This window comes from Pinus tabuliformis, chromosome 8, assembly GCF_031772625.1.
Source record: "Pinus tabuliformis cultivar Carrire ecotype Pingquan chromosome 8, CPIR1, whole genome shotgun sequence".
NCBI lineage: Eukaryota > Viridiplantae > Streptophyta > Pinopsida > Pinales > Pinaceae > Pinus > Pinus tabuliformis.
In genome coordinates, this window is record NC_142294.1 from 1,050,947,499 (window position 1) to 1,051,235,856 (window position 288,358).

The following is a 288,358-nucleotide window of genomic DNA, read 5'->3' on the forward strand; positions in this document are numbered from 1 at the left end:
CCGTCTCAGTGATACGATCTCAACGCAACTTGATTCACTCAAAATAGATTTCATATGAGGAAGTTAGATCCCACTGACTGTTTCACCAAACAACAAAAACATTTGCAAGTATTGCCGAGTCAGCAGTCCGTACTACTGATGTGGCACATGACAGGGTAGGTGACTATGCATGTCAACGGGCTCAACAAGTTTCATTGTTTGATTGGTTTCAACTTGGTGACTTGTCACATTTTGATTAGTTAGTGGTGACCAATGAGAAGGTGAAATGTGGCAAGCCCAGAGGCCGCCACATGTCCCTCCCACAAGTCAAATGGAAAATGAACGTTTGGTAAAAATTTTGTGGAGGCACTAAGGTTCGACCCTGCGACCTCCCATCCACTAAACACATGCCTTACCAACTCCACTACACATTAAGACTTAACATATTATGGTTTGATGTTATATTTAATGGTGAGCGCATTAAGGTTTGGGTGGAAAGGGGCCAACACTAAACGCGCTTAGAGTATTAATGATATTTATGGCTAATTAAGCCATTCTTATCCACTAATTAACCCGGATTAGCAGTTGACAGATTTTTGGCGAACTCCACTATTTTCGAAACTGCCCCCAAAATTAGTGGCCTTAACTGGAGTTTCTCTAGATTTGGAGGAGTTTTCCTAGGGAAAACTGGAGAATACCATAACTTGATGGGATTTCGACCCATTTTGGATCAAGAAGAGTCATTCTTAGATTATTACGATGCCATGAAGGCAATGGAATAGGTTGCAAAGGCAGTAGGGCACTTCTATACGTGATTTTGCTATGGGGAAGTTCAAGGAACCCTAGGGCCACTAAGGAAGGAGGTCAAGCCTAGATCATCCAGAGTTCAATTGAGGATATTGGAGATTCATATCAAGGGTTTTTGGATACTCTGAGTCCATTGAAGTAGGTTTCAAGAGCTATAGAGCATTGTAAACTGTACTTTTTTCCATTTTGAGCAAATACAGAGGCCCAAGCCATGGAAGCTAGACCAAGGAGATGTAGCCCAGGAGGGGTGAACTTCTTTATCAAAACACTATATTAAGTGGTATCCTTGATGGTTTGATGTTCATTTGTTTGTTGTTGTTCAGTACTTAATTTTTATGCTATTCTGCTCATGAATTTAACATAAAACATGACATAAAATCTACCTATTTCTGTTCACAAACATCATAAAGGAACCATGCACATGAAGCAATTGACAAGCATATTTTTATAAATATGAAGTTGAAATTAGCACAGAAAAACTAAAATTTAGCTATAGATCAAGTTGGTATCATAGAAAAGGTTTATTTTCTTGATTGCTTGAGTTTTTTTGCAAGGAGAATTAACAGTGTGCAAGTTTATGTGATGGCAGCTTCAACAAGTGATGTCTCTAATCTCTATTCCTTAACAAGATTCTTTGATGAAGAGATGTTGTATGAGTTTTTCATAATGAGATAAATGGTGCAAGAAATGATTGAATATAGGAGGGAGAACACTATACTTCAAGAGGATTTGATGGTCATGAAGGAGGAGAAGCAAGAGCTTCTTGAAAAGATACATGAGATGGAGATTTTACTCTATGATGCCAAGGAAACCCTAGCCAAGTATGTGCATGAACATGAGGTATGCAATTCAAGTTTATCTTCAATTTCCTCTCAAAATGAATGTTTTGGTGCTTTTGAAAGACACACTAGAGGAATAGGGTCCAAATTATTGATGAATATGGGTTATGAAGGTAGAGGGTTAGGCAAACATGCACAAGGCATAGTTGAGCCAATTGTTGTTGAGGAAAGGCCTAGGTATTTGGGTCTTGGTTATGGAAAACATGATGGAGAATTCTCCAAAGCCAACCAGGCACATGAAGGTGTTCCAAGAGGGAATTTCATTACATGTTCATTTCCTCAAGCTTGTGAACTTTGTGTTCATGAGGAATGCAAAAGTTTTATGCCCACTTTGCAAGAAGATGCTCATAAGCATGAAACTAATGGAAATGGTAAACAAGAGGATGATGAAAGATCTAAGGTCATTGAAACCATTGTTGGTATCCTAAATAAAGCCACTACCTCATCAAATTCACCTCCTCAAGAAAGTGACAAAGGTGAAAGTGCAAGGTATAAATCTTCCTTTAATCAAGTTTCTTTTGATTATGATAAACATGGTAAATCTTCACATAATAATTGGAGATAATTTACATGTTCTTTTTTTGGTTTGAATAACCATACTATTTCAATATGTTGGAAGAAAAAGGCCACATATAGGAAAATTTCAAAGAAAAAATGACAAAAAACCAGAGGTCCATTGCACAATGGAAACCATGTTGCAAAGAAGATGCAATTGTTTTGCACTCATTTCCATAACCAAGGTCATCTCATAGACAAATCTTGGACTTTGTATCCAACAACGCATCCACAACATTTGAAGAAGGTGGAGAGAGACTTTGGAAAGAATGAAAAAGAGGATTTCATAATTGATGTGGGTCAAGATGATTCAGAAGATGATGTGCAGCTACAAGAATCGCCATTGAAATGGTTTGGTAAGAGGTAGTTTGATTTCTTATCCAAATAAGGCTTGCATTTATTTTGTTGATAGATGCAATTATTTGCCTTAAAAATGCATTTCTTTTCCTTATGAATGCATTACTTTTCTATTGAAATTATGTTGCAACTTGTATGATGCAAGATGTTGAAAGTGGAGTTTTGTTTGACTCACTTAAATGCAACAAAGAAGGAAAATTGTGGTTACAAGTTTGTATGTGAATGCATTTCTTTTGAATTCATTCTTGATGTTTCATATTTTCGCCAGGAAGGTGTGTGCAAGTGGGGTGTTACTCATTTCATTAGCAACAAATTTGTCAATTCATCTCTTTATGTACCCATACATGTTTTTGGGCTTATTCTACTTGTGTTTTTACTTGAGGGAGAGTTGAAGAATTATACACATACATGAGAGTTGTGTGTGTGTGAATAGTGGAATTGTTGCTAGTTTCATTGCATTTGGATATTACATGCATGAGTGTCGATTTGTGTTGATTGTTGTCACATGTATATCATATTGACTTGGAAGAGTTGATTTTATCTCCAAACATGAAAGGGAGATGTTGATGGATTATTGAATGAGATGTGAAATTCTTGTTGTTTATGCAAAGAATCGTCAAGTTGTTGTATATTCTTATGTTTGGCTCTCAAGTCAAGTCAGTTTCTTGAAGAAGCATGTTTTTTCAACTTATGTTTAGTCAATGAAGTTTTGTCGACTTATGTTTAGTCAATGATGTTTTGTTGACTTGTGTTAGTCGATGGTTTGTACACCAAGATGCAAGAGTACATGGCAATGTTACATGATGTGACAATTGTTTCTTTGAAGGAAAGAGGTTGTCGATTTGCATTTCTTTCATAATGTGTTTTTCCATTTAATGGTGTTTCTTGTGACAAGATGTTGCAGGATTTTGGAAGGTCCATTCTTGAGCAAGATTCCCATGCTTATCCTTCATTCTCAAATCATGACATGAGTAGCATGTTGAACTGGAGGATGATAGAGGCAAGAAGTGAAAGTGGATGAGATGCCAAAAATTTGTAGCCATTGTAGACCGTTGTATGTGTTGACGCCAAGATTCTCAGTGGGAAGGCTATCAAATTGTATCAGTTTTCCAAGAACCAAGGGATCGATGTGGTACAACAAAGGTATTTTGCAACCAGAAAGTGTCCAACAAGTGTTGGATTGGGTCAGTAGCAAAAGGAGAACAGTGGTTGAGGGACATAGCCATTTGCAATGCAAGGCATGTTAGTGTACTCAAGTGGTTGTCATGGAGACTTTTTAAGTAGAATCAATTGATATAACTTGGGAAAGATAATATTATTCATCTGTCATTAGATAACCAGCTTTTGTGGGTCCAAAAGCCTGTAAGTGGGAAGGAGTGATCGGAATCTGGATTAGGGGCAAAAATTTGCTCAAAAATCAAATTGTTAAAAATCAATCAAAACCTAAATGAACGCTTTTGTCTTAGTGATACGATCCCAACACAAATCGTTTCCCTCGCAATGGAGTTTGTATGAGGAAGTTAGAGCCCACTGATTGTTTCAGCAAACAACAGAAAAATTTGCAGGGACTGCCCAGTCAACAGTCTTTATTGCTGACATGGCAAGTGACTGTGTAGGTCAACAGGTTCAACGCCCAATGAGGGATCACCAAGTCTCACTATTTGATTGGTTCATGGTGACCAATGAGAAGGTGACATGTGTCAAGCCCAAAGGCCACCACATGTCCCTCCTACAAGTCAAATGGCAAATAAGAGTTTGGTCAAAATTTTGTGGAGACATCGAGGTTCGACCCCGCAACCTCCCCTCCATGAGCCACACACCTTACCAACTCTGCTACACATTAAGACTTCACATATTGTGGTTTGATGTTATATTTAATGTTGAGCGCATTAAGGTTTGGGCGGAAAGGGGCCAACACTAAACACACTTAGAGCAATAATGACATTTATGGCTAATTAAGCCATTATTCTCCTCTAATTAACTTGGATTAGCAATTGGAGGATTTTTGGTGGACTCCACTATTTTCGAAACTGCCCCCATAATTAGTGGCCTTAACTGGAGTTTCTCCAGATTTGGAGGAGCTTTCCTAGGGAAAACTGGAGAGGACCATAACTTGATGGGATTTTGACCCATTTTGTCTCAAGAAGAGTCATTATTAGATGATTTTGATGCTCTAAAGACAATGGAATGGGTTGCAGAGGAAGTAAGGAACTTCTATATGTGATTTTGCTACAGGGAAGTTCAAGGAAGCCTAGGGCCACCAGGGAAGGAGGTCAAGCCTAGATCAGCCAGAGTTCAGTTAAGGAGCTTGGAGAGTCATCTTAGGTGTTTTTGGATGCTCTGAGTCCATTGAAGAAGGTTTCAGGTGTTGTAGAGCATTGTAAACTATAATGTTTTCCATTCTGAGCAAATACAGAGGCCCAAGCCATGGAAGCTGGACTAAGGAGATGTAGCCCAAGAGGGGTGAACTCCTTTATCAAAACATTGTGTTAAGTGGTCTTCTTGATGGTTTTTTGTTCATTTGTTTGTTGTTGTTCAATACTTCATTTTTATGCTGTTCATCTCATGAATTTAACATAAAAACTAACATAAAATCTACTTGTTTCTGTTCACAAACATCATAGAGGAACCATGCACATGAAGAAATTGACAAGCATATTTTTATAAATCTGAAGTTGAAATTAGCACAACAAAACTAATATTCAACTACAGATCATTCATGGTCTCAGGGGTAGCATATGGTTGCATCATGAGGTCCACGCAAATACTTATTTATGTAGCCATATCGGATAGTGTTAACAAAGACAAATTTGCATTTTTAAAGAGGCATGTGTTCAGAGGGGTACATGAGTTTGGGATGTGCACTTTCATTTTTAGATCTATCTCTTTTCAGTTTGGTTTTAATTGGAGAAGCTATATGTTTTCTTGTATTAATGCTAATTTTGATATGGCAGCTATATAGCTATTATTATATGTGTTGTCTAGGTGTGATGGGGGATCACACATTAAGGGGGAGCATTTGTGCTTCCAAATGGACTTGCAGTTGTTGGCATCATGCTCACTTTGGAGAAGTTATATTTTGCTTATTTGTCATGAGTGTGTTGCAGGAAAGGATTTTTGTTGTTGCTTCCATATAGTGGAAAAATCATATGGTTTGCATAACATAGTTGGTATTTAGAGGTTGATCTTACTACTAGACCATATTTATGTCATATGCTATCATGCATATGTTACTGCCAAGGAGATCGGATGATATGTTGGAGATATATCATCTATAGTATGCATATTATTGCTTATATTTCATTTTCTAGATGTATCATGTTGCTTCTTATGTGTTGATAGGATGGATGAGATGAGAGATGATGATTTACATTGTTGCTCATATATGGTGAAAGTATGTTGTTGCTCATATTGTTTTGATGCATGTTTCTAATATGTATTAGATGGTTGAATAATTTGTTGTTGCATGGAGAGAATATGTTGCTGCCAATGTATAGTGATGATTTGTTGCTTATTCCTCATTGATGATATGTTGCTCACCTTTAATGAGGTTATGCATTTGTTGTTGTGCATGGTGTTTTTCCATGATGGATGTTGCTTCTCATGTGTTGATAGGATGGATGAGATGAGAGATGATGATTTACATTGTTTCTCATATATGGTGAAAGTATGTTGTTGCTCATGTTGTTTTGATGCATGTTGCTAATATGTATTAGATGGTTGAATCATTTGTTGTTGCATGAAGAGAATTTGTTGTTGCCAATGTATAGTGATGATTTGTTTCTTATTCCTCATTGATGATATGTAACTCACATTTTATGAGGTTATGCATTTGTTCTTGTTCATGGTGTTTTTCCATGATGGATGTTGTTGCTTGATATTTACAATCGTGGAGAGATTACAAATGATATTTTATTTTTTCTACTTGGTGATGTGTTTCTTATGATGATGGTGCATTATGTTGATGGTTGATGAGGATATATTTGTTTTTATTATATGATATATTTCCATGTTGCTGCTAGTAGATGATTTTATTGTTTATGCATATGTGGAGCATGGTGGTTTCTAGTGGTTATCATGATTTTTCTATAGGATGTTCATTGTTGGGATGTGATGGCAAGATGTTGAGTGGTCATGCACTAGCATATTATGTGGATAGTTCTTCTATTATTTCTGCTACATATGAAGAAATTATGTCATTTCTCATGGAGGCCATATGCCACTTTCCATGGATGGTATTTTATTGTTGCTACTATATGGAGCATATGTTGATGCTCATTGATGTCATGTACTCATGTTACTTTATGTTTTGGGTATGTATATATGAGAGAACATTTATGTGAAAATGTAAAATCCATGTATTGTCATTATGTCATCTTTTGGGTGTATTGCTCATGGAGAGACCCATGGTGTCTAGCATGTTTTGTCATTAGCTATGTATGGGTCAATGGGAAGTCTAAGTCATATTTTATTTTGTATATCTTTGATGTAGCCCCACATATTGAATCCATAGAGTCATGGTTGGTGATAGGATCGTTTATATAGGATTCATATGTCAAGTCCTATGTATTTACCACAACCATGTATTTTCTCCATAAAGCATTATATTGTACTATAATGTATTGTGTATCATGTCCAAAGTGAGTTGGATTCATGGTCCATGAGTAGTAGTCTCTTGCACTTAGCGAGGCTCATTACAGTAGACAGATAACGTGATATCAACCCCATTACATGCATAAGGGGAGCATGTCCATTTTCATAGATGGAAGTGACAGAGATATGATTGGCATCTAATCTTCTTGATAGCGGGAGAATTTCTCTCTTCTGGCACATTATTTGCATTTTTCTAAACTGTTGGTATGGCCCTTTTCCATTGATGTTAAAGGGGGAGAGAATGGATGGATAGTTGGACCTTCAATTTGATTAGCCTCACTTGTTGGATGGAGGTTGACACCAATTCCAAAGGAGGAGTTAGATTGGCATTGTAGTGTTGACATTGATGTCAACAAGTTGGAGGTGATGCTTTTCATGTGCAAGAGTGATGGATGATTAGCTTGATGGTATTAATAGTTGGCATTGATGTCAACTTGCTTGTGACATGGTGTTGTTGTTGCTAAGGAGATATGGAATCCACATGTGATGATTGGTTTCAAGTTGGCATGTTATGATGATCGGAGATGTTTCTATTGTGGGTGGTTTGAATGTTGCTCTAGGTGTTGCATATGTATCTACATGTCTTGAGACATTAGATTGTTGCTACATGTTTTGAGTCATTGTTATATACATATTTGGGCACTGAAACCCCAATCACATATGTCAATAAACCAAGGGCTCTCAAACCCCTAAAAGTGTTGTTTCATACCCTAAAGGATCAAGGTCAACTGATTACATCATTTCCCAGAAGTTCTCCCTAAAAAACTGCTCAGAATTGGTCAAAACTGGACCATACAGACTGCTCTATGTTGAGGGTGCGATGCATCTCACCTGATACACACAAAGGGTGCGATTAAAATTGAAAATCCATTTTGTAGGGTGTGATGAGAGAGAGCAGGCAAATGGCAGAGGCAGTTTGCTAGGTGGAAACTCAAAGAATCTTCTAGAAACTGCTCATATGACACTTGCCTCTCTGAATTTTCCCAAGGATGAGTAAGAGATCATGAAATCTCCAAGTGGAACCAAGAAATATCAGTGAAATGAAACTAATCAAAATCCTAGAAGCTAACTCACTCCCCTGCAAACATCTATATATGGATCCCTCATCCTAAAGATCCAGAGGCTGGAATTTTGTAATTTGTAAGGAAGTGTTGTTGGTTTCTCTTTGAGACATTGTATTGTTGGGTGATCTTGCTTTTCATGAGGTGAAGAGGGCTTTCATGCTGGGAGGATGATGCTGGATCAGACATCTGGGTTGTAATCCTCTCTTCTACTACTTCTATCAATAAAGTTGTTTGAGTTTTCCTCCATATACTTGTATATTTCTTAATCTTGTATTTGTGTATGCATTTGTATGGTTAATGTACATCTGATTCTACATTGTTTATGGTTATAGATCTCTATGCTTTGATGGTATTTTGCCGCTTTGATTCTACATGTGTTCTATGAAGTGGGACAAGTGAGAAAGGAGTGGTGAAGCTCTATTGAAGGAGAGAGGAAGCAAGCAAGGAGCCAAGCGAAAGAATGAGGTTGGTACTCTCTTCTCCTCTCTCATCTATCTCTCATAAAGGAAAACACAAGTTACTTTGAATTGTTTGTTTCTAAGATAGCTATCCATCTTAGTGGAACTAGAAGCTCTAAATGGACACTAGTTTTCCTAGAAAGAAATGGCGACTCTACTAGGGAACGAATAGTCTGTTTGTTTGTTACTGTCGTTTGTTTTATAAACTACAGACAGAGCCTGAAGTTAATCCAGCTAGCCTTCGAATTGATTTTTCTATGCAACTTCAAAGTAGATCAATGCTACTTAAATCAATCTCCGGGTTGGTTTATGAACTGAACATCTAACTTGCAAACATCCTAAGTGCCCTGGTGGTAGCTCAATAACCTCATTAGATCAGCCCCTATACTTTGTGTTTACTGTCTATCATAAGCTCAGCCTAAATCCCTGAACTTAGCTGCAAACTGTGGGTGAAAACCAAGCTCAGTCTCATCCCTGGACCATCGCACTATCTCTCATTGGCAGTCTGGATGCATCGCACCTCCCGTGTGCTGCAGGTGAGATGCATCCCTATTTTCCTTAAGGACAGGTGCGATGATTGAATGAGACTATTTCTGCCTCCAGATTTTGGTTTTTTCTTCATTGTTTTCAGCTCTATTCAGTAGTTTTGCTATCTATGATTAGTATATCACTATTGAAACCTTCTTCCTTCACATTATTCAGCCTCCATTGATAAGGAATTGTGAATGTTTTTTTATGTATTTTTCATCATTTATAGTCCTCCTTTGCAAATAGTAGCTTAATCGAACTGTCGTCTTTTGATTCGAAAGTGTCGCAACTGTCGTTTTACCACCGAGGTGTATATTGCAATTTTGCGATTGCTTTGGTACCTTTGTCTAGATTTCTAGAGTAGTCACTTTTGTTCCTTTTTAGACTCCTTAAAAGAAAAGGTCCATCTGAGCACTCGTCACTTCAAGCTCATAAAAAATCGAAGGTGACTAGAGTCATCTTTAGATTTTTCTCGACTCTTAAAAATTGAAAAAGCAAGTTGTGTCAAAGCATCATAAAATTCATTTAATACGGAATAACTTTTTCCCCTTTTTATTTTGAGTTGATCGAGTAATCTGAAATCATGGAAGAGAGTTAATCAAAACCCTGTCATTCGCGGAGACTAATGAGTCAACTGTCTTTGATTCTAGAAACGAAACCATTCTAGGCCAAGCGATCTCATTTAATTGGGTCGAAGTCTCCTAATTTATTTGAAACTTGTGTTTCAACATCCTCAGAGACTCTAGTTACTCCAATTATTTTTGGTACCCCTGCCTCTACAGAATAAGTTCCATAGTTACAAGAGGAGATTAGAACTGATCCTAGTGTAATAGTAAACACTTCTATTCCTGAACTAGCTCCATCTAGGGCTAATTCGGAAGGTGTCACCCCTCCAACATCTGTCGCTGCAGAGTTTATACCTTCTTCAACACCAAAAATATTTTACAGACCTGGCGGTCTATCTCTTCCACCCAGACTAATTGCTATAGAAGAAATTGTGGAGGATCTTCCATCCAGTACCCCATTGCATTTTGGAACTAGGATCCACCTATATTCTTCTACCATAGAAGTTAGTTTTGATCACCCTTCATCGCAAGTTCCTGTCGAATCGCTAGGAAATATTTTGGATAGACTCAATATGTCTGAACAACAATCAACATATAGGACTGTGTCCTCTAATATAGCACTAGCAAAACTTCCTGCCACTACTCCGACAATGTTCATTGGTATACCATCTATCCCAACTAGTTCTCAACCACTAGATGGAATCCACCCAAGGACTGTTTCGACAACATGGTCTGTTCCTATTTCTTTAACCATAATCTTATCTGAAGTTTCTTATGTTGAGACTCAGCAAATTGATCCTTCACATCAGTATCAATTTCGACAGTCCAGTCTCCAAAGACCAATTTACCCTTTTAACACTAGATTGACGCCATATGGGGGGTAGTATTCCTTTTCATTGTTCCCTCTAGGGGAGCAACCATATGAGAGTTTACAACAAAGTTCGGGTCAAGCTGGAATTACATCCAGTGGTTGGGTTCCAATACTTCCTCAATAGCCAAGAGTTGTATATTCAATGCAACAAAATAAACCTGTGTCGAACATTCCCACTTCACCAGCTATTGTGATGGTGTCGAAAGTACAAGCGCTACCTGTTGTATGTCAAACTCAAGTCTCTCAGGTCGTAATACAACAACCTCTTGTCCCCGCGACTCAATCACAACCGCCAATTAGTGGCTCCTTAACTGAAGCGAATCGGGCTCAAATGGGTACTATCACCCCTCATCTTGTTCAAACATCTAGTATTGGACAATAGCAAATGGTCTCACAGCCATGGCTGGTGCAATATCAACAACCACAATTCCAGCAAGCTTACCAAGGACCTGAGCAACAAAGCTTTGCAGGTAATGGGCAGCTGTATATTCAAAACGGTTACCAATAATCATATTATAATGGTTATGCCCATCAACCTTATCAAAGTTATCAGCATAAAATACATTATGTTGGTATGTAAAGACCTACTGCTCAGGCGATCCCATCTTATCCTAGGTACGCTTCACCAAACCTGAATCAACAGTTGCCCTTCGTAGCAACTTTAGAATTACCAGATCTGAATCGTCTAACAAATGATCCAATTTATTACGCCTCTTGGTGGCCAGCGATTCCTCATAAACTTCAATAAGATATTACTAAATTCAATGGAAATCTGGGTGAAGATCTATTGAATCATGTGATGACGTTTCATCTGTGGTGTTCGTCCAACACCCTCAAAGATGATTCAATTAGGCTTCACCTTTTTCAGCGAACACTAACTGGTCCGGCAGCGAAATGGTACATTGAATTGCCTAGAGCTTCATTTGATAACTTCAGCACCCTTTCCACCACCTTTTTAACCCATTTTCATTTACCCAGAAGGTACGAAACAGGAATGGAACTCCTTACCAATTTTAAACAGACAATAGCCACTCACATATCTGATCATATTCATTAGTGGCAGTGTCGTCGAAGAATGGTAAAGACATATGTTCCCGATCAGCTTCTAGCTAAATGGTTTATTAAGTCATTCTTACCTTCTATTACAGAAGATGTGGCCAAGGGAGGAGTCGTCACTAAAGAGAAAATCATTGCTCGTGCACAATATCTAGACTTGATCTATACTCAGTTTGGCATGCTTTATGACAAAATTCCTGATGCTCCTAGACTGGAATTTTCTGTTCTTCCTCCTCCTAAATCGAACAGGGACTCTCATGCCGATGACGACATGATTGGCAACTCAAGTATGAAAACCGCAAAGGCCCCATCTGGTAAAGCCCTTGCAGTTTCTAGTAAAAAGGAAAATGACAAACTTCCTACCTCGGAGGTTAATTCCGTGTCGACCAACAAAGGCAAAGAACCGAAGCAACCAGGGGGCAAGAAGAAAGGGAAAAACAAAAAGAAGAAACAGGAAGGTTCGACTCCTGAAAAATCTTTTGAAAAACTTTATGGGCAAAAGAAACCTAATCGGTGATGTCTCATAGGCAATGAGGACCATTGGACGAGAGATTGTCCGCATAAAGCTGAGATTAAGAAGTTCTTTAAGAGTTCAAATACCTCAGCAATGTTGACTAATCCGTTTCCAAACCCAGAAACCAATCTGGTTGCTAGCGATAATGCTTCCCCATTCCAAGTGCTTATGTTGTCCATTCCGAAACAAAAAAATGATGCTTTGATATCGACAAGGAATAAAGATTATGGGAATCCACAGATGTCGAACAACAAGGCTACAGATCAACCTACTAGTTTGACAACAACTTCAACAGAAGTTGTGCCACCCGACATTCCGGAGCTAACAATAAAGCCGCCAAAGAGATTAGTACACAAATCGACATTTAATCCTCATGCTTGAGCAGAATAGAATTATAATATACTAGAGGATCTAGCCCAATCGCCATCTGCTATGTCGACACTTGAAGTACTGCAAAATTTCCCCTCCCAAAAGCAGGCTCTATTATCAGCAATAGGTGGGATTGACCCAATGGATTCCAATATTGTGGCCTTTAATCATAAAAAATACAAACCTCAGTTACCAGCTCAACTCACTTTCATAATACAAATGAAAGCCCTAAACAAAACTGTTCATCGAACAATTATTGATGAGGGGGCATCTACCTGCATTATGTCGATGAGTTGCTGGAAAACTTTAGGCTCACCACCCTTGTCAAGATCATCAACGACATTAAAAGCATTCAATGGATGAACATACACCCCGTATGGGATTTTGAGTAACTTGCAAGTTGAACTGGGGGGAAAGACAGTAGAAATTGACGTCGAAGTTATCAATGGAGACCTCAATTACAATATCCTACTGGGAAGGCCCTAGATTTATGCTATGGCTACTATTGTGTCAACATACTTTAGAAAGATTGCACTTCCCTTTCAAGGAGGAATTACAATCGTTGATCAACAAACCTTCCTCCCCGATAGTTCACAAGTTATGGGAAGCATTCCAATGATCCATGGAAGCTCTCATTCGCTTCAAAATGTTGGAGTAGGCCACCTAAAAGACCCTACCTTACTGGGTAATTTTTCCCTACAGCCTCCAAGTAATCTGGCGGAAGTGGCCATGGTGGAAACTTGCAATATGATATCTTCCATATCTACACAGATTCAGAAGATTTCCGAACATTTTGTTAGCATGGATCATCAACAGGTATTGCCTCCAAGCCCAATAGAAATTTTGTAGCAATCAATTTTCTTGGCCTGGGCAGCAAACCCAAATCAATGCTCATCGAGTGTTTGGATAGATAGGTCTAAGGAATATGGCACCTCTTCAGATCCTTGGTCACATGTACATTCTACAGATGAAGGAATTATTCAGTCAATGATGATAGGAGAGGCACCATGGGAAGATTACCACCATCGTTCCCATCTTCCAGATTACAACGAAGATTATTCCAGCGACCTTAATCATCCTTCAATTTTTTATTTTCTATCAAATACTATAAATACAATGGATTCCGAGTGAAATCTATCCAATATTGAAGAAACTATTGCCATAAATATCTTGACCAAACCTAATGTTGTAGAGAATATTCATGTCGGCAAATCTTGTTTTTCTGCAGAAATGGAAATATATTGCGCTCTCTTTCATGAATTCAAAGATGTCTTTGCATGGTCATATGAGGAAATGCCAGTCATAGACTCGAGTATAGTTGAACACGAAATCAATATGTATCTAGATGTCAAACCAGTATGACAACAGCTTCGGAAGGTACACCCAAAAAAAGTCGCTACCATCAAGGCAAAAGTTCAAAAACTTTTACATGTTGGTTTCATTTGCCCGGTTCCTCTAACTGATTGGGTATAAAATATTGTTCCAATAATGAAAAAGCAAGGAACGATTAGAGTGAGTGTCGATTACAGGGATGTAAATCAAGCTTGTCCAAAGGACAACTACCCTACACCCTTCATTGACCAGATAATTGATGAATGTTTCGGATGCGAAATCTTTTCATTTATGGATGGATTTTCCAGGTATAATCAAATAAATATCCGCCCACATGACAAGTGGAAGACTGCATTTATATGTCTGTGGGGCACATTCTTGTACCGAAAACTACCTTTCAGTTTAAAGAACATAAGGGAAACTTTTCAGAGGGCTATGAACTACACCTTCCATGACATTAAGAACATTGTTCAACCATATCTCAAAAATCTACTGACTCATTCACGAAAGCGGACTGACCATCTGCAGCATTTGAGAGCTATATTTCTATGTTGTCGACACTACAAGATACGACTCAATCTACACAAGTGTGTGTTTTGTGTCGGTTCTGTTCATTTACTTGGTTTCATGGTTTCTAAGGACAGGATTCGACTCAACCCATGTAAGGTTCAGGCAATCATCGACATGCCTCCACCTTCAAATCTGCTTCAGATTCAAAAACTCCGAGGGAAAACAAACTTTCTGAGGAGGTTCATTCCAAATTACACCAGACTTGCTAAAGGTTATACACGTCTTTTGAAAAAAGAAGTGCCCTTTAACTGGGATCAGGTTGCACAAGCTTCCTTTGATGCTCTAAAGGAATCCCTAATAAAAGCATCATTAATGTACACTCCTGACTATCAAAAAGACTTTAACCTGTATCTAGCTGCAGCAGATATGACCATCACAATGGTTTTAGTTCAAGAAGACAATGGAATCGAACATCCTGTCTATTATTTAAGTCGAAACTTAAATGATACAAAAAGAAAGTACTCCTATGTTGAAAAGTTGGCTCTTGCAGCTGTTCAAGCAATACAGAGATTTCGACACTATATCCTCTTTCGCAAAACTACCATTTTGTCAGATTGCAACCCTATGACTTACATTCTGTCGTGTCAGTTACTTGGGGGAAAATATTCGAAATGGATAGCCATTTTGCAAGAGTTTGACCTGGAATTCGTAAAATCCAAATCAAAGAAATCTGTAGTATTTGCGGAGTTACTTTGCGACTTACCATCGTCGTCCAACGATTCAACATCCAAAGCATCAATCGTGGATGAATCTTTGTTTCTGATATCGTCAAGTGATACATGGTATGGAGATATATTGATCTATCTCCAAACCCAAACATTTAGGCCTAATACCTCTCACTCCGAACAACGACGTACTCAATACCAAGCAAAAGACTACATGATCATCGGTGATACAATTTACCGTCATGGTGTCGATACAGTTCTGCGAAGGTGCCTCATGCATGAGGAGGCCGAAAAATTCCTGAATGACTGTCATTCAAGTGCATGTGGGGGGAATCTATCTGGCCACGCTACAACATAGAAAATCTTGTGAGCTGGATACTTCTGGCCTACTATCTTCAAAGATTGTATAATAGCATTAAGAAGTTGCCATGCGTGTCAAATATTTTATCGCAAAACCAGATTACCACTCACTCCTCTACATCCAGTAGTTGTTGTTGGGCCATTCACCAAATGGGGCATAGATTTCATGACATGTAACCCCATCTTGGTTAGGGGGCATGGGTATATCATAGTCACAGTTGACTATTTTACAAAATGGGCCAAGGCGATGCCTACATTAAACAACAGTGATGAAATGGCTGCTCTTTTCTTTTTCAATCATGTAGTCTCTAGGTTTGGTGTTCCACATGCTATAGTCACAGATCATGGATCTCAATTTCACAATCACATGATGGTTGAATTGACTGCCAAATTAGGACTATCCCATGATAGTTCTACTCCATATTATCCGTAGGCTCATGGACAAGTTGAAGCGATCAAAAAAGTCCTCAAGCGCATGCTACAGAGAATGATTGGAGCCCACAAAGAGGATTGGCATTTAATCCTGTACTCAACTCTATGGGCATATAGAACTTCGGTGAGAAATGCGACCGAGTTTACACCCTTTCAATTGGTGTACTGCCTGGAAGCTATCTTACCGATTTAATGTGAGATTTCATCTCTAAAGCTCGCAGTCGACCTTCTCCCCAGAACTTTAGAGGAAGAGGCTCATTTCTTGGAACTAATCCAACTAGATGAAACCCGTCATGACGCCGCCTTGGCTAATGAAGCTCATAAGAAATGAGTCAAGGTGTAATTTTACAAAAATGTCAAACCTCATGTCTTCCCAGAAGGTGACCTGGTCTTACTTTACGACCAGGAATCCGATAAATTGGGAGTAGGTAAGTTCCAATCATTATGGATGGGCCCCTACATTGTTAAATGAGTATTAGCAAAAGGAGCCTACAAGCTGGTAGATTACAATGGAACTCCACTGTCGCAACCCTGAAACGGGTTGTACCTTAAGCGTTAGTATGCTTGACTAAGTGTAGTAATCTCTTTATATGCTTTTGTTACGATTTTTGTTTTCATCAAGAGTGATCATTTTGGTTAGGTAATCCATTTTTTCATTTGTTGTAGATGTCGAACCTATTGGAATCATTTGTTGGATATGCCAATGGAGCTAGTCGTAGTACGCAGAACCTATCTTCTGCAGCCTGGGCCATTTTTTATCCAAGCAGCAAGTTAGCGAGTTTCAGAGGGGTATGTATTGGTCAGTCAATGAACAACATCGCTGAATACAACTCGTTGATAGAGCTTCTCTCTAATGCCATTGCACATGGCATACGCCGACTTGTTGTCAGGCTAGACTCACAACTCATCATCCTACAGCTTACTGGCATCTATTCCGTTCAGAATCCAGCTATCTATTCCTAAGGGTCAGTATTTTGGAAAGGCGGTTTGATTGTATTCAATATCAACACATTTCCAGAAAATTAAACACATTAACTGATTCATTAGCAAATTATGTGTTAGATAGACATTTGCAGCATTTATAAAAGAAAAAGCATTTCAATCAACATTTGCATCAGGATCATATAACTTAACCAAAATAAAGCTCTGAAAATCAAAAATATATATCACTGTTCATAGCCTTTTACAAAATGTTTTGTGTCCAGGGCAAGATCGGTCATATGATCCAAAAACTCAAAAATGCAGGGAAGCACCCTAGACTAATGGTGTTGGTGATAGCAAGTCACCGCCTGTGTGATCATATGTAAGAACCTAGTCCATCGACTCGGCACGCTAGTGGTATGGCACTGTAATCTCAGAGGTAACTCATTGGTCCTCACATCCTGAATACCAAGGGTGAGACCCTCGATCTGATCCTGCAATACTGCAAGGGTCTCTACTATGTCCAGATCGCGAAGGACAACCCTCCTTACAGCCTCTCCTACTGGAACAGTAGCTGCTACCCTCGGGCATGCTGCTGGTCACACTGGTCCAATATCTACACAAATATATGGGTTTGATTAGTCTTGATAACATTTAAAATACAAAAGAACATTATAAAAGCAATAGACAAATATATGGTCAAATATTTTTACTTATAACACCCCACTGCTCGCCAGCCGGTAGCACCAAATCTGGGTCACCCCGGAAATCCATCCCAACATATGGGTACTCGGCAAATATCATCTCTTGATGGTCGAACCACTCAAAGAAGGCATTAGAGAATGAAATCTGTGACTAAACAGCGTGTCTGGTCATGAGATTAACCCATCTCTGCATTCGTGGTTCCCTCAGCGCTGGCAATCCGAGTGAAATGTACTGTGGCTGCATTAGTGGTATCCTCTCCAAGGCGAAAGTGGTGAAAATGGAACCATAACCAAAGTTCTTAGATATCATGTTCTTCACCTTGGAAAGCTATTCTTTTATAACCATAAGTACTACATCACACCAATTGAATACCTTTAGTTCAAGGAATTCCAGAGCATACTGCATATAGGACCTGTTGGCCAAATGAAGAGTCGCACTACCAGCCAATCTAGTGAAGGTAATAAGATAGTCCTCAAGGACCATTCAATGACATCTCGAATACTAATCTTGCCGTCCCTGCTCGGCTTAGATCCATCTCTATAGAACTGACGAATATAATCTCTCACGGATTCACCCCCACGGGCGGATCCTGATAGTGAGAGAGGGGCACCATGTCTCGATAAACTGGTCAAGAAGTAGATATCCTAAACTATCAAAGGGATGGATTTACCTTGAATCTGGAACACTTGATTGGTAGGATCCCATGCATCCAGAAAATATTGCAACAAATTGATTTGTTGCCTCATGCTGGATATACAGAAGAATTTGAGCAAGCAACAGTTCCGCAATGCAGTAACCGTACCCGGATCATGTAAGGAAATCATATCCTATTCTTCATGCTCATGTTCATGCCATGTAATGACCACATTGATCTGATGAATCTCTGAAAAACAAACAAGAGAAGAATTAGGATCCTGATTTGGGCAAAAACATGCAAAATTTCCATGAAAAAAGAGTGCATAAACTTTCCTCCTTGCACCCATCGTTGGGTACTGGGTGGGATGCATACTGACTAGCCAATGACCAGCTCAATATGCATCGCACCTTTCGATGTATACTAGGTTTGATGGGGAGAGAACGAATTTTTCAAACCCCTGAGGCCCTGAAAAATAGGAAAATATGCTCAATATCAGAAAAGGAAAGAATGCAATTAGAGAGCTCAGGGTTAGCTCCTACCTGGTCCAGACGATGCCAAAAATATTCCACCACATCTACAAGAATCAGCGGATGAAAATCATGGGGAAAAACACCTCTAGAGCTCCAACAATCCCAAATTTGAATGAAATGGTAAAAATGAGAGGTAAAAACTACTTTTATGTTACTATTCACGTAATTCAAGTAATATGTTGGTGTTTAACTCATTTTTCAAGCATGTATTTACATTTCTAATCAATTTGATGGAGCAATTGAACAGGCAGTACGACCGTCAAGAGAACATAGTGTTAATGGTGAATTGAACATCTCTGACTATTATCACAAGCAATGTTTCCGAAAAGTTCAATCTTGTTAAAAAATAAACCCAGCAATGAGCATATGTTCCCCCAGAGTTCAAGCTCATTAAAAAATGAACCCACCTTTGGTAAATAACCTTTGTGATCGCATTGCTATCAGCTTTTGAGCCTTGGTCATGTTCTTACCATCACCTCCACCTTTTTTAGCCGATCATACACCTCCACTTGATTGTTTACCCTTTTGAGGAACAGCTACAACAAGTGATTCTATTAGCCACCTTCTTTACACTGTCGTGATTGAAAAGTTCCAAACTTACCTGGAACCAGTTGCTATCCGAAAACATCACTCATTCGTCAAAAAAAGAGTCTCCTTTAAGCTCTTTTTAGACTCGTAAAATCTGAAAAGATTGCTGAGAAATTGGCCTCTCCAGCTCGTTAAAGTGATTGGAAGTGTCGTCCCTCCTCTATATTTTAATCTTTTTGGACCTGAGGGATCGTTACACAAAAATATCGAGCGCTTGTTTCTTTCGGCTCGCTAAAGTGATCGGAAAAGTCATCCCTTTCATATTATTTTATGCTTTTTCGAACTTAAGGGATTATACTATGAAAAAGGACTACTGAAGTTTCCTTTCTGTCTCTTTTCAGACTCTCTAAAACTGAAAAGGACCGAGTTATCTTTGTCATTAAACTCATTAAAACAATAGAAAAAAACTTGTCCATATGGACAAGAGAAAGTTTCACTGTTGCTAGGCTCGGTAAAACATAGCAACAGCTTTGCCCGAAGGGAAAATTATAGAACAAGCATATGTTATCCTCCTCAAGCTTGAAAAAAATAAAGAGGTACCGGTCAGCAATGACTGGGGAAAAGGGAAGAAAACTTGAAGAACTTGGTAGCAGGTCGCTCTTGAACATGACACTTTCACTCCATCACCATGATTGAGTCGGGTTGGGTTATTCCGTCCACCGGTCATATCACCATTGGTCCTTGTACCATCCATTTTGGGGTTAACGCTACCAAATCCATTCCAGTGTCACCAATATGTTCAAGAGAAGTCACTCAAAGAATTCACCAACCCAGCTAACACCCCATCCGTTGTAATATCTTTGCGCTCCATTTTTCATGACCGCCACCCTGAACCTTGTATCATCAGATCATTTTCACCTCCACAAAATCATTTGCTCCATACTGTGTCGTAGATGTGGGATTGATTAAGGCCCTCCTATGATGGGTCACTTCTTTTTGACATCATCTCATTATCCAAGAAGTTGACTTAGGAAAAACCCTTTCAGTACTTTGAAGCTTGCATGCCTCAATGGAAAGTTTCTCACTTCCAGCAATAGGTTTACATCAATATCCTTCGACTGAAAGATTTTACGTGGTGTTCGACATCGACTCATGTATTCACACCACGTGAATTGTACTGTAGTACCTTGAGGGTCATTATCATTATCAGTGATTCCTCTCATGCATGTTAAGAGCTTACATCATTTGCTGGTAATCAGGCAATGTCTTTCCATGTTCGACACCAGAACATCTTTTCACATGGATTGACTTGTACATTGGGCGAAGATTGAACGACTTTAAAGACCCCGGATCTAGTTTCATCCATCTGGGCTACGATATATTCAGAAAAATAAAAAACATCAAATGTACTCCATAGTTGCGCAAATAATCATCCAAGCTAAGGGATGATGGCTCTACCAGAATCATCAGTCTACCATATAAATGGTTGTTTGTCCTATGTACATGAAAATGAATTTATAAAGTTAAGCATGGGAATGCCCACCTCAGCTAGATCATGAAAATATTATGAAGATAATGTATTTTATTGTATCTTATTACAGGTCACCTTCCAATTTGAAAAACCTCGGATCCTCATGGTAAATCATTTCACCCGACATCAGAAGATTTACGACCTCATGCTTTAGGGGGCAACTGTTATAGACATATTTGGGCACTACAACCCCAATCACATATTTCAATAAACCAAGGGCTCTCAAACCCCTAAAAGTGTTGTTTCATACCCTAAAGGATCAAGTTCAACTGATTACATCATTTCCCAAAAGTTCTTCCTGAAAAGATGCTCAGAACTGGTCAAAACTGGACCATACAGACTGCTCTATGCTGTGGGTGTGATGCATCTCACCTGCTATACACAAAGGGTGCGATGCGTACTGAAAATCCCTTCTGTAGGGTGTGATGAGTGAGAGCGAACAAATGGCAGAGGCAGTTTGCTAGGTGGAAACTCAAAGAATCTTCTAGAAACTACTCATATGACACTTGCCTCTCTGAATTCGCCCTGGAATGAGTAAGAGATCATGAAATCTCCTAGTGGAACCAAGAAATATCAGTGAAATGACATTAATCAAAATCCCAGAAGCTAACTCACTCCCCTGCAAACATTTATATATGGATCCCTCATCCTAGAGATCTACAGGTTGGAATTTTGTAATTTGTAAGGAAGTGTTGTTGGTTTCTCTTTGAGACATTGTATTGTTGGGTGATCTTGCTTTTCATGAGGTGAAGAGGGCTTTCATGCTGGGAGGATGATGTTGGATCAGATAGCTAGGTTGTAATCCTCTCTTCTACTACTTCTATCAATAAAGATATTTGAATTTTCCTCCATATACTTGTATATTTCTTAATCTTGTATTTTTGTATGCATTTGTAGGGTTAATGTACATCTGATTCTACATTGTTTATGGTTATATATATCTATGCTTTGATGGTATTTTTCTGCTTTGATTCTACAGGTGTTCTTTGAAGTGGGACAAGTGAGAAAGAAGTGGTGAAGCTCTATCGAAGGAGAGAGGAAACAAGCAAGGAACCAAGCGAAAGTTTGAGGTTGGTACTATCTGATTCTCTCTCGTCTATTTCTCATAAAGGAAAACACAAGTTACTTTGAATTATTTGTTTCTAAGATAGCTACCCATATTAGTGGGACTAGAAGCTCTGAATGGACACTAGTTTTCCTGCAAACAGTCATGGATGCTTGTGTTGGAGGTGCCTCTATTAGTGATGGAGGAAGTTAGAAGACTTGATGATGTTGTTGTAGGTGTTGAGGCTACTTTTGTAGGAATTGGAGATGCTACTACAAGTGTTGGAGGTGTTAGATATGTTAAGTTTATTGCTTGAAGAGCTGGAGGTGTTAGTCTTGCTGCTACAGTACCAAAACACATCTTCCATATTGGCTTGTTATCGGCATATTTCATTAGTTGTAGACTGCTTACAGAGGCTTGGAGGAGTGTACAGGAGCTGAAGAATATGTCCAAGGAGTTTGGCAGTGATCAAATCTCATTTGGTTGTACTCCTCCTTATCCTTTGCCCCAATCGCATGGAGGATTGGTCACCAGAGCAGCTAAAAAGCTCAGTCACATGGAGACAAGCCTATGGGAGTGGCTATAGGTCCAATCACATGGATTCCATGTTATGGGAGTGACTAAGGGATTTCACAAGATTTTCTCCACATTCCTCACGTTGATCTGCTAATTTATGTGTTGTGGTGGCAACCTTGATTGAAAATTTTCAATTTATGGTCAGAAAACATTGTGCGACCTCCAGAAGCTTATTAAAGTTGAAAATATCAAAATGGCTAGAGGAGTTAGTGGTTGATTGAGTCAATGAGTTGAATCTGGATCAAATCAAGCATATGAACAGAGTTGTGAAGCCTAGTAGTTCTATGTAATTATTGAGTTGAGCACTTGAGTTCATCTACATATTGGAGAAATCTCATTATGAGTATGGTTGATTGTCTAGTTGTGTTGAGTGATTGTGTGTGGAGAAGAGTGTGCAAACTATGTGAAACATAGTATGCATATTTTCTGAATCAGTTTGCAATTGTAGTAGCAGTGAGTTGAAGTTTTTTTTAGCCATATATCTATGCAGTGAGTGAGGTGATGATGTTTGTATTGGAGTAGTATTTTGAGGAGTTCTTTTGCAGGTTGAGTGGAGATTTTGTGCGGAGGTTTTGATTGCAACTAGTGCTACAAATTTGTTATTTCATTATGTTCCTAGAAGTTATGTTGCTGCATTTCTCATGTTGAATAGTTCTTGGTTCCAATCTGAAACGTTTTGAAATGAGAACCACATAGAGAAAAGGAGTTGGGTGACTCAGGTGAAATAAATATTAGTGAGCAGATTTCTCAAATCCAATGGTTTTTGGATAGTTTGGCATAAAATGGGAATGGATTGTTGGTCATGGTGGTTTCCAGCAAATCAGATTCTGTAGAGTCGATTGATAGTTCAGGAGTAAACGAGCGAGGATTGTTGATCATGGTGGCCTTTAGCAGATGGTATTCTGTAGATCCACATGAGAAATGGTCTCCATTTGATAGTAGCCATATTTGTATATCTACGTAAATTATTTTTTGACATAATATAATTTGATCAATGCAGCAACAGAAGGGTGGTTTTTTCCCCGATGAAGGGTTTTCCACCTGTTGACAGTGCTAGACTTGTCAACATGTCAGGGGATCTCCTCGGTAAGAAGTCCCAACTAGACCTCAAACCGTTTTGTGTAGGAATCCCAATAGTGGGGTGTATGGTATCACCTTGACCGCAGTTGTGCGCAGACGTAAGTAGGATGTCCTTGTTGGTAGCAAGGGTGTGACATGCACAACAAGCCAATGAAGGTTCCCTTGGAAACTTGTGGAAACACGCAGCTTGGAAGGGAACACATGAGAAAATATGCATCACAGACTGGAAGGCAGGTGAACCAACAATCCAAACTGATGGTTAAACCGATATCACATCTTAGTAAGATTCATACATACATATACAGAAAGAGTGTATACATACATGCGTAACCAAACAACTACATATATCATTAGATTAACCAAGCTAACTAAAATACAATAACAAAGTATGCATGAAATGTGTTGGCTCTATGATATTAAGAAGTGAGAATTCCAATCACACACTACAACCATGACCAACTACTAGTCTTGATAACAAAACATCACAATCACTGCCACTTGCTCCTCCAAAGAGATGTACTAGCTCTACACTATGGAGAATTCAAGGCTCGTTACAATACACTCAAAGCTTTCTCTAAGATACTCCTATCAAAAGCTTGGCTATCGAAAAGCCTCTACAATGAGTTATGAGGTTATATAAATAGCAAAGGGTCGGGCGACCCTTGACATTCCCCTTTGTGATTTTTCACCTACCCTCATGACTCTTCAACTACTCTATGAATGTTACATTCAACTATTGACACTTGGACTTTCACTTTACAAGTTGTTACATACAATCTACACATGTAACTATGTGAGACAAAATAGGCTTGAGCAAGCCATGCAAGACATCACTAAGACACGAACAACTATGGGAATACCAACTCTTTGACATCTTCATTGTTGTGGGGAAAAATGCCTATGCAGGACAATCCTATCCACCTAAGGTGTGACAGTGCCTTAGCAACAAACAAGGACAGCTATTTTGGTTTCTTCCATTATGAAATGTGAAAGAAGAGAGATAAATAGACTTACTGGTGTCTTCCGTTTGTCCCTCGATCCGGTCTCTCTTCTCTTTGGGAGTTCACAGCTACTTGCCTTCTCACTCGCCCAGCTTCAACAGGTTCATGCAAGATCACAAGAGAACAGCTACTTGCCTTCTTGCTTGTCCAGCTTCAACGGGTTCCTGCAAGATCACAAGAGAACAGCTACTTGCGACAAGAGAAGAACACTACACAAAGACAGATATTCACATTCATAACTAGTTTAGGATTAGAAATAAACCAAATACACTAATGCAATCATACATCAAGAATACATCAGTATATAGGAGAAACCAAGATAGCTTTATTGATGAATAACAAGGTTCAGGAAGAGATACAACCCAGAGGGCTCCAATCCAGCATCTCCTTCCCAACAAATGGAATTCTTATCTTCACCCCCTTCAAAGCAATAAGCACCCAATGATTCCAATCTCAAACCAACAGCAATTCTTTGCAATAACAAAATTCCAGCCTCTAGATCTCATGGAGGAGATATCCATATATAGATGTTTGGAGAGAGGATGAGTCAGCTTGAGATCTGACTAGTGTCCTCTCCCTCTGTCAGTTCTTGATTCCACTTGGAGGTTCTTGCTTCCACTTGGAGATTTGGAACCTCTTACTCATCACCAGTCGAATTCCCTAAGGCAAGTGTCATTGAGGAAGATTTTGGAAGCTTCCTGGGATTTGACACCTCGTGGAATGAACTTGCCACATGTCAACTCTTGCTCAGCACAGGTAGCTAGTGTTGCCTTTGACATTCAGCGCAGGTAGCCAGTGTTGGCTTTGAGATTTAGCGCAAATAGCTAGTGGAGCCACTGAATTGATCCTGAATTGACTTGTTTTTGAGCAGTTTCTGGTGGAGAACTTCTGTGAATTGCTGTGGTTTGTTAGCCTTGTTCCTCTAGGGGTAGGAACAACATGTTTAGGGACTTTGGATCCCTTAGATTATGGACATTTTATGCTCAATGCTGTAAGGCACAAAAATGTCTATAACAGTTGCCCCCTAAAGTATGAGGTTGTTTATCGGGTGAAATGCTTTATCAGGGGGATCCGAAGTTCATCCAATGCTGGGAGGAGACCTATAATAAGATACAATACAATACATTATTTTTCATACTGCTTTCATGATCTAGCTGAGGCGGGCATTCCCATGCTCAGCTTTATAAATTCATTTTTCTGTACATAGAACAGACAATCGTCTGATGGTAGACTGATAATTTTGATGAAATTATCATCCTTTGAGTAGGATGATTATCTGCTGCAATGATGTACATGTCAATGTCTTTATCTTTCCTGAATATATATCGAAGCCCGGATGGATGAAACTAGATCCGGGGTCTTCAAACTCGTTCGATCTTCACTCTAAGTACAAGTCGATCCATGTGAGAAATGTTCTGAAGTCGAACATGGAAAGACATCGCTTGATTACCGGTCAATGATGTAAACCGTTAACAAGCACGAGAGGAATCACCGATAATGATAATGACCCTCAAGGTACTGCAGTACAATTCACGTGGTGTGAATAAAGGAGTTGGCGTCGAACACCACGCAAAATCTTTCGGTCGAAGGTCATTGATGTATACCTGTCGCCGGAAGTGAGAAACTTGCCATTGAGGCATGCAAGCTTCAAAGGACTGAAGGGGTTGTTCCTAGATCAACTTCTTGGATAATGAGCTGATGTCGACAAGAAGTGATCCGTCAAAGGAGGGCCTTAATGAATCCCACATCAATGACACGGAATGGAGCTAATGATTTTAATGGAGGTGAAAACGATCTGTGACATATGATTCAGGGTGGCGGTCATGAAAGGATGAAGGATAATGTATGGCAGTGGATGGGACACGGTTGACTTTTCTGAACGACTTCTCTTGAACATATGGCGACACTGATGCGATGGATTGGTAGCATTACCCCAAATATGGATGGTATGGCGAGACCACGGATGTGACCGGTGAATGAAACAACCCAACCCGATTGTGGTACGGAGGAAAAGTGTCATGTTCAAGAGCGACTTGCTACCATTAAAGTTTTCTTGAGTTTCTCCCAATTTTTCCCCAGTCATTGCTGACCAGTACCTCTTTATTTTTGTCAAGCTTGAGGAGGATAACATATGCTTGTTCTATAACCTGCCCTTCGGGCAAGCCCATCGCTATGTTTTAATGAGCCTAGCGATAGTGAAACTCGTTCTCGTCTAAAGACAAGTTTGTCGCTATTTAATTATTTTAACGAGTCTAACGACAAGGATAACTCGGTCCTTTTCATTTTTAGAGAGTCTGAAAAGGTACATAAAGTTAACTCCAAAAGTCCTTTTTCGTCATCTAATCCCTTAAGTCTGAAAAAGTATAAAACAATACAGAAGGGATGAGTTTTCGATAGTTTTAACGAGCCGAATAAAACAAGCGCTTGATCTTTTTGTGCAATAATCCCTCAGGTCCAAAAATATTAAAATCTAGAGGAGGGATAGCTCTTCCTGTCCCTTTAACGAGCTGGAAGGCCAAGGACTCGGCAATCTTTTCATATTTTACGAGTCAGTTGAAAAGAGCTTAAAGAAGACTCGTCTTTTGAGGAACGAGTGATAAACAGGGTTAGCAGCTGATTCCAGGTACAGGTTGGAATTTTCCAATCACGGCAGTGTCACAAGGATGGCTAGGTGAAATCACTCTTCGCAGCTGTTCCTCAAAATGGGTAAACAATCATATGGAGGTGAACGATCGGCCAAATGAAAAGTGGAGGTGATGGTGCAAACATGACCAAGGCTTTAATGGCTGATGATATTACATTCACAGTGGTTATTTACCGGGATAGTTAATTTTTTAACGAGCTTAAACACGGGTGGAAACATTTGCTCGATCTTATGTTTATTTTTTAACGAGCATGAACTATGCGCTAAAACTGCTCGGATCTTGCGTTTATTTTTTAACGAGCATGAACTGTGTGCTAAAACTGCTCGATAACCCAGTCATATGATAAGAATGTCTCATGTAATATTCCATTTTTTATGGAGCTTGTGCTTACCAAAGCTATGCCCCGCATCCTTTCGTTATGCAAGTTCGGAAACGACTAATCCTACGAGTTTAAAGGGTTGGAGGTCCTAAAAATTTAAAAAATAAATAGCCGCCCCTTGCTTGCACTCCAAAAGGTTTGCATGCCCCCAGGTATAAAGTACGATTTCAAGGTTACCCCTCAATTTGCAAGTAAAACATTTGTTTTACCGGGAGAGGCCTACCTCTTTCAGGCTACCCAAAGATCGTTCTGTTATTCTTTTAACAAAACACTTCTTCGGTGATGTCTACCGAGATAAACAAAGGTGAGTGACGAGACCCGCCCTCTCACATAACTTTAACAAGAGAATCTTATTCCAAAACAACCCCTCTTCCAACCACGGACGGGGTACGGACTAGTCATATTTTCCCGCGGAAACCTACCTTATACCCAAAGTTTTCCTGCCGAAGCAGACCAGGATGCATGCCCCCTGGGTTCCGGTCATATCCTCCCGGATTACTCGCACTCATCAGGAGGACGGACCGTGGGTTGAGACATTTCTTGAGTGAATAGACCATTTAGGGATGGTAAATGACTATTTGCGATGCGTGATCCGGGAAACGAAAGTTGGTCCACGAGCTTGACCACTCTTCCTTCATGCGGAAAACACATTACTCTAAAGAGTGAGGAGACGATAGCTCCCATGCAATATATATAGTCTCGTCCAAGGAGTAGGTTATTATCCAAGGGTCCTTGAATGACCATCACTTTCATTTGAACGGTCTTCCCTTTCAATGTTATGGGCACATTGGGGAGGATCCCTAAAGGTCGATTGGTTCCTTTATCAAAGCCTGATAGATTTCTCATTTCAGGCAAAAGCGCTGGCGAACCAAGTGCTTTCCAAGCAATAGAGGAAAGGATACTCACAGACGCCCCCTCATCAATGATAGTGCCAGCCATTACCATTCTGTATATTTGAACGATAATTCTGAATGGTATGCTTGCCGGCAACCGGGGTCTGCCTAGTTGGTTCCAGTCGAACGAGACAACTAGGTTGCTTGGTGGTGGGACCGAATAAACGGCCGGGTATGACTTTGACGAAGTTCCTTCCTGCAATAAAGGAATGGGCAAAATGCCCCCTTGTTCGTCGGAGTCTGTGTTGATGAAGAGAATTTGGACGGTGTCATCTTTATTCTCCTCTGTGATGGTATCATTCGAAGATAGAGCCTCTGAAGGCAAAACCGGGTCAACTGCCGCCTCAACCTTTTGACTTTCGTCAGGCATGGATCCAGACGGTTCATCTTCAATGATAGGTGCTTCGGCTGACCACCTGAGCGGGCCAGCCGGGTTCTCAACTAGTGAAGGACTTGGCAGGAGTTTTTGATATCCAGGAGGAAGTTGCGCTCGTAAAATCGGGCGATCTTCCAGAACTCTTTTAGCCTCATCTAAGAAGGGACAACCATGGATGGCATGGTCGCCTTCACACAGTTTACAGGGAAATCTAGCTTTCCCTCTCTGTCCTGGGACTTCACTTTCACTAGTCGACGGTGAGCAGTCAACATGGCTATCAGAGGTTGATGCTACCGAATTGTGCAAACGGGGAGACCAGTCCCTTAGTATCCGAGGGATGCAGGGACAATCTCTGTGGAAGTGGTCTCCCTTGCATATGACACATGGCGATTTAGGCCTGGTCAGTGCTGTGTGTGGATTTTTGTCAGACGACACTTGTTTGCCCCCAGTCACTTTTGGCTCCTTCTTCTTCTTCTCTTTCTTCTTCTTTTCCTTCTTCTTCTTAGGAACTTGGTTTTTTGTTTTACCAGTTCCGTCAAGCGAAGAGGAAGGAGGAGAGGAAGAGTTAGATGGAGTAGAAGGCTGGTTGGCAACTCTGGTCTGGTCTAACTGTTGACTCGACTGTTCAGGAATGGTGGTGTTCTGAACGACATTGGTTGAAAAGAGCCAGACCGGCAGGCCAATTTTCAGTCCTGGAAGCGACAATGTGGCCATATGGGGCGCACCAACATCTCCCCAAGAGGAGAAGGGACTAGGATTTCCACCAAGGGGAATTCCTTGGTTGGTGTGCTCCATTTTTCAACCTAAATATCAACGTAGGAATAAAGGGTGATTGTTCCGTTTAAAATAAATTTTTAACGACGCTTTAGACACAACTTGCTTTTTCAGTTTTAAAGAGTCGAGAAAAAGCTAAAGATGACTCTAGTCTCCTTCGATGTTTTAACGAGCTCGAAGTGACAAATGCTCGGATGGACTTTTTCTGTTATAGAGTCTGAAAAAGGCCAAAAGGAACTGCTCTGGAGTTCTAGGCAGAGGGTGTGCCAAACTTTTCGCAAAACCGCAGAATACTTTTTAGGTTACGGGCGGTCGATCTTCTTGAATGTTGTGTTCAGTGCATTGCGATCAGTAGGGCGGCCGACATGGCTTCCTAAGGATAAAGGTTTTATGCCTATAGGGGTCTCCCAATATATACACGACGGTACGTGGGAGCACAATCCGTATTGGCGCTATCGTCCCTCAGGAGGAATCACCCACCATCCACGAGGTCGACAGTCACCAGGCTTAACGACGCCGGAACACGTCTCTAGCCTAGACCTCTATGTTGTGCGTTATGTTGCAAAGCGTTGTTAAGTTCATTCAATTTATTTTAGGTTGATCTTTTTAGAAGTTTGCCTTTCAAGGTTCACCACGAGATGTATGATACAATTCCTAAATGCAGTCTAAAGATGATAAGCAAGCTTTATATCTTTTCAACTTTGAAAATCCTAGCTACTAAGGGAAAAGAAAGACACCATCTTTTCTCAAAGAGCAATCAGCACACTCTAATGCACTTTTCCTAAATCAAACATGCAAACTAATCAAAATGCAAATGCACATTGCAGGTGTTTGTTTTCCACTTTCTTAGTATTGATGCCTACAAAGAAAGATTTTTGTACAACTTTGAATTTGCTTTTAAATGACAGATACAAACAAGTTTACTTTTTCGAAATCAGAGAGGGTAGAAGAGATTACAACACTTAACGATTTTCGAAATGAATACTTGTTTCGACACTTAAAAGAGAGAAACTCAAACCCAAATGCAAAAGAAAATGTATAATCAACTATAAACAGCCAAGGAACTCTCTCCTAAGATCACAATCAACAGATCTGAATCAAGGGCTACGGGATGATTATTTCACTCATGCAAAGGAAAACTGCAAATGATGCCACAAACACATAAAAACACTCACAGTCTTTTTGTACAAAAGGAGGCGGAATCTAAGCAGAGAAAAGGAGTTATCAGACTGGTACCTATGCTGGTTACAGGCTGCAAAAATTAGAGATCAAAACAAGGCAAAACAGAGCAGAGAACCCCAGCTGCACAAGGGCAAACTGGTTTAGCGCAACCTCAACACAGGGGTTTTGACATTCAGCACAGGTAGCCTTCACGGGACCTGCGTTGAAATGCAGAATCCCTTCACTAGGTCTGCGCTGAAGGAGAAACTCTCGTTTCTCACTGGTTCTGGGTCACAGATTGCTATTTAATTCACTGTTTCAGGCCAAATAAAAGCAACAAGCAAGGTGTAATCAAAGGGATGCTTTGAGGGAGTACTAAGATCTATCACAAAGGATCATCAAATCATTTGTGAGTCCATTGTTCAGATCATAGACAAGTCCAGTGATTGGATCAAAGCAGCAACTGTCTACTTTGCATCCGGGAATAGCAGATGCAGTTCGATTGTTGCTGTCAAGTCTATGAGACAAACAATGATAGAAACACAAATAAAATGACTAAACAGATCTCCCCAGTGGAGTCGCCAATTTGTTGTGGGGAAAAATTCCTATGCAGGACGATCCTATCCACCTAAGGTGTGACAGTGCCTTAGCAACAAACAAGGACAGCTATTCTGGTTTCTTCCTTTATGAAATGTGAAAGAAGAGAGATAAAGAGACTTACCGGTTTCTTCCGTTTGTCCCTTGATCCGGTCTCTCTTCTCTTTGGGAGTTCACAGCTACTTGCCTTATCACTCACCCAGCTTCAACAGGTTCATGCAAGATCACAAGAGAATAGCTACTTGCCTTCTTGCTTGTCCAGCTTCAACGGGTTCCTGCAAGATCACAAGAGAACAGCTACTTGCGACAAGAGAAGAACACTACACAAAGACAGATATTCACATTCATAACTAGTTTAGGATTAGAAATAAACCAAATACACTAATGCAATCATACATCAAGAATACATCAGTATATAGGAGAAACCAAGATAGCTTTATTGATGAATAACAAGGTTCAGGAAGAGATACAACCCAGAGGGCTCCAATCCAGCATCTCCTTCCCAGCAAATGGAATTCCTATCTTCACCCGCTTCAAAGAATTAAGCACCCAATGATTCCAATCTCAAACCAACAGCAATTCTTTGCAATAACAAAATTCCAGCCTCTAGATCTCATGGAGGAGAGATCCATATATAGATGTTTGGAGAGAGGATGAGTCATCTTGAGATCTGACTAGTATCCTCTCCCTCTGTCAGTTCTTTATTCCACTTGGAGGTTCTTGCTTCCACTTGGAGATTTGGAACCTCTTACTCATCACCAGTCGAATTCCCTGAGGCAAGTGTCATTAAGGAAGATTTTGGAAGCTTCCTGGGATTTGACACCTCGTGGAATGAACTTGCCACATGTCAACTCTCGCTCAGCGCAGGTAGCCAGTGTTTCCTTTGACATTCAGCGCAGGTAGCCAGTGTTGGCTTTGACATTCAGCGCAAACAGCTAGTGGAGCCACTGAATTGATCCTGAATTGACTTGTTTTTGAGCAGTTTCTGGTGGAGAACTTCTGTGAATTGTTGTGGTTTGTTAGCCTTGTTCCTCTAGGGGTAGGAACAACATGTTTAGGGACTTTGGATCCCTTAGATTATGGACATTTTATGCTCAATGATGTAAGGCACAAAAATGTCTATAACACTCATGATGGTCAATGGTGCCAAACTGAAGCCAAGCTTGGTAGTTCGTGATGGTGTCTGTGTACTCTGTGGTGACATATTTTTGGAAATGAACTCTTGCCTCTATTGCATCCAGGTACATTGATTTGTCTCCTCTGTCCAACTCTTCTGATAACATGTGTATAATTTCCTTGAGTACGGCCGGACCACTGACATACTGATGAATAGTGTCTATGTTGGCGGCTATGCACATCAACTCATCAAAGTACATGTCCATCTCCAGTCAAACTTCATTCTTTGTCTTTGCCTCAGTGATTGTCCTAATGGATGGGATCACATGCACGCGCACAACAACATCCATGCTTCTGAATTCCTGTGCATGTGAATCCTGCAACTTAGTGATGAGATATGGGAGGTCCTCATAGTTCCGGATCTGACTCTGGATGCATGCCTTCAATTCTACCATCTTGGGATTCATCAACTTGGGAAAGTGTAACAGGGCTCCCTTTTATCTCATTTTCCATGTTTGCATGTGGTCGACGACAGTGTGAAAATCTGATAGGATGTGTGCTCTCCTAACACAACACTACTACCAATCATTGAGATGGAAAACTGACAAATTTGGAATACAAAATTCACATGAATGTCTTGAGAGATGATAACTCATTCAGTATTTCTCTCTTCAACTCTGCCCTAGTAGATGTTGTATCATGTTCTCCTCCCTACTTGACCTTTTATAACTCCTTAGCCATTCACTTATTCTCTATTATCAAGAAGCAAACACTCAAGTTGGAGGCTTCAGTATATGCTTTAGTAGCATCAACCAATGTTGTTGTATGCTTGCACACGTCAGATATGATCACTCGTTCTTCAAACTGCACAAGAGATGTGTGGACATCTGGAGTAGTCACTCTGCACTATTTCACTACTCTATGTTGTGACTCGTCAAATGATATGTTGGGAATATCTACTTTTGGATTGTCTCCAAGGATCTCAATATCTCCTTGGTCACTAAGGACTTGCTCTGCTTCCGAATCTGGTGAAACTGTTGGCTCGACCTCTTGGTTGTAAGGCATGAGGTGAATATCCTACGTTGACTCTGGGTGTTCCATCTTTGTATCCATCTGTTCAAGTATCTTCCCAAATTTGCTGCTTCAACTCTTACAACTCCTTCACTATTTCCTCCATCCTTTGTTTCTCTCTTGCCTTTAGGCGTTCCTCCTGTCGCGTTGTCACCTCTTCGCCTCTATCTCCAAAGCTACTTTCTCCACAAGTGGATCTTCTTTGAACTTGAAGCTTTTTTCTTCCTCTACACTATCAACAACCTTTCTCTTACCTTTTTTATGTGCAAGTATGTTGCTCTCTACTACTGCTAATGATGGTGCTCTCCTAGATGCTATTTCACTAACCATTCCTCAGCTATGTCGACCGGCTCATTAAGCCTAGAGAAGCTTTGACAATATCTCCATGGGTCTTCCTCAGCCCAATGACATGCCTCATGGATCCAAGGAAATTTCACTCTCTCACAATGGTCCTTTACAAAGAAATGTGGGTCATACGTATTGAAACTTTTGGTACTGAAAGTAAATATTTTGAACTCTTTCGTCTCAGCATCATCATGCTTGAGATTTTGTATCTTGTACAACCCAATATGCAAAGAAGAGAGAGCCAAGGTGCCTTCTTCTTCCGATGCAGTCTAACTAATAGCCCCATCGACATGTGGTACAATACTTCTTGCATGACGAGCTTGTCCATGGAAAACTTTGGTAAAACATGTAGAGGCTTCTCCATATTGTGCATCCATACGAAGGTGCCAAGATGTGAGGCATACCAATCCTCTATGTTGATCAATGCCTCCATTGCTACTTGCAACATGCAAGGTGGCTCCTGCTCAAATATCATCTTGTACATCGGGGTGAAGAAATGGTCTGACAACTTTGTGATGACTCTGCGAAAGCTGCATTTGAAAAATAATCTGCAGTAAGTGTATACAGAGGTTTTCGTTGATGTCCAGGCCCAACCCAAGCTTGGGAACTGCTGACGGGGACATATTGAATCCAGAATGTACACAGACATGTATATCTCTGCTTGATGTCCTTTGGGCGGCTATCAAACTTTTGTTACCTATTCCTTCAGCCTATGAGCCAACATGTCAGACCAGTTGCATGGTTTGCCTTCACTGGCCAGGTGGTACAATGCGATCACCCAACTCTACAGGAAGGTATCTATGTTGTCTTGGTCGTACAAGCGGCATGAAAATATGACCAAGTACTGATATGACTTCAGCACAATATTTTTCTTGTAAACCTAGTTGGGTGTCAACCTGAACTTGGTTGTCTCTTTCACCCAGTTCTTCAAGATATCTCTGGAGTTTGTAGTGTTGTTGGGTCTATTGAAGGGTGTTTCCATTGTGATCACTAGTTGTATGTTATGAAACCAGCTCAAGAAAAGATAGAAAAGATAGATCAATGCCTTAGAATTCAACCTCTTCGAGGGGGAAACCTCCTTTACATTACATAAATGAACAATTCTTGGATGATACAAATGATAAAACCTCCTTTCTATATATAGGAGTCTAGGGAGTCACAATATAATCCAGCCGACCTAACAATAATAATATAAAGCCACAAAACTAACAATAGAGGGATTCTATGGGGCACAGAAATAACAATATGGGGGTAATAGGGGCACAACAATATAAATAAAGGGTATAACTACAATAGTAATGGGGTAATCACTAGTATTATAGGGACCCAACACTGTAGCAAGTAGTACATCTGTTGAAAGTACTTCGCCCTGAAGGTAGTGGTCTCTGTCCCGCTGACACTTCTTAACACCATCATATTTGTATCAATGTGTGAGACAATCCAATATATCATGTCTGCGCATGGAAACATGGGATACCTGCATGCAATCGGTACAAATCAGACTTGTGAATATTCACATAGACCCTGTGATCTTCTAGATATTCCCCCAATGTGAATGAGAATGTATCATTGATGTCTTGCCATTTCAACCTGATTCCTTTATCTACAAGCAACTTGGTGTCTTCGTAGATTGGAAAACTCATAGACACTAGCTCAACTGCATCTCCATTTCCGCTTCCATCAGTGTCCTTTGACCCTACTCTCTTGGAGGCCATTGAACCTGAACTATTGAGAGATAGACAAACACTTGCTATAGCTGGAGACATGGCAAAATTCATGGAAATAAATTATGTCAGTTGAAAACCAAAGAAAACTTGAGGACTGACATGCAACATACCCAGGAGACTGATGGCAAGGATTGCACAATTTTCACCTGGAGGCTGGGAGACTGACTACCAAAACTATGCAAAAGGCAGTATGGACTATCAGTAGGCTAGTTGGCTGCTAGAATTGCACAATGCACAATCTAGGCTGACGTGCTGGGGGCTAAGATTGCGAAATGCGCAATTTTAGTCAACAAGGCATGCAAGCCCAGGGACTGCATTGTGCAATTTTTTGGTCTAGCAGAGAACTTCCTCTCAGATTTTTGCAGAGCAGGCCTGGAGGGCAGTGTCTAGCTAGTTTTTCACATTTTCTAGGAGGAAGGAAAAGCCTTCCCTCTCATAAATGTGCAATGTTGTCCGGGCAAGGCAAGGCCCAGGCCAAGGTTACTCAGACCCGCCAACAGGTGACTGAAAACATATGAAGCTTTGAATGCATGAAGAAACCTGAGTGTAAGATAGAGTGGATGATCATGCATGAAAACAACGAATGAAACATTCAGAAAATGGGAAAATATGCATGCGTGTGAAACAGGTCACTGCAACGGTGACCTTCAGTGAAAAATAGTGTCATGCATGCGACAACAGTGAGATGCAAAAAAAAACTTGAAATGGTGCTTGTACAGGCTAACATGCATGCAAACGATATAAAGCATTCACAAAAATCAAGTAGACAGCACTCACACAAGCCAGAACAAAAAAAGCAATAAAAAAGTTGCACAAAACTTGTAAAGCATACTTACCCAGAAAAAGTTGAGTTGAACGTGTCGACGACTCCTAGATGTGATGTGGGATGTCAGAGCTCCAAGATCGATGTGAGGAATGAACTCTGTAGCGTCGAATAAATAATTTTGATGCTCATGACGCACATGCTACAAATATAGGAAAAAGTGACACTTGGAGGGCAATTTCAAAAACAATCTTTGCATGTAACCTCCAACTGCTAAAAATACATCCCTAAAATCTAGGGATGCTTTTTGCATGTTTCTTTTTGCTATTTCGGGAAAAGCAGACCCTGCATGCAAATTCATTTTTCTCGGTCCTAGAGGGAACCGATCAACCTAAAGGCACATGTAATAGGCACCTGCAAGCTTGGGATGAAAATTTGCACATTTTCTAGGCTGAGCTACACTAGCTGTCCCTGAGGGATTACACAATTTCTGGGGTCAATAAGTGACTATCTCCCAGAATTGCACAATGCTAGGCCAAATCGTGCAGTTTTCTGTGGGAAGCCTATCTGACTGTTCTACGCAACTCTGGATCCAAGCAGGCTACCCAACATATTTGCACAATTTCTGGAGGGAATGATTGTTCCCCTCCAGAATTGTGAAAATTTCTGGGGGAGATGCTCAGCTAGCAAATAACATAATTCTGAGATGGAAGCTTGTGAAAGGAGTGAAGCAAAATGACATGCACAAGCTAGCAAGGCACTGAAAATCAGTTGAAGCCTATGTACTTGACAGTGCAAGACATGCTGCTAAGGATGGTTGGTAAGGAGGCTCCAAAACAAAGCTAAGTGGTCATAACCGCTGCAATACTTGGCGACACACTGGTAGAATTTGAGCTCTCTAAATGGACCTTGTTCATGAAAATCAAATCTAACACCTCCGGAAATATTGTTCAGTTCTTTGTTCATCTTGGTTTCCACACTTTCTTGATTGTAAGATGTAGCATCTACCATGCTCTTGATTAGTCGGCACACATTCCAAGCCAAGCCACCATAATTATTTCAATTAGGGATGAGGGGTATATTGGTGCACAGACCATATGATATTCAGAGTTTAACTTTTCATCTTTGGTGTTGCTCTATTGCTAGCAGGCTTGGACAGTACCCTGACAGAGTCATGTTGGAACACAAGCATGCTCCGTTGCCAGCGAGCCTCGTCAATACCCTGGAAAAGTTACTTTCATCACCTCTCTGCATAGGAATCCTTTCTCTTCTTTCACCTTACTCATTTTTCAAAATTTTTCATTTTTTCATTTTTAACCGTGCATAGTACTTATTCATTTCAGAGGCGGAAGAGGGATCCTAACTTATTGAGAGAAGAAGAGGTTATTCCTTCATAGAAGTAGTTTTTATATACCTCTAATATGCTTGTTAAGGTTTTCCCCCTCACCTTACTCTACTTAAATAAGCTGACATGGATTAACCCAAAACAACCGACTAGAGTAGGCGATACTAGTTAGTGTGCAAGCATTGTGTTTTCACCAAGGTTCACTTTGAACAGAACGTATTTTCCATTGATGTATAATGGACTGAAGACAACAAGTTCTTCATATAGAGGCGGGATGATAGGTAACCAAGTATTGATAACTACAAAAGTTCTCTTATACTTTACCCAACTTGTTTCAAGAGTCGCACACAATCTATGTGAAACTATCCTACAAATGTAAACAAGCAAACAAACCCAAAAACAATGCAACAGTAGAAGTAAATGTGTAAGCAGTGCGAGTAAGAAAACAAACAAGAAAGCAAGTAAATGGATAAACTAAGAAGCAAACATGCATGCCAGCAAACAAACCAAAAGCAAACACTACTCCTAATCCTAAGCTAATGATGCATGGGTTTGCTCACGTGAAGTGATACTTCCAATAAAGCCACCGGTGCATTGGTTGACCCATGTTGGTGAAGGCATGGTTCGCGAACAGAAAAGCCATGTGAACCAGCAAATAAGAAATATATAACAATGAAGATAGACACACTCCGAGTTTAAATGCATCCACAAACAAACATGAGTGCGAGTGCATGGCATGCAATCTGTGGAATTACCATGGTATTGTGTGACACTGCATGCAGATGTTAAGTATACACATAATTTTGACTGTGATATGCAATCAAATGAAATAAACAAAGATAACTTGCATCACGCACGTGTGCTTGTTGTGTAAGATTCCTCCAATGCATGAGCGATGGGATCTTGTTGTTTGAGTGGAGGAAGCATAATCTATGTGTGATATTGATCTTCAATGAATACAGATGAGTGGTGAGGAGCCTTGGGTGTTTCAAGGATTTCCTGATCAGAAGTGAAACCAGACTCAGGATAGTGAGGGCTTGACATAACCATCATCTTGGACTAAAGTGCTTTGACAATCTGTGGGGTTTCAACTTCATCGACAGATAGATCATCATAAATAGGTGGCTTTGAAAAATCAACTTTGATAGAATCATCAGCGTGATCAAATATGGGGGTAAATCGATAACGACAACTACGATCAGCAAAATCAATGATTTCATCGGCATCCTCATGATCTGATGAATCAAATAGAGGAGTAAATGAGAAGTGGAAAAAATCACCGTCTACGTTTCTGGAAAAGGTAGATTTAAAAATCAAGTGGATTTTTAAATAATGATTTTTCCTCTTCGTCGTTGGATGATGGATTAACATCTAGTGTGTTCTGCGAATAATAAAAAATGGGTGCATCTGTAGATGGAGATACACAAGAAAAATCAAAGATGGCAGAATCACAAAATATGTCATGGAAAAATGGAGGCGCGAATAGAAGGGGATCATCCTTCATCCAGGTTGATGTTCAAGCTCCTAGTCATACTCTTCATGAATGATAGCGCAGGTTGGTTGTGTGAAACCAACTCCATCAATAGCTTGATCCTCGTTCACAATAGGTGCAGACTCTGGAATGGAAGAACACAAGACAGTGCAATCTGGAGGATCAGCAGAACACAAAGACAGAGGTTGAGGTAAGACATGCATGTCACAACCCATGGGATTCGCAACCAAATCTGTGTGAAAATTGAGAGAAGTGATATTGGGAGGGTGTGATAGTTGAACGGATGTGTGTTCATGTTCTCCGACATCACTCTACAGTGGTGTAGTTCTTTGATGATAGTATGACGGACAGTCACTTGTAACAGTGACCTTGTCCATCTATGATTGCGCAACTCCATCACTGAAGTATGCTAAGCATGGTTTGAACTTCAACTTCTTCTTGGGATTGATAGATTTGGTAAGGTAATATTCAAATCTGTCCATGCGATGCTAAAATGTCATCTGAATTTTCATAGCTTGAAACTGCAATACATGAAATTGGTCCCAAAAATACGTAGGCGATTCTTGCAAAGTTTTTCATTGTTTTAATAGTTTTTTTCAAGAGGTTTTGGATCAAAATGATGGAAAGTAGCTTCAATGAGATCACAGAACTGGTCAAGTGAGTGCATGCTTCCTGGTGGTAGGATATGGCACCATCGTTGTGGGGATTTGTGAAGTGTGTGTGCAAGCAGCAGGCTAGCCTCTTCATCAAAGAAGTCATCTACATCATCGAGAAATGCATAGAGGTCTTGTAAGTACTCAAGCCAAGCCACTTTGCCTTCACCATCCAATGTTAATTCTGAAAAGAGATCAAAAAACTCCCTCATGATGTCGATAGGTTCAACATGAGAAAAACATCGCAGAGGGACGATATTGACAATATCCATGACAGATGTGCAAATATTAAAAATAGGATGAGAGGACATAGCTTTTCATCTAGCCTTCCTTCTAGCGCCAGAAATGTTGACGGTGTTGGACCCACCAACATGTCAAGGGATCTCCCCGGTAAGAAGTCCTAACTAGACCTCAAACCGTTTGATGTAGGAATCCCAGTAGTGGATTGTATGGTATCGCCTTGATCGCAGTTGTGCACAAAGGTAAGTAGGATTTCCTTGTTTGTATCAAGGGTGTGGCATTCCCAGTAAGCCAAGGAAGGTGCATGAATGGTTCTAACACATGGAAAGTGGGATGAGTGTGTCCCTTGGAAACCTATGGAAACAAGCTGTTTGGAAGGGAACACATGAAGAAAGATGCATCACAGACTGGAAGGCAGGTTGAACCAACAATCCAAAGTGATGGTTAAACCAACAACACATCTCGGTGAGATTCATACATACATATACAGAAAGAGTATATACATACATGCGTAATAAAACAACTACATATATCATTAGAGTAACCAACATAACTGAAATACAATAACAACATATGCATGAAACGTGTTGGCTAATTTGTTATATTAGGAAGTGAAAGTTCCAATCATATAATACAATCATGACCAGCCACTAGTCTTGATAACAGAACATTACAGTCACTGCCACCTGCTCCTCCAAAGAGATGTACTAGCTCTGATCTATGGAGAATTCAAGGCTCATTACAATACACTCCACGATTTATCTAAGATACTCCTATCAGAAGCTTGGCTACCCAAAAGCCTCTATAATGAGTTATGGCATTCTATAAATGTTGGGATGGGGTCCCCTGGGTTAGTTTCGAGGTTAAGATAACCCAAGTTTTGGAACATTTTGTGTAAATAATGTAAATTCTCCATGATTTGTGGATGCAGAGTGCATAGATGGCTAGGAGTCAAAGGGGTTTAGCCCCTTGTTTTATGTAAAGGTTCAGTCGGTTTTTCACCCATGGTCTGTGGACCATGGCATTGTATGAAAAGGGCTATAAATAGGTGTGTCTTAGAGATTCTAAGGCATAATGAATGATGATAGGAAGGAAGTGATAGTGAAGGGAAGAGGGTAATATAGAAGAAAGGATATGCAGCTGAGTGCACAGAGGCCTAGGTAGAGTCTGCAGCTGAGTGTGTGAATGCCTGCAGCTGAGTGCACGGTTTAGTTTTGAGTCTATAACCTTGAATTGAAGATTAGTAAAGATAGTTTCCAAAGGATTGTTGTGTATTTTTGTTTACTTTTTTTTTATGATATATGTCGTCAATGAATGATGTGTTTTATGGAATATTGATTGAATGTTGCATGATTTTTTTGAATAACTGTTAATGACGCAATGCATGTTTAAGTAGTTTCATGAAGACATGTTGCATGATTTTGTTGAATAACTATTAATGGCGCAATGCATGTTTAAGTAGTTTCACAAAGACTTTGATGAATTCTCTGATGTTTACTAATAACTTAAGTAAATCTATGTGAACCCTAATTTTGGACTACTCTCTGATGCGTGTAAGTAAATAGATCGATTGTTAGAGGTCCCCAAAGACCGATCGTAGACCTTCGCGAAGGTCTAAAGACCATTTAGACAGAGTTGCAGCAGTGAACCTTGGGAGTGTATTGATCAGCGTGAGGGTAGATCTGGGGTGCTAAAATACATCACACTAGTCTCTAGATGTAGAAACTTGGTTATTTTATCCCCCCATACTGCTTCGGGTGAGATTGCAACCTACGATACATGGGTTGTTGCTAAAAGGGTTAGTAGTGTAGGATTTTATTGGTTGGTGCAACTAACTTTGAACCTGGGTCAGGACCCCCGACCGAGATCTACTTGAAAGAGATGTGTGATGTCGCATCATCGGAATCCGACCAAGAAAGAAATTGAAAAGTTGTTGGATCGGAAGATTCACGAGTTTGTGGTGTAAGAGAAAAGGAATTCGTGCTTGTCAAAGGAACAGTGGTTGAACATGTATATTTATATGGAGATACACGAGATCTTCTTCTGCACCTTCCCCCTTGATCTATATGAATGGTTGGCTAAATTAAAAAATAGCTAAGGAAGGTGGAAGGTCGACAGTCCTATAGTATGGACTCCATAACTAGTGCGACGATTGGAAGCCTTTGAAGACAAGATCGCGTGGTCTATTGACCATTGGCTCGATTAGATTCTAGGAGGATTTGTAATAGAGTTTGTAGTTGATGCCTAGGTCAGCTATAGCAAAGCAGAGTGGTGATTTTTCAAAGGACTGTGAGGTAAGTATTTAAGGTCATTGAATACTTGGATTAAAATGTTGTTGTGTGAAAAATGGGTGATGCCATAACCTTGATGTTTGGAGCTATATGAAGTGGACGACTCTTTAGAAACCATGAAGGATTGGGACCAAAGTATAGTTCATTGATTGGACCTCCTCTAATTGACGATGAAGGGGCAGAACAGAGTCCACCGCGAAGCACCATTCATCTAATCACTCAGGGGATTCCTTGAGTAAATCATCCATCCACTCTACCTCCACCTCCACCTCCACCATTCAACATGGCGAACACGATGAAGCTATCGATCTTCAAAGGAATAGGGAGTGGGGATACAGAGCAGTTTTGGTGTGTTGCGAATGTTGCGTGGACAGTGCAATAAGTTACTGATGAAAATATAAAGAAGGCACAGTTGGTTACCACTCTGTAGGATCGTGCGCTAACTTGGTATATTAAGTATTGTTCTGATAATCCTCTTGCATCGCTAGCAGAGACTAAAGCGGATTTCAACAAGGAGTTTAGTAAGCCTAAATCTAACTCACAGTTAGTAATTTGATTCAAGGAAATCATGACGAGGTTCGATAAGACACCTTGGGAATTAGATCAAAGGTTGAAGTGTTAGATTTGAGAAGCCAACATGCATCTCATAGATAGTCAACACCACAAATGGTTTATATCTTCGCTTCTGCCCCACCTCAGAATTTCTCTATCACAAGAGAAGATAAGAACCTAGGTAGAAGCCTTGGAAATCGTGATGAGGTTACATGCATCACCTATCCAGGATGCTACTTTGGGGGTACAGTAGATCCACACTGAGTTACAGAGCGTGCACCTAGAATTACAGAGTTTGAACAAAGGAAAAGAGACTAAACTAGAGGTCTGCGTGGAAGTCTAGTGTTTGAAGTGCAAGGGCCAAGGGCATGACAAAGATCACTGCCCATTGTACATGAACTATATTACAAGAGGGGGACCAGTTCCCCTGAAGCCAGAAGCCTCGACAGGGCTGAGCGTGGGGACTGCACTATGGTGTGCTATTTGTTAGGTTGTTGGACAACATGTGACGAATAACTGTCATTTGTTTCAAGATTTCATCTAGAAACCTCAAAAATTGTTTTGTAACTTTTGCAAATCGGTGGGCCACGATGAGCACCACTGTTGTAGCTATGAGTTGATGATGGAAAGAACACCTACATACCATATGAAAGCAGAAACTTGGCCTCCAGGGGTGGGGCGCGTGGAGGTTATCAGGGATGAGGACGAGGCCGAGGAGGAGGAGGACCTAGTAGAGGTCAGGGCCAGATTATCTATTACAACTGCAAAACACCAAGGCACCATGTGGGATAATGTCAGAATTAGACATGCCCATCATGTCAATACTGCAGCCAGTTTGACCATACTATAAAAGAATTCCTGATGCTGATAGCTAAAATGAAAGAGAAGAAAACACAACCTACGCAGAACTTACAGATGATGAGAGTTGAGCCCCGCAAGGAAGATCAAAGTGTGAATATAGTGTTGAGAAGTGGAATAATGACTAGCGATGATAAAGGTAAACAACTTGAAGAGGACAAATGGGTCTGCAAGGCCCCAGAGAAGGAAGTTGGTTTTGCCCTAAATCACGCTAAGGAAACTTTTATGGAAGCAAAGAAGAGCTTCACTGAGGCCTCCACCTCATGAAGCCAAAACAGGTGCAAGAATCCAGCGAGCCTGTAGAGGCCGATCCCTCTGCACTTACTATGTTTTTAGAGACTTTCATAAAATTGTTGTGTGATAGCAAAGTTGTGGAAGGTCTACAAGAATTAATAAATAAATGTGCCAGCAAAGAGAAAGCCCCTGATAGACACCACGTAGTTAGAAAAATTAGCAAACATAAGGCACGAACAGGGTGCAAGATGAGGCTAACTGCGTAGATTGTTGATTATGAGATGGACCAGGTCATTTTGGATTTGGCATTTGATGTGAACGTATTACTGAGAAAAACATGGGAAAGAATGGGGAGACATGCACTGCAGTGGTCTCCGATTTAGCTCATAATGGAAAGTCGGTAGAAAGTCATTCCTATGGGACGATTATATGGAGTAATAGTCGATATAGAAGGTGTGAGCACGGTGGTCGACTTTGAGGTTATAGAGATTGTTGACAGCAGTAATCCATAACCTATGCTCTTGGAAATTGACTGGGCCATTGATATGCATGGGGTTATTAATTTGAAGAAAAGGACAATATCATTTGAAAGGATATCGCTTCGGGTTGTAGTACCGTTGGACCCTATAGAAGGGGTATGCTATACTAAAACTAGTCTATGATTATGAAGAAAGTGAGGATGAACTAGATTAAATATACAAAATAACAGTGTGATATCAAGACTGGATCAATCTTATTGCAAATGGGAGGATTTCATGGGATCGAGAGAGTTCTTGCACCTCTAATCCAGATGAAGAGTTGGAGCACTAGCATAATCACTTACATGAAGTGTCTGCATTGTGATGCAATATGATGAAAAAGTCATTGTGTTGTGTTTCGTCGGAGGTAAGGAAATTACCCTATTATGATGGTTTAACTGACGTTGATCTATTTTTGGATGAATTTGAGCATGAAGTCCATGAGGATCACCACTTCCAAGCTTTAAAATTGGCACATCACGCTACACCCGCATGATGGTGGGGTACACATAAAGATATTTTTGCTGTATGGAGAGATTACTGAAGAATGATGAGGTTACGGTTTTGGCATGCTAACACTAGGATGACTGAGAAATATAATGGAAGAGATGATTCGTGCGATCACCTAGCCAAATGGACTAAAGCTTGGGGAATAGAACCATAGCCAGAGTGGATACACATCTTCTACCATACTTTGGATACAATTCCCATGAATTGGTATCTGGAAATGGCGCTCTGGCATGGCACTACAGAGTGGGATATTTTGAGGGAAGGGTTATTATTTACCTTCAGTTTTGAAGATGAATTCACAAGCATCAATGAAGCGCTACAATAGATTAAGGCATTTATCTTCAAAACGCTGATGGAACATATGGAATGTGTTCAACCAGATTGGAGCACCCAGCTATGCCATGCATTGGAGTGCTATAATGTAACCATTGAATAAGAGGACGAAGACCCGAGAAACATTAATATTCTAGAGGTAGAAGGGCATCACAAACTCAAAGGTCCACAATTAGAAAACCAGTACATCTCTGTGTCATTGAAAACAAATAAAGTAAACATTGGCACTAATGAAGAACCAAAGTTTGTGAAGATTGAATATTATTGGGATGATGCCACAGTGGATAAAGTTGTTGAGTTACTCTGCGAGTAACAGGATCTATTCCCTACCAAGCTCTCAGAATTGAAGGGCATAGTTGGCGATTTGGGCATTATTAAGATCACTCTGAATCCAGATGCGAAGACTATTAAACAGAGGTCGTATCGCCTTAATCCTAAATACAAGGAAAAGGTTTGACTAGAGCTGGATAAGCTACTCGAGGTAGGAATAATAAAACCGGTTGAAGAATCTTATTGGGTGAGCTCAATGGTGGTTCAGGAGAAGAAACAAAAGGGTGAGATAAGGATTTTCATAGATCTGCGAAAGCTTAATGATGTGTGTGTCCACAACCCATTCCCAACATCATTTACCGATGAGGTATTAGACAATGTTGGAGGGTAGGAGGCATATTCCTTCACCGATGGGTTTTCTGGGTATCATAAAATTAAGATCGCGACTGAGGATAGGAGAAAAAAGACCTTCATGATGGAATGGGGTTGTTTTCAATACACTGTGATGATGTTTGGACTTAAGATTGCACCTGCGGTATTTTCTCGCATAGTCATAGCAGCATTCAAGGAGTTCATTCATAAGTTCCTCTAAGTCTACTTTGATGACTGGACGGTGTTTGGATTAGTAAAGCGCCATGTAGCAAGCCTGTGCCTAATGTTGGATACCTGTCGCAAATACCAGATCGCGTTGAACCTAAAGAAATGTATATTTTGTGTGCACTTTGGAATCTTGTTGGGTCACGTGGTGTGCAAGCAAGGATTGATGGTGGACCCTGCAAAGATTGCAGTGATAGTGTACCTGGAGGCCTCGGGGAACATTAATCAGTTGCGTGCGATACTAGGACATACGAGATATTGTAGAAAAGTTATCAAAGCATATGCTCAAATTACCATGCCTATGGAGAAACTGTTGAAGAAAGACACAACATTCTATTGGGATGAAGAATGTCAACGCAGCTTGGATGTATTGAAAGAAAATATGTTTACCGCGCCAATCTGGGTATTCCCTAATTGGAAGAAGGAGTTTCACATACATGTGGATACCTCTTGCATTGTGTTAGGTGCAGTGCTCACTCAGGCTGGTGAAGGGGAAATGGACCACCCTATAGCCTTCACAAGTAGGAAATTATCGAAGGCTGAGAAGAATTAATCAATGACTAAGTGCAAAGGATTGGCCATGGTGTACGCACTACAAAAATTCAGGAATTATTTGTTAGGAAGGAATTTAAAAATGAACACAAATCATTCTACCTTAAAATACCTGGTCAATAAACCTATGTTGGGGGTGAAGATCTGCAAATGGTTGCTACTATTTCAAGAGTACAATTTTGAATTAATTGTAAAGCCAAGGAGGTTAAATGTAGGAGAGGAGCCCAATAATATATAGGAAGGGTTTCCAGACATGTAGATCTTTACGGTGGGCATAGAAGATAATCATTTTGCAGACATTATTCACTTCTTGACTACAGGGATGGCACCAGAAGGGTATACAAGTTAGAAAAAGAAGGAATTAGTACTACACACAATAGATTTTTCAGTCATTGTGGGACATTTATATAAGATGGGAGAAGATGAAATATTGTGAAGATATGTGCCAGACTTTGAGCGATATAGAATTCTTGTTGAAGCTCATGGAGGAGCTACGAGAGGTCATTATACAAGCAAGGAAACTACGTAGAAAAATTTGTGCGCTAGTCTATGGTGGTAAGCATTGCACAAGGATTCCAAGGCATATTGTAACGCATTTGATGCATTTCAAAGAATTGTAGACCATCGTAAAGGGATGAGTTTCCATTACATCCTCAAGTATCTATGCAGCCATTTGAGAAGTGGGCGATTGATTTCGTTGGACCAATTTAACCCCCTTGAAAGAAAACAGGTGTGCACTATATTATCACCACGACAGAGTATCTAACCATATGGGTGGAAGCATAGCTACTTAAGAATTGTATAGGGGCTACGACAACAAATTTTTTATTCGATTATGTCTTAACTAGATTTGGCTGCCCGAAAGTGCTGATGAGTGATACGGGTACGCACTTTTGGAATGAAATGATCAGTGCGTTGACTAAAGAATTCAAGGTCTACCATCAAAAGAGTACATCATATCACCCACAGGCCAATGGAACCATTGAAGTCTTCAATAAGATTTTGGAGAATGCACGGACAAAGATCTTCAAAGCACAGCGAAATGTCTAGGATGTGTGTGTACCTGCAGTACTATGGGATTATAGGACTACTTGCAAGAAGCTGATAGGGAAAACACACTTCAGATTAGTCTGTAGGGTCAAATTTGTAATGTTGATGGAGTACATTGTACCTAGTATACGCATAGTAGCACTGACGGATATGGAGGATCGTGAGGCCTTGGAGGAATGGCTCACGCAGTTGATGGAGCTTGAAGACGATCAAGTTTTGGCAGGATTTCATCAACAAGTACATAAGGAACAAGAAAAATCATGGCACGATCAACACATCAAGCTTTGAATGTTCAAGGTAAACGATATGGTCTTGTTATATGATAGTAAATTCACCAAATTTCCAAGTAAATTCCAGATGTATTGGCTAGTGCCATATATTATGAAAGAAATTAAAAATGGAGGTGCAGTTCAACTCGCGAAGCTAAATAGGGAACCTTTTTTGGGAAGAGTGAATGGGAGAAGGTTGAAATATATGACGACATGATAGTCTTAGTGCTCCAGGAAGTTGCAAAGGGAGCACGGGCCTATAAACTACACTGCCCAGTTTAGAGGATAGTGCAGCAAGCAAGTTGCGTAGAGAGTGAAGAAGATACAACCCATAAAGTTGCGCACAGGAAGTTGCACTACGAAGGAAGGTACCACACAACATAGTAGGAAAGTGACCATTAGAGTCATTGTTCATGACTTGATTGGCCGAAGATGGTTAATAGGAGCGGGGTGGTGGAATTTAAGGAAAAAATATTTGAATATATGTTGTCAAAACAACATTAATTGTCAGAAATTGGGGGGAGCGATTGGATTTGAATTCAAAAACCCTTATAAATTATGCGTGCCGGTCCAGTAGAGAACATTTTGCACTCTCAGTATTGTTAGTGAAATTCTTTGTCTGTCGCATATGAGCCGAGCATTTTGGGAAGAATTCCTGTCACACATAAACATGTCTCCTAAAGCCCGCAAGTTGTTTATGGAGAGAATGACTGCCACCAACCTCGTTGAAGCCTTAAGTTTGGAAGAATCCATATCCGATGCTCCAGGACCAGAAGTATCAAGTGTAGAATCTATGCCTGTGGTGCCTGTGGAGCTGAGGTCACCTAAGCCAAAACAGACCATGGATAAAGACAAACAACCTACCATGAAAGAGAAGCAACCCTGCAGCAAAGGAAAAGTAGAAAAATCTGATGCAAGTACACACATCTCGAAGGAAGCATATAGTGAGACAGACGCAGAAGAAATATGAGAAACCAGCAAAAGTAGTGGACCTGGAGGCGGAAGGAACCCAAGGAGCAGAAGATATTGATGCTGAGGGAGAAAAACCCAGAACAAGGCTACCCAAGTAAATCCCTTCGTGGGAGGGAAAAAAAAGGTCACGAAGGACCCGAATCCTGAGAAATTTACAATATCCACACCCCTGCTACCTGAGAAAGTCCCTTTTTAAGGCCCTCGGCTCGCAAGGGTATCATTTTTTAAAATGGAGGATTGGGACCTCACATATCAAGCTAAGTTCCCACACTTGTCGACGGAAAAATATATCAGGAGGGTTTATTATGAAGAAACAGGTGTTACAATGCTGGAAATGGAGGAATGGGTCCGTGGTGTCGAGCAATCAAGGTTTCTCAATTTTCTATGGGTGCCACATTACCACCTCACCCCCATCGACACAATCTGTGTGTGCCCTCTTCTCACATTGGCGCATGATGGTTTTCTCTGGCTCAGAGGGCCTATACCCATTGCAGACATGCTTATTCACATAATCACACACCTTCCTTATGAAGGCCTGAACCTGACAAAGGATTTTGGAGGAAAGACCGGGGAAAAATACCTCACAAAAAGAATGAAGAGAGATTACACCCTCATGAAGAAGTCACGAGGGTATTCAAAAATGTCTATAACAGACTCAGTAGTTCAATTAGCTGCCCATATTTTAGCGGGGAATGTGATGAGAAAGTGTCACATGGATGAAGTTTTGGTGCTATTAGTTTCCCTTGTTGTGCAGTGCGTGAAAGGCATTCAATTAGGCCATGTACTTGTGCCAAGAGTTCTTAGCGAACTTCCATGAGGTGCAGGACGAATCCAAGTTGTTTCACTATGCTTGGATATTGTTGTCAATTGTGCTTGTTGCATGGGAATTGTCAGAGGATAGCCAATTTCCTCTGCTCAAGGAAGCATTGACGGAAGCAGCGCAATTCACTTCCTTATGGTCTATAAAGGATGTCACGTGGATTACAGAGATGAATATATTTTGGGTTCTTATGGAAATGAGTCTTGGCATGGCCATCAATCAGTGTCTGAGGTTGTCCCCAACCTTGTTCATGCAACTTTTAGCCTACGCAACATTTAAGGATGACTTCCACAAAGTATATATCCAAGCACGGAATGATCCAGCGTAGAAATTACATGACTTTCCTTATTTGGTGGTAGAAATAGATGTGTAGGAGGTTGTCTTGAAGTGGCCTATAGAGTGGCACACCCCATTAGACTTAGATGTTGGACCAAGCACAAGTGCAGAAATTTCTGCCGCACAGAAAAGGAAGGAGGCAAATAAGTAGGTTCCGAGTAATTTGGTTGCACAGAAAAACAAGGAAGCCACATAGAAGGATCATGTTGAGCAAGAACGCACTAATAAGGAGCAGGCAAACAAAGACTAGTGTGAGTCCTAGAAAGGTGACACACCGGAGACAGAGATAGAAGAGCTTTCAAGACAAGACAACGGAGGTAAGGAAGGCAAGCACAACCCCTTCATTTGAAAAGGCGTGGCCTGGAGTAGCAAGGTGGAACGCGGAAAAAGTATAAATCTTAGAAAACACAGGTTGATCCCATGGTGTTAACAGAAAGCGATCTTGATGAGATCATCAATAAAGTCAAGGACACCGCAATAGAAGTGTTGCATCAGTTTGAGCGGCAATACATGCAGACCTTGGGGGGCGTTCAGAAGGATTTGCGAGAGTTACAGCTCCAAGCAACCAAGAACCAAGAATATGTCGGGAAAGTGAGCGATGCACAAGGAAATTTAGCACAGGGAAAAAGTACAGTCATGGAGATGGCCTGGCTGTAGGATGTGAGATTCTTCCCCTTGCCTAAAGGTTCAGTCCGTGTTGAAACGATGAACAGTGCACACTCCTTGACAAAGTCACAAAAATGGGACTGAACCTTACTGCGATATCGCTTAAGTCACTGCATGCATTACTACAGGGAGTAATGGAAGACCTTTAAATCGGATATAGTGAGCACTCAGTGTTGTCCTTGAAATTAAAGTCAAAAATCAGCAACTATTCACTAAAAAGACACAGGTTTTGAATGAAAAGGAGACACTACATGCCCATAGTTCATGACTGGAGTCAGCCGTAGCGGAGGCATGCAAGTCAATACCTAAAATTCACATCCTAGAGGATGCACAACTAGAAGTAAAGATCAAAAAACTAGCCACTGGTGTGTGCGAAGCTAAAGTAGAGGTTGGTTGAGTCCAGTTTGAGCTCAACATGAAGATCACAGAGCTGCAGTTAAATTTGCAGCCCACGACTCCGCTTGAGGTCCGGGAGTAGCGCAGAGCCACGATAAAGGAAGTAATGGCTACCTTAGATGCCACAGTCACTGACTGTACATCATTGTTCGAGAAATCTATGGAATTAGTGACCAATCTGCAGGAGGATCTGAACCTGCAAACGCTGAATACAGAGGTAAGGGAGTTGTAGTGGAAATATGATGAAGTCATGGTGACTGCATGCTCCATAGAGCCATCACATCACCTTCTTAATTTATATGAAGGAAAGAAACTCCTAGCACAGGTGGAGGAAGAGTAGAAGAAGGAGGCCTTGCTAAAGGCCAGGTTGCATCCTTGGTTAGAGGAGGCTTATCAAATCGTGACTACTATTCAGGATAAGCTTGAAGGGTTGCATCAGAAATAGTAGATGATGAGGCTAGTCGTAGAAGGACCATCCATGGAAAAGCTGGTTGAAGAAGTCAAGCAGGCAGCAACGCAGAGCGCTGTCGAAGTCCTAGTGATCCAGTTGGACCTAGGAGGTCATCGTAGTAATATCGTAGTGCCAACATAGTGGCTCGAGGGTGAGTCACGATATTTTTGCTGGGAGTCTATTGGGATGGGGTCCCCTGGATCAGTTTTTGGGGTTAAGATAACCCAATTTTTGGAACATTTTGTGTAAATAATGTAAAGTCTTTATGATTTTTGTATGTGAAGTGTGTAGATGGACAGGAGTCAAAGGGGTTTGTCCCCTTGTTTTATCTAAAGTTTTAGTCAGTTTTTGACCCATGGTATGTAGACCATGGCAAAGTATGAAAAGGGATATAAATAGGTGTGTCTTAGAGAGTCAAAGGTATAATGAATGATGATAGGAAAAAGGTGATAGAAAAGGGAAGAGCGTAAGATAGAATAAAGGCTCTGAAGATGAGTGCACAGAGGCTTAGGTAAAGTCTGCAACTAAGTGCGCGGACCCCTGCAACTGAGTGCACAGAGGCCTAGGTAGAGTCTGCAACTGAGTGCGCAGACCCCTGTAGCTAAGTGTGCAGGGTAGTTTTGAGTCTATAACCTTGAATTGAAGATCAGTAAAGACAGTTCCTAAGAAATTTTACTTATTTATGTTTACTTTTGTTTATGATACATGTTGTCAATGAATGATATGCTTTATGGAATATTGATTGAATATTGCGCAGTTCTGTTGAATAACTGTTAATGATGCACGCAATGCATGTTTAAGTAGTTTCACGAAGACTCTAATGAATTCTTTGATGTTTACTAATAACTTAAGTAAATCTGCATGAACCCTAATTTAGGACTACTCTCTGATGCGTGTAAGTAAACAGATCGACTATTAGAGGTCCATAAAGACCGATTGTATACCTTCACAAAGGTCTAAAGACCATTTAGACAGAGTTGCAACAGTGAGCCTTAGGGGTGTGTCGATCTACATGAGGGCAAATCTGGGGTGCTAAAAGACATCTCACTAGTCTCTGGATGCAAAAACTTGGTTCTTTCATCCCCCCATACTACTTCGGGTGAGACTGTAGCCTACACTACATGGGTTGTTGCCAAAAGGGCCAGTAGTGTAGGGTTTTGTTGGTTATCGCGGCTGAGTGCACAGGGTAGTTTTGAGTATGTAACCTTGAATTGAATATCAGTAAAGATAGTTTCTACAGAATTCCTATGTATTTCTGTTTACTTATGTTTACCATATATGTTGTCAAAGAATGATGTGTTTTATGGAATATTGATTGAATGTTGCGCGATTCTATTGAATAACTGTTAATGATGTACGCAATGCATGTTTAAGTAGTTTCATGAAGACTTTGATGAGTACTCTGATGTTTATTAATAACTTAATTAAATCTATGCGAACCCTAATTTATGACTACTATCTAATGCATGTAAGTAAATAGATCGATTGTTAGAGGTCCACAAAGACCGATTGTAGACCTTCATGAAGGTCTAAAGACCATTCAGACATAGTTGTAGCAGTGAGAATTGGGAGTGTATTGATCTGCACGAGAGAATATCTAGGGCACTAAAAGACATCACACTAGTCTCTGGATGCAGAAATTTGGTTCTTGCATCTCCCCATACTGCTTCGGGTGAGGCTGCAACCTACGCTACGCGGGTTGTTGCCAAAAGTTCCAATAGTGTAGGGTTTTGTTGGTTTGCATAGCTAACTCTGAACCTAGGTTAGGACCCCCTAAGCCAACAATAAATAGAAAAGGGTGGAATGACCCTTGACATTCCCCTTTGTGACTGTTCACCTACCCTCATGACTCTTCAACGACTTTATGATTGTTACATTCAACTATCAACACTTGGACTTTCACTTTACAAGTTGTTACATATAATCTGCACATGTACCCATGTGAGATAAAATAGGCTTGAGAAAGTCATCACTAAGCCTCAGAAAACTATGGGAAGACCAACTCTTTGACATCCTCGCAATGGTCGACGGTGGTGAACTGATGCCAAGCTTGGTAGTCTGTGATGGTGTCTGTGTACTCTGTGGTCACATCTTTCTGGAAACGAACTCTTGCCTCTATTGCATTCAGGTACACAAATTTGGCTCCTTTGTACAACTCCTCTGATAACATGCGCATCATCATCTTTAGTGCGGTCGGACCAGTGACATACTGATGCATAGTGTCTGCATTGATAGCCAAGTCTGATTGGTGTCTATGCGCATCAACTCATCAAAGTACATTTCCAGCTCCAATTGGACTTGATTCTTTGTCTTTGCCTCAGTGAGTGTCCCAATGGATGGGATTGCATGTGCACACATAACAACATCCATGCTTCTGAACACCTATGCATGTGAAGCTTGTAAACTTGTGATGAGTTGCAAGAGTTCCTCATAGTTCAGGATCTGACTTTGGATGCATACCTTCAACTCTACTGCTTTGGGCTTCATCAACTTGGGCAAGTGTAATAGGGCTCCCTTGTATCTCATTGTCTATGTTTGCATGCAGTCGAAGGAAGTGTGCAAATATGACAGGATACGTGTGTTGAGGTATAAAAGGTGTCTTTTTAACTCCTAATTATCTTCACATTAGTTATCAATCTAGGCAAGATTTTCTATTTCAAGAGTGTACACAGTTTGTGGCAACTATTTACTCAAGAGTAATTTTTCTAAATTGCAGTACAGTGCTTTCAAATAAAAGAGTAAATGGATGATTTAAATAAAACTCACTTGCAACTAAAAGAAACTCAATGCTCTGAAACTAAATCATTTATTCGACAAAGTAACAACAATTATCAGTCAAGGATATAGTAGCAATAACTCATTCCTTTTTAACTAATATAAACTAAATCAAGCATAAATAAGATCCTCAATCTGAGAGCTTTGACAACAATAGCCAATGTTCTTTACAGTTGTTGATCTCACACACAACACACTAAATAACCAATTGGAAATGGCAATGAATTAAATCAATAATGCTACTGCAACTGATGGAAATGAGATAATTATGCTAACTGTAAGAATGCTAAAAGGAAAAACTAAATGATTGCAGAAAGTAAATGAGCAGCAACGCTATATAATAGAAATGAACAGCAAAACTTATGTAACTATAATGAACAACAAAGCTAAGTTACTGAAATGAACAATGAAGCTCTGTAATTAAAATGAACAGCACAACAATATACTTGCAGAAAGTAGTGATCTTGTTATGAGGGAAATGAATAGCAGCGTAATTCAATTACAGCATATAAAACAGAGCAATTCATTAAGTCTGGAAATAGGAAATAGTAAAGCAATGTGACTACAATAGATAGAAATAAAACCAAACCATCACATGGCAGAAATCGTAAAGGAATGATACAAGAACAGCAAGTGAATCCACCAGGGCCGGGCCCTTAGCCACTAGTGAACACCGTTGGATTACTTCAGTATGAAAAAAGGAACAACAACTGTATTATATATTAATCATATGCAAAATGGTTACAGCCAGTTCGTACTCTGTTTCAACAACGAGAGTTTATGATCAAGGTAAAAATACAAAAGTAATTTCTGAATAATGTCCCTCTTTTGTTTACAATCGCTGCCCCTTTTATAATGGTTAGGCAGATAAAATAGTAACTGCCGATAAAATAGTAACAGTGATCCCTCAGGATCAAGAGATCCTGAGAGATCTGCTCAATCTTCCATCTTCAGTTAGCTCTTTGTCTTTTGGGCCGATACTGTGATCTTCTTTGTTCTTATCCATAACTGCATGCTCCATCCTTGGCTTGCTGCCTAAACGTTGCTTCCTAGTGAGGGAACAACAATTACTCCACTTTGTCTTTTTCCTTCTCTTGGGTAGGGAATGGTAGTTTTCCCATTTCATATTTTTCCTGCATGAGAAAAGACAATAATTAGCTAAATTGTAATAATAATTATTTCCCTAGTTTTTGCTATAATCCTTTGATATATTAATATCATAGAATATAAAGGGGATATAATTAAAAAAAAGGATGATGAAATAAATGGAAAATTCATACCTTTTCCATAACTCAACACACTCCCCTGCTTACCCCTTTTCATGCCCTCATGAAAACCATGTAGTTTTTGTTCAAAGTAGTCAAAGAATAGGTTGGAGAAGGAATGTCATGAGGTGGTCTAAAACCATGACTTTTAGCCAAAATTTCAAAGATGTGCCCTGTCTGTCCTTCAAGTAATTCATATATAGCTTTATACCCTTCTGCATGATACCAGATAATAGGGCTTTGGAACCGAAAATCTAGCCAATACGGGCCTTCCCTCAAGATGAGGTTATTGTAAGTAACCAAGTGATCTGCAACTAATTTAAAGTTTTTATAGTTAAATGGTTCTTTGTCCTGTACATTACGCTTTGAATTTTTCCATTTAAATTTAGCTACTGCCAAGGAATTGTCTTTGAAAGAGAGAAAATACTCTACCCCTTGCTGGACAATTCCTTTGTGGATGGGTCCCAAGGTTTGGATTACTCCTTCCTTTTGCATTAGACTCTTATGTTTGGTCAGCAGTTGTAATGGGTTTTTCGGTTCACCCCTAACCCAAAGGTCCAACCCATTTTCTTGCCTCTGGAAAGTGTTATGGGCTTTGAACCACTTCAACTGGTTAACAGCAAATGAAATGAACGCTTGAAACTATACATCACCCACAAAAGGGTTGGGATTCTTCTCCATTTCTTCTTCCAATATAAAATTATGTAAATAAAACTCATAGAGCAATCATTGAACTTTTAATCCATGGTGTTTACAACAGTTTATAAAATCCTCAACAGTTTTTAATTCTATGTTTTCCCCTGCCCTAAGAGCCTTAATTTTTAACTGTAAATACCTCTCTAATAAAAATAAAGCATAGTTCTTGGTAGGGGACATGCATGCTAAAACATTTGTGTAAAGGGAACAGAGAGTATCCATCTGACACATGACTATTTCCAATCTACTCTTTATCTTTTTAGTTCTTTCTTCTGCCCTCCGATATTTATCGAAGGCTTCACTTTCTGATGCGTTGATATCCCTCAATTGTTTTTGTAATTCCTGGTACCTCTGTTGAGGAATAGTTTCTTCCTCAAGCTCTTTTATAGTTAGCCGAGCCTGCGCCTGGTCTTCGTGGAGATTTTTTATGCCAAGATTGCTACATATCAAAACATCTTTGGCTTTCATATCTGTCTAGGTGTCCGCACTATTGGAGGGTATTGCCTCTATTTGAACCGTTGTATTGCAAAAATGTGCATTCTCTGTTTGGGTAACTGCTTCTGTAACGGTTGCATGTTGTTCCTTATCATTTTGAATGAATATGGGCTCGATTTGAGTCTCTGTAACCCTTGTATCATGGAATTCAATTTGAATGGCTGCATTCACCGTTTTCAAGGTTCTAGTTGCAATTTTTCCCCTTTTTAATGTTCTTATCTTTTGTCTAAGTCTTTTCACTAAGCTCTGCAGCTTTTGTTGTTCCTTCCGCAACCTCTTAATTTCACTTTTCTTCTTCCCGGGAGGAACAACTATTTCGCTAACCTTTTCTGCTCTTACTGGTTGCTTGGTTGGGTTTTGTTCTCCAAGGGTTTTGTCTTTGCCCTGACTAGTTTCCATTTCCTCTGTTTGGCCCACATCTTCTGTGTTTACATCGACCTGACGAGGTTCCTCTGGAGAGGTAACCCTAGTTTGATCTGCCTTTTCCTGAGTGGTTTCTGCCCCTGTTTCTACTTTACCAACTATTTCTTCTGATATACTCCTATTATGGGCGGAGTTCTCTTTTGATTGTGCTGCTTCAACATTGAGGTTGAGCGAAATTTCAGGCTGAATATATTCACTCATATTGGCCAAAATCTGGGCTAATTCCGCCTCATATAATGGGTATTCTGGTGGACTTGTGCTAGGAGTTAGGGGAATTTCTACTTCGTCCCTCTCTTCTTCACTAGTATGCTCTGTTTCCTCCTCAAGTTCTGATTCTTGGTTCTCTTCCTTCCAGCTGTAAGGGTTGCTCATTTTCTAGGCTAGATAATTCTAAGGGTTGGCTACTGCTACCCTAGAGGTTTTCAGCTCTTCCCATGCTTGTTCTCAATCTAAAAGAGTTTCTACATTTTTGTGGTTTGTTTGCTGTGATGGTGGTCCTTTTTCTTTTTGGGGTAGGTAAGGCTAACCCCCTGTCTATAGAAAACACTAATTCTTTCCAATTGGTTTGCTGTTGGGCAAGATTGTAGCTTACTATCAACCAAATTAGACAATGATGACTTACAACCGTATCTATATGTCAGGATTTCTTTATGCTTTAAGCAGTGTCATGCAACAAAAAATTCAAATATGCAAGAACATTTACAGAACATTTCTGTTTTAAAGCTACTAGTAATTTAAGGTGGCGTGATCTCACCACATTCTTTCTTCTGTCGCATGTAATGTAGCTCTGAACTATTCTAGCCATCTCTGTCCATGGTTCTCCCAGAGATGAAGGTTGAACTCCTTTACCTTTGACAATCAGGTTCTGTCCCTCATCCCGAAAGGTGGCCATGGCATCTTGAAGCCTCAATTTTTTATGTGTCCATATAGGTCCAACTTCTGGTAATTCGAATACCTTAGCTATTACTGCATTTGTTACTTTCATTCGTCTTCCTCTTATTGTAGAATGATCACCCTGCAAATTCTGTAAAAATTCAATAGCCACAGTTTCATTGGGTTGCAACAGTCATGTAAAATATCCGACCCATCCAGCCCTTACTAGAATTTCTCGTGCGGCATCGGAAACTGCTAGTGTCTGTGGCTCACTGCGTACTAATCGTCCTCCCATTTTTTCTGAATTCTGCACACTGTTATCTTTACACAACAATACACAGAGCCAACAATGGAACAACAAACTGTGAATATCGGATAATACCTTTTTTAACATAGATACTGTTAAAAAATTGCTATTATGGGATATCATGTAGCCTGGTACAACCAAATAAAAGACTGACACATATGCAAAAGTGCTTTCGAAGTCACCCGCACCCCCTTGAAAATGATAGGTCGCCTTCAACCAAATAAATGGAGGAACGACGTATTGACGGCAATCGTATAGTGGTAAAAATGGCAAGGTGTACATATTTATGACAAGATCACAAAATATCGAGTTGCTGAAATTGATGCATAGAATGGAGATTATGAATAGATATGGAGCTGCTATGGAGTGATGTGAAAAAGGGAAAGGACAGCTGACGTAGGTAAGATGCTATGCAGTCATTACTCCACTTAAACCATTATGATTAATTTTTTAAATGATATTTCATGCATAAAAGGTTCAAAAGGAATTGGGAACATAATATCTTTTGAAATAAAGATAAAGAAAGAAGAAAAGGGTTTATAATTACTATTGATGTTGAAAAATATGACTCCAATACCATCAGCAGAGCTCTATTGCCCATAGGTGTTTATAACCTTGACAAAGTTGCTTTTTCACCCTTTGGAACCATAATCCTTTATGTATGCCTAGGAAAGTGCCTTGTGATGTCAGAATGGAGGCCATTGTGCTAGCTTGGTAACCAAATGGATCACAATGCCATTCACTAGGAAGGAGTGAAAGGTGGACATGCCAGCTCGTGATGAGACCTCCTGTTCCAAGGACTTTTATTTTTCTGATGTGTCCATTGGATCATATCCCTGGTGTGGTGGCCATAGTGGGAATTCCACTTCACTACTTCCTTATGATCATGGTAGGCTGGCTCATGATGAGACCCCCTATCCTCCATCTGACAAATCATAGAATTGTTAGTAAACATACATACATACATACATATATAGATATATATATATATATATATATATATATATATATATATATATATATATATATATATATATATATATAGATATATATATATATATATATATATATATATATATATATGCTTTCCTTCATTTTTCTTTTCTTTTATATAGCACTTTCTATTTATATATAGAAGATGGCTCAACACTCCTTAAGAGTAGGGATGGTGGAAGAAGTCTGAACATATCAATAGAAGAAAATATGCCCTTATTCTTATTTAATGATAATAATAAAAGAGAATTAGGGAAGAACCAACATGATACAAGTAATCAATCAATTTGAGTTCTAGTGAAGATAAGGACAACAAAGTAATATAGATAGTTGTGTCCTTCCCTTTTTCTAATCAATACAAAGCAATCTCATTAAAGATGATCATTTTTCTTTGATTTGCTTACTCTAGTAACCTATAATTTTGTATCTTTGCATATATTTGTATTCTTGCTTTCAAAGGATCGTGAAGAGTGAAACAATATTCATAAAAATTAAAATAAAATAAAATAAAATAAAATAAAAAATATCAAAAAGAGTGTTGTTCTTTAGGAGGAACAGCAAAAAAATGCACTCAAAAAAAGGTGTTGTTACTTAAATGGAACGGTTGTTGTTCCTTAAGAGGAACATCAAAAAGACAACTACATGCAAAACTATTTTTCCTTAATAGGAACGACAAAAAGATTAAAAAATTGCACATGAAACTATTGTTCCTTAAGAGGAACAACATGTAAAATAGGCACAAGTGAAAGTGTTGATCCTTCAGTGGAACAGCATAAAAACGAACTGAAGTGAAACTGTTGTTCCTTAGAAGGAACAACAACAAGTAAAAAAATGATGAAACTGTTATTCCTTAGAAGGAACGGTAGTTGTTCCTTAGGAGGAACAGCGACTATTCCTTAAATGGAACAACGTAAAGCACGCACATACCAAACTAATGTTCCTTAGATGGAACGACTGTTGTTCCTTTTAAAGGGAACATCAACTATTCCTTAAAAGGAACAACGCAAACAAATGTAAATGGGATTGTTGTTCCTTAAATGGAATGGTTGTTTTTCCTTAAGAGGAACAACAGTTGTTCCATAAGAGGAACAACAACATAGAAAAATGCAAAACTATTTTTCCTTAAATGGAATGATTATTGTTCCTTAAGAGGAACATCAAACATACAAAAATGAAAAACTGTTGTTCCTTAAATGGAACGATAGTTGTTCCTTAAATGGAACGATAGTTGTTCCTTAAAAGGAACAGTAGTTGTTCCTTAAAAGGAACAGTAGTTGTTCCTTAAATGGAATGGCAAAAGATGATCACGCGAGACTATTGTTCCTTAAATGGAACGGCTGCTGTTCTTTAAGAGGAACAACAACTATTGTTTAAATGGAACAACACAAATAAAAACAAGCGAGCTTGATGTTCCTTAAATGGAACGGTTGTTGTTCCTTAAGAGGAACAACAACTGTTCCTTAAATGGAATAGCAAAAATAGACCACACACGGAACTGTTGTTCCTTAAATGGAATGGTTGTTGTTCCTTAAGAGGGACAACAGTTGTTCCTTAAGAGGAGCAACAAAAATACAAACATGTGACACTGTTGTTCCTTAAATGGAATGGTTGTTGTTCCTTAAGAGGAACAAAAAAAAGAAAACACACACAAAAATTGTTGTTCCTTAAATGGAATGGATGTTGTTCCTTAAAAGGAACAGCACAAAAATTAAATAAAGAGAAAACTATTGTTCCTTAAATGGAATAGTTGTTGTTCCTTACGAGGAACAGTGACTGTTCCTTAAATGGAACAGCACTAAAATCTTTACAAAAAAAAGTTTATACAAGCAAATTTAAAAAGAAAAGTTTATATACAAATTTCAAAAACAAATGAGTTGTTTACTGGATTGATGCTGAGGATGGGTTATCCTCCTCAGCGAGAATTTGCATGGTGGAATCTTCTTGTAACTGTTGGTAAAAGGACTCCCTGGTAAACAGTTTGTGATAAAGTCACACTCGATGACCATTCGCTTTGAAAGAATATCCAGATCTATCAATGGTTGTCAATGTAATGGTGCCATTATCATGCACATTTTATATCTCATAAGGTCCTAGCCATCTAGTCTGGAGTCCTAGCCATCTAGTCTGGAGTTTTCCAGGGAAATCCTAGAACCTTGAATCATATAGGAGTGCCCAGTCTCCTTCATGGAAGATCTTCTTTTTAATAAGGGCATCATGCCATTTCGCTCTCTACTGTTGGATTAATGCAATGCGCTGAAGAGCTGAGAGCCTAATTTCATCTAATTCATTGATTTGTTGTAATCGATTGATCTAAGCTTCATTTAAATTCAAACAATCTCGAATTCGATTTGGAAGATGGGTTCCCTACAAAATACTAATTGATATGGTGAGTATCCCGTGGTATTTCTCCATGTTGTGTGGTATGCCCACAAGGTTTCTGGAAATCTTGAAGCCCAGTCACATCTTTGTGATGCAACTGTTTTTGTAAGTATTGTCTCAATTACCTTATTAGTACTTTCTACTTAGCCATTTGCCTGTGGGTGGTATGGAGTTGTAATTTTGTGAAGAATATGGTAATTTCTCAATGTTGCAACAATCTTGTTACCTATGAATTGCGGTCCTCCATCTATAATTATGTCTCTCGGCAGGCCATATGCACAAATAATTGAAAAAGAAAATGTATTACTGAATCCTCTGTAGCTCTTGGCAGCGCCTTTGCTTCAACCCATTTAGTAACATACTCTGTTGCAACTAGTATGTATGTTTTTTGATTGGATAATGGGTTAATAGGACCAATAAAATCTAGCACCCACCACTCAAAAGGCTCGATTATTAATTGCAGGTTCAGAGGCATCTCATCAGATTGTCCAGAGCATCCTACCCTCTGGCAACTATCACAGGCTTGAACAAACTTTTTAGCGTCTTTAAAGATAGTGGGCCAGTAATAGCCTATTTGTAAGACTTTGTGACCGATTCTGCGGTCTGTAAAATGTCTGCCACATTTCCCATCATGGCATGCTTTTAGAATGCCAAACACTTCATCTTCCTGGATGCATATTCTAATGTGCATATCTGCCCCTATGTGGAATAAGTAGCCCCCAATCCAAGAGAATCAGGTACTACGCTACACTATTTTTTTTCTTTCATTAAGCGTTAGGTTCTTAGGTAGTTTGCCTACTGCCAAGTCATTTGCAACGTCTGCATACCATGGTGTTCTGATAGTAACGAAAAGTAAATGTTTATCAAGAAATTGATCCTCAACTGCTGCTGTGTCAACTGGCTTTGGCATTCGTGAGAGAAAATCAACTACATGATTTTCTTTTCCAGGTCAATCCTTGATCATGATATCAAATTCCTACAAGAGAATCAACCATCTTGTCACTCTTCCATTTGTAACAAGTTTGTTTGCTAAATACTTAATGGCGGAGTGATTTGTATATAAAACTACAGGATATCCAGTTATATAATGTCTAAATTTATTTACAGCATATATTACAGCTAAAATTCTTTTTCAGTCACAGCATAGTTTAATTCAGTAGGAGATAGATTTTCGCTAATATAATATATTGCATATGGATTTTTATCTTCTTCCTGTCCAAGAATTGCTCTGATTGTTGTGTCTAAAGCATCATATGAAATCTGGAATGGAAAATCCCAGTTTGGGCCCCTTAGCATTGGGGCTATTGATACAAGCTTTTTTAGATCCTCAAAAGAACTATCACACTTATCTGTCCAAATTAAATCAATATTTCCTGTTAGTGCATATAAAGGTGCAGCAATCTGAGAATCATTCTTTATAGATCTTCTATAATAACCAGAAAATCCCAAAAAACTGTGTACCTCTATTTGTGTGGTAGGGGTAGGTATTAACATAATTATCTGAATTTTAGCCAAATCTACCTGTATTCCAGCTGGTTATATATAATGACCTAAGATGAGTCCCTCGGTCATCATCATATGACACTTTTCATGGCTTAAAAAGAACCTGGTGGCAATGCATCTTTGCAGCACTTTTTCTAATGTTTGTAATGCTAGCTCAAAGTCATCTCCATAAAGTGTGAAGTCATCCATATATACTTCGAGCCCTTCATTTATCAAATCTGAAAAAATGTTGAGTACAGCCCTCTGAAATATGGTAGGTGCACTGCATAGCCCAAAGGGTAAGACCCTGTAAGCAAATGTTCCCCAAGGGCATGTAAAGGTAGTTTTATCCTGATCTTTAGAGGCAATCTAGATCTGATTGTATCCACTGAAGCCATCCAGGAAAGAAAAGAATTTCTTTCCTGCTAAAGTGTTCAAGACCTGATCAATGAATGGAAGGGGGAAGTGGCCTTTCTGGGTTGCTTTATTTAGTTCTCTATAGTCAACACATATCCGCCACTTTCCATTCTTTTTCAGCACCACTACTAATGGAGAGACCCACTTTCTGTCAGATATTGGGTAGATAAATTTTACATCTAAAAGTTTTTGCAATTCAGCTTTCACAATATCCTTAAGATTAGGATTTAATATCCGTTAGGGTTGGAAAACAGTTCTAGTATCCTTTTCTATATAGATGTGGTGCGTACACAACTGGGGATCAATTCCTTTCATGTTTGGGTAATCCCATGCAAAGGCTTCTTTATATTTCTCAGGAGTTGAACTAGCTTTTGCTCTTGTTCAACAATCAGGTTTTTGTTAATGTTCAAATTTTTTCCTGGCTCAATTTCTATGTTTTTTTTGTTATAAACAGAGGTGGTTGGTATTGATTGATCATGAGTATCTTTTAGGGGATCTTCTTCTACTTCATTATCGAATGTTGCTTCGATCATGTGACATTTTAGATGAGATCTGGCTTGTGATTGGTTAATGTAGGAGTTAATGATGTCGTCTTCTGTTTGATCTTTAAATTCAAGAGCATCTTCTATAGTTAGTGGTGATCTAATGTTTTCAGTTAGGTATGATACAAGTTGTTTTTTGTTTTGATTATTGTTAAACTTGGCTGGGCTGGAGGATATAAGGCTAAATTCTTTACATTGCTTCCTCTTGCTATAGTCATCCTGCCTTGTTGACAGCTAATGTAAGCATCCACAGTTGCTAGCCAAGGTCTACCTAGAATTAAGGGGTGTCCATCTAGTCAGTTTCTAGGATTGATGACCAGAGAGTCTACAGGGTATTCCTAGGAGTCTACAGACACCATTACATCATGTAATGTGCCTTCTGGTCTAACTACCAATCGGTCAGCCAACTCTAATAAGGTTGTGGTTGGATCTAATTATGTAATTCCAAGCTTTTGACAAGTGGTGGTTGTAAGAATATTGATTGCAGCTCCTAAATCAACTAAGGCATTGGAGAAGGAGCATCCATTGATTTTCACCCTGACTATAGGATTTCCTAGGTCCTCATATTTTACAAGTGCTTCTCTTCCTGATAGTAAGTCAGATAAGGTACCGACTACATGGACAGTTGGATTTGTTGTTACTTTCCTCTTTGGATTTTTCATACATAATTCTTAGATAGTTTTTGCATAAATCGGGATGTCTTGAACAGCCTAGAGGAGTGGAATTTTTAGACACAATTTTTTTAGTTCTCCCAGAAGATCAAAATCGGGATGTTCTATTGGGCGAGGTATGATCAGTCATTCTGAGAATGGTGGAGAAGAGGTGGTTGCTTGTTCATGAGTGTTATGTCTAAGCATATTCTCTTCTTGTAGTGTTTGTTCTATAGGTAAAGGATTTTTAGTTTGAACATTTTTATCTCCCTCTGATTCTATTATACACCTAGATCTTAATTGAAGGTCATTGCACTCCCTTAACTCAGTTTCTAGTTCTGGTCCTTCAATTATTTGCACAGATTGAACTACTTTGTTGTTGGGGTTTAGGTTGGGTTGGGATAAGAGTTGCGGTCTTAAGTTGGTCTGGGGGTTTTGTTGCAATGTATAAGGTGCTGGCAGTGTGGGTTGAGGGAGAGGGATCGTTCCAGCTAGCTAATTTATAGGTCTTTGCCAGTTCAACTGCCAGTTTTGACTCTGCGAGGTGGAGGGTGACCATTGTGTTGAATATGCATTATTTTTCCAAAATGGTGGACAGTAAGGAAAGTTTGGCCAATTGGTTTGATTTGTTTGATTTGGCCATGGTGATATGGGGAATGGCTATTGTGACTAGCTGGAGAAAGGTGGCTGATTCTACCACATTCCATTATACTACTAAGCATTATACTAAGGAGGCTGAAAAGAAGAGGATGGATCAATGGGCATACCTGTTTGCATGACTACCACTGGCAGCGCTGATTTAGTAGGTAAACCAGTTTTGTTTCTTCATCTGCTTCTTTGTAGACTGCTTTTAGTTCTGGGGGTGATGGGAAGCTTTCTGTGGCATGATCTTTCATATAAATAGCGCATATTTTGACCGTATCCAGCAGGCACTCTTTGTGGCTATGTTTCTTTCTGCATCTAGGGCAGAATATCGCCAAGTTTTGTTCCACTTCTGCTTGCTTTTGTTTGTCTTACATAACGTCCAACTGTGTTGTCAAAGTCCCTAGAATATCAGTTTTGAAATCTTCTAGTAGGTTGCTGATTTTTTTGCGGGTTATACCTCCACCGGAGATTTTTTTATCCCTTGTGATCATGTCACGTTCTGCTCGCTTCAGTCTTGTGCTGCCTCTTAAACTCTTGATACACAAATCAATGATGTCAGCAAAATTTTCCTAATATATTTCACTTTTACCCATAATGTTTAATGTTTCAATCCATTGTTCTTTCATCCCTTTAATTAGTGTAGTTTTTAACACGTTTTCAGGCAAGCGTAAAGATGCATAAGGAGATCTCTGGAGATTGTACTGAAAGCGTTCTACATATTCCTCCAATGTTTCACTAGGTCTTGCTGTCATTTGAAATATCTCATCCTTTAATTCTCTAGATCTGCAATAGTCCTGATATTTCTTTAGAAAGGAATTTTTATCTAATCCCAGTCATTTATAATGCCCCCACCTAACCCCATAAACCATCATAAAGCTGCTCCTTTTAATGTGGAGGGAAATAACTTTAGTTTTTTGGGATCAGTGGTATAGTCATAGCCCCGGCATAATACATCAAACTCAAACAGAAATGCATCTGGATCCTCTGATGTTATCCCATGGAAGGTAGGAATATTCTGGAGAGGAATGGCTTTCATAGGTGCGTTAACTGCTGTGTCCACGATGGGATACTGCAGTGTGGAGGTTTGAGGTGTTTGTTGGTTTTGGGCCATTTGATCAAATATGTGCCAATACCCTTCTGGGATTTCTCGAGAGTTATTCCTAGGATGACTAGAAGGAATAAGAATGAGCTTAACGGCACTTCCCTCATCTGGGACAATGAGTGTTCCTTGCTGAACTACAACCTTGTGGGATCTTGGCTCCTCAGGTTCTCCTGCTTCTTTTTGGATAAACTTAACAGCACTCCCCTTATCTGGGCTGCTAAGTGTTTGAATTATTTTGAGAGGGGATCTTCGCTCCTCTGTTTCCCCTGTTTCTCCTCCTCCTTCACAGAGATTACTATAATTCCCTTCTTGTAAATAAATTGGGTGAGAATTCTCAATTTCTTGAAAATCTTTCTTAGTTTCTTATGTTTTGCTATGCACCTCAGCAAAGGATACAGATGGTGAGTCTGTGGCTCAAAGGGAGCTAGCAGATTGTCTAGAAGCAACTTTTCTAGGGCCTACTGATGGTTGAGATTCGGCTTTCTTAATGATATCATCTATGAAGGTTGATCGACCAAGGGTCACCGGTCCCTTAGCTTTGTCGGGTTTGGGTAGTGGTTTTGGATTATTTTCAAGTTTTTTCTTCTTAGTCATACACACAACTCAAATATTTATTTCTACCCTAAGTTCTTTAACAATTCTACTAGAAAGTGGGTAGGGGAGCAGGGGTTTTACATGCTCTGTACGCAAGTTCTTACCTTTCATTTTTAATTCCCAATTCTCTCCTAACAAGAACTCATCACATGCACACTACTCCTTAGAAATGGCTACACTCTCCCCGGCAACGACGCCAAAATGTTGGGGTATAAAAGGTGTCTTTTTAACTCCTAATTATCTTCACATTAGTTATCAATCCAAGCAAGATTTTCTATTTCAAGAATGTACACAGTTTTTGGTAGCTATTTACTCAAGAGTAATTTTTCTAAATTGCAGTACAGTGCTTTCAAATACAAACGTAAATGGATGCTTTAAATAAAACTCACTTGCAATTAAAAGAAACTCAATGCTATAAAACTAAATCATTTATTCGACAAAGTAACAACAATTATCAGTCAAGGATACAGTAGCAATAACTCATTCCTTTTTAACTGATGTAAACTAAATCAAGCATAAATAAGATCCTCAATCTGAGAGCTTTGACAGCAATAGCCAATGTTATTTACAATTGTTGATCTCACACACAACACACTAAATAACCAATTGGAAATGGCAATGAATTAAATCAATAATGCTACTGCAACTGATGGAAATGAGATAATTATGCTAACTGTAAGAATGCTAAAAGGCAAAACTAAATGATTGCAGAAAGTAAATGAGCAACAATGCTATATAATAGAAATGAACAACAAAACTTATGTAACTGCAATGAACAACAAAGCTAAGTTACTGAAATGAACAACGAAGCTCTGTAATTAAAATGAACAGCACAACAATATACTTGCAGAAAGCAGTGATCTTGTTATGAGGGAAATGAACAACAATGCAATTCAATTACAGCATATAAAACAGAGCAATTCATTAAGTCTGGAAATACGAAACAGTAAAGCGATGTGACTACAATAGATAGAAATAAAACCAAACCATCACACGGCAGAAATCGTAAAGGAATGATACAAGAACAGCAAGTGAATCCACCAGGGCCAGGCCCTTAGCCACTAGTGAACACTGCTGGATTACTTCAGTATGAAAGAAGGAACAACAACTGTATTATATATTAATCATATGCAAAATGGTTACAGCCAGTTCGTACTCTGTTTCAACAAACGGAGTCGATGATCAACGTAAAAATACAAAAGTAATTTCTAAATAATCTCCCCCTATTCTTTACAATCGATGCCCCTTTTATAATGGCCAGGATGATAAAATAGTAACAGTGATCCCTCAGGATCAAGAGATCCTGAGAGATCCGCTCAATCTTCCATCTTCAGTTAGCTCTTTGTCTTTTGCGCTGATGTTGTGATATTATTTGTTCTTATCCATAACTACGTGCTCCATCCTTGGCTTGTTGCCTGAACGCTGCTTCCTGGTGAGGGAATAGCAGTTCCTCCACTTTGTCTTTTTCCTTCTCTCAGGTAGAGAATGGTAGTTTTCCCATTTCATCTTTTTCCTACATGAGAAAAGACAATAATTATCTAAATTGTAATAATAAATAGTTCCCTAGCTTTTGCTATAATCCTTTGATATATTAATATCTTAGAATATAAAAGGGATATAATTAAAGAAAAGGATGATGAAATAAATGGCAAATTCATACCTTTCCATAGCTCAACAACATGCTCTCCTAGCACAACACTACTGCCAACCGTTGAGATGGACAACTGACTTATGCAAGGTGAAAAATTTGGAATGCAATATTCGCATGAGTGTCTCAGACAATACCTCATTCATTATTTCTCTCTTCAACTTTGCTTTGGTAGATGTTGTAACCTATTCTCATCCCTACTTGATCATTTGTAACTCCTTAGTCATTCACTCATTCTCTGCTATCAAGAAGAAAACACTCGAGCTGGTGGCTTCGTCATATTCTTTGGTATAATTGGCCAATGTTGTTGGATGCTTGTGCATGTCAGATACGATCACTCGTTCTTCAAACTACACAGGAGATGCATGGACATCCGGAGTAGTCACTCTACACGATTGCACATCTCTATGTTGTGACTCATTGAATGATATGTTGTGCATCTCTGCTTCCGAATTCTCCAAGGATCTTAATATCTCTTTGGTTTCTCAAGACTTGCTCTGCTTCTGGATCTAGTGAAGCTGGTAGGTTGACCTCTTGGTTGTAAGGCATGAGGTCAATATCCTACTCTGACTCTAGTTGCTCCATCTTTGTATCCATCTTCTCAAGTATCTATTCAATCTCTTGAGGGAAGTCCTGATCCTACGACTACTCACCATGTCCACTTTGGGCCAACTATTCTGATGAGTCTACAACTTGTATGGGCATAGTTTCATCAATCTGTGCATGCTGCACCTCCTACTGTATCTGTCTTAGTTGCATTTCCTTCTCATGTCTATGCAACTCTTGTTCTTCCCGAAGTTGCCTCTTCAACTCTTGCAACTATGTGATGACTCCGCGAAAGCGGCATTCGAAAAATAATCTACAGTAAGTGTGTACAGAGGTTTCCACTGATGTGCAGGACCAACCTAAGCCTGGGAACTGCTGACGAGCACAGATTGAATCCAAAATGTATATGGACACGTATATCTCTGCTTGATGTCCTTTGGGTGGTTGTCAGACGCTTTTTACCTATTCCTTCAGCCTGTGAGCTAACATGTCAGACTAGTTGCATGGTTTTCCTTCACTGGCCAAGTGGTACAATGTGATCACCCAACTCTGAGGAAAGGTCTTTGTGTTGTCTTGGTCATACAAGCAACATGCAAAAGTGACCAAGTACTGATATGCCTTCAGCGGTATCTTCATCTTGTAAACCTAGTTGGGTGTCATCCTTAACTTGGCTGTCTCTTTCACCCAGTTCTTCAAGATATCTCTGGATTTTGCAGTGTTGTTGGGTTTGTTGAAGGGTGTTTCCATTGTCATCACCAGCTACGGCAAGTGATACATCTGTTGAAAGTCCTTCACCCTAAAGGTAGCAATCTCTGTCCCGTTGACACTACTTAACACAATCGTCTTAGTATTAGTGTGCGAGACGATCCAATGTATCATGTCCGCACATGGAAACGTGGGATACCTGCATGCAATCTGGTACAAACCAGACTTGTGAATATTCACATAGACCCTACGATCTTCTAGATCTTCCCAAAATGTGCCTGAGAATGTATCATTGATGTCCTGCAATTTCAACTTGATGTCTTTGTCTACGAGTAGTTTGGTGCCTTTGTAGATCAGCAAACTCATAGACACTTGCTCAACTACATCTCCAATTGTGCTTCTGTCAATGTCCTTTGACCCTACTCTCTTGGAGGCCATTGAACCTAAACTGTTGAGAGACAGACAAACACTTTCTATACCTAGAGACATGGTAAAATTCATGGAAAGAAATTCTGTTAGTTGAAAACTAAAGAAAACTTGAGGATTTACATGCAACATACCCGGGAGACTGATGGCAAGGATTGCGCAATTTTCACCTAGAGGCTGGGAAACAAACTGTCGGAACTGCGCAAAAAGTAGTTTGGACTATCGGGAGGCTAGTTGGCTGATGGAATTATGTAATGCGTAATCTAGGCTGACCTATTGGGGTCTGAGATTGTACAATGCACAATTTCAGTCAGTAAGGCATGCAGGCCCAGGGACTTCATTGCACAATTTTATGGGCTTGCATAACACTTCCTCTCAGATTTACGCAAATCAGGCTTGGAGGGTAGTGTCTGGCCATTTTTTCATATTTTCTGGGAGGAAGGTAGAGCCTTCCCTCTAAGACATTTGCAATGTTTATTTTCTAGGAGGAAGGTAGAGCCTTCCCTCTTAGAAATGTGCAATGTTGTCTAGGTAAGGCAAGGCTCGTGCCAAGGTTACCCAAACCCACTAATAGGTGACTGAAAACATATGAAGCTTCGAATTCATGACAAAACTGAGTGTAAGCAAGAGTGGATGATTATGCATTCAAACAACGAATGCAAGATTCAGAAAACAGGAAAACATGCATGCGTGTGAAATGGGTCATCACAACGACGATCGTCAATGCAAAATAGTGTCATGCATGCGCCAGCAGTGAGATGCAAATGAAAATGGAAACGATGCTTGTACAAGATAACATGCATGCAAATGAAAACAAGCATTCACAAAAATCAAGAAAACAACACTCACACAAGCCAAAACACAAAAAGAGACAGAAAAGTTGCACAAGACTTGTAAAGCAAACTTACCCAGAAAAAGTTGAGCTGAACATGCCAACGACTCCTCGATGTGATGTGGGATGTTAGAGCTCCAAGATCAAAGTGAGGAATGAGCTCTGCAACATTGAATAAATAATTTTGAGGCTCATGATGTGCATGCCACAAATATAGGAAAAAACAACACTTGGAGGGCAATTTCAAAAATGATCTTTGTATGTAACCTCCAGCTACTAAAAATAGATCCCTAAAATCTAGGGATTATTTTTTCATGTTTCTGTTTTCTATTTTGAGATAAGTAGTCCATGCATGCAAATAAACTTTTCTCTATCTCAGAGGGAACCGGTCAACCTGAAGGCACATGCAACGGCCTCCAAGCATGTCATGAAAATTTGCGTATTTTCTAGGCTGAGTTGGGTTAGTTGTCCCTGAGGGATTGCGCATTTTCTGGGGTTAGCAGGTGACTGTCTCCCATAATTGCACAATTTATGGGGTGAGGCCCAGTGCCGAGCTAGATTGGGTAGTTTTCTGCTGGTAGCCTGTCTGAATGTTCTGTGCTATTCTGGAGCCCAATAGGCTGCCCAGCAGATTTACGCAATTTCTAGAGGGAAGGTTGGTTCCCCTCCAGAATTGCACAATTTTATGGGGGAGATGCTCAGCCAGCAAATAACCTAAGTTTGGGATGGCAGCCTGTGAAAGGAGTGAAGAAAACTGACATGCACAAGCTGGCGAGCCACTGAAAATCAGTTGAAGCCTATGTACTTGATAGTGCAAGACATGCTACTAAGGATTGTTGGTAGGGAGGCTCCAAAATGAAGCTAAGGCAAAAATTTGGAGGGTGGTTGTAGCCAATACAACACCACCAAAAAAATTTGTGTCCATTGTTTAATGCACTAATATCTAATTATGTGTTTCAGTTTATGCATGTGTAAATATTAAATAATTGGAGAAAGGATCATATAAGTGCTCTCACTACTAATTCACCCCCCCCCCCACCCCTCCTCAATAGTGATCTAGTTTCCAACATTTTGTTGGAAGACGAAGTTGCACCACTACCGTGTGTGCAATATTGAGATTGTCCTATAGGATTTTCGTATATTTCTTATATCTTTCTCAGATATATTTTTCAACAATCTATTCAGCATCTACTAGATTTTTTAATCTTTTGTTACACTGTGACTTTCCTCACTCTGCTCTCTATTTCTCGAAAACAAGTTCTCATACCTCATAGACTCAAGGTGTTTCATGAAATTTCTTTACCAAATCATATAATAGCTTAGGCTCCACTTAAGTTGAAATAATCTAAAGACTTTGCAAAAATGTCAGTGTGAGTTTTATTCTTCACAGTGACTTTTCCAACAGTGAATGGAAAAGAAATAAATTGTTTTTGTTTTGTTCAAATATAGCTAGCCAACAACAATATTGCCTGCAAATTTTAGCAACAAAATACCTATCTAAAACAAACATTAGAAATACCAATGGCCTATATTCAAAAAATAAGTTCATATACTCCGTATTGCCTTCTCTTTCCTCATATTCCCTTTTCTAGATAGGAAAACCTCATGTAGAAATTATGGCGTAGATTTGCAATTGCTCATGAAGTTTTAAAAAAAATAACAAGACAAAAGCCTACTCTATTTCTCTACAGAAATAAATTCACAATTTAGAACAAAAATTCCAGACATGCAATAATAAATAACACACATGCACATAATATTTTTATTGGGGAAAATAATCTACTAAAAACCCTAATACTTGATTGCATTAATCTGATGAATAGAGATGTATTACAATTTCTTTTCTCAACTGATCACAACCTGCAACTGAATAACCTATCTGTCTACTCACTGAGAAGATTTGACCCAAAATTAACCAATGTTTTCCTTTTCTTGAGCCCTTGTTTCCTTGGGTAATTCCTTAAGTAAATAGACCCCAATTATTTAGGAATTTCTTAAAAATAGATTGTGCCATTCCCAAGGTTGATCATATGACTGCATGCAACACTTGTACACTCAAGACTAGTCTACAACTGATGTTACACTACCTTTGAATCTCCACCACAATTGGGGAACTCTAATTCTCTATATGCACAAGCTATTTTGGGTTAATTGATCAGTTAACTAGATGATCAGTGAGTTTAACTAAAGTTTAACTCCACAACTGACCTTCCAGTATTTCCTCCAACAGTTTGAACTAGTTTAACTGAAAACAACTTGAGATAACTTACTTTGATTGCTACAAATTAGCAATCACACATGCTTAAATGCATCTAAGTTGTCTACTAATGTGGAAATTCGAATTTTCTCAATTAATCAAGGCAAAATCAAATTAAGAATTTCTTGCTACATTTTTCAACACTCCCTCCCTCTCAGCAAGAAAGGAATTATAAACCACCCCTATTTTTCACATGTGGAACTCGAACTTCCCTCTTGACAAGGCCTTTATCAAAATGGCAGCATCTTGTTCCTCTATCGGAATTTAGTATAGCAACATTATCTGCTTCTACACACAGTCTCGTAAATGCTAATATCGAATATTTATATGCTTGGATCGATCATAGAATACATGATTCTTAGAAAGTTTAATGCAACTCTGATTATCATAGTAGATCAAATTTGGATGCATCATCCGACCAAACAACCCCACAATTATCTTTCTCATCCATATCATCTCACATGTTGCTTGACTTGCAACCATGTCTTATGCTTCTACCGAGTTGAGCACAAAAAACATTTGCTTCATGTTGTACTAGGAAACAGTTTTGGACCCAACACTAAAAATTCAACCTGATGTACTCTTTCAATCAGATGGACTCCCCACCTAATCTACGTCTATGAAGCCACATATCTTCACTCCCTCTATATGTATATACCATAGTCCATATTGGGTAGTGCCTCTGAGGTACCGTAAACATGCTTAGCTACATTCCAAAATAATTTGGTTGTCCTAACCATAGCTTGGCTCAATTGGTTGATTGCATAGCACATATATAGTTGTATGTTCACAAGATACATTAAACAATGTAAACTTTAAACGGGAATTGGTACTGTTACCCATTTTGTAGAGAGGGCCAAAAAGTGACCCGATTTTGAAAAGGGGTGATGGAGAACACACATGTTTTTTTTAGAGAATAGTTTTTGGCACTATAAATTTTTTTATGTACATTGCATTTTAGAATGGTAGTGATTTTGATGCTGATTTTAAAAAGTGGTAATTATACACCATGCCCTTTTTTAAAAAGTTTTTTTTTTACTTTTAATTTTCTAATATATGAAATGTAAATAATTATTTGGTAAATTTAAGAATTTTTGAAGTGGTCTTCTTCTTCATATTCTCTTGTTTTCATTTTATTTTTATGTTTTTTGTAGCGAGGTTTTTACTGTTTTTCATATTTAAATAAGAAGGTCGATATTTTGAATTTCGATATTCTACATATTTATACATTGTTAATTAATTTTTCAATCCATATGAAATAATTGTCTCTAAAAAACAATATTTATTAACAATTGACATAAAAATAACAATTTTTAACATAAATATAACTATAAAACTACACATTTTGATAATTTTTTTGCTATAAATGACATGTCAAAATCACAATTTTTATAGGAAATTTTTAACTAAAAATGATTAAATAATAGTTTTTTTAATGAATTTCATGTCAAAAAATAATAATAATCATTTTTTTTCAAAAAATAATGATTAACTTAAAAATTAATGTGAAAATCACATAATACAAATATTGAACACATAACAACCTTAATTGAGTGTATATTCTTCTCATAAAATGTCAAAGTCAAAACATTACAAGTATAACTAATTAATAGTTACAAAAAATGAGCTTGATTTCCTAGCTTTACTTTAATTTAATCAACAATGTCACATAATCAAAACTCTTCATCATCTAGAGTTTCATCATTGTCTTCTTCCACAGTATTTTCTGCTTCATTTTGCTCATTTTCCTCTTCTAATGGATCTTTGATGTCTACAAATCTCCCAATGTACGCCTTTCCAATCATTCCGTGTAATGGTGGTTGGGGTTCCTTTTCCTTTTTTGCCACATGTAATTCACTAAAGTCCCATTTCTTCAACCCAATTTCTTGCATTGCATCTGGAAGAAATTGAAGAGCATTAACTCTTTGCCGAATGAAATTGCACTGTATCGGATCTTTTTCAATTGCGATGCAATTTCTTCCTTTTTGAAGGCAACATGCTAGTGTTGCACCTAATTATCAAGCAAAAAAGAAATAATGTTCAAGTAAATTAGTACAATGACACATTAATTAAGAAATAACATATTGAAATTCAATTCCATATAATAAAACTTATCTGAGCCAGAAAATAAATCCAGAACCCAATCTCCTTCATTTGAACATATGTCTATAAAATAGTTAATCAATAACTGTGGTTTTTGATAAATGTTAACTATCTCTCCTTTTGCTTCTCTATCTTCATATGTTAGTTTTCTCACAACAACATCATAAGTCAGTAGTTGGCTATGATTCTTTCCATCTACCTGATTAAAAATAATAGACATATAGTTATCATCTTTTTCCCAACTATCAATATGGATGAACTCACAATCATTTATAAATAGTTGATCTTCACGGTTAAGAAGATTTGACTTTTGCCTATAACATGAAATAGTAAAAGTTCAATTAACTTGTACATAAATGAATTTTTCAACATTAATCAAATATACATTTTAAACGTCTTACCATGTAAACTGCATCCTTAAATTTGTTTTCCCCTTAAAGCTTGACAATAACATTGCCAATTGTGTGTCTGAACGAAATGTCACAAATCTCCATAATGGTGATGACGTGATTTCTAGAAATCCCACAATCACTTTACTAAGAGCTTGATAAGTATAAGGGTCACTATCATAGTCAATGTTTGGAATATTGAAACCATGGGGAATATCTGAAATAACTAGGGCATAATCCCTTTTAGGTATGATTTTAGCAATGTCTTCACAGTCACCTTGTATTACTTGATATTGAATAGTGTCTAGCCCATTCAAAATGAAATGAGTAATAGTTGGATCAAGTTCAACATTCTTAATATGTTGCTTCTTCAGTCTTTCCATCTTTATTTTTTCAATAAAGGTTTTGAAACTTTCTGGTGCTCTATTATCATCATTCTTCATCTTTTCCAAAATAAACAAATATATGTGTAAGTTATAAATTAAAAATAGTACACAGATGAATAAAATGAATGTATAAATCAACACACCTTTTTAAATGCAAGATAAAAAAAAAATTAATGTTGATGTAGAACTTGAATCTGGATAGTTGTGTACTACATCATCCCAACTATCTTCATTCAACAATTTAACCATTTGTTCTTGAATTTTCATGTAAACTTTGTGACTGCATAGATAAAGTAAAAAATGTTAATATAATAATATGTATAATAAATACTACCAAGAACAATATGTTATATTTAAAAGAAAATTATAATCTAGAAATTAAAAAAAATAATTCAACGAACTTACTTTTGAAATTCCTCAGACATTTCCTCCAATGATAATTCCCCTGACCTCACACGAGATAATATTGCTTTGATAATTTTTTCATCATTCACTCTTTGCAATGCTCTCCAAGATGTGATAGTCATATCTTCTGGAAGCTGCTTCATTTCAGGACCTGATTTACTGTTGCTACATATCAATGGTTTAGACTTTTTTACCTTCTGGTTTTTAATGCCAATGTTTTCCCACATGCTAAAAATCATATTAATCAACTCCCATATCTCTCCAGTTCTAAATGGAAACTGGAAAATGTTATCAACACCTTTGAATAAATCACTAAATTTGTCACCTTTACCACCTTTTGAATTGATTTTCTCTTGAATCAATTAGATAGCCTATTTCCATATGACATTTCCTTCGGAAATCTACAGTAACATTTATCCTATCCCTACCACATTTTTCTTCAAATTCACAATGAATAAATCTAACCCTTGGATGAAAGTCATAGACATCCTATATTCATTATCTGAATTATGATCCCATGCCACTAACTTTTCTTTTGTATCTGATAAACCAGCATAAATGATACATTTCATTGTTTCAAAACGTCGGTTATTGGGATATTCCTCCATAAATTGTCTTTGAGCTTCTACAGAATGGTCCCCCTCAAGCACATAATAATTGTATTCAAAACATTTTGACTTATCAAATGCTTCTTTGTTGGGAACTTGAACTGAATCAACAAGAAGCACATAACTAACCACATGAGCATATGGATTGTACCTCATCAATGTCTTCAAGTTGTGAACATGCAAATGATGTGGCTTTCTAACTTGATATTGACATTGTCCTCCACTTGCCTTATAGATTTGTCTGACATTATGTTGAAATGTACGACCACCCTCAATTAAGTTTCTCTTTGTCAAATTCTATCGAATGGCATTTTGTTTTGTTTTGATAATGCCATCCTCTAAATCAGCTCCTCGTGTAATGATTTCTCTACTTTTTTTTGAAGTTTCACTAGGTTCTTGACTGTTGCTAATGACTACTTCAAAATCTTCAACTTTACGTTTCTTCTTCATAACATTCTCATCATTAACTGTAACAGATTTATTCTTGGGAATTGTTACTTTTGGTCTTTTACAGCTCTTCTCAGTTCCAATGTCATCTTTAGTAATGACAACATATTCTTCATTGTCAATTTCAACTTCATCATCTTCAAAAGTAACTTGTCTACCCTTGCTAGATTTATCCACTAGAGGCCTTTTATTTTGATCCCCTGGATGTAGTTTTGTAGCATCATCAATTACTACATTTTTCTTGTTTTCCATATCATATTCTGACACTGAGTAGAAACTGCTGACAACTTTCATAATATCATGCTTTATGAAATGAATGCCTCCCAACCTAATTGAACAACTTTCAACAAAATTCTACCAAAACAAATATCATATGTCAATAAAAACAAAGTTAAAAAAATATAGTGAGGCAGTTACAAAAATTCAAAACACAAATATAAATAACAATACTTACGATATTTTGTTTCATCTCATTTACGATTTGTTTACACAACTTTGTAGATACATCTCTCATGTCATACACTGAATATGATAACTGGTATTTAATCCTTTCATGTGACTTGGGCAGTTTTGTAAGTATGTAAACAACTTCATTGTCCAGTACCGAACACATGTCTATGACTCTTCCCATCACATCATAAATTCCACTATCATTCAGTGTATCAATATATAGATACATATTCACATTTTGGCTTTCTCTTTGTTTCACATGCCAGATTCTTGATGGAAGTTTCACTTCTTTTGATTTCTTCCAATATGAAATCATATTCTTATCATTTGAGGCACTTGAAATATTTGTAGCCATCAGGTGGAGTTCGTTCACCAATATTTTTTGAAGATCCAACTTTAAGAGTCTTTGGTCCAGAAATATTCACAGAAATCTTCTTTCATGCCATTTTCCTGAAAAAAAGAAACACATAAAAATGACAAAAACAAATTCGCTTAAATTAACAACAAAAATAATAAATAATAATTAATTTTATAAATCATAACAATTTTGAAAAAAAAATTAAAAAATACATCGCCCTGCCGCCGCACCCTGAAAATCGATCGGGCAACTGAGCCAGCCATTGGGTCTAGCCCCCTAGCCCACCATAGCATCCCAACCACTGCCCTCCACCCAACCCCCCTGCGCCACCCCGACGGCCCGCCCGCCCACAGGATGGGTGAGCGAGTCACCGGGGTGTCGCAGGGAGAGGGTTTCGAAATCACCCGGCCACCCTGGGGGTGGGAAAGCCATTGGGGTGGCATGGGGGAGCTGCCATAGCCTCCCCCCGTTCCACCCAGGTGGCCTGCCTGCCCACGGGGTGGCCGGTGACTGTTGAGTCCGCCGACCACCCCATGGGTGGGCAGGCCACTACGGTGGTGCTAGGGGAGGCTGCGGTAGCCCCCCCGTGGCACCCCAGCAGCCCGCCCACCCTTGGGGTGGCTAATGATTCTCGGAATCGTCGGCCACCCCGCGGGTGGGCAGGCAGGCGATTTTGAGAATCGTTGGCCACCTCGCGGGCAGGCGGGCCGCCGTGGTGGCATGGGGGGGGGCTACCGCAGCCTCCCCCTGTGCCACCATGGTGGCCCACTCGCCCGCGGGGTGGCCAATAGACTCAACAGTCGCCAGCCACCCTGCAGGCGGGTGGGCCACTGAGGTGGTGCGGGGGGAGGCTGCGACAAACCCCCCACGCCACCCTGGCGGCCCGCCCGCTCGCGAGGTGGCCGGAAATTCCCAGGGTGCATCCTTTTCATATGCCTATTTCCTCCAGTTTTCCCTTGGGTAAGCTGGTAGAAATTTGCTACATGATCTTCAAGGCCCCGTGATGTAAGTGGCCCAGTCTTCTATGCCATAACTCACCAACATCTTGACTTTGCACCACCTCTGCTTTGGAACACAGTGCAACACAGTCATTTACCTCCAACTTGTAGAGATTCTTTACTCGAATCCCAATTCGCTTGGTCTGTCTGGTGCCGATATGCCTCAGGAAAACTTTTCCTTTACTAAATACTACATCATAGCTTTTATCTTCTAGCATAGCAATAGACACAAGATTCTTTTTCAGACCTAGTACATACTTAATAGCAGATAGGGTGAGAGGATCACCATGCTCCCTCTGAAACACAATTGTACCTTCACATGAGACATAGTACTTTCCATCGTCGCCCATCTCAATCTGCATCTGGAGATCCTTCTCTTCCAAGGTACTGAAAAGATTCTTGTCACCTAACATGTGGAAAGAGGCTCCACTATCCAGGTACCAAACACATCCCACCATGGATGAAACCATGCATGTGATAAATGAGAAATCCATCTCAAATTGTGAAGCTAGTGCATCATCATCAAATCCCTTTGAGGAACCCTTCTTGGATTTCTTCTGTGAACAATTCATAGCATAATGGCCCACTTCATGACAGTAAAAGCATCGCACCTTCAACTTGTCAACCTTCTTCCCACCATGAGAAATTTGTATTGGGACGCCTTCCCTTTCCCTTTCTTAGCTTTACTCGCTAAAGCTAGATTTTCTTCATCATCTTGTTTTGATGAAGATCCATCCGTGGTGCTCCACCTTATCTCCTCCTGCATTAAGTCCAACCAAAGTCATTCCCAATCTAGCAGTTTCTCTCTTCCATTAATCGAGTCCTAGTAGCTATGCCAACTCTTAGGAAGACCGAGGAGTGCTACACTCACCATGTCGTCATCAGTAGTCATGACCCCTACACTTGCAAGCTCATCCCTACAGGTGGTGAGCTCGTTCAAGAACGGAGAGATTGTGTCGCCCTTTTCACACTTGATCTTTCAAAGTTTGTCCTTCAGCGCCAGCTTCCTCTGATCGTTGCTATTCTGATAAAGACATTTCAATGTTTTCCACATCGAAAAAGGAGACTCCTTCCCATGGAGGCTCAAGACAATGTGATCTCGAACTCCCTCCAGGGGGGTTCTCCTTGCTCTAGCCACACACTTTTTCCATTCCACTAGTTGAGTAGCATCAGTCGGCTTCTGGACTTCTTGATCAATGAAGTCCTTTAGGCTGTTATCTTCTAATACTACCTCCATGCGATCCTTCTAGGCTATATAATTCGAACTACCATCAAGGTCATATTCTAGTCTTAAACCATTGAACGCCATCAGTGAAATAGATGTGAAAAGAACTCAATTCAATATTCAGAAACCAAAATTCGTACTTCTCATGCTTGTATATTTTTCTTCCTTGATCACCTTTGCTCTGATACCATGTATAAATTCCCACTGTAGATCACCTGGTAATGTAATATACTAAAGCAAAACACTTGATCTACTTCTACAAACAATTTAGCAGAAGCTTAATCGAACATGAGCAACATCAAGCATGAATAGATATAACTAAGAATGAGAAGTAATCAACCATAACACAGAAGATATATCACTGTGGAAAGCACCAGCCTAAAACCCCAAGTTTCTATTATCATACAAGTGGAAATCTTGTTCGAGTTATGAAAAGAATTAGCTCTTAAGCTATCATGCTCTCTCTGTACTCAAACAATACAACTCACAGACTCAATAGACATAGAATATATCTTTCTCAAGCCCTCCAAGCCTCCTATTTCCTTGCGAAATTTTGATTGGGGTCCAATGATATCACATGTGTGAATTGGCCTCATCGCACTCATTGTAACCTCAGGTCCAACTGCACAATCCATAAGGAATAATATTCCTTCTGCATGCAAGGAATATTCACCAAGGAATATCCTAGCAACTGATAGTACATTGTCCCTCCATCTGATCTCAACTGGGTCTCTGACTGAACTGACATGCATGAGTTATTCATGAGAGAATCTTCAATTATCTTAATTATAGTAGTTACATGCATGCAAGCATTAACTAATTGAACTCTCATTAATTTAACAAACTATTAAATTAATCTAACTAGACTTGACTAAGTTAAACTAATTCAACTAATTACAACTCAATATTACAACTCATCCTTATCTCTTTAACTGAAGGTTAAATTCCTCAATCAATGAGAAACTGTTGCATGTCCTCACATAGACTTCAAGTTTCATTTTCCTTAACTAATTAACTCAAGATGAATTAATTAATTAATTTCCAAACTATTGTTGATATCAAATTCGAATTTTACTTCCTATGTTTAGTCCAAAGACTGACTAAAATAAGAAGGGATCCCGAAATGTTATTTTTAGAAAAAATATTTTTAGCACTTTCACTTTTCACCCATTGTTGCTAAGATCTCCAATGGCTGAACTGCTATTTATAGCCCGGTTATTTATAGCAGTGCTATTTTTAGCATTTTCTATTTTTAGCATTTCTTGTTGCAAATCTCAACATGCCATACTTCCAACCCAAGGAAGTAGTGCATGAAACCCATGTACTTCATTTAAAATTCCCTTGCAAGGTCGTCCTTGCAATATATAAACAGTTTTTTATCACTAGTTAAAATCAAATCATCAACATATAAGAAAATAATAAGAAATTTACCTTCTACCAAGATATGATAGAGTTTTTCATCCACTTCACTTTTGGTGAAGCTCAAACCAGTGATAGCTATCAATCTTTGTGTACAAATCACAGGGTGCATGTTTGAGACTATAAAATTCTTTCTTAAGTCTGCACACATGGGAATCTCAATCAAATGCCTCAAAACCTTTTGGTTGCTAAATGCACACCTCCTCCTCAATAACCCCATTGAGAAATTTTGTTTTTACATCCATCTGGTGGATCTTCCACCCCATCTATGCAGCCAGTGAAAGAATTTATCTAATGGATGGGTACCTTGCTACAGGAGCAAAGGTCTCCTCGTAGCCAATTCCCTCAACATGAGAGCACCCCTTGGCCACAAAACTAGTCGTATACTTCTCTATGCTTCCTGCTTCACCTTGAAGATCCATCTCAAACCTACTATTTATTTATTTATTCGTCTTGGTACTACTTCCCAAATATTGTTCCTTACATGAATTCACATTCCTCCACCATTGCATTAACCCATATATAGCTTTGCTACTTCCTTGAAAGAGGATGGCTCAGTCTTTGCAAGCTCAGTCATTACAACCATGTAGCCAGCATACTTTTCAGGTGACCTTCTCTGCTTGCGTGAATTTAAAGGAGCTCCCACATTCTCCTTTGCATCTTGCACAAGTTTATGAGCTTCCCTAGTCCTTTTCCTACCTTCTCTGGATGGTTCTGCTTTAGTGGATGTCTCCACTCTCTACTCCTCAATTTGTGATTGTTCCACAACATCCTGAGGCTCCTCCTTTGGAGCTAAAAGATCTTCTTCTAGTGGGTTCTAAATCTCCCTCTCAAAAGAGCATCACATCATTTTCTCCTCATCAAAATTTACATCCTTTCACACAACTATCATTCTGAGGGATGGAAAGTACACACGATAGTTATGTGGATTTTTTGTGTAACCCAAAAATATTCCAAACTTTGTTAGCTCAAGCTTCTTCCTTGATTCTTTGGAGACATGGTAGTAAATAGAGGCTCCAAAAATCCTGAAGTGCAACACATCCAACTTCCTCCCTCAGAAAGCCTCCTCCAATGTAATCATACCAACAATCTAATGAGGATTATAGTTCTGTAAATAGGCTATTGTGTTGCATGCCTCAACCCAGAAATGCAAAGGTATGCCTTGGTCATGCAATATCCCCTCTCTACTCCCACAATGTTAAAGTTCTTTCTCTCAACCACCCCATTTTGTTGTGGGTTGTGGGGTATTGTCAACTCTCGTCAAATTCCTTCTTTCACACAGAAATTCTTGAATTCATTCAACACATACTCACCTCCATTATCACTCCTAAGAGCCTTCACCTTCTTGTCAGTTTCTTTCTCAACCAGTGCCTTGAATTCTATGAACTTGGAGAATGTATCATCTTTCTTCCGCATGAATAATATCCAACACTTTCGTGAGAAGTCATCAATAAAAATGATAAAATATTTTTGTCTGGAAGTGGACGTTGTTGAGGAAGGTCCATAGACATCAGAATGGATGCTTTCTAAGACTGCATGTACTTTTTTGTCCCAATCACGGAATGTGGATTTTGTGTGCTTCCCCAAGGTACATCCTTTGCATACATCTTGTTGCTCAAGTGATACTTTGGGGAGACTAGTCATTATTTGTTGCATAATATTCAAGACGCCATGATGCAAATGACCAAGTATTTTGTGCCAAATTTGACCAACATCGCGGCTTCACACTTTCTCCACCTTAGTCTTAATGTAGCACAATGTTCCACATCTAGCTTATATATGTTATTCACATGAACCCAGTCTACTTCACCTGTCCTGTGGCTATGTGTCTCAAGAATTATTTTCCTTTGTTGAATATCATATCATAAACATGGTATCCTAAAACTGCAACAAATACGAGATTTATCTATAGGCCCAGAAAGAACATGACATCCTTGAGCCTGGGAGGGGAGCCCGACTCCATATAAAAGGTGATTTTACCAATCTTGATCACAATGTACCTTTTGTAATCTCCTAGCTTGATGTGCATCTGGAGATCTTTCTCCTCCATGTCACTGAAAAATTCTCTACACCCTGTCATGTGGAATGAGGCACCTGAGTCCAAGTACCACGCACTCCCCATCATTGTGTTGGTCATGCATGTGATAAGGGTAAAGTCAAGCTCAAACTATGAAGCCAAGGCTTCACTTATTGCTCCTCCTAAGGTCTTCTTGCTTACCTTTTTCTGTGGACACTTTGTGGCATAATTCTTGAATTCTTGACAATGGAAGCATTTAATTTTGGACATATATTTCTTCTTGCCCCCTTGGCTGGATTCTTGTTTGATTTGATATTTCTTCCCTTTTCCTTTCTTTCCCTTTCCAACAAATGAAAGTTTTTCTTCATCCTCACCCTTGGATGAAACCTCATCTTTGGTATTCCACCTTATTTCCTCGTGTACCAAATTGGACTATAAACGTTCCCAATTCGGTAGTCTCTCCCTCTCGTTCACTGAATCTTGATAGCTATGCCAACTCTTGGGAAGGCCCAAAAGTGCTAGGCTTACCAAATCATCCTCTGAAATAGTAACAGTGATTCCTTCAAGCTCATCATGAACTTGTGTGAAGCTACTCAGATACTGTGGGATACTATCATTCTTCTACATCTTGATATTTCTAAGTTTATCCTTATGCGCTAGTTTCCTGTGCTCACTACTATTCTTGAAAAAATCTATCAGTCCCTGGCACATTTCATAAGGAGATTATTTCCCATGGATATTGGTGACAATGTGGTCTCATACTCCCTCCAATATTATTCTCCTCACCTTGGCTACATATTTCTTCCACTAAGCAAAGTTCTAGGCATCAAATTCTGTTGTTTTTGCAACAACTCTCTTGATGTATTCTAGCAATCCATTTTCATCGAATATAGCCTCCATGTGATCTTTCCATGAGATGAAATTAGATCTACCTTCCGCGGCATACTCTAGCCTCAACTCATTGAACGTCAGCTTCTCAGCCCTAAAGAGATCCTGCTACATTGAACTACAAATTTGTACGTCCTCAGAAACAACTTTGAAATTCCTACTTTAATGTGAATCCTAATCTAATACCATGTAGAAATTATGGTGTATATTTGCAATTTCTCGTGAAGTTTTAATAAAAATCACAAGGCACAAACCTAATCTACTACTTTGCAGAAATTAATTCAAAATATAAAACAAAAATTTCATACTTGCAATAAAAAATAACACACATGCACACAATATTTTTCCTAGGGACAACAGTCTTCCAAAAACCCCAATATCTTCTTGCATTAATTTGAGGAAATAGAGATGTATTACAAGTTCTTTGCTCAATTGAGCACAACATGCTAGTGCATAACCTCTCTCTTCGCCCACTAAGAAGCTCTGACCTAAACTTAGTCAATTTCTACTTCTTCTTGAGTCTCTATTTCTTTGTGCAATTCCTTGAGAAATTAGGCCCTTATTATTTAGGAATTTCTCCAAAATGAATTGTACAATTTCCAAGGTTGATCATTTGATTTCATGCAACACATGTTCATTCAAGACTAGTCTAGAAATGATGTTACACTACCTTGGAATCTCCACCACAGCTGGAGAACTCGAATACTCTACCTGCACTAGCTATTTTGGTTTGATTGATCAGTTAACTAGATGATCACCGAGTTTTACTGAAGTTCCACTGGACAACTGGCCTTCCACTAGTTCCTCTAAGAGTTGGAACTAGTTTAACTGAAAACAACTTGAGATAATTGACTTTGATGGCAACAAATTGGCAGTCATGGATGCTTAACTGAACTCTAACTCCTCCTAACTCCTCCAACTCGAATTTACTAAGTAAAATGGGTGACACAAGCCATGTCACACAAGTTAATTGAATCAAAGTTGTCTATTGATGTGGAAATTCAAATTTTCTCAATTTAAACAAGGAAAAATCAAATTCAGAAATTCTTGTTGGTTTTTTCAACACCTCAGCCTCTACAAATATTCAAGAAGGCTCTTCTCTAGTTACCATGCAATAAACTTGCCTTATAAACACATATTTAATTTAAAAAAATAAAAAATAAAAAATTAAAGAAGCTTTGTTCTTTCCTAATATAGGATTCCAGAACTGTATTGGTTCCTCATGAAAATTGAATTTAGAATTACAGGTAAATCGTCAAACACATGCCTTAACACGAGAGTTGTTATCAAATATGCCATCATAAATAAGTTATTTTTCTTGGGTAGTCTATATAACTAAATAGATAATTCATCTAAAATGACATCAACCCAATCAAAAATACAATTATTTTTGTGCCTCTCATAAAGCACATAGAAAATGTATTTTAGAACATTTGTTGTACTTTCTAGCTTTACTACACAGGTAAATAATGAACAAAAATCAATAAAGAAGTTGGATAAATGAACCTCATAAGTTGGAGAAATGAATTCTCACACAATATCAATCTTGTGTCCTTCTGGTTTCAGGAAACTATTCTCAACAAACAATTATAAACACTTGTTTGGTTCCGGTAACTTGAATATCCATATGAAAGCATTGGGATTCAGAGGAACCTTTGCCACTCCTAGCTTAAGTTTCCTCTTTCTTAAATAAATATTATTTTCACAGAGATAAACAATTTCATTGAAATCAAACACCTCGAGGAATGCACCCAACATTTGCTAATTTGGTACTCAAAATCTTGTTTCTTGTTTTCTCTTCTACTGATAAATTCACATATTGCTCATATGTTCTCAACAAGTCAAAGTTATCATTGATGTCAACAAGTAATTTAATCATATCAATGTAAATAGATTTTTACCTTCACCTGCTACCCATTTTTGCTTTTCAGTAGAAAAAACTCTTTCAATGAATGACATATTCAAATCTCATTTCACTTTTCGATTGTCTGTTTTCTTCACAAGCACTGGTTGTTACTATTACTCATGTGAAAAACATTACACATGACACTATGAATAAATAGCAATTAAAGATACCAAAGCCAACTTTTACAGAGAGTAATAGGAAAAAATTCCAAAATTCCAAAAGCATCATGTCCATTTACTTCACACTTTTCTCCTGCTTCAAGATCATTGATATATGTTTCATAAGAAATAGAAACTTATGATATACAATAATAGACATTGTCTACCAAGGCCATAGATTTTCCCACATGGCCAAAAGTCACTCTAACCATTTTTTGTTTTTCCAATAAACAAATTTGGCAACACAAGTGTTTGAATCATGTTTCGTGATAGTGGAAATGGATTCAGCGTCATCAAAAACACCATCAGGGAATTTTTCCATACCACCAAAAATCGACGCAATCCATAATTTCTTTTTTTTTTCAATAAAAATTTGAAAACATGAGTGTTTGAGTCATGTTTTTTGATAGTGGAAATGGATTTAATATCATTAAAAACTTGATCAACACCCAAGATCATGAAAATTGACATTTGTAACCTTGAGTTACAAAAGAATTTGGCCATATTTTATTAGGAACGTGATAGAATTTCCATTGTTTTTCCGATCAAATTTGAAGGCTAGTAAAACTTTCAATAATAGTTGCAACTAATAAAGTGAGGAAGGACATTCACAAATAAATATTATGCCAACATGTGTTCAGCTAACTTCTACGACGAATTGACTTAACTGCTGGCCCCCACTACTTTGTAAAACTGAACCAAAATTGATTTATGAATGACTTGACACGCCTATTTCTTGCAAAATTTGACATGCAGTTTCGATGCAGTGGGAACATTATTCCACACAAATAGATTTAATTTTAAACTCTTTGATTTTTTCAGACACAAATAATTTAATTACTAAAAACAAAAACTTTAATTCGTATGTAACAGGAATAATTGCAAAAATAAATTTGTAAGCTAGAAATAATCAATATTTTTTCAATTAAATACTTATTAATACTATGAAATATTATATTAACTGTCTTTTTAACGGATCCCAACAAATACTTCTCTATGGTACAACATATGTATGGAACAAATATGGAAACATTAATACCTTGTGTGTATCGGTATATTGAATAAAGACATGTGCACGTACCTACTAGATAAATTGAATGTAAAAATCACTAATATTTACCCACACACATGTTTTCTATTAATAAGAGAAAAAACATCAAAACTATTGTAACAAATATGGATGACAAAAAATTCCATTTAACATTAAGATTCAATCGAAATAAAAAATCAATGACTTCGACTAAATTACACAAGTCAAGGAGCAGAAACTAACACTATCTCATTTTCCTTGCTTCTCACACCCATTCTCCCACAACTATTACTATTACCCATGTCAAAATTGCTACACACGACACGTTGAATAAATAGAAATCGAATAAACCAATGCTAATCACAATCCACTGATTTAATATCAGTGTTATAAATGTCATAATAAATAGAAATTTACCATACAAAACAAGTTTGAGATAACTATAATCATGATAATTAGCTAAGAAAATTCCAAATGTAAATAGGAAACCGATAAAGGTTCAAATCAGTTTAAAAGCATGCAGTTTTGTAGAGATTTTGTATTTTTGAACTACTACTATCATCCACGATTTAATAGAAATTCCATTGAGACACCATTGAAGATGCAATCTCAACTTTGAAGATAACAGTTTATGTAAGGCAGCAAAAGCTCAGACAATAATCCAAGCTCTTAAACGCAATTTGCAAAGAAAAAATGCTACACGGTCTGTTACTTGAAATATGTAAACTATTAGAAACGACTATTATTGATATCAACAAATAAGTTATTTCCTTCATCCATAGACAATCTCAAAATGCTTATCGACTCATTTCCCTATAAATCATCACCTGTATTTCACGAAATATCTGTATCGTAGATAAAGTTAGCATCTAGATCTCTCTATCATTCCAATGTTTGCCCTATCATTATCATTATTATTATTGTTGTTGTTGTTGTTAGTATTATTGTTGTTGTTGTTGTTTTTATTATTATTATTATTATTTCACAAAGTTAACAATAAAAAAAAGTGAGTTATTTTTTCTATCATTGCAAATAGCGTTTTTCCGTCATAATACTAGTTATTTCAAATGTTTGCAGACATGTTTCCCTCTATCATTCCAATGTTTGCCCTAGTGTTATTGTTATTGTTATTGTTATTTTCATTATCATTATCATTATCATTATCATTATCATCATCATCATCATCATTATTATTATTATTATTATTTCACAAATCTAACAATTGAAATAAAGTGAGTTATTTTTTCTATCATTGCAAATAGTGTTTTTCCCTCACTATACTAGTTATTTCAAATGTTTGCAGGCTTGTTTCCCTAAAAATCACCACCTACCATTATTTTGCATCTAAAACATGCTATAAAGATAAATCCACCATCCAAAAAAATTATCATCTCAATATCTTCCTTATAATTAATAGAAAACATCCTTGTAGCTAAATACCAATCCTCTCAGCATTAAATTCACCAACCACACACTTGCCCACGTATTCAGAAAACCACAGAAGCATTAAAACATAAAATATATAAACATGATTTTCATATATTTTCAACATAATACAAATGTATATGTGCGGGACTACATAGAAAATACATTGTGCACAAAAAATTATCAAGATTTCATTGTATGAACCTCCCCACTTGTTGTAACAACTACAACACCCTCCAAATTTTGGCCTACACTCAAATTTTGGGGCCTATTATGGATCTTGTGATCGGTCATTCCTTAGTCACTTATTGGTCAGCTAATGATTTCAAGCTCCCTTCTTTGATATTAAGAGTTGTTGATACTTTTATATTTATATAGCAAGTGTCATCTTTCGGCATGGGAGTTATCGCTTGTCATGCAAAGGGAAGTTTTGGTTTGCTTCAAGGGGCAATATTTGTGAAAATGATTTTTACTCATCATATAGACATGTTTCGCACTCATTTCCAAAGTTTCACCCACTATTACACAAGTGTCTTCATTTTTTAGGTAAACTTGACTTAGGATAGAGTCAAAGTTGACCAGGTTAAACAATGATGGTTTTGGGGCACATGGTATTGTGCACCCATAGTATTCTGACCGTGGTATTATATATAATGGAGCTTATATAAGGCTGGAAGGACTTCATTGTAAAGCAAGGCCTCGAGGTGAGCGGTGAAGGCTCACTTGGTCGGATTGGCCAGGGTTTTTGGCCAATGCTAATGAGATATCATTAGGTTGGGCTTTTCCCCAGATTTGGGGTTTTTCCCAGATAAACATGTGTGTTTATGTGTTTATGGTTGTTGCTGGTTATTTTTCATCTCGGTAAATCTCAATATTAATTTATGTTCTCTGAATAATCCTCACAAAGTCTATCGTCGGAGCCGCAGTTGTCATAAGTTGCCACAAAGGTTGCTACATTAAGTGAAGTATATTTTCATTTGTTCTGGATGATATATGTTGTATCACTAAGTTTCCAAGTGTGTGGTCACAGTCAAGTTCTATCATTGTTCACATCATTTCCACTAATCCCACATTTAGCCAAATTATGTAGGATTCCTACCAACCTAGCCTCATCCAGGCTTCCTAAAATGCGCACTTCGCATATGCAACCCTCAAGCTTTTTCCTTGCCTGCGAGAACTACGCAATGCGCAGATAGTGCAGCATCCTTTGGCATCCAAAACTGCACAGAGGCTACCTACAATGACCTTCCCTTGGCCAGAGATCACTGCCCTCAATAACTGCACATATTTCCCTCCCATGTCTCTCTGCTTCCCAGTCCCCCTTGTCTATGAAAACTATGCAAATTTTTCCTCCACAGCCTCATCACGCAGCAGCCACTACCTACTTGAACTACACAAATCTTTCCCTCAGTGGGCACTATGCAATCTTATCCCTCAATCCAGACCAATCACTAAGTGTTTTCCCCCTTTACCTAATACCAGTTCTGGCACAGTCAATGGATTATCATGTAGCATCTTACACTAGGAGTCTATCAAATTGATGTCGTCTTTTCATGAGTGGATTAAGGATACAGGAATTCTACCAAGATATGGAAATATTCTTAAGAAGGAGATGAATAAGGAGGACATATTATATGACACTCAAGGAGCTGAAGAGAAAACATAGTTATCAGATAAGAAGGCCAAGGAACTTAGGGTATGATAAAAGATCAGAGGTTTGGACCGCATGAAGACTTTTTTTGGTTCACAACCCTTTGGAGGGTAGGTATGGAAAATAAAGAATATATCATGAAGTTGAAATACACATCTTATCATACTATGAATGAAAGCTTATAATTGTCATATCATTATTTCTTCAATGACATGTATGGTCACAAACATTGAAATTCATTCCATGTGTTTTCTCTAAGTGTTTTGCTCCCTTTCGCTTGTTGGATCAATTGTCATCTCTTGGCATGTTTGACTATTATGACATGTTTGCGAGCCTTCTCTGGTGGTTTCAAAGGTCAACCTCTATGTATATGAGTTTTCCTAACCATGTAAACACCTGTCGCACTCATACACAAAGTCTTGAGCATTGTCGCACAAGTGTCGTCACAGTCGCCCTAAAGTCTATCTCAAGTGTCGCACTTATCACTTCTTGTCATGAGACAGTCACTCATAAGGTAATTCTTTGCTTTTTGTTTCGATGGTCTGTGATTTTCGTGCCATCAAATTATGTTAAGTGCGTGATCATAGTTCGAGTTCATCATGAGTTCATCTTCCTCCCGCACTTAGCCATTTTTGGGAAATCTTACCAATCGGGAAACTTAGCTTCATTGAGCCTTGTTTAAGCTATGCACTACGCAATATCATCCCTCATTGATGTGACATTTTTTCTTGGAACTGTGTAGTTCACAGTCACTTTCCTCCAAGGCTATTGTTCTGCACTATTCCAGATTCCAGCAGCCTTCCTTGACCCTCAGAATTGTGCAATTGTACCTCACAACCTACCTTGAACTACGCACTTCGCACTTTCAATCATCAAAATTTCACTTGCATGTTGAAACCCCATAATGTGCAGAGATTTTATCCTCCCTTGGCCTCCAAAACTACGTAGATGTGTCCTCTATTGACCCTCCCTTATCCTCTATTGACCCTCCCTTATCCAGAGCTCATTGTCCTTAAGAACTGTGTAGATTGGTCCTCCAAGCCTCTCTGCTTACCAGGCCTCCTTGCCTCTATAAATTATGCAGATATGTCTCCCAGGGTCTCATCTTGCATCAGCCATTGTCTTCTTGAACTGCACAATCCTGACTCCCAGTGGCCACTGCTCAATTTTTCTCCTCAATGAGGATTGTGCTCGAAAGTTCCTCAGTCAATCCTAAGTTACACTCTCTCCCTTCTAGCTAAAAAATCACAATGTACATTCACTGAGCTCTGCCTCCCATCTTGTGACTTTTCCCAAGTTCAGTTCATGGATAATAATGTACCACCCTAGAGTAAGGATTTTTTGGATTGATATCTTCCCATCATGAGTGATTTGTAGGAACAAGTACACTATCAAGTCATGGAAAAATGATGAAGAAGGAGAAGAAGGAGGGAAGCATGCCTAAAGACTCATTTGTATCTTAATGGATGAGTGGATCTACCAAGAGCAAGCAAAGAGAAATAAGTTTGCAACCCCCTTCCAAGACTGAAGATCATTGAAAAACTCGCATCATCAAGCTATGCGGAGGAGAAGAGAAAGCATATCCAAGAACACATCTAGCACTCATCAACAATAGTGACTTGACATTGCCACACCATCAAGCCAGTTCACATCATCAGTTTCATGTCGAGTTGTGTCATGAGTTTTCATATTCCACATCACTATTGTGGGCCATGTATATTGTAAATCAAATGTATTGTAAAGTGAAAGTCCAATGGACACACAAGAATATGAAGAGTCATGTAAGTGTAAAAGTCATAGGAAGTTGAACAGTCATGAGGGTAGTTAAATAGTCACAAGGGAGAAGCATCACCCTTAGTTATATATACCCCCTCATTGTATGAGCATAGGACTTTTCACTTTGGATCCTCCTGCAAGGCATTAGAGAGACCAACTAGTTCTTTGAGGAGCAAGGAGTGGCTCCAATGTCCCACTACTGGGGCTAGTGATGTACAATGTAAATAAGTGTCTTGGAACTTTTTCTTAATAATAGAAGCCTTTTAAGGCTATCACATTCTTCATGTATGGACTATTAATGTTTGTAATACTATTCTATGGACATTTATATTTCATGTTTTCTTTCATATGCACTAAGATAGTTGAACTATTTCAATTATTTAGTGCTTATCTTATGAGAATGTGTTGTAATGGTTGTTATCATTGTCCCATCCTTGTGGACCATTCCACAGGATACTAGACAAATATTTCCTTGTTTATTGATTGTCATGAACATCACATCCATTGTGGACTATTCCATTGGATGTTAGATGGATCTTCCCTTGTTTGTTGGTTGTAACCACTGTCGCATCCGTTGTGGAATATTTTGTTATATGTTAAAAAGTTTGTTTTGGTTCATATTTGTCTCTTCCTGAGTGCTACTATTACCTCTCACTTAGAGGCTCACTTTTCTCTCCCCTTTGTAGTAGAAGAACCTGGACGCAGTTGCGTTGCACACTCACCAAGAACACTCATATTGTTTTTTGAAGACACCATTGCATCACTCTCTTGTTCTGATAGCTAGAGCCAAGGAAAATATTTGACGATTTGGCAACCGGGCCTTTACACTGGATAGGAGTCCTAAACTAAATGGTGTGAGGTCTAATTTGGACTCCATACCATGAAGATACCCTTGGTTGACGTATTTCTAGCACCATCAACAAAATGGTGCTAGAAGGAGGGCCAAAAGACAAGTTGATCCCATTGCATCTAGTTTGAATCTCTTATCTAAAATGTCTCATACACAAATCATACTCCAAGGGTGATTCTCCAATTTTTTCCTTCATCAATTTTCAACCCCCAATGAGCCTCTCAATCACTTGTCCCAGTTAAATTTTGATGGTGAGGATGGAACATCCATAACCGAACACATTTTTGATTTTCTTAAATTTTGTGAATATTATGAAATCAATGATGAAAAGTTGTCTTATGTTCTTTTCTTCCTCACTCTTGAAGGTCATGCTAATTGGTGGTCCCATACCTTTCCACCCACTTCCATTCATTCCCTTTATCACTTTCTCAGGGAGATTCATCAAGCCTTTGGTGGGTATAATTATTGAAATGTATGTAAAAGAATCAATCTCTTAAGAATGGAGCTTAATGAATCAGTTGATAATTTGTATCATCGATTCCTTCACCATTGCTATGAAATTCAAGAAGAAGACTTGAATTGGAAATTCTTGAAACAAGAGTTTGATCACTTGGTTCTTATCACTTCACATGGTGAACCTGAAGCCCCTAATTTTTATTCTTCCAAAACTCTTATGAATGATGAGACACCTCTAATTTCAAAGGAGGAATTTACTGTCCCTTTTTTCCGTTGTCCTCCTCCTTTTCCATTTTTGATAGGGGTGCCTCTCTGTGATGGTAACAAAGTTAAATTTCTCAAAATCAAATTCCCAATCCATCTTCTCATTCTTCTCCTACCTTTCATGACTCAAATTCAATGGAAGAAATTCCAGAATGTATTATGAGGCCTATGGCAAAGACTAACTCCTCCACTCTACAAGATGATGTCATTGTTCATAACTCGAGTTTTTAATCGGATATAGATTTCTTCCATCATCTATCATCTACAGGCCATGACTCTTTTTACCATGATCCACTTGAACAATCTATTCCACCAGCTAGTCTTCCACACTTTTTTTATTTTTGTGTTTATGGTTCAAATTGTGATCAGTTACAAGGCATTCACTCTACACAAGTAGAGCAGGAAGGTGAAGGTGATTTCAATCTTTCTTACATTTTCCAATATCCTTCATGTCAAGATGATGTGGTTTCATTCTGAAATGAATGTCAATCTTCCAATATTGGTAGTGAATAAAATGTAATCAATTATTTTAATCAACCCCCATCCTTGGGCATCAATCATTCTAATGATATGATTCTATTGATGTATGTCGTGATGAATTCCCAAGCACATCATGTGATATTTTGGTTTCTCATGAATATTTTAATTTAGATCTAGAATTTGGTTCGGTCAAAGAAGATGTCCATATCAAAACTTCCGCTTCACCTCACTATCCCTTTCTACTGGTGATGAAGATACTCCCTGCTCTTCAGTTTCTTCATCAAATGAGTTATCTCATTGATTGACACAAGGAAGTGAGGTCATCCATGATAATATTGAAAACATTCAAATCATAGAGTACCCTTCCCATCCCTCGCCATCTCCTCTCTTGCATCAAGACAACTCTTAAAATCATCTTTCTCATGAGATCTCACCAATTCATTTGCGATCAGAACAACCTCTCCAATTGAGCAATCTGGTTTTTGAAATTGAAAAATCTGGTAAAATCTATGACAAAGAGGGTTGTTATCCAATGAGAAGTGGTCTTACTGAAACCAATAATAGTAGTTATTCTCAAGCTGTGCATGACATGGTTTAAGCTTCAAAATGTGATTCTACAATCCTAGGATGTTTCGAGACCTATGAGGGAGTCGAGGCACTTCAACTTCTGTTGTTGGTTATGTCAAGATCTTGTGACTTTGGTAAGCCCCTTGAGCTAAGTTAGATCTAGTTTCTATCGCACAATCTATCTCTCTGCATGGTTTCACTCGATGTAAATTTCCTTGTGAAAAATGATTGGTATTCCGGGTGTGACCTTTCGAACTTTCAAGATTCTACTTCTGACAGAATTCAAGAATTTGTTAGATTTCATTTGTCTTCATGCAAATATATCGCATCAAACTCAGGTTGGGAATGTGCATATCTCATAAATTCATGGAATTGGAAATTTGATTATCTCAAGAACTATCTTTTCCCGAAGGAATTATGCCTATCGAATTCATCCCTTAATGGTCAACTCCTGGGTCTTCTTGTGAATTTTATGTTGCAAATATGTCCTCCCATCACATCAAAAATATTCTTGAGTGATAATGAATGCACAAGTTCTCACATGAATCAATTTCTTCTCCATTCACCATGCCCCAATTGGTCACATGCATTCATGGTGCTAGCATCCCTTTTAAATCATTTTGATGACTACGATGTGTGTACAAATTATCACCAGTTGAAGGAAGGTGGTATGTCATATTTAGTTTGCAAGGAACTTGGTTTGATTGTTCAGAGAATTTGTGAGATTGTTCAAATCGATTTTTCTTCAATTATTGCAAATCGGGAATTTGATGCTTCAATTAGATCATCTGATCATTTCTCTATCTTTTTTGACTATCATTCAGCTTATCATTTTCCCATAAACACATCCAATGATAGTTGTTTTACACGCCTTGATATTCATTGTTCAACATCTCTCTCTTCATATTTTTGTTAAGCAGGAAAGGCACTTTAGCCTTTGCTGATGGTTATGGCAAGTCCTCACTGTCTTTGCATGACTCTTGAGTATGATCAGATCTATTTTCCCTCACAAGATCCCCATCATGATCCCATTATCTAATCGAAAATTCACCTTTTTCAAAATTTCAAGGTTTTCAAGAGGGACATCATGAATTTTACGATCCAATCATTGAATGGCTGGAACAATCTTACCTAGAAAGCTCTCTAGCAAACAACAAGTTTCAATCTTTCCTCGTGCTTGCTAAGGAGCACGATGTAGATGAAGACATCCACAAGAATCTTCTAAGGTTTATCAAAAAATGGTATTCATCAAAAAGGTAAGCATGTGAATTGGATAAAAGTAGTGGGTGTGACACACCTTTCCACCCACATGAATGACCTTCTTTTTCTTGTGAAAGCTTTTAAAGTTTGTATATCTCCTATTACACATCACTTTATATATGTTTTAATTATTCATATCTTTGTGGATGTAGGTCAAGAATGACTACAGTGGCTTCGTTGGAAATTCCATTATATGTTACCCCAACCTTCTAGTTATTCGTTGAAGATTTGTATTATCTAATTCCTAATTTTCCCTTTCTTGCACTCATTCTGCACTCGTTTTCTCTTTCTGGTTTTGCATCATGTTTGCTTTAGCTATTTTGTTCTATTATCTTCTAGCTATGTTTCCTTGTTGTTTGTTTTCTTTCTTTTCATCTTGCTTTCTTTCTTGTTGAGTTTTTCCTTCTATTTTCATTATGCAAATAAGTGTTGTGCCTGGACCTATTTTGGCTTCTTAGTATGTGTGTGGCTGAACTATAAAGAGTCTTGCGACACTTCATCATCTTTCTAGCCATCTATCTATCTTCCTTTTATTGGTTTCATATTTTGGCCGATGAAGTTCTGACAGAAAATATGATCCGTCCATAAGGAGAGTTCTGGTACAACCATGAACCCACATTTAGTCTGGAAACCTCATGCCTATACCCAGCTTTTCTACTTTGGTGTTCTCAAACTTATCCAACTAGTAGAAACAGAGAAGGTGAAATAATATAAATGAGCAAACCTAGATTATAGGTATTTATATGCTTCTCTGAAGGAACAACCTCTTGTGATCTCAATAAGTCGGAACACTTCTTCCACCCCAAAATAATAAGTGCCAATGCATATTTATCTTTAAAAAAATAAATACAAGTGAAAGAAGAGAAAGGTTTCCTATGTACAGAGGTGAAGCATGCAACTCCGTTGGGGTACTATCCAGGCTCACTGGCATCGGAGCAATAAGTTTTTGTTCCTACGTGAATCTGTTAGGGTATTGTTGAGTCCTACTGGCAGTGGAGCAACAATAGATATTAAAACTTATACTATGGAAATCTTAAGCTCGTGAGCAACACTACGCTTCCCAACTCGAACAATTGTGATCATGTTGAATATTATTTTATGTTCGACTTAGAAGGTATATATGGGACCATGCCTGTTATTGGGGTAAGTGGAAAGGCCAAGGTAAATTGCATGATGAATCAATACTCCCTGAAAAACCAAGGCCCTACACAAAAGGAGTTAACCAAAGCAAAGAAGTTCGATTCTACCAGTGTGTCGCTGAGTGTTGTAGCGGCTGCAACGCCCTCCAAATATTAGCCTACACTCAAATTTTGGAGCCTGTTTTGAATCTTGTGATTAGTCATTCCTTAGTCACTTATTGGTCAACTTATGATTTCAAGCTCCCTTCTTCGATCTTAAGAGTCGTTCACACTTTTATCTTTATATAGAAAGTGTCATCTTCGAGCATGGGAGTTGTTGCTTGCCATGAAAAGGGAAGTTTTGGTTTGCTTCAAGGGGCAATCTTTGTGAAAATGAGTTTTTCTCATAATATAAACATGTTTCGCACTCATTTCCAAAGTTTCATGCACTATTACACAATTTTCGTCATCATTCTCACAAAGTATATCGTCGGAGCCGCACTTGTCGTAAGCTGCCAGAAAGGTTGTTGCATTAAGCGAAGTATGTTTTCATATGTTCTAGATGATATATGTTGTATCACTAAATGTTCAAGTGTGTGGTCGCATTCAAGTTCTATCATTGTTCACATCGGCTCCACTAATCCCACACTTAGACAAATTTTGAAGGATTCTTAGCAACCTAGCCTCATTCAACCTTCCTAAATTGTGCATTTCACATCTACAACCCTCAAGCTTTTTCCTTTCCTGCTAGAACTATGTAATGCATAGAAAGCCCAGCATCCCTTGGCATACAAAATTGCACAGAGGCTACCTCCAATAACTTACTTCCATCAAGAAGTGTGTAGATTTTTCCTCCAGGCCTCTCTGCTACACAATCCCCCTTACCTCTAAAAATTGCACCTCTGATGCCTCATTCTGTAGTAGCCACTGCCTACTTGAACTACACAACTATGTCCCTCAGTGGACATTGTGCAAATGTTTCCCTCAGTGGGCACTTTTCAATCTTATCCCTTAGTTTATCCCAGTCACGAAGCCTTCTCCCCATTGACCTAATACCAGTTCCAGCTCAGTCAATGGATTATCATGCAGCATCTTAGACTAGGGATCTATCAGACTGATGTTGTCTTGTCATGAGTGGATTACAAATATAGGAATTCTACCAAGATATGGCAAGATGATTAAGAAGGAGATGAAGAAGGAGGACATGTTAGATGAAACTCAAGGATATGAGGATAAAACATAGTTATCAGATAAGAAGGCCAAGGAATCAGGGGTATTATAGAAGGTTAGAGGTCAGGGCCACCTAAAGACTCTGTCTGATTCACGAACTTTTGGAGGGCAAGTACGGAAAACAAAGCAAATCTCATAAAGTTGAAATACACCTCTTAGAGTAGCATGAATGACAAATTATCATTGTTAAATCATTATTTCTTGAATGACATGTATGGTCGCAAACACTGAAAGTCATTCCATGTGTTTTCTCTAAGAGTTTTACTCCCTTTCGCTTGTTGGATCAACTATCTTCTCTTGGAATGTTTAACTGTTATGACATGTTTGTGAGCTTTCTCTAGTGGTTTCAAAGGTTTGTCTCTATGTATATAAGTTTTCCTAACCATGTAAGCACTTTTCACACTCATACAAAAGGTCTTGAGCACTGTCGCACAAGTGTCGTCACGATCACCCTAAAGTCTATCTCAAGTGTCGCACTTGTTGCTTCTTGTCATGAGAAAGTCACTCAAAGGGTAATATTTTTCTTATTGTTCTAATGGCCTATGATTGTCATGTCATCGAAGTATGATAAGTGTTTGATCACAGTTTGAGTTCATCACGAGTCTATCTTCCTCCCACACTTAGCGATTTTCAAGAAATCTTCCTGACCAGGCAACTCAAATTCACTGGACCTTGTTTCAGTTGTGCACTGCAGAGTCACAACCCTCATTGATGTGACCTTTCTACTTGGAACTGTGTAGTGTGTAGTTACTGTCGTATATGTTTGCTGCTTTGCACAATTCTAGAGTCTAACAGGCTTCCTTGACCCCCATCATTGCGCATTTGTGCCTCCCAGTCCGCCTTGAATTGCGCACTTCGCACTTTCAGTCCTCAATATTTTCCCTTGCATGCTAGAACCCAGTAATGTGTAGATATTCCAACCTCCCTTGTCCTCCATAACTGCATATATTTTTCCTCTAGTCACCCTCCCTCAGTTGGAGCTCACTGTCCTCAATAACTGCGCAGATTAGTCATCCAAGCCTCTCTGCTCATTAGACCTCCTTGCCTCTGCTCATTAGACCTCCTTGCCTCTAAAAATTGCATAAATATGTCTCTCAGGTTCTCATCCTACATCAGCCACTTTCTGATTGAACTACGACATCCTAACTCCCAGTGGCCATTGCATAATTTTTCTCCTCGGTGAGGACTATGCTCAAAAGTTCCTCAGTGAATCCTGAGTTACGCTTTGCACAGTATCAGTGACCAAGCTCTCTCCCTACCAACTGGATCTGCGTAATGTGCAGTCATTGAGACCTACCTCCCAACCTATGACTTGTCCCAAGATCGATTCATGGATAATAATGCACCATCCTAGAGTAGGTATTTTTTAGATTGATCTCGTCCCGTCATGAGTGAAAGGCAGGAAAAAGTACACTATCAAGTCATGGAAAAATGATGAATAAGGAGAATAATGAAGGAAGCATACCTAAAGACTCATTTGTAGCTTAATATATGACTGGACCTACCAAGAGAAAGTAGAGTGACACAATATTGCAACCACCTTCTAAGACTGAAGATCAGTGAAAACCCTGCATCATCAAGCTATGTGGAGTAGAAGAGAAAGCGTATCCAAGAACACATCCAGCACTCACCAACAACAGTGACTTGACGTTGCCACATCATCAAGCTAGTTCACATCATTAATTTCATGTCAAGTTGTGTCATGAGTTGTTATATGCCATATCAATATTGTGGGCCATGTATATTGTAAATCAAATGTATTGTAAAGTGAAAGTCCAATGGAAACACATGGATATGAAGAGTATTGCAAGTTGAAACGTCATAGGAAGCTGAACAGTCATGAGGGTAGTTAAATAGTCACAAGGGAAAAGCATCACCCTTGGTTATATATACCCCCTCATTATATGAGCAGACTTTTCACCTTGGCTCCTCCCATAAGGCACTAGAGAGACCAACTAGTTCTTTGAGGAATAAGGAGTGACTCTGTTATAGACATTTTTGTGCCTTACAGCTCTAAGCATGAAATTTCCATAAACCAAGGGATCCTAAGTCCCTAAAAGTGTTGTTCCGGCCCCTAAAGGAACAAGGTCAACAAATTACAGCTTCTCCCAGAAGCTCTCCACCAGAAACTGCTCAGAATCAGTCAAATCAGGATCATTTCAGTTGCTCCACTAGCTAGCTGCGTTGCATAGCACCCAAGTACACTAGCTAGGTGCGTTGCAACGCACCTAAATGCACTACCAGGGTGCATTGAGCGGGAAATGACAAATGGCAGTGTCATTCCGCGAGGTGGACAGACAATGGAAGCTTCCAGAATCTTCCCCAATGACACTTGCCTCACTGAGTTCGACCAACGATGAGTAAGAGGCTCTCAGTCTCCAAGTGGAAACAAGAACTGACAGAGAGAGGCCACTAGTCAGATCATAAGCTGACTCATCCTCTTTGCATACATCTATATATGGATCCCTCATCCCAGAGATCCAGAGGCTGGAATTTTGTACATTGCAGGGAATTGCTATTGGTTTTGAGATAGATATCAGAGTATTGGGTGATTTATGCTTTGTTGGAGGTGAAGAGGGGATTCCTTTGCTGGGAGGTTGATGTTGGATCAGGAATCATCGGTTGTAACTCCTCCTGGATCTTCTTGTTATATCAATAAAACTATTTGAGTTTCTCCTACATGCATGTGTATCATTGATGTTTGTTATATTTGCATGTTTAGCTTAAATCTGATCCTAAGCTATTTATGAATATAAATCCATGTCTTTGTGTAGTTTTCTTCTTCTGTCATCTTATAGGAACTTGGTGAAGCTGGGCAAGTAAGGGAGCAGGTAGCTGGAAGCTGTCAAAGAGGAGAGAGATTGGATCAAAGGACTAGCGCAAGACACAGGTTGGTTCATCCTATTCCTCTTCGTTTATAGTTCATAAAGAAGAATACGAAAGTAGTTTTCTCTGTTTGTTTCTAAGGTCACTGTCACACCTTAGTGGGATAGGGTCGTTCTGAATAGACACTTTTCCCGTTAACAAAATGGCGACTCCACTGGGGATCGTGTCTAATTAGTTTGTTTGTGTTTCTCTTGTTGTTTGTTTCATAAACATAGAAGTAGCAATCGAACTGCATTTGCCATTAACAAATGCAAAGTAGACATCTGCTACTTCAATCCATTCACTGGATCTGTTTATGATATGAACACCTGATTCACAAATGATCTGATTGCCCTTTGTGATAGCTCTTAGACCTCCTTTAAATCTACCCTCTGATTGTGCATTACTGATTGCTTTTACTCGGCCAAAAACCATAGATTAAACTGCAAATCGTGACCCAGAACCCGGATAGAATTCTCGTTTCTGCCCCAACGCAGGCTCTGTGAAGAGACTCTGCATTTCAACGCAGTTCCCGAGAGGGCTACCTACGCTGCAATCCAGTTTCTCTGTGTAACAGGTGCGCTGATCAGCCTAGCCTTGTGCAGCTGAGGTTCTTTGCTTCATTTTTTCAATTTTGTCTCTGATTTTTGCAGCCTGTGATCAGTGTATGTGACTGTTTAAAACCCCTTTTCTTTGCCTTAATTCCGCCTCCTTTGTACAAAAAGACTGTAGATGTTTTTGTGTGTTTGTTACATCATTTACAGTTTTCCATTGAAAAAGTAGAATAGTCATACTGTCGTCCTTTGATTTAGATCTGTCGTAAGTGTCGATTTTGATCATAGGAGAAAGTTTATTTGTTGTTGACAGTCGATTATGCTTTTACTTTTGCCTTTGGTTTGAATTTGTGACTTTCTAGTGTCGAAACGAGTATTTATTTCCAAATCATAAAGTGTCGTAATCATCTCTACCTTTTGATTTCGAAAAGAAGCTTGTTTGTTTTTTTGTCACTTGAAAGCAAATTTAGATTTGTACATCAACTTTCTTTTTAGGCATCAATATTAAGAAAGTGAAAAACAAATACATGCACATGTGCATTTGCATACTGACAGTCTGTTTGGCTTGATTTAGGAAAAGTGCATTTACAGTTTGCTCTTTGCTCTTTGAGAAAAGATTGTGTCTTTCTTTTCCCCTTGTAGCTAGGATTTTCATTGCTGAAAAGAGATAAAAGTTTGCTTATCATCTTTAGATTGCATTTTAGGAATTACATCTACATCTCATGGTGAATCCAAAAGGAAAACTTCTAAGAAAGATCAACTTAAAATAAATTGAATGAATCTAACAATGCATTGGAACTTAACGCACAACATTTAGAGGTCTAGGCTAGAGACATATTCCGCCGTCGTAAAGCCTGGTAACTGTTGTCCTCACTGATGGTTGGGTGATTCCTCCACTTTGAGACGATAAGTGCCAGTATGGACTTGTGCTCCCACGTACCGTCGAGTATATATTGGGAGACCCCTATAGGCTTAAAACCTTTTATCCATAGGAAGCCGTGTCGGCCGCCCTACTGATCGCAATGCACCGAAAAGAGAATTCGGGAAGATTGACTGTCGTACCGTAAAAAGTATTCTGCAGTTTTGCGATTGGTTTGGTACTCCCTCTACCTAGATCTCCAGAGCAGTCGCTTTCGTTCCTTTTCAGACTCCTTAACGGAAAAGGTCCATCTGAGCACTTGTCACTTCAGGCTCATTAAAAATCGAAGGAGACTAGAGTCATCTTTTGTTTTTTCTCGACTCTTAAAAATTGAAAAAACAAGTTGTGTCAAAGCGTCTAAAAATTTATTTTAAACGGAATATTCATACCCTTTTCCTACGTTGATATTAGCTTGAGAAAATGGAGTCTACCAACCAAGGAATTCCCCTTGGTGGAAATCCTAGTCCCTTCTCCTCTTGGGGAGATGTTGGTGCACCCCATATGGCCACATTGTCGCTTCCAGGACTGACAATTGGCTTGCCAGTATGGCTCTTCTCAACCAATGTTGTTCAGAACACCACTATTCCTGAACAATTGAATCAACAACCAGACGAGTCCAGAGTTTCCCACCAGCCTTCTACTTCCTCTAATTCTTCCTCTCCTCCTTCCTCTTCGCTTGATGGGGGTGGCAAAGCCAAAAGTCAAGTTCCTAAGGAGAAGAAGGAGAAGAAGAAGAAAGAGAAGAAGAAGAAGGAGCCAAAGGCGAATGGGGGAAAACGAGTGTCGTCTAACGAAAATCCACACACTGCACCGACCAGGCCTAAATCGCCATGTGTCATTTGCAAAGGAGACCACTTTCACAGAGATTGTCCTTGCATCCCTCGGATACTAAGGGACTGGTCTCCACGTTTGCACAATCCGGTGTCATCAACCTCTGATAATCATGTTGAAAGCACACCGTCAACTAGCGAAAGTGAAGCCCCAGGACGAAAAGGGAAAGCTAGATTTCCTTGTAAACTGTGCGAAGGCAATCATGTCGTCCACCGTTGTCCCTTCTTAGACGAAGCGAAAAGAGTTTTGGATGATCGTCCGGTTTCACCGTTACGACTTCCTCCTGGATATAGAAAACTCTTGCCAAGTCCGTCGCTAGTTTAGAATCCAGCTGGCCCGCTCAAGTGGTCGGCTGAAGCACCTATCATTGAAGATAAACCATCTGAATCCATACCAGACGAAATTCAAAAGGTCGAGGCGGCAGTTGACCCGGTCTTGCCTTCAGAGGTTTTATCTTCGAATGATACAGTCATTGAAGAGAACGAGGATGACACCGTCCAAATTCTCTTCATCAACACAGACTCCGACGAACACGGGGGCAATCTACCCATTCCCTTACCGCAGGAGGTAAGTTCGTCAGAGCCATACCCGGCCGTCTACTCGGTCCCACCTCCAAGCAACCTAGTTGTCTCCTTCGACTGGAATCAACTAGGCAGACCCCGTTTACCAGCAAGCATACCATTCTGAATTATCGTTCAAATATATAGAATGGTCATGGCTGGTACCATCATAGATGAGGGGGCTTCTGTGAGTATCCTTTCCTCTATTGCTTGGAAAGCACTTGGTTCGCCATCGCTGTTGCCTGAGATGAGAAATCTGACAGGCTTTGATAAAGGAACCAGTCGACCTTTAGGGATCCTTCCTGATGTGCCCATAACATTGAGAAGGAAGACAGTTCAAATGAATGTAATGGTTGTTCAAGGACCCTTGGATTATAACCTACTCCTTGGATGAGACTATATTTATTGCATGGGAGCCATCGTCTCCTCACTCTTTAGAGTAATGTGTTTTCCGCACGAAGGAAGAGTGGTCAAGCTCGTGGACCAACTTTCATTTTCCGGATCACGCATAGCAAATAGTCATATACCATCCCTAAATGGTCTCTTCATGCAAGAAATGTCTCAATCCCCAGTCCGTCCTCCCAATGAGCGCGAGTAATTCGGAGGGATATGACTGAAACCCAGGGGGCATGCGTCCTAGTCTGCTTCGGCAGGAAAACTTCGGGTATAGGGTAGGTTTCTGCGGGAGAATATGACTAGTCTGTACCCCGTCCGTCGGTGGAAGAGGGATTATTCTATAATAAGATTCTCTTGTCAAAGTTATGTGAGTGGCGGACATCGTTGCTCACCTTTGTTTATCTTGGTAGACATCGCCGAAGAAGTGTTTTTTTTGCACCGCGAATCGAACAATCTTTGGGTAACCTGTAAGAGGTAGGCCTCTCCCGGTAAAACGAATGTTTTATTGGACTAAAGAAGGGGTAACATTGAAACCATATTTTATACCTGGGGGCATGCAAACCTTTTGGAGTGCAAGCAAAGAGCGATTATTTATCTGTTTTTTGGATTAGTCGTTTCCTAACTTGCATAAAGAAAGGATGTGGGGCAAAAATCTAAAAGTTGTCATTTTTATATGAGACATTCTTATCATATGACTGGATTAATCGAGTAGTTTTAGCACATAGTTCAAGCTCGTTAAAAAATAAAAATAAGACATGAGCAAATGTTTCCACCCACATTTAAGCTCGTTAAAAAATGAACTATTCCTCAGTAAATAACCATCGTGAATGTAACATTTCAGCCATTAAAGCCTTGGTCGTGTTTGCACCGTCACCTCCACTTCTCCATTGGCCGATCATTCACCTCCATTTGATTGTTTACCCATTTTGAGGAACAGCTGCAAAGAGTGATTTCACTAGCCATCCTTGTGACACTGCGGTGATTGGAAAATTCCAAGCCTTACCTGGAATCAGCTGCTACCCATTTTATCACTCGTTCCTCAAAAGACGAATCTTCTTTAAGCTCTTTTCAACTGACTCGTAAAATATGAAAAGATTGCCGAGTTTTGGCCTTCCAGCTCGTTAAAGCGACCGGAAGTTCTATCCCTCCTCTAGATTTTAATATTTTTGGACCTGAGGGATTATTGCACAAAAATATCGAGCGCTTGTTTTGTTCGGCTCGTTAAAACTATCGAAAACTCATCCCTTCTGTATTGTTTTATACTTTTTCGGACTTAAGGGATTAGATGACGAAAAAGGAATTTTGGAGTTACCTTTACGTACCTTTTAAGACTCTCTAAAAATGAAAAGGACCGAGTTATCTCTATCGTTAAACTCGTTAAAAAGATTAATAGCGACAAACTCGTCTTTAGACGAGAACGAGTTTCACTATCGCTAGGCTCGTTAAAACATAGCGATGGGTTTGCCCGAAGGGCAAATTATAGAACAAGCATATGTTATCCTCCTCAAGCTTGACAAAAATAAAGAGGTACTGGTCAGCAATGACTGGGGAAAAATTGGGAAGAAAACTCAAAGAATCTTTATTGGTAGCAAGTCGCTCTTGAACAAGACACTTCCACTCCAGCCCTGAGTCGAGTTGGGTTGTTTCATTCACCGGTCACATCACCATGGTCACGCCATACCATCCACATTTGGGGTAAATGCTACCAATCCATCACATAAGTGTCGCCGACATGTTCAAGAGAAGTCATCCAGAGAAGTCACCCATGTCCCATCCACTACCATACATTATACTTCATTCTTTCATGACCGCCACCCTAAACCATATATCATCAGATCGTTTTCACCTCCATCAAAATCATTTGCTCCATTCCGTGTCATTGATGTGGGATTCATTAAGGCCCTCCTTTGACAGATCGCTTCTTGTCGACACCAGCTTATTATCCAAGAAGTTGATCTAGGAACAACCCCTTCAGTATTTTGAAGCTTGCATGCCTCAATGGCAAGTTTCTCACTTCCGGCGACAGGTATACATCAATGACCTTCGACCGAAAGATTTTGCGTGGTGTTCAACGCCAAGTCCTTTATTCACACCACGTGAATTGTACTGCAGTACCTTGAGGGTCATCATCATTATCGGTGATTCCTCTCGCGCTTTTTAACAGTTTACATCATTGACTGGTAATCAAGCGATGTCTTTCCATGTTCGACTTCAAAACATTTCTCACATGAATCGACTTGTACTTCGAGTGAAGATCGAACGAGATTGAAGACCCCGGATCTAGTTTCATCCATCCGGGCTGCGATATATATTCAGGAAAATAAAGACATTGAAATGTACAGCACTGCAGCATAGATAATCATCCTACCAAAAGGATGATGACTCTATCAGAATCATCAGTCTACCATCAAATGATTGTCTATCCTATGTACATGAAAATGAATTTATAAAGCTGAGCATGGGAATGCCCGCCTCAGCTAGATCATGAAAACAGTATGAAGATAATGTATTGTATTGTATCTTATTACAGGTCTCCTCCCAGCATTGAAAGAACTTCGGATCCTCCTAATAAAGCATTTCACCCAATAAACGGCCTCATACTTTAGGGGGCAACTGTTATAGACATTTTTGTGCCTTACAGCTCTAAGCATGAAATGTCCATAAAACAAGGGATCCTAAGTCCCTAAAAGTGTTTTTCCGGCCCCTAAAGGAACAAGGTCAACAAATTACAGCTTCTCCCAGAAGTTCTCCACCAGAAACTGCTCAGAATCAGTCAAATCAGGATCATTTCAGCTGCTCCACTAGCTATCTGCATTGCATAGCACCCAAGTACACTAGCTAGGTGCGTTGCAACGCACCTAAATGCACTACCAGGGTGCGTTGAGCGGGAAATGACAAATGGCAGTGTCATTCCGCGAGGTGGACAGACAATGGAAGCTTCCAGAATCTTCCCCAATGACACTTGCCTCACTGAGTTCGACCAAGGATGAGTAAGAGGCTCTCAGTCTCCAAGTGGAAACAAGAACTGACAGAGAGAGGCCACTAGTCAGATCATAACCTGACTCATCCTCTTTGCATACATCTATATATGGATCCCTCATCCCAGAGATCCAGAGGCTAGAATTTTGTACATTGCAGGGAATTGTTGTTGGTTTTGAGATAGATATCAGAGTATTGGGTGATTTATGCTTTGTTGGAGGTGAAGAGGGGATTCCTTTGCTGGGAGGTTGATGTTCGATCAGGAATCATCGGTTGTAACTCCTCCTGGATCTTCTTGTTATATCAATAAAACTATTTGAGTTTCTCCTACATGCTTGTGTATCATTGATGTTTGTTATATTTGCATGTTTAGCTTAAATCTGATCCTAAGCTATTTATGAATATAAATCCATGTCTTTGTGTAGTTTTCTTCTTCTGTGATCTTACAGGAACTTGGTGAAGCTGGGCAAGTAAGGGAGCAGGTAGCTGGAAGCTGTCAAAGAGGAGAGAGATTGGATCAAAGGACTAGCGCAAGACACAGGTTGGTTCATCCTATTCCTCTTCGTTTATAGTTCATAAAGAAGAATACGAAAGTATTTTTTTCTGTTTGTTTCTAAGGTCACTATCACACCTTAGTGGGATAAGGTCATTCTGAATAGACACTTTTCCCGTTAACAGACTCCAGTGTCCCACTACTGGGGATAGTGATGTACAATGTAAATATGTGTCTTGGAAATTTTGCTTAATAACAGAAGCCTTTTAAGGTCAACACGTTCTTCCTCCATGGACTATGAATGCTTGTAATACTATTCTATGGACATTTATATTTCATGTTTTCTTTCACATGCACTAAGATAGTTGAATTATCTCAGTCATTTTTGTGCTTATCTTATTGAAAATGTGTTGTAATGGTTGTTATTGATGTCCCACCCTTGTGGACTATTCTGAAGGATACTAGACAAATCTTTCCTTGTTTATTGGTTGTCATGACCATCACATCAATTGTGGACTATTCCACTAGATGTTAGACAGATATTCCCTTGTTTTTTGGTTGTAATGATTGTCACATCCATTATGGACTATTCCATTGGATGTTAAACATTCCCTTTTGGTTCGTGTGTGTCTCTTCCTGGGTGGAAACCGGGCCTTTATAGAAGATGGGACTCCTACACCAAATGGTGTGAGGTCTGATTGGGACTCCATACCAGGGAGATCCCCATGGTTTACGGATTTCCATCACCATCAACAAAATGGTGCTAGAAGGAGGGCTAGATAACAAGTTGAACCCATTGTATCTAGTTTGGATATCTTATCTAAAATGGCTCATACATAAATCATACTCACGGGGTGTTTCTATAATTTTTCCCTTCATCAATTTTCAACCCCCGATGAGCCTCTCGATCACTTGTCCCAATTAAATTTTGATGGTGAGGATGGAACATCCATAATCGAGCACATTTCTACTTTTCTTAAATTTTGTGAATCTTACAAAATTGAAATGAAGAGTTGGCTTATGTGATTTTCTTCCTCACCCTTGAAGATTGTACTATTCAGTAGTGCCATACCTTGCCACCCACTTCCATTCATTCCCTTCATCACTTCCTCAGGGAACTTCATCAAGCCTTCGATGGGTATAATTTCCAAAATGTTTGTAAAAGAATCAATCTCTTAAGAATGGAGCCTAATGAATTAGTTGATAACTTTTATGGTCGATTCCTTCACCTTTTCTATGAAATTCTAGAAGAATATTTGAATTGGGAATTGTTGTTTGAGTGCTTGGTTCTTATTGCTTCATGCGGTGAACTTTAACCCCCTGATTTTTTTTCTTCCCCAACTCTTGTGAATCATGAGACACCTCTAATTTCAGAGGAGGAATTTACCATCCCTTTTGTTCTTTGTCCTCCTCCTTTTCCAAATCTGCTAGGGATTCCTCTCTGTAATGGTAACAAATTTGAAAATCCTACAAATCAAATTCCCAATCCATCTTCTCATTCTTCTCCTACCTTTCATGACTCAGATTCAATGGAGGAAATTCTATAATGGCTTATGAGACCCATGGCAAAGACTAACTCCTCCACTCTACAAGATGATGTCACTATTCATAACACCAGTCTCGAATCTGAACTAGATTTATGTCATACTCTATCATCCACAGACCATGACGCTTTGTACCATGGTCCACATGAGCAATCTGTTCCACCAGCTAGTCTTCCACACTTTCTTGATTTTTGAGCTACTGGTTCAAATTGTGATCAGGTACAAGGAAGTCACTCTACACAAGTAGAGGAGCAGGAAGGTGAATATGATTCCAATATTTCTTATGGTTTCTAAGATCCTTCATGTCAAGATGATGCGCTTTCATTCTTGGATGATTTTCAATCTACCAATCTCGATAATGAATCAAATGTAATTAATTCTTTCAATCAATCCATAGACTTGGGAAGAAATAATTCTAATGATGATGATTTTATTACTATATGTCATGATGAATTCCCAAGCCCATCACGTGATCTTTTTGTTTCTCATGAAGATTTTAATTAATATCTATGGTTTGGTTAAATAATATTTCCATATCGAAACTTCCCCTTCACCTCACTATTCCTTGTGTCCTACCATTCACAACACATCTACTTACGACGGAGATACTCCATGCTCTTCAGTTTCTTCATCAGATGAGTTATCTCCTTGATTGACACAAGGTAGTGAAGTTTTCCATGATGACATTGAAAGCAGTCGAATCATAGAGTACCCTTCCCATCCCTCTTCATGTCCTCTCTTGCATGAAGAAAACTCTTCAAATCAGCTTACTCATGATATCTCACTAATTCATTTGCAATTAGAAAAGCCTCTCCAGTTGAGAAATTTGGTTGGTGAAATCGAAAAATATTGTAAAAACTGTGGCAGAGAGGGTTATTATCCAATGAGAAGTGGTCTTACTGAAACCATTAATAACAATTATCCTCAAGCCATACATTACCTGGTTCAAGCTTCAAAATGTGATTCTACAATCCTAGGAAGTTCTGAGACTTTCTAGGGAGTCAAGGCACTTCAACTTTTGTTGATGGTTATGTCAGGATCGTATGACTCTGGTAAGCCCCCCGAACTAAGTCAGATCTGGTTTCTCTCACACAATACATCTCTCTGCATGGTTTCACTCGATGTAAATTTCCTTGTGAAAAATGTTTGGTATTCTGGGTGTGACCTTTCAAACTTTCAAGATTTTACTTCTAACCGAATTCAATAATTTTTTACAATTCATTCATTTTCATGAAAATCTCTCACATCAAACTCGAGTTGGGATTGTGCATCTCTCGTAAAGTCATGGAATTGTGAAGTTAATTATATCAAGAAATATATTTTCCTAAAGGAATCATGCCTATCAAATTCATCCCTTAATGGTCAGCTACTGGGTCTTCTTGGAAATTTTATGTTGCAAATTTGTCCTCAAATCACATCAGAAATCTTCCTGAGTGATAATGAATGTACAAGTTATTCTTCGTTCACCATGTCCCAATCGGTCTCATGCATTCATGGTACTAACATCCCTTTTAAATTCTTTTGATGATTGCGATACGTGTCACCAGTTGTAGGAAGGTGGTATATTATATTTAGCTCGCAAGACACATCCACAAGAAGCTTCTAAGGTTTGTCAAAAAATGGTATTCATCGAAAAGGTAAGCATCTGAATTAGATAAAAACAGTGGGTGTGACACACCTTTCCCCCACAGGAAAGACCTTCCTTTTCTTTTGTAAGTTTTTCAAGCTTTTATATCTCCTAATTCACATCACTTTATATCTATTTTACTTTTCATATCTTTGTGGATACAGGTCAAGAACGATTACGGTGGCTACATTAGAAATTTCATTATACATGACCCTGACCTTCTAGTTGTTAGGTTAGGAGTTGGATTAACTGCATCCTAATTTTCCCTTTCTTGCACTCATTATGCACTTGTTTTCTCATTTTTGTTCTGCATCATGTTTTCTTTATCCATTTTGTTCTCTTATCTTCTAGTTATGTTTCCTTGTTGTTTGTTTTCTTTCTTTTCGTCTTACTTTCTTTCTTGTTGACTTTTTCCTTCTATTTTCATCATGCAAATAAATGTTGTGCCTGGACCTGTTTTGGCTTCTTAGTATATGTGTGGTCGAACTATAAAGAGTCTTGTGACACTTTAGCATTTGGCTAGCCATCTATCCATCTTCCTTGTATTGGTTACATCTTTTGGCCAATGAATATCCGATGGAAAAAATGATCTATTCATAAGGATAGTTTTGTTCCAACCATGAACCCACACCTAGTCTAAAAACCTCATGCCTATACTCAGTTTTTCTGCTTTGGTGTTCTCAAGCTTATCTAACTAGTAGAAGCAGAGAAGGGGAAAAAATTTAAATGAGCAAATCTAAATTGGAGGTCTATATATGCTTCTCTAAAGGAACAACCTCTTATTCTCTCAATAAGTCGGGATCCCTCTTCTACCCTAAAATAACTAAGTGCCAATACACATTTCTCTTTATAAAAAAGAAGGCGAAAGAGGAGAAAGGTTTCCTGTGCAGAGAGGTGAAGCAAGGAAATCCACCGGGGTACTGTCAAAACTCGCTTGCAGCAGAACAATGTTTTTTTCTTATGTGTCTCGTCGGGGTTCTGTCCAGGCCTACTGATAGCAAAGCAACATCAAAGATTAAAACTCATACTCTAGATATATTAATCTCATGAGCTACAGTACCCCTCCCAACTTGAAACATTGTGATTATGTTGAATATTATGTTGTATTTGACTGAGAAGTTATAGAGAGGTCCATGTCTGTTAGTGGGGTAAGTGGGAAGGCCAAGGTAATCTGCATGATGAATCAATACTCTCTAAACAACCAAGGCCCTGCACAGAAGGAGTTAATCAAAACAAAGAATTTGGATTCTACCGATGTGTCACCAAGTGTTGTAATGACTGCAACACCCTCCAAATTTTGGCCTACACTCAAAGTTTGGAGTCTACTGTATATCCTGTGATCGGTCATTCCTTGGTTACTTATTATTTAGATGATTATTTCAAGCTCCCTTCTTCGATCTTAAGAGTCGTTCACACTTTTATCTTTATATAGCAAGTGTCATCTTCGGGCATGGGAGTTATCGCTTGTCATGCAAAGGGAAGTTTTGGTTTGCTTCAAGGGGAAATCTTTGTGAAAATGAGTTTTTCTCATCATATAGACATGTTTCGCACTCATTTCCATAGTTTCATGCACTATTATGCAAGTGTTTTCATTATCCTCACAAATTCTACCATCGGAGCCGCACTTGTCGTAAGTTGCCACAAAGGTTGTTGCATCAAGCGAAGTATGTTTTCATTTGTTATGGATGATCTATGTTGGATCAATAAGTTTCCAAGTGTGTGTTCACAATCAATTTCTATCATTTTTCACATCAATTCCATTGATCCCACACTTAGCCAAATTCTATAGGTTTCCTAGCAACCTAGCCTCATCCATCCTTCCTAAACTATGCACTTGGCATCTGCAACCCTCAAGCTTTTTCCTTTCTTGCTGGAACTACCCAATGCAAAAAAATGCTAGCATCCCTTGGCATCCAAAACTAGGCATAGGCTACCTCCAATGGCCTTCCCTCATCTAGAGCTTACTTCCCTCAAGAACTGTGTAGATTTGTCCTCCAGGCCTCTCTGCTGCCCAGTCCTCCTTGCCTCTAAAAATTGCACAAATTTTTCCTCCAGGACCTCATCCCACAGCAGCCACTACCTGCTTGAATTATAAAAAAATTTCCCTTAGTGGGCACTGCTCAAATTTTTCCCTCAGTGGGCATTGTGTAGTATTATCCCTTAGTATATCCCAGTCACTTAGCCTTCTCCCCCTTGACCTAATACGAGTTCCATCTCAGTCAATGGATTATCATGCAGCATCTTAGGCTACGGGTCTATCAGACTGATCTCGTCTTGTCATGAGTGGATTACGGATACAAACATTCTACCAGGTTATGGAAAAAATGAGATAAAGAAGAAGGACATGCTAGATCACACTCAAGGAGATGAGAAGAAAATATATTTATCAGATAAGAAGGCCAAAAAACTCGAGGTATGATAGAATATCAGAGGTTAGGACCGCATGAAGACTTCATCTGATTCACAAGCCTTTCAAGGGTAGGTACAGAAAGCAAATCACATCTCATGAAGTTGAAATGCACCTCTTAGCATATTATGACTGAAAGCTTATCATTTTCATATCATTATTCTTTCAATGACATGTATGGTTGCAAACACTGAAAGTCATTCCATGTATTTTCTCTAAGTATTTTTCTCCCTTTCGCTTGTTGGATCAAATGTCGTCTCTTGGCATGTCTGATTGTTATGAAATGTTTGCAAGCCTTCTATGGTGGTTTCGAAGGTCGACCTCTGTATATATGAGTTTTCCTAACCATGTAAACACCTATTGCACCCATACACAAAGTCTTGAGCATTGTCATCATGGTCACCCTAAAGTCTATCTCAAGTGTCACACTTGTCACTTCTTGTCATGACATAGTCACTCAGAGGGTAATTCTTTACATTTTTTTTTGATGGTATGTGATTTACATGTCATCTAAGTATGCTAAGTGTGTGATCATGGTTCGATTTCATCGCGAGTTCATCTTCCTCTTGCACTTAACCATTTTCGGGAAATCTTCCGAAGGGGAAACTCAACTTTATTGGGCCTTCTCTAAGTTGCGGATTGTGCAGTATAAACCCTCATTTATGTGGCCTTGCTACTTGGAACTTCATAGTGTATAGTCATTTTCCTCTAGGTTTGTTGCTCTGTGCAATTACAGAGTCTAGCAGACTTCCTTGACCCCCATAATTATGCAATTGTGCCTCCCAAACTGCCTTGAGCTATGCACTTCGCATTTTTAGTCCTTAATATTTTCCCTTGCATGTTGAAACCCCACAATTCATAGAGATTCTAGCCTCCCTTGGCCTCCATAACTACATATATGTGTCCTCTAGTGACCCTCCCTCAGTCAGAGCTTAATGTCCTCAAGAACTGTGCGGATTGGTCCTCCATGCCTCTCTGCTAACTAGTCTACCTTTCCTCTAAAAACTATGCAGATTTGTCTCCCAGGGTCTCACCCCACATCAGCCACTGTCTGCTCGAACTACGCAATCCTAACTCCTAGTGGCCACTGCATGATTTTTCTCCTTAGTGAGGATTTTTCTCAAAAGTTTCTCAGTCAAACCTGAGTTGCGCTTTGCATAGTCTAAGTGACCAAGCTCTCTCCTTGCCAACTAGAACTGCACAATTTGTAGTCATTGAGCCCTTCCTCCAAGCATGTGACTTTTTGTAAGCACAGTTCATGGACAATAATGCACCATCCTAGAGTAGGGAGTTTTCGTATTGATGTCATCCTGTCATGAGTGAATTGTAGGAAGAGGTACACTATCAAGTCATGGCGAGATGATGAAGAAGGAGAAAAAGGAGGGATGCATTCCTAAAGACTCATTTGTAGCTGAGCGAATGAGTAGACCTACCAAGAGAAAGAAAAGGTACATAAGTTTACAACCACTTTCCAAGGTTGAATATCATTGAAAACCCCACATCATCAAGCTATGCAGACGAGAAGCGAAAGCATATCCAAGAACACATCCAACACTCGGCACCAATAATGACTTGACATTGCCACATCATCAATCTAGCTCACAACATCAGTTTCATGTCAAGTCATGTCATGAGCTATCATATGCCACATTACTATTGTGGGCCATGTATATTGTAAATAAAATGTATTGTAAAGTGAAAATCCAATGGACACACAAGAATATGAAGAGCCATGTAAGTTGAAAAGTCATAGGAAGTTGAACGGTCATAAGGGCAGTCAAAGACTCACAAGGAGGAAGCATCACCCTTGGTTATATATACCCACTCATTGTATGAGCAGAGGACTTTTCACCTTGGCTCCTCCCGCAAGGCATTAGAGAGAGCAGCTAATTCTCTGAGGAGCAAGGAGTGGCTCCAATGTCCCACTATTAGGGCTAGCAATGTACAACATAAATATGTGTCTTGTAACGTTTTCTTAATAACATAATCCTTTTAAGGTTAGCACGTTCTTCATGCATGGACTATGAATGTTTGTAAGACTATTCTATGGAATTTTATATTTCATGTTTGTTTTCACATGTACTAAGATAGTTGAACTATTTCAGTCATTTTAGTGCTTATCTTATTGAGAATGTCTTGTAATGGTTTTTATCATTGTCCCATCCTTGTGGACTATTCCATAGGATACTAGACAGATCCTTCCTTATTTATTGGTTTTTGCGATTGTCACAACTGTTGTGGACTATTATGCTGGATGTTAAATGGATCTTCCCTTGTTTTTTGGTTGCAATGACTTTCACATCTGATATGGAATATTCTGTTGGATGTTAAACAGTTCCTTCTGGTTCGTGTGTGTCTCTTCTTGGGTGGAACTATTACCTCTCACTTAGAGGCTCACTTTTCTCTACCCTTTGCAGGAGAAGAATCTAGACACAGTTGCGCTACACACTCACTAGGCACACTCACCTTGTTGTTCAAAGACACCATTGTATCACTCTCTTGTGCTGACAGCTAGAGCCAAGGCAAATATTTGAGGATTTGCCAACCGGGCCTTTATACTGGATGGGACTCCTACACCAAACGGTGTGAGCTCTGATTAGGACTCCATACTGGGGAGATCCCATTGGGTGGTGGATTTCCAACATCGTCAACACCACTTCACATAATCTATTAATAATAGAATAACCAATTGTCTCATATCGGAGTGCAAGAAAATCTCTCAAGATATCAAATATACAAACATGATTTTCAAAGCACTAAAATGTTAATACTAGCATATACTTTAAAAATAACACAAATTCATATGTACTCTAAAGATTTCATTGTGCGAACGTCTACGCTCTGCATAATCTATTAATAATGAAATAAGCATTGCTCTTGTGTACAATCTACTAATATCAAATTGCACGTGGACTAACTCCAAAAGATTTGAAAACACATTACAATTAAAATATCCCTTTACACTTCCCTCATTCTGCTCAAAATCTACACATCCCTCATTTTTCATATGCATTTATTCTCTGTATAACCACCGCACACACGCAACCACCTCCATACAGCTTCATTCACATAACTACTTCCAGACTCAACAATGCTCTTCGGTCAATCATTGATATTTGAAGTTGATATTAAAATATGTGGGTCCTAGATATCATCATGAGGAAGCATTTGTTGTGAAATATGTTCCTAAATAATATTAAAAATATATATTTGTAAATTTATTATTTTAATAAATATTGCACAAATATTTTGGCACAATGAAAGCTCTATGCACGTGCATTTGTTCTCTACACACACTTCCTCTGAAAAACACAGTTCATTGTGCACAAAACTCTCTCAAGCTTTCATTGTATGAACCTCTGCACTCTGAATAATCTATTAATAATAAAATAAACATTGCTCTTGTGCACAATATACTAATATCAAACTGCAAGTGCACTAACTCCAAAAGAGTTGAAAACACATTGCAATTAAAATATCCCTCCATACTTCCCTCATTTTTTACAATTTATGCACATGCTTTTGTTCTTCGCATACACACAACCACCTCTACACAACTACTTTCGCACTTAATAATTCCCTTCTATCATTCATTTACATTTGAAACTAATATTAATTAATGATCATATGTTGTGAAATACATTCCTAAATAAGAATTAAAAACGAGATTTATATACTTATTATTTTAATAAACTTTGCACGGAGCTTTCAACATAGTGAAATCTCTACGCACATGCATTTTTTCTCTGCACATGCTTCCTCCAAATAGCTAGCTCCATACAACCACCTTTGCACAGCTTCCTCTGCACAGCTACTTCCATATTTGTGAAATACGTTCCTAAATAATAATTAAAAAAATATTTGTATATTTATTATTTTAATAAACCTTGCACAAAGCTTTTTGCACATTTGGGGAACCAGGAACTCAACTAACACTAAGGAATTTTCATATCTGACCGAGGGGGTATTTACTGGTGATATTGCAAAACATGTACCATCCCCTTTCAATGGAAAGATTGAATTGACTCACTTCATTTTACCACACAACACTTCTTCTTCACACAAACTAAAAACACAATTTATTTAGCACCCCTATCTATGCAAAGGATCCCTAGTTGTCCCACACATACTTTGTCCTCCACACAAGGAAACATAATAATATTAATTGGATATTTTTTACCCCCCTTGGGGCCTATGAAAAAAAGTTACCACCACATCAATTCTTGCATCATTAAGCATAACACTAACAAAACATTTCTCTACAACTACATGTCACATGGATTGAAAACATAGTTTATTTAATATTGCATAATAAGAGTAGCTTTTATAGTCCAATGACTATGATAAATTTTTTAAAAATTACACTAGCTCCCTCTGCACCCACGTCACTATCATAGCACCCTCATCTATGAAAATGACCCTCAGTTTCCTACACATACTTCGGCCTCCATACAAAGAAACAAAAAATATTAATTTGACATTTGTTCAACCCCTCACACCGAGGCCTATGAAAACAACCTACAACCGCATCAATTTTTGCATCATTGAGCAAAGTAGTAACATAACAGTGTCATGCAACTGCATCAATTCTCACATCATTAGGCAAAGTGCTAACATAATAGTGCTAGTGTCAGAACACTCACCAACGTAATGGCCACTCACAAAATTACTTTTATTTTAATTTTAAAATCAATTATCAGGCACTGGAAAAAATCAAAAATAAAACACCCTCCACCAAGGAAATTATGTCCCATCAGAGCTTCCATAGACAATGGGAAATTAGAAATAACATTTACTAAAAATTCAAAAAAATAAAATAAAATTTATGCAAAAATAGAAATATTAAGCATTTTCTTGAAACTTTGGTTAAAATTGCGAAAACATAGCCAAATAATGTGTAGTCAATGCAACTTTACAGCGAGGGATAAAGATCAGAAAAATCAATATTTTTTTATTAAAGATTAGGAAAATGAGTACTAGTCATATTGATGGCTATCATTGTTTAATGGATACCATTAAAACTTATAGTAGTTACATGTTGTTTCAGAACTAAGATGTTAATTCGTGATTTAAATGAATTATCAACTCTAGTGCATTATATGTATGGTTGTTTCTTGTCAAAGAAAAATTTTCAATGTTCATTTTGTTCTAGACATTTTACTAATTTATAAGCAACCAAATTGCTTTATTACTCTAAAATTGTTGTGTTTTAAGGCTTTGCTTTATAAGTTGTATATTGTTTTTTGGATTTGTTACTAACAATGAAGAAATGGCCCAAAGAAACAATGGAAAGAGCACATAGGAAGAGGAACATGCAGAGAGCCAATATATCTTAATGCTCAACCAATATATCTTAATGCTTAGCCAAGACATCTTAATATTAATGGATAAAATACTAGAAATTCAACAAATGCTTAGGCAACTTGAAGATGGACTAGATGTCATAAGAATATTGTCAGAAGAGCTCTTGCAAAACATGAAAAAAGAAATCACTTTTTTATTCTGGTAGCATAATCACTAGAAGTGTTAATGTTTTAAAAAATGGTTAATTAGTAAAGAAATCACTACCAATTTTTGTTATTTGTTGAACCAATTTTGAAATTCAGTATATGCTAAAGGTTATGTATTGTAATATTCTTGACAAAGTTAAAGAAAAAAAACATATCAGACTATTCTAGATTATAGATGTATGTATAAATGCAATATGTTTTATAAGTTATATCATAATCTTGCTTATTTGGTTTAGAAATTCATTTCAACTTTGTATGACAATGATTTATTTAGATATTTATTTAAATCTTGTATGGAATAACTTTTTAAATAGGAAAAATATTGGATTTGTTGACACTATAAACAAAGAAAACCATGACTCTAAAGTAATGCCACTAGAAATTGCAACATAACCAACTTGGAATATTGTTTGAGTTGTTATACAACTTGCAAATTTGATAAATCAACAAAACGATGTAAGAAACAAGACTGCAAGAAAGAAAAAATGACATAGCATAGTGAAAAACATAAAGCAGAAATAAAAGAGTTCATTGAATTACGTTTCTATATAATGCCATACTAGCATTTGCATTAATAGAAGAAATGGCCTTGTTTTCTCTAATGATTACATTGCTAATCTTGTTCCCATGAGTATAGTATATTGATTTATAATGTGAAATCAGAACCTAATTATCGAGTAAAACAAAAGATTTGTTCAACAAAAAATGAAATTCCTGAACCAGAAACTTTGAAGAAATGTTAGGATGCTTAGCAATGCAAGGAATGAGAATTGTATTGTTACCGGATTTCTTGACAATGTACACAAAGAAACCCATCATTGTATATGTATAGCTACATTTTGATGGTTGATTGTAAATGTGCCATGTGTCTCGAAGTTGGTCAAGATTTCAATAACATATGTTTTGTTTGCACAGTATTGCTTGTGGGAAATTTGTCATAGTGCAAGTAATACTCTTTTCAATTCAATTCCCCTCATAATACATTTCATTTCAGTCATGTCACTTGCATGTATGTGTTGGAAATAATACTGGGGGGGGGGGGGCGTGAATCAGTATTAGCAAATCAATAATTTTTTCACGTTCATACTCAGATTCATATACGCTACTTCAGTTAAGGGAACCCGCGTGTATACGCAACTGTGTTTAATGCAACTAGCATATATCTAGTAAACTTATGATTCAGTTAATCCATTATATGTTGATCTTTAATCAGAGCATAAGAACTTCATTAATCATATAAACAATAAACAGGTGTAGTAAAATAGAACAAATCATCACACATAAGAAGCACACATGAACACCATGATATAAGGTGGAAACCCAATGCGGGACAAAAACCACCTGCTGTTGTTTTCTTTAAGATAAGAAAAAACTATTTACAATCTTGTACTAGTGTAGACTCATACCAGTACGTGGGCACCCACCTGCAGAAGGCTACAACCTTCTCTTGTTCTCCAACTTCTACTGGAAGGGAGCTACAACCCCCTAGCTCTTGTACTAGCCAATATATTTACTAGTACATAGGTGTTGGCCTACAGAAGACTACGGTCTTCTCTTTTCTTTCAAGGACCACATTTCATAAATTTCCAGACTGGATCCATTAATACAAAACAATCACCACTACAATACAACCATCAACTATATCTGCAACATCAATCTCTGAATCACCCAACAACTGAATCACTGAAACCCTGTCATCAAAACACAGTCACCAGTACACAGAGCAGAACCCAGAACTCTGCAACAACCACTAGAACCAACCGCAACCTCAAATATCAAATCTCATAATGTATACGCTACTTGGCTGTGTCGAACCAGTGTGTATACACTCTTTCACCAAAGGGAACCCACATATAGATCTGAAAATAATTGCTTATACCTTCGCTGCAATTTTCAACTTCAGATATACCCAGAACATAAGATATAAAGGATAAGACATGCGTCAATATTCAAATCTATTCATGATCATACCATATAATGATAATGCATTTTAGTCTTCATGATCCCAGTTCATTAACCTTCATTTTCCACATAGGTGCATCCTTAACAATGCATCACATACCCATAACCAACATACTAGATCTCACACTTCATTAGATATTCATCACTTGCACACTTGCACTTTGGCCTAATGATCTTCTTCTCCTTATATAGGTTTAGGCCTCTCTCAATACCAGGGCCCAAAAACACATAGGACCAATACCTTGGACCCAATACCTGGGGTCAATTCCTCGGACCAAATACCATGGACCAAATACCACGAACCAAAACTTAGTTTTCCAACATGTACGCACCTTTCCTTCTGTGAAAGTGCATGTGTACGATATACGCGTATTTGTATATAGTGAACCTACGTGTATATGCGACTTGGTATATAGTGAAACTGCGTATACCTTATTTTCTTCATTCTTGTTGTTTACCTATACTATGAGAGAGTTGCCATCAAGGACAACACTTGTGTCATACCTGTATCATAATGCCAATAGTATGATGCAGTTTAACTGATGAAAATAAAGGAAGTGAGAGTCTTGCTTGCAAGCGGTGCAATAAAGAATAGTTTTATTGATATTTATTGTAGTTGTAATTGGAGTATGGTATTTCACACATGCAGTCTTGAATGGATTCGTATATGCACTAATCACTATCAGGTATCCTTGGAAATATTGTAAAATTGATATAGAAAACAGAGGCTTAGTAACACAAAATCAAATGTCTTTTTTATTTCTTGTTCTTTATCTATATTTATTTAAACAATATGATATATTGTACTATGCATATTCCATTGAGAGAGGAAAGCAGGTTTCTTAGTATTTGGCTTTCTTTCTTGTTTTTTCAATGGACATATGAACATCAATTGTGAAGTTCAGAAAACTCTTTTTTCACTATATTTTTTAGCAAGATCAATGGAAAAATAAATTGTTGCAAACATCTTTGAATTGAAACACATGTTGAAACAAGTTTATCGTGTACCTGAACCTGTTAAATATGCAACATTTGTAAAACAATACATGAAAATTGTATAGCAGATGAAGAATAACTTTTTTCTAAACATTTGGATATACAAACCTATGCATATGTAACTTGATTTTTATTTCAAAAAAAATTGGTTTTTCTGGTCAGGAAAAAAAACAAACAGATGGACAATAACTTTGTAACAATAAAAGGTTAAGAAAAACAAATTTTATTGTAGCCCTATCATGTTCTCCATTTTTGTCTTTGATTTCTAGTACATATTGCATTATTGTGTGTATTACTGAAATTTCAATAGTTGTGATTGTATCTACTGGAAACACATTGCAATTACGCGATAGTATTGTAATTGCTATGTTTGGAAAAAAAACGATACTCTGCACAAATAGGACAAATGTTTTCCACATTGTTAAAAATATTTAGACAAATAGTTTTTTCATAATCACCACTATCATATTTCTGCTTTGGAATTATTTCGAATCTTTAATAGAAACACCAACATTTGCAATAAGCTTTGACTCATGATTTTCGATTAATGGTGTTGGCACAAGCAATGTTATTTTCATTTCCACTTTCTTATCTGTTAAGTCTACACAAAGTATTTCTTTTGACTTATTTTCTTTGTCCAAAAGTGTTTGATATGTAACCAATAAAATGCCATGAAAAGTCCTCCAAGTTATATTGTTACTAATATCTTTTACCAACAATGGTGTAGACTCAATTTCTTTGTTCCTGGTCATGAGGATTGAACTGAAATAAATTTAAAAAGAGAGAGAGAGAGAGAGAAGAATAAAATTACAAACAAAAAAAGGAGAAAAAGAAAGAATCTAATACAAAGTTAATTAAATGTGCGCAGAAGCACCTATTTGCATTTATTTCCTCAATAGTTTCTATTTCTTTTGTTTTGTCTATTGCGATATTTGTTTGTGTAGTATTGTTCATAGTTATCTCCAAACTTTCATCCATCTCTACTGTGACATCATTCGAATTCGATAGCTTTTGCATTTTCATAAATAATACATTGAAGTCACTACTTAAAAGGACATTATAATTGAAACTAAGTAAGAATTGCTTAATGAAAATAAAATAAGATAATGCAAAGTCATTGCTAGTGTACATAAATTCTAAATAGATTTTAGTTTTAGAAAATACAAATGTTTTATATAAATGTTCAATGTACATTTGTCCTTGTAATTTTCTTGGATATGAATCTCGAAGTGTCATATGTTTCCTAGAAATTAAAAAATACTTTCTTTTAGTTATGGTACATTAAAAAATATGGGGCAAAAGCATAAAAGAAAGAAAAAAATGGGTTTTTTAATGCAAATATAATCAAAGTATAATAAATAAAACAAAAACTTACCTCTTAGAAGAGTTATCATTATCATTAACGGTATTTGTTCTGTTTGTATTCATTTCCACTGTTATGGGTTAGATCAAATATAAAGATATAAGAAAAATAATGCGTTCTAATTCCATAGCACAAAAGTATTTTAGACATGAGAACTATACGAAAATAACTTTTTGTACAAACATGTTTAGCATTATCATATTATATATTATTTAGTCCTTGTATATCATTGCCACAAGAATGCAATGTATACTTCTTAGTACTTGCATAGAGAACAAACAATTCATTGTTTAACTGTTAATAATGCTACATGTTTTTCACTTTCACTATAAACGATAATCCCTCATGGTGGTAACTACCAGAACAATAGGGTATAGCCCAGACAAGGATTCTATTTGTAACTAGATCCTCTGAAAACTAGTTTAACATGCATTTGTAACGTGATGCTAAAAGGATTACATGATGAAAACCTATTGAATGCTTCTATGAACAACACAACCAAAATTAGTGGTTACTATTGTCACTTTACCATATAAATATTAAACATACATATTATATACTTAACGAAGTTGGACCAATAGATAGGAAAAATTTTAATTAAAAAACTAATAAAAAATAATGGATTTTGACCACAAATGTTTAAGTTTAATGCCTTCCTTTTAAAAATAAGATGCTTAATTTTTTTACATTCTTTTAAATAAATGATTAACTGGTAAATATGATTAATTTCATGAACATAATAAAACGTTAAATCTATAGTTTCAATCATGCCATTACCAATGTGAAAATTTGTAAAAGTAATAGCCGTTTGTTACTTAGCTCCTCAGTTGATGCTAATAAATAAACCTTAAAAAGAATTCCTAGAATTGTGCGGAGCTTTGCTTGTGCAGAGTTTTCATTGTGTGGAAATCTCCCAACAAACAAATCTCTACCCACGGCTTTACATGCAAAGCTCTATACACTATTTAAAAACATTAAACACAAGGTGGGAAAAAAAATTTAGAGCTTTTAACAATATGTCTTCAAGACTAAGGCTATTTTTCTTTTTTTTTTCCAAGAGAAAAATACGTTAAACAATAGTTTAAAGAACTGAAAATTTTTCAAGAAATGTTGTTAGATCGAATCAATGAGATCATTAGCTACTTTTCATTGGTTTTGATTATGTTATTGGTTCATGATATTTTGAGTGTTCTGATGGTGTGCTATTTCTTTGCCCAATAGTGCTAGAATTGACGTGTTTGCAAGTCTTTTACAAAGATGGGGTAAATGGGGAACGTTAAACAAATATATAGTTAATATTATTATTTTTTCTTCTATGAAGCAAATGATAGGGTATGTTCAAGAAAACAAGGATGAAGACCAAACAATGCTTATGCAAATCAATTTCTCAGACTATTTCTTGACCAAGTAGTTTGAGACTCATTTCCATTACATTGTGCTTATATGAAGGTGCAACATGGAGATGGATGATCAGTTTTCTTGAGTTGTGATTTGTGGAGTACTATTTAGTGTTAGCTTTTTTATAATGTTCGGAGCAAAATGATTTTGTTGCAATGTGATAAAGCTGAAATTTTTCTGCATCCTGAAACGTTTATTAATTTGTTATCGATATTCTATTCTTCCTTTTTTGGTGGCATATATTTTTATCTTGTTTCACTTACACGAGGGTCATTATCAGATACATTAGGATTCATTCGAAATAAAAAACAAATGACTTCGACTAAAATAACAGAACATGAGATTGTATAAAACCCATCCTCTTGAAAGCTTTAACTAATAGTTAATGTCATGTAACAAGGAATGTCAAGGCTAATTTTTCCCACAACGTGAAGTGCAATATTTGAATTTATGAACAAGGAAAATGTTGATCATTTAGGCTAAGATTTCATTAAATTCTTTGCTTACCTACATATGACATGTACTAGTACAAGGCATGAAAGGCATGGTTACCAATATCATTAGCATGGTCCTAGCTATATTAATTTAGTGTACATTGGATATTAATGTACATCAATTTGAGGTAACTAACAACCTTAATATTTTTTATATTAAAGATGAATTCAATAAAAAATAAAAATAAAAATAAATTACCTAACCAATGATATTGGGTTCAAATCCCACAAAAGTGCAAGATAGGACTATTCATGCGGTGGATGGCCCTCCCATGGTTCTTAATTTTTATTATCAGTGCGGCGAAGGTATTAAGCAATAGGTATTAGTTGACTCTATCAATTTGGTTAAATATACCAAATATTTTTCAAACTACTAAAGTGTAACTTTAATAAATAATTGTTCTATTTTTTGTCAAATTTTTATTCACATTTATCTCTCATTTGATTGGCTGCAAATTTGAACATGTTATTGGGTCATACCTCGTTTAATGAAACCTCTGTATTTTCAAAAAATTTGCTATGTACCATGCATTTGAAACAAGGATAAAAGTTGCAAATAAAGGACAACTCAGTACTCCGGGTCATTAATAATACTAGGACGAATTGCAGTAAATATTCATATTATATGGTATAAAATTGCAGATGACACGCTACTCACTTTCCTAGCACTTATGATACTATATTTTTTCCACCTTTAATAAATCACTATTCATTTTAATACTTCATTGTCATCTACTCACTTTCCTAGCACTTATGATACTATATTTTTTCCACCTTTAATAAATCACTATTCATTTTAATACTTCATTTTAATGATATACATGTGATGTAGCACTTATGATACTACTTTTTATATCATAACATGGTCCAAATTTATATTTTTTAAAGCAGATTTGATATAATATGTAAAGTGTTTGCATAATATTTAAATAAAATAATATTAAATTATTTTTAAATTTTATATTATAATTACTAAAATATATATTTAAAAAAATTACATAAAAAAATTATAAAATTAATTTGAAAGGCAATACTATTATTAATATAGATAAGATCTAAAAAAATTCTAATACATTTTTTAGGCAAATTTTATAGATATGATAAACATTATAACATTTTAAAAATAATTAATTGAAATGCACCAACTTGGTTCCCTTGTTATCGAACCCCAACTTTGGATTTGCAAATTTTTCTTGGACCGATCTGGGAGACTCTGAAAATGGGAATATTTCTGTTCTCCATGACACATTGACCAAATTAAAATAATATAGTTATCTCTCATTTTAAATGTCTATTTTTTATCTTTTTTTTAAATGTAGTTAATCTTTTTAATAAATATTCATAGCTTATTTCTATTACCAATATCTTATTTTATATATATATATATATATGTATGTTTAACTCATATTATTATTATTAAAAATAAAATATATTTAATATACAAATTTAGCAATTCAAAATTATTATACTATCTCATTTTTAAACTAAACTATCTTTAAAAATATAACATTTGAAAGATCATTTAATATTTTTTCCTTATCCAAAACGAACAATATATTACAATTAGTTATTTATAAACAATACATTGTGTTATTTTTTTAACTTTTTAAGTTAAGATGCAATTTTTCAAACAACTAGCAAATTCATCAAACCAATCACATTTCTTTCAAAATTTGTGCAAATAGCAATTTATTTTGAGAAGTAGTTGACCAATCACATTTCTTTCAAAAATTATGCAAATATTAATTTATATTGAGAAGTGGTTGACCAATCACATTTATTTCAAAAATTGTACAAATATTAATTTATATTTTAAAATGTAATTTTCAAGACTCACAAATGGATTGAAACTTACAATTTGATTACTTTTCCTATATATTAAAAGAACTAGTTACTATCAATTGCAATGATAGTTCTATAATGTATTTTTGGGGCAGGGATTGAAATAATATGTTGGATTGAAACTGTATGTTTGATTACTTTTGTTATATATTAAAAGAATTGATTACTATTATTTGTAATTGCAGTTCTATAATGTATATTTTTGGGGTGGGGATTGAAATAGTAAGTTGGATTGAAACCAAAAAAATAGTAACCAATTCTTTTAGTTTCAATCAACTTACTATTTCAATCCCTACTCCAAAAATACATTATAGAACTACAATTACAAATAATAGTAACCAATTTTTTTAATATACAGCAAAAATAATCACATAGTTTTACTATTTTTTTAACTAACGTATAACACTTTTAATAATTTTGAGTTATATAATAATTATGATATAATTTTATTTCTATCATAATTTCTAATTATCTCATAATTATAATAATTTTATCTCATAATTATAAGAATTTTTTAAATATTATATCACAATTTTATAGTTATCTCATAATTATAATAAAAAATTTAATATTATATCATACTTTTGAGTATTTTCAATATGATACTGCAATAATTACCCATGTACATTCAAATATTTATAAAATCTTTGTTACGTACCATCAAATAATCAAATATTCAGTATGAACACGCTCCTTAACCGACATTCCAGTTCATCCATTGCGTGGATTTATCCCTACAAGCCCTTCGACCCACCGACATGCAACGAGGGTCCAATTCCTTCTTTGGCGCAATGATAATTTCAAGATCGCTGAAAAATATGGCCCGTTGGTTCTGGAATCAATCTAATATAATTCTATTTAATTGTAAATTTAAAAAAACGTTAACTTAACATTATGGAGTGTTGATTTTTATTTTTTTTCACATAATTTAAAAAATATTTATTGAAAAAAACTTGGATATGTAAATTTTATTATAATTATTAATATTTTTTTACCGTTTATGTAATTATTTAAAATAAGAATTATTATTTTATTTTATTTTATTTAATAAATAAAATTAAGTGATTAATTTATATTAATAAATTTAATTTATTAATTTATCTATATGGGAAGGTTTAAAAATGAATTTTATAAATATTTGTATTGGCATAAAGTCTATTATTTATAGAGATGTTTATGATATATTAAAAAATTGGTCAATGTTGTTAAAATTTGAAATGTTTGTATAGAATAAATAAGCTCCGATCCAGTATTTTTTGTTGTTAAAGTGAAAGGTTAATAATAATAATTACAAAAAAGTGATGTTTCTACTAACTATGAAATTTTAAATTAGTGAATTTGATCCCGTCAAAAATATTATTATTATCAAAATCTATATACATTTTGTTAAAAAAACAAATAATAATTTCAATTAAATTAATATATATATATATATATTTTAAATTACATATTATAATAATAAAATTCTCCCTAAAATTATTTTCAATCAATATTTATTAAATAATTACAAAATTTTATATTATAAATCATATATTATAATAATATAATTATAAGTTTTATTCTCAATCTACATTTATTATAAATTAATTAATTTAAAAAAATACGATGTCAAATCCTCCCAGAAAATCTCACAACCTATCGATCGCCCACAAGCCAAGTATTCTCCTTAATTAAAAAAAAAACAAAACTCAAAAAGTATTCGACAACCAAGAAAAAGTTGAGTGTAGAGAGTCTAGAATTTATTCATCATGATTATAGTTATAAGGAACTCAGGATTAGAGTTTAAATCTGGTCACTCGATGTTAAATTATGGCAACCAATATTTACCAGGTTATATATTATTTAATAGCGTTGACAGCACCTGTGATATACCTCTGCATTCCCAAAAGCAATATAACTTACAAATTAAACTAATATGTGAATAATAAAGATCAAACCCACCAATTAAATAATAGTTTTAAAAGCAAATTTATATTAAATCTTTAAAAACAATATAACTTAAAAAAATTAAGCTAAACTAATTTATATAACTAAATTGAGATTTTGTTTATAAAAAAATTAAAACCAATAATGTTTGTCTCTATCTTAATATATAACAAAATTTAAAAATTAATATTACTCTAACTTAAAATCAAATATATAAAACACCTGCGATATTGAGTCTTTATAAACTGAATTTTAATATGGCAATTTTGTTTAGGTGACAAATTACATCAATGAGCTTCACAAAAATCAATAAGCTTAAAATTTACATGTTATGCTTAGTAGCTCAATTTCTACAGGACAATTCTAATTAGGTTTGAATTTTAAAAAACATAAAATACTTATAAAAGATGGGGTGAAAATTGATATCATTAAAAATTTAAAAGAAAACATTAAATAATTTAAATCAAACTTATAAAAGTATAAACAAAAAAAGCTAGTAAATCTAAAATATACAACAACAAAAAAAATAGTAAATCAATATTAAATTATTTAAATTAAAATAAATAGTATTTAATTCATTTTATTATTATAACTAATTATTAAAATTGGTTTTTAAATAATATAATGAATGTTGATTTTTTTTATATTAATTTATTAATATTATACTATTTAATGTATTTTAATATTTTAAAATGAGTTTGTTTTAGTAATTTGCATATATCCTATCAATTAATTTAGTTTCAAATGTTCTAGTTAGAATTTGACAATCTCACATAAACACTTTTACACTTATCACACTTTATGCATAAATGAGATCTTTCGCACCTGCGTAACTTTTGTATATGCGTATATACAGAAGTTGTGCATATATGAAAGATATGCACATTACAAATTATGTGTAGTTTTAGTAAATGCGCATATATATAAGTTGTGCATATACGATAGATGCACATACATAGAACATGTGCATATATGAAAGTTGCAAATACAAACTTCACATAACTTTTATATATGTGCAACTTCTATATCGCATATATTATGTATATGCTTAACTTTCATATATTCACATATATGGAAGTTGAAGTTATGCACAACTTCTCTATATTCGCAATATATGGAAGTTGTGCATATACAATAGCGGCACATATACATATATTCACATATATGGAAGTTGAAGTTATGCACAACTTCTCTATATTCGCAATATATGGAAGTTGTGCATATACAATAGCGGCACATATACGAAAGTTGTGCATATTCAAAAGTTTTGAATATCGCTTTTCACGTAATATTTTATAAAAAAAAATTTGAATTTTTTTTTTTAATTTGAACCTAATTAGGATGGTCTTGCCACCAAATTTGAATTGTCCTATAGAAATTGAGTTCTTAAATATAGCATGTCAATTTCAAGGTTATTGATTTTTGTAGAGCTCATTGATGTAACTTCTCAACTAAAAACAATTGGCATTAAAATTTAGCGTGTAAAGACTCGGTATCTCAATTGTTTTATACATTTAATTTAACGTAGAGATATTAATTTTTAAGTTTTGTTATACATTAAGACAGAGGCAAACATTGTTTGTTTTAACTCTTTTGATATACAAAATATCCATTTAGTTATATAAATTGGTTTAGCTTAACTTTTTTAAAGTTATATTGTTTTTGGAAAATTTAATATAAGTTTGTTTTTAAAACTATTATTTAATTCGTGTATATGATCTTTATTGTGTACATGATTGTATTTTTCTTTCATATAAATATTTTGGAGTTGATATTGATCATAGATTTAACTTGACTTATAGTATTGGAAAAAAATTAATGGAAGATGGAAAACTTAGTTTGATCTCAGAAAACAACTTAGTTTTGACATAATTACTTGCCCAATAACTTACTCATGGTTGATGAAGGTTGATAGAAGATCAAGATATAGAATATGCACATACACAGAAGTTATGCATATACGGAAGTTGCGCATATGTGGAATTTGTGCATATATGGAAGTTGTTGTATATGCATATTACTAAAGTTGTGCATTACTTTTGTATGTTTCAAGTTTTCATATATGTGCATATATGGAAGATATGAAAATATACAGAAATTGAATATATACAAAAGATATGCACATATACAAAATTTGTGCATATACGAAAGATATGAGCATATACGGAAGTTGTACATAAACGGAAGATATGCATATATACAGAAGTTGTGCAGAATTTCAACCTCTATATAGACGTAGATTTCTTAAGTGTTCACATCTTCTATATATGCACAAACAGATATGTACATATGCAGAAGTTGCACAGAATTTAAACCTCTATATAGGCACAGCTTTCATATATGTCCACGCCTTCTGTATATGTAGAATTGGATATGCACATATACAGAAGCTACGCATATATAGAAATTCCACATATACGAAAATTGCACGTACATGGAAGGTGTGCATACAGTGACAGATTGACAGTATATGTATATTATTCACATGGAATTTACAATAGTGTACGTATGAAAACAAATCACTTTCCATTGTGAAAGAGGTGTAATTTATTCCTTTCTTAATATGGTGTTCATACTCATATTTAAGAGAGAGAGAGATTTTATTTTCATTAATTAGTTATGATAAATATTTGTAGTTCCTTCCAGATTAATATGGATTTGAGGCAACAACTTCTGCATACCATAACTTTTTACCAGAAAAAATGCAACAACTTCCGTAGGCCATAACTTTTGACTCAAATGTTTGTTTGGGCTGAAATTTTACAGGGAGTTGCGTCTTGGAAAGTACAGTACTATGTTGATTTGATTTATCAAATCGGGATTCATTTTGACATTTTTCTGGGCCCAAATTTCTTCATTTAAGGCCTCAAAATAGGGTTTTAGTGATTTTTAGGAAATTTTTTAAATTATAATTCTCAATTATCTTTCAATTTACGCATGTAATTAGAAAATTGAGTTGACAGTTAGTGTTGCTCGAGTTAGCTTTCAGTTAGGAATAAGTTTCAGAGTCATGCGAATATTTTCACGAAATTACTAAAAATAGTAAGTTTCTAAAAATAGTAATTTAAAAAGAATAGCAATTCTCCGTATCTATAAAAGATTGCTAGAGTTCATTGTAAAGATCAGAGTGGATGAAGGAATGAAGGGATTATTCGTCATTCTCATACTGGTATTATTCTGTATTTGTGTGATTTGTATCTTGTTTTCCTTTGGACTACATCAGGAGTTAACATGTAACGTTTTAAAAAGTATTAATAACATATGGAGAGAGAGATACTCAGCCTACACTATGTGTTTGCTAATTTTGTCGATAATAATGCCACAAAATCCTTTAGTGCTCTTCAAATTTGGTAGGGTAAAATTGGGACTTGAGAAGTTATTTGAGAAGTTATTTGAATATATCCCACTTAGGTGTTGGTGGCTTTCCCCATAACATAACTACCTAAATATAGTTGTTGCAATTGGAAATTTTCAAAAATGCTAGTCTTTGATTCTCTCATATATTATGAACATAAAATAGACATCAAATTTCGACAGTCGTTGATTTAAAAGTATGTCAACCTCACTTTTATAGGGCTTGAGCTCAAACCTCCACTTCCATTTAAATAGGCTCTAAGATAACTACTAACTAGAGTCACCCCTTATTTGAGCTTTGGTTCTTCTTTCTCTTTCCTTGGTTTCTCATAACACTTTGGTTTCCCATGACATTTGATTTTCTTCGAAAAGGAAACAAACTTTCTCCTGAGTAGTGGTTATAAGAATGACCATGCTCAACCTAAAAATATCATATACTTAAGTTCCAACTTTACAATCATAATCCACCTTTATTTACAACTCTTCCCTATTATTTTTCTTCCATGTCTATGGATTGTTATTACCTCTACGCCCTTCTTATGCCAATCTCAAGATACACATGGCACAATTCGTCCACATATTTGGCTTCCCCGAGTCATAAAAGCATATACCCCACACAAACCAAAAATACTCAAATATCAATATGATTGATAAAAAACCTTCGTTGTTCCGATGGTTGATTTTCGAAGACAAAGTTAACCTCAAAAATACCTCGGAAACCTGAGTTTGATCATACCACTATCTTTTTGTATTTTTAATACTTCAAACATAGATAAACACACACCATTCATAGCTTTAACCACTTTGGAATAGAAAATAGACTATAATGAAAATTGACATAATGAAACACAAATAATTATGTCAAAAACCTTTATGGGAAAACAATCATTAAATGAAGCACAATACCATCCACCTTCTTATACTATGAAGAGTACAACATAAAATTACGCCATTGTCCAAGATTATTATGAGGCTAAGACACACTCTAGTCTTTTAGAGTGCTTTACAACATGCTTATGTTTCTCTTAGCTATGTTAATATCTCCTTTATGCTCCTTGTATTATGTGAAAACAATAGCTATGTTAATATCTCCTTTATGCTCCTTGTATTATGTGAAAACAAAAGAACACTGAAAAATAAATAGATTTCCATTATTTTGCTAAATTTTTAATACTTAATATTAGGGTTAGGATTAGGGTTTGAAAACCCTCTTACACACTTCTAAAAGTCAGAAACTACCTATATTCTAAGTTTCTAATCATTGTGAGTTGCATGGTCACCACTTAAACATGCAGAAATTTTTGAACTATTACCTTGTCAAGATAATGATTGGTTGCACAATAACTACTTAGAAATATTTCAAAGAGAAACAATTTCAACCTTAAATGAGGAAACCTTGCAACCACCAAAAGTTGATATATGGAATTTCGTAAAAACAATACCATCTAGTTACAAAATTTAACCTTTCTCATCTAAAGCATTAATAAATTCATATGATGGCTTTGTTTTAAATCTCAACCATTTTAAAAATTGTTAACAATATTTATAATATAAAAAATAATAAAAACAAATTAAAAATAGTGAAGTATCTTATAATGAAGTATTAAAAATAGCGAAATATACTATAATGAAATATTCTACGAAATATTAAAATTTTGAAAACTAGACTTGATAGATGCTTTCTTTATCTTGATATAAGGAGATGTATTTTTTATGTCATAGTCTAAATTTTCTATGTTCTTGCTCTTTTCTAGATATAATTTTGAGTCAATTTTTCCCAAAATCCTATAGGGACTAGTTACAATCACAAGTTTGACATATGAAATCTACATAATCCAAGTAATTTGAGGGTTTTTTTACAGCACTAAATCCATTTATATATTTAAAAACACAGTTTAAACAATAAAAAGTCACAACGCCACCAAAAATAGTTTTTCAATCCACTATAAAGGAGATGTATAATGTATTTTGTGCTCAACATGCAATTCACACATCACATTTTAAAAATATGTTAATAATAAATAAATATTTAAAATCAATCATAAAGAAAATATTTCAATAACCCCTTTAAATAAAATATTTTTATATATCTTCCCAAAAGAAATAAGAAGCAATCCTAAAAACCAAAAAGATGGCAACCCACTGAGATTAGAGAAGAAGCAGTAGATGAAGAAGAGACAACAAAAAACACTACAGACAATAATGTACAAATAGTACATAACAACCCACAAAAGGACAAGATAGATCACAGCTCAGCATTAACACAGAGGCCCAACAACTCTTCACCACAGTATGAGCAGCACACATCAGGGAAAGAAATAAGTGGCAGCAAATGAATTCATGGATCTGAGGGATCTGATTTTGACAAAGAATGTCAAACTAATACCAATGAGAATCAAATGTCTATTGTAACATCCACTCCCAACACTAGTGGTTGGCGAAAAGTGGAAAATAAGAAAGGAAGGAAAGAATAGATTAGTTTTTTATGGCTTCTGAGAAATCAAAACCTATTATTACTACATACGCTCATTAGCATCTACAACATGTAATTTTGATTATTTTTAATGAATAAAATTACGATTTTTCTAGGGGGCAAAAAAATATATTTTTATATAACTTTATATATTAAAAACAAATATATATAGGCGTAATCTAACTTATAGATAAATGGCCTTCTTCATGACATTCTTTATGCTTAATTTTAACCAAAATCGAGCAGAGATTTTTAAAAACTTGATCTTAAGTTGTTTAAGTTGTTTAATCTGTAGGATTTGAGTGCCCCAAGAGGTTTTTCTGGACGTTGAATCCATTTATGCATTCAAAAATGTATATTAAGCAACAAAAATCACATTCTTTCTTGAAATTTTTTGTCAGCTTCTAGTGAAAAAATCTAGTTCATCTATAAGTTAGACTACACCTACATATAATAACAAAAAAAATATTACATAGTAAATAAAATATTTCTATGCTTCCTTTCATAACCAATATAAAACTAATAATATATATATGTGCAATGTAAATCTATACCTACTTAAAATCATAATGATTTGAATTATACTCACTGGACTGGACTTAACCATATGAATGTTACAAGACATAAAAATGCAATTCCTTCTTCCCTCCAGTGGGCTTTCAAAGGCTATCTTTGTAAATGAATCTTCACACAATATAAACTAATCTATATGATAATATTATATATTAAAAACTTGGAAAATAGATTTATCATCAATGTGTTTATATTTCAAGAATCAAAATGAAACTAAATTTTATATATATGTTAAGGATTCATTTTCAGTACATAGCCTTCAACTGGATGGGTGGGAGTATAGGGCTACACCGGTCACCTAGGGTTCCACGGTAATTCAAAATCCCTCTATAACCATACCATGGCTATGGTTTCTCATCCATGTGCCTCGTCTCTATCGGGATGTAAAGGTATGTCACATGTACTGTCAAGTCTATTAAATAATGTATAGCCTCATAAATATTGGTTGCCATTGATCTTACGGTATGTCACTTGCAGGAGATCTGATGAACTAACGACTCAGTCATCATTGCAGAATAAGAACAAAGCAAAATGATCCAATCATATTTTAAATAAATAAAATTAAAATATTTAAAAATATGTATATTTTAGTTTTGTAATGTTAACATTATGCATTGTTATTTAATTTTAGTTAAAGATTGGTTAATTCAAGGACAATACATATATCAAAGATGTTATATCTTTCCTGCGGTAGGGATAATAAGGATATGTTATATATCTCTAATGTAAATGAGCCTTACTATACAAGGAAAGAAACCTTAGAGCTATATATTGCAAGATAATGCACTCTTTTTAACGAATTAGATGACATATTAAGGAACAAAGGCTTGGGTGTCCACTTCTGATATATTACATAGGAATATAGATATATTTTCACCCAAAAATGAAAATGATAAAAAATTGGCTTCAGATCAATTTTTTTAATGTTAACCAATCTGTAGATATTAAGCTCTAACATTTGCAACGTTACTAATTTGTAATTCTTATACTAAATTAATTCATGACAAAGTTTTTCCTGAAATATTGTGTTGTGTTGAAGAGGATTCAAACATTGGAGTATTGTTCTTTTCTCAAAGAAGGACAAGGAGCGAAGGTACTTTATTCAATATCCCTTATACTACTTGTGACATAACATTTCATCCCAATACGGACAAGGCACATGGATAGGCAACAATAGTCATGGTATGGCCATAGAGGGATTTGTTATTACTGTGTAACACTAGGTGACTCGTGTATCCCCCGTCTCTTGTTTTTCCAACTACATGCGATATGCATTAATGCAATGACAATGCTCCCAAATTCAATTTTTTTATCCAACGCCGACATCGAATGCAATGCTTTCAAATTCAAATTTTGACCTTTCTGAGGAAGAGGGATATCAACTGATGTAAGAAAATTTGTTTACAAGAGCTCAAAGGTTGTTATTCAGTTCCTTGTCAAGCGTATTGCCAGGTTTCTCAAGGCTGAAAAGTAATGTTGAGCGAGTTGGAGGAGCACCAATTTACCTCCTTGTTGTTCATGAATGTTATACCAAGAGTAAAGCATTAGTACAAGTCTTGTTTCGCGTTTAGTATATGTCTATAAAAATCAGTTCAATGTATGATAAAGGAGAAATTATTATAGACTTAAATTTGCAAAAAGGTTTCTATTACACAAATCAGATGGACTGCCTTCCAAATTGTTGGAAGTACTACACACCTATATGCGGACTCTTAGTTAGAGCATGGGACTACATGCAAGATTCCTTCTGCATGATTTACTCCTTGATTTTCTCCTTCTTTAACTCCACAACTGATTAGTTCTTCTGAATGATTTACTCCCTGATTTGCTCCTTCTTTAACTCCGCAACTGGTTAGTTCTTCTGCATGATTTACTCCCTGATTTTCTCCTTCTTTCACTCCACAACTGGCTAGTTCTCTCCGGAACTTGTTGTAGGTGTTGAGTCTTCTCATTGATCACCACTATGGTGCATTACCTTGGGAACTTCACCTAGTAATTCTATATCATGAACATTGTAACCTATTTTCTAATGAATCATTCTTTTGTTCTTTCGATTTTCTTTTAGTGTTTTTGCTCTGCAAAGCTGTGTGTTCAACCTTTACTAGCTAGATTCATCTATGCAGGTTTTCTAACACATTTACATGGTATCAGAGCCCACAGGTTGCTAGATAAAAGGCACACCAGTACTTTATTTTGTAGGTATTACAGCTTGAATATCGAAGATTGACAGAAAAATGGAGTTTCCCAAAGCATCAATCCTAACACCGTACAACTATCATGAATGGAAGGACCAAATGGCTCGATACCTTCATCAAAAAGGGTTGTACAGGATTACCATGGCTGTAGAAGTGGAACCCACTTCGACGATAGAGAAATCCAATTACCTCAACCATATGGATGAGGCCCACGGATCCATATGCATGTGCATCTCTCCAGAGTTGCAATTTCATCTATCTGCCTACAATACTCCCAATGAGATTTGGAAAAAGGTTGAAGAAATCTACAGGAAACAGGATGAGATGAAAGGACATCTACTTGAAGTGGAGCTGTTGTCATTGGATCCACGGAACTATGACAGAATTCAAGACTTCTTCACCAAATATAATGATTTATTGCTGCAACTCAAGGGTTGTGGAATTAACAAATCCAAGAAGGAGAGTCGCCAAGTTCTCTCTATTATGTCAAAGCTTAAACCGGAATACTCCATCTTTGTGTCTACATTTTATTCAGTAAGGCTCACAACAAGTAAATCCTACACTATGCCTTCTCTCAAAGAGTTCATGGAGTCCCTTACTTTTGAGCAAGATAAACTCAATGGCATGGGGAAAATCAAGCCTCCAAAAGTGCATGCACTTGCTGTGCATGATGGCAGCCACAACAAAAATCATAGATCTGATTCAAATCATAAAAATCAGCAGAAAAAATACAAGGGAAAAGCGCATTCTCATCCAAAGAAGGAAGGGTACACCAAGCCCTTCAATGACTCCTCCAGCTCAAGAAATGAGAAAGGGAAGAAAGGAAATAGATGCACCTACTGTCAAAGAGGATTCCATCTAGAATCCTCTTTCATGAAGAAACAAATTGACCAAATGGCAAAAATCCTTCAGAAGCACAACCTTGGGGACCACATCCCTCAGGGCGCCAAGAAGAAAAACTAAGGATCTGCCACAGGGGAAAGTAACAATTTTCATGATTTAGTTGCAATTAATTCTTCCCCTGATGCATGGATTATAGATTCTGGTGCATCACATCATATGGCTACTGCAAAGGAAGTATATTCCTCTTTGGATGCATGAAAAGGACCTCCCATCCTCATGGGAGATGACTCACCTATTGAGGTCACCAGAAAAGGTAGAGTCGAACTTTTAGACGGAAGCTTTGAAGATGTGCTTCATGTTCCAAAATTTTTGGTAAACTTGCTTTCAGTTTATCAGATCACTCATTTCGGCACCGGAAAGAGAGTGAAATTCACTCTAGATGCAGTGAACATATATGACCTACATAACAACTCCAAAATTGCAACTGGTGAGGTAAACAATGAAGCCAGACTGTATACATTTTCTGAATTTATTGAATTTGAATCCTCCTTATTTCTTACACATGTTGATGATTGTAATAGGATTTGGCACAAAAGGTTTGATCACTTAAATTACAGGTATATGCAGCAGCTAAGAAAGCATGAGATGGTAGAAGGCTTGCCAAATATCAGTTTCTCCAATGGAGTTTGTGAAGGGTGTGTCCTTGGAAAACATCCTAGAGAAAAGTTTGACACTAGCAAGACTTGCAGAGCATCCTCTCCTCTAGATCTGATCCATAGTGATCTCATGGGGCCTTTTCCTCATCCTTCCATCAACAAAGCAAGGTATGTGATTACATTTATTGATTATTTCTCACGGTATACTTGGGTGTATCTTCTCAGGAACAAATCTGAAGTTTTTGCGCACTTTGAAGATTTCAAAGCACTAGTTGAGACACAGTCAGAGAGAAAGATCAAAGCCCTCCATACAGACAATGGGGGGGAATATGTTAACACAACACTTCAAAACCTTTACTGTGAGCTTGGCATACAGTTGCAGTACATAGTTCCCTACACTTCGCAGCAGAACGAAGTTGCTGAGAGAAAGAACTGATCTCTCAAAGAGATGGCTTCCTGCATGTTGCATGCTAAGTCACTGCCTCATAAGCTATGGGCTAAAGCACTTAATTGTGCTAACTACATCTAGAACAGATCTCCTCATAGGTCTGTCAAGGATCAAACCTCCTTTAAGGCTTGGAGCGGCACTAAACCAGAGGTCACCCACTTCCGTGTTTTCGGCTCCCGAGCATGGGCAAGGATCCCCTCTGAAAAGAGGAAAGCTCTTGATCCACAAAGCATTGAGTGCATCTTTTTTGGATACCCTGATGGTGTGAAGGGATACTGACTTCTGATTTCCTCTACTGACAAGCTCACATTGAGCGAAGTGTCAAATTTGAGGAAAGTATCTCACATGCACCTCAATTGCCACATGCAGACACCTTTTATCTACCTCATGTCCAAGACGATGACTCAATACACTCAGATGCAGATACAGAGCATGCAGATGTCGCAGTAGAGCATGCAGATGTAAGGACAGAGTCTTCAGATACAAATCCATTGCATGCATATGATGATCCGCATCCAAGCCCAGATCAGGCTTCCAGCAGTGAATCAAATCCCCCTATCATAAATTAGAGAACAAGGAGATTACATGACATATATGCACAAGACCACCCAACTACTAGAAATGGTCTTATGGGGGATAATTATGATCTGCAGAGGACTAGCTCGGAGTTTATTAAGCCTCCTCTTGTCCTCACTGCCACTGAACCATCGCCATCCTGGCATTGTCATTTGGTTTAGTCTTATGATCCACAGTCTTATGCTGAGGCTGTTGGGCATCCATCTTGGGAGTCCACCATGAAGGAGGAGTATAACTCCCTCCTCGAGAACCAGACCTAGGATCTAGTCCCCCTTCCTTCAAGAAGGAAACTTGTCTAATGAAAATGGGTCTAGAGGACCAAGAGTGTTGCAGATGGGCAAATCACCAGACGGAAAGCAAGGCTAGTAGCTAAAGGCTTCCAACAAGTGCATCGCATTGATTATGGCAAGACCTTTGCTCCAGTAGCAAAGATGGATTCCATACGCCTTACACTTTCCATTGCAGCTGCCCAGGTATGGGAAGTACATCAGATGGATGTGAAGAATGCCTTTCTTCACGGAGACCTATCAGAGGAGATTTACATGGAGCAACCACATGGTTTCATTCAGGATTTATCTTTGGTCTGCAAACTGAAGAAATCTCTCTACGGCCTTAAGCAGGCCCCGAGAGCTTGGCATGAGAAGATGGATTCTTTTCTCTTATCACAAAACTTCGAAATATGTAAGTCTAATCCGAATGTTTACATGCTCAAGACACATGATTCTCTTCTTATCTTAGTTTTGTATGTGGATGATCTCCTGATCACCGGTAGCTTGGTTTCAGCCATTGTTGCAGTCAAGAGGGCCTTGCATGATAGGTTCTTAATGATGGACATGGGTCCATTACACTTCTTTCTTGGTCTTGAGATCAACCAGGATGCCACAGGCATCAAAATCTCTCAGGCTAAGTATGCATGGGATCTCCTCGAGAGATTTCACATGACTGGCTGCAAGCCAGCACCGACTCCTTTTCTGTCTGGGGTCCGCCTTGAGGATGGAGGTGACACTCCATTAGTTGACAGAACTCTCTACCGACAGCTAGTGGGGAGCTTATTGTACCTCACCCACTCCAGACCAGATCTCTCATATGCAGTAGGGGCAGTTTCTAAATACATGCAGGAGCCGCATGAGCTACACTGGAATGCTGCCAAGCGCATCCTTTGATATGTGCAAGGCACCATCACCTTCAGAATTCACTATGCAGCAGGCATTGTATTGAATTTCCTTTGCTTCACTGATTCTAATTGGGCGGGCGATAGTATTGATCGCAAGTCCACCTTCGGATATTCACTCAGTCTAGGGTTTAGCCCTATCTGTTGGTCGAGCAAGAAGCAGGCTGTTATTGCTCTCTCTTCAGCTGAGGTCGAGTACAGAGGAGTAGTCAACATCACCATTCAGGCTCTATGGCTACAGCACTTCCTCAATGAGTTGGGCATCCAGTTCCACCAGCCCATTATCATCTGGTGTAACAACCAGAGCACTCTCAAATTTTGCAGGGATCCAGTACAGCGATAGCAGACGAAGCATATAGAGATCCATATACACTACATCAAAGACTTAGTACATGATCGGGTCATTGATTTGCAGTTCTATCCTTCAGCAGAACAAACTACAGACATCTTCACCAAGACATTCACTGAGCAGAAGTGTCTCTCTCTGTGCGATCATCTTGGAGTGAAGGACACAGTTGCTTAGCAAATTTATTTTCTTCCTCTTTTCTTTTGATTACATTGTATTTTGGGGGGGGGGTTTCCCAAGAGGTTTTCCCTCTTTCCTCAATTTTAGTACAAGTTGCACTGTATTTTGGGTGACCTTTAGCCTTGGTTTCCAGGGCCCATTTTCTATTTTTCTCCATAGTAGTGTTCAGGGGGGTGTTGGAAGTACTACACTCCTACATGCAGACTCTTAGTTAGAGCATGGGACTACATGCAAGATTCCTTCTGCATGATTTACTCCTTGATTTGCTCCTTCTTTAACTCCTCAACTGGTTAGTTCTTCTGCATGATTTACTCCCTGATTTTCTCCTTCTTTAACTCCGCAATTGGTTAGTTCTTCTGCATGATTTACTCCCTCATTTGCTCCTTCTTTAACTCCGCAAATTCTTACTTCTTCTGCATGATTTACTCCCTGAATTGCTCCTTCTTTCACTCCGCAACTGGCTAGTTCTCTCCGGAACTTGTTGTGGGTGTTGAGTCTTCTCATTGATCACCACTATGGTACATTACCTTGGGATCTTCATCCAGTAATGCTATATCATGAGCATTGTAACTTATTTTCTAATGAATCATTATTTTGTTCTTTCGATTTTCTTTTAGTGTTTTTGCTCTGCAAAGTTGTGTGTTCAACCTTTACTAGATAGATTCATCTGTGCAGGTTTTCTAACACATTTACACAGAAGTCGGCATTTTCATTAGTACAATGGATTTTCTTTGAACTTCTTGAAGTATCCAATTCCAAATCTATTTTAAACTCTTCTCCATTCAAAGCTTGGCAACTCAATTTTCAGAAGAGAATTACTTTATATCCTAGAATGAAATGTAATAAGACATGCAAAGTGTCACATTTAGAAGCTAGTCAGATGTTAAATGACCAACTGATGCCAACAAAGGATTTGAACCCTGATCTTTTGAATGATAACACTGGTGACAATAGAAAAAATGATCTGGAGGTCATGGTGCAGGACTTCATAGAAAACAAACTACAAATTATGGGTCTCACTGACGTGAAAGTGATACTGAAGACTCTAACACTGTTAAAGATCGTTTACAGGTACACAAATTATTTTAATACAAAAATTGACCTTTTTATAGTAACTCAGGAGTTCTAGTGTAGTCGGTATGTAGAGAGACTGTATCGATTTTGAGAATGGTTCATCAATGCTTATCCATTTTCCCATTACCGAGCTCCAAATGCTTCATAATGAAAGAAAAATAATACCAAGTTTGTTTTGATGTGATGCTGAGTCAAAGCGATAATTTATATATTTATATTTTTGTGACCACTTGCATGAGAATGAATCCTTGACATATATACTAGTACAACCACATTAAAAATATTAATATGGTTGATATAGCCGAAGGCTTCATAAATATAACCAAAAAAACTATTACAATATGAAGAATGTCTTACTAATGCACACATTTACGTGATTAACCATGTATAAAAAGGTTATGGGTCAACTTTAACTTAAGAAGAAAAGAAAAAAGGAATTATAAATGAATTTTATAAATAATAATGAGGAACTTATTAGAATTAGAATAATCTCAAATCCCTAGGAAATTGGTGGGTGGGGAGCCACAAATATATTTTTTTAAATTATTAAAAACAATGGACCATTTTTTAAATAATTTTTTTTATATATATAAATGAATTTTATAAATAATAATGAGGAACTTATCATGGAGGAACTTATTATAATTGGAAAAATCTCAAATCCCTAGGAAATTGCTGGGCGGGGAGCCACGTGGCACAAATCTATTTTTTTAGTTTTATTAAAAGTCAATGTAACCTAACAAAATCTTTAATACACTACAATCATTGATAATCATTAAGACTAAGCATATGCTGAGAATACTCCCTTGAGAGTCAATCTAGACCCTCAATTTAAAAAATAAAATAAAAAAATCAATAGTGTTATAGACATTTTTGTGCCTTACAGCTATAAGCATGAAATGTCCATAATTCAAGGGATTCAAAGTTCCTAAAGATGTTGTTACAGCTCCTAAAGGAACAAGGTCAACCAATTACAGCTTCTCCCAGAAGTTCTCCACCAAAAACCACTCAGAAACAGTCAATTCAGGATCAATTCAGAGGCTCCACTAGCTGCCTGCGTTGAAATGCAAATTCTACACTGGCTAGGTGCACTGCAATGCAGGTGGAAGCACTACCAGGGTGCGCTGAGCGGGAAATGACAAATGGCAAGCTCATTCAACGAGGTGGAAAGACCCTGGAAGCTTCCAGAATCTTCTCCAATGACACTTGCCTCAATGAATTCGACTAGTGATGAGTAAGAGGTTCTCAACCTCCAAGTGGAAGCAAGAAATGACAGAGAGAAGCCACAAGTCAAAATATAAGCTGACTCATCCTCTCTGCTTACATCTATATATGGATCTCTCACCCAGAGGTTCAGGAGGCTGGAATTTTTGTACTTTGCAGAGAATTGCTGTTGGTTTGAGATTGAGATTAGTACATTGGGTGATTTATGCTTTGTTGGAGGAGAGGAAGGGATTCCTTTGCTGGGAGGTAGATGCTGGATCGGAACTCACTTGGTTGTATCTCCTCTTGGACTTTCTTATTTCATCAATAAACTATTTGAGTTTCTCCTACATGTTGTATACCAATGATGTTTTGTTATGTTTACATGTTTAGCTTAATCTGATCTTGAGCTTTTTATGAATGTATACATGTATCTTTGTGTAGTTTCTCTCTCTTGTGATCTTGCAGGAATTCGGTGAAGCTGGGCCGGTGAAGGAGCAAGAAGCTTGGAGCTACTGAAGAGAGGAGTGATTTGGATTGACAAACTAGCGGAAGATACAGGTTAGTTAGATCCTTCTTCCTCACTTACATTTCATAAAGAAGAATACTCGAATAAGTTTACCTGTTTGTTTCTAAGGCACTATCACCTCTTAGACTGGGATAGGGGCATTCTGAATTGGATACTTTTCCCAACAACAAATTGGCAACTCCGCTAGGGAGAGTATCTTGTTAGTTTATTTATGTTTCTATTGTTGTTCTTCACATAAACTCAAGAGTGCCAAATCGAAATGCATTTGCCATTTTCAAATGCAAAGTAGAGATCTGTCACTCTAGTCCACTCACTGGGACTGTTTTTATGATCTGAACAAACTGATCCACAAGTTCTCTAACAACCCTTTGTGATAGATCTTAGTCCTCCTTTAAATCATCCTCCTAATTGTACCTAATTGATAGCTTTGATCCGGCCAAAAACTGTAGATTTAACTGCAAACCGTAACCCAGAACCCAGAAACAACTCTCGTTTCTGCTTCAGCGCAGACTCTGTGAAGAGGTTCTGCATTTCAACGCAGGTCCCGTGAAGGATACCTGCGCTGAAGTTCAGTTTCTCTGTGCTGAGGGTGCGCTGATCAGTCTTTGCCTTGTGCAGCTGTGGTTCCCTGCTTCCTTTTGCTCAGTTTCATCTCTGTTTTTGCAGCCTGTTATCAGTCAGTGTACCTATCTGAAACCCCTTTTCTTTGCCTCAATTCCGCCTCAGTTGTATAAAGAAACTGTATTTGTTCTTTGTGTATTTGTTACATCATTTGCAGTTTCCCATTACAAAAGTAAACTAGTCATACTGTCGCCCTTAGATCTAGACTTGTCGTAAGTGTCGTTTTGATCTTAAGAGTGAGTTTGTTTGCTGTTCACAGTTGATTGAGCTTTTACTTTTGTCGTTTGGTTTGAATTTATGCATTTCTAGTGTCGAAACAAGTAAATCATAAAGTGTCGTAATCGTATTTTTGATTTTGAAAAAGGAACTTGTTTATGTTTTCACTTGAAATCGAATTCAAATTTGTACAATAGCTTTCTTTTTAGGCATCAATATTAAGGAAGCAAAAACAAATACATGCATTTGTGCATTTGCATTTTGATAGTTTGCATGCTTTGATTTAGGGAAAAGTGCATTACGGTGTGCTCTATGCTCTTTGAGAAAAGTTTGTGTCTTCCTTTTCCCCTTGTAGCTAGGATTTTCATTGTTGAAAAGATATAAAAGCTTGCTTATCATCTTTAGACTGCATTTAGGAATTGTATCATACATCTCGTGGTGATCCAAAAAGGCAAACTTCTAAGAAAGATCAACCTAAAATAAATTGAATGAACTTAACAACACTTTGTAACATAACGCACAACATAGAGGTCTAGGCTAGAGACATGTTCCGGCGTCGTAAAACCTAGTGAATGTCGATCTCGCTGATGGTTGGGTGATTCCTCCTGAGAGACGATAGCGCCAGTACGGGTTGTGCTCCCACGTACCGTCGAGTATATATTGGGAGACCCCTATAGGCATAAAACCTTTATCCTTAGGAAGCCGTGTCGGCTGCCCTACTGATCGCAATGCACTGAACACAGCATTCGGGAAGATTGACTGCCCGTACCTTAAAAAGTATTCTGCAGTTTTGCAAAAAGTTTGGCACACCCTCTACCTAGAACTCCAGAGCAGTTCCTTTTGGCCTTTTTCAGACTCTATAACGGAAAAAGTCCATCCGAGCATTTGTCACTTCGGGCTCGTTAAAACATCGAAGGAGACTAGAGTCATCTTTAGCTTTTTCTCGACTCTTTAAAATTGAAAAAGCAAGTTGTGTCTAAAGTGTCGTTAAAATTTATTTTAAACGGAACAATCACCCCTTTTTCCTGCGTTGATCTTTAAGTTGAGAAAATGGAACCCACAAACCAATGAATTCCCCTTGGTGGAAATCCTAGTCCCTTCTCCTCTTGGGGAGATGTTGGTGCGCCCCATATGGCCACATTGTCGCTTCCAGGACTGACAATTGGTTTGCCGGTCTGGCTCTTCTCAACCAATGTCGTTCAGAACACCACTATTCCTGAACAGTCGAATCAACAGTTAGACTAGTCTAGAGTTGCCCACCAGCCTTCTACTTCCTCTAATTCTTCCTCTCCTCCTTCCTCTTCTCTTGACGGAACTGGTAAAACAAAAAACCAAGTTCCTAAGGAGAAGAAGGAAAAGAAGAAGAAAGAGAAGAAGAAGAAGGAGCCAAAAGCGACTGGGGGAAAACAAGTGTCGTCTGACAAAAATCCACACACAGCACTGACTAGGCCTAAATCGCCATGTGTCATATGCAAGGGAGACCACTTCCACAGAGATTGTCCCTGCATCCCTCGGATACTAAGGGACTGGTCTCCCCATTTGCACAATCTGGTAGCATCAACCTCTGATAGCCATGTTGAATGCACACCGTCAACTAGCGAGAGTGAAGTCCTTGGACAAAAAGGGAGAGTTAGATCTCCCTGTAGACTGTGCGAAGGCAACCACGCCATCCACCTTTATCCCTTCTTAGACGAAGCGAAAAGAGTTTTGGATGATCGTCCGGTTTCACCGTTACGACTTCCTCCTGGATATTAGAAACTCTTGCCGAGTCCTTCGTTAGTTGAAAATCCAGCTGGCCCGCTCAAGTGGTCAGCTGAAGCGCCGGTCATTGAAGATGAACCAGCTGAATCCATACCCGACAAAAGTCAAAAGGTCGAGGCGGCAGTTGACCCGGTCTTGCCTTCAGAGGTTTTGTCTTCGAATGATACAGTCACTGAAGAGGATAAAGATGACACCATCCAAATTCTCTTCATCAACACAGACTCCGACGAGCACGGGGGCACCCCCCCTATTCCTTTATCGCAGGAAGGAAGTTCGTCAGAGCGATACCCGGCCGTTTACTCGGTCCCACCACCAAGCAACCTAGTTGTCTCCTTCGACTGGAACCAACTAGGCAGACCCCGTTTGCCAGCAAGCATACCATTCAGAATTATCGTCCAAATATACAGAATGGTCATGGCTGGCACCATCATTGATGAAGGGGCATCTGTGAGTATCCTTTCCTCCACTGCTTGGAAAGTGCTTGGTTCGCCAGCGCTTTTGCCTGAAATGAGAAATCTGACAGGCTTTGATAAAGGAACCAGTCAACCTTTAGGGATCCTCCCCAATGTGCCTATCACGTTGAAAGGGAAGATCGTTCAAATGAACGTGATGGTCGTTCAAGGACCCTTGGATTATAACCTACTCCTTGAACGAGACTATATATATTGCATGGGAGCCATCGTCTCCTCACTCTTTAGAGTAATGTGTTTTCCACACGAAGGAAGAGTGGTCAAGCTCGTGGACCAGCTTTCATTTCCCGGATCACGCATCGCAAATAGTCATATACCATCCCTAAATGGTCTCTTCACGCAAGAAATGTCTCAACCCACAGTCCATCCTCCCGATGAGCGCAAGTAATTCGGAGGGATATGACTGGAACCCAGGGAGCATGCGTCCTGGTCTGCTTCTGAAGGAAAACTTTGGGTATAGGGTAGGTTTCCGCGGGAGAATATGACTAGTCTATACCCCGTCCGTCTTGGAAGAGGGGTTATTCTAGAATAAGATTCTTTTGTCAAAGTTATGTGTTTGGCGCTCGTTGTCACTCACCTTTGTCTATCTCGGTAGACATCGCCGAAGAAGTGTTTTGTTCGCTGCATTGATGAAACAATCTTTGGGTAACCTGAAAGAGGTAGGCCTTTCCTGGTAAAACAAATGTTTTATCTGCAAATTGAGGGGTAACCTTGAAATCGTACTTTATACCTGGGGGCATGCAAACCTTTTGGAGTGCAAGCAAGGGGCGACTATTTATTTTTTAAATTTTTAGGTCCTCCCTTTAAACCTGTAGGTCTAACCCTTTAAACTCATAGGATTAGTCGTTTCTGAACTTGCATAACGAAAGGATGCGGGGCATAGCTTTGGTAAGGCGCAAGCTCCATAAAAAATGGCATCTTACATGAGACATTCTTATCATATGACTGGATTATCGAGCAGTTTTAGCACATAGTTCATGCTCGTGAAAAAATAAACATAAGATTGAGTAGTTTTAGCACATAGTTCATGCTCGTTAAAAAATAAACATAAGACTGAGCAGTGTTTTTCCGCGTTTAAGCTCATTAAAAAAATGAACTATCTTCCGGTAAATAACCACCGTGAATGTAACATTATCAGTCATTAAAGCCTTGGTCGTGTTTGCACCGTCACCTCCATTTTCCATTGGTCGATCGTTCACCTCCATATGATTGTTTACCCATTTTGAGGAACAGCTGCGAAGAGTGATTCCACTAGCCATCCTTGTGACACTGTCGTGCTTGGAAAATTCAAACCCTTACCTGGAATCAGCTGCTAACTCGTTTCATCACTCGTTCCTCAAAAGACGAGTCTTCTTTAAGCTCTTTTCATCTGACTCGTAAAATATGAAAAGATTGCCGAGTTTTGGCCTTCCAGCTCGTTAAAGCGACCGGAAGTGTTGTCCCTCCTCTAGATTTTAATATTTTTGGACCTGAGGGATTATTGCACAAAAAGATCGAGCGCTTGTTTTGTTCGGCTCGTTAAAACTATCGAAAACTCATCCCTTCTGTATTGTTTTATACTTTTTCGGACTTAAAGGATTAGATGACGAAAAAGGACTTTCAGAGTTGACTTTACGTACCTTTTCAGACTCTCTAAAAATGAAAAGGACCAAGTTATCTTTGTCGTTAGACTCGTTAAAAGCATTAAATAGCGACAAACTTGTCTTTAGACGAGAACGAGTTTCACTATTGCTAGGCTCGTTAAAACATAGCGATGGGTTTGCCCGAAGGGAAAATTATAGAACAAGCATATGTTATCCTCCTCAAGCTTGACAAAAATAAAGAGGTACTGGTCAGCAATGACTGGGGAAAAATTGGGAAGAAACTCAAAGAACTTTATTGGTAGCAAGTCGCTCTTGAACATGACACTTCCACTCCGTGCCTGAGTCGGGTTGGGTTGTTTCATTCACCGGTCACATCGCCATGGTCTCGCCATACCATCCACCTTTGGGGTAAATGCTACCAATCCATCACATAAGTGTCGCCTATATGTTCAAGAGAAGTCATCCAGAGAAGTCAACCGTGTCCCATCCACTACCATACATTATCCTTCATTCTTTTCATGACCGCCACCTGTTGTGCTCTACAAACAACCCCCCATTTCATATCATTTTTATTTATAAAGGTTAACATATGAAATGGGTCCCTTTGAAAGTTTAATTGGTATCAATACTTATGTAGTTCAAAAGGGTCTGATAATCAAATGAGCTCATTTATTTAAGCCTTTCGAACAACCATTTTTCAACAAATAAAACAATCTTTTATTATTGCGATAAAGCGATCGCAAGATCGCATATCGCAATGACATGGAAAAGATTATAAGTGTCACATTGGTCTCTGCCGATGCGATTTCTCTATCGGCGATCGGCAATACTCCATACACATCTTAAAAATGCACATAACATAAGCTCTGACGCGAGGCGATATCGGCGATCGGATATCGGCGATACTTCGTATGCGGTCAAAGCATCTTAAGTCATTTACTTCGATCCGATTGCGATTTCGCTATCGGCAGTCGGCAACATCCCATGCACATTAATAAGGTGCCCAGGTCTTACCCCCGATGCGATGCGATATCGGCGATCGGGGAATCGGCAATTCACTCTAAATGCACCTTGTTATATTTCTTCGCACTAATCCGATGCGACGTCGCAATCGGCATTCGGGAGGATCCTATCCTTATGATTATATAATACCTATTCTCCTAAAGCGATGCGATATCGCTATCGGCGATTGGAATTTCAAAAGGCATAGCTTGAAAATCTAAAAGTATTATTGATATCCGATCGATAGAGCGCGGATTTTGAAAAAGCCGTTAAATGGACTGATAAGGTGATGTATTCATATTTAAAGTTTGCCCCTTCGATTAACGATCACCTGCGTTCAACCGCCAAAATATCCATTGCACGCTTGAGGGAGTCATTCAACCAGATAACGGTGTAATAAGCATTTAAGGAGTAGCAGGCCTTAAACGGCCATTTAATATATCTGTAATATCTTCTCATTGATTGGATCCGCAGCCATTTTTGAGAGTTGATCTCTCAGCACGCTTCGATTGATATATCTCTCCCACCATAAGTTCTCATTATTATATTTCTATGTTACGATTTTTCTTGCCTTTGTGCAGAATTCATCTTTTAAGAGAATCCTGAGCATGATGGGAAAGAAATCTAAGAAGACCGCGGGTTCCTCTGCTACATCAGTTACAGGACAAACTGCCGCAGATAAAAAGAAGGGCTTAATATCAGATACTACATGCACGGGTCTTACCAGAGCTACATGGCAAGGCACGTATAATTTGATTGAAGCCGAACAACCAGAAAAGACAGTGACGGAAGCTACTGCGGATCCTAATCACAAGTCTGATTGCACTCTCAAAGATTTAGCCGACACTTTCCTTCACAGGATAGCGGCCAGAGAACAGATTCTCCCCTACACAGACGTCGTGCGATGGGCAATTGAGGAAATTCCAATCCTCGACAGAACTTTTAACACCAGAGATGGGAGGATTTTCGGATCGTTCAAGCTAGATCATCTAAGGCAAATGTATCATTTACCTGAGCCAGAGAAAGTGTATAACAAGACGTTCTTGGAGAAATTTGCAAGTGATAATGAAGTGGAATCCGAACCCATCTGGGATTGGAGGCAGAATCCATCCAAACACAAGCACGAGTCTTCCGGTAAGTACTCAGTCGATTCTTTGGCTTCTCCCTATTGCTATGCGGGGATAATGATGTGTAGGCTATGGGGATTACATGACTCTGCTAACTTTACCATAGAGATGGTTCCTCTAATGGAAGCAGCAGTAAACAGCATAATTATGGATTGGGCCACTATTCTCTCTGATAAGCTAGCCGTAGCTGTTCGTGATTTTAGAGCTAATTTTGTTGTCACTGAAAGGAAAATTCCCTCATTTTATTACAGTGCATATATTTTAGATACATTATGTTTCAATTCTGAGTTTCCCGTCCTCGGTTGGAGGTGGACTACCCAAGACCCCTCACCCATTCATATATACCACCAGAAATTGTGGAAATCTTCTTACAAGCACCATTTGTACCAAATCTGCAATGGCTTTATGGTTCCCATTCATTATTCTATTTTTGATAAGCCCATTCCCAGAATCTCCTATCTAGCTTCCTTTGATTTACCGGCGGTAGCGAGTTGGTTTGGAGAAGAGAGATTTACCTACATTAGGGTTTTCGGCAGCCAAGCCAATCTGCATGTTCTCCCTCTGTATATTCCAAATAAACTGCTAGCAAGAGAAATCTCCTATCAAATTATGGCCGAGAGTACTACACAGACTCTCAAGAAAGAAAAGAAGAGGGGCCGACCCTCTTTTCCCTTGAGAATTGGTGTCTATACTCTGCATGATCTCAAACATGCAGAAAAGGAAGCCACAAAGATTCAGTCCTTAACCCTGGCCACTATCCCAAATAGGCTATATGATCCAAAGAAAAATGCCTATACTGCATTGGAACAGGCCAAATTAACAAAATTTGACCATCAAGAAGATTGGTTTGACGACCTATTCGTTTCAGTCGAAACAATAGTTCAAGCTAAAGAACTTGCTCGATTAAAATATAATGATGAAGGGTTAACTGAGTTCAATAAACTTAGAGAGCAGAGGTTGCAAACTCTGCCTCTAGATTTACTAGCAACAACCCCAGCGACGTCTTCAAGCGAGCCTGGTCGGCAACAGTCAAGCCAGCCTCCTGTTATAACAAAAGATCAGAAGAAGCAACAGGAGGAGAGGCAAAAAAGGCAACAGGCAGAAAGGTAGAGAAAAGAACAAGCAGAAAAACAGAGGGGAGAGCAAGAGGAGCAGTAGAAGAAAGAGCAAGAAAAAGAGCGGAGCGAGTCCCAAGCCGAGAAGCAGAAACAGACCACCATTGATCCCGAATTGCTCCAACAGTGGAAGCAATTTGACTCTATTATCAGTGGAATAGAATGTTCCAAAGATACGGACACCTCCAAAACAAATGACACACAGGACATAACTTCTCCTCAGGTTCTAAGTGGAACCAGCGGCCCACCCATTTCTAAGGATGTTAAGGTAATTCCTAAAGACCCTTCCGATCAAATCGTTCTCCAAGTGGAAGATATTCCTCCTTTGGATGTTTTCTACAGCCCAAGGCATAGAACAGTTGTAAAGCGATCAAGGAAAAGACGAAGGATTGATCAACCTTCTATCTTTCCAGAGCAAACAGTCACGGGTAATGTAGTATGGAAGGAGGAATTGGACCCCTCCGATGACCTAACAAAGCTGTCACAGTATGCAGGTGCCTATTCTACAGCAACTATCGACAAGGCATCGGAGGTAAGTCTTCTACTGAAGACTAAGGACCAAGAAATTTTTGCACTACAGGCAGAATTGACCGAGACAAAGCAGAAGGCAGCGCAAGCAGAGGAGCAGTTGCTGGTACAACAGCAAATGAATGATCAATTAACCCAGCAATTGCAGGAAGAAAGGCAGAGGATCGACCAAAGTGCGATCCAGAAACAAAAAGAATTATCGGAGGCATTGGCACAGTTGAGGACAGCAAATGAGCTGATGATGAAAACAAAGGACGAGCAAATAGCTCAATTATCATCACGGCTCGAAGTCATAAAGGGCACCCAAAAAGTGGAGGATTTCAGAGCAGAGGCATCGCAAATAAACAGTGCGTTAATATCACAGATTAGGCTCCTATGTAATCAACTCACTGAGGCAGAACCATTGTGCGAGCTAACTTCATCAGTATGTCAGCAGGTAGAGAAGGCCAGGAATGAGTTAGACCAAGCTGAAGAAACCATAATCACATATCTTGATTGGCAAGATTCTGATGTGGGAAAAGCAGCGAATTTGCCTAGAATCCAAGAAACATACAAGGACATACTCTTTACAGAATGGCACACTCAAGTGATGAAAGCAGAAAGGGCGGCTTCAAGATGTAAATTAACTGCCAGCAATATGATTGATCTGATCAACAACACCCTCTACTTGGCAAACATGATCTCCCAGTGTACACCTGGAAGCATAACAATAGCAAATATGATTGAGCAAACAATTTATCCTGACTTAGAGGAGAAGGGGAGATTAATCGCTGGGGTTAACACTTTGACTTTCGATGCATATTGGCTCTTTCTGATCAAGCCACACACACAAAGGTCTGCCCTCAAGTGTTTAATTGATGCACTCGGGTGTATAATTCCCGATATTCAAGATGCCACATACGTTGCTCAGCTCAGTTCGCGCCTCAACAAACCGCCTGAAGTAGAGCCAATGCTAGCGATAAGTCAGCTCAGGTTTAAAGGCAAAGAGCCTACCTGATGAATCATTGCCGCCGATTGCCAGATCGCTCCAGGAAATAGGATGAATATTTATTGATGCCAACTTAATAGCATTTCAGTTTCTTAGATATTTAGATTAGCTTAGTATTTATAGACCCTTTCATTGTTTTGGAAAGGGTCGTAAAATTTTGTAATAGAATTAAAGACTGAAGTTTGCACTACTGTGCTTCAGCCTATATTCTTTTATGAAACTCGACCAATCGTTCTTAATTTGACAAGGAAGTTTCTTTATGCAATTGCGCACTACTGTCTTTTGTTGGGGATGTTTTCTGAGTCGAAGGAAGAACTGCGACATAGCGATTGATATATGGGAGTGCTAAGCAGCTTATATGGTACTTTTATCTGCATCTGTATTCATTCCTTTTATATGAATTGTTGTGTAATTATTCTTGCTATTGTTGTATACATGTATGTGCTGTAACAGCAAATCTCTATCTCATTCCACTATTGGATGTTTGTGATATGCCTTTTCCTTTAATCATGCATGTAACAATGATATAAATGATAAAGTGTGGTAATTTCGCTGTTATCGCTTTGTGTAACTATTTATGCACAGCAGTCTTGAATGATTTAATATCTATGTTTTAGAGATGGAGTCATCTATATGCCTGTCTTAAAGCACAGATCATCAAACGCTACGCTTTAGAAATCAATAAGTCCCCGGGATAGATCATAGTTATTATATTTTGCTGATAGTTTTAGTTATTTGCTTATCACCAGCATATTCTATAAGTCATTCATCCATCCCGTTTACCTATAATTTTTGGGAAACTGGTCCCATTATCCCCAGTCGGAGCCACTATTCCAAACGGAAAAGGAGCTGTATTAAGGTCCGGACCGGGTGGTTTCCCCAATGTTGTTGCAGCGATTTTCGAGGCCTCAACATTATTGGCGCTAGAAGGAGGGCCATCAACTGTGAATGGCACATAAGTCAAAACCTATAAGCCATTCTAAGAGTAATTCTCCCTCCGAATCCCCTCGATCTTCCCATTTGCATACTGGTTCGCCGGTATCCAAACAAGGAGAAGGGGAATCAACTACCACTGCTCAAACCCATCATACTCCAGAACAATTAAGTCTTGAATCACCTGAAGTCCAGTCTCTAATCCATAAACTTTAGAGCTTCTCGATTTCACCACAAAAATCTGAGGTATCACAAAGCAATGCGACTTCGCAGTTCAATTTAACTCATCCTCTCACCAGACTTCAGAGTGAAAAACTAGGTATTGAACCCACTGAGTTCCCTTTACCCAAAAGGAAAAAGGCGAAGAAAATTACTGAAGGATCTGATAGTGAAGAGCTTTCATCCACGTCCTCCATTGCATCTTCCCCTCTGCAAAGTCAACCATCCACTTCCCCATTACATATTGTCGTTCACCAGGGATTAGAAGCCTCAACATCCCAACCTGTTCACTCCTCATCATTAATTCCTTCCCATACATCTGGAATTCCAACAGTAGTATCAACCACTGTTGCTATTATAATGGCAGACCCATGGACTAGGCCAGGTGCAGTCAACATGCCTGCACCATTGCATCCTTTACCAGATGCTCCTGAAAAATGGCTACCTAAATTTAACCCAGATGACGGGACCCAGGCTGAAGAACACATTAATAATTTTATGTTAGCGGTTAACCTGAAAGGAGTGACAGAACAAGATGTTGTTGTTAGACTCTTCCCTTACACTTTGCAAGGATCAGCGGGATCCTGGTATTTTTCCTTACCCTCTGGTTCAATTACCAGTTGGAACACTTGCCAAGAGCAGTTTCTTACCAAATATGGAGATGATAGGTCCTTAGCTACTTTAATAAACGACCTCTCCAATCTGAGAATAGAGCATAGGGAACCAATAAATGAATTTAATGCTAGATTTAATAAACTCCTGAATAAAATCCCTACAGCTTCCAAACCGAGTGAACAAATTCGAAGCGAATGGTATATTACCGCCCTACCTACCAATATAGCCATTTTTGTGGACAGGGCTGGGAAACCTACCTTAGCTGAAAACATGAGAGAAGCACTTGCTGTGGAAAAGCGCATCAATGCTCTAGAAAAGAAAGCTGCTTTGGAAGATAGAAAAGCCAAAAAAGTCTCATTTAAAGAGGATTCCAAGAAGAAAACCCCAAAGGACCCATACGACATGGAAGGTTTACAAAAAGTCCTGAAAACTTTGTCTAACGAAAATTATGGTTGAAATAAAGAAGCAGGTGGCCGAAACCTCAAACAAAAGACCATTTAGGACTTATAAGAAAACTGAAACAAAGCCACCGAATGTCATATCTAACGCAGATTCAGAGCAAGAAGAAGAGGAAGAGGAAACAACCTCACAAACTGATGATGAAGAAGAAGTAGCTGAATGCCACGGGATGTGGGATTTTATACTCCCCAACTCTGATACTGATAACGAAGAAGAAGCCTTCCCGGTTACTACAAGAAGTAAAAGTACTTCTGAACCTGCCCAGGCAACTTCAAATAAAAGGAGTGCAGGTGCTACCACAACAAAGGAAAAAGTTCCCCCAAAGAAATCGCCTGTAGTAGTTACCCAAAACCAGCCTTCAACTTCTAATTCTCCTTCAACATCCAAAACATTAGTGATATCCGATTCAATGGAATATAACATTGTTGATGACATGAAGAAAACTAAAGCAAACATAACTATGTTTGAACTTAGTAAATTAAAGCATCAGCAAAAATTTCTTCTTAAAGAATTGAATGTTGTTCCCTCTACACCCCTTCCCAGTGCAAAAGCTGCTAATGATTCAGGCCAACCTCCTCAGGTATGGTTGAAGCTACCGATTCAGTTTTAATCGGAGATAGATCCAATTCTCATACTCCACCCTTCCTGCTGACCTATGAGATTTATAACAGAAACCTGCACAACTGTTTAATTGACTCAGGGGCATCATCCAACATAATGCCAGCTTCAGTTTGCTCTAAACTGAACATTGAACCCCAGAAGTCTGCCATTCATATTGTACAGTTGGACAGGACCAAAGTGCAGGTTGTGGGAGAAATTAATTCCGTAACTATCAGGTTGTCCGCTGATCCTAGAATTGTACAGAGGATTGACATCTTAATAACTGATATACCTGAATTTTACGGTTTAATTCTGAGTAGGGATTGGTCCGAAAAATTGCATGGGTATATTTCCACAGATTGGTCACATATGTGGCTTCCCTACAAGGGGAAGCCAAATCAAATAAGGATCGATCGGGAGAAGCACATGACCCACACAGTTACTGAATTTGAGCAAGAAAACCAACCTGTAGCGTTCAACAACAACATTTTGGGGAATTATTCGTCAGAGTCATTCTTGGCAACTTTGTTGCCCAACCATCTCCTTTTTCAGTTAATCATTTTACATCTCAGATTGAAATTTTTTCACAAATTGATAAGTCTAGATGTTTTAATGATGCTGAGGAAAATGTAAATATTTTTGTTAATACTTCTTTATTTTGGTCTTTATATTTTGATGGCTCTAAGTCCAGTGAGGGCTCAGGAGCAGGTTGCATTTTGGTTAGTCGACAAGGAGAAAAGACAATGCTGTCTTGTAGGTTAGAATTTGAATGCACTAACAACACAGCCGAATATGAAGCTTTAGTCTAGGGATTATATAAAGCGATCGGCCTTAAAGTGCAATATCTAAAAGTATTCGGCGATTCAGAAATTATTGTTAAACAGGTGAGGAATGCAATTCATTGTCTTTCAAATCACCTCAAGCATTATCAATCGCTAGTACAGGATCTTACCTCACACTTTTCAGCATTTAACATTTCCTCCATTCCTAGGTCGCAAAACTCGGCAGCCGACCTACTAGCCAATGTAGCTTCCAAGCTTCTACCTTCTGAAGACTACAACCCTGATAGATTTTCTGTAGAATTACTTTTTAGGCCTTCAATTCCTGACAATGTCACTAATTGGAGAGTATTTAATCATGATGAAGATATCTTGCAATTTCTAACTTCCGAAAAGTCCTATGACAATCAAATTATTGAGGAAAATGACCATGATCTACAGATGAAAGAAACACCTCAGGAAAATTCAATTCCTAAACCAGTGGTAAAGCTCGAAGATCTTTATGACATCAAAGACAGGTTTAAACCTGTAATTAATGCAAAGCTTCAAAGTTCTACCCTTAGGTTTGAATTGATAAATCTAGGTACTGACCATGCTCCTCAAAACATCAATTTAGGATTAGGACTTTCCTTGGAAGAGAAGGAAGCATTCATCAAACTGTTAAGAAAAAACAAACAGGTCTTTGCTTGGAAGTATGATGATTTGAAGACATATGATACATCTATTATCCAGCATACCATTCCTATGCTTCCTGATCAGAAACCGATTCAGCAGAAGTTAAGAAAAATACATCCAAATTTAGAGAGCCAGATAAAGTCGGAACTTAACAAGCTCTTGAAAGCCAAAATTATTTTTCCTATCTGACACTCAAACTGGGTCTCTAATATGGTGCCAGTCAGAAAGAAAAATGGTGACATTCGAATTTGTATTGATTTCAGGAACCTGAACAAAGCGAGCTTGAAAGATAACTTCCCATTACCTACTATGGAGCAAATACTCCAATCAGTAGCAGGCTCTGAATTGATGTCCTTTCTTGATGGATTCTCAGGATATAACCAAGTTCTGGTTCATCCCGATGACCAACTTAAAACCACATTCAGAACAAAATGGGGAACATATGTGTATCAGAAAATGCCTTTCGGACTTATAAATGCAGGAGCGACATTCCAGAGAGCTATGGATATAGCCTTTAGAGGGTTGATTAATCGAACAGTAGTCGTCTATCTAGACGATATTACTGTATTTTCTAAGAAGAGGTATAATCATTTGCATGATCTAAATCAAATCTTTCAGCGCTGCAAAATATATGGCATTTCTCTTAACCCAAAAAAGTCTTTCTTTGCTCTTGATCAAGGAAAACTCTTAGGTTTTATTGTATCCAAAGATGGCATTTATATCGATCCTGATCGGATCAAGGAAATTTCTGAAATCCCTTTCCCACACAATAAAAAGTCGATGCAGTCATTTTTAGGCCAGATTAATTTTGTTAAACGATTTGTTCCAGATTTTTCTCAAATTATATTACCACTTCAGACAATGATCAAGAAGAATTCAGTCTTCAAGTCGGGATCAGCAGAAAAGCAAGCTTTTGATGTAATCAAGCAATCAATAATCAATGCCCCAGCCTTGAATACTCCAAATTTTTCTAATCATTTTACATTGTATACCATTGCATCCGACGTGTCTTATGCTGCAGTTCTCACGCAGCCAAATGCTCACAATTTGGAAGCACCCATATCATTCTTCAGCTCAAATCTTCAGGGTGTCGAATTAAACTACTCCAATGTAGAAAAACAAGCCTTTGCTGTTTTTAAAGTAGTCAAACATTATAGACCCTTCCTTTTGAAAACCCATACAAAAGTGATAGTTCCTTTCCCGGCAATTAGACAACTATTAATCCAAAAAGAGCTGGGTGAAAAAAGGGAAAATTGGGTCACAGCACTTCAAGAGTATGACTTAGAAATCAGGCCAGCAAAGATTGTTAGGGGCCAAGGTTTTTGCAGGTTATTGGCAGGAGCATCCAACATTCCAGAATCAAGCGATACAGATCAAACTCAAGAAATTAATCAGATAAGTGTTACCCATTCTGGATCTCAATATGCAGATTTAATCTTTTATTTAAAGAATGGTTATGCACCTCCGAATTTGTCTTACAAAAACAAAAGGGCCATTAGGTTAAAAGCGAAGAATTTTACAATCATTGATGACGTGCTTTTTAGGCAGAATTATGATTCTATCTTGTTAAGATGCCTTGAGAAACCTGAAGCCCAAAAGGTTTTGCAGGAGTTACATGATGGACCAGCAGGAGGACATTTCGGAGCTGACACAACAGCTCACAAAATTATTCATGCTGGTTACTATTGGCCTACTCTGTTTAAAGATGCCCATGAGTATGTAAGGAAATGTCTCAATTGTCAAACTGCTAGTGGAAGACAACGTAAACCAGCTTTCCCTCTGCAACCAGTCAACATTGAACAACCATTTGAGCAATGGGGATTGGACATCATTGGGGAGATTACTCCACCATCTTCCAAACAGCATAAGTATATCCTTACTGCTACTGATTATTTTACTAAGTGGGTTGAGGCAATCCCTTTAAAGACAGCAAATTCTGAAGCAATCATTGAATTCATAGACCAATTCATTATTACCAGGTTTGGTGTCCCAAATGCTCTTGTTTTTGATAATGCATCTTACTTTTCAGGCAATGCTATGTTTGATTTCGCTATTAAAAGAGGATTTAAGTTAAAATATTCTGCTAATTACTATCCCCAAGGAAATGGTTTAGCGGAATCTACTAATAAGAATCTGATTAAAATCATTAAGCAAACTATCGAACAAAATCAGAGAAATTGGCATAAATCCTTAGTGTTTGCATTATGGGCTGATAGGATAACACAGAAAGCTTCTATTGGAACTTCTCCATTTAATCTTGTATATGGAAAAGAAGAAATCCTACCCACAAATCTTGTTCTTCCTTCTTTAGCCCTAGTGCAGTTTATTGAGGAAACTCCTTCCTCTTCTATTCAGTTTAGACATGACCAGATTCTAAAATTAGAGGAGGAAAGAGAAAAAGCCAAGGTTATCCATGCCAAACATCAGCAAGTCATCAAAGCAGCTTTTGATTTAGTCTCATCCGGTTCAAAACAATTCCAAGTCGGTGATTTAGTTCTGAAATGGGACAAAGCCCATGAGGACAAGGGTAAACACTCCAAGTTCCAGAAGTTGTGGCTTGGGCCATTTCAGATCTGTGAGAAGATAGGCCATTCAACCTTTATATTGCAAGATTTATCAGGTTTGAGAGACTCTCTCCCTGTTAATGGCCTTGTCTTGAAGAAATTCTTTAACTGAGGAGGTAACCCCTTCTCCTTTCATTTCAGTAGGATTTTATAGTTTGTAGGATTTTTAGAAAATAAGGTTGTGAGATATCTTCCATTGACCTTTTGCTATGTTTGAAAATTTGTCCCACAGAACTAGTATGAACATTTGCTTTTAAATAATAGAACTTTTAACCAAAAAGGATAATTTCTAGGAAATTAGATATCATTATATTCTGAAGTCACAATTCAAGTTTTGTCAACTCCTCTCAAAGCATAGAAATATTGTAAATCATTTTCTGTTTTCAAATTGGTCTCAAAAGGTTATCAATATCAAGATAGAAATCAATCCAATTTCAGCATCTTCAACTCTTACCCTGTCATCCATTTACTCTTAAGGAGAAGATTGTTCATCCCATTCACTAAAGTTTGTGATTTTTCAGAGTGTAATTCTAAAATATAAGATATTAAAGATAAGAGGTCTTATTACAAGCCTGCTTACCATGTTCATAGGGGAATAGTTTATCTGACATTACCAATACTGCAAACCAAAACAGGGTAATGGCTTGAAATTACAAGACAAGGGGTCTCATCACGAGCCAGCTTGTTCAGTTAGACTACTACCAGTGAATGGCATTGTCAACAGCTGGCCACCAAACCAGGACAATGGCTTTTTATCTGATCAATAACAAAGAAGAAAAAGGAAATGGAATACAAAATATGAAAACATGTTTTGAATTCATTCTGTTAGTCACACTCTTAAGTGAATGGAACAATGGACAATAGCATGGTTAAAAGGTATCCCTGTCGAGACTATAAACGTTTGCTGGCAGCAGAGGCTCTACCTATGACAGATGAGTTTACTATAAAAGCTGATTTGGAAAAGTTTTCTGTTTTATCATTATAAACCAATAAAGGCCTATTTTAAAGCTTAAAATGCATTTATTTTCTTAAAAAAGGGAGGAAGTTAACAAAATAATTTCACTTTATTCGGAATGCATAGATATCTAGATATATCAGAATTTTCCCCTTCTGATTGAGACTCTATTTGAAAAAGCTTAAGTGTTTTTATCAGTTCCAGAGATAACTGGTTCTTCCAGCGAATCGCCAATTGTTGTGCTCTACAAACAACCCCCCATTTCATATCATTTTTATTTATAAAGGTTAACGTATGAAATGGGTCCCTTTGAAAGTTTAATTGGTATCAATACTTCTATAGTTCAAAAGGGTCTGATAATCAAATGAGCTCATTTATTTAAGCCTTTCGAACAACCATTTTTCAACAAATAAAACAATCTTTTATTATTGCGATAAAGCGATCGCAAGATCGCATATCGCAATGACATGGAAAAGATTATAAGTGTCACATTGGTCTCCGCCGATGCGATTTCGCTATCAGCGATCGGCAATACTCCATACACATCTTAAAAACGCACATAACATAAGCTCCGACGCGAGGCGATATCGGCGATCGGATATCGGCGATACTTCGTATGCGGTCAAAGCATCTTAAGTCATTTACTCCGATCCGATTACGATTTCGCTATCGGCAGTCGGCAACATCCCATGCACATTAATAAGGCGCCCAGGTCTTACCCCCGATGCAATGCGATATCGGCGATCGGGGAATCGGCAATTCACTCTAAATGCACCTTGTTATATTTCTTCGCACTAATCCGATGCGACGTCGCAATCGGCGTTCGGGAGGATCCTATGCTTATGATTATATAATACCTATTCTCCTAAAGCGATGCGATATCGCTATCGGCGATCAGAATTTCAAAAGGCATAGCTTGAAGATCTAAAGTATTATTGATATCCGATCGATAGAGCGCAGATTTCAAAAAAGCCGTTAAATGGAGGGATAAGGTGATGTATTCATATTTAAAGTTTTGCCCCTTCGATTAACGATCACCTGCGTTCAACCGCCAAAATATCCATTGCACGCTTGAGGGAGTCATTCAACCAGATAACGGTGTAATAAGCATTTAAGGAGTAGCAGGCCTTAAACGGCCATTTAATATATCTGTAATATCTTCTCATTGATTGGATCCGAAGCCATTTTTGAGAGTTAATCTCTCAGCACGCTTCGATTGATATATCTCTCCCACCATAAGTTCTCATTATTATATTTCTATGTTACGGTTTTTCTTGCCTTTGTGTAGAATTCATCTTTTAAGAGAAGCCTGAGCATGATGGGAAAGAAATCTAAGAAGACCGCGGGTTCCTCTGCTACATCAGTTACAGGACAAACTGCCACAGATAAAAATAAAGGCTTAATATCAGATACTACATGCACGGGTTTTACCAGAGCTACATGGCAAGGCACATATAATTTGATTGAAGCCGAACAACCAGAAAAGACAGTGACGGAAGCTACTGCGGATCCTACTCGCAAGTCTGATTGCACTCTCAAAGATTTAGCCGACACTTTCCTTCACAGGATAGCGGCCAGAGAACAGATTCTCCCCTACACAGACATCGTGTGATGGGCAATTGAGGAAATTCCAATCCTCGATAGAACTTTTAACACCAGAGATGGGAGGATTTTTGGATCGTTCAAGCCAGAGCATCTAAGGCAAATGTATCATTTACCTGAGCCAGAGAAAGTGTATAACAAGACGTTCTTGGAGAAATTTGCAAGTGATAATGAAGTGGAATCCGAACCCATCCGGGATTGGAGGCAGAATCCAGCCAAACATAAGCACGAGTCTTCCGGTAAGTACTCAGTCGATTCTTTGGCTTCTCCCTATTGCTATGCGGGGATAATCATGTGTAGGCTATGGGGATTACATGACTCTGCTAACTTTACCATAGAGATGGTTCCTCTAATGGAAGCAGCAGTAAACAGCATAATTATGGATTGGGCCACTATTCTCTCTGATAAGCTAGCCATAGTTGTTCATGATTTTAGAGCTAATTCTGTTGTCACTGAAAGGAAAATTCCCCCATTTTATTACAGTGCATATATTTTAGATACATTATGTTTCAATTCTGAGTTTCCCGTCCTCGGTTGGAGGTGGACTGCCCAAGACCCCTCACCCATTCATATATACCACCAGAAATTGTGGAAATCTTCTTACAAGCACCATTTGTACCAAATCTGCAATGGCTTTATGGTTCCCATTCATTATTCTATTTTTGATAAGCCCATTCCTAGAATCTCCTATCTAGCTTCCTTTGATTTACCAGTGGTAGCGAGTTGGTTTGGAGAAGAGAGATTTACCTACATTAGGGTTTTCAGCATCCAAGCCAATCCGCATGTTCTCCCTCTGTATATTCCAAATAAACTGCTAGCAAGAGAAATCTCCTATCAAATTATGGCCGAGAGTACTACACAGACTCTCAAGAAAGAAAAGAAGAGGAGCTGGCCCTCTTTTCCCTTGAGAATTGGTGTCTATACTCTGCATGATCTCAAACATGCAGAAAAGGAAGCCACAAAGATTCAGTCCTTAACCCTGGCCACTATCCCAAATAGGCTATATGATCCAAAGAAAAATGCCTATACTGCATTGGAACAGGCCAAATTAACAAAATTTGACCATCAAGAAGATTGGTTTGACGACCTATTCGTTTCAGTCGAAACAATAGGTCAAGCTAAAGAACTTGCTCGATTAAAATATAATGATGAAGGGTTAACTGAGTTCAATAAACTTAGAGAGCAGAGGTTGCAAACTCTGCCTCTAGATTTACTGGCAACAACCCCAGCGATGTCTTCAAGCGAGCCTGGTCGGCAACAGTCAAGCCAGCCTCCTGTTATAACAAAAGATCAGAAGAAGCAACAGGAGGAGAGGCAAAAGAGGCAACAGGCAGAAAGGCAGAGAAAAGAACAAGCAGAAAAACAGAGGGGAGAGCAAGAGGAGCAGCAGAAGAAAGAGCAAGAAAAAGAGCGGAGCGAGTCCCAAGCCGAGAAGCAGAAACAGACCACCATTGATCCCGAATTGCTCCAACAGTGGAAGCAATTTGACTCTATTATCAGTGGAATAGAATGTTCCAAAGATACGAACACCTCCAAAACAAATGACACACAGGACATAACTTCTCCTCAGGTTCTAAGTGGAACCAGCGGCCCACCCATTTCTAAGGATGTTGAGGTAATTCCTAAAGACCCTTCCGATCAAATCGTTCTCCAAGTGGAAGATATTCCTCCCTTGGATGTTTTCTACAGCCCAAGGCATAGAGCAGTTGTAAAGCGATCAAGGAAAAGACGAAGGACTGATCAACCTTCTATCTTTCCAGAGCAAACAGTCACGGGTAATGTAGTATGGAAGGAGGAATTGGACCCCTCCGATGACCTAACAAAGCTGTCACAGTATGCAGGTGCCTATTCTGCAGCAACTATCGACAAGGCATCGGAGGTAAGTCTTCTACTGAAGACTAAGGACCAAGAAATTTTTGCACTACAGGCAGAATTGACCGAGACAAAGCAGAAGGCAGCGCAAGCAGAGGAGCAGTTGCTGGTACAACAACAAATGAATGATCAATTAACCCAGCAATTGCAGGAAGAAAGGCAGAGGATCGACCAAAGCGCGATCCAGAAACAAAAAGAATTATCGGAGGCATTGGCACAGTTGAGGACAGCAAATGAGCTGATGATGAAAACAAAGGACGAGCAAATAGCTCAATTATCATCACGGCTCGAAGTCATAAAGGGCACCCAAAAAGTGGAGGATTTCAGAGCAGAGGCATCGCAAATAAACAGTGCGTTAATATCACAGATTAGGCTCCTATGTAATCAACTCACTAAGGCAGTACCATTGTGCGAGCTAACTTCATCAGTATGTCAGCAGGTAGAGAAGGCCAGGAATGAGTTAGACCAAGCTAAAGAAACCATAATCGCATATCTTGATTGGCAAGATTCTGATGTGGGAAAAGCAGCGAATTTGCCTAGAATCCAAGAAACATACAAGGACATACTCTTTACAGAATGGCACACTCAAGTGATGAAAGCAGAAAGGGCGGCTTCAAGATGTAAATTAACTGCCAGCAATATGATTGATCTGATCAACAACACCCTCTACTTGGCAAACATGATCTCCCAGTGTACACTTGGAAGCATAACAACAGCAAATTTGATTGAGCAAACAAGTTATCCTAACTTAGAGGAGAAGGGGAGATTAATCGTTGGGGTTAACACTTTGACTTTCGATGCATATTGGCTCTTTCTGATCAAGCCACACACACAAAGGTCTGCCCTCAAGTGTTTAACTGATGCACTCGGGTGTATAATTCCCGATATTCAAGATGCCACATACGCTGCTCAGCTCAGTTCGCGCCTCAAAAAACCGCCTGAAGTAGAGCCAATGCTAGCGATAAGTCAGCTCAGGTTTAAAGGCAAAGAGCCTACCTGATGAATCATTGCCGCCGATTGCCAGATCGCTCCAGGAAATAGGATGAATATTTATTGATGCCAACTTAATAGCATTTCAGTTTCTTAGATATTTAGATTAGCTTAGTATTTATAGACCCTTTCATTGTTTTGGAAAGGGTTGTAAAATTTTGTAATAGACTTAAAGACTGAAGTTTGCACTACTGTGCTTCAGCCTATATTCTTTTATGAAACTCGACCAATCGTTCTTAATTTGACAAGGAAGTTTCTTTATGCAATTGCGCACTATTGTCTTTTGTTGGGGATGTTTTCTGAGTCGAAGGAAGAAATGCGACATAGCGATTGATATATGGGAGTGCTAAGCAGCTTATATGGTACTTTTATCTGCATCTGTATTCATTCCTTTTATATGAATTGTTGTGTAATTATTCTTGCTATTGTTGTATACATGTATGTGCTGTAACAGCAAATCTCTATCTCATTCCACTATTGGATGTTTGCGATATGCCTTTTCCTTTAATCATGCATGTAACAATGATATAAATGATAAAGTGTGGTAATTTCGCTGTTATCGCTTTGCGTAACTATTTATGCACAGCAGTCTTGAATGATTTAATATCTATGTTTTAGAGATGGAGTCATCTATATGCCTGTCTTAAAGCACAGATCATAAAACGCTATGCTTTAGAAATCAATAAGTCCCCGGGATAGATCATAGTTATTATATTTTGCTGATAGTTTTAGTTATTCGCTTATCACCAGCATATTCTATAAGTCATTCATCCATCCCGTTTACCTATAATTTTTGGGAAACTGGTCCCATTATCCCCAGTCGGAGCCACTATTCCAAACGGAAAAGGAGCTGTATTAAGGTCCGGACCGGGTGGTTTCCCCAATTTTGTTGCAGCGATTTTCGAGGTCTCAACACCACCCTGAACCATATATTATCAGATTGTTTTCACCTCCATCAAAATCATTTGCTCCGTTTCGTGTCACTGATGTGGGATACATTAAGGCCCTCCTTTGATAGATCGCTTCTTGTCGACATCATCTCATTATCCAAGAAGTTGATCTAGGAACAACCCCTTCAGTACTTTGAAGCTTGCATGCCTCAATGGCAAGTTTCTCACTTCCGGCGACAGGTATACATCAATGACCTTCGACCGAAAGATTTTGCGTGGTGTTCGATGCCAAGTCCTTTATTCACACCACATGAATTGTACTGCAGTACCTTGAGGGTCATTATCATTATTGGTGATTCCTCTCGCGCTTGTTAACGGTTTACCTCATTGACCGGTAATCAAGCGATGTCTTTCCATGTTCGACTTCAGAACATTTCTCACATGGATCGACTTGTACTTATAGTGAAGATCGAACGAGTTTGAAGACCCCGGATCTAGTTTCATCCATCCGAGCTGCAATACATATTTAGGAAAAATAAAGACATTGACATGTACAGCATTGCAGCACAGACAATCATCCTACCAAAGGATGATGATTTCAGCAAGATCATCAGTCTATCATCAGACAATTGTCTGTCCTATGTACATAAAAATGAATTTATAAAGCTGAGCATGGGAATGCCCGCCTCAGCTAGATCATGAAAACAGTATGAAAAATAATGTATTGTATTGTATCTTATTACAGGTCTTCTCCCAGCATTGAATGAACTTCGGATCCTCCTAATAAAGCATTTCACCCGATAAACGACCTCATACTTTAGGGGGCAACTGTTATAGACATTTTTGTGCCTTACAGCTATAAGCATGAAATGCCCATAATTCAAGGGATTCAAAGTTCCTAAATATGTTGTTACAGCTCCTAAAGGAACAAGGTCAACCAATGACAGCTTCTCCCAGAAGTTCTCCACCAAAAACCACTCAGAAACAGTCAATTCAGGATCAATTCAGAGGCTCCACTAGCTGCCTGTGTTGAAATGCAAAGTCTACACTGGTTAGGTGCACTGCAACGCAGGTGGAAACACTACCAGGGTGCGCTGAGCGGGAAATGACAAATGGAAAGCTCATTCAACGAGGTGGAAAGACCCTGGAAGCTTCCAGAATCTTCTCCAATGACACTTGCCTCAATGAATTCGAATAGTGATGAGTAAGAGGTTCTCAACCTCCAAGTGGAAGCAAGAACTGACAGAGAGAAGCCACAAGTCAAAACATAAGCTGACTCATCCTCTCTGCTTACATCTATATATGGATCTCTCACCCAGAGATTCAGGAGGCTGGAATTTTGTACTTTGCAGAGAATTGCTGTTGGTTTGAGATTGAGATTAGTACATTGGGTGATTTATGCTTTGTTGGAGGAGAGGAAGGGATTCCTTTGCTGGGAGGTAGATGCTGGATCGGAACTCACTTGGTTGTATCTCCTCTTGGACTTTCTTATTTCATCAATAAACTATTTGAGTTTCTCCTACATGTTGTATACCAATGATGTTTTTTTATGCTTACATGTTTAGCTTAATCTGATCTTGAGCTTTTTATGAATGTATACCTGTATCTTTGTGTAGTTTCTCTCTCTTGTGATCTTGCATGAATTCGGTGAAGCTGGGCCGGTGAAGGAGCAAGAAGCTGGGAGCTACTGAAGAGAGGAGTGATTTGGATCGACAAACTAGCGGAAGATACAGGTTAGTTAGATCCTTCTTCCTCACTTACATTTCATAAAGAAGAATACTCGAATAAGTTTACCTGTTTGTTGCTAAGGCACTATCACCTCTTAGAGTGGGATAGGGGCATTCCGAATTGGATACTTTTCCCAACAACAAACAGATCCTCATCCATCTTAAGTTGAAATAAGAAGCCTTCGGAAAATATTTAGTTTCATTCTAATTCTTGAAATGTAAACACATTGATGATAAATCTATTTCTAAGTTTTTAATATGTAATATTAATATATAGATTATTTTAAGTATAGATTTAAATTGTTTATACATACACACACACACACACACACAGATATATATATATATATATAGGTTATGAAAGGAGGTGTTATGCGGGATTTATGATTGTAGACAAAAGTATCTCCCCTAGGTTTGGTGGCTAACCTAGAACAATAGAGAGACAAGGAACTCAATTCTTTCCTTCAATAAAATAGATGACAGAATAAAACCTTCCTAGAATCCATCGCAAGCTTCGCTCCTTATTTAGCTTGAATGCTCTAATTCCATCTCTAATTACCAAAATTAGAATCTGCAGAGTCATATAACACAAACCAAGAAACTACGAGATCTATGCAGTGTCATCTAAATACTACATTCAATAGATCAACATGGTATTGAAATATATGAAATAACAACATCACATATAGGAAAACAGAGTATTACAACCATAAATAGATTTTTATCTTGTAGAAGAGCTCCTCCAGGCTGACTTGACATTTCCTTATCACAATGTGTACCTCCAATCACCCTAAATGCATGAAATGAAACCTCTCACAATAGCAACATAAGGGTAGAATCACTCTCTAAAGGCCAACCCATAGCATATGGAAGGTTGTAAATATATAGAGGATTTGGGTAAGTTGGGAGTTCTTATCCAATTACCAATCTAAGGTTTTAGATCCACCTTTGATTGGAGGATGGGATCAAAGGTTAAGGTATGGAAACTCCAAAGTAGGGTAGGATAGGATCCAAATTTTTTATCTAAGGTAAATATTGTAACAAATTCTGGAAGCTTCTGGAAGAGGAGGCTTCTGAAATTTCTCTTTTTCCCAAATTTCTAGAACCAACGCATGTGAAAAGGTTAGAAACCTATAGGTGATCAATGCAAGACACAGTGGAGCAACCTGTAGGTGAATGTTGTCCAACAAGAGGCCATGGAGCATTGGTCGTAAAACTAGCTCAAATGATGCAGTTTCAGGCAAAAACTCTGGGGAATGAAAGAGGTATGCTTAGGGATTTATGCTAGATGATGACAAGGGGAATAAGATATTGATTGATCCCATTAGGAGGCATATTAATTAGATGTGAAAAAATGGCCTATAATCAATTTCCCCCTAAAGCGCAAAGTCATAAATGACGATTGATGACTGAAGTGATTTACCTTGTGACAAGTTGGGATCAAGAACAACCGATGAGCTTCATCTATTACAATACATTTTCATCATCACATATTTGTTGCTAAGGGACGCATACCCATACTCAGCACATAAGCTAACATAACATGCACAATGATCAAAAGACGCATCCATATATGACAACTGGTGGACCCATGATTGGATGATGGTTTGTATGATCATGGCCATCATACATTGTGATCTTTGTATAGCTCCTGAAAACGCAGATCGGGTGGATGAAACTAGATTCGGGGTCTTATATCTCCTTCACACGACCAACCAACGTACGATTATAACCATGTGAATCAATTAGTTGAGGTTGAACATGGTATACACCATCTAATTACCGTCTAATGATTTAACTTGTTAACGGACATGATAGAAACCACCGATGATGTTGATGTCTCTCAAGGTACTTGATCCGGATTTAAACAGGAATGCAACAAAATACAGAGATAACCATATACACAAAGATGTAGCAGAAATAATACTTCATTTCATTAATGGAATACTGAAATATGCTTACAAACAATAATGGAAATAAACCAGCTAGGGCGATGGTAGCTTATCTCTGAGAAGAGATGTGGTGGCTACATCCTCTGAACTATTCTAAATTGTGTTACAATGAGGCTCGAAGGCCTATTTATTATTGAGAAACAATGGAAAACCCTTCACATCTCAAAACCTAACCCTAGAAGATGAAACGCCAAATTGTGGGCCCCGTTTTGGGGTGAGTTGGACAGCCAACTTCCCGGGGTCGCGAATTGGTCGTATTATCTCCGTTTGACGCGCATGATAGACTATTGGAAATATCTCTCTGAGGAATACGACGGAAAAGACGATTTTTTGACAAAAATATTGCTGTCGGTAGATTTCCCAAAAAACGTCGTTTAGGGCCTCAAAACGGCTCTGGAAGTTTAGGACCCGAAAAACTGCTAAAAATAGTAAATTGTGCTATAATTAAGGAAACTAAAAGAGATAGTTGTGGGGGTCCAAATGGGATAGGTGGGTGGCCACCAACATCCACTTGGATCATTCCTCCCCCCTTAGGAAGCAATGGTCCCCATTGCGTTGAGTTCCTCCCTGAGATGAGGAAGCTTCTGCTGAGCTGGGTCTCTGGTGAGCTGTTCTGCAATCTCTGATGTGTCCAGAAATGGTGGGGAGCATGGTCGGCGATAATCCACATTGAACACTCGGTGCAAGCAAAGGAATGGAGGAATGTTGTGCTTCAAAGAATTGTTGCTCGTAGCCTTGTTACTGGTGTAAGGACCATGTCGAAGTGGTCTAAGTTTCTAATGGGTTCTGGTAAGGCGCTCCCTCTACAAATGTAACCAAACTTTGTCGCCCACCTGAAACTTGTGTGGTACCCCTCTAGGTAAGGAGAAGTTGTTCCTGTGTTCTGTCATGACTATATCCCTCTAGTTCTGTTGTGTGGAGGAACCCTTTGCGAGGGTCATGGATGTAGCAACGGTCTTCCCCTTACTTTGGGAGTGAACCAGATAGAAAATAAATTTCCTAGTCTGTGAGATGAGCTTGCTGCCTTTCTTAGTAGTGATCAAAGAGGTGGCGGTAGGTGGGGCTACCTCCGGTATCCTGTATAATGAATTATCCAAAGAAATAATGACAGCGTGAGGCCTTGACTCATACACATCATGTCGCCTCCACAAGTATGGCTGGCCTAATAGTACATCATAAACATCCAGAGGTGTAACATCACACAATACCTCATCTGTGAAGGGCTTGATGTTGTATGGAAGGCGACACTACTGGCGAACTTTGAGATCTTGTCCTTCGTGAAGCCACCCGATATTGTACGGTTGTGGGTGTGGTGTAGTTGGTAGGCCCAACCGCTTCATGACCTATGTTGAAATGAGGTTATTTTGGCTGCCGCTGTCGACAATGAATTGCAGTGGTGAACCCTTCACCCACATCTGTGAGTGGAAAAGACGTTCCCCCTCCTCTGGATCTTTGGGCTCATTTTTCTGGATCTTGGTGGTGGCAACAGTGGCACTGGGCTCCGCACCAATGATTTGCTTCCCTTTGCCATTCCCCTTGTCAGGTTCTGGCTCAGGGTCGAAACATGTATCTGATTCGGAAGCCTTCAACTCGGCCACCAGCAACTGCTTGGTCCGACACTCACTTGTGTTATGAGTGGGACTCTTATGGAACTCACACCACTTTCCGTGTCCTTCTTCGGCTTCGTGGTGTTGTTCTTTTTTGCAGCTTCGACAGGTTGTCTTGGGTCACCCCGCCTTGGCTTTGTCCTTTGGGCTTCGGATTTGAAAATCCAAAGTCTCACTTCTTTTGTTTGAACTTTTGCTCAATTTTGACAGCGTATCTGTATGTTGTGCCGAGTGAGGAGATGTTCAAGAACTCCATCTCTTCCTGGATGTATCTGTGTAGGCAGTCGTGGTATTTGAGTACCAGATGTAGCTCAGAATATTTGATACCCAACTCTGTGCGAAGGGTATGAAAAATGTTTGTGAACTCCGGCACATGTTGGTCTCGTCCATGCCATAGTGTGGTCCATTTGATGTATTTGTCCTCATATCTTTTGACAGGGTAGTACTGCTCCTTGATGGCATCCCGAAAGTCATTCCAATTAGGTGCGGCTGAAAATAGTGAGCCTGTACTTTCATCCTTCTAATCGTAGTAGGTTTCCCACCAGTCCTTGACGTGGGGATCTGCTTTGAGAAGAGCGAAAACAATCTTTTCCCGACTTGAAAATTCATGAACAGAAAAATACCCTTCTAGCAGATTTAACCATTTATCTACGACATATGTGTCTATTTGACCCTCGAAGATGGGGATTTCAAAATTAAATTGTACCTTAAAGGGTGTGGCATTTCTAGAGTAGCTGTTGGAAGCAGATGTGTCGCCTCTGGGTAGCCGCTAAAGGATCTACGCAAAGCTATCCATCATCGCGTTCCTTTACCGCTCGACCGCTTCTTCGATCAAGATTTTGATAGGATCTCCTACCCCCTTGTCTTTCTTCTCATCCGCCATGGGAGGCTGTTGACATTTGCGAGGCTGGTCTTGCAAAGGTTCGACCAGTTCAAGCCCTAACTCCTTATATCCCGACCCCATTGGGGACATGCAAATAAAAACAGAGAAAAAGCAGACCACTCTGATACCACTGATCCGGATCTAAACAGGAATGCAACAAAATATAGAGATAATCATATACACAAATTTGCAACAGAAATAATACTTCATTTCATTAATGGAATACTGAAATATGCTTACAAACAATAATGGAAATAAACCAGCTAGGGTGATGGTAGCTTATCTCTGAGAAGAGATGTGGTGGCTACATGCCTCTGAACTTTTCTAAATTGTGTTACAATGAGGCTCAAAGGCCTATTTATTATTGAGAAACAATGGAAAACCCTTCACATCCCAAAACCTAACCCTAGAAGATGAAACGCCAAATTGTGGGCCCCGTTTTGGGGTGAGTTGGCCATATTATGGGCAGGGAAGTTTTGGTCGGAGGCTTCTCCGTTAGGATTCTCAAAATCAAGTGAGGAGTTACCTTTAGAAGGGGAATACTGAGGAATTTCTTCCCAAGGGGTGTCGATACTTTGCAAGGATTCTAGCACAATATCTTTGAGAGAAGTTGTTGCAGATGTATCTTCGCTCAGGGTAAAGATCCTTGGCTTTCTCTTAGTTATCGGAGGTAAAGAGTGAAAGATGGGAAGTTGAGAGAGAGAACGAGCGTAAGTCTGACTAAGTGTTTTGACTGATTATTCCTAAGTGACAGGATACTCCCATAGTCTTTCTTCCTTGGGTGACCCGGAAACAAGACTTAAAGGGGTCTCTACTTCTTCAAAATGAGGCTCTTTCAAATGTGTTGCGGGATCTCTCCGACCTTTACAATCCATACATTAATCCTTTTGAATCCATGCGTGGCACTTATAGATGAAAATCTTTAAAAGCTGGAGAGGCCGGTTCAAGCCCTCCTTCTAGCGCCAATTTGTTGACATGGCTAATGTTCACTATGCCAACAAGGGGAACTAACCCGATCGCAAGCCCCAATTAGACCTACTTTCGTTTGGAATGGCTAGCTCTGACGGGTTTTAAGGGACCCCATAAACCATTTGAGCATGTCGAAAGATTGCTTTCGGGAGGAAGACTTTAATTAAATCAACAAAATAAAATAGTTAACCTCATATTAAATCCTATCCATACTACTTCTAACTACTCTAATCTAGTCCTATTTATCCTAATCTATCCTACAAGAGCATAATACAAAGGTTTAAATATCATATATATGTTCAGCAGGAGCGTGATAAAGAAGGTTAAACATCATGCATATATTAAAGTCCAAATGAATCATTCACTGAATTCACAGCTGGACAAGACTGTATTAAAGCTCAATTGCAATCCAATCACCCATATAGGAATCCACATTCTTCTATGGAATTAAAACTTGCATCTGATGTTTAACTTAGTTTAAAATCAGAGACCATTCACAAGTTAACCATGAAACTGAATCACATTCAATTTAACAAGACTAATAGTGAAATGTAATTCATCAATATGCATAAATACAAATCACATTTACATTCATGCCAGTAACAAAACTCTGATCCAAAACAATACAATGAGTCTGAAACTATGGCTCGTCCTTGAACCAAACAGTCCCCTCTATTCACAATAAATCAAAATTGTTCTTCTCCAAGCCAAAAATTCCTTCTCCTTTCTTCGGAGGTAATATTTATGCAGTCGTGAACGACCCTCAGCTTTCCACGACCTTTCAGATCCCTCTTTTCATTACACAAATCAGTATGTACATATGCGAAAGGTTGGTGAAGCTACTGACAAGATGAGGTCACCCTGCCTCTTCATCTTCCCACTGTATCAGATATGAAAATCGAGTACACAAAGATAGGAAAATAAGCGTTACCATGGGCACGTAGAAAGCATAATGGTCGGATCAATTCCTTTCCTGAGGAAGAGAACAGATGTGGTAAAATGGGTGACTGTATGCTACCTTCCCATAATGAATACCGGGACAGCGCTGCTTACGGAATGTACAGACAACGCGTGGGTTTCCGACACAGAATGCTTGCAGCCAAACCCTTAAATGCAACACTTCTGCATACATGGCTCTTCGAATCCCCTCATGCGCCTTTTACTTCTCACTTGCAATGATAGTTATCATTAGCTTGATGATCATGAACAATAAAACATAAATTTTCAATAAAACGTAAACGCTGCCTTCATTCTTTTTGTAAACTACAGAACAAGTGTGAAGAGGATTTAAGCCTGAAACACAGTCAACATACAATTTCCCACTCAACCCATAGGTTTGGCATAATTTTGTGAGGGTTTCTTTTAAATCGCAATCAGGTATCAGCCCCTCCATGGGTCGTAGTACACATGCCTTCCACTTCCCCGATGCATAATTGCACTATCGGGACTCCACAAGCCTGCCCTTTACATTGAAAACCTGATCCCTTTGTAATTCCAGAAAATTTGGAAAACACAGGAAATCCTGCCCCAATCGCTCAAGCCGGACCTCAAATGTTATATGATGGAGTCCATAAATATCACCAGATCCGGCCTATCGCATATCGCAATATGCACAAGCCTAGGGCTCCGCAGATTGTGATATGCGATAGGGCTTCGGACCCGAAAATATATATATTGTATTTGATAGCTTGGCGGGTCTGCCATATCATTGCGCGTATTGTTTATAAGGCCCGAGCTCCACCGATATGTGATATGCGATTGGGGGCCGGACTCGACAATGTATACAATGCGGTTCATAGTGCCGGCAGGTCTAGAGGCCAAGGGTGTGCCCTATATATATAAACCTTGGACTTAGGCTGATTGTAATATGTGACGGGCTTTCGGACCCGACAATATATATATTGTGGTTCATAACACCGTCAGGTCCGGGGCCTTATGGCATGCATTATGCACCCAGACTTAATGCCTTGAGCAAAAGAGGGAGGATATATGTATTTTGTGAAGGGTTTCCTTTGCAAATGGATTATAACAGAACAATGATGCGATGAAGGGTTTTGGACGCTAGAAAAACCCTGATGAGCATATGAATGAAGGGCTTAACAAGGTTGTATGTGAGGGGTTTGTTAAGGGGCTTTCACCATTTGTGAACAAAATATTTGGCTCTTTATAGAGTTAAAATCATTGGGATGAAAGGGTCATTCAGAGAGATGATAGATCAAAATTATAAGGGGCCCATTCAAAACTTGCTATCAGAGCATGTTTTAATAGGGTGGTAGTTGTGGCCACAACAATACCTTAAAGCTTGCATGCCTTAATGGCAAGTTCTTTGCATTCGACGACATGTTTTTATCATTGGCCTTCAATCAGATGATTCCATGAGCATTTGACTTTAGCTTCATTTTCACATTCACAGATTGTACTACCGTACCTTGAGGACCATTTTCATTATTAGTGGTTTCTCTCATGCCTGTTAACGGTTCACATCATTGGCCGGTAATCAGGTGGTTTTCTAGCATGTTCAACTTCGACACATTCATTCGCATGTTAGAATTCGTACTTTGATCGGGTTGGGATCGAGTGAAGACCCTGAGTTTTTTATTATATAACTTAGGTTGCATGGAGTTATGTATTATTGATGATTGTATACATGATCCTTCTATATTGGGTGGTTGCATCCATGCCATGGATCTTAGACTTCCAGACGATCCTTTTTCATTTGGATGGTTGCGCCCATACCGTGGATCTTTTCACATGGTCATTTCTATCTGAATGGCTATGTCCATACCGTGGATTCATGTTTTGATATTTATGACAAAGGTATCAAAAATGTATATTCATATGTGTCCTTTATTTTCAGGTGTCCTAACGGTGTTTTTTCTAGTCCTTGCAATAGCTCATAAAGCATCTCAACCATCACTCCTTATTTTGCCTTCATTCTTTAGGGGGCATCTATTACACAGTATTTTGTCACACCTCCTGTACTTCCCTATTTCATACCCCAGAGTGCCAAAACCTTGACAACTATGCAGTGTACCCATCCTGATATGCAGTCCAAATCCTCCTTGAAGAACTAATGAAATTTTGCCTTGAGCCTTTCCTAAGAAAATGAGCTCAAAACCCTAATTTATGGGTCAGCGCGACTATGAAACTACCCTCTCGTGTTGATGGCAGGTTGCACCATATGAGCTTCATGCTGCCAACACGACTTTTGACTGGATACTCATGCTAAACCCTAAAAGGCAAGCTTTCCCAAAGTGGAGGAGAAGATTCGTGATCTAGAGGCTTTCAGAACAGCGAGCTAGATGATGTTCATTATGGATGTGGTTGAATTCTCCCAATATTACCCTTTGTTCTTATCCCTATGAGAATCCTCCTTGAGATGAGGACATTTCCCTATCTTTGGTGAGATCATAACTCCCTCTCCCTGCCTATAAATTTATCCTCCTCCATTCCCAAATGGTTGGTCTCTGATTATTTTCACCCTTATGCTGAGATAGTGTCTACATGCTATTCACTTTGGCTTGGATAAGGAGTGCTTGGAGAGGTTGAGCTTGGAATTGGACATTCACTTAAGGAGGGCTATTAACATCAAGGCCTAGGTTGTATGCTTCCTCTTTTGTTTATTAATATATATAACTGTTGGTTCACTTTCCATAAATGCTTGTGTCAATGCTTCATTTATCTTAATGCTCCTTGATCTGTTAAGTGGATTACATTTGATTATGAATGTTACACTTTCATGCTTTATTGTGTTTTTGGCCTTTTGTGCAGGTAATCAAATGATGTGAGCAGCAAGAACTGATCCTAAGGAGCAAGTGATTGAGATCTTTGACAAAGGAGTGCATTATAGCATCAAAGTGAGGTAGGTCTCCTTCCTCTTCTCTTATTTTGATTGTAATCTAATAAAGTGTCTTGTAGATTGTCTTATTTGTTGCTAGACCCAGGCATTGGGCTAGAGGGAATGTCTCTGTCTGCAAAGAGGATTTACCTACACAACAGTAGCCCTTGCCTCACCATTTCATTTGATAGGTGGCACATTTTTTTGGTCTTTTTGGTTGAAGAGATATAAATTTTTTAAGTTTGATGCCCCAATCAATGGGCTTTTCTCCAACACCTTTGTTCCAAGAATTTATGATCTTAAAAATGCATTGCTTCACTAAAAGAATCTTAGAATTATAGTAAGTCAAAACTGGTCTTGAACTGAATTAATATTATAGAAAATATCAATATTTTTATAAATCCCAAAGCTGTCTCTTACAAGTTAGCTTTCTCCTTCAATTTGGCTCCAAATAAATGTGTTTATTCAAATAAAATTATTGAATTTGTTTAGGTTGAATCTATTATAGATGTGTCATTTCAAAGGGTTATGTCAGCCCCATTTTAGGCTTATCCATATGTCTATAAATACACCAGCAATTGGAATTCTAAGGGAAATAATTTGATGATCTGAAACAAAAATGATAAGTCTAAGACATAAATTTATGAGGCCTTGCACTTAAACAAAAATCTTAAGGAAGGAAGATCGAATTCTAAATATTGGTTTGATTAACCTTTACTGAAAGTACTTGGAATTTGGTTTTTGGTTTTGGGTCTTGCGTTTTGGTTTTGGTGACACTTTTGATTAGATTTTGGAGCTTCATTTTGGGCTATTTTTAGAACATATCATTCACACTTTTTTTTATTATCTATGAACAAATTTTGGGATCCTTGCAACCCATACTTTATCCTCCTTACAACCCTAAGTTTTGACCTCTTTTCTCCACCTAAAACAGACCTTCGACCCTATGGAGAATCAATCTATAAGGCCTAAGAAATCCAACCTTGATGCTAGAATTTAGGCCCTCCTAAGGAAAATCATATCCTATCAAGGCAAGATTGAAATTCGACCTGAGGTAAAAGAAAAATTTACCCTATGAAAGAGACAATATTCATCCTTTTTGTGGAAATACTTTGACCCTTTTTTCAGCCTACTTTTCTCTCAAATATTGTCCTATCTGGAGGTTGTTTGGAACAGACTTGTAATTGGTTTTTTGATGTTTTATTGAGACTATTTTTAGGAGTAATCTTGAGCAAAATCTAAAACAGTTTCTTGAAGCAATCTTGTAACATTTTTTAGCAGAACATGAAGACATTTTGTAGTAGACTTTAAAGTCTCTTTGGAACAACTTCTTGAAGTGCTGGAGAAAACTTGAGATTCCTTGTAGAATACTTGGATACCTTTTGAAGTGGACTTGAAGTTGACTTTGGAGTTGAACTAGAATCCCTCCTTGTAGCAGAACTTGAAGCCTCTTTGAAGCAGCCTTGGAGAAAACTAGGAATAGATATTGAAGACCCCTTGGAACAAGCTTTTTGAAGCAAACTTGAAGACGCTTATTGAGAAGAATTAAAAAAGACTTTTGGAGCACTTGTTGAAGCATTCATGAATTCATCTTTGAAGAAAATTTGGAGACCTTATTTATAACAGACTTATGGTGTTCTGAAGTATAAGGAATCTTGAAGCTAGATGGGGAAAGATTACCTATGTTTTGATGATCTAAGGTATGAAATTTATTGTTGACCTATCTATAGATTACATGTCGAAATGACAAGGGGCATATCTAAATTTGAAAAGAATTATTTTTATAGTATTTGGATTTTGTTGTAATTGGGTCATAGTCTCTAGTACAGGAACCCAAAAAGATTTATTTTATCGTTTATTCTATATGGTGGCAGGAAGGTGCTAGGGAAGGAAGTCATAACTTTCTTCAGGAGGTTGTCGCCTCCATCTAGTGTGAGCTGGTAAATATTCGAGTTGTAACCCTTCTATTTTTAACTAGTAAATTGGAAGTTGTAGCTTCCTTTGTAATACAAAGATATTAAACACACACACACACACAGATATATATATATATATATATATATATATATATATATATATATATATATATATATATATATATATATATATATATATATATATATATATATATATATATATATATATATATATATATATATATATATATATATATATATATATATATATATATATATATATATATATATATATATATATATATATATATCGTTTTCAATTGATGTGATGTTATTGGTTAATCTTTTTATACTTAAATTGTTGAAATTTACGAAATATGGATTCAAACCAACCCCCCCCCCCCCGCCTTAATATTTCCAACACGTCATGTCCTATAAAATTCCAATGCCAATTAAAAGTAATTACATGACTATCATTGGGTTCCACACAAGTTTCAGGCTATAGTGGATCAAACCAGGTACACCAAGACAAAGTATATATGCCAATAAAACATACAACTCTACGAGGTTGTCAAAATAGGGCATCTTCTTCATCAAGGAAAGTGGCTCACTAAGAATCAAATTCAAAAAAAAATCATCCATTTAATTATAGAACTTGACACAATTAGGACCATTTCTTCCTAAGGAGGAGGACTGATCTAAGTGAAAAATGATGGCTATCTACCTTTTCCATCAAATCAACCTTGTTAACCTTTAATTTTTAATGGATTTTACAATTATGATATTGCCCACCTAATTTTTAACCCTTGTAATATGATCTGAGTGGAAATGGGTGGTTATCTACCTTTTCCATCGGATCAATACAATTAATATTTTATTTTTTCCATTCATGGGTTACAAGCCCATGCCTTTGAAAAAAATGGTATTCACTGTGGTAATTCCTCATAACATTCACTCATGGCATTCACCATGGTATCCACCCATCGCGTCCACCCATTTTATTCACCCATGGTATTTAATAATAATAATAAAATAATTCAAATGTGTGATTCCTAAGTAAAAAGGAATCCCATTAATAATATAAATGTGAACCTTCACCTTTGTAAAATCCATGAAATTTTATCATGTGTAAAGACATAGAATCAAAGCATACAAAGTATTTACATCAATCAATGTTGTTAATAGTTAACACAAAAAAAATATTAAATTTATTAGTATCTAATTTATGAAACCATGAAAAGAGAAGACTTACTTATAAAGCGAGGATATATCTTATTAGAGATTTCAAAGTTGTTGGGATATTCGGATCTTGTTGATTGTATCAATGCTTTGGGGACGAAATTAAATAGAAATTCAAGGAAATTTTGAAATATCACTAAAAGAAGAATAAAGGTACTTGTAAACGATCTTTAACAGTGTTAGATTCTTCAAAATCACATTCATGCCAGTGATACCCATGATCTGAAGTTTTTTTAATATGAAATCTTGCACCATGACCTCTGGAACATTTTTGGGTCGTCACTGGCATTATCGTTTAAAAGGTCATGGTTCAAATCCTTTGTCAGCATCAGTCATCCATTTAACATCTAATTATCTCCTAAATGTGACACTTTGCATGTCATTACATTTCCTTCCAGAATAGAAAGACATTCGCTTCTTAAAATCTTGTTGTCGAGCTTTCAAGGGAGAAGAAGTTAAAAGAGATTTGGAATTGGTCGCTTCAAGAAGTACAAACAAAAATGTCAGCGTCTAGAAGGCACTATGTCTGATTTGTGTAATAGAAACCCTTTCGCAAATTTTTGTGTCTCCAATCGTTTCTCCTTTCTCATACATTGAACATATTTTTCCAGACATATAATAAACCTCAATCAGCACTTATGCTAATGTTTACTCTTGGTTAAACATTCAAGAATGGCAAGGAGGTAAAAGTTTTCTCCTCCAACCTGCTCAACATACTTTCCAGCCTTGCGAAACCTAGAAATACGCCCAACAAGGAACTGAACACTGGCCTCTAAGCTTTGGTAAATATATTTTCTTACCATCAATTGATTTCCCTCTTCCTCAGAAAGGTAAAAATTTGAATTTGAGAGCATTGCCTTCGACACAGGAGTTGGATCGAAAAATTGAATTTGGGAGCATTGTCATTGCATTAATGCACATCGCCTGTAGCTGAATGAATGGGAGTTGAGGGACACGTCGATCACCTAGCATTTTGCGGTAAACGGAAATCCCTTTTTGGCCATACCATGGCTATGGTTTCCTATCCATGTGCCTCGTCCATATCGGGGATGTAGAGGTATGTCACATGTATTATCAAGTCTATTAAATGACATATATCCTGGTAGATATTGGTTTCCATGAATCTTACCATATGTCATTTGAAGGAGATCTGTTGAACTAACAACTTAGTCATCATTGCAAAATAAGAATAAAACAAAATGATCCAATCAGATTTTAAATAAATAAAATTAAAATATTTTAAAAAATAAATGATTTTAGTTTTGTAATGTTAACGTCAAACATTGTTATTTAATTTTTAGTTAAAGATAGGTTAATTCAAGGTCAATACATATATCAAATATGCTATATCCTGCCTATGGCAAGGATAATAAGGATATGTTATATATCTCTACTATAATGAGCCTTACTATACAAGGAAAGAAACCTTAGAGCCAAATATTGCAAGATAATGCCCTCTTTTTAACGAACCGGATGCAATATTTAAGGAACAAAGGATTGGGTGTCCATTTCTCATCTGTTACATAGGAATATAGAAATATTTTCACCCAAATATAAAAATGATAAAAATTCGAATTCAGTCCAATTTTTTTAATGTCAACCAATGTATTGATATTAAGCTCTAACATTTGCAGCGTTGCTAATTTGTAATTCTTATACTAACTTGATTCATGATAGATATTTTCCTGGAATCTTGTGTTTTGTTGAAGAGGATTCAAACATTGGAGTATTGTTTTTTTCTCAAAGAAGGACAGGGAGCGGCGGTGAAATGCAAAGGGGACAATATGACTATGATGGTAGTGTTCCCATTACAATCATTTTCAATGGAGGCAGAGATGAATCAATCTCAATTGAAGAGAAAGATTGATATAATATCTCAATGGGGTCATTAGAAGACCAGGGAATTCATTTCCATTATGGTAGAGTTGGAGAAGGGTTTCAAGATAAGGAAAAGAAATAATACCCTCTAGAACATTATCGTAGGGAAATTAAAGGTCAAGGGATATTAGAAAAATCATTAAGCAATGTAAATGTCCCATTAATTTCTACAAAGTACAATGCTTGGCTCTTCTAATTTATTTATTTCTTTCAAATAGAAACATGTAAGGTGGAGCTCCACTGGAAAGAGCATATTTCCTTTTCTTTTGGTTTTAATGTCAACTCTAAAGACCAAGAACTTCATTGCCATTAGGGTATAGGTGAAGAAGGATTTAGTATAGACAAAAAGATATAAGACCCTCTATGACTTTATTGCAAGGAAAACATAATTTTCTTTTCCTCTGTCTTATCTAAAGACTAGGGAATTCATTGCCATCATGGTAGAATTGGAGAAGTATTTCTCATAGACAAAAATAAATAAGACCTCTGAGACATTATTGTTGAGAAAATGAATGGAATGGGATATAGAATAAGTGTGGAGTATTGTAAATTCAAGTGGAAAAATATTGTTAACTACTACAAGGTACAATTCTTGGCTCTTCTTATTTCTTTGGATTTTCAAATAGAAACATGTAAGGTGCAGTTGCACTACAAAGAGAAGATTTTCTTTTCCTTTGGCTTAAGTGTCAATTATCGTAGCTAATGTGCATTTGTTGTCACCACATTTATCTGAATTTGGGTTTTGAATCTTTTGTACTGGAAGTGGATTCCACATTGTTCTCCAAACAAATTATGTATTTGCACAAAAACATTGTGGAGTTGAATATAAGTGTCCTTTTTTTGAATTGTTAAGTTATGAGTGTTTAGAGGTTGTGATTGTTTGGGATGAGCATCATCAGAGTGTTTTCTAGCTATGATTTCAACAATATAACCAAATTCCTTTCACATCTCCAAGATTTCCTAGTCAATTGAGAAGTTATTTTAAACAAAAACTAAAAAGGGAAATAATATTACATAGAGAACAATCCAACAAAAAAATCACTAAGTTGCACAAAATGTGGAAATGTCTAGAAATTTTTGAGATAGATACGGTTGAAAACATGCCATATTATTTTGCAAGGAAAAAAAAATGAGACACATAAAATACATTTTTGAAGGAAAACAAATGCATAATGCAAAATCCATAAGTATCATTTATATATGAGATTATACATTGAGATACCAAAATCATCCTTTATAGATGAGCCTATAGAGCTAAGACACCAATATGATCCTTTATACATGAGGCTATACATATAAAATTCTCCTTTATATACGTGGCTATAATTTATGAAAATGAAATAAAACATGAACTAAAGAAAAGTACAATTACATATCCTAATCATCCTCATCGGTGAAAATAGAACAAGGTGCTTGTCTAGTAAAACTAAAGTGTGGATTGATTAGATATACATTAAATTGTAGAATGACTGGAGATAAATTTTAGTGGTAGATTAATATTTTGTTTGGGCCGAAAAGGCCCCACACCCTTCATGGCCACTTGAATGAGCATGTAGAAGTAAAAACAGTCACAAAAGCGGGGGAAATTTAGGATGAACTGATGTTGAAATGTTTTGGTGGTTTTAACAAAATACATTTAACATATTACAAAATACCTTTAAAATATGTTACAGTTCTTAACTTTATTTGATTTCTCCTCACTTTATTACTCATTGCCTCGCCAAGGACTATAACACTGGCTTAATAGTCAAAGTGCATTGACTCTTTATTATTTTGCTGATTTTTTGCAATTTTAACCAAATTTCAAGAAAATGCTAAATGTTCCTAATTTTTCTTGAATTCAAGAATAAATTTATAATTTTTGGAATCTTTTTTCTGATTTTCCATTGGCTAAGCGAGCCATGATGTGACATAATTTCCCTAGTGGAGGAATTTTTATTTTCGATATTTGTCAGTGCCTGACAAATCATTTTATAATAAAAAAAAGTCTAATTTTGTGAGTGGTCATTCTGCCGATGAGTGCTATGACATTGACCTTATTATGCCTGACACTTCTACTACTCTACCCATTGATGCTAGAACTGACGGGGTTCTAGCTCCTTGATGTAGGCAGGGGGGTGTGATGGGGCAGCTAAACAAATCACCATAGTTGTGCGAAGTGTGGAGTTTTGAAGCATGAAATGTGGGGGTGGAGAGGGTGTGAACAAATCTCTGTAACATTGATACATTATATAGAGTGTGGAGGTGCAGAGAAAGCTTTCTTCCTCCGCACCTCCACACTCTACACATTGTATCAATGCGATCCAGAAACCCTTATTTTTCCCTTCCGCAAGTTCTTTTTCTCTTACTGCTTTAGATTGTTCTAGTAAGCCATTAGAACAACAAAGGTTGCACCCAAGTTGTGACCAATGATTGTAATATTGATTTCTTCGCCTTCAAATAATTCTACTAGCCTTTGTACCTCATTCACGACCTAATATGTAGCACTTTGTCCTTCAGGGTTCTTGGTAGTGAACAAAATCCAATTATTATCCTAATTACGTAAAGTCAATGAATTTAAAGTCCCCAACAAAATTACAATAAAATTGATAATGATAAAATTAACGTAACGCATAGGCTAATAAATTCCATGCAACAATTATGTTATGCCCTTTCATGCAGCGCACATAAACCTTTCCTCTTCCATATCATAGCTATTAATTAATCAACAACAAAATAATATCACCTATCATATCACTCTACATCATAGATATCAAACACAACACCATAATAGAAATATTTCGTTGCAGAAATGACTTTATTAATATTCGCTTGAGCTTATCATTATCGGTGTAACATCCCCAAGTAAACCTCATGTAAAAATACATAGGATTAGAATTTTTTTACAGAATTTACTAACATGTAACATTCTGAATTACTTATTCCATATTCCTTTACTGACCATTAGATAAAATATTCATCATTACATAGAGTAACTTTAGAAATGGAATAGTAAGTTACATAACATAACAACCATTGTTGTAGTATATTAACGTAAGGTTCATATTGTAATATTACATCATTATCTTTTTTATTTTAACCAGGCCAGTTATTCAAATATTTGATAATGTAAGTGTCAATGTCATGTGGGGAAGCAACATCATTAGAATAGCACAATAATCAAACACATCATTGAACAAAGATATACCCTGAAAACCCCATAGGGAAAAACCAACAAACATTTAATTTTATTAAATGTCTTGTGAGGGTGTTCACCCCTCACTAAATGGTTGTAAGGGAGTCCATCCCTTAACCATTGTCATAAAATCTTAAAAAGAAACCTCATCTTCAATACAACGTAATTAGCTAGAATCTATTACATTAATCATGGTATCATTTACCCAAAAATTCTCGAATATTTCCACAATGAGTTTTACGAATAGGTATATTACATGCTCCCCCCCTTAAATACAACATTGCCTTCAGTGTTCATCATTAAATTTTACTTATGACATATGTGCTCTTCCATTGAACCCTTTTGTTTGAGATTTATCAATTTGTCAATTTTCATTGCAATGTTCACATGCACTGGATGAATTCCTAAAAGATGTAATTAACATATTTGTTAGATATAAGATCAATACTAGCTAAAATCAGCATTGAAACATAAATTTGCAAAGTTGTAATGTTTGAATAAAAAACATAATCAACATCTAATTACCACTAGTTCCATCATTAAGCTAGTAGAACATACATAATCTATCTCATGCATTTTAGTATATTATAGTACTATCAAATATTATTTTTGTTCTCATATTTCCAACTATAATTTGTGCATGTTCATATGCAAAGCCACAAATCTCGACATAAAAATTCCTTTCTATTAAATCAATTACATTAACGATATTATTGTATCATGATCTAAGTTATTTGTAACCTTCAAGAACTTGCAGTCATATGTATGCATTTCTAAACAAATATCCACTTTCGAAATCATTGTATTTTCTTGCATACAATATTGTTATGCATAAAATCATATGCAAATCTTTATTCATATAAAACATTGATTTATCATTAATGTGTAAGTGTCGATAACAATTATGGTAACAATCCAAACAACCCCAAATTCAACAGTGTATTGTCACCAATAGACCAACAACATGAAGTAAACTTCCATAATCACTTTGTTTACAACTTGTAATAATCTTCAATTAAAATTGATTCATGCATATAAGTTTATTAGCTAGTCATGCAAAAATAATAAATACTACCAACGATCTTAAATTCGAACAAAATCCACTGACATACTAAATCACCAATTAGTCATTAAAGTCAAGTCCTGCCACTTGACTCATTGTTTATTTTTAACATCCAAAGGGGTTCTTTCAATGTCTTTTAGAACATTTTAATGTCCTCTTCAAGGACAATACATGCATTCATTATTTTCTTATAAATAGTGCATTATAATTCTAATCACTTTTCTTAAATGCACCATTAAACATGCAAAGGTTGGTAGTTAATCCACACTGTCACTAGTGAGTGCTTAGGATTTCCATAATCACAATTGAATGCAACATAATTGACAACTATCTAGTATAAAGACTCAAATTCCATGAGCAAGTTATTCTTTAAAGTAGACATTAACACTTATCATTCTTTAATGTGGTTATTAACATCGTCATGCATTTCATATCAAATGAAATCTACTACATATATCGTCATGTGATCTCGTTAGAATCATACGTGAGGTTATATCCAAAAGCATCATACCTCCACTTCTTCTCTTCTTACTTATTCCCAAAAGGCTCCAATGTTTCAACCTTTTGCTTTGATACCACTTGTAACATTCCCAATTAAACCTCGTGTAAAAATACATAGGATGAGAAATTTTTTAAAGAATTTACTAGCATGTAACATTTTGACTTACTTATTCCATGTTCCTTTACTAGCCATTAGATAAAATATCCATCATTACATAAATTAACTTTGGAAATCTAGAATAGTAAGTTACATAACATAACAACCATTGTTGCAATATATTAACATAAGCTACTTGTCGTAATATTACGTCATTATCTTGATTATTTTAACTAGGTTCATTATTCGCATATTTGATAATGTAAGTGGCAATGTCATGTGTTGGAAATATTGTCATTGATGGAAAATGTGCAGCAAGAAAAGGAGCAACACAAGGAGTAGCAAGGGATGCAGGAGTAGCAGCAGGCAAGGATCAATAACAAGCATGCATGGTTGCGACCAATGCTAAATAAGCATAGGTAGACATATGTTGTTATAGTTTCAAATCAGAAAACAAAGGAGCAGCAAGCACAAAGAACAAAAGCACAAGGAGCAGCAAGCAGTAAGAGAAGGAAAAGGAGCAAAAGAAGGAGGAAGAGTTGTGATACATTAAAATGTTTTGATAATCTTGCAGAGGTTACTATATTAAAGAATTTGTTGTGATGTAAAATTGTTCATTAATCTTAATTGTTGTGATGCAAAGGAAAGACTCCAAGGAAAAGGCAAAGATTGTTGTGATGCACTAATGAGAAAGATTGGTATTTTATGTTGGCATGAGGTTGATTCATTTAATGATTACATGTGGCTGAAATTAATATTGGATGGATTATTTATTTTTTTCTAATATTCAAGACCTGATGGTTTTGGAAACAAATGAGTGGAAGGCAAAGAGTCAAGCCTATTCACTTCATATTCTTATGTGGGATACAAACAGCTATAAATATATCTCTATAAAAGATGTGATTTCAAAAGCCGTAAGGGATGTTAGAGAATGGATGAATTTTTGGGAGTTGATTGAACTATTATGCATTAATTACTTGCCACTTATGAAGCTAATGTGTAGCGGATTTGAAGGGAAGAAGATGCAAAAATGAAGATGGAGATATGCAAAGTTTATGACCAAGTAAACCAGTTAATTTTTATTTTGTGTTTTCATAAGGGAATGGTAGTCTCCTTTCAAGTTGAATCTTGATAAATATCCAGTTGGAAATGGTTAAGGTAGGATCCTGTTGTGGGTTGTAGCCTACAGAAAACATATGGGAGTTGGAGCTTCCTTGCATGTTGCAACTTGCAAGAAATGGAGGTAGCAGCCTCTTGTAGGTTGGGGCCTACAAAAAATCAGATGTAATAAGGAGTAGGAGCTTTCCTTTGCATCACAACAATGATAAAAATGTGGTTTTCTTACTTTATGGGTTTCCACATATATCTGTTTTCGGTGTGTGTTGTTATTATGTGTTCATGTATCTGGCTTGGTTTGCTTATTACTTGTTGATCACATATTCATATGTTGGTTATTATTTGTTAAGCTGCTCATGCTATGTATTAGTTAGTGATATTAATAAAAATAATTTTAATGTCCTTGAATATACTAAACTAATTCACCCCCGCCTCCTTCTCAGTTTAGTCAAGTTTTCAACAATTGGTATCGAAGTCAGTTCCTTCTATATAAACCTAATAGCTTGAAGGTATATCTGATTAAGTCATGGATTTTCAAAGTGTACTTGTGTTGAGTACAAAAAAAATTCATGAGTGGAGAGATAAGGTGAAAACCAAATTGATAGCTTATGGACCTGGTCTATGGAAGCTTGTATGCGAAGGTTACTGTAAAAACTCTCCCTCTATGCAAGAACAACAATGGAATGCTAAGGAAAAATGAGTTATATATAACAATATTCATAATAAAGATCTTGATATAATAGTTGATTTAACTTCTACAAAAGAAATCTAGGATAGATTGCAGTTCATGTATGAAGAGGCTGGTAGCAACAATGTAGAGAAAGGAAGGAGAAAGGGGAAGGAAGAAAAAACATGTCAAAGGGAAAGTGTCCAGTTAAATCAAACCTCTACCTGTGTGAATGTACCTAACTCTCTTGAAGAAAAGGCTAATGAAAATCAAGCTAGGGTTGACTTATCATTGGCTAATATAGAAATATTGAAGAATGAAAACAAAGATTTGAAGAAACTCATGCAGATATGTGATGAGAGAGAGCATGCGTACAAGGAGGAAACTGTCAGATTGAAGACACAACTTGAAGAATCAAGGAGACTAAAAGAGGTGATGTGTAGTAAACTCAAGGAGAGAAACCCACAATGTAAAAGATTAAAAGATAAGGTTGATTCAGCTAGAAGAGAGTTAGATGAAAATAACAAGCTTTGTAAGCAGCTAGGAGAGGAGATAGCATTCATGAAGGACTCAGAAGAAAAGAGAAGTAGCTCAAAGGCATCCATAGAGGATAATGAAGCAGCCCTGAAAAAACCACTAGAGGAAGGTACAAGCAGAGTAAATAACAAAGAGGCAAACAGTACCAAGAAGCAACAACAAGAGCCAAAGAGTGAGTCACAGAAAATGATTTTTTCAAAAAGGTCATTTCCTTCTAGAGATGAGTTGAACAAATTCGAAAGATCTCAAAGGAGATTCTTTTCGCCTGGAAAAGATATGAAGTGTTTTTCTTTCCATGAACCTGGACACATTGCAGCAGAATGTAAGACAAAGAAAATCAAGTTTAATCAGGAAAAGATGCAGCAAATGAGACGACTCTCTCAAGCAAGAAAGCAGATAAGACAGACATTCATCAGGTATTACTATTATTTGTGCAATGAATTTTAACATAAACTTGTTGAATGTAAATTATAAGTAAAAAGGGGCACAAAAATCCGCACACCAACTCAACCATACCTTAGTCAAATAAGATGTTATTTATTTCATAACCTTGGTCACAAAGCCAATAACTGTAGGCTACCATATATCCTAAGAATCCTAAATAGATGATGGAGGAAAATCAAACCAGACCGAACTATGAATCAAAAAGAAATGTAGATATTAGAAAACAACCTACCAAAGTATGGAAGAGGGAGAAAAATGAACATCCTATGATTTCAATAACATAATGAATTCATCATGATCCCAGGGGGAGTTTCTAATGAAGCGATGAACAGTCTTTTCAAACTCCATGTTAGAGCAGTGGAATCTCATGGGAAGACAATGTCCCTTAAAGACATGATTGGCACATAAATGTGATCCACTGGCTCTATGGATTATGTGTAGGATGTCATGAGATTTTTATGAAAAGTAGGAAAATACATTTGCAAAGAAAAATAAAATCTACATAATGAATGAGGTTCAACAGTACTCTCAACATGCAGAAATTGAGGACATAGTCATGATGTCTACACTCAATGGTTATTTTGTTGTGAAATAAAAAATATATTGCACAATATGTGGATCGTGCAAGTCATTATATGTGAAATGGGCAAACAAAAAGGACATGCAATTCATTGTAAACTTAGTTCATAAGTATCTCATCATCAAATAAGAGAATTTTTTTGGACCAAACTCTCTTTGAGTGTACCCCCATCTACTATAGTTTGGACTATGACTATATGAAAAAGAATAGGAGCTATATAGATGACCAATCATTGTCATGGATTAATAGTGTTGTAACCCATAATTACAGAAAGTATTAGAGAGTATTCAATGATAACAGATTGAGAAGTAATCTGAGATCCATATGCATAAGGACACCAAAGGGAGATCATGAAGTAAACAAATATATATATATATATATATATATATAGAGAGAGAGAGAGAGAGAGAGAGAGAGAGAGAGAGATGCCACCACCTTTGTGTACCAATGTTGAAAGCTCTCTACATCAATCACTAATGGAATTGTGGCCAGTGAGGAAAGCTTAAAGCAGAGGCAGGAGCTCTATGGTTTTGACAGATTCATGGAGAAGCCACCTTGGGGATTTTGTATGTTTGTGTATGAAGCAATGCAAGACATGAATCTCACGATCCTTGCAGTTTGTGCAGTTATCTCTCTAGTTGTTGAAATTTATAAAGAAGGGTGGCCCAAAGGTTCTTATGATGGTCTCAGCATTAGTTTTAACATTTTATTAGTTATCTTTATAACAACGACTTGTGATTATCATCAATCATTGTAGTTTAAGGCTTTACATAGAGAGAAGAAGAAGATATTTATTCAAGTAGTTCAAAATTGTTATAGACAGAAAATTTCAATATATGACCTAGTTGATGAGGACCTCGTGCATTTATCGATTGGGGATTAAGTGCTTGTAGATGGGCTAATTTTATCTGGCTTTTCTTTTCTTATAGATGTTGGCATTATGATACAGGTTTGGTGCTATGACACAGGTGTTGTCCTTGATGGAAACTCACTCAGATGACAGATCTCAGTTCAGGCTCTCAGAACGAACGAAAAAGATATATACGCAGGTTCCTCTTAACCAAGTTGCGTATACACACGGGATCGACGTTCAAAAGGCACGCATATGTATGCACCCACTTTCATGCAAGAAAAAATGCGTACATGTGGGAAGAATTATTTTTGGTCTGTGGTATTTATTCCTTGGCATTTGGACCTATGGTTTTGGACAATGGTATCTTGTCCGAAGTGTTGAACCCAGGTATTGGGTCCATGGTATTGATTCTTTATGGTTTTGGACCGTGGTATTGAGTTAGGCCTAAGACTATAAAAGGGAAGGAGATCATTAGACAAAGGCATTCACTCAAGCATTGAATATCTTATGAAGAATAAGATCTAGAATTGGGTTACGGTGCATAGCTAGATCTGAACCAAGGAGGAACCTGAGCACTAGAAGAAGGATAAGTTCTATTGCTGGGTCAAGATCTTAAGGCTTGAATAGTAGTATCCTTGTGTGATTTTGATCTATTATATTTGGCACATGACTTGATCTATAAATCTGATAATCCGAGTATAATTGATGTCTGAATAAGTGAAAAGGGTAAATTATCTTTTATAGATCTGTACGAAGGTTCGACACAGTAGAGGCGTGTATACACACTGGTTCAGAAAGTCAAAGCTGCGTATACGCTTGTTGGCCTTAATATATAAGCGTATGCACGCAGGTTATACATATTGAAGTAGCATACGTCCATGAAATATGTTTTAGATACTTATGTTTATTGTTGCACTGTTTTGGATTCGTTTCTGGTTATTGTTAATGTATTCTGGTTACATCATTCAGAAAAGTAATTGGTTGGTTTAGTTTTGATAGAAGCAAAGGAGATTGGTTGATGCAAATGTATTTGATGTTTGATTGATGGATCCAGTCTGAAAATTTATGAAACGTGGTCCCTGGAAGAAAAGAGAAGGTTATAGTCTTCTGTAGGTCAGCACCTATGTACTAGTACATCAGCTAGTACAAGAGCTAAGGGGGTTGTAGCTCCCTTCCAGGAGAAGCTGGAGAATGAGAGAAGGTTGTAGCCTTCTACAGGTAGAATACTGCGTACTAGTATAACACTGCACCAGTACAGAAACATTGTAAAAAGAAGTTTCTAATTAAAAGAAGATAGAGACAAATTGCGGCAGGTGGTTTTCACCCACATTGGGTTTCCACCTTATATCTTGTGTTCTTGTGTGTGACTGTCTGCTCTGTTTTATTGTTCTTGGTTACTGTTTATATGGTTCTGATGCACAAATTAATGATCAACATCTGAAGAATAAATTAAATTATAAGTTTGCAGGTTATACACTGGTTTCCTTAACTGTAGTTGTGTATATATGCAGTTTTCACTAACTGAAGTAGCGTATACAAACTGATTATGAAATGAAAAATAATTGACTTGATAATACTGATTCACCCCCCCCCCTTAGTATTATTTCCAACAATTGGTATCAGAGTAGGTCCTTCAGAAGAAGCTTGATCGCTTGAAGGAAGATTTATCATCATGAGCAACTACGAAAAAGAGGCATTGATCAAGCCACCAATCTTTGATGGGAGCAACTTCATCTATTGGAAGGTGAGAATCACAGCCTATATTCAATCTCTTGGTACAGAAGTTTGGGATATCATGGAAGAAGGATACACATTTCCATCAGCAACTCCTATATATACGGCTGGTAAGAAGCAGTATGAAACAAATGCAAAGGCTGTCAATACTCTATTAGGGAGTTTATCTCAATCAGAATTTGTCAAGGTTATGCAGCTCAAAACCACAAAAGAAATATGGGACAAGATCATTCTAAGCAATGAAGGAGACAATCAGGTAAAATGTGCAAAACTACAAACTCTCATAATTCAATATGAAAATCTCAAAGTGTACAGTGATGAAAGTGTGGCTAATTATTTCTTACATATAGATGAGATTGTTAATCGTATGAAAAACTTGGGTGAAAAGATAAAAGAAGTTACTTTGGTTGAAAAGGTTCTAAGATCTTTGTCTTTTAAGTTTGAATCAAAAGTCTCTGCCATAGAAGAAAAGCAAGATCTACAGAGTATTACCATGTCATAGCTGCACGGAATCCTAACTGCTTTCGAAATGAGAAAAGGGGGACCATCAAACAGGAGAGAAGCCGCATTAAAAGCTTCAAGAAAAGGAGATTACAATGAGTCGGGACATATGTCAGAAGGAGAGGAAGAATCAAAATTTGTCAAGAACCTTCAACAGGGTTCTGGAAGATTCAGAGGTAAGCTACCTTTCAAATGCTTTGCTTGTGGAAGAGTCGGTCACTATGCAGCCAAGTGTCCTCATAAAGATAAGCTTGATAAAGGTAAGGAACCAGTTAGATGGAACAGAAAACAGAATGTAAGTAAGAAGAGCTATTATACACATGAAGACAGTGATGGATTTTCAATTAGTGATGAAGATGAACAATGTAATGATTATAGACTTTTGATGGCTTCTGAAGATGATGATTTCTTGGACGCTATAGATGAAAATGATCTCTATGAAGAAATTTCTAAACTTAAAATCTGTTTAGAAGAAAAGAGTATGATTATAGACACTCTGACATTCCAACTTGCTGAAAGGGAAAAACACAATGAAAAGTTAGAATGTGAAATTGTGGGACTTAGAAAAGATATTGAGAAAACAAAAGCTCTTAATCTTAGATTTGCTAAAATATCTGAAACTTTAGATGAGATTATCAAAGTGCAGCATTCTCCACTAATCAAGACAGGTCTTGGATATATTGAAGAAGCATCTCAAGCATAGAAGCCATCCACCTCCAAAATTTATCTTGATGCAGCAAGGAGAAGTGAACAAGTTGACGATCGACAGCAAAGGCATAAAGCAGATCACCAGGTAAATCAGAGTCAATTTACCTCAAGGATGAACAGATATCACTGAATACATCAGGGACAATCTACTTCAAGGATGAACAGAAGTTACAACCAACCGCAAGTAAATCATTCTCAATTTGCCTCAAGAATGAATGTCTATGGAAACTACAATCATCTGGATGGAAGGTTTGATAATCGCAGGAATTTCTTCAATGGCCAATGTTTCTCTTGTCATAACTTTGGACACAAAGTAGCTCAATGTGTTGCCTACAAGACCATCATGACCAAAGAAGCACGAAATAAAAAGAGTGTGACTAGAATCATGAAAAGAACCTACAATAACTTTTCTACTCTTGAAAATGAAATAGAATGTTCTATTTGTAACAACTTCGGTCATGAAGATTCTGAATGCAAGAGTAGGTTTCGGCAAACAACTCAGAAGGAGCAACCTTCATTGAGTCCCAAAACATGGAAGAAGAAATAACTGCAACCAGAAAGATGTGGTATAGCAATATATGCAGAAGGACAGGAAAATCAGTGGTACATTGACAGTGGATGCTCAAAACATATGACAGGTGATAAAGAAAAACTTCAGTCATATAGTTCCTTAGAAAAGGAAAGGAAGGTCTCATTTGGAAATGACACCCCTGCACTCATAAAAGGTAAAGGTTATGTTCTTTTGAAAGAAAAGGTCAAAGCTGGAAATGTTATGTATGTTGATGGCTTAAAGCATAATCTATTGAGTGTCAATCAAATGTGTGATCAAGGAAATGAGGTAATATTTCAATCAAATGGATGTATTGTTCGTGAGCTTGATACAGGAGAAACAGTGATCAAAGGCATAAGAACTCCAAATAATTTATACATACTCAAGGGAGGACAACAACAATGCTATCTAAGCAAGAATGATGAACATTGGCTATGGCACAGAAGATTGGGGCATTTAAGCTTCTCTCAAATAAGGAATGCATGCAAATATCAGGCAGTTTGTGATCTCCCTGACATCAGAATTCCAGAAAATACAATATGCAAATCATGTCAGTTTGGTAAGCAAACCAGAATTAACTTCCCTTAGAAGGAAGGATCAGCAAATAAGCCACTTGAACTTGTCCATACAGATGTATTTGATCCATCCAGGAAAAGGTCACCTCGAGGAGAAGAATACTTCATATTGTTCATTGACGATTTTTCTAGGATGTGTTGGATAGGACTTCTGAAGCATAAAGACGAAGCTTTTGAAAAGTTCAAAGCATTCAAAGCCTTGGTTGAAAATGAATCAGATCGCAAAATCAAATGCCTCAGGTCTAATTGAGGAGGGGAATTTACCTCGAATGAATTTTTCGATTTTTGTGAAGAACATGGAATAAGAAGGGAATTCTCTACTCCAAGGACTCCTCAGCAAAATGGAGTAGTACAAAGGATGAACAGAATGGTTCAACAAATGGCTCATGCTATGCTTGATGAGTCTGGAACTCTTGAAACCTTCTGGGGTGAAGCTTCATTTGTTGCCGTTACTATTCTCAACAAGACAAACGTCCAAGTGAACAGCACTCAAACTCCTCATGAACTCTGGTATGGTAAGACTCCTACAGTAAAATACTTCAAAAATTTTGGAAGCAAATGTTACATCAAAAGGACTGATGAAAACCTTAGCAAGTTTGAACCTAGAGTAGATGAAGGCATTCTCCTTGGTTACTCTCCCCAAAGCAAAGGATATAAGTGTTACAATAAAAGACTTAGAAAAATTGTTGAAAGTATTGATGTAGTGGTTGATGAAGAAGGAAACATTCCAAGGGAGGTAAAATCTGAAGATTTCAAAGATGATGAGGACTATCCTTCAACATCAAATCAGACTAATGATGAATAAGAAACCTATGAGGCACCAGAAGAACAGATGAGGGTAGAAGAAAAGACTCCATCCAAGTACATCCAAAAGAATCATCTAGAAACTCAAATTTTGGGCAGAAGCAGGTGTTCAAACAAGAAGAACTATTTCAGAAGCTTCAAGCTATCTAGCATTGCTCTCCTCCACTGAACCTCGAAATGTAAGTGAAGCATGAAAAGATGAATGTTGGGTCAAGGCCATGAATGAAGAACTTTAGCAAATTGAAAAGAATAACACTTGGGAGTTAGTTCCTAGACCAAATGATAAGAATGTCATAGGGACAAAATGGATATTCAAAAACAAGTTGAATGAGAATGGAGATGTTATTAGAAACAAGGTCAGACTTGTTTGTAAAGGGTATGCTCAACAAGAACATATAGACTTTGAAGAAAATTTTGCACCAGTTGCCAGACTTGAAGCAATAAGAATGTTTCTTGCTCTTTCTAGCTTTCAGAAGTTCAAAGTATATCAAATGGACGTGAAATCTGCCTTTCTGAATGGAGACTTGGAAGAAGAAGTGTATATTGAGCAACCAGATGGGTTTATCCTTGGAAATGATCCAAAACTTGTATGCAGACTCAAAAAGGCTCTCTATGGCCTTAAACAAGCTCCAAGGGCTTGGTATTATCGTTTGGATAAGTACCTCCATCAACAAGGTTTTACAAAAGGATCAACAGATAGCAATCTATATATAAAAATTGACAATGATAAGTTGCTAATACTTGTTGTGTATGTTGATGATATCATCTTTGGTAGCAATGAAGAAGACATGAGTCAAAACTTTGCTTTAGTGATGCAGAAAGAATTTGAAATGTCCTTACTTGGTGAGCTCACATATTTTCTTGGTTTACAAGTCCAACAAAACAAAGACAGTATCTTTCTATCACAAACCAAGTACCTCAAGCAGATCTTAAAGAAATATGGGATGGATGATTCAAAACCAGTATGTACCCCTATGGTAACAGGATGCAACCTCAGCGCAAATTATGAATCAACAACAGTGCATCAACCAACCTATAGATCCATGATTGGAAGTCTGCTCTATTTAACAGGTACCCGACCAGACATCTTGCATGCAGTGGGAATAGTTGGAAGATTCCAGGCAAATCCAAAGGAAGCACACCTTCAGGCAGTTAAGAGGATCTTCAAATATCTTCAAGGAACCCAAAACTATGGTTTATGGTATCCTAGAGACACAGATCTCACACTTCATGCATATACAGATGAAAATTGGGCAGGAAGCGTGGATGACAGGAAAAGCACTAGTGGTGGTGCATTCTTTATGGGTTCCAGATTAGTATCTTGGTTCAGCAAGAAACAAAGTTCAATTGCATTATCTACAGCTGAAGCAGAATATGTGGTTACTGCATGTTGATGCACACAACTCCTTTGGATGATGCAAACATTGCAAGACATTCAAATCACTTTTACTCCACCTATCTCCATTTTTTGTGATAATACAAGTGCAATCAATATTTCAAAGTATCCAGTGATGCATTTGAAGACCAAGCACATACCTATCAAATATCATTTTATCCAGGAACAAGTGCTTGAACAAAAGGTCAAATTGGAGTATGTCCCCTCCAAAGAACAAGTTGTTGATATACTCACCAAATCACTGCCCGGGGAGACATTTGAATACCTCAGACAGAAGCTGGGAGTAGTTGATGCATCATCTGTTTTAGAGAACAGTGGTTGTACGCGAGTTTCTTGAAGCGTATCCGCATACATACGTAGTTTTCTGTGGATACAGTCGCGTATATTTTGGTTGAAGAAAATCAGTGGGGATAGACTCAGGATGAAAAGAGTATAATATGGATCTGACAGAGACCATCTGGCACAGGCTCAGGGGGAGCATATACTTCTAATAATGCATTGTTGGCATTATCTTAGAAGATCTTGGGTCAATTTCACAGCTATTTTTGTTCAGGTGGAATAGGTGCAGAAGAAGATCATGGTTACCGGTCTGAATGATGATTGACAGATGTTGCTGATGTTAATTGATGACCTTAGATATTTTTGTCTCTATGTCATGTATTTATTTTATTATTAAGGTCATGTAATGACCTATGTTGGTTTCCCCACTATGCCTGGGGTGGATGATGTAATGTTCTTGTTTATCATATGTAAATTGTTGGTGTATCCCCACTTGGTTGGGTGGATGAGTCAATATTGGTATATCCCCACTTGGTTGGGAAATGGTTGTATGTATGAGTCTTTGGTGATAGGAAGGTCATGTATGATGTATAAAGTCATGTTTCTTCTTGTAGAACATCTTTTTGCAGACCTTGCCTACAGTCAGGGGGAGCATGGACAACACAGCAGAGCAGAGATTTCAGCATGTACTCAAGGGGAGCATAACCCTTTTCCCTTGATGACAAAGGGGGAGAATGACTTTGAGGAACTTGGGGTTGCCATCAAGTCCAAAGGGGGATATTGTTGGCATTATGACACAGGTTTGGCGCTATGACACAGGTGTTGTCCTTGATGGCAACTCACTCAGATGACAGATCTCAGTTCAAGCTCTCAGAATGAACGAAAAATATATATACGCAAGTTCCTCTTAACCAAGTTGCGTATACACACGGGATCAACGTTCAAAAGGTGCGTATATGTATGCACACACTTTCATGCAAGGAAAAGCGCGTACATGTGGGAAGACTTATTTTTGGTCTGTGGTATTTAGTCCTTGGTATTTGGACCATGGTATCTCGTCTGAAGTGTTGAACCCAGGTATTGGGTCCATGGTATTGATTATTTATGGTTTTGGACCATGGTATTGATCCAGGTGGATATTGGTGGCCACCTGCCAAGTCCACCTGGACCCCCACCATTGTCTTTCTCAGCATTTTCAGTTTCCTTAATTGCAGCACAACTTACTATTTTTAGCAGTTTTTCGGGTCCTGAACTTCTGGAGCCGTTTTGAGGCCCTAAACGATGTTTTTTGGGGAATCCGGGGGCAACATGAGTCGATGGAATGGACCGATGTTGCCCATTCCAACAATGATAGTGCTCGGATAGATCTTTCTAACGAGCTATTGTATGCGTCAACGGAGATCATATGCCAAAGTTACGACCCCGGGAAGTTGATGTACCAATTTATCCCAAACGGGGCCCACAGTTTGGCGTTTCATCTCCTAGGGTTAGGTTTTGGAATGTGAAGGGTTTTCCATTGCTTCTAAACAATAAATAGGCCTTCGAGCCTCATTGTAACACAGTTGAGAGGCATGTAGCCATCACATCTCTTCTCAGAGATAAGCTACCATCGCCCTAGCTGGTTTATTTCCATTTCTGGTTGTAAGCATATTTCAGTATTTTCCATTAATGAAATGAAGTATTATTTCCGCTGCATCTTTGTGTATATGGTTATCTCTGTAATTTGTTGCGTTCCTGTTTAAATCTGAATCAGTGGTATCAGAGCGGTCTGCTTTTTCTCTGTTTTTCTTTGTATGTCCCCAACAAGGTCGGGATATAAGGAGTTAGGGCTTGAACTGGTTTAACCTTTGCAAGACCAGCCTCGCAAATCCCGACGGCCTCCCATGGCGGACGAGAAGAAAGACGAGGGGGCAGGAGATCCCATCAAAATCTTGCTCGAAGAATCCCTCGAGCGACAACGGAACGCGATGATGGACAGCTTTGCCCAGATCCTTCAGCGGCTACCCAGAAGCGACGCATCGGCTTCCAGCAGCTACTCTGGAAACGCCACACCCTTTAAGGTACAAGTTAATTTTGAAATCCCCATATTCGAGGGTCAGATAGACGCAGATGCCGTAGATAAATGGTTAAATCTGCTAGAGGGTTATTTTTCTGTTCATGAATTTTCGAGTCGGGAAAAGATTGTTTTTGCTCTTCTCAAAGCAGCCCCCCACGTCAAGGACTGGTGGGAAACCTACTGCGAGCAGAAGGATGAAAGTACTGGCTCACTATTTTCAGCCGCACCCACCTGGGATTCATTCCGGGATGCCATCAAGGAGCAGTACTACCCTGTCGGAAGCTATGAGGATGAATAGATAAAGTGGACCACGCTGCGGCAGGGAAGGGATCAAGACGTGCCGGAGTTCACCAATCTTTTCCATACCCTTCGCACAAAGTTGGGTATCAAGGATTCGGAGCAACATTTGATACTCAAATACCGTGGCTGCCTGCACAAGTACATCCAGGAAGAAATACAATTCCTAAACATCCCCTCGCTCGGCGCAGCATACCGATATGCCATCAAGGTCGAGCAGAAGTTTAAACAAAAGAAGCGAGACTTTGGATCTGTGAATCCAAAGCAGGGGAAAGGTGACACTAAACCACAGAACAAAGGACAAAGCCAAGGCGGGACAGCCCAAGACAACCAGCCGAAGCTGCAAGCAAAGAACAGCGCCGTGAAGCCGAGAAAGGACACTGGAAAATGGTGCGAGTTCCATAAGAGCTCCACTCACAACACAAGTGAGTGTCGGGCCAAGCAGTCACTGGTGGCTGAGTTAAAGGTTTCAGAATCAGATGCATGTTCCGACTCTGAGTTAGAACCCGATAAGGGGTATCAAAAAGGGAAGCAGATCATTGATGTAGATCCCAGTGCCACTGTTGCTACCGCAAAGATCTAGAAAAATGAACCCGAAGATCCAGAGGAGGAGGAGCGTCTCTTCCACTCCCAGATGTGGGTAAAGGGCTCCCCGATACAGTTCATTGTTGATAGCGAGAGTCAAAAGAACCTCATTCCGGCAGAGGTCATGAAGCGGTTGGGCTTACCGACCACAGCACATCCACAACCATACACCATTGGGTGGCTTCACCAAGGACGAGATCTTCGCGTGAGCCAGCAGTGTCGCCTTCCATACAACATCAAGCCCTTCACGGATGAGGTATTGTGTGACATTGCTCCCCTTGAAGTTTGGGATGTATTACTAGGACAACCATACTTGTGGAAGCGACATGCTGTGTATGAATCAAGGCCCCATGCTGTTATTATTACATTGGGAAATAAGTTGTTCGGGATACCAGAGGTAGCACCACCTGTCGCCATCTCTTTGATTACTGCAAAACAATGCAGTAAGATCATTTCCAAAACCAGGAAATTTGTTTTCCTGATTATACGCCCTCAAGGAAAGAAGAAGACAGTGGCCGCGGCCTCCAGACGGGGTCCCTCTGCACGACAACTACAGATGGACAAGATTGTGGAGGAGTACGAGGACATCTTCACCTCCCTGACAGGGGTTCCTCTGCATTGTCAAGTCAAGCACTCCATCGATCTGACCCCAGGTGCGCCGCTACCCAATGGACCAATTTATCGGCACTCCGTTCTGGAGAACGATGAAATCAAGAGGCAGATTCAGGAGCTCCTGCAGAAAGGTCACATCCATCCGAGTTCATCGCCCTATGGGAGCCCGATCGTGTTGGTACAGAAGAAGGATGGGACGTGGAGACTCTGTATTGACTATCGGGCGCTGAACAAGATCACTCTCCGTAATAGGTACCCGATCCCGCGGATTGATGACCTCCTAGACCAACTAAAGGGGGCGAAATATTTCAGCAAGATCGATCTAAAGTCAGGATATCACCAGGTACCAATCGAACCCTCTGATGTGTGGAAGACTGCCTTCAAATCCAAGGAGGGCCTCTTCGAATGGTTGGTCATGCCTTTCGGATTGACGAATGCTCCTGCAACCTTTATGAGGCTAATGGATGACATCTTGCGGCCATTCACCAACTCCTTTGTAGTAGTATATTTGGATGACATTTTGATCTTCAGCCAGAGTTGGGAAGAGCACCTCCACCACATCCGACAGGTTCTCCAAACACTCCGGCAACACAAGCTATGTGCCAATTTGGAGAAGTGCACTTTTGGCATGACCCAGGTTCAGTACTTGGGATACATCATTGATGAACAGGGGGTGCATGTCGATCCAGCCAAGATCCAAGTCATTCAGGATTGGCCCTCTCCAACCACTCTAACAGAGCTCCGCAGCTTCCTAGGTCTTTCCAACTTCTACCGCAGGTTTGTGTTGAGGTTTTCTCATATTTCTTGGCCCTTGAGTCAAGTCACCAAGGGAGGGGCGAAAGAAAAATTCTTTTGGTCTGAATCTCAACAGAAGGCATTCATGGAGTTGAAGGATCGCCTCTGCACGGCACCAGTGCTCGCGTTACCAGATTTACAACAACCATTTGAGGTCGAGACAGATGCCTCTGACTATGCTATTGGGGCAGTCCTTACTCAACATGGACATCCAGTGGCATATCACAGTGAAACACTTTCAGACACAGCCCGGAAGTACCCCACTTATGATAAAGAGATGTATTCCATTGTACAGGCCTGCCGACAATGGAAGCATTTCATTTTGGGGAAGGAAACGGTCATCCACACAGACCACCGACCCCTGCAGTTCATGCAGACCCAAGGGAAATTGCAGAATGATCGCCATCAGAAGTGGTCTACATACCTGCAACAGTTCCACTTGAATATCAAGTATAAGAAGGGAAGCACCAATAATGTTGCAGATTGCCTCAGTCGACCACCGATCATGGCGTTAACCACCGTGCTCAACTCTTGTGGGCACAAGACTTCTGATTGGCCAATTCTCTACAAAAGCAACCCAGAATTCGGCCACGCAGACCATACACTCTTGGAGGGTCGACATGTTGCAGATTTTCACCTCCAGGATGCCCTATTATGCCACCTTGGTCACCTTTGTGTTCCTTCAAGCGAGCGTGCCAAGATGATTTGGGAAGCACACTACAGACGGGCTGCTGGGCATTTCGGGGTCGAGAAAACAATGGCAGTACTGCAAAATTATTTCTATTGGCCGAATCTTCGACAGGATGTTGGGAAGTACATCCGATCATGTACTGCCTGTGCGATTGCCAAACCGACCATTAAGAAGCACGGCCTCTATACCCCGTTGCCTACCCCTAGTCGACCTTGGGAATCCATCTCCATGGATTACATGTCAGGCCTTCCTTCCACTAAGCATGGAAATGACTGTGTTTTTGTGGTCGTTGACAGGTTCTCGAAGATGGCCATTATGGTGGCCTGCAAGAAGAATATCACAGCAGAAGCCACTGCTAAACTCTTCTTTGAACGAGTGTGGGTGCACTTTGGGATCCCACAGTCTATCATCTCAGATTGGGACAGTCGGTTTCTCAGCACATTTTGGTCCAGTCTCTGGTCAATGCTAGACACCAAACTCACGAAGTCCACAGCCTTCCATCCTCAAACTGATGGCCAGACAGAGGTTGTCAATAGGATGATTGTGCACATTCTGCGCATGTATAACTCAAAGCATCAACGCACATGGGACGAGAGCCTCCCCTATGTTCAGCACAGCTACAACCGAGCTCTTCATAGCTCCACTGGCCATAGCCCTTTTCAGGTGGGTTTGGGATTCCAGCCACTCTGCCCCATTGATGTGGCCATGCCACTTGCAGCTACTCACATGAATTCAGCTCATTTCCAGTCCGAAATAGATAAGGCCACCAGCTTCATTAAGCGAATCCAACATATTCGCCAGCAGGTCCATGACATTCTTGAGAAATCACATGCCAAGTACAAGCAGTGACATGATCAGCATCGGGTGCCACACAAGTTTCAGGTGGGTGACAAAGTCTGGTGGCATTTGCAAAAGGAACGCCTTACTGGAGCCTATCGGAAATTGAGACCACTCCGATATGGTCCTTACACCATTACTAAGGCTATGGGAGACAATGCATTTGAGCTCAGCATTCCCCCATTCCTTGGCCTGCACCCAGTGTTCAATGTGGACCACCTTCGGCCATACTTTCCACCATTGCTAGACACATCCGACATTGCAGAACAGCTCAAACCCACAGAATTAAATCCAGATTGCATGGAACAAGCTGCAACTGATCGGATCATGGACACACAGATCAAGAACACTCGCCAACAGAATATCCAACTGTATCGGGTTGTCAAAGCAGGCCAACTCCTTCAGTAGGGCAAGTGGCTCACCAGGGAACAAGTTCAGCAAAAGTTTCCTCATCTCATGGAGGAGCTCAACGCAATGGGGACCATTGCTTCCTAAGGGGGGAGGAATGATCCAGGTGGATATTGGTGGCCACCTGCCAAGTCCACCTGGACCCCCACCATTGTCTTTCTCAGCATTTTCAGTTTCCTTAATTGTAGCACAACTTACTATTTTTAGCAGTTTTTCGGGTCCTGAACTTCCAGAGCCGTTTTGAGGCCCTAAACGACGTTTTTTGGGGAATCCGTAGTGCTCGGATGGATCTTTCTAACAAGATATTGTATGCGTCAAACGGAGATCATATGCCAAAGTTACGACCCCGGGAAGTTGATGTACCAATTTACCCCAAACGGGGCCCACAGTTTGGCGTTTCATCTCCTAGGGTTAGGTTTTGGAATGTGAAGGGTTTTTCATTGCTTCTCAACAATAAATAGGCCTTCGAGCCTCATTATAACACAGTTGAGAGGCATGTAGCCATCACATCTCTTCTCAGAGATAAGCTACCATCGCCCTAGCTGGTTTATTTCCATTTCTGGTTGTAAGCATATTTCAGTATTTTCCATTAATGAAATGAAGTATTATTTCCGCTGCATCTTTGTGTATATGGTTATCTCTGTAATTTGTTGCGTTCCTGTTTAAATCTGGATCAAGTATTGAGTAAGACCTAAGACTATAAAAGGGAAGGAGATGATTAGGCAAAGGCATTCACTTAAGCATTGAATATCTTATGAAGAATAAGATCTAGAATTGGGTTATGGTGCATAGCTAGATCTGAACCAAGGAGGAACCTGAGCGCTAGAAGAAGGATAAGTTCTATTGTTGGGTCAAGATCTTAAGGCTTGAATAGTAGTATCCTTGTGTTATTTTGATATGTTATATTTGGCGCATGACTTGATCTATAAATCTAATAATATGGGTATAATTGATGTCTGAATAAGTGAAAATGGTAAATTATATTTTATAGATCAGTACGCAGGTTCAGCACAGCAGAGGCGTGTATACATGTTGGTTAAGAAAGTCAAAGCTGCGTATACGCTTGTTGGCCTTAATACAGAAGCGTATGCACACAGGTTATACATATTGAAGTAGCATACGTCTCATGAAATATGTTTTAGCTACTTCTATTTATTGTTGCAGTGTTCTGGATTGGTTTCTGGTTATTGTTAATGTATTCTGGTTACATCATTCAGAAAAGTAATTGGTTGGTTCAGTTTTGATAGAAGAAAAGGAGATTGGTTGATGCAGATGTATTTGATGTTTGATTGATGGATCCAGTCTGAAAATTTATGAAACGTGGTCCCGGAAGAAAAGAGAAGGTTGTAGCCTTCTATAGATCAGCACGTACGTACTAATACATCAGCTAGTACAAGAGCTAAGGGGGTTGTAGCTCCCTTCCAGGAGAAGCTGGAGAACGAGATAAGGTTGTATCTTTCTGCAGGTAGAAGCCTGTGTACTAGTATAAGACTGCACCAGTATAGAAACATTGTAAAAAGAAGTTTCTAATTAAAAGAAGATAGAGATGAATTGCAGCAGGTGGTTTTCACCCACATTAGGTTTCCACCTTATATCTTGTGTTCTTGTGTGTGACTGTCTACTCTGTTTTACTATTCATGGTTACTATTTATATGGTTCTGATGCACAGATTAATGATCAACATCTGAAGAATAAATTAACTTATAAGTCTGTAGGTTATACGTTGGTTTCCTTAACTGTAGTTGTGTATATACACAGTTTTCACTAACTAAAGTAGTGTATACAAACTGATTGTGAAATGAAAAATAATTGACTTGATAATACTGATTCACCCCCTCTATCAGTATTATTTCCAACAATAGACAAGTCGAGCCTAACAGGTGAGAGTGAACCTATGAATGTGAACAAAGAGAAACCCTCTCTCTTGTCAGCAACAATAATTGGAAAAGTTGGATTATTCTTTGCCAGTATTACATTTGTAGTATTAGCAAGAGGACTGATTGACAAGAAGATGAGAACTGGAACAACAACATTTTTGTCAGGGAGCATTGAATTAATGAATGAAGGAGTTTTTAGAAGCCGATGACCAGTCATAATAGGATAAACATCTTCCAAAAATAGTACGCATGACCAGCAACCATTCCCAAAATATCAACCCAGGGGCTGCTGCCTGTTTTGGGCAAATTTAGTGTTCTTTAAATGCCTGACCCTCTAGACCTAGTAGCTAGTCTAGAAACAAAAGACAGAGTAATTCATCGCTTTTCCTATATTTAACAAATAAGAGAAAGAAGAACAAAGGTACCAACCCGTAAATTTTTCTCGATCCCTCTCTCCTTTGACTTATTTTGCCACTCCTTTACGTACTTAACTCGCTTGGAAAGTACCTGCACACAAGCTGAGATAGAAACCCATCAATGCATACAATAATGATGATTCTTTGACTAAACATATCATTGAATCAAGAATATGATATACATCATATAAACACATGAATGGAAAAATCTTAGAATTCTTTATTAATAGAAGGAAAGATTACAACCCATATAGATGCATGCTCGATTCAGTGTCATCCTTCCAGCTTCAAACCCTTCTCTCCTCATGAAGCAACATTTCGACATCATTACAATACTTTTACTAATCTCATTCAAACAGTGTTTCCTTAGCTCAAGAAATTCCAACCTCCCCAAGCCTTTGAATGCTTGGTCCATTTATAACTGAATGGAGGAAGTTAAGCCATTAATGGCCCTCATGAATGCTTTGCCAAAATTGGGAAGTCGTTCCATGGAGGAAGGGATAATGGATTAAGGTTCATTCATTCTCTTCCTTATCTAAATGCGAGCTCAATCATCCTGGAAACTTCCAAAAGTATCATTGGATAAGGAATCCAATGGATTCATTTAAAAAATTCGATGAATCTCTCTCATCACAGGTGAAACAAAGGCTAGGTGCAATGCATAGCACCCAGATAGTGTAGTTCCTGAAATGCATTGCAACCTGAAAGAAGGCTCCCTGCGCTGATCTCCTTAGGGACACTTTTTGGATGAATGGTGTCATGGAAACTCTTGGGAAGCAAGCATGAAGTAGGTTGACCTCATTATGGAATGAAAACAACTGAATTAGGGCTTGATGAACCCTAATAATACGGATCTGGAAGTCGGGGTTGATGTGCCCAAATTGACCTGTAACAGTTTCCCCCTAAAGCATGAAGTCGAAAATAAACATGTCAAGTGAGATGCTTTCCCATTTGGAGAGAAGGTTTCAAAATGGAAGGTGACTTGCATCAGTTACAATACAAATATCATGATAATTTGACTTTTTCTCACGAACTAGCTGAGGGAAGGCATACCCATGCTCAGCTTTATAAACTTTCATTACATGTACAAATATAGTCGTCTACAAATGTAGACCCATGAATGGATGACCATGAATGTAAGGACATTGTACATTTGATATAGTACTCCTGAAAAATATATCGCAACCCGAATGGATGAAACTAGATCCGGGGTCTTCAATCTCGTCCAATCTTTTGCTCAAGTACAAGTCTAACCATGTGAATAGATGATTTGAAGTCGAACATGGAGAGACATCATCTGATTACCAGCCAATGATGTAAGTCGTTAACAAATGCAAGAGGAATCACCGATAATGATAATGAACCTCAAAGTACTGCAGTACATTTCGCATGGTGTGAACAAAAGATTTGATGTCGAACACCATACAAAGTATTTCGGTCAAAGGCCAGTGATGTCAACCTATCGCCGGAATCGAGAAACCTACCATTGATGTATGCAAGCCTAAAGGTACTGGAGGGGTATTTCTAAGTCAACTTCTTGGATGATGTGCTAATGTCGACAAGAAGTGACTCATCGTAGGAGGGCCTTGATGTATCCCACATCAACGACACAAAATGAGGTAAATGATTTTGGAGATGAAACATAGACTAATGACACAAGGTTCAGGAATGGCACGAATGAAAATGAAGGTTTATTGTATTCTAAAGGATGAAGTTTTGAACTAAATGACTTCTCTTGAACATATCGGCGACACTGAAGTGAATTGGTAGCATTAACCCAAAACAAAGTGATGGATGGTATGATAGACCAACGGTGTGATAACCATCAAGCTGAATGACCCAACCCACATAGTCACGGTGATGAGGTGAAAGTGTCATGTTCAAGAGCGACCTGCTACCATAAAGTGTTCCCAGCTTTTTCCCATTTTCCCCAGTCATTTCTGACCAATACCTCTTTATTTTTTATCAAGCTTGAGGAGGATAACATATGCTTGTTGTATAATTCCACCCTTCAGGTGAATCCATCGCTATTTGATGTTTTAACGAGTCTAGCGAAGGTGAAACTCGGTCTTGTCTAGATGGACAAGTTTGTTGCTATTTAATGTTTTTAACGAGTTTAACGACAAAGATAACTTGGTCCTTTTCACATTTAGAGAGTTTGAAAAGGGAATAAAAGGAAACTCCACAAGTTCTTTTTCGTACATTTGTCTCTCAAGCCCGAAAAAGCATAAAACAATACAAGAGAGAACCTATTGATCATGTTTGACCAACGAGTACCTTTTTCGTAGTTAATCTATCTCAGCCCGAAGAAGGGGTAAAATTATACTGAGTAGATATCGATTCTAATCCATTAACGAGCTAGAAGTGACAAGTGCTCGGCAAACTTTTCATGTTTAGAGAGTCTTAAAAGAGCTTAAAGAGGACTCCATTTTGAGGAACGAGTGGTGTCTAGGATATCAACTGGTTCCGGTGATGTTGGAACTTCTCAAAACATGTTGATTGATGTGAAGAGGCTGGCTAATAAGACCACTCATTGCAACTATCCCTCAAAAAGATAAAACAACCAAGTGAAAGTGTATGATCGGCCAAAGAGATGGTGGGGATGGGATGAAAAAAATCAAGGCTCATCTGACGAAAAGGCTGATAGAATGGAAATCACGAGGGTTAAACTGGAAATGGGTTCATTTTTAGACAAGCTTGAACCATAGGGAACTGTGCTTGGATTCAATTTCATTTTTACACAAGCTTGAAATGAACAACTATGCTTGGATTTAGTTTACATGCCCCCAGCATGATGAAAGGGAGAGTCTCCTGTAACAAGATGGAAGTCACTGTGGTGAAGAAAGACGGTTATCCAACACCTTTTTGGCTTCATCCATATAGACAAAGGTGAATGGGGTGATTCCCTTCACATAACCTACAGGGAAACTTAACTTTAACATTAGGTGCATGCCCCCCAAGCTTCATTACATTCACCTAAGTAGACTACTATTAGGTGGATGGAATGAAGGTTCTTTTATGAGATAAAGTGAAAGACTCGACTGGGATTTTACGAGATCTAATCAAAGACTCAAATTGGAACTTTTCTCGAGGGGTCCTTGTTTCATTTTTTAATGAGCTTGACACAAGACAAGAAACTCTGCTCAAATTCCTTGTTTCATTTTTAACGAGGTTGACACAAGAGCAGGAACTATCACCATGGACCTGTTTCATTTTTTAACAAGGTTTACACAGTAAAAGAGTTATCCTCATAGACCCTTGTTTCATTTTTTAACGAGGTTGAGACAAGACAACGAACTATCCTCGGACTCTTGTTTCATTTTTTTATGAGGTTGACACAAGACAACGAACTATCCTCGGACTCTTGTTTCATTTTTTAATGAGGTTGACACAAGACAATGAACTATCCTCGGAGACCTGTTTCATTTTTTAACGAGGTTGACACAGTAAAATAACTATCCTCGAAGACCCTTGTTTCATTTTTTAACGAGGTTGACACAAGACAACGAACTATCCTCGTAGACCCTTGTTTCATTTTTTAACGAGGTTGACACAAGACAAAAAACTATCCTCGGACTCCTTGTTTCATTTTTTAACGAGGTTGACACAAGACAACTAATTATCCTCGGGTTTAATCACAACTCATAAGAGGTCATGAAGGAGAGATCTGGTTCTAATGCCCCCACTACATGATGTACAACATCACTGAATTGATCGTCAGTTGATGTAGGTATGAAACAAGTTGCCACATAATTAACCCATTGCGGGGATGATAACATTGGTACAAAAGGTCCATTTAGGGAAGATGGTTGAATAGGAGCCATATTTGAACCAGGAAATGAAAGCTGGTCAACGATGACAATTCTGCCTTCATGTGGGAAACAAATCACTCGAAAGAGTGTTGAAACAATAGCTCCCATGTCATAAACATAGTTGCGCCCAAGAAGTAAATTGTAATCTAAAGATCCTGGGACTACCATCACGTTCAGATAAATGGTTTTTCCTCCCAAAGTAATGGGTAATCAAGGGAGGATCCATAATGGTCGACTGGTTCCTCTGTTAAAAGCCAATAGATTCTGGGTAACAAGCACAAGCGTTGGCAAACCAAGCACTTGCCAAGAAGTTGAGGAAAGGATACTCACTAATGCACCTTCAACTATAATAGTGCTAGATACAATCATATTACAAACCTTTACTATGATCTGGAAAGGCACATAAGAAGGAAGGCAAAATCCTGCCAGTGAATTCCAATCAAAGGAAGTGACTAGACTACTTGGAGGGGGTACCGTAAAAACGGGAGGATTAACCCCTTGAGTTACAAGAACTAGAGGATTTTCCTCCTATCATGATGGAACAGGTGGATTGCCCCCAATCTCATTAGAATCCGAAGAAACAAAAAGAACATAAATGGTATCATGTTCACTCTCTTCGGGAAAGGTACAATTTACTGAAGGTAAAATCGGGTCAACTGCTACCTCGACTTGTTGATATGGGTCGGGTATAGACTCAGAGGATTCACTTTCAGAGAGAGTGGTTTTGACCAACGGTTGATTTGAGTCAATCAATTCATCAACTATTGAAGGATTTAGGGAAAGTTTCCTATAACCAGATGGAAGTCGCTACAGTGAAGCAGGATGGTTATCCAACACTTTCTTAGCTTCATCCAAATAGGGACAAAGGTGAATGGGGTGATTCCCTTCACATAACCTACATGGAAACTTAACTTTTCCCTTCTTTCCATGATCTTTACAGCCACTAGTTGATGGTGTGTCACCAACATGATCTCCAGAAGTTGATGGCACAGGATGATGTGAATGTGAAGACCATTCTTCTAATATCTGAGGAATATCAAGACAATTTCGAAGAAGATGGTCTCCCGCACAAATTTTGCATGGATATCGAACTTTGTGAGGCTTGATGGACGATTTCTCATCTGATGTTGCATTCAAAGCAATCATTGCTTTGTTGCTCCTCTGCTGAATTTGCTTCTTCTTCTTCTTCTTAGCCACCTGGTTACTAGTACCAATACTTTCATCAGGCGAAGAGGAAGAAGAGGAGGAAGAAACAACCGAGGAAGAAGGCAAAGCATCAACTTTAGGATCAACTGGAGGTTGATTTTGTCTAGTTGGAGGTGTACTCGATTACGGAGAAATCACGACATTTTGAACTAAGGAGGTTGAAAACAGCCATACTGAAAAGCCATTGATAAATCCCGGAAGGGACAATGTAGCCATATATGGAGCACCAATATTTCCAAATGGAGGAAAAGGACTAGGATTCCCATCAAAAGGAATTCCTTGATCGGAGGACTCCAGATTTGTCGCCATATGTTTCAACCTAAGATCAACTAAGGAGTGAGTGTGGAGGATGTTATCCACGGTCAATTAATTTTTACAACACTGGAACACAACTTCGCTTTTTCATTTTTAAAGAGTCGAGAAAAAGCAAAAGATGACTCTAGTCGCTTTCGATGTTTAATGAGCCTGAAAGGACAAGTGCTCAGATGATCCTTTTCTTTTAAGGAGTCGAAAAGGAATGAAAGTGACTGCTCTGGAGATACTATACAAGAGGGTTTACCAAACTAATCACAAAACTGCAATATACACCTTAGTGGTAAATGAAAGAGAAATTACCAAGGATTTACCGTACGGCAACCAGTCTTCCTGAATGCTGTGTTCGATGCATTGTGATCGGTAAGGTAGCAGACTTAGCTTCCTAGGGATAAAGGATTTCAACCTATTTGGGTCTCCCACTATATACTCAATGGTACAGGGAGCACAAGTCTATACTAGCACTTATCGAATCAGAGAGGAGGAATCACCCAACCTCAGTGAAAACGACATCCACTAGATTTAAATACACTAGAACATGTCTCTAGCCTAGACCTCTAGATGTTTTTGTTATGTTCCAATGCATTATTAGGTTAATTGATGTAAATTTTAGGTTGATCTTGCTTAAGATTTGCCTTTGATGGTTCACCACGAGATGTTTTCCAAAATTCCTAAAAATGCAACTAAAATGAGAAGCACTCTTTCCATTTGTTTTCAACAATGAAAATCCTAGCTATGAGGGATAGAGCATACATGTACTTTTTGGATCAAACAACAAAGAGCACAAACTAATGCAATTCCATAAACCATTCCTTTTGAGCATTCACAAACTTCAAAATGCAAATTGCATGTATTTCTTTTCAATTTCTCTTAATGTGAATGATGCAATAAGAAAAACTAATGCACAAACGATTCAAAATGTCTTTTCACAAAAAATGTTGATTTATGACAATTTCTATTAAATGGAAAGGAGGACTAAATGACACTATCAACTTTAAAGAAACGAATATTTTCGACACTTTAAACGAAAATATGAACCAAATGCACAAATAGATCAATCGATTATTTATGAAGGAAGACTTTACGACACTTCGTTTTTGACAAAACAATCGATCGAAACTACTTTTCGATAATGGACTGCAAATGATAAAACAAATACATAAAAAAATTCAACAATCCAGTCTAAATTAGGTCAGAACAAGGAAACAAAGACTTTTTTCAGAGACAAAACCTCATCTATATCCAACAAGCAATTCAAACAACTGAAAATTGACTAAAGGTTTTAGTTCCTGGATGGGAAAACTGATCCTAAAGGGATCAGCGCAGGCCAAAGTTAGGGACAGTGTGATGCATCTCACTGTGTCAATGAAGAAGGTGCAATGCAGTGCACTGTGTCATTTACAGAGGTGTGCTGATTACATAATGACAATTTTATACTCAAAACTGACTCAATTTTCAATGAATTGAACTTGATTTCGATGAATAGCAGAAGGTACAGTGTGTCAAAGTGTTTTAAGAGATTGATAAGCTACTATAAGGGATAGGATCACTCCCCAGCAGAGTTGCCATTTTGTTTTGGGTAAATTTAGTGTTCTTTAAACGCCTAACCCTCTAGACCTAGTAGCTAGTCTAGAAACAATAAAAAAGTAATTCATTGCTTTTCCTATAGTTAACAGATAAGAGAAAGAAGAACAAAGGTACCAACCTGTAACTTTTGCTCGATCCCTCTCTCCTTTGACTAATTTCACCACTCCTTTCCGTACTTAACTCGCTTGGAAAGTACCTACACACAAGCTGAGACAGAAACCCATCAAAGCATACAATAATGATGATTTCTTGACTAAACATATCATTGAATCAAGAACGCGATATACATCATATAAACCCATGAATGGAAAAAGCTTAGAATTATTTATTAATAGAAGGAAAGATTACAACCCATGTAGATGCATGCTTGATTCAGTGTCATCCTTCCAGTTTCAAACCCTTCTCTCCTCATGAAGCAACATTTCGACATCATTACAATACTTTTACTAATCTCATTCAAACAACATTTCCTTAGCTCAAGAAATTGCAACCTCCCTAAGCCTTTGAATGCTTGGTCCATTTATAGCTGAATGGAGGAGGTTAAGCCATTAATGGCCCTCATGAATGCTTTGCAAAAATTGGGAAGTGGTTCCATGGAGGAAGGGATAATGGATTAAGGTTCATTCATCCTCTTCCTCATCCAAATGTGAGCTCAATCATCCTGGAAACTTCCAGAAGTATCCATTGGATAAGGAATCCAATGGATTCATTTAAAAATTCGATGAATCTCACTCATTGTAGGTGAAACAAAGGCTAGGTGCGACGCATAGCACCCAGACAATGTAGTTCCGGCAATGCATTGCAGCCTGATAGAAGGCTCCCTACGCTAATCTCCTTATGGACACTTTTTGGATGAATGGTGTCATGGAAACTCTTGGGAAGCAAGCATGAAGTAGGTTGACCTCATTAGGGAATGAAAGCAACTGAATTAGCGCTTGATGAACCCTAATAATATGGATCTGGAAGTTGGGTTTGATATGCCCAAATTGACTTGTAGCACTCCCAACAAGTATAGAGAATCCAAGAAGCACCCATGGTAAGTATGGTGCAGTAAATGTGAAAATACCAAGGAAAATCATATGGACAAAAGGATTTTGTTTACTCCACACGTAAACCATCATAAACATCAAAGAGTTTCTAAGAAATAAGATTTTGGAAAAAGACTCTGAAAGATATGGGATCATGTCGCTCGTTAGTTAACATGGTTCCTCCAAATAACAGCATATAGAAGAGGTATGCAGTCCTTCCCCTGAATGATTTCTCTTCAAGGAGTTTGCAATACTGAGCCGAAAAACATGTGGAATAGAAAGTCCAAATCCATTTTCCCAAAGACGAATAAATTTGTGATCAAACACTAGAACTTGTATTGCTTGACCACCAGAGTGGGATTCAAATAGAAGTCATAAGTTGATATTATCTCGAGGGAGCATTCAACAGTGGTGAGGATAAAACTATGATATAGGAAATGAGTCCCCAATACCCTCTTCAAACACAAAATTCACAACGCCCGGCTCAAGCTTTTCAAAAATCATCAAGTTCTCGTCCTAGAGACCTCCACCATCGATCCCCGCGGTTACTAGGGATTATGATGGTTGAGATAATTGAGAACAAATTAATTCTTCCGAAAAAAACTCCACCCCAACCTAATTCTCTGCTGGAAAAGAGATTTGTGCGTGATATTTCACCACTGACCAATACATGGCATGCACGACATTCTGAAGATATGGAGAAGATATGGAGGTTGTGTTATTATTCTGGAGCATCCAAATTTGTCTTATTCTGAAGAATTCAAAGCGTTATTATCATTGACACATGGAGTGTTCTTATTCTGAAGTAGGCAGTGTTATATTTTTGAGTTGTGTTACAGTATGATACCTTGAGTTGCGTCTACCTCGGAGCAACGTCATGCAGACCATTACCTTTGAGTTGCATGGATTACACACCTGGCATCACTGAAAATGCTGCAAAGAACGTTGAAGCATATTTCAGTGTCATATCAAAGGTTCTAGCCTCCAGAACATTAAGAACGCTGCCACTGCACTGCAATACATGTTGCATGATTCATAAATTATGAAACATTCTCTCCAGAACGTTGCAAATGGTCTCTATAGAATGTTGCAAATGAAGACTCTGGCGATGGCATCATGAAGATTATTCCAATTCGTTAAGATCATATTTTATCTCAAAGGATTATTTCTACTTACATTGCCAGAGGAAACCGTAGACGCAATAGACACGCACGTTATGAATGCATTATGTGCCCAACACATTAATAACAACATAACGGGTTATTGGAGGAGTTGGAATGTTAATATTTGCAAGTTAATATTGGAAATTTCAGCGTATTCAGAATAGTTACATATTCAGTGCCACCTACAGAGCCAGTTCGTTATCACCCAGGGGAATCCATTATAATTGCGGGTCAGGGAATTCGTTGTAATTGCAAGCAAAGGGAATCTGTTACTATGGTATTCGTTATAATTGGTGGAATTATATATCAAAGGTAAATGGAGATATGAATTTGAATTTCGGCCACCGATTTTAGCAACTCTGAGTGAGTTTTTCAATTCTTTGTTTTGCAAAAATTATTGTAGCAGAAGAACCAGCTATGTTTGGCCTTGACAAAGGTGAAAACCAGGGTGCTAGTGCGATGAGCTTGGAGGAAGAGAAGAAGCTCATGGATATATTCTCAAGGTCAAGGGCCAGGATGGAAATGAAATATTCTACAAAATCAAACGTAGTACTCAACTAATGAAGTTAATGAATGTTTACTGTGATAGGAAATCTGTTTACTTTAACTCCATAGTTTTTCTGTTTGATGGGAGGCATTTAAGAGGGAAGAAAACTCCTAAAGAACTTGAAATGGAAGACGAGGATGAGATTGATGCCATGCTTCATCAAACAGGAGGAAGGCATTAAAGTGGGTTGTCAATTGGATGACAACCTCTTGTCACGGCAGTTTGAACTTGGAAATATGTCAAAACTTATTTTGAACTTAGTTTCGGCATGTAATATTAATTGACATAGGCTTAAATAATATGCTCATAGATTATATGTGTGTGTCTTTGTATGCAAAACCTTGCAGCTTGATGGTCCTCTGACAGTAATATGAATCCTTGGCACAACTATAATGAGAATTATCTATGTGATTCAGATCTCCTTTACTCTACAGTAACTGCAATACAAGCTATAACGGTAATGCAAGTAATCGATCTAAGGCTAATAATAATCTGACAGAGTTTAGAAACACTTTTTATTCCAGATACGTTCAACAAAAATATGAATTCTCCTGTACAATACGAGTTACTTTGATCTAAAAGGCTACTACAAAATTATCCGAAGCTTATCCTTGATGGCTCAGTGATGTGAATTATCTCCCAATCTCGCAAGCACTTTAGCAATGAAAGTTTAAATTCTGATGAATTGGATCTATGCTTAATTCAAGTTTAAAGAAATACATGTTGAGCAATAGAACCCTCGTAGCATCCAGTATTCATTTAGATCTACCTGGAAAGAATTCTGGATTTAAAATTTTTGGTGCTTAAATGCAAGATATCATTGCAGCGATTCTGAATTCCAGTGTAATTGAATGGATCTTCTTTATATCGATTTTTTTATTAATTCTTTTGCGAACTGCAACATGCCTTCCTTGCTCATATTCTTTTTTCGACGACTAGTTCTTGTATATTTTACTCTTGCATATTATCTATAAGCCTACTGAACAAATTATAGCAACATGGACAAAGAAGTGTAATTAAATTATCAGGGCATCAAACATTGGGGCAATCGTCCCATTACTACTTCTGACAGTTGTCTTGCTTGACTAGAGTTTGATCTCACTATTATTTATGATTTTCTTCTTGATTGTGCGGTACAATGTTTCTCAACAAGGTCAACATTCAAGGAGAGAGGAAATATTGTTCTTTGTCATCTTACTGGAAACTTTTGTTGTTCTTGCTGAAATTGGATTTTATGTTGCATGCTCTGTCAAAACAGAGGAATGGAGCACTTCAAGGCTCTGGTGGGAAAATATCATTGGAGTTGCAAGGTTCAACCCATGGAAAGGAACTTACTTCATTTATGTTATTTTAGCCACACAACTAACAGTTGTGTTAGTTGTTGTTGTTGCAATATGGATCGATGAAAGAAACCATTTACCACTTCAAGAATCTTCTTGGAGAAATATAATTTTATCAATTTCTATGTTTTGGAAATGTTTCTCAACTCCAGAATATTTCATTCTTCTTACCTTCCCTTCAGTGTTTGGTGGGTGTCAGTCACCCATCTTGGGTCTCTTTCCTGTTGTTTATGTGTAGCTGCATTGGTCTGCTTCATTGGTGTTTGAAAAGTAATATGTTTGATCTATCTCAGTGTTGGAGACTGATCCTGTCATACACTGCATTAAACATTCTCCTGTTATATTCTGACCAGCTTCCAATTCATTTTCCAACACCAATTTCAATAGCAGTTGAGTACCTTTTTCTCTATAAAGCGTTAAGGGACATGGGATGACGAGAAATTATATCTGGAGTTTCCCTTCTGACATTCTATATTTTTCTTTGCAGTGCCCTACATGATTTGGAAGAAGTGGAATCTGTAAGGTTTTCTTTTGTAAGGACTTCAAGAGTAACTTGCAATGAGTACCTGTTGTCACTATCAGGCAATAACATGACACAACATCTTCTACCTTCTCAGTAATCAATTTCACCTCCTAAATCAATATTCATTCCTATGTGGAGTGAAAAGGTGGCAAAGGGTGTCATTTTCCAGCATGTCGTCATCAATTTCTTCACATATCGTTTTCTAGTGTCTGTTCTTGCTCTTGCATTATGGAGCTTCAATTATTCAAGCTTTTGTGCTTTTGTCTTGATCATCTACATCGGATATGTTCTTTGCACTTTCCTATCTATTTCCTCTTTTCATAGATTGAATGTTATTCTTCTCAGCTTCATTCTTCTTTGGGCTCTATGCACATATGCATTCAATCCAACTTTTAATGTGTTAAGGAAGGAGATTAAAAAGGATACTAAAATTTGGGACGCAATTGGGCTTTTCCATTACTCTATTCCATGGCTTTTCATCTTTGCCCAGATTTTTCTTAGTACTCTTAGGGCAGTGGTTATCTATGTGAGTAATTTCATTTGGAACCTAAAAAATGACAACTTGAGATCATGCAAAGATGAACGTAAGATGGAAGGGAAACAATAAAATGAAATAAAATAAGGCATTTTGATTTTTGTTGTAGGTGCATGGTGTTTCCGCAAGAGCTCATGTTCAATTTCTTGGTTGCTTACATTCCTTTTAGGAGTGAAACCTGGGCTACTCCATGCCTTTTATAGTTAATTTAGTGAAATTCGAAGATGTATATTCACATCCCTTGAGAGTTGGCATTGATCATCAGCAATGCCATACAATGCAAAATTGTTATGCTACAGCTAAGAGTACAAAGACCTAATTATTCACTTTGCAAGTTTTGTGAGCTCAATGCAAGAATCAAACATGATCATAGCAGATGGCATACCAGCTATGCAATACCATCATTCCTTAATATCAAGCATTATGTCCTTTTCATTATGGATAGAAGTCATGATACCAGACTTTAACCTTATGGGCGTTAACTGTGCATTGGGTTTCTGAGCATTGAATGTGTCTTTGGCAGCATTAAATCATTCTGGAGCAGCATTATTAGATGAAGCAACATATAATTGGCATGTCTGCAATTAATTGGAAGCAACATTTATTGTCATTTCATACATTTCCTTGGAGCAACATTCATATGGTCTACACTACAGTGTTGAAACATTAAAGAAGCTTCAGTTATATATGTGCTCAAAACTGAATCTGAAGGAAACAAAACTGAATCTGAAGGAAAATTAACAAATATATAGTCATAAAATGGAACCATACCATGTTTTCCTTACAAAGTGTTCTCTCAACATTATTCTTGCTTTCAGAGTGTTCTCACAACAATATTTTTAACAGCTCTTACAATGTTTCCATGTCATATAGAGCAGGGCTAAATTTGGAGCAACATTCATCCAATATGAATGAACCCTAATAAGCCATCTAGAGTAGCATTTATTCAATCATGCATAACAATACATTGAAGGTTATAAAACATGATGATAGCTACACTACACTAAGGTTTTTTTCTTTAGGGCTACAAGACATTTGTAACCCCCTTGCCATTGATGTCAAAGGGGAAGGTAATCAAAGGAAGGAAGACACTTTTGAGAATGAAAGGGGGAGGAAAAATGTGTTGCCATCAATACCAAAGGGGCAGATTGTTGGCAATATTGTCATTAACAGAAAATGTGCAGCAAGGAAAGGAGCATCACAAGGAGTAGCAAGGGATGCAAAAGCAGCAGCAGGAAAGGAGCAACAACAAGCATGCATGGTTGCAATCAATGCTAAATAAGCATAGGTAGACATATGTTATTATAGTTTCAAATCAGCAAACAAAGGAGCAACAAGCACAAAGAACAACAACACAAGGAGCACCAAGCAGTAAGAGAAGACCAAGGAGCAGAAGGAGGAAGAGTTGTGATACATTAAAATGTTTTGATAATGTTGCAGAGGTTACTATATTAAAGAATTTTTTGTGATGTAAAATTCTTCATTAAGCTTAATTGTTGTGATGCAAAGGCAAGACTCCAAGGAAAAGACAAAGATTGTTGTGATGCATTAATGAGAAAGATTGGTATTTGATGTTGGCATGAGGTTGATTGATTTAATGTTTACATGTGGTTGAAATTAATATTGGATGAATTATTTATTTTTGTTCTAATATTCAAGATCTGATTCTTTTGGAAACAAATGAGTGGAAGGCAAAGAGTCAAACCTACTCACTTCATATTCGTATGTGGGATACAAATAGCCATAAATCTATCTCTATAAAAGATGTGATTTTTGAAGGCATAAGGGACGTTAGAGAATGGATGAATGTGTGGGAGCTAATTGAACTATTATGCATTAGTTACCTGGCACTTATGAAGCTGATGTGAAGTAGCTTTGGAAGGAAGAAGATGTAAAAATGAATATGGGGATATGCAATTTTATGACCACGTAAACCAGTACATTGTTATTTCGTGTTTGCATAAGGGGCTAGTAGTCTCCTTTCAAGTTGAAGCTTGATAAATATCCAATTGGAGTTGGTTGAGGTAGGAGCCTCCTGTGGGTTGTAGCCTACATAAAATATATGGGAGTTGGAGCTTCCTTGCATGTTGCAGCTTGCATAAAATAGAGATAGCAGCCTCCTATAGGTTGGGGCCTATAGAAAGCAGATGTAATAAGGAGTAGAAGCTTTCCTTTGCATCAAAAAAATAGTAAAATTGTGGTTTTCTCCCTTTATGGGTTTCCACATATATCTGGTGTCAATGTGTGTTGTTATTATGTGTTCATGTATCTGGTTTGGATTTCTTATTACTTGTTGATCACGTATTCATATGTTGGTTATTATTTGTTAAGTTTCTCATGTTATGTATCAATTAATGAGATTAAAAAAAATAATTTTAATGTCCTTGAATATACTAAACTGATTCACCCCCCCTCTCAATTTAGTCAAGTTTCCAACATCATGTAAAGAAGCAACCACATTAGAATGGCACAATAGGCAACACATCATTGAACATCGATTTACCCTAGAAACCTCGTAGGAAAAACCAACAAAGACAAAGGTTTAATTTTATTAAACGTCTCTTGAGGGTGTTCATCCCTCACTCAATGGTTGTAAGATATTCCATCCCTTGACCATTGTCATAAACTACTACAAAGAAATACCATCTTAAATACAGTGTAACTAGATATAATTTGTTACATTAATAATGGTATCATTTACCCACAAATCCTCGAACATTATGTCTTTGTGGCCTAGTTGTTTCCATCAATGGATTATCCTGCAATTGACATTCTTCAATTTGCATGGACCACTAGATCTTTGCTTTCCATAATGTTAAATATAATTTGTCCTTTGCATGAGTTACAATCATTTCCTGCAATTACTATTGTCAGCAAACTCTGACATCCAAATAATAAATCTTTTACTAGTTATGCTTCAAGCATCTTTTCATGTGCATAATTAAAACGCATACAAAGTATTGAGACATACCTCTTTATTAACATTGCACATGCATTAATTAAAAGTACATAAGTACCAAAAACATCTTTTTTTATCTTTACTTATGCATGGTTATGACACTGTCTTTCCATCCATAACTCACATGGATAAGTTAAAATACTTATTTTACTTCTACCCACAAGAATACGGTAAAATTTTAAAGAATCTCCATGGGTATTGCCATCTCTTCGCACAAGAAGATGGAAATCTTTCCCCAAATAGAGACCACACTAACTATTATTTCTTTATACAAAACACATGTTATTTTCCAAAAAAAACAACCAGCCCAACTACTCAGCTATATTTTAAAGAAAACTTAGCACAATAACCTTTATATTTTTGCATGCAATCACATATTATTTTCCAAAAAAATGTAACAAAATAGCTATTATTCATTCATGCAACTACATTATTTTCCCAAAAAAAACCTAACAGGGTAGTTATTATTCATACTTGCATATACATGTTCTTTTCTAAAATAAATCTAATACCATAATTATTATTGTATGCATGCAATATTTTTTTCCAAGAATTACCACAATAATTATTTATTTTTCTGCATGCAAATATATATTTATTTATTTTCCGAGAGCTAACATAATAATTATTTCAAATATATATTTCTTTTCCGCGAACTGACACAATAATTATTTCTTCCATGCAAATTCATATTCACACATTCCCTCATGAAATCAAACACAATAGTTGCTTTTCACCTGTATCCCAACACGTAATCTTTTCCCGAAAATTAGCATGCATGAGATTCATATGTAGCCTTTTAAAAAAATAACGTTGACTCTTATTTCATGCACAAGAATGCATATGCTTTCATTTACTAATCATGGCTAATCTTTTGTGCAAACGACATTCATATGCATTATTTTATGTGCATATAAATTTCTTTTTTAAGAGATCTAGAAGAGAACTTATTATTTTGTGCATGGAATGCATATGTTTTTTTTTTTAAATATAACTCAATAGAATTTTTTTTTATATAAACATGTTCTCTTTTCCATGAAAATTAATGTAATAGCTATTGTTTCTATGCATATGAATATGTTTTCTTTTCCAAGAAAAGTAGTTATTTTTAGTGTGCAAAATTAACACATTCATTTTCAAGAACTGACCAAATAAACACACACTTTTATATATATTCTTTCAAAAAGATTGGCAAAGATTTTTATCTCTCTCTGCAATTTCAATTTGCATTGGTCACTTAAGCCCACAATATCGACACTCATAGGGGTAATGTCGATCTTGGCCTTGCTTTCCATTGTAATTACCTGATTCGATTCCCTCCAAAACACAAACAGCGGACCCACAACCAATGGATTTCTCCTGGGTTCGTCGTTCACTGTTCAGATACAATGTTGTCTTTAGGAGATCAACTCTCTAGATGCAACGACACTTCCATCACAATACATAGAGGAAGAGCATTAAAATATTAGATCTTTCCTTCTCATGCCTGCACCATATGTGAAACATTTTCTTCATTTGAAACCAATTCACAACGGTTCTTGATGGCCAACCATTGCATCAAACGTTAAGCATTAATCATCATAATATTTTACATTATTAAATCATGAATGTAGTTATAAGTCATCTCAAACCCTAACGGATTATTGATGATTAATTTTCGTTAAACATATACATTAATAATATTTTCACAATGAGTTTTACGGACAGGGATATTACAATCGTTAACATTCCCCACACTCCCTTATCTAATGAAAGCACTATGCAAGGACAGGGATATCACAAAATTAAAATTCAAAGACTAATAATATCGTTCCATAATGTTGTTGTTATAACATTATTTAATTTTGCATATAGTTGTTGGATTGATTTATAAGATCATAAATAAATACATCTATTTTACAACGACCAATGATTCATCTTATGCAACTTTAAATCTTCAATATTAAGTATTTTGATTAATAAATAAATCATAGATGATAAAATAAAACTAAATAAAACTCCAACATTTACATAATTATTTAACGATTAATGTGAATTACTTAACGATTTATTTTATTTTATTATTGTGAAGGATGGATACCAACATCACCAATTCACATGATATTATTTGACTTTATTCTATGATTTACTAGAGATTATCTTTTTTTTTACAAGATGGAATTATTCTTATGTATTCCATTCGTATGGGTAGAATTATTATAACCGTTTACAAGATATTAATAGCTAACAATGGTTGTGGTCGATCTGATGGAAAATAAAACAATAATGCTCCTCCGCAAATTTGCATTGCGCTCATAACATGTAAAGCACGACATATAACATGTAAAACCTACATTTTCTTTTGATCAAGTTCCTACGATCTTGATTCCTTGTCTCTGAAAGTGTAAACAAACAACCATCAATATAAAAGAGAGAATCCACAATATTGTTTTCATGATTGCGCACTTATCTTGAATGCTTTTATTACCCAATAATAGAAATATTTCGTTACAGAAATGACTTTATTAATATTCATTATCGTTAACATTCCCCACACTCCCTTATCCAATGAAAGTTTTTGCAAGCTCTCCTTCGCACTCTGCATTTCTGTCATCCTCACTTTGCATTTCTCTTCTCCGCAAACTTGCATTGCTCTCACAACATGTAAAGCACAATATATAACATGTAAAACCTACGTTTCCTTTTGATCAAGTGCCTGCAATCTTGATTCCTTGGTCTCTGAAAGTGTAAACAACCATCAATATTAAAAACAAAATCCACAGTACTGTTTTCAAGATTGGGAACTTATCTTGAATGCTTTTATTACCCAATTAGAGAAATGTTTTGTTGCAGAAATGAATTAATTAATATTCACTTAAGTTGATCATTATCGTTAACATTCCCTAGACTCCCTTATCCAATGGCAGTACTCCGCAAGCTCTCCTCCACAAGCTCTCCTTCGCAAAATGTATACTCTTTTTCATTATTTCAAACTTAAAATTCAGAGATTAATAATATCGTTCCATAACATTGTTGTTATAAATTATTTGATTTTGCATATAGTTATTGGATTGATTTATAAGGTCATAAATAAATACATGTATTTTACAACGATCAACGATTCATGTGATGCAACTTTAAATCTTCAATATTTAGCCTTTTGTTTAAGAAATAAATCATAGACCATAAAACAGAACTAAATAAAATTCCAACAATAACGTTAACTTGAATTACTTAACGATTTATTTTATTTTGTTATTATGAAGAATGGGTACCAGCATCACCGATTACATTAGATTATTCTACTTTATTCTACTATTGATTAGAGATTACCTCATTTTTTTATAAGATAGAATTATTATAATTGTTTAGAAGAGATTAATAGCTAACCATGCTTGTGGTCGAACTCATTTTCATTTGCTAGAAAATAAACAATAATTCTGCTCTACAAACTCGCATTACTCTCATAACATGTAAAGCTCGACATATAACATGTAAAACCTACATTTTCTTTTGATCCAGTGCCTACGGTCTTGATTCCTTGGTCTTTGGTCTTTGAAAGTATAAAAAACCATCAATATTAAAAAGAGAATCCACAATATTATTTTCACGGTTGCACACTTATCTTGAATGTTTTTATTATCCAATAATAAAAATATTTCATTGCGGTAATGACTTTATTAATATTCGCTTGAGCTTATCATTATCGTTTACATTCCATACACTACCTTATCTAATGAAAGCTTCTGCAAGCTCTCCTTTGCACTCCTCTGCACTGCTCTCATAACATGTAAAGCACAACATATAACATGTAAAACCTACATTTTCTTTTGATCAAGTGGCTATGATCTGTATTCCTTGGTCTATGAAAGTGTAAACAACCATCAATATTAAAAAGTGAATCCATAGAAATATCTCAAATGTTTTTATTACCCAATAATAGAAATATTTCATTGCGGAAATGAATATTAGTATTTGCTTGAGCTTATCATTATCATTAACATTTACCACACTCCCTTATCAATTGAAAGCTTCTGCAAGCTCTCATCCACACTCTGCGTTGATCTCCTGTCCAAGCTTTCCTCAACAATTCTCTCCTCTGCAAACTTTCATCGCTTTCATAACATATAAAGCACTACATATTACATGTAAAACCTACATTTTCTTTTGATCCAGTGCCTACGATCTTGATTCCTTGGTCTCTAAAAATGTAAACAACCATCGATATTAAAATGAGAATCTGTGACCAATCTTAATTGCTCCTGCAATTTTTATAATATCATTAGACATGGGAGTTATGCCTGAAGTATGTAGCAATGGTGGAGCCTACTACACCCATAGTTACGCTGATGATTGTTGCAGCTAAAACTAAGGCATCTTTGATTCCATCGCTCGATTGACTCTAGCAGTTTGTTGTATCATGGGCGTGGACATTTTATAACAACTAAAGCATACCAATTTAAATTTGATAACAAATCGAATCATTTTGAACTAGTAACTAAGTGCAGCTATGATCTGTCCAAGGAGATTATGTACATTAAATAGATACAAATTCCCAGTTGGATCTACACTCTGCAATGTAACATTGAACCAATAACCGAAAATCGAAAAAGCTTGGAAATTGAATCGATTCCATTCACTCAAGAATGTGGACTCAAATCCCATTCATTGCATACATATCACTTGATATTTTATCATTGGCAATCAACTTTTCAACCATCTTGTATATCAATCTTCCTCAGACTCCTCTTTGGATGAACTGACACATAATTTGGCCAAATTATCGAGAGTTTTCTTCAGTGGCTTGATTCCATCACTTGTGGGGGAGATAATATGCAAATATGAAACAAAGTGTTTTCAAATAACATTAAAATGTGGACCCCGCAATGCTTCAATCCTAATAGCATATAGCTACCAAAAGAGGTGACAGATTGCAGAAACAATTACAATGTTGTGTCCTAGCTATTAATCTTGTTCAATTACTTATATCTTATTTTTGCAGAGTATACTATCATATATGATGAAAGGGAGATTCAATTGTACTATGCATACTACCATTTTTCAGCAGTTTGATGTCACATAAATTTATTTGATTGTTTAATTGATGTTGCATACAATCATTAAACTCCTTACCTTATGTTTTATGTTTTATTTTGTAATGGAAATACTAATTTAATCAAATTGGTGTTGCATATAAATATCATTAAACTTTGTAACTTATATGTGAGATTTTTATGATGGCTACTTGATTTCAACTTCTAAGTCATATCCAATGAAAAAGGTAAATGATTTAATTCTAAAATGATATATGTGTGTGGGGAGGGATTATGTTGTAAAATTAATTTATAAAATTTAAGTATGCAAAATTTATAAAATTTAATAAACAATATATGTAATAAATTTTTCAGATTTTATAATGATGATGATTAAATTTTACTAATAATTAATATATTTTTTTGAACCTTAAGAAGGTAAAAAATTATTTGAAATTCTTTAGGATTTTATTTTTATCCTCTAATAAGGTTTTTTGAACCTTAAGAAGGTAAGAAATTACCTAGACAATCTTCAACCTTTTTAGTGTCACAAAGGTGACATATTATTTCATCCCATGAGGTTTTTGGAATTAACCAACACTCGGTTTCACTCAAGAACACGTGAGAATTTGTTCTTATTTTATTGATGGTTATTTTCAACTTTTCACAAGTCAACACAAGAAGATACCTTTTTAAGATTTGGTTTGATCACCTTCTTATAACATCTTAGTTTCCTTTCTCCCTCTAACTCTTTATCACCCCACAATTTCTACTTTAATTTTGATGTAATAAACTTTTTAATATTACCCTTCTTCTACGAAATGATATCCCCCTTTATCCCAAATGGTTTATCCAAGATTGGGCATCCTTATGCCATCCCCACTTGAGCCAAAGGTCGTTTTGGCTAAAGTCACAAGCAATTTAGGAAATCTTGTCTCCCATGTTGTTTAACCTCTTCTTCTACATAAAATACCTAATCATAGCTATGCTTTCAATGGGAGAAAGGATTACTTCGGTGAGGAAGATGGGATAGAGTGATTCCTTTAATCTTTAGATTATAGGTTATAAATTGTTTTTGGAACTTTTTTTATCTTCCTTCATGAATCTTTGGATATATTGCATCTCCAAACCTCAAATCCATATAAAATAATAGGAGTGACGAGAGGCTCAAAAATGTTTTTTTTTTTTTTCATATTTGTAATAAGCTTTCCATTCTCCATTTATCCTTTTCATAATTCTTTAATTCTAACTGAACCTATGATGGATATCAATTCCAAGATACTTGTATGAAGGAATATAACACCCTTAGTCTCTAATCCCTCACAGATATTGTAATTGTAATTAATTATGTTAATGACATTTGTATGGGCATGTAAAAGTAAATGGGTCAAGACTTGGAATAATTGTAATTGTATTTTAATAACAATTGATGAAGAGGTGGAGTGTTGTTATGAACCATGATAAGCCATCAAAGGGGGGGGGGGGGGGGGAACAAATGGATTAATGGAATTAACCCTTGTGAATAAATTATTTGAATGAGCCAAATATTCATAAAGTCTAAGATTTTCAACTTCCCCAAAAAAAAACTAATCGAAAGGTCCAAAAATAGCTTCCATATTTATGGAAGTAGTTGGGTTGTACCTCAACTGTCTCATCCAAAATATGGGTGAATTCTAGTCAAAATCTTATGATCTGATGATAATGGGGAGATATGATATGAAAACCGTCAAAGAAGAAACCCATGAAGGAAAGAGAAAAAGGAAGAGAGACAAGCATTCACAGAGTGCAAGAGAGACAAAGGGAGGGAAAAAGAGGAAAGGCATTCATTAGTGAAATATAGATAGGGTGGGTGTGAGCATCCAAAAACATGGTAGAGGATGCTCTCATGTCAACGAAAATAAAAGGCATGAGGGTTTTGAGGCATAGTAACTTATAAATTATTATGATTCCCTTGGTTTGGTGAGAGAAGTCAATAATGAAGTTTTTAACCTGATCTAAAGGGATAGGAAATGTTGAGTAATTTATCTGGTATACAAAATTAGAAGGGGGAAGTGCCAAGGAATTGTTGGATCGATGAAGGACTCCCTCTATGCTATGAAATCCCATAGTGGCACACTAAGACTAAGAATAGGACCTAGCTCAATAGGTCAAAAGGCCTAAAATTAATTTTTTTATGGTTGAAGGAGAATGGATTTTATCCTTACATCATTGATAGTATAAGAGAGAATTTCTCTTTTGGTGCTTTTTATGAAGGATAGCTAGAAAAAAAACCCATAAGAGTTGGATAAACTCTAGGCTTAGTATAATTTCAAGAGAAAATGATGAGTTTGACTTGATGAAGGAGAATGGCCTTCATGACTCCACCCTGTAATGTTGAGTGAGAAGTTCCATCATGGCTTCTTGATCAAGCTCTAGGGTGGCCAATTACAAATTATAGCATGGATAATTAAGCCTATGTTGTGGTGGAATGTGGCTCACCCTTCATTAATGTTAGGAAACATTTGGTCTTGATTGTGACAACCATTTCATTTTACCCAAATTTTGTAAATATGATTATGTAATACTAGTATTAGCATAGGATCCATGGTTGGTCAATTGATTGTGTATTTGAAACACTTGAAATTAATTATTGTTATGGTCGACTGAAGGGGGGATGACCTTACAAATCCATTATCTAAGGGAGAGCTAGATTGCATGCCTTTGAAAGAACATGAAACCATCCCTACATGAAATTAATGAAGTTAATGAACCGCTAGTGGCATGCAGGTCAAGCCACTTCCTCTTAGAAAATTGATTAGATACGACTAGGGAGATCCAACTCCTGACATGAATGTAATGAGACGAATTAAGTGATGTTATTGGAGGCAATGGAGTAGGACGGTGCCCATTCCCTTATGGGATACAAGAGACCAACCTAGGGCCTCTTGGGAATAGACAGAGCGAAAGACAAGAAAAATAAGAAAAGAAAAAAAAAACACGCAAAATAAGAATGCACATCCAGAGGCTGACATGAGGGGATACAATGAAATGTTGGAGAAGAAAAAAAAAATATTAAAACACATAAAAAAAACAAAAACATGTGGCAAAGGAAGGGCTCTTGTTAGTTAAAGTTTCTTTGTGTTCTTCTCTTTCTCTCTCACTAAAGGATAGAGGGCACTTGATGTTGATCGAGGGACACATGGAGCTATAAGAGAAATGATAGTAGAAAACATAATAGTGTCATAGTTCATTGCTAAGCTTGTGCATGAATTAGACCTCACTAACTTTGGGTCATATCCACTATGAACTATGTTAGAGGCCACTGGACTGGTAGTCTAATTTTGTGTGGTCAGTGGGAGGCTCAGTGGATGATTGAATCATTATGGTGTGTGTTTTGTAGTTTAAAAATCACCTATATAGTGGGTTCCAACTCCTAGAATGAGCAATGCGCCTTCTTAACCTTGGGTGATTTCCCTATGAATTGTGTCATGCCATTGGACTGTGTTGTATAAGCCTATGTGGTTCATGGGAGGCTCAATGGATGATTGAACCATAGTGGTGCTTATTGTATATGTTATAAACCACCTATACAAGGCATTATGGGTAATTGTGGTGCTTATTATTAAAGGGCAGTTGATAAATCACCTAGATAGTGGATTGTAGACATATATGGTGCTTGCTATTAAAAGTTAGTTGATAAATCACCTGGATTGTGGATTCTAACTCCGGTACTGAAAAATACCCCATTTGAACCTTATGTGAATCCTGGTGAATGAAATTAAAAGGAAGAGTGGGTCATTATGGTGCTTACTACTATTGGGAGTTGATAAACCACCTAGATAGTGGACTACACATTTTGTGTGTTTAACCAAATTCTTGGATGTGATTTTCCGTAAGAAATCATTCCCTTATGCATTGGATTCGGCTCAGGGTGGGTCAACTGCAAGAAAATTGTGGTGTAGTTTACCTATGGTTGGGTGGAGAGTAGAAGTCCCTCCTTCAGTTTCTAGCCATCTTAAAATACTCAGATAATTCTATTGTGTTTATGTGTTTGAATCATGAATTGAATATGTCCAGTATGAGCTCTTGTATATCTTTAAATGGTATTGAATGTATGAACCATGAAGATCATTGTTATGCTCATGATTGGCATGATATATTATATGTTATGAATCTAATGAAGGTTTGGATTATGTTGTCCAATAACTTGTTCAAACTATGTGTTTATGCTCATTCATTTGATTTTTATGGTCGAGGAATGTACTAGTCCATTTGCTAAGAGAACTTATGTTTTTTAGTAGAGAATATGAAATTTCTCATGTTCATATGAAATGTTGTATGCTTGCAATTAATTGATTAAAACATGCATGCTTCTGAATACGATTAACTAACTTGAAAAAGAGCTCTAGAGTTGTATTAACTGTTGGAAATAATACTGAGAGGGGGTGAATCAGTATTATCAGATCAATTATTTTATTTCCCAAAAAGATTTATATACGCTACTTTAGTGAAGTGAATTAGCGTGTACATGCGACTGTGCTTAAAGAAACCAGCGTATATGCAGAGAACTTGTGATTTAGATAGTTTATCATGTGTTGAGCTTAAACCAATATATCAGAGATTTATTAGACAGTGCAGTAAAAGAAGAATAAAGCATAACACATAAGCAACACACATGAACACCAAGATTTAAGGTGGAAACCCAATGTGGGTGAAAACCACCTGCTGCTATCATCTCTGTCTTCTTTTAATAATAAGAAAAATTGTTTACAACATTGTACTGGTGCAAACTCATACCAGTATGTAGGCTTCTACCTGCATAAGGTTACAACCTTCTCTCATTCTCTAGCATCTACTGGAAGGGAGCTACAACCCCCTAGCTTTTGTACTAGCCGATATGTTTACTAGTACATAGGCGCTGACCAACAGTAGTCTACGACCTTCTTTCTTCCTCCAAGGACCACGTTTCATAAATTTTCAGACTGGATGCTCCTGGTACACAACAATACACATGAAGGCCTTGTTTCATCCAATTTTCATATTTGGCCCATCAACAACATTGAAGCTTAGAATCAATCATCATTGCAATACAACCATCAACTACATCTGCATCAACCAATCACTGAAACTCAATCTTCACTCTCTGAATCAACCAAAATCAATCAATCACTGACAACTTTTGAACCTATGACACAACTAAATCAACCATTCATTCATACTTAATCAACTTCAACAAATCCACTAGAACAGATAGATCATTGTAACCAGTACACAGATCTGAACCCAGAATACTGCATCATCATTCAGAACCAGCTATAACCTCAAAAACATGCATCAGAGTGTATACGCAACTTGGAATAGCCGAACCAGCATGTATACGCAACTTCATCAAAGCGAACCAGCGTATAGATTTGCAAATACTTACTTATAACTTCGTTGCACTTCCTGACTTCAGACATACCCAGATCATCAAATATAAAGGATAAAACATGTGTTAACAATCAGATCTAGCCCATCAGATCACAATGATTAGTCATTATGATCCTGATCCATCACTAGATCTCATCCATCACCACTGAAGCAAATCACAATCAATCAATCTGAACACTGTCACCAGAACATAAAGCAAAACCTAGAACTCTGCATCAACAACCAGAACCAACTGTAACTTCAAACATCATAGTTCATAAGGTATATGCTACTTCGATGTGTTGAACCAGCATGTATATGTGCTTTTACCAAAGTGAAATAGCGTACATATCTACAAATGCTAACTTAAAACTTCACAGACATTCCAGACTTCAGTCATACCCAGATCATATCATTTACAGAATAAAACATGTGTCGGTATTTAGATCTAGACTATCCATGATCAAACTACATAATGATAAACATTTAAGGCATTTTGATCCCGATCCATCAACCATCATCAACCACAAGGGTGCATCCTTAGATCAGATCAAGCAACCATCAGAAGCTCATAACCTTCATATATTATCTAACACTTCAGAAGATATTCAATACTTTCACACATTGTCCTAATGATCTTCTCCTCCTTATATACTCTTAAGCCTTTCTCAATACCTTGGACCCAATACCTAGGGTCAATACCTTGGACCAAATGCCTCGGACCAATTACCTTGGACAAAAATACCTTGGATATCTTGGACCAAAAACTTGGTTTTCCAACATGTACGTGCTTTTCCTCCTGTGAAAGTGTGTGTATACGTTATACGCTACTTTTGTTCTGTTAAATCGCGTGTATACGCGCCTTGGACAAAGTGAACCAGCGTATACCTCTCTTTCTTCATTCTTTGGAGTTTGATATGTAATCCTTTGTTGTTGACCTGCTGCACTATGAACTTTCATTTGAGTGAGTTGCCATCAAGGATAACACTTATATCATAATGCCAACAATCTCCCCCTTTGGACTTGATGGCAACAACAACACCAAGACACTCTCCCCCTTTGACATCAAGGGCAAAGGGCAGAACAAGGGGGAGATTGTGATCACAAGCAGAGTCTGCAAAGTTATTCTCCAAAAGAGTAACATGACTCTATAACTCAACTATGTGAGTATGACCTTCCTATCACCAATGATTCATACATACATTCATCTCCCAACCAAGTAGGGATATACCAAATTTGACTCATCCACCCAACCAAGTGGGGATATACCAATTATTTATACATGACAGAAATATAATTATATCATCCATCTTATGCAAAGTGGGGATACAAATTACGTCATTTTTCCAATAAGACTCATTCAAATGTATGAGAAGATAGATCACATCCTAGACTTTTACATGACTTAAGCAACAAAAGCTATAAATATCTGAAGCCATAGCTGGACTCAGCAACCATAATGCCAACAATGTAGAATGCGAGTGACAGTTAATGCTCCCCTTGAACCTGTGCTACCTATGCATTGTTAACAAGTCAATGATCAAGGCATCTTTGTCAGTTAGATAAAAATTAATGAACAGAGCATATCAATAGACTATGATCATCAACATTAGATAGAGCACCCATATCAAAGCCTGCCCCACTGTTTTCTTGTCTGAAAAACATATACGCTCCTTGTCCCACAGAAACCCGCATGTGTACGTGACTCAATTTCATGAAAGACATGTATAATAACCTTTCTTTGAAAAAATTAGATTTAATAGCAAGATGATGCAGCAATTACTCCCAGCTTTTGCCTGAGATATTCAAATGTTTCTCTAGGTAGTGGTTTAGTGAATATATCAGCAACCTGTTCTTTGGAGGGAACATACTCCAATTTGACTTTTTGTTCAAGCACTTGTTCACGTAGAAAATGGTATTTGATGGGTATGTGCTTGGTCTTGGAGTGCATGACTAGATTCTTTGAAATACTGATGGCACTTGTATTATCACATAGAATGGGGATGGGTGGAGTATATGTGATATGAATGTCTTGCAAGGTTTGCATCATCCAAAGTAGCTGTGTGCAGTAAGATGCAGCAACCACATATTCTGCTTCGGCTGTAGATAAAGCAATTGAACTTTGTTTCTTGTTGAACCAAGACACCAACCTAGAACCCATATAGAATGCACCACCACTAGTGCTTTTTCCGTCATCAACACTTCCTGCCCAATTTTCATCTGTATATGCATGAAGAGTAAGATCTACATCTCTAGGATACCATAAACCAAAGTCCTGAGTTCCTTGAAGATATTTGAAAATTCTTTTGACTGCTTGAAGGTGTGATTTCTTTGGATTTGATTGGAATCTTCCAATTGTTCCTACTGCATGCATGCTGTCAAGTCGGGTACCTGTTAGATAAAGCAGATTGCTAATCATGGATCTGTAAGTTGGTTGATGTACTGATGTTGATTCATCATTTGAGTTGATACTACATCATGTTACCATTGGAGTACATATAGATTTAGAATCTTCCATTCCGTACCTTTTCAAGATCTGTTTGAGATATTTGGTTTGTGAAAGAAGAATACCATCTTTATTTTGTTGAACTTGTAGACCAAGAAAATAGATAAGTTCGCCAAGCAAGGACATTTCAAATTCTTGATGCATTATTAAAGAAAAATTCAAACTCATGGATTCTTCATTGCCACCAAAAATGATATCATCAACATAAACAATAATAATTAGCAATTTAACAGTTTCAATCTTTGTATATAGATTGCTATCTGTCGAACCTTTTGTAAAACCTTTTTGGTGTATATATTTTTCAAGGTGGTAATACCAGGCCCTTCAAGCCTGTTTCGGACCATAGAGGGCCTTTTTTAGTCTGCATACAAGTTTTGCATCATTTCCAAGAATGAATCCTTCTGGTTGTTCAATATAAACTTCTTCTTCTAAATCTCCATTCAGGAAGGCTGATTTTACATCCATTTGGTATACTTTGAATTTCTGAAAGCTAGAAAGAGTAATAAACATCCTTATGGCTTCAAGTCTGGCAACAGGTACAAAAGTTTCTTCAAAATCTATACCTTCTTGTTGAGCATACCCTTTACAAACAAGTCTGTCCTTGTTTCTAATGACTTCTCCATTTTCATTTAGCATTTTTTTGAATTTCCATTTAGTTCCTATAATAGTTTTATCATGAGGTCTAGGAACTAATTCCCAATTCAATTTGCTCAAGTTATTCATCCATGGCCTTGACCCAACATTCATCTTTCCATGCTTCTTTTACATTTTGAGGTTCGGTGGAGGATAGTAATGCTAGATAGCTTGAGGTCCCTTTAATAGTTCTTCTCGTCTATACACCCGCCTCTTTTTACCCTAAAATTTGAGTTTCTGGATGATTTTTCTGAACATACCTGGATGGAGTCTTTTCTTCTACCATTATCTCTTCTTTTGGTGCTTCATTGGTTTCTTCTTCAATATGATTTTGATTTGATGTGGGAAAATAATCCCCATTTTCTTCATTGTCATAATCTTCTATTGATTTTATCTGTTTTGGATTTTTGCATGCTTCAACAACTACAACATCAATGCTTTCAACAATTGTTCCAAGTCTTTTATTATAACATTTATATCCTTTACTTCTGGAAGAATAACCAAGAAGAATACCTTCATCTGCTTTGGGTTCAAACTTACCGAGTTTTTCATCGGTCCTTTTGATATAACATTTGCTTCCAAAAACTTTAAAGTATTTTACAGTAGGAGTCTTACCATACCAAAGTTCATGTGGAGTTTGAGTGTTGTGTACCTGAACATTTTCTTGGTTGAGAATAGTTATGGCAGTGAATGCAGCTTCACCCCAGAAGGTTGTAGGAGTTCCATATTCATCTAGCATAGCTCGAGCCATTTGTTGAATTTTTCTGTTCATTCTTTCAACCACACCATTTTGCTAAGGAGTCCTTGTGGTGGAGAATTGCATTTTTATTCCATGTTTTTCACAAAATTCAAATAATTCATCCGAGGTAAATTCCCCTCCTAGATCAGATCTGAGGAATTTGATTTTTCGATTTGATTCATTTTCAACCAAAGCTTTGAAGGCTTGGAACTTTTCAAAAGCTTCATCTTTATGCTTGAGAAGACCTATCCAACACATTCTGGAAATATCATCAATGAACAAAATAAAGTATTCTTCTCCAAGAGGTGACTTTTTCCTTGATGGTCCACATAAATCAGTATGGACAAGTTCAAGAGGCTTACTAGTTGACCCTTCCTTTTCCATGAATTGAACTCTAGTTTGCTTGCCGACTTGACATGGTTTGCATATTGTATTTTCTGGGATGCTGATATCTGGAAGATCATGAAAATCCTTGAATCTGCATGCTTTTCTTATTTGAGAAAAGCTTAGATGTCCCAATCTTCTATGCCACAGCCAGTTTTCATCATTTTTTCTTAGATAGCACTGTTGTTGTCCTCCCTTGAGTATGTATAAGTTGTTTGGAGTTCTTGTACCTTTGATCACGGTCTCTCCTATATCAAGATAACGAACAACACATCATTTGATCGAAACACCACTCCATTTCCTTGATCACACATTTGTCTGACACTCAACAGGTTATGCTTTAAACCGTTTACATACATAACATTTCCAGCTTTAACCTTTTCTTTCAAGAAAACAGAGCCTTTAACTTTTATGACAGCGGGAGTGTCATTTCCAAATGAGACATTCTTTTCCTTTTCTAAGGCATTATATGAAGTTTTTCTTTGTCACCTGTCATGTGTTTTGATCATCCACTGTCGATGTACCACTGATTTTCTTGTCCTTCTACATACAAGGCTATACCACATATTTCTATTTGAGATTCTTTCCTTCTCCATATCTTGGGATTTAATGGAGTTTTCTCCTTTTGAGATGTTTGCCGAAATTTTCTCCTGCATTCAGATTCTTCATGACCAAATTTGTTACAGATTGAGCATTCTATTTCATTTTCAAGAAGAGAAAATTTCTTGATCCCTGTTACATTCCTTTGATTTTGTGCTTCTCTAGTCATGATGGTTTTGTAAGCAACACATTGAGTAGCTTTGTGTCCAAAATTATGACATGAAAAACATTTCCCATTAAATAAGTTCCTGCGATTATTGAATCTATTGACCTGGTGATTGTAGTTTCTATTGATATTCATGTTTGGAGAAAATTAAGTATGATTTACCTGAGGTTGGTTGTGGCTTCTATTCATCCTTGGAGTAAATTGAGTCTGATTTACCTAGTGATCTGCTTGTATGCCTTTGCTGACGATTTTCATACTGTTCACTGGTCTTTGTTTCATCAAGATAGTTTTTGGTGGAGGTTGACGGCTTCTGTGATTGAGATGCTTCTTCATTATATCCAAGACTTGTCTTTATCAGAGGAGAATGTTGAACTTTGATAACTTCATTTAAAGTTTTTGATCCTTTAGAAAATCTAAGGTTGAGAGATTTCGTTTTCTCAAGATCCTTTCTTAGACCCAAAATTTCACATTCTAGTTTTTCATTGTGTTTTTCTTTTTCAGCAAGTTGGTATGTTAAGGTATCTATAATCATATTCTTTTCTTCTAAACAGATTTTGAGTTTAGATATTTCTTCATGAAGGTCTTCCTCTTCTAAAGCATCCCAAAAATTATCATCATCATAAGCCATGAGAAGTCTGTAATCTTGTCCAGTTTCATCTTCATCACTATTAGATAAACCATCACTAACTTCATGAGTATATTAACTCCTTTTATTCACAACTTGTTTTGTATTCCCTTTTGTATATTCCTTTCCTTTTTCAAATTTATCTCTATGAGGACATCTAGCAACATAATGGCCGACTCTACCACAATAAAAGAATTTGAAGGGTAACTTACCTCTAAACCTTCTAGAACCCCTTTGAATCTTTTTGACAAAGTTTACTTCATCTTCTTCTTCTGAAATATGTCTTGATTCATTGTGTTCTTCCTTTACTTTTGTTGAAGCTTTGAATGCGGCTTCTCTCATATCTGATGGTCCTCCTTTTCTCATCTCAAAGGCAGTTAAGATTTTGTGAAGCTGTGTCATAGTGATATTCTGCAGATCCTGTTTTTCTTCTATGGCAGACACTTTGGATTCAAATTTAGTAGACAAGGATCTCAAAACTTTCTCAACTAAGGTAACTTCCTTAATTTCTTCACCCAGATTCTTCATACAATTGACAACCTCATATATACATAGGAAGTAACTAGCTATGCTTTCATCACTATGCATCTTAAGAGTTTCATACTGAATTCTGAGAGTTTGAAGCTTAGCACATTTTACCTGAGAGTCTCCTTCGTAGCTCAGAACGATTTTGTCCCATATTTCTTTGGCTGATTTGAGCTGCATGAATTTGACAAACTCTGATTGTGACAAACTTCCCAATAAAGTATTGACAGCTTTGCCATTGGTTTCATATTGCTTTTTACCTATCGTATCTGTAGGAATTTCTGTTGTAAATGTATATCCTCCTTCCACAATTTCCCAAACATCCGTTCCAAGCGATTGTAGATAGATTGTGGTTTTTATTTTCTAATAAAAAAAGTTGCTCCCATCGAATATTGGTGGTCTGATGGATCCCATGCTTTCTTGATTAGTCATGTTGATGGATCTCCCTTCAAGCGATCAAGATTCTTCTAAAGAACCTGCTCTGATACCAATTGTTGGAAATAATATTGAGAGGCGGGTGAATCAGTATTATCAGATCAATTATTTTATTTCCCAAATAGATTTATATACGCTACTTCAGTGAAGTGAACTAGCGTGTACATGCAACTGTGCTTAAAGAAACTAGCGTGTATGCAAAGAACTTGTGATTTAGAAAGTTCATCATGTGTTGAGCTTAAACCAGTATATCAGAGATTTATTAGACAGTGCAGTAAAAGAAGAATAAAGCATCAAACATAAGCAACACACATGAACACCAAGATTTAAGGTGGAAACCCAATGTGGGTGAAAACCACCTGCTGTTTTCATCTCTGTCTTCTTTTAATAAGAAGAAAAAAATTTTACAACATTGTACTGGTGCAGACTCATACTAATACATAGGATTCTACCTGCAGAAGGTTACAACCTTCTCTCGTTCTCCAACTTCTACTAGAAGGGAGCTACAACCCCCTAGCTCTTGTACTAGCCGATATGTTTACTACTACGTAGGCGCCAACCTACAGAAGGCTACGAACTTCTTTCTTCCTCCAAGGACCACGTTTCATAAATTTTCAGACTGCATACTCCTAGGACACAACAATACACATGAAGGCCTTGTTACATCCAATTTTCATACTGAGCCCATCAACAACATTGAAGCTTAGAATCAATCATCATTGCAATACAACCATCAACTACATATGCATCAACCAATCACTAAAATTCAATCATCACTCTCTAAATCAACCAAACTCAATCAATCACTGACAACCTCTGAACCTCTAACACAACTGAATCAACCATTCATTCATACTTAATCAACTTCAACAAATCCACTGGAACAGATAGATCATTGTAACCAGTACACAGATTTGAACCCAGAATATTGCATCATCATTTAGAACCAGTTGTAACCTCAAAAACATGCATCAGAGTGTATATGCAACTTGGAACAGCCGAACCAGTGTGTATACGCAACTTCATCAAATCGAACCAGCGTATAGATCTACAAATACTTACTTATAACTTCGTTGCACTTCCTGACTTCAGACATACCCAGATCATCAAATATAAAGGATAAAACATGTGTTAGCAATCAAATCTAGCCCATCAGATCACATAATGATTAGTCATTATGATCCTGATCCATCATTAGATCTCATCGATCATCACTGAAGAAAATCACAATCAATCAATCTGAACATTGTCACTAGAATGCAGTCACCAGAACATAAAGCAAAACCCAGAACTCTGCATCAAATACCAGAACCAATTGTAACTTTAAACATCATAGTTCATAAGGTATATGCTACTTCGATGTGTTGAACCAGCATGTATACACGCTTTTACCAAAGAGAAACAACGTACATATCTACAAATGCTAACTTAAAACTTCACATACATTCCAGACTTCAGTCATACCCAGATCATATCATTTATAGAATAAAACATGCATCAGTATTCAGATGTAGATTGTCCATGATCAAACCACATAATGATAATACATTTAAGGCTTTATGATCCCGATCCATCAACCATCATCAACCACAAGGGTGCATCCTTAGATCAGTTCAAGCAATGCATCAGAAGCTCATAACCTTCATATATGATCTAACACTTCAGAAGATATTCAATACTTGCACACATTGGCCTAATGATCTTCTCCTCCTTATATACTCTTAGGCATTTCTCAATACCTTGGACCAAAACCACTTAGGACCAATACCTTGGCCCCAATACCTAAGGTTAATACCTTGGACCAAATTCCTCAGACCAATTACCTTGGACCAAAAAATTGGTTTTCCAACATGTACACACTTTTCCTCCTGTGAAAGTGTGTGTATACATTATACACTACTTTTGTTCTGTTAAACCACGTGTATACGTGCCTTGGACAAAGTGAACTAGTGTATCCCTCCTTTCTTCATTCTTTGGAGTCTGATTTGTAATCCTTTGTTGTTGACATGCTGCACTGTGAACTTTCATCTGAGTTAGTTGTCATCAAGGACAACACCTGTATCATAATGCCAACATTAACTTGGAATTTTCTCCTTGTTAAGCTATGAGAATTGTGTGAGTTTGGTGTTGGGGTGACTCGTAGGTATTCACTTACACAACACTACATCCAGTGCATATTTTAGTATTGGGGCCTTGCCTCCTTCATATCTCAAAGATTTGTGTTGGGTGTCAAATCCCTTGTCCTTTTTTTCTAGTTGGAAAGTAGAGGTTAAGGGTTCAGGACTTTAGACCCTGGTGCTAGTTTCCATGTAGGGAAATGGAATATCGAGGTAGATACCCATTTTTTCAAGTATATGGTCACTAAATTTTAAGGTCTCATGACCTTTGGGCTCTATGCCTCATTGAAAAGGAAATCTAGGTTCAGGGCCTCAAGCCCCTGGGGTCATAACATGTAGAAGTGTTGGCACAAGGTGGTCGCCCCTCCTTGTTCTGTGAATACTCCTCCCCAACTTGGTGTATTTACCAATCACTAGACCAATAGGGCTTCAACACTAAATATATAAGCATATGGGCAAATGCTCAACATTAATGGAACAAATACATAACCTTGCCTTGTCACAATTGTGACTTATGGGCCTTGTCGAGCTGTCAGGACCCTAGGGCAATGGCATGAGCCATTTTACGATAAGGCCCGATGTTTATTGGCCAATATTGGCAATCAGCCATCAACCACAAAACATACATCCACGAGGAAGCCAACGGGCCTGACACTGAGGGGTTGAGGTGACGTAATGGGGTTGAGGTTAGGTAAGTTGGGGTTGAGGTGATGTATGTCAAGGTCGAGGTGATTTGTATATAGGTGGGCCTTAGTGATCTTTTAGAGCTCTCGAAGGAGAGTAGAAGAGATCCCATGCTAGAACCTAGGCGAGTATAAAATGTATTGGGGAGGACCCACTAAGCTTGCAATCCTTAGAGCCAATGGGTTCTCAAAGGAGTTGTGCAAAGAATAAAGGTTTGTAAATCTAGGACAAGATTAGGTGTACCAATATGGACTCCACAAATCATTTTTTGTTTCAGACCATTGGGTTTTTAGTAGAGAATGGATTAGAAGATGAGGCCAAGGGAACTTGATCTAACATGACATGGACCTATGGGTTCCCATGTTGACCATCGATTGTTTCCCTCCAACCTTATCACATGATGAGTAAAAGCTATAACGTGTAGAGTGACTAATCTTCCATGGAACGAGGACCCTATGGACCCCATGGGATAGTGGTGTGGCAATTCAGCCAGGAAGGGACCACACAAGTGCTACATAGAGATCCATGGACTGATATGGATGCTTTTAATTGGTAAACTTCTAACAAGAATAAATTTTGATCCATGGCTTAGATTGACGTAAATTTTATATCATCGGGAAGCCCTCACTGAGTGAAACATAAGGGTGGTGTTAGTTTCAAGATTCAAAGACTTTGAGAAAAATAGGTTGTGGTAACCACATCTTAATAAAATACCTTAGCGATAAAGTCAAAACAAGCATGTAACCCTTCCACAACCTGAGATGGAAGAAGGCGGTGGGAGGTGGTTGAATTAATAAAATAAGTTCCCATGTGGACTTTTAATTTGTAATGTAAAACATTTTAATGAAATAGAAATTATGTTAATAAACTATGTATGTCTATGGACTCGCTAATTGAAGTATGTTGAATAGGCGTTCTAGTATGTGTGATACTTGATCATGGTATGAAGTGGTAAATCTTGTTGTGATGAATGTGTGATATTCATATGCTTTCCATTGGATCTTAATGTGCCCTTATGATGTGTTATTCATAATTAAAGCATGGGACTAATAAAATTATAGTCTTGGTAATAGTAATGTTTATGATTGTATAGGCCTTTATCAAGTAATATGTTATGTCTGAGAATATAGGGAATGTCAATCCCTTAAACTCTTGGATAGCTACTAATGTTGGTTGGTTAAGTAAGGCTCTTAATGAGTATCAACCTACGGAGCTTAATCTATTTTTGATAGACTAGAGAAGCTCTGAATTCTATTGTTAGTTATCAAAGGGTCCTATTGATGATGTGGACATAAATGTAAGAGTCAAAACCTTGATTGAAAATGTGAGAACCTAGATGAAGTATGTATTCACAAAACATTCTATGTAAAGTGTTAGAGAGTTCACTAAAGAACCCTTGAATGGTAGAATTCTAGTGAAGGACTTTATATGGGTGTGTATGACCTTTAACTGGACATATTTAGCATTAACTAAGCCAACTGCGGAATTGAATGTATGTGTATCTATGCATGATTATTGACCAGTTATAAGTATTCCCTATTTGGAATGAGAAGGTATGAAGGCCATAGATGTGAATAGTGACCTCTTTGACCCCTTGGAAGAAAGGCCCAATATATGGTTGTGAGATGAAGGATTTTAGATGGCTCTATAGGCTAGGGAAGACCTATAGGTAACCATAAATGATTTGGATAGTTCAATTCCATATCTAAGTCCTTTTCAATCCTCGTAACCAACTAATAAATTATTTATGTGAGAATATTTTTCCTTGGAAAAATTCAAGGATTGAGTTTGGAAATTTTGGGGATTAGATGATTTAGCCTTAATGCCTGGTAACATGACCTGAAAAGAACCATGATGATGGACTAGTGAAAAGGGGATTAAGTCTGAAAGGAGTTCTAGTAGGATCTATTTAGTACCAAATAATCCAAGCACTAGGATTTATTGGTAGTGCATAATCTAGGATCCATTAAGTGCAATAAATTAATATTTTAGCATCTATAAAATGTCAAAGGTGGGATTTGGAATCTATTAAGATATGGATTTTGTTAGTAATTATATATAGCACTTACGAGACTTGTCAAGTGAGGATATTGGGCATTTGGATTATATCGAGATTTGGATATCTAAAAATCTAGAAACCTTATAAGTGGTTTTTTCCAAAAAACCTAGAAGTTGGATGGTGAAACCCTTGCGTAATGTAACTTGGAGGTGGCATGGGAGGAGAGTCCAAAATATGTCAAGAGATGCAAATTGACATTGGATTTTGTTAAGTGTTGGTGATGGAATATTAAAGTTTGTCGAATTCCATATATTTGAGGATCTTGAATAATTGGTAAATGGAACTTTAAGAAAAGCCTATATGTCAAATGGGTTGGATGGTGGACCATAGATGGAAGAAATCTACATGGTGGAACAATAACGTCAAGGTATCCAAGGATATAGAGATCCAAAAAAAAATCAAATCAATACTTCTAGAAAAAACTAAATTCTGGATGCCAACATAATAGGCCACAAGGTGGGTACATGGAGTCACGTGAGCACTTTGGGGCTTGCAGGTAGGTGGATGATGACATGGCATGTTGATGTGTCATGATGAGATGTAATATAGGCCATTTTTGGATGCATTGCATGTTAATGTTTCACTGACTTGGCATGCTGACGTGGTATGGTGATGTGGAAAACTTGGTACGTAAGAGTTGATATGGTGGTTGATGTGTTATGTGTCATGGCGAGTGAGGTGGAATTTAGAAATCCAAAAATCTGGAGATTTCTGAAAATGGGTCATTTTGGGTTTTTCAAGATGTAGATGGATTTATATCTCCATTATTTGACTAAGAAGTTCCCATTGGTTGATATTTGTCAACTAGATAAGGAAAGGTGCAAGGATGGTTTCCAAGTTTTCTTGATGGCATATTGGCCTAGTGGATTATTGACAAACATGTGAATTGATGTGTATCTAATATTTTTTGAATCATATGAATGACTATCAAGGATATGTGGAGATCTGGAAGATCTAAAATATAGAAAAAACTTATAACATGGATTTATTCGATCCATATGTAAGGGGGTGCTTACATATCCAGTAAGGGCGTGGTCCATGTGGTGGTGATGCATAGGTTTGGATTGCCACATGTTAGCCACATAAGGTTGATGCAGTATTTATAGGTGCTAATGTGGCACATAGAAGGACAAAACGTTCAAGAGGCCAAAATTTGTGTACGGAGCTCGATGCTTTTAGGAAATTTATATCATTGGAAAGGTATGGATAAGAAGAAGTTGATGGAATTTTTGTAAATGAATTTTTTGGTGGTTGAAGGGAGAGGAATTTTTATAACCCAACCTTCTTAAGATGACTTAAGGGTTTGGGTATATTACATAGTGGTATTACAATTATGGTTCAAACAATATGCTTGGAAGGCTAGAGGTACACCACAAAGATTCATCTAGAGTAAGAAAAACAACTTATTGATTATGTTTGGCAGCAGTAGTACTCCCAAGATTCGACGTTGGTCAAAGGGTGATGATGTTTGGATTGGAATAGTTGTGTAAATGAAAGAGTGCTCTCTCGGAATAGAGAGTCGTGCTTATAAAAGTTGTGCCTTGAGGAAGAATCTTTTAAGAAGTATGGACTGATGTGAAGGTGTTGTGGCCAGCAACAACCCCCCCTTCTTATTTTGTGTTATTACTAATACTAAATAAGTGGGGACCCTTAGTCAAAAATTTTAAAAATCAACTAGTGCTTATATTTCCTTTTTCAATAAAACTTACCATCTTAAACTTAGGAGAAAACCCTTAAAAAATCAAAAAGCCTAAGTTTTATGATAAAGTAGGATTATTCCTTAGGAAATATCGCATCGCAAAAGGAGCATGAATACCCCCTTGCAAGCCGAATTCTAAAATTGCGAAATCGCGATACGGGACTACGGACATATATCGCATCGCATGCGTCAAACATCGCTCACATTGAAAAAATTTAAACTGCCGATATGCGACGGCACATATCGCAAATTGCAGGAAATAGATTAACGAAAATCGTCATATGCCACGCTACTGCGATATCGCGATATTGCGATAAAACAATTCTGCAATATTGTGATAAAAGCGGCAATGTGATAGAACGATTATGCGATAATGCGATATTGTGAGTTTGCGATATAGCAAGCAAGCGATGTTGTGATTCTGCGATTTTGTGAAGCAAATCGCTTCATCGCAGATCTTGCGGGCTCGTGGTTCGAAAAAGTATTTTCCATAAACCAAGACCTGGTTATGCGCTTTAATGCTAATTAATGAGTTAGTTTCCAGTGATTAATGGAATAGGGTTTCATTCTTATCAAAAAATCATTTCACATAAGGTGGTGTATTTTATATGTCTTCAGCATTTAAAGCTTTCCCGTCACCTTTCCTTATCATTATTCTCACTTCACTTGTAAATTGCAGGAACGAAGAACAGAGAACGATACAAAGCAGTACACAGGATACTATGGGAAAGAAAGGCAAAGCCCCGAGCTCTGAAGAAAAGGAAATGGCGCCCTTATATACAGACACCGCCTGCAATTGAGATGTTGGTATTGCTACCTGGGAAGGCATGTACAATCTACTTGAGGAAGAGAATCCCAGAGTAATGGAGGTCGAGGTTACTGTAGGCTCACATAGTTCCTCCGAAGCATCTCTTATAGAGCTAGCTTGTTCGTTCTTACACCGAATAGCGGCAAGGCCCAAAATTCTTCCATACACAGACATGGTTAAATGGATACTAGACAATACTCATATCAGAATCAGACAGTTTAAGACTTAGGGTCAAGAGCTTACGGAATCATTACTTTCACCAATTTTGAGCTTTATATCTGCTAAAAGAAAAAGCGCAAAAGGCAAAAAATGCACCAAGGAAGTCCGGATCAAGAAACGGAGGCAGTTTCCAATGCGCGATTAGCACCTAATCGCGCATCACTAAGCAAAAATTCTTGAAAAGGAAAGCTTCTAATGGCTCAATCACCTGCAAGCCCAAAAATTTTCAAGAAAGCAACGATAGAGGTAAAAAATCAAAACTTGAATCCTAGACCACTGGTATTTGTTAAAAATATCTTCAAAATGGTATAAACCCAGGCAGAGAAATTACAGACAGACTGGAGACAGAAGGCTCAAGAAAAGGAAGAATCAATCCAAAGGTTAACCAAGTTAAATTGGGATTCTTGCTGGATGTACTTGGTAAAACCACACAGCTAGTGCATGACTCTCAAGTGCATCATCAATTCTTTCGAAAAGATGGTGCCAACTCTTGTCGATTCTATTTTCTCAGCACAGCTAAAATTAGAATTCATCTAGCCAACTCTTCTCAGACAAATGCTGAATGTGTGCGATTTCAAGGATCAGATACACAATTAGTTATTAATTTTAGTATTTTTAGTTTTAATTTTGTTTTATTTTTGCTCAAAGTAAGGATGGTCATTTAAACTGCATCCTACATTTTTGTAATAATTTATTTTTAGATTTAGTTAGTAGTATTTAAACCCTTCTCATGCATTTAGAGAAGGGTCCTGAAATTTGTCAAAAATTCATCCCCAGAACATGCACTTTTGTACCCTTTGAGGAGGTTTTGATGAATGAATGGAACAAGATTTATTGATATCTGCATTTAATATTTGCTACTTTTGTTGCACTTCTGTACTCTTAGTGGATGTTGGATTAAGAAGAGATAAATCATTATCACTTGAAGCTCATGAGTAGGACTAGTTATAAATGGTACTTCTATCTCTTAACTATTTCTGCCTTTGTGTTAAAAGTGATATTCAAGTTCAATTGTTTATATATTAATGCGTGAATGCTTGAGTTATCATTTGGCACTTTTGTACGGTGATAGCTATTTATTTATGCTTAATGTATGAATAGCTTATTACGCGATATGTTTTTCACAATTGTTTCGTCTAACTTTTTATATGAAGTGGTTCATCTTTATTGAATTCTTTTCTCATAGCAATTGAATGATCTTTATTACCAATTGTTATTTGAAATCATTTTAGATCGCATAACAGAAGGATTACACCTCGGGTTAGTGTAGAATTAGATGTTTCTATTTATTAGAATAAAATTTGCATGTTATTAGATTAGAGTTAGAATTAGAGCATCTCACTTAGGAACTTTTAGAAGGGAAATATCAATTCTTCACACACACACAGAGAAATTGGGAAACTGGTCCCATATCCCCAGTCGAACCCACTATACCAAACGGAAAAGGAGCTGCTAACCAAGGTTTAGACCGGATGGGTATCCCCCTTGTTGTAGACCCAATTTTCGGGGCTTCAACATATTTGGCGCTAGAAGGAGGGCCCGAACTGTGAATGGCAAGTAAATCCAAATCTAAATACCATTCTGAGAGTAAATCGCCCTCACCTTCTCCCCCGACTTCTCCATTGCATTTAGAATCTTTAAATCTAGAGCCAGAAGTCACTGGAGCAACAACCGCTGCTACAAACCCTGTCATTTCAGAACAGTCTACTATTGAACCTCCTGAATTTGAATCTTTGATTCACAAACTTCAGCGATTTTCTATATCTCCTCAGAAATCTGATAAATCTCAAGGCAGTGTGACTTCGCAATATAACCCTGCTCATCCTCTTAATAGATTAAAGAGTGAAAAGTTTGGCGTTCAGCCAACCGAGTTACCTCTACCTACAAGGAAGAGACCAAGGAAATATCCTAAAGGGTCCGATAGTGAGACTCTTTCATCATCATCATCCATCTCAACCTCTTCACTGCGAAGTCAACCATCCACCCCTCCACTTCAGATCATTGTCCACCAGCCCACCGGCACTACCACATCTTCTTCTCAATCATCTGGAGTCATAATATCCTCATCTTCTCAACCGCAGGGATCATCTTCTGCAATTTCCTCTGTTAGCAGTTCAGCAATGGCTCAATCTCCATGGAATAACCTAGGGGCAGTCTTAATGCCTGCACCCTTGAGTCAGCTACCAGCCCATCCTGAAAAATGGCTGCCTAAGTTTAACCCTGAGGCAGGCATGCTAGCAAAAGAACATATAAATAACTTTATGCTATCCATAAATCTTAATGGAGTTACCAATGAAGACGCTATTGTTCGACTTTTTCCTTATACTCTGTAAGGAACAGCCGGATCATGGTATTTTTTGTTACCATCTAGATCTATTACTAGTTGGGAGATTTTCCAAGAACAATTCTTGATTAAGTTTGGTGATGATAGGTCTACGGTGGCACTGATCAACAACATGTCTAACCTTAGGGTCGAGCCAAAAGAACGTATTAAAGATTTCAATTTATGTTTCAATAAAATCTTAAATAAAATTCCTGCTGCTTCCCAACCTAGAGAAGAAGTGCGAAGTGAATGGTACATTACTGCTTTACCATCAAACATAGCAATCTTTGTTGATAGGGCTAACAAAACAACTTTAGTTGAAAATATGAAAGAAGCAATAGTAGTAGAGAAACATATTATAGCCCTAGAAAAGAAAAACGCAATAGAAGAACGAAAATCCAAGAAGGTTACTTTCAAGGAAGACCCCAAGAAAAAACAATTGAAAGATCCATTCGATTTAGAAGGATTACAAAAAGTTTTGAAGACCATGTCTAACGAGATGGTCAACATTAAGAAACAAGTGGTAGAAACTTCTTCTAAAAAAACATACAGACCTTTTAGAAGAAACCCTTCAACTGATTCCAAACCCCCTAACGCTATTACAAGTGTTGAATCCAAAGAAGAAGAAGAGGAAATTTCTACTGAAGAACATACCGATGAAGAGGAAGTTGTAGAATTACAAGGTATGTGGGATTTCATCCTCCCAGACGAAGAGGATCAAGAGGCATCCCTGGTTAGTACTTGCAGCAGAAATCAACTTGATCCTCCTCAACCTACACCTAAGCCAAAGAGCGCAAGCTCAATGACTAAGGATAAAATCGCAGCCAAGAAAACGTCACCTAAAGTGACTCAAACCAGCCCAGCCCAAACAGACCCATCAATTCCATCTAAAACGTTGATCGTTTCGAATGAAATGGAGTGTAATATCATAGAAGACATGAAAAATACTAGGGCCAATATTACTTTTTTTGAATTGAGCAAGTTAAAACACCAGCAAAAGGTACTTTTGAAAGAATTGCATGTTGTACCAGTTGCACCTTTACCAGCCGCTATAATCTCTCAAGCTTCCCATGACATGGGAAGACCTCCAACTAATGTGATGAATAAAGTTGATCCAAATGATATCGCCTTAATTGGAGGTAGATCGAGATCTCATACTCCCCCTTTCTTCTTACTTATGAAATTTTCAATAAAAATGTGCATAATTGCTTTTTGGATTTTGGAGCTTCATCGAATATTTTACCAAAGTCAATATGTGCAAAATTGAACGTTCAACCACAGAAATCCGTTGTGTGCATAGTTCAGCTAGAACGGTCACAAGTCGAAGTGATTGGTGAATCAGATCAGGTCACCATAAGGATGTCATCCAACCCAAAGGTATGTCAATTAATCGATATTTTAGTTGCTGATTTTCAAAAAATTTATGGCTTAATTCTTAGCAAAGATTGGTCAGAAAAACTTCATGGATACTTTACAACTAACTGGTCGCACATGTGGCTCCCTTACAATGGTAAACCAAATTAGATAAAAGTTGAGCGGGAAAGACATCAGAAATACATAGTAACAGAACTCGAGGGAAAAAATGAACCAGTAGCATATAATTCTAACATCATTGGAAACTATTCAGTAGATTCTTTCCTAGGAAATTTTAATGCTCATACTTCACCTTACTTAGAACATTCTGTTTTATCTCAAATAGAAGAATTTTCTCAAACAGATAGTTCTAGATGTATCAATTTTATAGATAGTCCTATAAATAAATCTTTATTTTGGAAAAAATTTTTGATGGTTCTAAGTCTAACGAAGGACCAGGAGCAGTATGCATGTTAATAAGTCCAGAGGGAGATAAGACTATGCTAACTTGCAGGCTCAAATTTGATTGCACGAAAAATACAGCAGAATACGAGGCTTTAGTCCAAGGGTTGTACAAAGCAATCGGATTAGACATCAAATATCTTCAAGTTTTCAGAGATTCTGAAATTGTAATCAAACAGGTACGTAATACTATACATTGTTTATCAAGTCATTTAAAACATTACCAATCTTTAGTCCAATATCTGACTAAACACTTTATAGCATTTAATATTTCATCAATTCCCAGACTCCAGAATGCCAGTGCAGACCTCTTAGCCAACGTAGCTTCCAAACTCATTCCTTCAGAAGATTTTAACCCTGATCGGTTTTCAATTGAATTAACTTTTAGACCATCTATTCCTGATAACATTACCAATTGGAGGATTTTCAACGACGATCCTGATATTTTGAGTTTCGTCACATCTGAAGGATCCTACACCAATCAAATAATTGATGAAGACCAACATGATCGACAATTGCAACAAGATAGCACTAACAATGCTATACCAAAGTTAGTATTCAAGTTAGAAGATCTCTATGATTTGAAAGATCGGTTTAAAAGATCTACCAATTCAAAACTCCAAAGTTCAACTCTGAATTATGAATTAGTAAATCTAGGAACTAATACCAAACCACAAAATATCAATCTAGGCCTTGGTCTAGCTCCTGAAGAAAAATTAGCTTATATTCATCTCTTGAGACAATACAAAAGTGTCTTTGCTTGGAATTACGATGAACTCAAAATGTATGACACATCCATCATCCAACATACTATTCCAATGATAGACAATGAAAAACCTGTCCAACAAAAGTTGAGAAAGATCCATCTCAATTTAGAAAACCAGATCAAATCTGAACTCAATAAGTTATTGAAAGCCAAAATAATTTTTCCCGTTCGACATTCCAAATGGGTTTCCAATATGGTCCTTGTTAGAAAGAAAAATGGAGACATTAGAATCTATATTGACTTTTGAAATCTTAACAAAGCCTGCCAAAAGGACAATTTTCCTTTACCTCCCATGGAACAAATACTGCAAGCGGTTGCGGGCTCAGAATTGATCTCCTTCTTGGATGGATTCTCAGGATACACTCAAGTGTTGGTAAATCCCAATGATCAATTAAAAACCACATTCATAACTAAATGGGGCACATATGCATATCAAAAGATGCCATTTGGTCTGATTAATGCTAGTGCCACATTTTAGAGAGCTATGGACATCGCATTCAAAGGGTTAGTTAATAAATTAGTGGTAGTCTATTTGGATGATATAACTGTATATTCCAAGAAACGAAAAAATCATCTTAGAGATTTAAAACAAATCTTCCAACGTTGTCAAAATTATGGTATTTCACTCAACCCAAAAAAATCTTTTTCGCATTAAGTGAAGGAAAACTTCTTGGATTCATAGTGTCAAAATCTGGAATTCATATTGATCCTGACAGAATCAAGGAGATTTCCACAGTACCCCTACCTCACAACAAGAAAGCCATGCATTCTTTTCTTGGCCAGATAAATTTTGTAAAGAGATTTGTTCCAGATTTTTCAAGAATTGTGTCTCCTTTACAAGCAATGATTAAAAAGAACTCAAACTTTAAATGGGGCCAAGATGAACATGAGGCATTCAACCTGATCAAACAAGCAATCATTAATGCTCTATCTTTAGCAACTCCAAATTTTTTCGATTCTTTTATTTTATATACATTTGCCTCTGATAGATCATATGTTGCGATACTCACCCAAGTAAATCAAGAAAAGGCAGAAGCCCCAATTTCTTTTTTCAGTTCTAATTTACAAGGGGCTGAATTGAATTATTCAGATGTGGAGAAACAAGCTTATGCTGTTTTCAAAGCAATTAAATATTTCAGACCTTTTCTACTCAAAACACGTACAAAAATCATAGTACCGTTTCCAGCGGTAAGAAATCTTCTAGTACAGAAGGATGTGGGAGAGAAAAGAGCCAATTGGGTTACCACCTTACAGGAATATGACGTAGAAATCAAACCAGCAAATATTATAAAAGGTCAAGGCTTTTGCAAAATGCTGGTCGGGGCATCGCTGATGTCCGAAATTTTATCTGCAGAGATACAAATGTACGAGGTAAGCCTAAACGATGTTGAGTCATTATACGCTGATATCATTTATTACCTAAAGAATGGATACGCTCCTTCAAACCTCGATCATACCAAGAAAAGAGATCTAAGGTTGAAAGCCAAACAATATCAGCTCGTGAATGATGTTCTGTTTAGAATAAATTATGATTATGTTCTCCTTAGATGTCTTGAGGAATCTGAAGCTGAAAAAGTCTTGCAGGAACTCCACGATGGGCCAGCAGGCGGACACTACGCTGGTGACGCTACTGCTCATAAAATCTTACGCGCAGGCTATTACTGGCCCACATTGTTCAAAGACTCACATAACTACGTGAGGAAATGTCAAGTCTGTCAAACCGCTACTGGGAGACAAAAGAAACCATCCTTTCCATTGCAACTAGTTAACATTGAACAGCCTTTTGATCAGTGAGGATTGGACATAATAGGTGAGATCGTTCCTCACTCTTCTAAGAAGCATAGATATATCCTTATAGCAACAAATTACTTTACTAAATGGGTAGAAGCAGTTCCACTCAAGACGGCTAATGCTGAAAATATCATCGAGTTCATAGATCAGTTCATAATCACGAGGTTTGGGTTGCCTTCTTCTTTAATGTTTGATAATGCATCGTATTTTTCTGGTAATGCAATGACCGAATTTGCACTCAAAAGAGGTTTCAAACTCAAATACTCTGCCAATTATTACCCACAAGGGAATGGGTTAACTGAATCTACAAATAAGAATTTAATCAGAATCATTAAGTGAACCATTGACCAAAATCATAAAAATTGGCATAAGTCTTTAATATATGCTTTATGGGCAGATCGAATAACGCAGAAAGCCTCCATTGGCACTTATCCCTTTAATTTAGTTTATGGGAAAGAAGTGGTTCTTCCAACTCATTTAGCAATTCCTTGGTGATTTATCCATCACTTGCATAATTATCATTGTTCATCTTAAAAAACATTATTTTCTTATCTCATCAAGTTCCCACCTCAATATCGCTTGATCTCTTTTATCATAGGTTCACCCTTCTTCAAGTTTGCTAGAGATTATCCCTTTCACTTTTGGCTTGTGAAGACTATATTTGGTTTAGAATTTGAAGCACTTGAACCACTACTACCCTTATCATCCACAAACTTGACAAGTTGTTCTATATGAAGTCTCATTACATCATTAGCTCACTCATGAAATAATGAATGCGGGTTAGCTAAGCACACCGTCTATTAGTTGATTCTCACTTCTTTTGTCAATGTAGGCATAATCCTTATCAAGGTATCATTATAGAATTTCTAGTAACACTCTTTATTACACTTCATGTTAGGTGTTTTCTCATCAATCTCTAAGGTTTAACTTATCGTATATCTATTTCTTTTGCCACAAGGTTATCCTTGATCATCTAAACCTTTAAACATTTTCCCAATTTATCACTTGTCATTCCTCACCAATTACAAGTGTTCACAACTTCCTATCTTGACACTTTTAAACTATATAGGTCATCACTATGACCCTTACTAATCATGTTTCTCAATCCACTTATCAATATCCTTAAGATAACTTGCCACCCAAAAGAGAGACCCCCTTAGTATCATCACATAAATTAGTCCTAGACATTAGTGTCATCACATTTTCACATTTCACAATTCTCTTCACACTTTAATGTTATATATCTTATGAGCTTTGATTAGCTACTCTAATCCTAAAATTTCATATTTTTGTTAATCACATTAGCACATGCCTAATTATCAATAATATTTGACTTATCATAAATACTACCTTTATGCTAAGGCATTTTTCCTTTTTTCCACTTGCAAAATATTCCCAAATTATATTTATATTTTCTTTATTTCAATCATTTAGACATTCATGGGTTTATTACCACTATAATATAATGTTTCCATTCTTCCCACCATTCCTTAAAATGGCCTTCATAATTTTCCCATCTTAATTGGTTGATTGATAATATTTACTCCCTAATAGGCATTGTTCTTATTTTGACCTTATAGAGATCCTTATCATGTTCTTATATGGAAATAATTTTGTGATTTCTCAACTATTTTCCACAAGATTATTCATCATAGATACCTCAAGAGTGCTAAGTTATTTAACCCAAATCCAAACTCTTCCATCCAATTCTAGGATAGGTTATTGCTTCTTGTTGATCTCTTAAACATGTTTATGAAATTTCTACTCACTCGCCTCTAGTATTATATTCTATTCATTTCATCCTTCTAGGTTGGTCATGGTCATGAGGCTACCATTCATTATCATCATTAGAACTTGTAAGTTTCTCCTTTTCCATTCTTCCTTAAAATAACTTTATCAATTCATACCACTATTATTCGAGATCAACTTACAAATTTGCATTCCTTTCTTACAACCCTTATCTCTTTATAATTATTTTTCCATCTTCTCATCCCATTAATATGTTTGCTACCCTTGATCTAGGGAAGTTTATTTTAATTTTGACTTCATTTGAGATGTATTGTTAGGGAATTATACTATTTTTCTCTAATCTGTAAATGATCTAAGGCAATTAATAAGGTATTACAGACTCATGTGCATGGATGTTCCTATGTTATTTTATGCAACGGATCGATAAGATTGTGAAATACACAGGCAATGAAGCAGTTAAAGAAAACATAACAGGCAAACATATAAACACAACAAGTTTAATAAGGAGTTCACCTAATACTCCTGGGCTACGTCTCCTGGTCTAGCCTTCAGTTGTGGCCTCTCTATTATGTTTTCGAGCAGAGTTTTTACAACATTGAGCTCAATTTGAGTCTCACACAATAGAGATAAATCAGCAAGACTATACTTGGATCCCCCAAGTCTCTGGAGTACACAAACTCTCCTTACTGACTCTCGACCTCTATTGGTCACAGTAGTATGAGCCCAATCTAAGACTCATATATGACAGGCATTACAGAGGAGTGCGCTTGAACCTCTCAAGCCTTCTCTGGAGTGCACAAACTCTCTGACTCTCTCTGTCTCTGTCTTAATCCTGGCTTGATGTTGCCTTTGCTTCTGTAGGTCAGCTCGAATTCTTCTCTTTGATTTTGACTTACTGCCTACTTCTCTTCGCTTACTGCTCTCTCTGTCAGTTTGTGGCTTTTGAGCCAATCTGCTTCCTGACTGTTCATTTCCGCTTCCCAGCTTTCCATTTCCCCTGCCTCTGTCCATTTGAATCCCTCTGACCTGCGTAATCAGTCACTATATAACGCCTCACAGGGAGGTGGCCACCTAGTTCATAATAGATGAGTGTCAGTTCTCTTGGACATATTTGAAACGACCCTTTTTTTTGTTAACTCCAAGAATGCCCGCGAAATACGACCTTCTACCAATGCATCATCCATATCGGACTTCAAATCCTATGTGACCTTGCTTCATAACCTTGTCAAATCTGGTCATCCATCGGAACGCGTCTCCACCATTGATCTGGGGGCCCCAGATCTGACGGTCATCGTTCATATCAGGCGGCTAAGTAACATGATGTTTACCTGTCCGATGTGAGCAGTTCTCTCTCTTCCCCAAGACATGTGGCACTCGCTATATGGCATCGGGCGGAACTCGGTTGAAACCACTTGCCGCTCGAAGCCCCTCTAATATCCTGCCGGTTTTGTGGAATCCCGCTCCGACGGAACCGAAAAAAAACTTTTCGTGCTTTATAATTATTTTGGGTCTGGGTGCTTTGGGCTTCTCTTCACTGAGATATTTGTCCTGTGATATGCGATTAGCGACTTCGCATATCAGAAACTACCTCCGTCACTTAAAATTGTCCCTGCATTTGCTAGTTGGTGTCAGCGCATGTTACCATGGTCCGCCGCTCTACACGCTAAATCGACGGCCCTCGTTGATCCACGCTGATCACCATTGTAACTGTCTGTGGATTCCTTCCGATAGCTTGATCTTTATAAGACTTTTAATCTTTGGCATGATTTTTAAAGAGTTCATGAAAACTTAGAGAGTGTTCTAAGATCCATTTTGGATCACGCCTTCCCACTGAAAAAGCTTTTGGACCACCAAAAGTTGGTTTTTAAGCATCAATCAAGTGAGGATATAGATTCCTCGCTTGCCCAATTTCTATCCATCTTACACTGCTTGGTTTTGAACCTTTTGAGTCCAATTCTGAGGTACTCAATATCCCCTCTACGCGTAGTTCTCACCTTCTTGTCTAGAACTATATCTTCCTGCAATTCATTGAGATATTCAGAAAACAGATCATCAATAGAAGGCAATTGACTCTGCTCTTTGGGATCTTCAATTAATTAAGGTTCAAATAGTCTCAAGATTTCTACATTAACTAATGAATAGATGTGCATGTAAGCTGGCAAATCAAGGCGAAAATCATCCTCACCAATTTTCTCAAGTATCTTGAAAGGTCCATACCTTATCGGCCTCAGCGTCTTACCTTCACCTTGCATCTATCTTTGCTGGTATAAAACCAGACTTAATCACCAACCTAGAAACTATGCTCAATCTAATGCTTATCATGCCTTGCCTTGTACTTGGCTTGGCTCTTTTCCAGTTGTTCCTATACTGCCTGGTGAATTTCTTGGATTTGTTCAATGAACTTGGTTGCCTTGTCCACATCATTGTGTCCATTAACTACTATGTCTTTACGAAAGACAAAATCCAAGGGAGACATTGGTGTGAAACCAAAATAGGTCTCAAAAGGAGATCTATGTGTAGAAGAATCTTTAGCCCAGTTGTAAGCATGTTGCACATAACACAAATGTTCATCCCAAAGCTTGGGGTGCTTGCTGCAATATCCTTTGAGCAACTGGATCACTGTCCTGTTGACCACCTATGTTTGGCCATCTATTTTTGGATGAAAGGTTGTGCTCTTCTTCAGTCTGGTGTCCATCAATTCCCACAGACTTGACCAAAACTTCCCAACAAATCGGGAATATTGATCAGATACAATGGAAGTGGGTAATCCAAAATGAACCCATACATGCTGAAAGAACAACTTTGCTATTTGTTCAATTGTAATCTGTTTGTTACAAGATATCAAAATACCCATTTTGTTGAACCTATCCACAATAACATATAAATAGTCATGACCTTTTCTAGATTTAGGTAGTCCCCCAACAAAGTCCATGGAAACACTTTCCCAAGGACAAGAAGGAACTGGTAGTGGAGTGTACACGCCTAGTTTTCTATTGTTGGGCTTGCTTTTATCACACATGGTACACCCTCTTACATATCTAGAAACTGTTTCATTCATTTTGGGCCAATAACAAAATCTTTGCAGCTGTGCAACTGTTTTACTTACACCAAAGTGACCTAATATTAGAGAAGTGTGTGCTTCTTGAATTATCTTTACTCTTTCGGTTTGAGGAATGCATCAATTTCCAAAATGATACAAGAGTTGGTCCTTAACATGATAATCCAATTCTTCTACTTGTTTGCCATGACTTAAATTTGCATATACATCTTTAAAATCTATATCTTGAGCATACTGTTCAATGTAGCTTTCATGCAATACTGAATTACGCTTAAGTATAGTGGATGCATTTATGATTGGTCTGGACAACATATCTGCAACTTCATTGTGTATGCCCTTTTTATATCTGATGACAAGATGAAACTGTTGTATAAAACCCATCCACCTATAGTGTCTTGATTGTTGTAACTTAGTTTGTGAGTGTAAATACTGAAGTGGTTGATGATCAGTATGTATAACTATCTCTTTGCCCATTATATAATGTTTCCACTTTTTCACACTCTGTACTAATGCATACAATTCTCTATCATATGTGGGATAATTAACTACTGTAGAATTAAATGTCTCAGAATGATAAAATATGGATTTATCGTGCTGCATCAACACTACTCCCATGCATAGTCACTAGCATCCATTTCAATCTCAAACGGTCTTTGAAGATCGGGCAGTGCTAGTACTGGTGATGTACTAATCTTTTCTTTTAAGGTGTCGAAGGATTTCTGTTGTTTGCCTCCCCACTAAAACACCTTGTTCAATCTTGTTAAAGCATGTAAGGGAGCTGCAATCAAGGAAAAGTTAGCAATAAACTTTCTCCAATATTGTGTTGCTCCTAGGAAGCTTCTAACTTCTGTAGCAGATTTGGGTTTAGGCCAATTTACAATGACTGCAACCCCAGAGGGATCTATCTTCAATTCACCGTCCCCTACAATATGACCCAAATAATTCAAAGATGTTTTTCCAAATTCACATTTTGATAGCTTAACATAAAGATTTTCTCTTTTCAAAACATATAGAGTCTACTTTACATGCTTCAAATGTTCTTCCCATGTTTTACTAAATACAAGAATGTCATCTAGATATACAATGACAAAATCATCAATAAAAGGCCTGAGTACATCATTCATTACTCTCATGAAAGTAGCAGGAGCATTAGTTAAGCCAAAAGGCATAACTAACCATTCATATAATCCCTGCTTTATTTTGAAAGCAGTCTTCCATGCATCTTGCTTTGCAACTCTGACCTGATGGTAGCCACTATGCAAGTCCAACTTGGAAAAGTAAACAGCTTCTTTCAACTGATCTAATAGATCATCTATGCGAGGAAGGGGATAACGATTTTTTATCGTTATCTTATTTAGTGCTCGATAATCAATGCACATTCTCCATGAGCCATCTTTCTTTCTCACCAAGACAATTGGAGACCCACATAGTGATGTGCTAGGTCTTATGAACCGTTTCTCGAGCAGCTCCTATACCTGCTTCTTGATTTCTGAATTCTCTAAAGCGGACAACCTGTACATTTCGATGTTAGGAAATGGAGCATCTTGTTGCAAATTGATATCATGTACTATTTCCTTTTTGGGTGGCAGACCTTTAGGTTCTTGAAATAGCATATCATATTCTGAAACAACCTTTTCTAAATCAGCTTGTTGTTTAGCATCACAGCCCTCAAATTCATTGGTTTTATCAGGTTTCTTTTCCTTTACAACCATCAATAAAAATTGTTTGCATGAATTTACAATTCTTTTCATCTGCCCTGAGTTTATGATAGTATAATTATTCTTGAGTTTATGAGCTCTTACAATATATTCGTTTCTATCTTTAACAAGTTGATACTTGTTTTTAGCTCTATAGAAAATGGCTTTTCTATCATACAAGTAAGGACTTCCTAAAACAATTCCACATATATCCAAGGGAACAATATCTAACTCAACCTCATCTACAAATGCTGACCCAAAAGAAAACCTAAGTTTACATTGTCTAGTCACTTGTAGCTTTGCTTTATCACATAACCAACCTAATGGATATGGCTTCTTGTGAGGTGTGGTTAGTAATCTCAGTTTCTTTACAATTGCTTCAGAAATTAAGTTTACTTGTGAGCCGCTATCAAACAAAGTATCAATCTTTTGATGCTTGGAAATAACTCTAATATGAAAAAGCTCATGTCTTTTCCTCTCATTTTCTTCATTATCAGTAGATTGTGTAGAATTACTAGTAGATGCTTCAGAATTTTTACATTTTATACATGTGGCTGTGATTTTTGTTTCATCCCCTGAGTCAGACCCCAAATCCTTCTAAATAGTTGCAGCAGTCTTCTTCTTTTTTCCATCGAACTTCTTGGGTTTCAGCTCCAGATGCAGAATCCAGCAGTGTTCATCATCATGCCCATCCTTCTTGCAGTGAGTGCACGAAGTTTTGGTCTTTTCTACAGCATTTGCCTTCCTCTCTTTCCATTTCTACTTTCTCTTTTCCTTGCTCTTACTTGCAGTGGGTTTTGACAATCCCCCAATCTCTGGGTTCACATTCATGCCTCTAGCCTCTAGATGTGTAGCTTGAACAGATACCTCATCTATGCTAGTGGGATTAAACATGAGAATGGTATGTCTCAAATAACTACGTAGACCACCTATATACTTCAGCAAAGTTTCAGGTGAGTCTAAAGAAATGCCTAGAATCAAAGCTCTTTTTCTAAATTCTTGGATGTAACTTTGTACACTTTTCCCTTTCAATTGGCGAAGAGTTTGCCAACTCATCATAGCTTGTTGTATAGAAGCTAATGGATAGAATTTTTTTTTAATTGCAGAAACAAATTCATTCCAGGTAGAAAGAATTTTACCATGTTTCTTCAAATCATCTTGTGTCCTGCCTTCCCACCATACTAGGGCAGTGCCTCCAAGGCGTAGGCTAGCCAGCTGAATCTTTCTCCTTTCTGAATCGATGTTCTGCACTCTGCAATATACATCAATCTGTCTAATCCAATTATATAGCTTTTATGCATTCAATTCTCCATCATAAACTGGCAAATCAAACTTCACATCTAATTTAATCAAATAAGGTTTCTTCTTTTTCTTTTCAGGGCTTTCTTTATGTGAAGAAGATGATGATGAAGGTGATGATGGGGGAGATGGTGGAGAGGGCTTCTCTTCTTTTCCTTTGCCTTCTGGGTGAGCAACTAGAAGAGTTTCTTCTACTCCTATATCTTGTTTGGAGGTTGATGACTCTTCACCTCTACCTCTCTTAAATTCTCTATACATTTCTTCTATCATGGCTCTCATGGTCAAGAAACTGTCCATGAACTGGGAGTCTGATTCCATGGGACTTTCTTCTGACATTTTCCTCTTAGGATAGACTCTTCCAATTTCTAGGTTAGCTTCAAGCAACTCTCCTTATCCTAATTTAAGCTTTGATCTAGTTATCATTCACAAACAGTCCAGCACAAGTTTATCTAACCTTAGCAACCTAAAGCTCTGATACCACTTGATCTGGAATTGATCTAAGACAATTAATAAGGTATTACAGACTCATGTGCATGGATGTGCCTATGTTATTTTATGCAACATATCGATAATATTGCGAAATACACAGGCAATGAAGCAGTTAAAGAAAACATAACAGGCAAACATATAAACACAAGAAGTTTAATAAGGAGTTCACCCAATACTCCTGGGCTATGTCTCCTGGTCTAGCCTTCAGTGGTGGCCTCTCTATTATGTTTTCGAGCAGATTTTTTACAACATTGAGCTCAATTTGATTCTCACACGACATATATAAATCAGCAAGACTGTACTTGGATCCCCTAAGTCTCTGGAGTACACAAACTCTCCTTACTGACTCTTGACCTCTATTGGTTACAGTAGTATGAGCTTAATCTGAGACTCATACATGATAGGAATTACAGAGGAGTGCGCTTGAACCTCTCAAGCCTTCTCTGGAGTGCACAGACTCTCTGAATCTATCTGTCTCTGTCTTAATCCTGGCTCGATGTTGCCTTTGCTTCTGTAGGTTAGCTCGACTTCTTCTCTTTGCTTTTGACTTACTTCCTACTTCTCTTCGCTTAATGCTCTCTCTGTCAATTTGTGGCTTTTGAGCCAATCTTATTCCTGATTATTCATTTCCACTTCCCAGATTTCTAGTTCCCCTGCCTCTTTCCGTTTGAATCCCTCTGTCTTGTGTAATCAGTCACTGTATAACACCTCACAGGGAGGTGGCCACCTAGTTCATAACAAATGAGTTTCAGTTCTCTTGGACATATTTGAAACGACCATTTTTTCCGTTAACTCCAAGAATGCCCACGAAACATGACCTTTTGCCAACGCATCACCCATATCGGACTTCAAATCCTATGTGACCTTGCTTCATAACGTTGTTAAATCCAGTCATCCATCGGAATGCATCTCCGTTGTTGATCTAGGGGCCCCAGATCCGATGGTCATCATTCATATCGGGCGGCTAAGTAACATGATGTTTACCCGTCCGATGTGAGCGGTTCTCTCTCTCTCTTCCCCGGGACGCGTGGCACTCGCTGTATGGAATCGGGCGGAACTCGGTTGAAACCACTTACCGCTCGAAGCCCCTCTGATATCCTGCCGGTTTTGTGGAATCCTGCTCCGACGAAACTGAAACAAAACTTTCCGTGTTTTATAATTATTTTGGGTCTGGGTGCTCGGGGCTTCTCTTCACTAAGAGGTTTGCCTAAGATATGCGATTAGCAACTTCGCATATCGGAAACTACCTCCGTCACTTAAAATTGTCCCTGAATTTGTTGGTTGGTGTCAACGCGCATTACCATGGTCCGCTGCTCTGCGCGCTAGATCGAGGGCCCTCGTTGATCTGCACTGATCGCCATTGCAACTGTCTGCATATTCCTTCCGATAGCTTGATATTTATAAGACTTTTAATCTTTGGCATGAATTTTAAAGAGTTCATGAAAACTTAGAGAGTGTTCTAGGATCCATTTTGGATCATTTTCTTAATTTGATCACTTATAACTTCTCCACATATTGACTAAATAGCTAGTCTCTTCTTTACTTTCTGAAATTTTGGCAGCTCATTCTTCATATTACATGATTGTATAGTATGTCATAGTTAATGCCCTTATTCCACCATTCATGTTGGTTTCTAAGTTTATATTATCAGGAACTTAAGATGCATCTTGGTTATTGTCCCATACTATTAATGCAAGTTAACCAAATTCCATTACATTCTTACCATATTTTCCCTCTTAACGAGGCAACATCCCTAGAGAAACATTAACCAAATAACCATGAGTTGTTCTTACTAAAATGTGTGTGTGTGCGTGTGGATATTTCAAATGACTAGTGAAGAATTAGATATGATATTGACCATGCCTCATTGTTTCCTTTATGAATAGCTTTAATTCTTCCCAATAGATTTTTACACATCAAGTTTACATGTAATCTATAGCAATTGTCATATGTTCATTAATCTAGGTTTTTATTCATAACTAAGTTTAAATTACAAGATTTAGTCACTATCAAAAATTATAACGACCTAGAAGCAAAACATACAAACTCTTTGCATCAATTAATGTTTCTCGTAATCAACACAAAAAATATTCAACTGATTAGTATCTAATTTACGAAACCATGAGAAGAGAATACTTACATGTAAAGTGAAGATATGTCTTACTGGAGATTCCAAAGTTGTTGTGTTATTCAGATCCCACTGACCACGACAATGTTTTGGGGACTAATCTCTACCTAATTGTAGGCTCAACTGCATTAAATCTTTCTATAGTTGGCCACCCTTGAGCCCTCAATCAACTACTACAACCAGTGAATCCTCCTCTCCTAGAATTATTCTCTAGAAAGAATGAATGCCTCTCATCCCCTTTTTCATCCATTAAATAGAACAATTTGTTCCAAAAATGGAAAGGGAATCTTCATGCACACAATCCATGTGTCATCATGCCAACCTCTATTTTTCTTAAGTTTTCCAATATTTTTCTTAATTTGATCTTTACTTATTTTATTCCTTTGTACTTTTTGTTAACTTTACTTAATCTTATTATTTTTATAGTTAGTTTTTATTTACTTATTCATAACTTTACTTTATTGTTCATTATTTTATTTATTTACTATTTGTATCTTTTCTTTATTATTTATTGTTTTATTTTTTTACTATTTTTTTACTATTTTTTATTTTATTTATTTATATATTAATATTCTCACTTTTTTATTATTTATTATTCATTTTATTTTATTTTTATTTTTATTATTGTTTATTGATTTATTAATATGGGGCATTACATCATGATAGAGCCTTATGACATTTTTACCATTTAATAAAAATAATCAAGCTATTTTCATATTATTATTTCCTCTACATTATTTTCTATGCATTTGTGACATATTCTATTGTTGATATTTTGTCTCATTCCTTAGGCATCCAAAATAAAAGGTGTGCCTAATTTTTTGTAATAAATGTTAAGTTACATTAATCTAGTTTAACAAATTATTTCTACTAATAGGAATTTTAACTAAAGTGTGCCCTACGATTGGAACACAACTTCAACTTCGGGCCATTATAGGTTGATGCATATATTACCAAGGAAACTAATTATATTGGAATTAATTCTTTCTAATGAACTAGCAATGATGTGTTGTTTTCAACACAAAATAAGAATCATACAACAATAAAGGAAGCAAGGTTTAACAAAATGCCATAGTACGACATGGAGGAAACTTCACACATTAGGAGTGGTAAATAAAACATGAGAAAAGCCATTGAAATCTCTCCAAATTTAGTGGAGGAGTTGAGAAGCCTAAAAGTTGAACTTGAGAGTTACAAGGTTGACCAAAAGAGGATCATTAGAGCCCAAGACGAGAAAAATCATATCAGTTCATTGTTGTTGCATGGTAGAGCGAATTTACAAAGACAGTTGTAGTATGGATCGTCTGGCAACAGTCTAGTCAAATATTACTTAAACAGGGTGCTAAACCATAAAAAAATTCTAAAATATGGGACTATTGCAATCTACACAAGAAAAAACTCTTCAAGGAAGAGGCATAGGAGTTTCAAGAAAGAGATACCCAGTTATGATACCTTCGTAGATACTTCTAGTGAGGAGATGTATAATTCAAACACACTCTCTGGCTATGCATCTAGGTTGGGCTTTCTAAGGAATGGAACAAAAGGCCTTCAAAAAGTTTCGTGCTTGAGGAATACAAAAAGGCAAGGCCACTTGCCTTTGGTGGTGAGGTTCAAAAAGATGAGCAAGCAATAGCAAAGCTCTCTAAGATGATTAGATATTTAAAGGAAATGTTGTGATAGGGTTGGGAAACTTGATGAAAATTAACGTTATTGATATATTGTAAATTGAGAAAACTTGTATACACAAGTGAAAAGGGGGAGGGTTCCCTAGATTGATTAAGGAAAATCAAATTTAGTAGCATATTCTTGATGTATTAAGTTATAGATGAACTTTCCATGTGCCTTTGTAAATGTTGAGTTTCATAAGAGGACATATTTAAATACTTAAGAATTAGTGAAGGTGGACTTAAATAGACTATGATCCAAATTATGAAATATCTTGAGCTTGATAATGCTTGATTGATTGCTAATATCGAAAAGATATTGAAAATGAATGAATGTGTGTATATAGAATAAAATTGGCTGCCAAATTAATTTGACTAACAATTGATGTGTGAATGAAATTGAGGCCAATAAAAAAACCAAATTGTTCTCAGGAGTGTGACATTAAAATATCTCTTATTGGAAATGAAATTTGAGACAGTAGAAATACCTTCAATGATTGAAAGAACCCTAAGGACAATGACAAGAAAATGTTTATCAAGGAAAGCTAAAGTAGTTAGTTGTAATCCTTGAGGGATTATCAACTGAGTATATATGGTAATAATAGCCATGTAAGTATGGAAATCATCCATTATACAACAATTTATAACTTAAAAGAATTGGGTAAGAATTCCTTTAGGTTGAGTTTGTATTTTTCTTAGTAATGGTTAAGGTAAAAAGTTGCTAGCGCATAAGATTTAGTAAAAAACTCATAATTCTATGCATGTGTGTTGTCATGGTGGACATTAGTGAGATAAGTGAGTGATACACTCATAGGTTAAATAAAAATTATGTTTGGTAATCCATGGATATGTATGATACATGAAGTGAATGCAAGATTGCATTATATGCTTGAGGCCATGGGTAATGGCCCGAGAGCTTCTAGATTTGAACCTAAATATTTCATCACCTAGTGATGAGTGTTATATATGGTACAGTGGTCTGAACATATGATTGTTCTTGGTTTGATGTGAATAGACAAGAATATGTATGATGCTTAGAGTGCCAATAAGGAACATGTGTATACATTATGATTTTTCTTACTTTATATGAATAGCCACATAATCGTTGTTATGTTAATGCATGCATGTCATTAAATAATTAGTGGAGTATGATAGAGGTATCCATCTCTCAACATGAGGAATGGGTACATTTGGTATGATATCTATTTTTGAAAATTTAGTAATCTATATATTTGATACACTAAAGGCATGCTTGCTTGTGTAGGACAAGATTTAGAATATTGAGTGTCATGGAAAGAAATTATTGTTAATATTTTTGAAAGATTATTGATTGTGAAAGTGAGTGGTATGAATTCTTCATTCCCGTAGAAATTCAAGTGGGAAAACGGATTGCTAATATATTTAGCAGTTGTCTATAACGCGACTTTTTGAAAGCTTTTCCGGTGAAAATCCGACAGCAATTTATTGGAATCGCAAGTTTGATAGCTAGTTTCTGCACAATCAAAGCGTCCCAGGGGTTTTTCAGGGTGCTGAATCCGATTATGCAGTTAAAAAACCATTTTAACTTTAACAAATCATGATTTAATCTCAATTTCTTCAGCCGGATTCCGTCACCGGAATCTCCAAAAATTCGCATTATAGACAACACTCCATATATTTATATAGGGATATCTCAGTGGAGAAAGTGAATATGAAACTCTTGGAGTTGAGCTAATTTTATTTGTTGGCATGAAAGGTTTGATTACTATATGAATTTTCTATAATAGTTGAGATGATATTGAATGAATATGTAGTGCAATCATGTTCTCCTTTTGATTGGCATGGTATGTAGCTGGAATCATCACTGATTGACAATGTGATGCTTTTTAAACCAATTTGGTGTTTGTTGTAAATAATATATTGAAATAATTTTATACATGAGAAAATAACAGTGTTTGACTAAGTGAAAATACATATAGTATGTAAAATTCCTTGTGTATGACATGAAATGTAAGCCCTTAATGAAGTCTAAGAATATTACCACCTACAAAGAGCTCAACTTTATGAGAAGAGTCTCATGTGTGTGAGATTTGGCTTTTATATGAAGCAAATTTCAAAATCAAAATTTTTGTTTCAAAAATTTAGGACATATTTCACAAGAATTGTATGTTGTAATACAGGCATGATGATGGATCTATCTAGGAAGGATAAATAAAGGTTGTGAAGCATAAATCCTAGGAACAAGGCCACTATAGCGACATTGGAACCGTATGGCATGCCTTGATTACCATGAGTAATGACATGTACACTATGTTAGAGCAAGCCAGAGGGATTTGTTGGCTATAAGACTTTGTGAGTCTCTTTTGTTTTCTTGTGCAAGAAATCCTTGGTTGAGTAGATTTCCTAAGGGATTTTGTAGCAAAGAAGGGGGTTTCTTGAGCCAAAAATGGTGCGTGACTGCAAGGAGGAGGAGACTTGAATGAAATTACTATGAAAAGTGGTATGTCATGTATTCATTAGAAACATGAGTGTGTATGGATGCGTTTGATGCAATTAGTGAGATAAATTGTTTCCTATGGAAGCCTTGTGGAACAAAGGACAACCATACAGATAATTATTGGGTTAAACATTTCATTTCTTGAAATGCATGTTTTTTTGTGGAAACTAAGATCTCCTATTGAAAATTTAATGGTTGTATATGAAAATGGTCATAATGGATATGTTCTATTGGTTTTGTGATGTAGGTACTAGATAGAATACCACAAGTCTGGAACTAGCCAAATTGTGAAACCAAATTCCATTGCTCAAATGGTAGGAAAAAAAAAAGGACATCAAATATGGTGTTGTTATGCAAGAGTGGTGGTTTTAGTGCAGTTGGAAGGATGAAGTCTAAATACTAATGCAGTGAAAAAAATACACCTAAAATGGTATGATGTTAGGGATAACACCAAAAATGATGTGAACACTGTGAAAAAAGTTCCTTTAAGGGGGGAGGGACTATAGCACACCTAATTTTTAATCCACCACATATATTTTAATCGTAATTAATTATGTTAATGATGCATATATGGGCATGTAAATGTATATGGGTTAAAATACATAGAATAATTGTAATTATATTTCAATAACAATTGATGAAGAGGTGGAGCCTTAATAAGCACAATGAGAAACCATGAAATGGGAGGAAAACCAACAAAATGGATTAATGGTGATTGAGTCACTAAGTGTGTTTATGACATAGTGATTCAGTCATACCACACCTTAATGGTGATTGAGTCACTAAGTGTAGTTATGACATAGAGAGGTAATTTATTCCACCTCAAACATAATATGGGGATATTGAATTTAATATCTGCAACTCTTTAAGGCTTTCTACAGAACGACATGAGATAGGTTTTACTAATAATCACCCAGACTTTAGCCTAATGAGTGGCTCATCCACGATGGAAGAAAGGAGAAATGGGAAACTCTTTATAGAAGGAGAGCACAAATATAAAAGAAATAAATGCATTTAAAAGAAAACAAATCCAAAGTTGAATATTTTGAATTTGAACAAATTAAATCATGTTTTGAAATGTGAATGGAAGGTGATTATAGGAAGGCTTCCAGCAAAAATATGTCTTATGAATGTTTAAATCATTGAACAAGGTTAAACTTTGAATCTCTTATGGGATACACAACCTGTGTAATGACCTTGACCAAGGGGTGGCTGCTTTGGATTTTAATGATAAAGGATAGATAAATAAGGTTCTTGAAGAAGTGGCATGTAAAATTTGATGCCAAGTCAGTTGAGTAGGACATTTTACCAATATGGATATGAATATTAGGGATACCATTGATATCATGTTTGAAGGATGTTTTTGAAAAAATAGGGAAATCCCTCGAGACTTTTTATGAAATTGATTTATCTTTCTAGGACAATAAATGATGGAAATATCATCAGTAGGCCTTGAAACTAGTAAAGGATTGGTAGAAGAATTGGTTATCCAACAAGGTAAAGATTGTTTTTAGAAAACTCTTAATTATGAAGGCATAACCTTCAAATGTAGGTGATTTCATAGTTATGGGCACATCACAATGGACTACAATTATGCTAATCATAAGATGGTGTGTTAGGTACCTATAATACTAGTGTATTGCCTCATTATTATTATCAGTGTAGCCCCTTATTTTTGTAGTTGCCCATGTAGTACCCATATTATTATTGTGCCCCATAGAAGCCCACTATTGTTATTGTTGTGCCCTTACATTATTATTATTATGTCGTCTTTGATTATATTGTGACCCCTTAGAATCCTATATATAGAAAGGAGGTTTTGTCATTTGAATCATCCAGGAATTGTTTATTTTTGTAATGTAAAGGAGGTTTCCCCTTGAAGAGGCTAATTTTTAAGTCGTTGGTCTATTTCTTCTTCTATTTTTTGAGTTGGTTGCATAGCATTTGAGAGCAAATTATTCTTCAAGGAACTGGTAATTTGGATACTACAGATGGAGCAATATTTTGATCTACATGTTTTGCAACCCTCACAAAAGGTACGCATGCATCATTATATTTAGAACCCAATCAGTTTGTATGGTATAGATGGATTTTTTCTCATAAACCACTTGTCATGTGGTCAATTTATATGGAGGAAATGATAGCACATTATGAAGATACAAAGAGAAACACCTTCTTTAGCCAATTGATAAATCTAAAATAAAAGGGTTCAATGGTGGAGCACATTAAAGACTTCCAAAAATTGAGTATTAGGGTACCCAATATTCCAGAGGAGCATAGGATCGATGTCTTCATAGGGACTTTAAAAGATAACATCCAACATGAGGCTCGCCTTTGGGAACATGATTCATTGGAGAAGGCATTCAAGATGGCAAGAAAAGTTGAAAGCAAAATTATGGCAACAAGCCTACCACCCACAACTATAAATATGGTCCTAATCTTCCACAACCTACAAGGTTGACACCGCAACAATTGGAGGAAAAAAGAGCAAAAGGGCTTTGTTATAGTTGTGATAGCAAATACACTAAAGTTCATAAGTGTGATGAGAAGCAATTATTCTACATAGATTGTGAATAGGAGGAAGAAAAGTAATAAGAAACATCAAAAGAGGAGGATATACACCAGGAACCAACCCCAGAGAAATAAGAAATGAATCTGACCACTCCTCAAACTCTCAAGATAGAAGGGTGTATCAAGAAGAAAAAGGTAATAGAGTTGATTGATTCAGGTAGTACCCATAATTTTATTCATTGTAAGATAGCCAAGGAATTGAATTGCTTCCTATATCCAGCACCAGAGTTTCAAGTGATGGTTGCAAATGGAGGAACCATAAATTTCTCTGGAAAGTGCCAAAATATCAAAGCTATCCATGGGAGAATATGTATTGAATATTCCAATGTTTTCCATTCCAAATGGTGGTGTTGATGTTGTACTAGGAGTCCAATGGTTACAATCGTTGGGTACGATAGCTTTTAATTTTCAAGAACTTTTCTTGAAATTTTTTGGGAAGGAAAGAAAGTTGAATTAAGGGGTATTGCAGGGAAACCATGAAAGACAATCATCTATAATGGCATTACCAAGCTTCTAAATAAAGAACAATGGGGTGTAATTGCACAATTGTGTTCACTAGAGTTTCAAACAATGAAATCATCTATTTCTCCATATCTCCAAAAAATATTGGACAATCATTCCAAGGCATTTGAGACTCCCAAAGGCCTCCCACCTATTTGTGATCATGATCATGCTATTCATTTGATTCTAGGAAGCGTTCCTCCAAACATCAGGCCTTACAGATATCCCTATGCCCAAAAGAGTGAAATTGAACATTTGGTTAAATGCTAGAGGTTGGTATAAGTCAACCTAGTCAAAGTTATCTCTCTGCTCTAGTAGTATTGGTGCACAAGAAGGATGGATCATGGCGCATGTGTCCGGATTATAGGGAGCTCAACGAGCTCACTATTAAAGATAAATTTCCCATTCCTGTCATTGAGGAATTATTGGATGAATTACATGGAGAAAATTACTTCACCAAGTTGGATCTTCTTTCAAGATATCATCATATAAGAATGAAGACCGAAGACATGCCGAAAACAACATTTAGAACTCACAAGGGTCATTATGAATTTTTGGTCATGCCTTTGGCCTTACCAATGCACCTTCTACATTTCAAGGTTTGATATATTCCATCTTCAAACCCTTCCTTAGAAAATTTGTGTTAGTATTTTTTGATGATATACTAATCTACAACAAGTCTTGGAAGGATCATGTTCAACATGTTGACGGTGTTGAGAAATGGCAATAAGAAATTCCAATTTAATTTGTCCTTGAATTAAACTGAGAATTAAGATCGAATTATGTTCTCATAGCAACTTGCAAATAGTTAATTAAGTTTAATTAACTTAATCATCTTAGGAATTTAGAGTTAGAAGTCTTTCTATAGTCATGTATATGTTCTCCCTAAATTTTAGGGGCCCAGTATGAGTTTAAATTGAGTTGGAAATTAGATCATTCAGTTTACTGAGTTAAGTTCAGTTAAATTAGTTCTAAATTGTTTGTGGAACTAATAGAGAGTTAACAGTCAATTGGTGCACTAGTGCATCCACAAGTGTCACTCTAGTTAACTAAAGATCCCCTCATTAGAAACTCATGCATGTTGATTCTGAGAAAGAGCCGGTTGAGACTAGAGTGCATGGATAGTGTACTATCAGTGGTATTTTTTATTGGAGTGTAAATATCATGCATGCATCAAAGATTGATCCTATGTTCGGATTGTGCAGTTTTTCAAACATGAAATCCCTTTAAATACGAGCTATTCATCCTATGAATTACGAAAGATATTAGGGGCTTGGAGAGCTGTAGAATTGGCTAAGTGTTGGCCAAGAGCTAGCTTGTGAGCTAAGAGAGTTGAACATACTTGTGTGAATTGTTCTAGTGAGAACAAGTTTTGCATATTCAATCATATTTATGATATATGCAATACAGATAGCAAGGTTTTGAGTAGTGGCTTTCCCTAGATACATTTTGTGTTACATGCCATTTATTTATCTTCTTCTTGTTCATATTGTTTTCATCGATCTATTGGCTTCAGCTGGTTGACAGTAGAATTAGATTCTTGTCCTATGCTTTAGTACATTGCATGAGCTTGTGAATCTCAAGTATTTTCTACATGGTATCGGAGCTAAGAACAGTATACTAAAGGAGATTTCGAAGTTTTGAGTTTTGGGTTACAGGTGAAATTCGAATTTTCAATACATACTTCAAGATCGATAGATGGCGTTCTATGGTTTGCGCCTCGAGTATGCCTTGGAAGGAAGATTGAACTTTATAGCCTGAAGGGATAGAATGGAGGTTGTGCTAGAGGATAATGGCTTGAAGGAATTCATTGATCAAGAAATTCCTAAGCTAGTAGCATCGAACGCACAGAATTTGGTTGAATGGAAGAAGTGTGTGGCGAAGGCGAGGTAGATAATCAGTGAGGGAGTTCAAGACCACATTGTCTCGAGTATCCATGGAAGGGAAACTCCATATGCTATGTGGAAAACATTGACGGACTTGTATCAAAACAACAGTGACCAAAGGAAATTGGCACTGAAGGAAAAACTATGAAAAATCAAAATGGAGAAAGGTGAGACAATTCCAAAATACTTGACCAAGTTCACTCAATGTCATGATGAACTTGGAAGTGTTGGAATCACAGTTTCTGAGGATGATATGGTGAGTATTTCTCTTCTAGGACTCCCAAAGAGTTGGCATAGTTATCAGGACTTTGTCAATGGTCAAGAGAAGCTGCCAGATTGGGAACGACTGTGGTCAGATTTGATGCAGGAGGAGATCAAGAGGAACACCATGGATGGATCTTCATCAAAGACTGATGATGAAGAGAATTGTGCCTTAGCGATTAAGGAAAAGAAAGGGAAAGGGAAAGATTCCCATTCCAAATCAGATTCTTATCATGGAGGTAAGAAGAAATACATGATGAAAGTTAAGTGCTTTCATTGTCATGAGCTGGGCCATTTTGCTACAAATTGTCCACTCAAGAAGTCCAAGAAGAAGTCCTTAGGAGGAGCGGTGGGTGAGGCTTTTGCCTCTCAATTCAAATTGGAATTTTCCCTCATTGCATGCATGGTGTCATCAATTATGGGAAGTGTATGGTACTTAGACAGTGAAGCTTCATTCCACATGACTGGCGACAAAAAGTTATTCAGTGACCCGGAGGAGAAATATCTCCAGATGCATATCGAGATGGGTGACGACAGGAAGTATAGTGTTACTGGATTGGACAAGATTACTTTTTAGATAGAGCATGGGGTTCCAATCACCTTGAAGAATTTTATGTATGTGCCTGGGCTGAAGAAGAACTTGGTATTTGTTTCCATGCTTCAGGATAGAGGCTACGATGTGATATTCTCAAAAGGAAAGGCGTTCCTTCAACACATAGCCACAGATCAAGTAAAGAAGACAGGGATTCGAGTGAAGAATCTTTATAAGTTGGAGGTAGAGGAGTGTGTTGCTTTGAGTACAAAATCAGAAAGGGTGCAAAATTGAGACGTTGGTGAGTTGTGGCATTGGTGATTGGGCCACTTGAATCATGGGGCTTTAAACATATTGCAGTAGATCTCTACCGATCTCCCCAAAGGTACGCTTGAACAATTTTATACATGCAAGGGGTGTACTTTGGGAAAATACACCAAGTCTTCCTTTCACGACAGAGACAATCAAGAAGAGGCTATTCTAGAGTGAGTCCATTTAGATGTGTGTGGAACATTCTCGACAACACCCACGACCAAACACAAGTATTATGTTATATTTGTTGATGAATTTTCTCATAAATGCTGGATATTTTTCATGCAAAAAAATAAATAAATAAAATATAAATATAAATATAAATAAATAATAAAAATAATAATAAAAAATAATAATAATAATAATAATAACAATAATAATAATAATAATAATAATAATAAAATTAAAAATTAAAAATAAATAAAATTAAATAATTAAAAAATAAAAAATAAAAAATAAATCAGACTTTCACAAAGTTTTGTAAGTTTAAAGCATTGGGGGAGAAAGAGTCGGGAAAGAAGGTTAAATCTCTACAGAGTGATAATGGTGGTGAGTATGTCTCAAACAAGTTTAAGAACTTATGTGCAGTGGAAGATATTAAACGGGAGTTGACAGCACCCCATAAACCTCAGCGAAATGGGGTGGCTGAGAGGAAGGATAGAAGCATAGTAGGGGCAGCAAGGGTGATGTTGCATGATCAAGGCCTACCACTACACTTGTGGGTTGAGGCATCCAACACAGCAATTTATGTTTAGAACTGTAGCCCACATCGGATACTTGAGATGAAGACACCAGATGAGGCTTATTCCAATCAGAGGCTAGATGTTGGTCACTTCAGGATTTTTGGGTCATTGGTATATTTCCATGTGACCAAAGATTCACGGAAGAAGCTTGAGCCGATAGCAGAGTTGGGGATATTTGTGTGGTACACTGATACACCTCACAACTATCGGGTGTTCTTTCCGACTAGCAGGATGACAGTGGTTCGCAAGGATGTTAGATTCGATGAGGAGAAGGCCATGAAAGTCTCCCTTGAGAGGGAGCTTAAGCTACATGCGAATGAGGAGATTTTAGCTCCTAAGGTTGAGGATCCTCAGATTGATGTGGAGCAGCCACATGCAGAGGATCCGAGAGTGGAGACATCCACTCAGGCAGAGTCTTCCAGAGAGGGAAGAAAGTGCACCAGAGAGGCTGAAAAATTGTTGGATGATGCACAGGAGAATGTGGGAGCACCCACTTCTCAGCATAGATAGAGGAGGTCACCTAAGAGGTACACTGGATACATGGCTCTTATGGGCAAATGTGTTGTGATAGGGCCATCTTCCTTTAAGGAACCAGTGTAGTAGTCGATTTGGGTTGATGCCATGGTGGAGGAGTATGACTCCATAGTTCGTAACAATGTTTGGGATGTGGTCCCGAGACCAGAAGATAACTCAGTGGTGATCTCCCATTGGCTTTACAAGGTAAAGTAAGCTACATATGGTAGTGTGGAGAATCATAAGGCTATATTTGTGGCCTGTGGCTTTTCACAGGTAGAGAGGATTGACTATGATGAGACCTTTCCTCCTGTTGCAAGGTACTCAACAATCAAATCTATATTGGCACTATCACCACAAATGGGTTGGAAGATACATCAGATGGATGTGAAGACAACCTTCCTTAATGGCATGATTGAGGAAGAGGTGTACATAAAGCAGCATGAAGGTTTTGAGACCTTTGATCGTGAGTCGCATGTGTGTCGTCTCAAGAGAGTGTTGTATGTGCTGAAGCAAGCACCCCGTGCTTGGTACACAAGAATAGATAGCTACTTCACCGAGTTGGGCTTCACAAAGAGTGAAGAAGATGTGAACCTATACCACATAGTGGTGGAAGGTAAACTATTGACCATTGTACTTTATGTTGATGATCTCATACTGATAGGTGATGATTAGTTGATCAAGTCTTGCAAGGAGGACCTTACAAGAGAGTTTGAGATGCAGGACATGGGTCTCATGCATTACTTTCTTGGCATGGAGGTATGGCAGGGTGATCCAGGTAGATATTGGTGGCCACCCTCCAATTCCACTTGGACCCCCACCATTGTTTCTTTCAGTTTTTCAGTTTCCTTATTTGTAGCACAATTTACTATTTTTGGCAATTTTTTGGGTCCTGAACTTTCGGAGCCATTTTTAGGCCCTAAACGATGTGTTTTCGGAAAATTGGGACCGTTGTGGCTCATCCTAAAGTTGTAGTCCTCTGATAGATCTTTCTAATGAGGTATTGTGCGCGTTCAGACTCTGAATCAGAACCCGATAAGGGGAATGACAAAGGGAAGAAGATTATCGATGTGGATCCCAATGCCACTGTTTCCACCACGAAGATACAGAAGGAGGAACCTGAATATCCAGAGGAGGAGGAGCACCTCTTCCACTCCCAGATGTGGGTAAATTGCTCCCCGCTACAGTTAATTGTCTATAGTAGGAGCCAAAAGAACCTCATTTCGGTAGAGGTCATGAAGCGGTTGGGCTTATCGACCATAGCACATTCACAACCGTACACCATCAGGTGGCTTCACCAAGGATGGGATCTTCGTGTGAGCCAGAAGTGTCGCCTTCCATACAACATCAAGCCCTTTACAGATGAGGTACTGTGTGACGTTGCTCCCCTTGATGCTTGCGATATATTATTAAGCCAACCATACTTGTGGAAGTGACATGTTGTATATGAGTCAAGGCCTCGTGCTGTTATTGTTACTTTTGGAAATAAGTTGTACAGGATACCGGAGGTAGCACTGCCTACCGCCATCTCTTTGGTTACTACAAAATAATGCAGTAAGCTCATTTCCAAAATCAGGAAATTTTTTTCCTAATGATATGCCCTCAAGGAAAGAAGAAGATGATGGCCACGACCTCCAAACAGGGCCCCTCCACACGACAACTACAGATGGACAAGATCGTGGAGGAGTACGAGGACATCTTCACCTCTCCCGCAGGGGTTCCTCTACGTAGTCACGTCAAGCACTCCATCGATCTGACCCCAGGTGTGTCGCTTCCCAATGGACCAATCTGTCGACACTCCATTTTGGAGAACAATGAAATCAGAGGTAGATTCAAGAGCTGCTACAAAAAGGTCACATCCAACTGAGTTCATCGCCCTCTAGGAGCTCAATCGTGTTGGTACAGAAGAAGGATGGGACTTGGAGACTCCGTATTGACTATCGGGTGTTGAACAATATCATCGTCTAGAATTGGTACCCGATCCCCCGAAACCTTATGGACCAACTGAAAGGGGAAAATATTTCAGGAAGATCGATTTGAAGTTAGAATATCACCAGCTACCAGTTGAACCCTCCGATGTGTGGAAGACTGCCTTCAAATCCAAGGAGTGCCCTTTCGAATGGTTGGTTATGCCTTTCTGGTTGATGAATTCTCGTTCAACCTTCATGAGGCTAATGGATGACATCTTGTGGCCATTCACCAACTCATTTCTAATGGTATACTTGGATGACATCCTTATATTTAGCCAAAGTTGGGAAGAGCACCTCCACCACATCTACAGGTTCTCCAAACACTGTAGCAACACAAGTTATGTGCCAATTTGGAGAAATGCACTTTTGGCATGACCCAAGTTAAGTATCTCGGATACATTATTGATGAACAGGGGTGCATGTGGATATAGCCAAGATCCAAGTTATTTGGGATTGGCCATATCCAACCACTATGACAAAGCTCTGCAACTTTCTGGGTCTTGACAACTTCTTCTGCAGGTTCACGTTGGGATTTTCTCATATCACCTGGCCCTTGAGTCAAGTCACCAAGGGAGGAGTGAAAGAAAAATTCTTTTGGTCTGAATCTCAATAGAAGGCATTCACAGAGTTGAAACATTGCCTCTGCTCGGCACCAATGCTCGCATTACCAGAATTACAACAACCATTTGAGATCGAGACAGATGCCTTTGGCTATGCTATTGAGGCAGTCCTTACTCAGCACGGGCATCCAGTGGCATATCACAATGAGACACTTTCAGACGCAGTCCAGAAGTATCCTACTTATGAAAGAGAGATGTATTCCATTGTGTAGGCCTGCCGACAATGGAAGCATTACATTTTGGGGAAGGAAACAGTCATCCACACAGACCACCGGCCTGTGTCGTTTATACAGACACAAGGGAAGTTGCAGAATGATCACCATAAGAAGTGGTCCACATACCTACAACAGTTCCATCTGAATATCAAGTATAAGAAGAGCAGCACCAATAATGTTGCAAACTACCTCAGTCGACCACCGATCATGGTGTTAACCACCGTGCTCAACTTTTGTGGGCATGAGACTTTTGATTGGCCACTTCTCTACAAAAGTGACCCATAATTCGGCCACACATACCAGACACTCTTGGAGGGTCAACATGTTCCAGATTTTCACCTCCAGGATGCCCTGTTATGCCACCTAGGTCACCTTTGTGTTCCTTCAAGCGAGCATGCCAAGATGATATGGGAAGCACACTACAGTCAGGTTATTGGGCATTTCAGGGTCGAGAAAACGGTGGTAGTAATGGAAAAGTATTTCTATTGGACAAATCTTCGATAGGATGTCGGGAAGTACATTAGATCCTGCACTACCTGTGTCATTTCCAAATCAACCATCAAGAAGCAAGGCCTCTATACTTTGTTGCCTACCCCTAGTCGACCTTGGGAATCCATCTCCATGGATTACATGCCTGGCCTTCCTTCTACTAAGCATGGAAACAACTATGTTTTTGTGGTCTTCGACATGTTCTCAAAGGTGGCCATTATGGCGGCCTGCAAGAAGAATATCACAGCAAAATCCACTCCTAAACTCTTCTTTGAACGAGTGTGGTACAATTTGGTATCCCACATTCTATCATCTCAGATCGAGACAGCAGGTTCCGCAGTACATTTTGGTCTAGTCTCTGGTCGATGTTGGACACCAAACTCACTAATTCCACAGCCTTCCATCCCCAAACTGATGGTTAGACAGAGGTTGTCAACAGAATGATCGCACATATTTTGTGCATGTACAACTCAAATCATCCACACACATGGGATGAGAGCCTCCCCTATGTTCAGCACAACTATAATCGAGCTCTCCACAGCTCGAATAGCCACAACCCTTTTTAGGTGGGCTTCGGATTCCAGCCACTATGTCCCATTGACGTGGCCATGCCATTTGCAGCTACTCAAGTAGATTCGGCTCATGTCTAGTCCAAAACGGATAAGGAAAACAGCGTCATTGAGCACATCCAACATATCTGCCAGCAGGTCCACGACATTATGGAGAAATCAAATGCCAAGTACAAGCAACAACATGATCAACATTGGGTGCCACACAAGTTTTAGGTGGGCGACAAAGTCTGGTTGCATTTGCAAAAGGATCGCCTTACCGGAGCCTAGTAGAAACTCAAACCACTCCGATATGGTCTGTATACCATTACCAAGGTTGTGGGAAACATTGCATTTGAGCTCAGCATTCTCCCATTCCTTGGTTTGCACCCAGTGTTCAATGTGGACTGCCTTCGGACATACTTTCCACCATTACTAGACACATCTGACATTGCAGAACATCTCACACCAACAGAGTTAAATCCAGATTGCTTGGAACAAGTTGCAACTGATCAGATCATGGACACGCAAATCAAGCACACTCGCCAGTAGAAGATCCAACTGTATCAAGTTGTCAAAGCAGGCCAACTCCTTCACCAGGGCAAGTGGCTCACCAAGGACCAAGTTCAACAGAAGTTTCCTCATCTTATGGAGGAACTCAATGCAATGGGGACCATTGCTTCCTAAGGGGGGAGGAATGATCCAGGTGGATATTGGTGGCCACCCACCAATTCCACTTGGACCCCCACCATTGTTTCTTTCAGTTTTCAGTTTCCTTATTTGTATCACAATTTACTATTTTTGGCATTTTTTAGGGTCCTGAACTTCTGGAGCCATTTTGAGGCCCTAAACGACGTTTTTTGGGAAAACTGGGAACAACATGGGTCCATGGATTGATGTTGTGCATCCCAAAGTTGTAGTCCTCGGATAGATCTTTCTAACGAGGTATTGTGCGCATCAAACGAAGATCGTATGCCAAAGTTACGACCCAGGAATTTGATGTACCAATTTACCCAAAATGGGGCCCATAGTTTGGTGCTCCATCTCTTAGGGTTAGGGTTTTGGATGTTTAGGGTTTTCCATTGTTTCTCAACAATAAATAGGCCTTCAAGCCTCATTGTAAGATAGTTCAGAGGCATGTAGCCACCACATCTCTCCTCAGAGATAAGCTACCATCTCCTGAGCTAGTTTATTTCCATTTCTGTTTGTAAGAATATTTCAGTATTTTACATTAATGAAATGAAATATTATTTCTATTGTATCTCTGTATTTATGGTTATCTCTGTAACTTTTTGTGTTCCTGTTTAAATCTGGATCAGTGGTATTAGAGCGGTCTACTCTTTCTCTGTTCTTTTTTGCATGTCCCCAACAAGGTCGGGATATAAGGAGTTAGGGCTTTAATTGGTCGAACCTTTTCAAGACCAGCCTCGCAAATCCCGACAGCCTCCCATGCCGGATGAAAAGAAAGATGAGGGGGGAGGATATCCTATCAAAATCTTGCTCGAAGAGGCCCTCGAGTGACGAAGGAACGTGATGATGGAAAACTTTGCCCAGATCCTTCAGCGGCTACCCAGGGGTGACACATCCACTTCTAGCAGCTACTCTGGAAGCGCCACGCCCTTTAAGGTACAAGTTAACTTTGACATTCCCATATTTGAGAGTCAGGTAGATCTAGAAGCTGTAGATAAATGGTTAAATCTGCTAGAAGGGTATTTTTCTGTTCATGATTTTTCCGGCCGAGAAAAGATTACTTTTTCTCTTCTCAAAGCCGCCCCCCATGTCAAGGACTAGTGGGAAACCTACTGCGGTCAGAAGGATGAAAGTACGGCCTCACTGTTTTCAACCACACCCACTTGGAATTCATTCTGGAATTCCATCATGGAGTAGTACTACCCTGTCAGAAGATGTGAGGATAAATACATAAAGTGGACCACGCTACGGCAGGGAAGGGACCAAGATGTGCCGGAGTTTACCAATATTTTTCATACCCTTCACACAAAGTTGGGTATCAAGGATTCTAAGCTGCATTTGGTACTCAAATACCATAGCTGCCTACACAAGTAAATCAAGGATTAGTTGGAGTTCCTGGACATCTCCTCGCTCGGCACAGCGTACCGATACGCTGTTAAGATCGAGCAGAAGTTTAAACATAAGAAGCGAGACTTTGGATCTGTAAATCCGAAGCAAGGGAAAGGCACCCCCAAACCGATGAACAAAGGACAAAGCCAAGGTGGGCTAGCCCAGGACAACCCACCAAAGTCACAAGCAAAGAACAATACCACGAAGCCGAAGAAGGACATGGGAAAGTGGTGTGACTTCCATAAGAGATCCACTCACAACACAAGTGAGTGTCAGGCCAAGCAGTCACTGGTGGCCAAGCTAAAGTCTTTGGAATTAGATGCATGTTCAAAATCTGAGTCAGAACCCAATAAGGGGAATGACAAAGGGAAGAATATTATTTATGTGGAGCCCAATGCCACCATTTCCACCATGAGATCCAGAAGAGGAGGAGTGCCTCTTCCACTCCAAGATGTGGGTAAAGGGATCCCCACTACAATTCATTGTCGACAGTGGGAGCCAAAAGAACATCATTTCAGCAGAGGTCGTGAAGCAACTGGGCTTACCGACCACAGCACATCCACAACCGTACACCATCGGGTGGCTTCACCAAGGATGGGATCTTTGCGTGAGCCAGCGGTGTCGCCTTCCATACAACATCAAGCCCTTCACGGATGAGGTATTGTGTGATGTTGTTCCCCTTGATGTTTGTGATGTATTATTAGGCCAACCATACTTGTGGAAGCGACATGTTGTATATGAGTCAAGGCCTCGTGCTCTTATTGTTACTTTGGGAAATAAGTCGTACAGGATACCAGAGGTAGCACTGCCTATCGCCATCTCCTTGGCTACTACAAAAAATGCAGTAAGCTCATTTCCAAAACTAGGAAATTTGTTTTCCTGATGCTACACCCTCAAGGAAAGAAGAAGACGGTGGGCACGACATCCAAACAGGGCCCCTGTACACGACAACTACAGATGGACAAGGTCATGGAGGAGTATGAGGACATCTTCACCTCCCCCGCAAGGGTTCCTCTACACTGTCAGGTCAAGCACTCCATTGATCTGACCCCAAGTGCATCACTACCCAATGGACCAATCTATCGGTGCTCCATTCTAGAGAACAATGAAATCAAGAGGCAAATTCAGGAGCTATTGCAGAAAGGTCGCATCCGACTGAGTTCATCACCCTGTGGGAGCTCGATCATGTTGGTACAGAAGAAGGATGAGACTTGGAGACTCTGTTTTGACTATCGGGCACTGAACAAGATCACTATCCAGAATAGGTACTCGATCCCACGGATTGATGACCTTCTAGACCAACTCAAGGGGGGGGAATATTTCAGAAAGATCGATTTGAAGTCAGGATATCACCAGGTACCAATCGAACCCTCTGATGTATGGAAGATTGCATTAAAATCCAAGGATGGCCTTTTCAAATGGTTGGTTATGCCTTTTGGGTTGACGAGTGCTCCTGTAATCTTCATGAGGCTTATGGATGACATCTTGTAGCCATTCACCAGCTCATTTGCAATGGTATACTTGGATGACATCCTGATCTTCAGCCAGAGTTGGGAAGAGCACCTCCACCACATCCAACAGGTTCTCCAAACACTGCAGCAACACAAGTTATGTGCCAATTTAGAGAAATGCACTTTTGGCATGACCCAAGTTCAGTATCTGGGATACATTATTAATGAATAAGGGGTGCATGTGGATCCAGCCAAGATCCAATTCATTTGAGATTGGCCATTTCCAACCACTCTGACAGAGCTCCGCGGCTTTCTAGGTCTTGCCAACTTCTACCACAGGTTCGTGTTGGGATTTTCTCATATCACTTGGCCCTTGAGTCAAGTCACCAAGGGAGAAGCGAAAGCAAAATTCTTTTGGTCTGAATCTCAACAGAAGGCATTTACAGAGTTAAAACATCGCCTTTGTTCGGCACCAGTGCTCGCATTACCAGAATTGCAACAACCATTTGAGATCAAGACAGATGCCTTTGACTATGTTATTGGGGCAGTCCTTACTCAACACGAGCATCCAATGGCATATCACAGTGAGACACTTTTAGACACAGTCCAGAAGTATCCCACTTATAACAAAGAGATGTATTCTATTGTGCAAGTCTGCCGACAATGGAAGCATTACATTTTGGGGAAGGAAACAATCATCCACACGGACCACCGGCCCCTGCAATTCATATAGACGCAAGGGAAGTTGTAGAATGATCGCCATCAGAAGTGGTCCACATACCTGCAACAATTCCATTTGAATATCAAGTATAATAAGGGTAGGACCAATAATGTTGCAGATTGCCTTAGTAGACCACCAATCATGGCGTTAACCACTGTGCTCAACTCTTGTGGGCACGAGACTTCTAATTGGCTACTTCTCTACAAAAGCGACCCAAAATTCGGCCATGCATACCAGACACTCTTGGAGGGTCAACATGTTCCAAATTTTCACCTCCAAGATGCCATGTTACGCCACCTAGGTCACCTTTGTGTTCCTTCAAGCGAGCCTGCCAAGATGATTTGGGAAGCACACTACAATCGAGTTGTTGGTCATTTCGTGGTTGAGAAAATGGTGGCAGTACTGCAAAATTATTTCTATTGGCCGAATCTTCGACAGGATGTCGGGAAGTACATTAGATCTTGCATTGCTTGTGCCATTGCCAAACCGACCATCAAGAAGCAAGGCCTCTATACTTCGTTGCCTACCCCTAATCGACCTTGGGAATCCATCTCCATGGATTACATGTCCAGCCTTCCTTCTACTAAGCATGGAAACAACTATGTTTTTGTGGTCGCCGACAGGTTCTCAAAGATGGCCATTATGGCGGCCTGCAAGAAGAATATCACAACAGAAGCCACTACTAAAATCTTCTTTGAATGAGTGTGGGTACACTTTGAGATCCCACATTCTATCATCTCAGATCAGGACAGTAGTTTCCTCTGTACATTTTGATCAAGTCTCTGGTCGATGTTGGACACCAAACTCACTAAGTCCACAGCCTTCCATCCCCAAACTAATGATCAGACAGAGGTTATCAATAGGATGATCGTACACATTCTACGCATGTACAACTCAAACCATCCACGCACATGGGATGAGAGCCTTCCCTATGTTCAACACAGCCATAACCGGGCTCTCCACAACTCGACTGGCCACAACCCTTATCAGGTGGGATTGGGATTCCATCCACTATGTCCCATTGATGTGTTCATGCCATTTGCAGCTACTCAGGAAGATTCGACTCATGTCCAGTCTGAAACGGATAAGGAAAATAGCTTCATTGAGCACATCCAACATATTTTCCAACAAGTCCACGACATTCTGGAGAAATCAAATGCCAAGTACAAGCAGCGACATAATCAACATCGGGTGCCACACAAGTTTTAGGTGGGTGACAAAGTCTGGTTGCATTTGCAAAATGAACGCCTTACTGGAGCCTATTGGAAACTCAGACCACTCTGATATGGTCATTACACCATTACCAAGGTTTTGGGAGACAATGCATTTGAGCTCAGCATTCCCCCATTTCTTTTCCTGCACCTAGTGTTCAATGTGGACCGCCTTCGGCCATACTTTCCACCATTACTAGACACATCCGACATTGCAAAACAGCTCACACGAACAGAGTTAAATCCAGATTGCATGGAACAAGCTGCAACTAATCGAATCATGGACATGTAGATCAAGCACACTCGCCAGCAAAAGATCCAACTATATCGAGTTGTCAAAGTAAGCCAACTGCTTCACCAAGGCAAGTGGCTCACCAAGGACCAAGTTCAATAGATGTTTCCTCATCTGATGGAGGAACTTAGTGCAATGGGGACCATTTCTTCCTAAGTGGGGAGGAATGATCCAGGTGGATATTGGTGGCCACCCACAAATTCCATTTGTACCCCCACCATTTTTTCTTTCAGTTTTTCAGTTTCCTTATTTGTAGCACAATTTACTATTTTTGGTAGTTTTTCGAGTTGTGAAATTCTGGAGTTGTTTTGAGGCCCTAAATGATGTTTTTTGGGAAAATTGAGATCAACATGGGGCCATGGCCAATGTTTCTCATCCCAAATTTGTAGTCCTATAATATATCTTTCTAATGAGGTATTGCATGCATCAAAGGAGATCGTATGCCAAAGTTACAACGCCGAGAAGTTGATGTCCCAATTTACACAAAACGGGGCCCATAGTTTGGCGCTTCATCTCCTAGGGTTAGGGTTTTTTATGTTTAGGGTATTCCATTGTTTCTCAACAATAAATAGGCCTTCAAGCCTCATTTTAAGACAGTTCAGAGGCATGTAGCCACCACATATCTCCTCAGAGATAAGCTATCATCGTCGAGCTAGTTTATTTCCATTTCTATTTGTAAGCATATTTCAGTGTTTTACATTAATGAAATGAAGTATTATTTTTGATGTATCTCTATATTTATGGTTATCTCTATAATTTGTTGCATTCCTATTTAAATCCAGATCACAGTGAGATGAGGAGTTTCCTGTGTCTCAAGGCAATTATGGCAACGAGATACTCGAGAGATTTCACATGGAGAGCAGCAAACCCATGGAGACTCCTCTAGCAGGTAACTGGAGGATGGAGGATGCTACTTCAGGGGAAGTAATGGAAGACATTTTTTACAGGAATCTTGTGGGTTCACTCATGTACTTGGTGAACACACAACCGGATATGTGTTATGCAGTTAACCAACTTAGTCAAGCGATGGTTAGGCCTGTCAAGTTGTATTGGAAGGAAGCAAAGCATGTGTTGAGATACCTCAGGGGCACTTCTTAGTACTGATTATGGTACAGACGGACAGAGGGAGTGAAGCTTCAAGGCTTCACCAATGTTGATTGGGTAGGGAGTCCATCCGATAGGAAAAGCACATCAAGAGGGATCTTTAGTATTGGGTCAGTGGCAGTTTCTTAGTACAGCAGGAAATAGAGATCGGTTGCACTCAGTTCGACAGAGGCAGAGTACATGGCTACGAGTCAGGCAGCATGTGAGGCCATCTAGATGAGGAGGATACTCGTTGGTTTATTTGGTCAGTAGATGGATTCAAATGTGATTTAATGTGATAATCAGAGTTGTATCAAACTCTTTGAAAATCCTATTTTTCATGATCGGTCCAAGCATATTGATATCCGGTATCATCATCTCATAGATTATGTATTGAGGCAAATTATGTTGTTAGAGTACACTCCCATGCAAGAGAAAGATGTTGACATTTTGACAAAGGCATTTTCAAGATGTAAATTCGATTTTTATAGAGACAGAATCGGGGTAGCTGATAATCCCTTTCTTGTTGAGAGGGAGTGTTGAGAAATGACAACAAGAAATTCTAGTTTAATTTGTCCTTGAATTAAATTGAGAATTAAAATTGAATTCTATTCTCATAGCAACTTGTAAATAGTTAATTAAGTTTAATTAATTTAATTAGCTTAGGAATTTCGAGTTGGAAGTCTTTTTGTAGTCATGTATATGTTCTCCCTAAATTTTAGGGGCCCATTATGAGTTTAAATTGAGTTGGAAATTAGATCACTCAATTTACTGAGTTAAGTT

At 37.8% G+C, this 288,358-nt stretch overlaps 1 pseudogene; it reads right to left on the minus strand.

Moving 5' to 3' along the window:
- Positions 1-58,090: 58,090 nt before the first annotated feature.
- Positions 58,091-217,898, minus strand: LOC149238960 (uncharacterized; annotated as a pseudogene).
- Between the last annotated feature and the right edge of the window lie 70,460 nt (positions 217,899-288,358).